General features: G+C 42.4%; 1 protein-coding gene and 1 long non-coding RNA gene across 3 annotated transcripts; one reads left to right on the top strand and one right to left on the bottom strand.

Moving 5' to 3' along the window:
- Positions 1 to 60,967: 60,967 nt before the first annotated feature.
- Positions 60,968 to 193,285, bottom strand: kcmf1 (potassium channel modulatory factor 1). The gene is made up of 7 exons (XM_059970080.1): positions 193,054 to 193,285; positions 131,272 to 131,439; positions 112,565 to 112,704; positions 84,177 to 84,278; positions 74,144 to 74,318; positions 70,589 to 70,871; positions 60,968 to 62,717 (listed from the first exon to the last, which is right to left on the bottom strand). Exons 1-7 carry the CDS (start codon positions 193,067 to 193,069, stop codon positions 62,456 to 62,458), a joined length of 1,146 nt encoding a protein of 381 aa, XP_059826063.1. The 5' UTR covers positions 193,070 to 193,285; the 3' UTR covers positions 60,968 to 62,455.
- A 174-nt stretch (positions 193,286 to 193,459) lies between these two features.
- LOC132394214 (uncharacterized) lies at positions 193,460 to 281,929 on the top strand. Of its 2 annotated transcripts, XR_009512220.1 has the most exons (4): positions 193,460 to 193,650; positions 197,694 to 197,802; positions 213,720 to 213,831; positions 280,760 to 281,929. It is a non-coding gene; the product is annotated as an uncharacterized LOC132394214 (long non-coding RNA). The 2 variants fall into 2 exon arrangements; XR_009512221.1 differs by lacking the exon at positions 197,694 to 197,802.
- Positions 281,930 to 288,358: the final 6,429 nt, after the last annotated feature.

Genomic DNA, 288,358 nt, shown 5'->3' with positions numbered 1-288,358 from the left:
TACAAGCTGTTCCAAGAATGCATCCCGTAGGCACTCTACAAACTCCCTATCCTGGGGTTCAGTACCAACCTGATTCTCCCAGTTGACCTGCATGTTGAAATCCCCCATAACTACTGCGACATTACCTTTGCCACATGCCAATGTTAACTCCCTATTCAACTTGCACCCAATATCCATGCTACTGTTTGGTGGCCTATAGACAACACCCATTAGGGTCCTTTTGCCCTTACTGTTCCTCAATTCTATCCACACAGTCTCCACTTCTCCTGATCCTATGTCCCCCCTTGCAAAGGACTGAATCTCATTCCTCACCAACAGGGCCAACCCACCCCCTCTGCCCACATTTCTGTCCCTACGATAGCACGTATACCCTTGTACGTTCATTTCCCAGGTCTGATCTCCCTGCAGCCATGTCTCCGTTATCCCAACAACATCATAGTTACCCATTCACACCTGAGCTTTAAGCTCATCCGCCCTATTTCTGACACTTGGTGCATTCAAATATAGAATTTTTAGCCCATTTCTCCTCTCTCTGTTTAAATCGCTGCCTATTGTGCTTAACCCTGCTCCCTGAACTCCCATCAGGCTATACGCCCCTAGAATTTTGTTGTCCTTCCTAAATTTACTTATTCTTTTTGCACATTTAACTCCATGTTCTGTCAGACCATCCTTCTGTACATGTGTCCTCCTTATCACTTGTTCCGCCTCACTTTTCTCTACTACACACTTAATATTCCAGAACCGTGTAGTCCCCACCTGTCCTCTATTCTTCATCTCGCTATCCTCTCTCGCATTCTGGATCCCTGCCCCCTGCAAATTTAGTTTAAACCCCCCCCCCCCCCCCCCCGAGAAGCACTAGCAAACTTCCCTGCAAGAATGTTAGTACCGCTCCAGTTCAGGTGTAAACCATCCTGTCGGAACAGATCCCACCTTCCCTGGAACAAAGCCCAATTATCTACAAACCTGAAGCCCTCCCTCCTGCACCATCCTCTCAGCCACGTATTAATCTGTATAATCCTTCTGTTCCTTGCCTCACTTGCACGTGGCACAGGTAGCAATCCTGAGATTGTTACCTTGGGGGTCCTGCCCTTCAGCTTTGCACCTAACTCCCTGAACTCCCTACGCAGGACCCCCTCACTCATCCTACCCATGTCATTGGTCCCTACAGGGACCACAACATCTGGATTCTTGCCTTCCCTCTCGAGAATAACCTGCACCCGATCTGAGATGTCCCGGACCCTGGCACCAGGGAAGCAACATACCATCCGAGACTCCCGATCTTCCCCACAAGATCTCCTATCTGCCCCCCTAACTATAGAATCCCCGATCAATACCGCTCTCTTCTCTTCCCTCCTCCCCTTCCTAGTCGAGGGTCCAACCTCAGTGCCAGAGACAGGACCACTGCAACTTGTTCCAGGTAGGTCATCCCCACCAACAATATCCAAAACGGTATACTTATTGTTGATGGGAACGGCCACAGGGGTGCTCTGCTCTCTCTGTCTGCTCCCCCTGCCTCTCTTGACTGTCACCCATTTGTCTACCTCCTGTCTTTTCGGTGTGACTACCTCCTGATAACTCTTATCTATCTCTCTGCCTCCCGAGTGATCCAGCACTAACAGAGCATTCCCCTCAACCCCATGCTCGGGAGAACACAACAAAACAGACCATACCAGGTGAGAGAGCAACAAGAGCAAAACAAGCTTCACTCCTCCCTCACGCACGCACACACACACACACACACACACACACACACACACACACACACAGTCTCACCCAAGGAGAGCAGTCGTCGGCCTCTATCCTCATGGATTTGCTCAGTTTTATAACATATAAAAAGTTATATGGTTATGTGTGTGGCACCTTGTCAAAGGCCTTCTGAAAATCCATGTACACAACATCCACTAATTCTCCTTGGCTATCCTGCTTGTTATTTGCCAGACAGGCAAATTCTCACTTCACTAACTCTACCCCAACAGAGAGGGAATCAAGAATAAAGAAGAAAAAGAAACTTATCAGACACCTACGTCACCAAAGCTTGATTTCACCAAAGCCTCCCCACTCACAAAAATGGTCACTCCGCTTGCCGCTGTTTTGCTTTTTATTTGCTCTTTCTAATGAATCCCACTCATTGATTGGGCTCTGTCAAATCCAAAATACTGCCACGAAGCGCTGCCTTTTCAATGTTGAGTTTGAACCCAAGAGAAAATGTAGCTCTCTTTCCACGTTCCCACTCACTGATCGGGCTCAGCCAAATCCAAAAAAACTGCTGTGAAGTGCTGCCTTTCCAAACTTCTAGCCAGCTGATTGTGTTTTTAGGTTCATAGGGATGGCTTTGCAGAGGCGGGCGGGGATGTGGGGGAATTGGAGGACAGGCTGGAGTCTAAGCTTGCGTTCCTTGTTTGAAGGCCAGCAATGGGACGTGATCATATGTCATGCCGGCAGACCATCGAGGACGAGGCTTTCTTATGGGTAGGAGGCATGAGGCAGGTGTATGCAGATCGGCAAGACTGAAGTTTGAGACTCAGTATTCGAGTCCCATCATCGGCGAATCCACTGTTCAAGGCCTGAAGTTTGGGTTTTCATCCAGGCTCTTCATTTGTCTTCACCGATGAGCTCTGGGATGATACCAAAGGTTGAAGCCTGAGGTCAATTGGAAGTCTAGTAGTCAAGGCCCAGTGAAGCCTCGAGTCTGTGAATTCGCTGGGGAAGGTGAAGGCCTTATGTCTGCAGATCCATGAGGATAGAGGCCGACGACTGCTCTCCTTGGGTGAGACTGTGTGTGTGTGTGTGTGTGTGTGTGTGTGTGTGTGTGTGTGTGTGTGTGTGTGTGTGCGTGTGCGTGTGCGTGTGCGTGTGTGCGCGCGCGCAAGGGAGGAATGAAGCTTGTTTTGCTCTTGTTGCTCTGTCACCTGGTATGTTCTGTTTTGTTGTGTTCTCCCAAGCATGGGGATGGGGGGAATACTCTGTTGGTGCTGGAATGTGTGATAACACATGCATGCTGCCCCCAGCGCATCCTTAGGTCTGTTGGTTGTTCAGGCAACAACACATTTCACTGAATGCTTTGACGTACATGTGATAAATAAACCTGAAAATTATTCAGTGGTTATTAGCAGAGTCCTGCAATGCTGGGTTACTGGGTCACCTTTCACTGGGATAACATGTTGATCATTCTGGAAAAAAAGAGGATTATTTTATATGGAATAAGTCACACAAAACCTGGTGAAGGACTTTACACTCCAACTGAGCAAATTATATATAGCTGAGAAACTACAGTTCATTTACTTCTTAAAGAACAAACACCAGACAGGAGTGACTGAATCCGAGGGCATGTATGAACTGGGGGCAGGAGGTAAGTGCAGACTTTGGAATTAGTTAGCGATATGTGATAAGATAAAGACAAATTAAAGAATTTACATAAATGACAAGAAAGTATTCAAGTGCTTCATTCATTTTTTAGCATTTATATTGTGTCAACTAATAAGCAAAGGAAGACAACAGGTTTTCCTCGACAATGGATTAAGCTGTACAACATCTTGCAGTGCCACATATCCCGACTCCACTGGAAACCTTGGAACTGAAAATCCAATGGCACACACTGTACGAGTTACTCAAAGTCCACAATTTGAGACACTGTCCATGCATTTGATGTTGAATTATTTGTAATACATGCCCTGATATCTCTTTTTAAATCTTTAATGATTAGTTAGTTCAAATTTAATTGTCATTAAACCACACTCGTGAATACAGCCAGACTCTGGGGCCAAGGTATAAATCACATTACCAACAGCACAAGGCACATGTTGTCCATATAAGGTATCTGCAAAATAGAGTCACACAAAAATAAATATATATAAGTCCAGGACCCTGAATCCCATGAATGTTGCAGAAATCTGCATTTGAACACAATTTGGCTTGTCTTCTGATGAGTGATCACTGGGGGGCAGCACTGAGTCCAGCTCGGACACTGTGCCACACTGCTCCCAGTGGGGTGCGCAGACTGCGACAAATCTTTCCTTTGGGTGGCTCTAAACAGTTGACATTGTGGCTGAGGACCAGTCCTCGCAACAACCGAGGCCACACAACCTCCCCCACCGCTTGCTAATAAATTACTGAGTTAGATTTGCAGCATTCCACATTAGCAATGCCCCATGGGGTCTTGAAATCACAAGAAAAGTGACTAAGATGATTTCTCACTGTTGGACTGCACACCAGCTTCGTGCACTGATGCCTCTGTGACTCAGGCAGCAGCACGATCTGCTCCAAGTCCGATGCCTCTGCAGGCTAGTACTGGTACTGGTCTAATCTAAGATCCCCTGATCTTCTCACTTACTCTGATCCTGATACGCTGAGCCCCAAGCCCCTCTGCCACTTTCACAGCCATTCCAGTGTTGCCATCCCTCCTTCACCCTATCCCCATTCAGCTTTTTCAGCCTCAGCCCCTCCCTCCATCTCACCCTATACTTTCCGTGAAGCAAAAAGAATATTGCATGCTATTTGGAATATGGAAAGTTGCAGGCCCTGATAATGTCTTGCCTGGCATTCTGAGGCAGTGTGTGGATCAGCTAGCACTGGTCTTCGATCAGATATTGAACATGGTCTGTAGGGTTCCGGACTGCTTTAAAGTTGCTGCAGTCATTCCATTTCCCAAGCAAGACAAGATCACTGGACTTGATGCTCAACTACTCTGACTTCAGTAGTTACTAGAACATTTCAACATCTGATGTTAGTCTACCTGACTGATTACTGAGCCTCTTCTTGACCTGCTACAGTGGAACAAATCTCTCAGTTCACTTGTGCCTTAGTTACGTTCTCCAACACCCAGTGTGCATGAGGATCCTTTTTGTGGATCTTATTTCCACCTCAACACTCCCGTTCCAGAGTCGCTCCACGGCAAGCTCACCCAGCCGGGTGTACTTCATGTATCTGTCGGAGGGTTACAAGCTTCCTGGCAGGAAGGAAGCAGTGGGTGAGGCTGGTCTCCTATTTATCCGATCCAATATCTATAGCAGACTCTCCCTAGGGGTGGTCCTTTCACCCCTCCTGTTCTCACTTTATACTAATGACTGTACGTCCACAGGAAAATCCATTAAAATCCTAAAGTTTGCAGATGATAGTTCATCTCATCTCTAACAATGATGTGGCCTGCTACTGAAGTAAACTGCCTTGCAGACTGGTGTGCTCGTACTGACTTGGAGCTTAATGTTAAGAAGACAGTGGAAATGAGGATTGACTTTTGCCAACAATCCTCAACCTGCCCCACCCCTTTGGAAATTAATTGACCCCCGAGATCAATAAAGTCTGTATGTCTGTCTGCAATGGTCTGTCTGTGTCTGTGGTCAGGTCATTCAAATTCCTGCGGACTACAGACTACCGTTACCAATACATTGAAGTGGGACAAGCATGTTGCGCTCATCACTGGGAAAGCCCAGCAGAGACTGATCTTCCCATGCCAGCTCAGGAAACTTCACTGAATTTCCACTCAGCCATCACTGGGAGTGTTGTGAGCACTCCTATCCTGTCGGTTTCCCACCGACTCCTCCCTCTCCAAGTCCAGGTTCCAGCAAGTGGTCCACTACTGACTTACTAAAATTACTACTGACTCCACCTGTTCAGCAAATTGCAATTAGGGAGGCGGAATTAGTCTGTCACCACCAGGACTACGTCATCTCCGAAGCTTCTTTCCCATAGCTCTCCAGCTTCTTAACAAAACTCACTCAGGTGTAACACCCGAACCGTTACTGCACATCCATTTCAACGTTCTTTCCTTATCTCCTGCCCTGTTGACAATTATATAGTCTGTTCGTACGTTCACATTTAATTAAGTTTCATTATTGCCGTTTGCGCATGTGACCGTTCTGCTAATTATTGATTGCTCATGATTGTTTGCACTATTGTTTTCTAAGTAGTTGGTTGTTATTGTGTTGTCTGTTGTGGTATTGTCTCACGTTTTATCCTTGGTATGTTTCACGAACAGGCAAAAAAGTGACTTTGATTCTGATTAGTTATGTTATCATAATCCCCAAAGTCCCAAACCTTACAAAAAACCATTAATCCACCCAAGCCCACAACCTTTTACTAAACTCCATCACCAATTTGCTGTCGTGAGGTGGCAGTTTCTCACCGTGGGCAAACACCAATCGCTTGTGACCAAAATCTGCAACCACCCACTGACCATTCAACAACAGACTCCACTCCTCTGGACAATGATCACTGATCATACCACAACTTGTGAGATTGTCTTCCTGACCACCTTTCCCTCCCACATACCCATCCACAATAACTATTCCGCCCTCTATGATCCCTGGATCTGACCCTCGAACAAGCCAACTCCCGACCACAGTTCTGCCCTGCCCACCAGGCATGTGATTGATGGCATCTTTCCACTCAGCCTCCCAGAACGTGCACAGAACAGGCACCTCGTGGAGCGAGACCGACTCAGCAGAGGTGACCTGATATTGAAATTCTCAGTAGCATATTAACAGCAAAATATTTATTTTTCTGCCTCATACCATCTTACTGAGAGATGTACAACATTTTCCCTTTCAGGTAGTAACCCCTTCCTTCATCTGGTAACAGCTGACAGAATGCACACTTCAACACCGTCTCCCACCAGCTATTTGTTTTATCTTTGACTGGGTCCTCACAGCCCTGTCAGGCTGACAATTTCAAACACTCACCATCTCCCTAATGAAGCTATTTCTAATCATTCCAGTCCAAAATGGCCGGATATGTGACTCCGAGTTGCAGATTTCTTAATCACAGGATACATCTTTCTTGCATCCACCTGATGTAGCCCTGCAAAAATTTTGACTATTGATGACCAGAGGTTCCCATCCTGGGATTCACAGACCCTATGCTTAACGGTATTGGTCCACAGCATAAAAAAGGTTGGGATGTCTGATTAAGAGAATACAGGCCAAGTCTATTCAGTCTCGTCATTGAGAAATCTCTGGTAAGGAGACCTAAATGTGCATAAATCTTCAGAAGTAGCCTCTCTGAGACCCGATCTTATTGCAGTAAGAATCTTTACTTTTGTACACAAATCCTTACGTATTAAAGTCAGCACACGAGTATTAATTGCTACCTAAGCTTGCAGAATACAAGCTACATTTGTGTTCAAAGGTACTATTGAATATCAATGTTTCTTGATATCTCCTCTTTCAAAGACATTCTGCTCGACTCTTTTAGGTACTGAAGTGGATGATCTTGCAGGACACTGCTGTTCTCGCCCACTTACCTTATTTACATCTCTTTAAACAATCAGTACTATTCTAATCCCATTATTTGTATCATCCAGACACTTCATGAATCAGTGTCCAGGCACTGATCTCTGCAGTATCTCACTAGACACAACCACTCTCTTATTCCACTCTTTGCTGTCTGTAATGTGAACGAATTCTCAGTCTGTGCCAAAGCTATGGGTTGCAACATTGTTGACTAGTTCCCACAGTGGGCCTTATCAAAGGCCTTCACAAAATCTCAATACTACACATCCACCAGTTCACTTGTTGGTTTACAGTTTGCCAAGAGTTCCGACTGCAATGTGCAGATTACAGCAGCCATTTCTCCTACCCTTGCAGATTCTTCAGTCCATCCAGGTTCAGTTTCCACCACAATCTGCAGAGCCAGGGTATATTCCAAATCACAATCTGCACAGCCAGGGTATTTTCCACATCACAATCAGCAGAGCCAGGGTATATTCCACATCGAAATCGACAGAGCCAGGGTATTTTCCACATCGTAATCGACAGAGCCAGGGTATTTTCCACATCACAATCTGCACAGCCAGGGTATTTTCCACATCGTAATCGACAGAGCCAGGGTATTTTCCACATCACAATCTGCACAGCCAGGGTATTTTCCACATCGTAATCGACAGAGCCAGGGTATTTTCCACATCACAATCTGCACATCCAGGGTATTTTCCACATCGTAATCGACAGAGCCAGGGTATTTTCCACATCACAATCTGCAGAGCCAGGGTATTTTCCACATTGTAATCGACAGAGCCAGGGTATTTTCCACATCACAATCTGCAGAGACAGGGTATATTCCACATCGCAATCTGCAGAGCCAGGGTATTTTCCACATGGTAATTGACAGAGCCAGGGTATTTTCCACACCGTAATCTCAAGAGCCAGGGTATTTTCCACACCCCAATCTGCAGAGCCAGGGTATTTTCCACATCACAAACTGCAGAGCCAGGGTAATTTCCACATCACAATCTGCAGAGCCAGGGTATTTTCCACATCGCACTCTGCAGGCACAGGGTATTTTACACATAACAATCTGCAGAGCCTGGGTATTTTCCACACCACAATCTGCAGAGCCAGGGTATTTTCCACATCACAATCTGCAGAACCAGGGTATTTTCCAAACCCCAATCTGCAGAGCCAGGGTATTTACCACATTACAATCTGCAGAGCCAGGGTATTTTCCACACCCAATCTGCAGAGACAGGGTATTTTCCACACATCAATCTGCAGAGCCAGGATATTTTCCACACGACAATCTGCAGAGCCAGCGTATTTTCGACACCACAATCTGCAGAGCCAGGGTATTTTCCACATCGTAATCTGCAGAGCAAGGGTATTTTCCACATCGTAATCTGCAGAGCCAGGGCATTTTCCACACCGTAATCTGCACAGCCAGGGTATTTTCCACTTCGTAATCTGCACAGCCAGGGTATTTTCCACTTCGTAATCTGCAGAGCCAGGGTATTTTCCACATCACAATCTGCAGAGCCAGGGTATTTTCCACATCGTAATCTGCAGAGCCAGGGTATTTTCCACATCGTAATCTGCAGAGCCAGGGTATTTTCCACTTCGTAATCTGCAGAGCCAGGGTATTTTCCACTTCGTAATCTGCAGAGACAGGGTATTTTCCACATTACAATCTGTAGAGCCAGGGTATTTTCTGCATCGTAATCTGCAGAGCCAGGGTATTTTCCACATCACAAACTGCACAGCCAGGGTATTTTCCACACCCCAATCTGCAGAGCCAGGGTATTTTCCACATCACAATCTGCACAGCCAGGGTATTTTCCACACCCCAATCTGCAGAGACAGGGTATTTTCACACCCCAATCTGCATAGCCAGGGTATTTTCCACACCGTATTGTGCACAACCAGGGTATTTTCCTCATCACAATCTGCAGAGCCAAGGTATTTTCCACAACACAATCTGCAGAGCCAGGGTATTTTCCACACTGTAATCAACAGAGCCAGGGTATTTTCCACACCCCAATCTGCAGCGCCAGGGCATTTTCCACTCATCAATCTGCAGAGCCAGGGTATTTTCCACACCACAATCTGCAGAGCCAGAGTATTTTCCACATCACAATCTGCAGAGCCAGGGTATTTTCCACTCCCCAATCTGCAGAGCCAGGGTATTTTCTACATTGTAATCTGCAGATCCAGGGTATTTTCCACATCACAATCTGTAGAGCCAGGGTATTTTCTACATTGTAATCTGCAGAGCCAGGGTATTTTCCACATCACAATCTGCAGAGACAGGGTATATTCCACATCGCAATCTGCAGAGCCAGGGTATTTTCCACATGGTAATTGACAGAGCCAGGGTATTTTCCACACCATAATCTCAAGAGCCAGGGTATTTTCCACACCCCAATCTGCAGAGCCAGGGTATTTTCCACATCACAAACTGCAGAGCCAGGGTATTTTCCACATCACAAACTGCAGAGCCAGGGTATTTTCCACACCTCTATCTGCAGAGCCAGGGTATTTTCCACATCACAATCTGCAGAGCCAGGGTATTTTCCACATCGCACTCTGCAGGCACAGGGTATTTTACACATAACAATCTGCAGAGCCTGGGTATTTTCCACACCACAATCTGCAGAGCCAGGGTATTTTCCACATCACAATCTGCAGAACCAGGGTATTTTCCACAACACAATCTGCAGAGCCAGGGTATTTTCCACACCCCAATTTGCAGAGCCAGGGTATTTTCCACACCCCAATCTGCAGAGACAGGGTATTTTCCACATCGCAATCTGCAGAGCCAGGGTATGTTCCACATCACAATATGCAGAGCCAGGGTATTTTCCAAACCCCAATCTGCAGAGCCAGGGTATTTACCACATCACAATCTGCAGAGCCAGGGTATTTTCCACACCCAATCTGCAGAGACAGGGTATTTTCCACACATCAATCTGCAGAGCCAGGATATTTTCCACACGACAATCTGCAGAGCCAGCGTATTTTCGACACCACAATCTGCAGAGCCAGGGTATTTTCCACATCGTAATCTGCAGAGCAAGGGTATTTTCCACATCGTAATCTGCAGAGCCAGGGCATTTTCCACACCGTAATCTGCACAGCCAGGGTATTTTCCACTTCGTAATCTGCACAGCCAGGGTATTTTCCACTTCGTAATCTGCAGAGCCAGGGTATTTTCCACATCACAATCTGCAGAGCCAGGGTATTTTCCACATCGTAATCTGCAGAGCCAGGGTATTTTCCACATCGTAATCTGCAGAGCCAGGGTATTTTCCACTTCGTAATCTGCAGAGCCAGGGTATTTTCCACTTCGTAATCTGCAGAGACAGGGTATTTTCCACATTACAATCTGTAGAGCCAGGGTATTTTCTGCATCGTAATCTGCAGAGCCAGGGTATTTTCCACATCACAAACTGCACAGCCAGGGTATTTTCCACACCCCAATCTGCAGAGCCAGGGTATTTTCCACACTGTAATCAACAGAGCCAGGGTATTTTCCACACCCCAATCTGCAGCGCCAGGGCATTTTCCACTCATCAATCTGCAGAGCCAGGGTATTTTCCACACCACAATCTGCAGAGCCAGAGTATTTTCCACATCACAATCTGCAGAGCCAGGGTATTTTCCACTCCCCAATCTGCAGAGCCAGGGTATTTTCTACATTGTAATCTGCAGATCCAGGGTATTTTCCACATCACAATCTGTAGAGCCAGGGTATTTTCTACATTGTAATCTGCAGAGCCAAGTTATTTTCCACATCACAATCTGCAGAGACAGGGTATATTCCACATCACAATCTGCAGAGCCAGGGTATTTTCCACATGGTAATTGACAGAGCCAGGGTATTTTCCACACCGTAATCTCAAGAGCCAGGGTATTTTCCACACCCCAATCTGCAGAGCCAGGGTATTTTCCACATCACAATCTGCAGAGCCAGGGTATTTTCCACATCACAATCTACAGAGCCAGGGTAATTTCCACATCACAATCTGCAGAGCCAGGGTATTTTCCACACCGTAATCTGCACAGCCAGGGTATTTTCCACTTCGTAATCTGCAGAGCCAGCGCATTTTCCACATCGTAATCTGCAGAGCAAGGGTATTTTCCACATCGTAATCTGCAGAGCCAGGGCATTTTCCACACCGTAATCTGCACAGCCAGGGTATTTTCCACTTCGTAATCTGCACAGCCAGGGTATTTTCCACTTCGTAATCTGCAGAGCCAGGGTATTTTCCACATCACAATCTGCAGAGCCAGGGTATTTTCCACATCGTAATCTGCAGAGCCAGGGTATTTTCCACATCGTAATCTGCAGAGCCAGGGTATTTTCCACATCGTAATCTGCAGAGCCAGGGTATTTTCCACTTCGTAATCTGCAGAGCCAGGGTATTTTCCACTTCGTAATCTGCAGAGACAGGGTATTTTCCACATTACAATCTGTAGAGCCAGGGTATTTTCTGCATCGTAATCTGCAGAGCCAGGGTATTTTCCACATCACAAACTGCACAGCCAGGGTATTTTCCACACCCCAATCTGCAGAGCCAGGGTATTTTCCACATCACAATCTGCACAGCCAGGGTATTTTCCACACCCCAATCTGCAGAGACAGGGTATTTTCACACCGCAATCTGCATAACCAGGGTATTTTCCACACCGTATTCTGCACAACCAGGGTATTTTCCTCATCACAATCTGCAGAGCCAAGGTATTTTCCACAACACAATCTGCAGAGCCAGGGTATTTTCCACACCACAATCTGCAGAGCCAGAGTATTTTCCACATCACAATCTGCAGAGCCAGGGTATTTTCCACTCCCCAATCTGCAGAGCCAGGGTATTTTCTACATTGTAATCTGCAGATCCAGGGTATTTTCCACATCACAATCTGCAGAGCCAGGGTATTTTCTACATTGTAATCTGCAGAGCCAGGGTATTTTCCACATCACAATCTGCAGAGACAGGGTATATTCCACATCGCAATCTGCAGAGCCAGGGTATTTTCCACATGGTAATTGACAGAGCCAGGGTATTTTCCACACCGTAATCTCAAGAGCCAGGGTATTTTCCACACCCCAATCTGCAGAGCCAGGGTATTTTCCACATCACAAAATGCAGAGCCAGGGTATTTTCCACACCCCTATCTGCAGAGCCAGGGTATTTTCCACATCACAATCTGCAGAACCAGGGTATTTTCCACAACACAATCTGCAGAGCCAGGGTATTTTCCACACCCAAAATTTGCAGAGCCAGGGTATTTTCCACACCCCAATCTGCAGAGACAGGGTATTTTCCACATCGCAATCTGCAGAGCCAGGGTATTTTCCACATCACAATATGCAGAGCCAGGGTATTTTCCAAACCCCAATCTGCAGAGCCAGGGTATTTACCACATCACAATCTGCAGAGCCAGGGTATTTACCACATCACAATCTGCAGAGCCAGGGTATTTTCCACACCGTAATCTGCACAGCCAGGGTATTTTCCACTTTGTAATCTGCACAGCCAGGGTATTTTCCACTTCGTAATCTGCAGAGCCAAGGTATTTTCCACATCACAATCTGCAGAGCCAGGGTATTTTCCACATCGTAATCTGCAGAGCCAGGGTATTTTCCACATCGTAATCTGCAGAGCCAGGGTATTTTCCACTTCGTAATCTGCAGAGCCAGGGTATTTTCCACTTCGTAATCTGCAGAGACAGGGTATTTTCCACATTACAATCTGTAGAGCCAGGGTATTTTCTGCATCGTAATCTGCAGAGCCAGGGTATTTTCCACATCACAATCTGCACAGCCAGGGTATTTTCCACATCACAATCTGCAGAACCAGGGTATTTTCCACATCACAATCTGCAGAACCAGGGTATTTTCCACAACACAATCTGCAGAGCCAGGGTATTTTCCACACCCCAATCTGCAGAGACAGGGTATTTTCCACATCGCAATCTGCAGAGCCAGGGTATTTTCCACATCACAATATGCAGAGCCAGGGTATTTTCCAAACCCCAATCTGCAGAGCCAGGGTATTTACCACATCACAATCTGCAGAGCCAGGGTATTTTCCACACCCAATCTGCAGAGACAGGGTATTTTCCACACATCAATCTGCAGAGCCAGGATATTTTCCACACGACAATCTGCAGAGCCAGCGTATTTTCGACACCACAATCTGCAGAGCCAGGGTATTTTCCACATCGTAATCTGCAGAGCAAGGGTATTTTCCACATCGTAATCTGCAGAGCCAGGGCATTTTCCACACCGTAATCTGCACAGCCAGGGTATTTTCCACTTCGTAATCTGCACAGCCAGGGTATTTTCCACTTCGTAATCTGCAGAGCCAGGGTATTTTCCACATCGTAATCTGCAGAGCCAGGGTATTTTCCACACCCAATCTGCAGAGACAGGGTATTTTCCACACATCAATCTGCAGAGCCAGGATATTTTCCACACGACAATCTGCAGAGCCAGCGTATTTTCGACACCACAATCTGCAGAGCCAGGGTATTTTCCACATCGTAATCTGCAGAGCAAGGGTATTTTCCACATCGTAATCTGCAGAGCCAGGGCATTTTCCACACCGTAATCTGCACAGCCAGGGTATTTTCCACTTCGTAATCTGCACAGCCAGGGTATTTTCCACTTCGTAATCTGCAGAGCCAGGGTATTTTCCACATCGTAATCTGCAGAGCCAGGGTATTTTCCACTTCGTAATCTGCAGAGCCAGGGTATTTTCCACTTCGTAATCTGCAGAGACAGGGTATTTTCCACATTACAATCTGTAGAGCCAGGGTATTTTCTGCATCGTAATCTGCAGAGCCAGGGTATTTTCCACATCACAAACTGCACAGCCAGGGTATTTTCCACACCCCAATCTGCAGAGCCAGGGTATTTTCCACACTGTAATCAACAGAGCCAGGGTATTTTCCACACCCCAATCTGCAGCGCCAGGGCATTTTCCACTCATCAATCTGCAGAGCCAGGGTATTTTCCACACCACAATCTGCAGAGCCAGAGTATTTTCCACATCACAATCTGCAGAGCCAGGGTATTTTCCACTCCCCAATCTGCAGAGCCAAGGTATTTTCTACATTGTAATCTGCAGATCCAGGGTATTTTCCACATCACAATCTGTAGAGCCAGGGTATTTTCTACATTGTAATCTGCAGAGCCAGGGTATTTTCCACATCACAATCTGCAGAGACAGGGTATATTCCACATCGCAATCTGCAGAGCCAGGGTATTTTCCACATGGTAATTGACAGAGCCAGGGTATTTTCCACACCATAATCTCAAGAGCCAGGGTATTTTCCACACCCCAATCTGCAGAGCCAGGGTATTTTCCACATCACAAACTGCAGAGCCAGGGTATTTTCCACATCACAAACTGCAGAGCCAGGGTATTTTCCACACCGTAATCTGCACAGCCAGGGTATTTTCCACTTCGTAATCTGCAGAGCCAGCGCATTTTCCACATCGTAATCTGCAGAGCCAGGGTATTTTCCACATCGTAATCTGCAGAGCCAGGGTATTTTCCACATCGTAATCTGCAGAGCCAGGGTATTTTCCACTTCGTAATCTGCAGAGCCAGGGTATTTTCCACTTCGTAATCTGCAGAGCCAGGGTATTTTCCACATTACAATCTGTAGAGCCAGGGTATTTTCTGCATCGTAATCTGCAGAGCCAGGGTATTTTCCACATCACAAACTGCACAGCCAGGGTATTTTCCACACCCCAATCTGCAGAACCAGGGTATTTTCCACATCACAATCTGCACAGCCAGGGGATTTCCACACCCCAATCTGCAGAGACAGGGTATTTTCACACCCCAATCTGCATAGCCAGGGTATTTTCCACACCGTATTCTGCACAACCAGGGTATTTTCCTCATCACAATCTGCAGAGCCAAGGTATTTTCCACAACACAATCTGCAGAGCCAGGGTATTTTCCACACCACAATCTGCAGAGCCAGAGTATTTTCCGCATCACAATCTGCAGAGCCAGGGTATTTTCCACTCCCCAATCTGCAGAGCCAGGGTATTTTCTACATTGTAATCTGCAGATCCAGGGTATTTTCCACATCACAATCTGCAGAGCCAGGGTATTTTCTACATTGTAATCTGCAGAGCCAGGGTATTTTCCACATCACAATCTGCAGAGACAGGGTATATTCCACATCGCAATCTGCAGAGCCAGGGTATTTTCCACATGGTAATTGACAGAGCCAGGGTATTTTCCACACCGTAATCTCAAGAGCCAGGGTATTTTCCACACCCCAATCTGCAGAGCCAGGGTATTTTCCACATCACAAAATGCAGAGCCAGGGTATTTTCCACACCCCTATCTGCAGAGCCAGGGTATTTTCCACATCACAATCTGCAGAACCAGGGTATTTTCCACAACACAATCTGCAGAGCCAGGGTATTTTCCACACCCCAATTTGCAGAGCCAGGGTATTTTCCACACCCCAATTTGCAGAGACAGGGTATTTTCCACATCGCAATCTGCAGAGCCAGGGTATTTTCCACATCACAATATGCAGAGCCAGGGTATTTTCCAAACCCCAATCTGCAGAGCCAGGGTATTTACCACATCACAATCTGCAGAGCCAGGGTATTTACCACATCACAATCTGCAGAGCCAGGGTATTTTCCACACCCAATCTGCAGAGACTGGGTATTTTCCACATCACAATCTACAGAGCCAGGGTAATTTCCACATCACAATCTGCACAGCCAGGGTATTTTCCACTTCGTAATCTGCAGAGCCTGCACATTTTCCACATCGTAATCTGCAGAGCAAGGGTATTTTCCACACCGTAATCTGCACAGCCAGGGTATTTTCCACTTCGTAATCTGCAGAGCCAGGGTATTTTCCACATCACAATCTGCAGAGCCAGGGTATTTTCCACATCGTAATCTGCAGAGCCAGGGTATTTTCCACATCGTAATCTGCAGAGCCAGGGTATTTTCCACTTCGTAATCTGCAGAGCCAGGGTATTTTCCACTTCGTAATCTGCAGAGACAGGGTATTTTCCACATTACAATCTGTAGAGCCAGGGTATTTTCTGCATCGTAATCTGCAGAGCCAGGGTATTTTCCACATCACAAACTGCACAGCCAGGGTATTTTCCACACCCCAATCTGCAGAGCCAGGGTATTTTCCACATTACAATCTGCACAGACAGGGTATTTTCCACACCCCAATCTGCAGAGACAGGGTATTTTCACACCCCAATCTGCATAGCCAGGGTATTTTCCACACCGTATTCTGCACAACCAGGGTATTTTCCTCATCACAATCTGCAGAGCCAAGGTATTTTCCACAACACAATCTGCTGAGCCAGGGTATTTTCCACACCACAATCTGCAGAGCCAGGGTATTTTCCACTCCCCAATCTGCAGAGCCAGGGTATTTTCTACATTGTAATCTGCAGATCCAGGGTATTTTCCACATCACAATCTGCAGAGCCAGGGTATTTTCTACATTGTAATCTGCAGAGCCAGGGTATTTTCCACATCACAATCTGCAGAGACAGGGTATATTCCACATCGCAATCTGCAGAGCCAGGGTATTTTCCACATGGTAATTGACAGAGCCAGGGTATTTTCCCCTCCGTAATCTCAAGAGCCAGGGTATTTTCCACACCCCAATCTGCAGAGCCAGGGTATTTTCCACATCACAAAATGCAGAGCCAGGGTATTTTCCACACCCCTATCTGCAGAGCCAGGGTATTTTCCACATCACAATCTGCAGAACCAGGGTATTTTCCACAACACAATCTGCAGAGCCAGGGTATTTTCCACACCCCAATTTGCAGAGCCAGGGTATTTTCCAAACCCCAATCTGCAGAGCCAGGGTATTTTCCACATCGTAATCTGCAGAGCCAGCGCATTTTCCACACCCCAATCTGCAGAGCCAGGGTATTTTCCACATCGTAATCTGCAGAGCCAGCGCATTTTCCACACCCCAATCTGCAGAGCCAGGGTATTTTCCACATCACAATCTGCAGAGCCAGGGTATTTTCCACACCCCAATCTGAAGAGCCAGGGAATTTTCCACATCGTAATCTGCAGAGCCAGCGCATTTTCCACACCCCAATCTGCAGAGCCAGGGTATTTTCCACACCACAATCTACAGAGCCAGGGTATTTTCCACATCATCATCTGCAGAGCCAGGGTATTTTCCACATCACAATCTGCAGAGCCAGGGTATTTTCCACATCACAATCTGCAGAGCCAGGGTATTTTCCACACCACAATCTACAGAGCCAGGGTATTTTCCACACCCCAATCTGCAGAGGCAGGGTTTTTTCCACACCACGAACAGCACAGCCAGGGTATTTTCCACATCATCATCTGCAGAGCCAGGGTATTTTCCACACTCCAATGTGCAGAGCCAGGTTATTTTCCACATCACAATCTGCAGAGCCAGGGTATTTTCCACACCCCAATCTGCAGAGGCAGGGTTTTTTCCACACCACGAACAGCACAGCCAGGGTATTTTCCACATCGTAATCTGCACAGTCAGGGTATTTTCCACATCATCATCTGCAGAGCCAGGGTATTTTCCACATCGTAATCTGCAGAGCCAGGGTATTTTCCACATCACAATCTGCAGAGCCAGGGTATTTTGCACATCACAATATGCAGAGCCAGGGTATTTTCCACATCGTAATCTGCAGAGCCAGGGTATTTTCCACACCCCAATCTGCACAGCCAGGGTATTTTCCACACTCCAATGTGCAGAGCCAGGGTATTTTCTACATCGTAATCAACAGAGCCAGGGTATTTTCCACATCACAATCTGCAGAGCCAGGGTATTTTCCACATCGCAATCTGCAGAGACAGGGTATTTTCCACTTCACAATCTGCAGAGCCAGGGTATTTCCCTCATCACAATCTGCACAGCCAGGGTATTTTCCATATCACAATCTGCAGAGCCAGGGTATTTTCCACATCACAATCTGCAGAGCCAGGGTATTTTCCTCATCACTATCTGCAGATGCAGGGTATTTTCCACACCGTAATCTGCAGAGCCAGGGTATTTCCAACACTGTAATCTGTAGAGCCAGGGTATTTTCCACACATCAATCTGCAGAGCCAGGGCATTTTCCACACCTCAATCTGCAGAGACAGAGTACTTTCTACATCATAATCTGCAGAGCCGTGCTATTTTCTACATCGTAATCTGCACAGCCAGGGTATTTTCCACATCGTAATCTGCAGAGCCAGGGTATTTTCCACACTGTAATCTGCGCAGCCAGGGTATTTTCCACTTCGTAATCTGCAGAGCCAGCGCATTTTCCACATCACAATCTGCAGAGCCAGGGTATTTTCCACAACATCATCTGCAGAGCCAGGGTATTTTCCACATCGTAATCTGCAGAGCCAGGGTATATTCCACATCACAATCTGCACAGCCAGGGTATTTTCAATATCGTAATCTGCAGAGCCAGTGCATTTTCCACATCACAATCTGCAGAGCCAGGGTATTTTCCACATCGTAATCTGCACAGCCAGGGTATTTTCCACATCACAATCTGCAGAGCCAGTGCATTTTCCACATCACAATCTGCAGAGCCAGGGTATTTTCCACATCGTAATCTGCACAGCCAGGGTATTTTCCACATCACAATATGCAGAGCCAGGGTATTTTCCACACCCCAATCTGCAGAGCCAGGGTATTTTCTACATCGTAATCAACAGAGCCAGGGTATTTTCCACACCGTAATCTGCACAGCCAGGGTATTTCCCTCATCACAATCTGCAGAGCCAGGGGATTTTCCATATCACAATCTGCAGAGCCAGGGTATTTTCCACATCACAATCTCCAGAGCCAGGGTATTTTCCACATCACTATCTGCAGGTGCAGGGTATTTTCCACACCGTAATCTGCAGAGCCAGGGTATTTCCAACACTGTAATCTGTAGAGCCAGGGTATTTTCCACACATCAATCTGCAGAGCCAGGATATTTTCTACATCATAATCTGCAGAGCCATGCTATTTTCTGCATCGTAATCTGCACAGCCAGGGTATTTTCCACATCGTAATCTGCAGAGCCAGCGCATTTTCCACACCCCAATCTGCAGAGCCAGGGTATTTTCCACACCAGAATCTACAGAGCCAGGGTATTTTCCACACCCCAATCTGCAGAGGCAGGGTTTTTTCCACACCACGAACAGCACAGCCAGGGTATTTTCCACATCATCATCTGCAGAGCCAGGGTATTTTCCACATCGTAATCTGCAGAGCCAGGGTATATTCCATATCATAATCTGCACAGCCAGGGTATTTTCAATATCGTAATCTGCAGAGCCAGTGCATTTTCCACATCACAATCTGCAGAGCCAGGGTATTTTCCACACCCCAATCTGCACAGCCAGGGTATTTTCCACATCGCAATCTGTAGAGCCAGTGTATTTTCCACACCACAATCTGCAGAGCCAGGGTATTTTCCACACCCCAATCTGCAGAGGCAGGGTTTTTCCCACACCACGAACAGCACAGCCAGAGTATTTTCCACATCGTAATCTGCACAGCCAGGGTACTTTCTACATCATAATCTGCACAGCCAGGGTATTTTCCACATCGTAATCTGCAGAGCCAGCGCATTTTCCACACCCCAATCTGCAGAGCCAGGGTATTTTCCACATCACAATCTGCAGAGCCAGGGTATTTTCCACACCCCTATCTGCAGAGCCAGGGTATTTTCCACATCGCAATCTGCAGAGCCAGGGTATTTTCCACATCGCAATCTGCAGAGCCAGGGTATTTTCCACACCACAATCTACAGAGCCGGGGTATTTTCCACACCACAATCTGCACAGCCAGGGTATTTTCAATATCGTAATCTGCAGAGCCAGTGCATTTTCCACATCACAATCTGCAGAGCCAGGGTATTTTCCACATCACAATCTGCAGAGCCAGGGTATTTTCCACATCGTAATCTGCACAGCCAGGGTATTTTCCACATCACAATATGCAGAGCCAGGGTATTTTCCACACCCCAATCTGCAGAGCCAGGGTATTTTCCTCATCACTATCTGCAGATGCAGGGTATTTTCCACACCGTAATCTGCAGAGCCAGGGTATTTCCAACACTGTAATCTGTAGAGCCAGGGTATTTTCCACACCTCAATCAGCAGCGCCAGGGCATTTTCCACACATCAATCTGCAGAGCCAGGATATTTTCCACACGACAATCTGCAGAGCCAGCATATTTTCGACACCACAATCTGCAGAGCCAGGGTATTTTCTACACCACAATCTGCAGGGCCAGGGTATTTTCCGCATCGTAATCTGCAGAGCCAGAGTATTTTCTACATCATAATCTGCAGAGCCAAGGTATTTTCCACATGGTAATCTGCGGAGCCAGGGTATTTTCCACTTCATAATCTGCAGAGCCAGCGCATTTTCCACATCGCAATCTGCAGAGCCAGGGCATTTTCCACATCGCAATCTGCAGAACCAGGGTATTTTCCACATCACAATCTGCAGAGCCAGGGTATTTTCCACATCACAATCTGCAGAGCCAAGGTATTTTCCACATCGCAATCTGCAGAGCCAGGGTATTTTCCACACCCCAATCTGCAGAGCCAGGGTATTTTCCACACCCCAATCTGCAGAGCCAGGGTATTTTCCACACCCCAATCCGCAGAGCCAGGGTATTTTCCACACCCCAATCTGCAGAGCCAGGGTATTTTCCACATCCCAATCTGCAGAGCCAGGGTATTTTCCACATCACAATCCGCACAGCCAGGGTATTTTCCACATCACAATCTGCACAGCCAGGGTATTTTCCACATCACTATCTGCAGAGCTAGGGTATTTTCCACACCCCAATCTGCACAGCCAGGGTATTTTCCACATCACAATCTGCACAGCCAGGGTGTTTTCCACATCACAATCTGCACAGCCAGGGTGTTTTCCACATCACAATCTGCACAGCCAGGGTATTTTCCACACATAGTTTGAAGAGCCAGGGTATTTTTTTCCCACTCACCTATTCTTATCCCTCAATAACAATCTCTATTTGCCTGTTTTTACTAAATGTTGAGTACTCATGTTATGTTTTGCAATTTTAAAGCATTAAACTAATTCAAAGGTAGACATGAAAGTCTGAAATGGAGTCTGACTTGTGTTTTACTTTAAGCAAGGTCTGCATGGACCATGTGGTAGCCTGATGACGTATGCAAATTCACATATTTATATATTTAATACCCATATTTAATTATTTAAATATACAAGAATTAGTAATCAATGTACAATATTTACAAGATTATGCAAATATTACTTAAATATTAAATACACAACATCTGTCCCTGCTTATCCATAAACTCCAACTATAAAAAGAATGCATGTCAGCTATCAAAAGTATACTAAATAATACTACATATAGACATCCAAAACATATCAAATGTTTAAATTTGTCCTATTCAGGCCTAAACGTTTAATTGCTGTGAAGTATTTCTTACTTTTTTGGGATAACATCTTTCCTAACAAGGGAGGTCACACCTCTTGGCTGGTGAGAATTGTGGGTGTAGGAATTGACTCTGGGACTGCAGAAAGTGGGTTCTAACTGCCTGGGACACATTTCTTCTCTTTCTTTTTTCTTCTAGTTTGTGCATTTTCATCTTGGGTAGGTGCATTTAGTTCATCAGAATATTTTCTTATTAATCTTTCTATTGCTCCCTTTATGATCTGATCTCTCCTCTTGGTTTCCACATCATTATCTGACGAATCCTGTTTCTCTATCTCCAATGACTCCTTTCTTTTTGGCCTTCCGTTCATCCAGCTGGGCTTTAGTCTTTGCATCTACTTTTACACACAGCTTTTTGTCTCTCACTTGAAGTTCATGCAATAGCCTTCATGAACACAGAGTAGATTCTGGTTCCTCACACTCCCAAAAGCCGAATGGTTGCAACTTTCCCAAAGCTCCTTGAACTCTCTTCCAGCTTAAAACCAAGCCACATTTCCAAAGTAACTGCCTGATGATCATAACAGAAGCTTTCTCAGGTATGTTGCCTACAAAACCTGTTGTAGTCGGACCACTGCTTACGTCACTTTCATGAGCAGCACAGTCCTTTCCTTGGTCTAATATGCTTTCCAACCAAAGGCACCAAGGTTGCCACCAACAGCTGTTTTCCCTCTGTTTGGCAGCAGTTCATGAAGACAGTTGTGGCATCATCCAGTACCTTCTTAAATTCACTTTCAGTTGACTTTATTGCAGGAGATGTAAAATGCAAAGAGTGGATGGATCTTTAATCAAGATGTAGTTGTCTCAGCCAATCACACCCCACAGTGCTAGTCCTCCTGTTTTTTTTTAAGCCACAGACAGACACAAAGGGCTTGCTGATTGTTGTATTTCACTGTTCCAAATGTCATTACCACAGGAGTTACCTTTCCTCCAGTATAAGTTCTTAGTTGGATATCTGCAGGCTTCAGTTTAGTATCTTTGAAATGCCATTCAAACTAATTTTGTGAAATGTCTGAAACAGCTGAATTCAATTCTATTTTAATTAAGTTGCTGAGCCATGTTGCTCAAGAGGGTGGAGGGTGCAATACTTTGATCTAAAACCAGTGTAGTATGCCTAAACAATGGAACGAGGGAGGATCTGGCTAGTGTAGATGGGGAACACAGGCTATATGGTGGGATGATTGAGGGACAGTGGAAGACCTTCAAACAGATTTTCATGGTGCTCGACAAAAGTATATTCCAGTTAAAAGCAAGGACAGTAAGGGTGGGGAGAGCCAGCCTTGGATAACTAAGGAAATAAAAGAAGGCATTAAACTAGAAGTTTGTGCATAGAAAGTCACCAAGGATAGTGGGAAATTGGAAGATTGGGAAAACTTTCGAAAACAACAAAGAAACAATGAACAATAAAGGGAAGATAGATTATGAAAATAAACCTGCACAAAATACATATATATTTTCTTTTAAAGGGGACACAAATGGTAGAGTTAAAAAAAAAGCAGAAAATAAGGAAATTTGCAGGTTCGTAAACAGTGAGTATCGGATGATAATAAATTAAAAAAAGAACAGAAATGGTTGGTTACATTGGAAAGATAAATGTGTTCAACATAACATTTATCTGGCCTATATATATCTACACTGAACTAATTGAGCAGTATTTTGAAGCAAATGAAACAGCCAATGAAAAGAGTACCTGTTTGCTGAATGCAATAGGTGGTTTAATTTTAGAGGTTTAACTGCCAATATTGTGGAGTCATGATTGGCTGAGAGAACTACAACTTAATTGGATATTGATCCACAACTTGCATGCCATATCTCCTGCAAAAGAGTCACTGAAAGTGAATTAAGAAAGGTACTGAGTAATGCCACAGTAGTGTTCAAGGATGGCATTGGAAAACACAAACCTATCAAAGGTAAAATAGTGTTAATTGAAAATGCCACACCCAGGTTTTGCAAAGCTTGTCCAGTTCTTTGTACCTGTACAATCCTTTGGGCCACATGTGGTCACAGAAGCCGAGATTGGGTCAGTCAGCATCTGTGGTGATTTTAAGGTCACCATCAACCCAGTACTGAAAGTAAATCAATCCCTCTGCCCAGGATACAGGATATTTTTGCAAACCTTTCTGGAGAGAAACACTTCAGCAAAGTGGACTTAGCTGAGGCCCACCTACAGATGGAGATAGGAGGATGATCCAAAGTGTTTCTCACCATAAACACTCACAAATAAGCTTATTTCAGAGTAGCATCTGCACCTGCAGCATAGCTGAAAGTTATGGGCCAGGTACAGCAAGCCTGCCCAGACACCCAGTGTTACTTGGATGACATCATTGTTACTGGTAGGGATAATAAGGAACTTCTCGAAAGTCTCAAGGTACTATTAAAAAAATTAGAAGATTATGAGCTCAGAGCATGATGCAACAAGTGTGAATTCTTTATATCAAACATCACTTGATGTGGTCACACCACATCACAATGCTTACACAAATGTGCTGAAAAAATTCAAGCAGCAGTCGAAGCCCCTAGGCTAGAGGACAAGTCAAGTTATGGTCATTTTAAGAGCTGTCAATTACTATAACAGGTTCCTGCCAGACCTGGTTACAGTGCTCCACCCCATGAACTCATTGTCACAAATCTGGAAGAAATGGCACTGACAAAGCAGTGTGAGGTGGCTTTCCAAAAGACGACAGAAATGAGGACATCAGACACTTGTCACACTCCATGATCTACCTCATCCAGTGAAACTGACCCATGATGACTCTCCTTCTGCTTACCCTCGTTATTGATCATCAACCACTGATGTCCATTTTCAATCCACTAACAATAGCACAAGTGCAGAGTTAGGCTCCGTTTCTTGAAGGACGCAACTACAAGATGGAATTCAAGAGGACAGACAAACATTGAAATGCTAATGGATTGTCCTATTTACTGCAGGAAAAGAAAATGCTGAAAAATTTACAAAATAGGACACTCCTCTTGACGTATTCTCCCTAATGAAAACTGGAAGTCTCCCTATTACTGCAGAGATGATTCAAAGAGAAACCAGAAAAGACCCCACACTGCCTCAGGTCTGCATGGCAATGTAAAATGGCCGGCGTGTGCAATGGAAATCCCAGTTTCTCCATCTTTGCCAACACTGGGATGAACTTGCCCTTGACAGAGGTTGCCTTATGTGGGGATTGAGAGTTGTCCCATCCAAGCTGAGAGCTAAAGTGTTGGAGGAGCTATGTACATACTGGTCATCCAGGAATGGTCAAAATGAAAGCATTGTCTCAGAGCTTTGTCTGGTGTCCTGGGATAGATCATCAGATCAAGCAGCTTGCCATGCACTGCATGGGATGCCATCACACCCAGAAAATGCCAAGAGCGGTCCCTCTCCATCCCTGGGAATGCCCTGCTTTGCCCTGGCAGAAGATTCATGTGGATTTTGCTGGACCGTTCATGGGCACAAATTTCTTGGTAGTACTGGAGAGTGGCTGGAAGTGTTCCCAGTCACCTCCACAACAGCCTCGCACACTGTTCATGTGTTGAGAAGCTGCTTCTCAGGGACTGGTGTTCCAGAACACTCAGTCAGTGACAATGGACCACAGTTTGTGACAGAACAGTTTCAGCTGTTCCTGAAAATGGATGGAACAAGACATATTACATCTGCACCATACCACCCAGCTACAAATGGCTTGGCAGAAAGTTTTGTCATCCAGAGCCTAAAGAACGCACTGAGCAATTTCAGCAGAACACACCATGTTGACACTGAATCAGAAGCTCGCCAAATTCCTCCTTGTACATTGCAGTGTGGCACACTCCACAACAAACAACTCACCAGCCATGCTGTTCCTGGGTCATATCCTGCCTTCACTCTTGGATCTCCTCAAACCCAATCTCAGAAGGACTATGTAGGACAAACAGCTGAAGGCTCCTCAAACAAGGAGGTTTGATGTTTCACTCTTGGACAAGCAGTCCTGGTGAGGGACTACAGGGGTGATCAAAAGTGGGTACTTGGAAAGAATAAGGAGAGAACTGGACCACTCTCCTACACAGTGGAGATCACATCTGATGTCATCTGGAGACAACACATCGATCAGTTGAGGACGGTGGAGTCAGTTGTTAGTGAAGAAAGGTGCCCCGAGCTGTCAGAACCACTTCCTGCAGTCTCTGACACAACTCGAACAACCACTTGGAGCAGGCCTCAGAACCTGAGATCACTTCACAGCCACAAGTCTCACCGGCCAAGCAGAGTGACCCCTTCCTTGTCATGAAAGACATCAGAATCAGATTTAATATCACCAGCATATGTTGTGAAATTTATTAACTTAACAGCAGCAGCACAATGCAATAGATAATATAGAAAATAAATAAGTAAATCAATTATATGTATATTAAGTTGTTAAATGAAAAATGCAAAAACAGAAATAATAAAAGTGAGGTAGTGCTTACGGGTTCAATGTCCATTCAGAAATCGGATGGCAGAGGGAAAGAAGCTGTTCCTGAATCATGGAGAGTGTGTCTTCAGGCTGCTGTACCTCCTCCCTGATGAGGAGAGGGAATGTCCTGGGTGGTGCCACCTTTTGAAGGCACTGCTCCTTGAGGACATCCTGGAGGCGAGTACTCATGATGCAGCCGTGTAAGTTTACAACTACCAGCAGCTTTTTTCAATCCTGTGCAATACAGTGTGTTACATATTTGAATTGAGATACGTTCTGAGTTGTTCACAGCTAAGCAGGGAGGAATGGTGTGTATTTAGTATTTAAGTAATATTGAAAACATATTATATAACTAAGCCAATATTTTTAAATAATTCATTATATGTAAAAGTATTTGAATGTCACACCGTAAGTGTGCACCTTACAACACAGCTAAATAAATGCTCTGGCCTGTGTCTATTCCATCATGAAAACAGATCAGACATTCCTGATGGAATTTCTGTGAGAGTCTCCTATATATGAACTGACATAAGCTCAGTTTAGGGCATTTTGAGAATATGAAAAATGCTAATTCTTTCTAACATTATCAGTTACGTTTTGTTATACAAGAATAACTGCCTGTTTGGTTTAACAAAGGTATTCAACTCAAGAATCAACCAAAAATGATTAACTTGATCAATGGCAAGAGACAGGTTCATCAGGAATGGTGGAAAATATCTCTCATTTAGTGCACATTTCAGGGCCTGGTGCATCTTTAGACCATACAAGTGCTTCTCAGTCTGGGTCCAGCTGGATTTTCTACCATGTAGGCACTAAAGTTAGAGAGTACAGAGCTCAGCAGAACATAGTGGGCATTCACTGTTACCACTTGCATTTGATCGCTCAGCATGGCCATCTCCCATCATGCAGCTTTCTACAACAAGAATATTTCCTCATGGACCTCTCCCATGCCTGCTTAAATAACTTAGCAGTTTTAGGAATAATTCTCACATGACATGAATGAACAATAAGCCAATTATTCCAGTCAATGGCACCACATTAATATTTCTGTCAGCTCAGATGAAATGGAGCATACAGTCATCCATTTGAAGGCTCTGAAGTTCATTATGTGCAAACCTAGTACACTTGAATGGGAGGAGAAGAACAGAGGTAATGCGAAAGTCATTACTTGCAGGGTTCAGAGAGACAAAATCAATCACGCCTTTCAAAAAGAGACGTTCACATGTATTGGAGAGGGAATTGTGTGCAAGGTAATGCAGAAAGTGAAAGAAATGGTACTGAAGAGAAAGTTCCAGAGAGACAAGAAGTTTGGGAAGTGAGGCATTGAGAAAAAACTGGACTGTTTTCATCAGAAGTTATACAACTGTGTAGCTAAAGTACAGTGCCTACAAAAAGTATTCTCCCCTCCCCGCTGAAATTTTCATGTTTTATAACGTTGAATCACAGTGGATTAATTTGGCTTTTCTGACTCTGATCAACAGAAAAAGAGGCTTTTGTTCAAAGTGAAATAGATCTCTACAAAGTGATCTAAACTAATTAAAGATAGAAAACACAAAATAATTGATTGCATAAGTATACATCCCCTTTAATATGACACACCAAATCATCACTGGTGCAGCCAATTGGTTTTAGAAGTCACTTAATTAGTTAAATGGAGATCTGTGTGCAGTCAAGGTGTTTCAATTGATTGTAGTAAAAATACACCTGGATCTGGAAGTTCCAACTTCTGGAGTTTCAGTATCCTGGCAAAAACTACACCATGGAGACAAAAGATCATCCAGCAACTCCGCAAAAAGCACAAGTCAGGAGATGGATATAAGAAAATGTCCAAGTAACTGCACATACCTTGGAGGACAATTAAGTCAATCATCAAGAAATGGAAAGAATATGGTACAGCTGTAAATCTGCTTAGAGCAGGCAGCCCTCAAAAATTGAGTGACCGTGAAAGAAGGGGATTAGTTGAATTTCCCCTTGGGGATGAATAAAGTATCTATCTATCTAGTGATGGAGGCCACCAGGAGACCTATGACAACCCTAGAAGAGTTATAAGCTTCAGTGGCTGAGATGGGAGAGACTGTGTATACGACAACTGTTGCCCGGGTGCTTCACCAGTCACAGCTTTATCAGAGAGTGGCAAAGAAAGCCACTGTTGAAAAAATCTCACATGAAATCTCAGCTAGAGTTTGTCACAAGGCATGTGGGAAACTGCAAAGTCTGCTGGAAGAAGGTTCTATGGTCTGATGAAACCAAAATTGAGCTTGTTCAACCTGAACACTATGTTTGACTAAACATCGCACATCATCCAAACACCCCATCCCTACCGTGAGGCATGGTAGCGGCTGCATCATGCTGTGGGGATGCTTCACTGCAGCAGGACCTGGAAAGCTTGTGAAGGCAGAGGGTAAAATGATTGCAGTATTTTACGGGGAAAACCTGACGCAGTCTGCAAGAGAACTGCGACCTGGGAGAAGATATGTTTTCCAACAAGACCATGACTTCAAACATAATAAGCGAAAGCTACGTAGGAATGGTTTAAAAACAACAAAGTTAATGTCCAGGAGTTGCCAAGTCAGAGTCCAGACCTCAATCCAATTGAGAATTTAAGGCTGGACTTGAAAATGGCTGTTCATTCATGATCCCCATGCAATCTGACAGGCTGACAATCTGAATGGGGAAAAATTGCAGTGTCCAGATGTGAAAAGCTGATAGAGACCTATCCACAGACTCCAGGCTGTGATTGCTGCCAAATGTGCTTCTACTAAATACTGACTTGAAGGGGGAATGAGTTATTATGCAAACAATTACTTAGTGGTTAATAATTTTAATTAATTTAGATCACTTTGTAGAGATCTGTTTTGACTTTGACACAAAAGAGTCTTCTTCAAGAGAGGATCAGTGCCAAAAAAAAGCCAAATTAAGTTCAATGTAGTAAAACAATAAAACATGAAGACTTCTAAGTGGGGTGGGGAGGGGAAATATTTTTTGTAGGCTCTGTAGGAAAATACACAAAGCTATTTTTCTCACTCATTTCTTTTCCCAATAGAAAATAATGTGATCAAGCTTGAAGTTGCAAAAAAAATCTACCAGTTCCTAAGTACAGTATTTTCTGAGGATGCCAGAAGGTAAAATGTGTGGAAGACTACATGCACCTTGAACAACTGAGAAAAGTTTAACATTCAATAAGTGATTTATATACTGTAGTATCAAATGCCAACTTCTTAAAATCACACAACCAATTCCCAAAGCTATTTCCACCCCTACCTCATCCTCCCAAATTATCAACTTCCATTGTGAGAAGAGTCAATCTCTAATGAGGACCTTCACTATTCAATAGAAGCTCAACTGGACCAATCAAATGCGGCTACAGAATGGATGAAACTAGTGGATCAGATCTTGGCCCTCAATTGTTTACGGTTGAACATTAATGACCTGGAGGAGGAAAGTCAAAGTGACAGCTTATAAAATACATATCAGCTACTAGCACGGTTTCTACAATGCTTCCCATTCCCTAGACCTCTACCAGTCATAAGAATGAGGGCCTTAGGCATGTATGGTTACAACTATAAGTTATAACTACAACTTGTGTTTTCTCTAAATCAAACTGACTTGAAGGTGAATTGATGTCCCTTCATTATCACCGGTTTTATATCCTGGTATTGCTTATCTAAACAAGTTGTGGGAGAGCTTCGCACACTTGCCATGTTTGAAGGTGATATTATCCCTCAGGAAATAATAAGACTGAGCAATAAGTCATGGTCTATCAATGAATTTCACTTACCACAACTGTGTGAGTAAATACAAGATTTCATACAATTTCACATCATACATGATGAACTAATGTCATAAAACTCAAGTTGTGTGACAGAGTGTCCATGATCAGGTCATTTACTGCATTTCAACTTTGGCATTGCTTCCTTTTCTTTGGCCCTGGTGTTGACTGCATTTTAGCTGAAATTACAAGTTCAAGCTAAAGATTTAAAACTATCTGCTCAGAGCTGCATAATAATATTGCATGCTTTGCCTTTCATCAAGCTCTTTTCAACAGAATGCTTAAATTTAAATTTCCAATTTATGGACTCTTCTCACATTAGATTTTATAGTATTATTCTCCAATGCCATATTTATGTTTGCTGACGACACTACTGTCATAGGCTCAAGAAAAGGTGGTGACAAATCAGTATGTAAAAGAGAGATTGAAAATCTGGCTGAGTGGTGCCATGGCAACACACTCTCCCCCAACGTCAGCAAGACAAAGGAGCTGATTATTGAATCAGGAGGAGAAAACCGGAGGTCCATGAGCCAGTCCTTATTGGGAGATCAGAGATGAAGAGGATCAGCAACTTTAAATTCCTCAGTGTTACTACTTCAGAGGAGCTGCCCTGGGCCCAGAACACAAGTGAAATTACAAAGAAAAAGCACAACACCTCTGCTTCCCAAGAAGTTTACGAAGATTTGGCACAGCATCTAAAACTTAGACAAACTTCTAAAGATATGTGGCGGTGAGTATATTGACTGCATCGTAGGCTGGAATGGAAACACCAATGACATCGAACAAAAAATCCTATGAAAAGTAGCAGTCCCATCGTGGGTAAAGCCCTCCCCGCCACTAAGCACATCTACAAGAAGCATGGTAGCAGGAAAACAGTATCCATCATCAGGGACCCACACCGCTAGGACATGCTCTCTTCTTGCTACTGCCATCAGTAAGGTGGCACAGGCACCTGAGGACTCACACCACCAGGTTCAGTTACAGTTATTCCCCTTCGACCATCAGGCTCTGGAACCAAAGGGAATAACTTCACTCAACCTCATTTGCCACATCATTGAAATGTTCACACTACTGACTCACGTTCAAGGATTCTTCATCTTATGTTCTCAATATTTATTGCTTATTATTTTAATATATTTCTTTTTGTATTTGCAGGTTGCTGTCTTTTGCACATTGGTTGAATGCCCTGCTGGTGCAATCTTTCATTGATTCTATTATGGTTATTCGATTTATTGAGTATGCCCTCAAGAAAATGAATCTCAGGATTGTACATGGTGACAAATGTACTTTGACGATAAATTTACTTTGAACTTTGAGTGGTATCCATGCTGATCATGATGTCTAATTGCCAACAATAGGCACGTATCCCTCTACTCTCCTCTAATCCAAGAGCCTGCCCAGATGCCTCTAAAATGTGGTAATTACGTTTGCCTCTAGAACTTACTCTAGCTGCTAGTTCCAGCACACCACCTGTGTGAAAAACATGGCACATAGATTTTTTTTTAATAAATCTCTCCCCTCTCACCTGAAATCTAAATTTAATTTTAGTTGCCCCAATCTTAGGAAGACTGACTATCTATGCCCCTCAATGTTATAAACCTCTGTAGAGTTACCCCTCAGCCTATTTCCCAGTGAAAAAATGATAGCTTCTCAATCTTCCATTCCAGGTAATATCCTGGTGAATCTGTTCTAATGTTGCCACATCCTTCCTATAACGAGACTACCAAAAATGAACTCAACATTCCAAGTATGGCCAAGGGGTGACATCCAACTCTTAATCACCTTGGGTTAACCTGTGAAGTTAAGTATGCCCAATGCCTTCTTTTCCATCTTATCCTTTTAAGTTGCCACTTTCAGGGAGCTACGGACCTGCACCCCATTTTTCTCAATGCTCCTGAGAGACATTTATATTTTCCTCTTGCACTTGACCTCCCAAAATGTATCCCTTACACTTGCCCAGATTCAATACTATTTACCACTGTTCTGCCCGACTTTACTATGTCCTTCTGTATCCTTTCACAGCCTTCTTCACTCTTTTCCCACTAGCATTTACGCTGTCAGCAAACTTTATCAGTCCAACTATACTTTCAATCCAGTCATTCATATACATCACAAACAAAAGTGGTAGCAGAAGTGATACAATACATATGGACATCCAGTCAGAAGTCATTGCTCGACCATTTCACTCTGCTCCTATCTTCAATCCAATTTCGGATCCAGTTTGCAAACACGCGTGAATCTTATGTGTTCTACCTTCTGGACAAGCCTACACTGTGGAATTTGTCGACTCCTCGTGTAGCACCTCCATCAGTAGGTAGAGGACAATGTTCTAGGTATAAGCCAAATGACATAGGCGCAAAAAGGGTTACATTCTAAGGATAGGTTGCATTGACTTGACATAACCTATCAGCTTGAGATAAAATTTGGGGAGGATTTTATAGACTGAGGCTAGAAAGTGTTTGTAAAAAGAGAACTTGAGATGATTACCAGATTCAGGGCCCATACATAATGACCTGTTACCAATAACAGAGTGCTCACAATATGGATTTCCACAGTACAGGGAAGCTAGACAGACTGTTGAGTTAATCCTGATGCTGAAGGCTGATTTCCTATGTTTGCGGAAGTTTTGCGAGAAGGTTGATTTGGATGGTCCACTCAGGACATCTATGGTAGCAAATGTTCTGACATTGTCTTTATCAGCCTTCAGCGTCACTGATGACAGAGTAATGCTGGAGTCTGCAGCTCCTTTCACTGTTTAATGAATGTTCAGGGTTTCCTGAGATTAGACCCTCCGCTGACAATACCCACATTCAGAAAGGAAAGTAGGGAGTGGCAGTGAGGTGTGGGGAATTAACATCCAACAGGAGGATGTAGAAAGAGGGAGAATAGTGAACGTGGGCTTTCGTTTTGCTGGTGAAGGTACAGCTCGGTATCCATCCTATCCCCCATCACTTCCTTCACATAATCAATTAAGCACAAGCTTGGAATCTTGGTCTATAACCCATTAAACCTGGTGAGAAATCAGAAAGCCTTTGATTTGATTTTCCACAAAAGTTAACTGGTGGACTATTCTATTACTGCAAAGAATAGTATGAATAGGAATCTACGGTATTCGGTATGTGTGCATGTATACTATCAGTATCATTCCCCACAGCACCACTTTGTGTAGAAAACATACACTGTATCTTTTGGCAGCACCTGCTCTGTAATCTGAAGATACCCATAATACAAGCCACAGGACTGAAACTTGGGTACATATAATATTGTCCCTCAGAATAACTAAAACCGGTCTTAGAACCATATTGATCATTTTGAACATGGCACTGGAGTACGCTTTGCTAACAGCCTTGTATCACAAAGGAAACAGCGTGTGGACATCTTTTCAAGACTGCACTAAACACGGTTGGAGGCTTTGTGGCTGAACTCGTGATGCTGCACCGGATGCTGTTCTGTTGTTTCATCCTCCACTGGAAAAGTCATTGAGCCAAAGTCGGGTTAGCTGGACTGCATGTTTATTTAGCTGCTATTGATTTTGAATGCCTCTCTATTGACCTGCTTTGCTGGAAAGAGAGCAGTCAGTTTTTCCTAGTTTCTGCTCAAAATGGATGTTTTCCATTTTCAGTACTATTCTTGAAAATATCTTCAGCTCCATTGCCAAAAATAGACAATTTTGGTGCTCAGAATTGGATAGGTGAAGGTTAATCAGTGGTTTTAACAGGGTAGGGTGACTTGTTAGCTTTGCGCCAATTAAATCTCGTGCTCTTTAGGTTTTACCAGGTCAGGCACCTTTAAAGATTTCCAGTTCAAGCCTCTGTTCCTGTGTAAATATCCTGTCCTCATTAGTGCTACCACAATGGGTGCTGTTTCACTACTACTTACCTCAATTTGACTCTTCACTCCCTCCAATCTCAGTTCTTTTCTATTACTTGTGTGCTTAGTTTGGTTCCCCAATAGATTTTATTTCTGATAAAAATATAGGAATTCTTGTGAGTGCTGGATTCTTCCTCATGACATATGGAGATGAAAAATGCTGGAAAATCACTAGGTGAAGACTGCAGCCAATTCATCACCCTGCACTCTGCCCACCCTGTTTGATCCCTCACTGGCTAGCCCTTCAGTACACCAACAACCTGCGTTTCTGTAATACACTTTCTGCTGGTCACACTGCATCGACGGAGAGAGACATATGTAACTCCCTGGGTCGCCTCAGGCTCGCTCAGCTCGTTCTTGTCTAGGGGGAGCAGCCTTCGGCCCCGCCAAACTGGGTAATCAGCTGGTGTGGATGCTGTGTGATGTCCCCGCCTCGCCCAAAAACAGACAGTACACCATATGCGATTAAATGAGTACAATTTATAAAGGTTACTATAACTAAGTGATTAATAACGATACAGTATATATGAAGAGAAAATTAAAGAAAAGGCGCCAAACATCAAAGTCCAAACCACTTCGTGCACAACCGTTGGAGCTCAATTACTGAAGTCTTCTGGCCACCATTCGATCCCCTCCGAACTCCTCGACTCTCCAAACAGCTCAGGACCCTCCGAGTGGTCAACCAAGCACATCTAGCTTCATCCCCCCCCCCTCCTCGGAGAATCTCCCGGCCTCGGACCCCCCTTTGGGGTCCGATCCTCGCCCAGCTTAGAGCATTGCGTCCTCTCTCTCGACCCCCTCGCGCCGATCTGCCCAAAAGCCCGTCAACAAAAGCTTACAGACTCAGAAGAAAGAACATTAATCCCCATTTTGTTTACAAAGGAATACCATTCTCGTTATCAGTAAATTAGCATTCCTGCTAGTTAACAAAAGGAAACCCTTTCCCAACAGTAACAAAGAAAAAAGAAACCCCCTTTACACATAGTTAACATCTCAGACTGAAATCCTGCCTTTCAACAGTGTTCCAGCATGTTTGAGACATTAAACTAAAACAGTGAATGATAGAAGCACAACATCGGAAGTAGTAGCTTTTGGTCCAGATTCAGTATTAGAGTCTCTCTCAGTCCTTAGAGGTGGATATAAAAGATTTAGTGATGCTATTTTTAACATATTCAGTGGAGTTGTCCCAATATCATACTCTGTATTGCTCCTTCAGTCAATACCCAAATTAAATCAATTCAGTATCACATTGTTCTATGTACAAACTGTGCACTAATTGGCCAATAACCTTTTCTTTATCAGCTATACAATGAAAGTTTTAAAAATGCTTGTAAAACACTTTGATCGATTGTTTAAATGCAACTTCTACATTGTTCAATATTCAATTCACCATGTGATAACAGGAAAGATCTCTGAATGTGTATGGTATTTGGGAACAGATAACATTCTGGCTGCAATTCTGAAAAAGTGATCTGTAGCTAATGAAGTTATTTCAGTAAAATCAGAATCCGAATTAGGTTTAATATCATCAGCATATCTTGTGAAATCTGTTAACTTTGCCACAGCAGTACAATGCAATACATGATAATACAAGGGGAAAAAGTTGAATTACAGTAAATATGTATAATTAAATTAAATTAGTAGTGCATAAATAGCAAATAAAAAAGTAGTGAGGTAGTGTTCATGGGTTCAATGTCCATTCAGAAATCAGATGGCAGAGGGGAAAAAGCTGTTCCTGAATCATTGAGTGTGTGCCTTTAGGCTTCTGTACCTCCCTCCTGATGGTAACAATGAGAGGGAATGTCCTAGTTGGTGGACGTCCTTAATGATGGATGCCAAATTTCTGAGGCACCACTCCTTGAAGGTTTCTTGGATACTATGGAGGCTAGTTTTCATGATGGAGCTGACTAACTTTACAACTCTCTGCAACTTACTTAAATCCTGCACAGTAGCAACCCCCATGCCAGACGGCGATGCAGCCAGTTAGAATGCTCTCCACAGTATGTCTGTAGAAATTTGCGAGTGTTTTTGGTGACTTACCAAATCGCCTCAAACTCACAATGAACTAGAGCCACTGTCTTGCCTTCTTCATAGATGCACTGATAAATTGACACCCAGGAACTTGAAACTGCTCACTCTCTCCAATTCTGATCCCTCTATGAGGACTGGTATGTGTTCCTTCATCTTACCCTTCCCAAAGTCCACAATCAGTATTTTGGTCTTACTGACATTGAGGATGTGAGATTGTACAAGTTATGGAGAATAACATGAGTGATGGGAACAAGTGTAATGCAAAGTAACCCATTTGATTAACAGTCTATTTTATCCAAACATTTCCTTCCCTAATTACCTGCAACCATGATTTTGGGTGTACACCAGCTACAAATCCACTTATTTGTCAATTCATTTGGTAGCCTTTCCTAATCGATGATCTGTATTAACTAGAAAGATAAAGGAAGCACTGATTTCCATCCTCCTTCAGCAACAAAGGCTGATGATCAAAGAGCGTGAATTGACACATGGAATTATGACACTGTAGCCATTAGTGAAACTTGGCTACAGGAGGGGCAGGACTGACAGCTTAATGTTCCAGGGTTCAGACATTTCAGACGTGATAGAGGCAGAGGGATGAAGGGTGCGGGGGTGGCATTGCTAGTCAGGGAAAATGTTACAGCAGTGCTCAGGCAGGACAGATTAGAGGGCTTCTCTACCGAGGCCATATGGGTGGAGCTGAGAAACAGGGAAGGTATAACCACATTAATGGGGTTGTATTATAGACCACCCAATAGTCAGCGAGAATAGGAGGAGCAAATCTGCAGAGAGATAACAGACAACTGTAGGAGACAGAAAGTTGTGATAGTAGGCGATTTTAATTTTCCACACATTGATTGGGACTCCCATACTGTTAAAGGTCTCGATGGGTTAGAGTTTCTAAAATGTGTTGAGGAAAGTTTTCTAAATCAATATATAGAGGTACTAACTAGAGAGGATGCAATATTAGATCTCCTATTAGGAAACGAGTTAGGACAGGTGACGGAAGTGTGTGTAGGGGAACACTTTGGTTCCAGTGATCAGAACGTCATTAGTTTCAACTTGATCATGGATGAAGATAGATCTGGTCCTCGGGTTGAGGTTCTAAACTGGAATAAGGCCAGATTTGAAGAAATGAGAAAGGATCTAAAAAGCGTGGATTGGGACAGGTTGTTCTTTGGCAAAGATGTCGTTGGTAAGTGGGAGGCCTTCAAAGGAGAAATTGTGAGAGTGCAGAGTTTGTATGTTCCTGTCAGGATTAAAGGTAAAGTGAATAAGAATAAGGAACCTTCGTTCTCTAGGGATATTGGAACTCTGATAAAGCAGAAGAGAGAGATGTATGACATGTATAGGAAACAGGGAGCAAATAAGGTGCCTGAGGAGTATAAAAAGTGCAAAAAAATACTTAAGAAAGAAATCAGGAGGGCTAAAAGAAGACATGAGGTTGCTTTGGCAGTCAAGGTGAAGGATAATCCAAAGAGCTTCTGCAGGTATATTAAGAGCAAAAGGATAGTAACGGATAAAGTTGGTCCTCTTGAAGATCAGAGTGGTCGGCTATGTATGGAACCAAAAGAAATGGGGGAGATCTTAAATGGGTATTTGGCATCTGTATTTACTAAGGAAACTGGCATGGAGTCAATGGAAATAAGACAAACAGGTAGTGAGGTCATGGAACCTATACAGATTGAAGAGGAGGAGATGTTGGCTATCTTGAGGCAAATCAGAGCAGATAAATCCCCAGGACCTGACAGGGTATTCCCTCAGACCTTGAGGGAGACTAGTGTTGAAATTGCAGGGGCCCTGGCAGATATATTTAAAATGTCTGTATCTATGGGTGAGGTGCCGGAGGATTGGAGGATAGCTCATGTTATTCCGTTGTTTAAAAAAGGCTCTAAAAGTAATCTGGGAAATTATAGGCCGATCAGTTTGACGTCAGTAGTAGCTAAATTATTGGAAGGGGTACTAAGAGATAGGATCTACAAGTATTTGGATAGACAGGGACTTATTAGGGAGAGCCAACATGGCTTCGTGCGTGGTAGGTCATGTTTAACAAATCTGCTAAGAGTTTTTCGAGGAGGTTACAAGGAAAGTGGATGAAGGGAAGGCAGTGGATGTTGTCTACATGGACTTCAGTAAGGCCTTTGACAAGGTCCTACATGGAAGGCTAATTAGGAAGATTCACTCGCTAGGTATACATGGTGAGGTAGTAAATTGGATTAGACATTGGTTCAATGGAAGAAGCCAGAGAGTGGTAGTGGAGGATTGCTTCTCTGAGTGGAGGCCTGTGACTAGTGGTGTGCCACAGGGATCAGTGCTGGGTCCATTGTTATTTGTCATCTATATCAATGACCTGGATAATAATGTGGCAAATTGGGTCAGCAAATTTGCTGATGATACAAAGATTGGAGGTGTAGTGGACAGTGAGGAAGGATTTCAAAGCTTGCAGAGGGATCTAGACCAGCTGGAAAAATGGGCTGAAAAATGGCAGATGGAGTTTAATACAGACAAGTGTGAGATATTGCACTTTGGAAGGAAAAGCCAAGGTAGAACATACAAGGTAAATGGTAGGACACTGAGGAGTGCAGTAGAACAGAGGGATCTGGGAATACAGATACAAAATTCCCTAAAAGTGGCATCACAGGTAGATAGGGTAGTAAAGAGAGCTCTTGGTACATTGGCCTTTATAAATCACAGTATTAAGAGTTGGAAAGTTATGGTGAGGTTGTATAAGGCATTGGTGAAGCCAAATTTGGAGTATTGTATGCAGTTTTGGTCACCAAATTACAAGACAGATATTAATAAGGTTGAAAGAGTGCAGAGAAGGTTTACAAGGATGTCGGGACTTACAGAGATAGGTTGAATAGGTTAGGACTTTATTCCCTGGAGCATAGAAGAATGAGGGGAGACTTGATAGAGGTATATAAAATTATGATTTGTATAGATAGAGTGAATGCAAGCAGGCTTTTTCCACTGAGGCTTGGGGAGAAAGAAACCAGAGGACATGAGTTAAGGGTGAAGGGGGAAAAGTTTAAAGGGAACATTAGTGGGGGGGGCTTCTTCACACAGAGAGTGGTGGGAGTGTGGAATGAGCTGCCAGATGAAGTGGTAAATGCCGGCTCACTTTTAACATTTAAGAAAAACTTGGACAGGTACATGGATGAGAGGTGTATGGAGGGATATGGGCCCAGTGCAGGACAGTGGGACTAGGCAGAAAAATGGTTCGGCACAGCCAAGAAGAGCCAAAAGGCCTGTTTCTGTGCTGTAATGGTCTCTGGTTCTAACACTACAAGAATATCATCACCAAATGCATTACAGTGGTTCACCATAGGCTTCTCAATGTCCTGCAACTTAAATGAAAAAAGGAAAACATACAGAAAGAAGTCTGTTTCCAATAGAAACTTTCAAGAAAGAGGGATCATAAATAATACTTATTGTGAGATGAAGACAGAGGTTGAAAGAACCTTTTTCACAAAGGGAGTTCTGAGGACAAACAAGAGAGAATCTGCAGATGCTGGAAATCCTAGCAACACACACAAAATGCTGGAGGAACTCAGCAGAGTTTACTTCCAGAGGCATTACAGCATGTAAACATTTCAAGATTATATCAACTGGATAAGATAAAAACAGGATAAGAGTGAATAAATGTAATTATAATGCAGCAGCTTCATTATGTATGAAATCAATGGGTTCCTGGAAAAACGCAAACACGAGGAAATCTGCAGATGCTGGAAATTCAAGCAACACACACAAAATGCTGGTGGAACGCAGCAGGCCAAGTGGCATCTATAGGGAGAAGCACTGTCAATGTTTTGAGTCGTGACCCTTCGTCAGGACTAACTGAAAGAAAAGATAGTAAAAGATTTGAAATTGGGAACGGGAGGGGGAAATCTGAAATGATAGGAGAAGGCAGGAGGGGGACGGATGAAGCTAAGAGCTGGGAAGTTGATTGGCAAAAGAGATACAAGGCTGGAGAAGGGGGAGTATCAGAGGATGGAAGGGCTTTGAAGAAAGAAAGGGGGAGGGGAGCACCAGAGGAAGATGGAGAACAGGCAAGTTATTGTGAAAAGGAAAGAGAGAAAAATTAAAAATAGGAAAGGGGTAAGAAAAGAAGGACGGGCATTAACTGAAGTTAGAGAAATCAATGTTCATGCCATCAGGTTGGAGGCTACCCAGCCGGTATATAAGGCGTTGTTCCTCCAACCTGAGTGTGGCTTCATCTCGACAGTAGAGGAGGCCATGGACAGACATATCAGAATGGGAATGGGACGTGAAATTAAAATGTGTAGCCACTGGGAGATCCTGCTTCCTCTGGCAGACAGAGTGTAGGTGTACTGTGTACAGTACAGCCTTTTATATATTGGTTTGACCCAACACAGACTGGGAGACTGTTTCGCTGAACACCTATTGTAGATGGAAATAACAAACAGCCAATGCTTAGGGCTGAGGCTGTTTATCAAGACTGGAAAGGAAGGGGGAGGATGCCAGAATAAAAGGGTGGGGAGAGGGGAAGGAAGTTAACTAGAAGGTGATAGGTGAAGCCAGGTGGGTAGGGAAGATAAAGTGCTGGAGAGGAAGGAATCTGATAGGAGAGGAGAGTTGACCATTGGAGAAAAGGAAGGAAGAAGGGTACTGGGGGAGCTGATAGACAGGTGAGGTGAAGCAAGGGGCCAGAGTGGGGAATTGAAGAAGAGAGGAGGGGGAAGGAATTAAACTGACATTCATACCATCAGGTTGGAGGTCATTCAGACAGAATACAAGGAGATGCTCCTCCACCTCGAGGTTGGCCTCGACATGGCACAAGGAGAGGTCATGGACTGGGGCAGAGCTTCTCCCAGCCTATCAGCTGAACAGTTTAATTTTTTCTTCTTCTAATGCCTCTTTTAACCTTTACAAGGTGAGCGGGGTCCTGTTGGAATCCATGATCTGCAACAACACTCAAACAGCAGTGTTCCCATTCCTGAAACTCACCATTGGCCATGTTTCCAATATCTCTAGGAGCAACTTGAAAGACAGCATGGCCTTGCACCACTCTGTGCAATACCAATTACTCGGCGGTGTCACAAACTCAGACGTTGCAGAGATCGATGCATCAGGACAGCAGGTGCGGCTATTGGAGGCCTCTGTGTTCGGGTGATCAATCTCTTTCTCTTGCTTTCACTCTCACCCCAATGGTCATGGTGTCTCTTTGGGCTATGTTGTTGCTTGCATTGTGGGTGATGGGAATGCTAATGCTCTCTACTGGAATAAGTGGGGAGGGTTCATGCTGCATGTGCATGGGAGGGGGTAGGGGGCTTTAGGGTTCTTAAGTTTTTTTATGTCATTCATTCTTTGGTGTTTTTCTGTTTTGCGGATGTCTGCAGAGAGTAAGAGTTTCAGGTGATATATCGTATACAGACTTTGATATTAAATGAAACCATTGAACGTGTTGGAACAGGAATCAAAATTAAAATGTTGAGCCACTGGGAAGTTCCACTTTTGACAGATGAAGTGGAGGTGCTCAAAGTGGTTCCCTTAATTTATACCAGGCTCGTCAATGTGGAGGCTGCATTGGGAGCACCATATACATTAGACAACCCCAGCAGATTCACAGGTGAAGTGTACCTGTATTGTAAAAGCTTCATCTTTGTACTTGTCAAATGTCTTCACCATTGTGCCTTGAGCACACATGACTGGGACTGTGAGAATACAAGCGTAAGAACATGAAGGTCATGGTGAACATGGGCTGAATTCATGTAGAGCAGTGACAGGTTCTGGTATGGTGGTTTGAGCTGGTGCTACTATACTCATCTGCTCAGTGCAGCATTTCACATCAGTGGGATGGGTATAGAACTAGTACGGTCAGGGTTTAAGAGTAGTCTTCAAAGCATTGCCAATGGGCTGGTCACAAATGGTGCCGTGAACTGAACGAGGTGTTCTACAGTGAGAGTGGCCCGTACACACCCACAAGCGATTGAATGTTTACAATTCTGTCCTAATAAACAAAGTTTTGTAGCTCCAAGCAGATAATTGGAGTTTGTCTCTTTCTGCCTTACCAAGCTGCATCCACAAATCTTTTGATGTAACATAACAGTATCCAAAGAGGTTTACTTGAGGGGAATAGCCCCAGAGGATCTCTGCACTATCTGCCTATTCCCTTTCCCTCTCTTGACAGTCAGACAGCTACCTGCCTCCTGTAACTTGGGTGTGACTGCCTCCCTGTAGATTTGGTCTCCCACATCTTGCATAAGAAGCACACCACTGACCTGGGATCCATTCTCACTACTCTGGCTAGGCACTAATAAAGAAAAGTGAAACTTGACAAAAACTCACCCAAGCTTCCACCTCTCCAGACAAAGCCTCAGCTCCCCACTCTAACTCTGTTCCACATACACTATGACTGCTACATTTAAACCCTATTTCTTTTTATTGACCCTTGCCTTGTGCCTAGTTACTTAAACAATCTTGATCTCTGCAGGAAGTCCTACCAGGCCTCGTTCACTTTACAAATCTAGAGCTAAAATCCACAAAAGATTATTCCTGTGATCTCAATCAGAGCAGGAAGTTCCAATAGACACTGTTCACTTTTTAAAACTATTGCTAAAAATCAACAAATAACGTCCTGTAATCTCAATCTCCAGAGAAAGCTCCAACACTTTTTAAATCTGGCATTAAAATCTGGTCCTGAAAAAGTTCAATTTCTTCTGAATGGATTATAGCTCTCACTTATGGAGGATCAACCTACATCTGCCTTAAAAAATTTCTAGGACTTTTCCACCACCATCTTTTAACTCAAAGTCCTTTAAGAGCATAAAAACATTTACTTTGTTTTATTTGACTCTTAGTTCCATATTCTTCAGCAAGATATTTATTGTCTCCTTATTCAAGATCCCCAATGATTTATGTTTCAATGAAGCCCTTCTCTGAACTCTGAGCATGGATCAGATTAAAGGCAAAACTAATCAGATAAAATATATCAAGGTAATTCCTTTCTGACACTTTTAATGATTTAACAATGAAACCATTCTAAAACCATCACTATCACCAGTGTCAGAGGAGATCCACACCTTACCCAAAGTCAGGTCCAATTTGATGACTTCACACCGAGACAGTTCTGAAATGCACTCGGTGCTTTACCTCTTCCTTACACATTCTTCCACTGTTCAGAAAAAACAAATTAAAAAGAAAAATAACAATACTGTAATTCCTATGGTTATGAAAATTCAGGTGTATGAAAAGGATAATAAAATCAAACAGCTTCATTACAGGACATTTTCTAATCAAAGGGGGTTAAATTAAGCCAAGTATCTTCCAATAGGGATAAAAGGTATAGACCATGGCAAGATGAACCACTGTTCAAAAGCTTCGTCCCAGAAATCCTCCACTCCAAATTCACCCAGCTTACTGTCTCCCCTGCCATCTGTCAGTGGATCACAAGCTTCCTGACTGACAGGGTGCAGCAAGCGAGGCCGGGGAGCATCATCTCTAGCACCTGGACAATCAGTACCGGTGCCCCCCAGGGATGTGTGCTCTCCCCACTGCCCTTCTCCCTTTATACTAATGACTGCACCCCACAGGATCCATCTGTTAAACTCCTGAAGTTTGCAGACAACACAACTGTCATTGGCCCTGTCCGAGACGGCGATGAGTCTGCATACAGACGGGAGGTGGAATGGCTGGCCCTCTGGTGTGGTCAGAACAATCTGGAGCTAAATACACTCAGGACTGTGGAGATGACAGTGGACTTCAGGAGGAGCCCCCCCAATACTCCTCCCCACTCACTATACTCAACAGTATTGTGTCTGCTGTGGAGACCTTCAGATTTCTGGGTGTTACAATCTCCCAGGACCTGAAGTGGACACCCATCGCAGACACTCTTATCAAAAAGGCTCAGCAGAGATTGTATTTCCTACGTCAACTCAGAAAGTACAACCTGCCTCAGGAGTTGCTGATTCAATTCTATTGAGGAATAATCCAGTCTGTTCTCTGTTCGTCCATCACTGTCCGCTTTGGATCAGCTACCAAACAAGACAAGAATAGACTCTAAAGAACCGTCAGGGCTGCAGAAAGGATTATTGGTGTGAAGCTGCCCTCGATCCAGGACTTATATGCATCTAGTCAGGAAGCGAGCAAGCAGCATTATTGTAGACCCATCACATCCTGGACATCACCTGTTCCAACTCCTTCCTTCTGGTAGGTGCTTTAGATCACTGTATGCCAGGACAAATAGGTACAAGACCAGTTTCTCTCCGTATGCCATCAGTCTTGAATGTTAGTCTATTATAAATCAAGTCCACCTGTACATTCAGTGAGGTGGACCTCATTGTATATAGTTTATGACTATTTGCACTATTGTTTTTGTTTGCTTTTAATTCTGTACAGAGCGCGCTCAGGGAAACCGGCATCAAACTCCCTGTATGTGTCCTCATACTTGGCGATAATAAAGGATTCTGATTCTGATTCTGAAAAGCTTCCAGTGGCCAGAATAGACAGATGACCCAGGACATGTTCCACGGAGAATTATTCAGAGGTTTCAATATTCCTCCAAACACAGTAAAAACATATGGACTCCCCTCATAATTCACAAGAGATTAAAAGCAATGTAATCTTAAAACCAAGGTTAGAGAATTTTAGACATGTGAGGGGAAAACGTAGATTATTTGAACAACTCTTGCAGTATCTGTGGAAACAAAAAAAAAAGTGTATGTCGATGACTTGGGGCAAGAATCAACATCAGGACCAAGATGGAAGAGGAGATTGCTGGTCTACAGAGTTAAACAAGTTAAACTCTCAAGTTATAATTAATATTGCAGGAGCAAAATCAACACTGAATGTTAGAAAAAGAAATCTCTCAGGAGTCATTTGGATTCAGGATACTTTTCATTGAAAGTGCAAGGCTGTCAGAGCCTCCTTAACTGCCCATGAAGAATGGAACACCTGATGTCTTCTCCTCCATTTGTCCTCTCACGTCACCACCTCCCATCCTTCAGCATGCTGTGAAGTATGCAAGCAACAGTCAGCAATTCACAAGGGTTGTCTGCTCTAGGCTAATAAATGGTGTTTTCTTTACATCTGTGTTAGTTAAGAAACCCAAGTTCAGTTCTAAAATGCTGCAGGTGTCAATGTGGCTCTTAGCGCATGTTCAATCATTTTGTGCAGGACTGAGGCAAGTGCAAGGAGCCACACGTTGATTTAATATTCCTTGCACTCAAACAGCCATCCTTGACCTGATATGGAAGCTGAAAAATTGGCTGGCAAAGGACTGTTATATTGCTCTCCAGAGACCAAATATTTTCCCTTCATTAACAGTTTGACCTGGACTTTGAAGAAGTTGTATCTCTCTCCATTTCTATAATCTCCAAATTTTTGCGTGGAACACTCAAGGTGACAGAGATACTTCATGCCTCCTTACATTAATCAGAAAGCTTGCTTTTGAAATAGTTCACTCTAGCTCCTGCCCTCCATCCAAGCGGAAGTTGAATTTGCTTCTCATTCCACAGAAATTTTTGGCTACCTCTACCCAACCAGCAGGATGTTACATTTCTGGCACCAACTGGTAGTTGTACAGATACTCAGGGCACCATTGATCTTTATTACCTTACTTAATATAAGTTAGTGTTTGCTTACTTGCCTCTTACGTTTCTCAAATGCTCCTTGCTTACCTTAACTCTTGCAGAAAGCATTCCTCAATCAAAAGGTCAGCCTGCTTCATTTCATTTTGGAGTACCTTTGAAGCTAAGCTGATAACCTTTACCCAAAAGCTCATGCCATTGTACTGGAAGACATAATTGGGTCTTACTTTCTTCTCTCACGTGAAATTGTAGTTATGCTTTGAAGTGACTACAGCACAAGTTTAAAAACTCTCAATTATAAATCCAGAAAATAGGATCATGTTTGATTGGTCGATTTTCTAAGTATCTTCAGCACAATTAGAGACTGAACAAAAGTAATAAATTTGTGACTTTGACTTTTATTTACCACAAGCAATAATTTCTCCAGTAGTTTAATGGAAGATCTGGAACAATTATCAAAGCTTCAAGATGACACAGAAAGATTTAAAAAATACATTGTCAGTGAGTGTGTCCCCAAAAGTCTCATTAATAAGTGGTGATTTGAATTGACAGTTAAAGACCCCCAAATTTCCCCTGAAGCTTCATTGAGAGTTAATTATTCTGGACTTGAAGTACTGTATAATCCAGCCTGATGCTGAGGAAGTTCTACACTGCTTTTAGGATGAGGCATTAGCCCAAGGTCTCATATCTTTCAAGATTTATCCAAACATCACCGTGTCAGTAGATCAGAAAGTAATCAGAATGTGCAAGCTTCAGATGCACTTTAAAAGGAAGTTCCATATTTAAAGCAAAATTTGGGAAAATAAAGTTACTGTGCAAGGATTTACTCCATGCAGCCCTGTCTCACTTACAGCAATGCATGATCATAAACATGGCTTTCACATGACTTGACATAGAACAGAACAATGCTGTGCTGATCCTTTAACTTACTCCAAGATCAATCTAACCCTTCCCTTTCACATAACCCTCTTTTTTTTTATCCATGTGTCTATCCAAGAGTCTCTTAAAAGCCTCTAATATATCTGTCTCTACCACCACACTTGGCAGTGCATTCCACACATCCACCACACTCTGTAATTAAAAAAAAAACCTTCCTCTGACATTCTCCCTGTAGTTTCCTCCCAACAATTTAGAGTTATAACCCCTTGTATTAACCATTTCTGCCCAGGGAACACGTCTCTGGCTGGCCACTCAATCTATGCATATCATCTTGTAAACCTTTATCAAGACACCTCTCATCCTCCTTTCCGAAGATAAAAGTCCTAGTTCTTTCTACGTATCCTCATAAGACATGCTTCCTAATCCAGGCAACATCTGGTAAATCTCCTCTGTGCCCTCTCTAAAGCTTACATATCCTTCCTATAATGAGGTGACTGGAACTGAAAACAATACTTACTCCAAGTGTGATCTAACCAGAATATTAGAGAACTGCAAAATTACCTCATGTCTCTTGAACTCAATCCTCCAATTAAAGCAGGCCAACACACTATGTAATTTCTTAACCACCCTATCAAGTTGTGCTGCAACTTTGAGGGATTTATGGATGTGAACCCCAAGAACATACAGGGTATATGCTCCTCCACACTATTAAGAATCCTGCCATTAACCCTACATTTTGCCTTTAAGTTCAACTTTCCAAAGTGAAGTACTTTATATTTTTACAAGTTGAACACCATCTGCCACTTCTCTGCCCAGCTCTGCATCCTAACAATTTCCCATTGTAATCTACAACCTTCTACACTATCCAATACACCACCAACCTCTTAAGTAAACTATAAAGACCATCTATTGTGTAAAGTTTGAGTGAGTCAGCAGGAAATAAGTTTTCTGGCCCTTTATACTGAAAACAGAAAAATAGCCTGTTATAATTTAGCCAGATTCTAATGCTTTTAAAAAATCAATGTGTTGTTGATAGCTTACAATACTCAGAATAGATCAGAAATGCTCCACACTGTGCTACAGTGTTAACCTGCTGAGTACCAGTAGTTGGTTATGTGAGTGCTCTCCCTCAGGCTTTCATCAGGATGAGGCTGTGACCATCTACTGCTGCTCGCTAGTGAATGTTAATGAGGCTGTGATAAACTGATTAGCCTATCTTCAGAATATTTTGCTAAACAAGTTCAAGCTGGAACTGACAATCCTAAGATAATCAAACCTATAATCAATACTCAAAATGTTCATTAAAGTAACTGCAAGATATTTTACACAAATTCTTTGCATAACCTTGAGGCAGGGAACTGATTCAGACTCTCAAACCTGAGCTAAACTTAGAGTTTATTCCAAGAGGACTTCCAGACTGGTTCTATAGGCATCCGCAAACAGCTGTAACTCAGAGAGCAGTTCTTTGTGTGACATAATGTTTAATGAAATCATTAACTTCTTTCTCTTTGTCTGTAATTCATGATTGAAGATAACTGGCTCTCATTTCTGTACTTTTGATTTGGAGGTGATGCCAATGTGCATTAGGTGCAATCCTTTTGCAAGTTGGTAGCATGATTGTTAACGTTGAAGACACCAAAATTGGTGATACGGTGGACAGTGAAAAAGGCTGCCAGAAGTTACAAGAAGATCGAGATTAACTGGCAAAGGAACAAATGAAGGAGTTAAATTTCAAGTGTGAATTCAAGCGCTGAGAAGTCAAACCAGATGAGGCATACATGGTGAATAGCAGGGCTTTGGGGAGTTTTGTAGAACAGAGACACTTAGGGGTACAATGTAACAGATTCCAGAAAATGGTGACAGTGTGATAACGGAGGTGTGTGGTCAATGCACAGAGTACAAAAATTGGAACATCATGTTACAGCTGTATGAAATATCGGAGAGACCGCACTTGGTATATTATGTGCAGTTCTTATTGCAATGCTACAGTGAGGACAGGATTAAGCTCAAGAGGGTGCAGAAAGATCCACAATGTTCCTGGGATTGGAGTTAAAATGAGAGAATAGATAGACAAGAACTGTTTTTTTCTAGAATGACAAAGACCAAGGGATGACATTATAAATATTTATAAATCATGAGGGGCATGGATAGGATCACAGTCTTTTTCCTGCGGTAGGGGAGACTAAAACCAAAGGGCATAGATTTAAGGTGAAAGGGGAAAGATTTAAAGGAGTCTTCAGGAGCAAAATTTCCTCTCATGCAGATGGTGGTGGGTATGTGGAATGAGCTGTCAGAGGAAGTGACAGAGGCTTGTACAATTACAACATTTAAAAGGTACATGTATAGGAAAGGCTTTTGAGGAATATGAAACAAACACAGGCAAGTGGGACTAACTCAGCCAGGAACAAGAGACTGTAGATGCTAGAATATGGAGTGACAGACAAAAAATGCTTTTAGACATTCAGCAATTTATGTTGATTATTTATTTCCTTCCACAGGTGCTGCCCAACTTGCAGAGTTCCTTCAGCTTTTTGTGCATGTAGCTCAGGCAGGCACCTTAGTCAACACGGATGAGTTGGATAGAAAGGTCTGTTTCAGTCAGTATAACTATACAAGACCATGACTTATCTGTGATCCAACCCTATAACCCTTAGTCCACTAAAATCTCACAATTTAAAACTACATGCTGTAGGTTTTGAGATGCATATGCTGCCATTTGAAGAAAAGTTCCAAATCTCTAACATTCTTTGTATAGGGTGTCCTAACTTCCCACTATCTGAACTGAACCATTGTCCCACCAAAGTCCCAGTCCTCTTGATACCCAGCAAAATTCTATTAGGTCTCTAAATTATTTTACATCAATTATATTTTAACGATGTATCTTTGTGGACTGCAAAGTTTATTTGGCACTTGCTTCTAGCTTACACCATTTGGTAATTAAATTGCTTTGTTCTTGGGTCAAAGCAGATGATCTTTCATTTACTTACATTTAAATTGATATTTAATGTCTTTGATGGGCTAGAAAGTATGGCAGTTCCAGTGAAATGACACCATTTTTCAGTTAAGTACCAGAGGGCATAGATAGACATAAATGTTGTAATTTTTCAGTACAAGTACCAATCAAACAACTCACTGGAGAAGGCAGCCCCACAAATATCCCCATTCTCAACGATGTAGGAGCCCAGCACATCTGTGCAAAAGATAAGGCTGAGGCATTTGCAACAATCTTCAGTCAGAGGTGCCAAGTAAATAATCCAGCTCAGCCTCATCCAGAGGTCCCCAGCATCCCAGATGTCAATATGCAGCCAATCCAATTCACTCCACATGATATCAAGAAATGGCTGAAAGCACTGGATACTACGAAGGCTATCCAGGCTTGGGCTGACAAGTGGCAAGTAACATTCGAGCCATGCAAGGACCATCTCCAAACAATAGAGATTCAGTGGCATCACCATCATGAATCCCTTATCAACATCCTAAGGGTTACCTTTGACAGGAAACTGAACTGGTCTAGCCATATAACATTGTGGCTACCAGAGCAGGTCAAAAAAGGCTAGGAATCCTGTGGCATGTAACTCAGCTCCTGACTCCCCAAAGCCTGTCCACCATCTACAAGGTTCAGGTTAGGAATGTAATGGAATACTCGCCACTCACCTGGATGAGTGCAGCTCTTATCAACATTCAAGAAGCTTGACACCATCCGGTACAAGGCAGCCCACTTGACTGGTATCCCTTCCCCAAGCATCCAATCCCTCCACCATTGAACAGTTGCAGCAGTGTGTACGATCTACAAGATGCACTGCAACAACACACCAAAGTTCCTAAGGCAGCACCTTCCAGACCCACGACCACTACCATCTGGAAAGACGAGAACAGCAGATACCTGGGAACATCACTTGGAAATCGCCCTCCAAGTTGCTCACTATCCTGAGTTGGAAACATATCGCCGTTCCTTCACTGTCGCTGGGTCAACGTCATGGAATTCCCTCCCTAACAGTACTGTGGGTGTACCTACACCTCACGGACTGCAGCAGTTCAAGGCGGCAGCTCATCACCACCTTCTCAAGGGCAACTAGGGATGGCAATAAATAGACAATAGACAATAGACAATAGGTGCAGAAGTAGACCATTCGGCCCCTCGAGTCTGCACCGCCATTCTGAGATCATGGCTGATCATTCACTATCAATACCCAGTCCCTGCCTTGTCCCATATCCCTTGATTCCCCTATCCATCAGATATCTATCCAGCTCCTTCTTGAAAGCATCCAGAGAATTGGCCTCCACCGTCTTCCGAGGCAGTGCATTCCACACCTCCACAACTCTCTGGGAGAAGAAGCTCTTCCTCAACTCTGTTTTAAATAACTGACCTCTTATTCTCAATACATGCCCTCTGGTACTGGACTCTCCCAACATCTGGAACATATTTCCTGCCTCAATCCTATCAAATCCTTTAATTATCTTAAACGTTTCAATCAGATCCCCTCTCAATCTCAATTCCAGCGTGTACAAGCCCAATCTCTCCAATCTCTCTGCGTAAGACAGCCCTGCCATCCCAGGAATCAACCTAGTGAATCTACGCTGCACTTCCTCAATTGCCAGAATGTCCTTCCTTAAACCTGGAGACCAAAACTGTACACAATATTCCAGGTGTGGTCTCACCAGGGCCCTGTACAAATGCAAAAGGACATCCTTGCTCTTGTATTCAATTCCCCTTGTAATAAAGGCCAACATTCCATTTGCCCTCTTTACTGCCTGTTGCACTTGCTCATTCACCTTCATTGACTGGTGAACTAGGACTCCTAGGTCTCTTTGCATTTCTCCCTTACCTAACTCTACACCATTCAGACAATACTCTGCCCTCTTGTTCCTGCTTCCAAAGTGGATAACTTCACATTTATTCACATTGAATGACATCTGCCAAGTATCTGCCCACTCACTCAGCCTATCCAAGTCTCCCTGTATTCTCCTAACGTCCTCTTCACATGTCACAATGCCACCCAGTTTAGTATCGTCAGCAAACTTGCTGATATAGTTTTCAATGCCCTCATCTAAATCATTGACATAAATCGTAAAGAGCTGTGGTCCCAATACAGAGTGGTACCCCACTAGTCACCTCCAGCCAGTCCGGGAAACACCCATTCACTGCTACCCTTTGCTTTCTATCTGCCAACCAGTTTTCTATCCATGTTGAAACCCTGCCCCCAATGCCATGAGCTCTGATTTTACTCACCAATCTCCTATGTGGCACCTTATCGAATGCCTTCTGAAAATCTAGGTACACAACATCCACTGGCTTACCCTCGTCTAACATCCTTGTTACACCCTCAAAAAACTCCAACAAATTAGTCAAGCATGATTTGCCCTTGGTAAATCCATGCTGGCTCGGCCTAATCCTATTTCTGCCATCTAGATGTGCCACTATTTCGTCCTTAATAATGGACTCAAGCATCTTCCCCACGACTGACGTTAGGCTAACAGGGCAATAGTTCTCCATTTTCTCCTTCCCTCCCTTCTTGAAAAGTGGGACAACATTAGCCACTCTCCAATCTTCAGGAACTGATCCTGCATCTAAGGAACATTGGAAAATGATCACCAATGCATCCGCAATTTCCTGAGCCACCTCTTTTAGAACCCTCGGATGCAGACCATCTGGACCCGGGGATTTATTAGCCTTCAGTCCTACCAGTCTACTCATCACAGTTTCTTTCCTAATGTCAATCTGTCTCAATTCCTCTGATATCTTATGACCCTGGCCCATCCATACATCTGGATTGCTTGTGTCTTCCCTGGTGAAGACAGATCTAAAGTATGCATTAAATTCTGTTGCCATTTCCCTGTTTCCCATAACAATTTCTCCCAATTCATTCTTCAAGGGGCCAACATTGTTCTTAACTATCTTCTTTCTCTTCACATAGCTAAAAAAGCTTTTGCTATCCCCTTTTATATTCCTGGCTAGACTGAGCTCATACCTGATTTTTTCTCTTCGTATTGCTTTTTTAGTTAAGATCTGCTGTTCCTTAAAACTTTCCCAATCATCTGTATTCCCACTCATCTTAGCCCTGTCATACTTCTTTTTCTTTAATGCTATACAATCTCTGACTTCCTTTGTCAACCACTGTGGCCCCTTCCCACTCTTTGAATCCTTCCTTCTCATTGGAATGAACTGCATTTGCATCTTTTGTATTATGCCCAAGAATATCTGCCACTGCTGATCCACTGTCTTTCCTGCCAGGGCATCCGCCCATTTAACTTTGGCCAGCTCTTCCCTCATGGCTCCGTAGTCTCCTTTATTTAATTGCAACACTGACACCTCTGATCTGCCCCTATCCCTCTCAAATTGTAGATAAAAACTTATCATGTTATGATCACTACTTGCTAATGGCTCCTTTACTTCAAGATCACTTATCAATTCCTGTTCATTACACATCACCAAGTCCAAAATAGCCTCGTTCCTGGTTGGCTCAAGCACAAGCTGTTCCAAAAATACATCCCTTAGACACTCCACAAACTCCCTATCCTGGGGTCCAGCACCTACCTGATTCTCCCAGTTCACCTGCATGTTGAAATCTCCCATAACGACTGCATTGCCTTTAGCACATGCCAATGTTAACTCCCTAATCAACTTGTACCCAATATCCACGCTACTGTTTGGGGGCCTGTACACAACACCCATTAGGGTCTTTTTACCCTTACTGTTCCTCAGCTCAATCCACACAGACTCTAATTCCCCTGTTCCCAAGTCACCTCTTGCTAAGGACTGAATCTCATTCCTCACCAACAGGCCCACCCCACCCCCTCTTCCCATATTTCTGTCTCTACGATAGCACGTATACCCTGGTACACTCAATTCCCAGGCCTGATCCCCTTGCAGCCATGTCTCCGTTATCCCAACAATATCGTAGTTCCCCATTTTCATCTGAGCTTCAAGCTCATCTGTCTTATTTCTGACACTACGCGCATTCAAGTATAGAATTCTTAGCCCATTCCTCCTCTCTTTGCTTAAAACACTGTCTACTGTACCTAACCCAGCTCCTTGAACTTCCATCGGGCAAATTGCACCCTGAATTTTGATGACCTTCTCAATATCACCCAAACCTTCTACACATTTAACCCCATGCACCTTCTGACCAACCCTCTGGATCCCTGCCCCCTGCACATCTAGTTTAAACCCCCCCGAGCAGCACTGGCAAATACTCCTGCAAGAATGTTAGTACCCCTCCGGTTCGGATGTAGACCATCCCTTCGAAACAGATCCCAATGTCCCTGGAACAAAGACCAATTATCCAAAAACCTGAACCCTTCCTTCCTGCACCATGCTCTCAGCCTCGTATTAATGTGCATAATCATTCTATTCTTCACCTCACTCGCACGTGGCACAGGTAGCAATCCTGAGATTGTCACCCTGGAGGTCCTGCCTTTCAGCTTCACTCCTAACTCCCTGAACTAAGCAGGACCCCCTCACTCACCTTACCTACATCATTGGTCCCTACATGGACCACTACATCTGGGTTCATGCCCTCACTCTCAAGAATAGCCTGCACCCGATCTGAGATGTCCCGGACCCTGGCACCAGGGAGGCAACATACCATCCGAGACTCCTGATCTGCCCCACAAAATCTCCTATCTGCCCCCCTAACTATAGAGTCCCCTAAAACTATTGCTCTCTTCTCTTCCCTCCTCCCCTTTCTAGTTGAGGGTTCAACCTCTGTGCCAGAGGCAGGACCACTACAACTCATTCCTGGTAGGTCATCCCCATCAACAGTATCCAGTACGGTATACTTATTGTTAATGGGAATGGCCGCAGGGGTGCTCTGCTCTCTCTGCCTCTCTGGACCGTCACCCATCTGCCTACTTCTTGGTTTTTTGGTGTGACTACCTCCTGATAACTCCTATCTATCTCTGCCTCCACTTCCCGAATGATCCGTAGTTCATCCAGCTCCTGCTCCAACTCCGTAACTCAGTCTGATAGGAGCTGCAGCTGGACGCACCTTTTGCAGGTGTGGTCATCAGGGACAACTGTGTTGACCCTGACCTCCCACATACTGCATACGGAGCACACCACTGCTCTGACCGTCTCCCCCATACCTGAACTGGATTAATAGAGTAAGTCTAAAAAGCACCTAGCAACCTTACCTTCTTCCCCTCAGCGAGCAATCACACAAGCTTACCGAAGTCCCCTTACGCCGAAGCCCACTTAGCCAAAGCCCAGGACTCTGCTTCCACAGACTCCGCTCTGAAAAGAAGTCCTGGCTGGCTTAAACACTCTGAAATGCTGGCTTAGTTGGCAATGTCCACATTCCATAAATACATACTAGGGAAAAATAAAACTGAATGTATAGTAAGTAGGGTTAGGGTTTAATAGTTAAATTAAGTAAGTTGTGCAAAAAATAGGAAGCATAAAAAAAGCAGAGGAAGTGTTCCTAGGCTCACTGTTGATTCAGAAATCTGATGGTAGAGGGGAAGAGGCTGTTCCTGAATCATTGAGAGTGTGACTTCAGGCTTCAGTACCTCCTTCCTGATGGGTAGCAATGAGAAGAGGGAATTGTCCTGGGTGGTGGAGGTCCTTAATGTTGGACACCACCTTTCTGAGGCACCACTCCTTAAAGATGACTTGGATAGTCTGGAGGCTAGTACGCACAATGGAGCTGGCTGATTTTTACTTATCATCCTAGCAAGGATTTTACATCAACTGGTATCTAATTCTCTTCTTTTATTGCATGGCAGTTTAATGGCACAAATGTTAATTGCCACTTATCTTTCCATACCTGACCACTGTCCAGGTCTTCCACCATGCAGAGATGAGCAGATCCATTTGTTGAAAAGTTAGGAATAGTACTGAACATTGTACAATCATTATCAAACACACACACTCTTAACTTGAAAATTATGGATGAAGCATCTGAAGATTTTTGGGTCTAGCACACTATCCTGAGGATCCCCCTAGAACTGGTGTCTGAGCTTGGGATGATTTACTTCCAACAACCACAGCCATTTTCCTTTGCATGCTGTATGACTTGGAACCATTGGCAGGAAATGGGAAAAAAAAACATTAAGGGGAAAGAATGAATGAATGAAAAAGATAAAACAGAGCAATGCATAATAAAGAATAAAAGGCTAATTTTAAGTTAATAGGAAAGTTACTTCGGGGCTAAAAATAAATACAAAGTGTTCTTAATGTTGGAATGACAACCAGAGAGTAAACCTGCACATTCCAGAAACAACCAAGCCCAGCAGATGTCCAAAGTGCTGCTACTATAGTTTTAGATTGCTATTTCAAGTAAAAATAAATCCCAGTCTCAATCACAAACCTTAGAATGAACATGACTCTACAAGCTAGTTACCCAAGATTGAATCTTCCACGTTAATTATAAGTTCATAGCAATTTATAATATAAAAGCAGAAATGTCAACTAGACAGCAGTAATCTCATCTTATTTTTCTGCTCATAGCTTTGTAGGTTACAGCACTGTACGTCTCATTTGCATCCTTCATTTTGTTCTGCTGTCTGAGTCTCTGGTGAACAGCTCGACTTAACAATGCTTTGATATAGAGCCAAAGTTGCTACCAAAGCTGGTATCAACTCTTCCACCTACATGTGATGCTACTGAGATGCAACTTTACACGATAGTTCATATTCCAATAATTACAGGCTTCAGCCTACTAATAGCTGAGAAGTCTACTTTATATGTAATGATATGGTTCCTAACAAGTTCTGTTTGAAGTATTTAAAAAGATGTGTATGCTGTGGTTGCCGACTTAACTTTTAAGAATCCTGGCTTTGGTCTACAAAAGCTCATTGCTCTTATTGTGTTAACTGCAACTTCCTTGGAAAGTGGATCTGAGCTAATCTTAGCCAAAAACATAGAACACTACAGCACAGGACAAGCCATTCAGCCCATACTATCTGCACTGACCATTATGCCAATTCAAGTTAATTGCATCTGCCTGTACAGTTTATTTCCCTCCATTCCTTGTCTGTTCATTTGCCTGTCTAAATGCACCTTAAACATTACCAATGCATTCTAATGACAGCACTTCTCAGGCATTTACTACTCTGTGTAAAATACTTGCTTCATAATCTCCCTTAAACTTGAGTCCTCTTAAAGTTATACTCTCTATAGCTCTAGCATTTGACATTTCCACTTTGGGGAAGAAGACCATCTATCTATCTCATGATTTTATCCCATACCTCTACAAGGATCAACACTGATTCTTGCAGACCACCATGTCAGAAACCTCCAATCAAAATAACTCCCCTCCATTACTACCTTCTAAAGCAAGTAAATTTTGAAACCAATTTATCAAATCTCCATGGATCTCATATGCCTTTATCTTCTGGATCAGCCCACTAAGAGGGACTTAACTGAACACTTTACTAAAGACCATGTACACAAAATGTACTGCCCTATCCTCATCAATTATCTTTGTTACTTCCTCAGAAAATTCAAACAAGTTTGTAAGGCAGGACTGGGACAAGCCTCGATGTAGTGGTTTGGTTGGCCTGAAATACCAACTATTCCTTTCCTCCCACAGATGCTGGAAAACTCCATCTGAGTTTTTCAGCAGACTACTGCAATAAATAATTGTAAATGAGACAATTTTGCAACAGCCTTAAAGATTGCATTGCTTAGTTCAAGAATATAAATGCAGAAAGCAAATTTGAAGGCAGTGTATGTGGAGTCAGAAACAGTTAATGTTTCATCCTTATGACCTTTCATCAGAGAACACCATCAGCAATATAGAGGGTTAAAACACCTTTAGTTTATGAAAGTCTCTAAAAATTGCAGCATTTAAAAAATCTGGCTACATTTTCAATTTCTAAGAGATTTTGTTAATATTTAGGGCCGTCCCATAATGGGTGCCACAAAGTTGCTATCAGTACTTGGGGCATTCTGGAGCTTGAATTTCAATTCCCTCACTGTCATGTAAGGTGCCTTCTTACTATGTGTGAGTTTTCACCCAGGTATCCAAAGACATACCAGATAGGTTAATTGGTCATTGTAAATTGCCCCGTAATTAGGTTAATCTGGGTCGTGGGGTTGCTGGGGTAGTATGGTTCTAAGGGCCAGAAGGACCTACTCTATCCTGTATCACTGTAAATAATGTCCTTGATTTGGTACATCTTGATACCCTGACACAGCTGAAAAGTAAAATTGGATAGGTATATGGATAGGAAAGGAATGGAGGGTTATGGGCTGAGTGCGGGCCAGTGGGACTAGCTGAGATTAAGTGTTCGGCACAGACTAAAAGGGCCGAGATGGCCTGTTTCCGTGCTGTAAATGTTATATGGTTAAGAATAAAAGGAAAGATTTCACCATTTTTCAGATGCAGTAGCTCAAAGGAACCTCAAGTTTTCAAATGCAAACACTGCAAAGGAGAAAAAACATTACTTGGGGATTCAAGTAGACCAGCAAGAAAATACTTTATCAATGACAATTCTCAGAGTAATGGAAGTTAATCACATAGAATCTGATTGGAGTTACATGAAGGCAGATAGAGTGACAATTTCTCTTCCCCAAAGGACATTAGTGAACCTTTTAAAGGATTTTCTCCCCTGGTGGCAGGCTGTAAAGTACCCATTTTATTGACTTTCCTTGGAAGTGATAGGTGACATATTATTTGATAGTAAAGTGATATAACAAATTAGACCACCCAAAAATAAAGTTTTTAAACAAGTATTCCCAGACCTAATTTGAAATAAGGGTATAGCTAACGATGTACTTAAATACCCAAAATTGAATGAATTCTTTTAGGAAAATGAATCAATTCCTTCCTTTTATAAAATGTGGCATATTTCTCATAAAATGATCAAATATTAAATATTAAAACTGCAATAGCACAAATGGACATTCAGTTTTGAGTCTTTGCAAGTGCCTGAAATACAGCAATTCATCTATTTTATTCTCCAATTCCACCTCTTACCTGCACAATCACTGCAATTAGTCTTTCCCTATGGTCCTGGTAAGGGCCTGTCCAATTGTGTTTTAAAAAGTTGACTGATCCTAAATTCACTACTTCTACAGTCTGTACCCAGTGACCTACTGAAATCAAATGTTGTTTAATGGCAAACTCAGCTGCATCTAAAATCAGTAATTCTCCAGCATCTAACAGTATAACTACAGTAGGGATGAACTTTAGGCTTTGTTTTAATTATATGCAAATGGTTCATTTTTTAATGTAGTAACAACCGATTATTACCAGTGAGGAACTACTGTACATGTTAAAGAATTGAAATAAAAAGTATTGCAAACTGGAAACCTACAACAGGTTCGCCAGGCAGTTCTGAAGAACACATCTGATTGTGTGGTAGGATCAAAGACTAGTGGGTTGCCACTGCAACGTGAGTGATGCTGCACGAATCTGCCACTGACTACCATCAGAACCTGTAATTAAAAGGCTAGTCATCTGGCAGCACCAGATATTAAGCAGATAATTGGAGTTCAGTGCTCGTGTATGTACCTACTGTACATGAGCGCTCTTTCATGCTGTAGATGTTTAGAAGGCAATGGCCATCCAAGATTGAAATAAATCATGGATGGGATATTTCATTCATCAGTATTAAAGACATCATCATCAATTCCATGGGACAGCCCATCAATCAGCAGGCTTCCAGATACAAGGTAAACAACTTTTTAAATTCCACATTGCCTTAGACTTTACCCAAATGATTCCGACTAAGACGCCTAGTTCACTAGTAAGTATTGTAAAGTTTAATGACCTTTTGTTTTACTTGAACTACAAAGAATCGCTAATTTTTGATGAAAGGAATGTCTGAATAAAATCAAATGAAAAATGACCATTTTGAGGAAAAACTAATTGCTACACAGTCATGAATTAAAAATATTAACACACTCTTCAAAGCTGCCACCTGACATACTGAATTTTCCCAGCATAGATTTGATCTATTTTTACATTCCTTGTGGTTAAATAATTGCAAGTACACAACTAAGCCTAAATCACTGACTTGAGAAGAGGGCAACCACAACTGAACAGAAGGTTAATCTCAAATTGTACAGGGGTATGCCTATTAACTGACCTCATTTGTACTACTGGTATAATTTTATATTTTAATATTCATTATATGACAAAGAGTAAATTTTGCAGATCAAGCTTTTATGTGTCATTATTCAGGATCTCCTCCCCTGCAGTATCCATATAAAGAAAACCACTTTACTAAATTTACTGTAACAATTAAGAGAAGGAAGAAAGTTCCGCCCATTCATGAAAACGCCAGTTTCACAAACAAATTTGATCCTGAAAAGGTAATGAATTATACTTTCTTGTGTATTATTTATTCGTAAAGGGACTTTCACAAATCTAACAATATTGTACATAGAAGTTAATGCTTGGAATACAATTTGTAATAACTTGACTATAGAAACTCAAGGTATTTATTTGGCCAATCATTTTCAATAAATTGATTTGTTTTTTTTTGAAGAGTTCACAAGATCATTAGAGACAAGGGGGTGTTCTTAGCCCATTCCTCACAAACATTAAAAACCTTACATTGCTTCCCTAGACCTCTCCACTCTATACTTACCCTTCATGACATCATTGTTTTCATTCTGTTTCCACAACCAGGTTGAATTTCATTTTTTTCATCCTTTCCAACTACAACCCTTTGGGAAGAACTTTATTAAACACCTTTTTTGTAATTTTAAGCATACATCAAATGAGTGCTGGGAAACCACTATAATAAAAAGATATTATAACAATCTTTCCCTTCCAGAGTTATTTTGGCTCTTACTTACAAGATTATACATCAGGAATCCTCAAATTTACAGCTTATAAAACATTCCATTATTTTATCCTAATTAAATTTACCACCTTACATTAAATTTAATGCTGTATTGGCTTATATCCAATATAGGCAAATCTTCCCAATATTCAATGGTTTACTCACAATGACCACATTTCACAATTCACATTTAGGTTTTTGGAAGATGTGATTCCTAGATATTATCAATGAAATGCCATTCATTTTGAGTAACTTGCTTGCACAAAAAAATCATATTATATAGATTAATTCTATTGATTCAGGGCATATTAAAGCAAACTATGAAAATATAATTAAAATAACATTTTAAATATTTTGACTATGGTAAAACCTGTCAGCCAATGTTACTCCACCAAACATTTGTTGTGCCCTTGGCTTCTGATGGTACTGACTGAGAATTAGTTCTATAAACTGTTTTACAATCCTCCACATGGAGTAGTATCACCACCTGTTACTTAAAATAGCTGCTGTCTCTTGGTTTTTCTGGGCATGCAAGTCTCCGAAAAGATAATTTATATTAAACATGCTTATTCTGAGTTTTTTCCTTACATGCAAAGTTAATTCAGATTTCACTCATGATAGCTCTAGTCCCACTAATTATACTGTCTATTTGTAATATGGAATTGTAAAAATGGTTTATTTTGTATTTTAAAAGTGCTCAAAACAGTATTCCTGAAAATTTATCAAAAAATATTGCATAGAATAACAACTTGAAGTTTCACAAGTGCTATAATCAAGTTTAAAAACGAAAGATTTATTTCAGTCAAAGTAAATCAGTAACAACTGTGACCCGTCTTGGAGGCTATGACAAGTACCAAGTGCATTGACGAGTTCTCTTTTCGAAGGCTTGTTTTTTTTTAGGTTGCTGAGCAGTATAACCCAATGACAGAGGTAAATGTATGGTGAAGTCAGGCTTACAGACATAAGTTTTGAGCATAAAAAAGACGATCACTGTAGGACTACTGGTAAAGTCATGAAAAGCTGTGCGCAGTTTTATTTTCTTTGTTTTCTATCTTTACATTCCAAAAAGTCGCAGTCCCTGGCCTATAACCATTATGAAAGTTTTCTCACAAATTCATTGTACATCTCATTTTTTTTAAACATATAGGATTAATAGTTTAGGCATGTACTGTAGGTGGCATGATTTCATCAAAAAAAGGCTAATTTTTACTTAGGAAATCAAAAAACAATAAATAAAAAGGTGCTAACTTTAGCATTTAGACTTCAAATCTTAGGTATAATATACTGTATATACTGCACACAATGTGATACCAAATCCTCAAGCTCTCCTGATGATAACTCTCCACAGACTATTTTAAAACATATAAATGCAAAACTTTTAGAGAGAGTGTGAGAGAGAGAGAGGGAGAGAGAGTGAGAGAATGAGAGAGTGTGTGGTGTGTGTGTATGTATGTATGTGTGTCCATGTATCCATGTGTCTATGAGAGCACAAAAGAGGGAAGAAGAGAGGGAGAAAGTTTGAGAGGAGATCTGGGAAAAGAAAAGATTTTTAAAAAACCCTACCAAAATAGATTCAAGGTCTTTTTCCCAAAAAAGTGATTAAACATAAAAATGTCTGTAACTAGACAAAGCAACTAGATCAGCAATATTTAAAAAAATTAAAATCATTACAACAAAACAGTCCAACAAAATGAATTATTTTGCATTTTTCTCACCTAGGGCACACTAACAAGACCCAAATATATTAATGTCACTACACACTGGCAAGTGGGCCATGTCATTTACTGTTGTGTCTGGAATTTGGAGGGGAAGAAATACAGCATTCAAAAGCTGAAACGTTACCAGATGATTCAACAGTCACCGTGGTAATGGTAGACTCAGAACATTAACAAAGGATGGCATTGCGGAGCTCAGATTACAAGCACCATGATAGACAGCTGAGTAATGAGGTGTTCAATTATGCATTATTCAAGAGCTACAACACGTTTGAAAAACAAGCTCTTTGTTGTGATTGCTAGTCATTTCTAGACAGGTAACCTTTAAACATATTTTAGGAAAGCTTTGGGATATTCTTTTTCTGAAATGACAAGGCTACTAAAACTCATGCACTCCGCAAAAAACCTCATGCAGTAGTTAAGGTAAACCATCCAAGCAGTTTTATTCATTAATATTCATAAATACACACAGCAGCTTCATTAGAGATTTTTCAATTTGTTTTCCTCTTCGGTTGAATGTGGAGTATTAGGAGAGCCTTTTGCATGTCAAGGTACAGGAAGCAGAGATTGCCTCTGGCACTGCTACCTACATTTACCTGCTAGAAGTAAAAATTAGTAAGTGGAATCAATTCTTATTTTTTTTCTTCCTTGAATGTACACAATGTAACAAGAGTGACAGACCTGAAATTACAATCACCAAACAAACCCAAAGATAGCTGTTGTCCACTTTCATTGGCAGTTACAGCACAGAGGACATTGTCTGCAAAGTGGGACATCATCAAAGAGGATGTGGCGGAGGCTCATTTCCTTTATTATTCTCTTTTAAATTTAGGTTTTCTAAAGCAACATCTAAAGGCATAATATCTACACAGCCAATAGCACCAAAATCTGTGAATTCCCCTCGTTCATCCTCATCTGAGGATGAACTTTCTTCTTGCATCAGGGTGGAGAGGAGAAGCTCCTGCACAAACAGGCTGTGATCTGCACGCTCACTTTCCAGTGACTGACGTTCTCCTTCAGACATTTTCGGTTCATTCAACCTGTGGATAGCACACAAAGTAAATTTTATCCAGAGTCAAAACTCCAATGTTAATCTCAACCTTGTACAAGTTATGTGCTTAAATCCAGCATTTGCACGTTCTAACTGCATTAAAAAATAACTTTTTATTTCAATTTAATGCTCTAACTCAGAGACTGAATGCTTCTCCCAAAATAATCATTGTTAAAAGAAGATGCCCTGCATTTCTTGTGAAATAATTTTCAGAACTAATGCAACTGAGAAAATAAATCACATCACAATAAATACAGGTTGAGTACCCCTTTATCCAAAATTCCAAAACTTCTGAAATTCTTGAGTGCTGATGTCACAAATGGAAAAGTCCACAAAGTGCTAGGAAGAATCCTAGGCAACCTGCATGTCTCTGCACACCAGAGACAGTTCTGAGAAGTGATCTCACACATGTAATGAACAGAAGTTAATGAAAAATAGAAAAACACCGCATAAAGCATGAAGATCTCGTTCATGAATGAGTCGATTCGTCAGCATCGAAGTAATTATATGCCAGTTAACAATGTGCTGATTATGAAATAAGCAAAGACCAATCACAACAAACTAAAAACTGAAGGTAATTGTGAATATTCAGCAGTCTGGATGCAGAATTTTTTTAAGTATCCGCTGATCATGAAACAGAGAAATTCATTGATGAGCTTGCCAAAATCATTGCTGATGAAAATCTAACAGCAGAACAAGTCTACAATGTTGATTGTTTTTACACCTTTTATAAAACCTAAGCAAATACAAATAGAGGGTACTGTAACCATTTGATCAAAACAAGGTGGAGTCTGAAAGCCTGCTGCTGTTTATTTTCAACAGCTGATTCAGCTTTTCTCCTGATGCTACTGTAGTGCTTATTTTTATTGTTTTTACTTAATTTTTACTGTTAAGTAATGAACAAATGTAAGGCAAAGACTGCTTACCAATAGCACATAAATTCAGAGTCAGAAATGATGGTGATCTCAAGCTATCTCATATAATTCCACAATCCAAAAAGAATCCAAAATACTTCCAGCCCCAAGTATTTTGGATAAGAGGGACGCAAACTGTATCATGGTTTCATATATCTTTTTATCAGACCTTGTCTCAATTCAAAGGCTTGGATACAACAGACATGTAAAGCATGTTTCCAAGCATGGGCGAGTCTAGAACCAGAGGGGACAGCCCCAGAATAAAAGGACATCATTTCAGAATAGAGAATATGAATTTCTAAAGACAGAGGGTGAATTTGTGAAACTTGTTGAAGGCCACATCATTGGGTATTAAAGTGACACACTGAAAGATTATTGATTAGTAATGGCATCAAGGGTCATAGAGAGGGCAGAAAAATGGGGTTGAAATGTAAAACTAATCAGCCATGGTCAAATGGCAGAGCAGACTCTTGGGCTAAATGGTCTAATTCTGTTCCTGTATCTACTGGCTTAATTCAAGCACTAATGGCTCGAACCAACATAACCACAATATTATGTAAAGATCACATGACCAATTTACGTGTCATTTCAAAATCAAAATAAACTTCAATACCCCAAAATATAACACATTCTTCCATTGTCAGTGTTAGATAAACAGTCTCCGTGAAATCACAAGGTTTTTAATTTAAAAAAAGGTGTTTTAGAGACTGACCACATCTGGGGGAAAAAAAATCAATCCTAAATAATTCTTAATTCACTTTTAAACCAGGTTGCACAACTATTTTGCAACCTTCCACATCAGATCAATATATTCATCCGGATTGAATTCCTTCACAATTTTCTTTATTCCAAACACCTCAGTTTCTAAACATATATATGAAAATCCCTCAACCTTTGGATCATTCCAGTAAATCTTTTCTGCACTCACTCTCAGAGCTTCACATCTTTCTTAGCATGCAGTAACCAAAGCTTGATGCAATATTCCAGTTGAAGCCTAACCAATACAAGTTCAAAAGAATTTGATTTTATGATTTCCAGGTACTATTTCTCTCTCTCTATTCTCCTTTTGTCTACCATCGTCCAGTATGAAAAACAACCATTCTCAGCCCTCTGCATTTAGGTCAATTTCCTATTCAGACTGCCACTGTCACTTCCATAAGCCTCAACTTTGAAAAGACTGAAATTCATAGTCAAATCTACTGTATTCTTTCTGTTGCAATCCATTTTTGAGTTCTTCCTCTAGAAATCAAGAATTTAATTTCCTTAAATTTATTTTGAACTTTGAAATTGTAATCTGTATCAGCCACAGCATTTAACATCAGTTGCCTAATGCATAGTTCTCCTTGTACCATTATTTTTATCACTACAACCCAACATCTACTCTTCCTAATGAGAAACCACATGCTAATTGACATAATTTCCTAATTACAAGAAACTTGATGACTCTAAAAAGCTTTAGTAAAATATTTTTAAAAAACTAGCTGCTGCTCAGCAGAACAAGGAATGCTGGCATTGCCAGTGATGCAATGTCAGTTGCACTTGATATCTTAGGATGCATCAAATTGTTTTGATTAATGCATCAAAACAATATTCACTAAAAAAAATCCCAAAGACAACCAGAACTCTTCTACAGAAGGACTTCCATGGGATTATAACATGGACCCACAGTGTATTCAAAAGTGCAGCACTCTCCAATTAATATATTTCAAAATTCAAGAATGCAGTTCCTTTGAGTATTAAAGAAAAGAGGAACTGGGAGAAATTTGAATGCAACAGTCCATTCCAATAGTAACATGGGAAAAGTCATCATGGCACAGTGAGGACTATAGTATTTTGAGGCAATTAGTTACTATACTCAACAATTTGTGCTAGTTGTTCAAGAGAGCATCACCGGCAATGCCAGAATTCCTTGTTCCTCTGAGCAACAGCTAGTCAAGTAGGTCATAACATGTAGATTTCCAACACAGAAGGACATAGTCCTATACCGGGGGTCGGCAACCCGCGGCTCCGGAGCCACATTTGGCTCTTTTACGTCTGTGCTGCGGCTCCCTGTTGCTTTGGGAAATAATTGGTCAGTATTTAATTAAAATGTATTTTATGTTAGTTTGTTAGTTTTTGAAATGTAATTCTAAATTTGAAGATTATGGTGATCTTGTACAATCTAAATAAGACATTGTGGCGACCCATTTCCTGACACATCCGAACCGGCTCACAATTAGCCAGCGTTCAGGCTAAGGGAGATAGCCTACGGGGGCTTGTGAGTACGTGTCTTTTGCAGCATCTGCGCCCATGGGGGCGGGTTGAGGGAGGCTTAAAAGCAAGGCTGTTTAGTTCGAATAAAGCTATCTTTGACTGCAGTTTACTGACTGCGTGTAGCACACCGCTACAACGTGTTTTTATCGCTAGCTGTCCAGAGGGGAGGTGCTGAAACGCTTTGTCGCGTGTCTGGAAGAAGTGAAAACTTTCCTGGGCAGCAAAGGGCTCACCTTTCCTGAGCTGGAACAGCCAGAGTGGCTGGAAAAGCTACACTTCATGGTAGACATGACAGCGCACCTGAACACGCTGAACACAGCTCTTCAGGGGTAAGGACGTACAGCCCTGCACATGTTGGAGGATGTTTTGGCATTCGAGCGCAAGTTGACAGTGCTTGCCAGAGATTTACAGAAAGGCACATTGTCTCACTTCCCCAATTTGAGAGAGTTCAAACAAGGTCACGACATGATAAATTCGGAGTATTTACATTCTGCAATCATCGCAATGCAAACATCGTTTGGGAAACGCTTCTGTGAGTTCAGAGAGGAAAAAAAACACATTATCCTTCCCGGTCACTCCCCTAAGCATCGATCCATCCCTACTGAATACGACTGCATTGTCAGGTGTGAGTCAACCTGACCAAGTATGATAAATACTTTAATTGCCTATTATTTTACGTATATTCATATGTTTTCATTGTTCAGTGAAATAGTCCTTTTATTTTTCAGGTTGACAGCTGGCTGACGTTATTTTTGGTTTGCTGCTGGCGGCAAATTTAAGTTTGGCATTTTTCATAAATACAAGAAGGACTCAAATAGACGTTGAGTATTTTACTTAAAAGTAACCTTCAACCCAACGTCTTTTTTTCGGAGTTCAAAATGCTTTTGTTGCATGCAGAAATGTAATTTCGTTTTCTCTGCAGGAGTTCATCAATTTCATAAATGCAACACATTATAGTTTGTTTATACATAGCATAAAGGCAAAACAAAACGTTTTATGCAGTGTTATTTCATTTTAAATGTCAAACGGGTTTTGCGGCTCCCAGTGTTTTCTTTTCTGTGGGAAACGGGTCCAAGTGGCTCTTTCAGTGGTAAAGGTTGCTGACCCCTGTCCTATACTAACCATTATTCATCTTTACTATGTATTTCAGATTTCATTACCAAAACCAACCACCTACAGTAGCAGGATTGGAACTCTAATCCTTAATAAATAGACTACATTTCAGCTGCTTCTTCATTAACTTGGCTAATACCAGGTTCCAAGGTTGAGTGAGTTCCAAGCCGAGGAGTGGTAGTGGGGATAAGCTCTCACTACCTAAAAGTGTTCCTCACAGCATGTGCCTCAAATAGCCTCTGACAACAAAGTCCAACTCCTGGCCTTCTCATGTGGCTTAGCCTCTAAAACCAGCAGAACTGCTTCTACTAACAGGAGAAGGGGTGAAGGCGGGTCCTGGCACCTTAAAACCAGTGCTTCGGGTAGATGGAGCTCGTCAGCCTGGGAAGGCTGTCCATCTAAGAGAGGAAAAACACTGATTTCAAACCTCCACTGCCTTGTGGCCATACCCACTCATGGGCAAGGCTTTAGGAGTAAACCCTGAGGGCAAATCTGGAGCTGGAGTCCCTAAAGTAGTCCGACGTTGTCTTCAACCTCGCCCTGGCAACTCCTGAGATGTCAATGGTGCCAAGCTGTATTGGTCCTTGTCCTTCCATTGGACAACATCGGTGTTGTGGAGAGGGGAGACTTGCTGCTTGGGCGACTGCTGGTCTTCCATACAACCTTGCCCAGGTCTGCGCCCTGGAGAGGACAATCCAACGTTGCCTCACTGCGACGGCACAACACGGAAAGCAGCAGTCTACCTGAATGCGCTCGGACTTTCCAGGCACAGATCCATGGTCTCGTGAGACTAACGGATGAAATCCAATCCACCAGGAATTACAGATTTCCAATATATATAATTTTGCCATTATAGTTTGTTTTATGGAACAATAGCATTAGAGACTCTAAACAATAGCAGAGAAGGAATTACAGGATCACTTACTCCAGAAAACAACCAAATTTCAGAGGACAGCAAAAGTACAGGGAAGAGGGAGAGTGAACAAACAGAAAAAAACCTGCCTATTAATCCCATCCAATAGTGAAAATTGCTTGCACCTGTGAGGATAAACATGATGGTTGCAGGGAGGACACCACAACACTAGCCAATGTACTATGGAACAGTAATGAAGGAGCCTCATTAAGAAAGGCCAAGCAAGCCCTTGGGTTCAAAGATGACTTGCTTCAACACCAATCCCAAAGAAATGGAAGAAGGCTATGAATTCTAATATGAATGGTTTTTTGCACACAAGCTACCACATGGTCTTTTGCAGAACAAGGTCTTAATTGGTTCAAATGGCAAACAGATGCAACTGGAGACCACAATCTGCTCAAGAAACTTAGCAAATACATTCATTCGAACTCTATGTAGATGCGTGCACACAAAGATTTTCCTTGAAACTCTCCCTCACACGAACTCCATTCTGAACTCTTCCCTCCTTCAGCGCCCCTAACTCTGCCCCTCCTAACTGCTTCCCACAGTCACCCCCTTCTCCTTCACTCAACTCATTCTCTTTTAGTGAACCTCCCAATTTCCTCACTACCCTACTTGCCTCACATGCCCAAAAGAATCTACTTCCAGCCCCTCACTCTCTTGGAACACAGCCAACCAAAACACCAATGCTACGTGTTCTCTTCAGAGCCAGCCCTGAATAGCAATAGGCCCATCCATCTGCTAGTCCCAGCAGCCATACAGAAAAACTTGAAAGAACCTTCAGACATTGCCCCCTTTACAGCTTCTGTCATATTGCTATCCTCTGGTACCTGCAGAGGGGTTGGTGAATCTCAGTGCACAAGTGGCCACTAGATGGTATTCACCTAGTCAGAGCAGGAACTCAGCAATCAGCTGCCATCATAACTCGGTCTATATTTTGACTCTTAAACCCAGGGGGTGGGGTTGGGTTCCATACACCACCAATAGGGGGCAAACTCATAACATCACATCAATTTGAGGGAATCCTCTCAGCTATGCTCCCTCTAAGCTGTGCTCGTGTGCACGCGCACACACGTTTTTCAACCAGTGCACAAAGGAAATTAATGTGCGCACAAAAGGTTAGTTACCCAAAATAATGTAGTAATTAACAATTATACTTATTGAAGATAATCTTAAATGTCTAAAATATCATGATTTTCTAGCTGAAAATATTGTAATAGTTTAATTATTTCAAACTTTGCTCAAATGGTGGCATTTGTACTTCAAAATGAACAGTTTTGTGACCTTGCACAGTTGATGAACATTGGGGGAATCTTTCTTGCATCTAGTGCGGACTGTGAGCCTAATGAATCAACTCAAAAGCAAGCTGAGAAACCGTTTAGGTGAATGTCATTTGGATATGTTAATGAGAATCAAAAGCTATCAATTGGATGGAAGTTCTATTAGTCTAGATAGAGTTTACAAAGAATGGGTAAATGCCAAAGACAGGAGAGAGAAAAAATAACTGAGTGACTTAAATATGTATGTTATTTTGTTGTTATCCTGTGCCATTTTATGTCAAATATTTTGTAAACCTACATAATCTGTGCCATGTGCGCACAACCTTCTGTCACAGGAAAAAAAATTGCACAACATAAGATCCTTGCGCACACTTACTAAAAATCATTAGAAGGAACATTGCCTGTTAGTTACAACTAAAAGTAGAGAAAGCATTTGAGATAACAGAGAATCTTAAGTCCATGTATTGACAGAATGCAGAAGCCCAAATGAAGTGTCTGAAAGAGAACACTTCCTTCTACATTAACACCATTTTTACTGCTCTTTCATCGAGCACCTCTAGCCCCAACTGTAGTAAAATCTGCTGGACCCACAATGGATTAATCAGATGCTTCAGAACCTACAAATACTGTAGAAGGTCATCCTAATTCCTAAGGAGGGAAACACCAGGACATAAAAAAGTAATACTACACCTGTGCACTTTACCTGGAAGGATGTGAAAAAGGTAAACAATACTAAGTGAAGGACTTTAAATTTGAGACACAAGGAGGAGTGGAATTTGTTGAAAATACAATCCAAAGAGAAAATAAATCAAACTAAAGGTCAGACTAAAGCAAGGAACAAGTCTAATACAGCCTTTTAATGGGCAAGATTGACATTTAATTTGGGGAGAAGGTTAAAGAATGGCGTCCAGGGAGCCCTTTGTCAGCTCTGTGCATTGTGATATAAAGAGCATTGAAATGGAAAACCACACATAAGCTTAACTGTTTATGAGAGGAAAACATCAACAATTTGAATTTCATACACACAAAAGACCTGGATTATTGTTATACCTTCTGATGTTGCAATAAAGTGATGAGAATGGTTATTTGCAATGAAAAGCAGATCACCAAACCCAGTTCAGGTTCACCCTCCTATAGCTTACATTTTAATACAGTGCTTTATCATTAGATAAATTGTAAATTTAAGGAATAAAAAGTAAACACTATGCATATCAGTCAAACTATTGCTGGAAATCAATATCGGTGCTTCCATCTGCAGCTTCATGGAGGAAGATAATTTTGATAAAGCAGCACATCATGTAAATAAGAATACAAATGTTTTCAAGGTTCATTTTGTTTCACAAGGCAAAACTGTTTTGTCAGATCCCTTTGGACCAATTATTCTTACCTTGTGAGCAAGAACTGGGAATTTTGGGAGGCTTGGTGACTGTTTTCTGTGGTGGTTGTGTTGTTGGTCACTGTAGTCTGTGTGACTGTGGTGCTGAGACTGCCTGTGTTGGTGCGTCTTGTCGCATTACGTGCAGATTCCAGCTGTTGCCGTGCTGCCTGTGCTTGCTGCCTCTCCAACTGCAGCTGCATTTGCAGCTGTTGTAACTGAGAAGCAGAAGGACCAGAGGAATTGAGTTGTCCTCCAGCAGAACGTCTCACACCTGATAACTGCGATAACAGTTCTGCAACAAATAGAGACAATTTAAGAGCAGGCTGTTATCTTGACAAAGATAATCGGGAAATACTGGAACATGTCTATCAGTACCTGTAGAGAAAGAAGATAGTGATTCAGGTGGTCATAGACAAATTGATGTCCACTCCCTCCTCCTATAGCGAAGAACACAAAATACTTGTGCAGATGTTTCAACATGCAGTGCCTAATAGACACTAGCCAAAACATGGTGTTGACAGAGTGAAATCTTAATCCAGTAAATAAAGTGAGTGGGCTCTGCTGCATCTAAACATACAATGCTCTTGCACACTCATAAACAAAGCTGCAAGCTTTTAAAATAATAATGCTTCCACCCACCACCTCCAACCATCCGCCTCTCCCATGAACATGAACCTCCATTTCGCGTCACTTGTTGCAACCTCCACCCTTAAATTGCTCTCTTTGGCTTAGGTCAACTGTTTCACAGTTGAGGAAACAGATTTACAAATTGGAAAAGGTTATGTTGAATTATTAATTTAGAAGATTTAAACTTGGATCAGATTAGAAACCAGACATGCCAAATGAGAATAGTATTTGAGAGGCTGGATAACAATTTGGAGGTACAAGTTTAGATTTCATCATGGTAACTAGGGAATGTTAAAATCATTCGAATAAATAACATTGATAATGGTAGAACTACCATATTGTTGTAAAAAACTTCTCAGGTTCACTTTGAAATCATCAGCTGCATTATTGGAAAATACAAAACATTTTAATTAATTTCCTCTCCATTCTCTTTACAAGTCTAACTGGTTAGGCTATACACAGCTATGAGGGCAATAATTGTGAAGTCCATTGTCACTTATGTGATCCTTTACCTTTCTGTGTCCTTTGCCCCACTACCTAATACGTTGGCTTCCCTGTCAGGACCTGACTGCCAATTTAGTAACATTTATGAAGTTTGTTTTTTTTTATTTTGAAATGTCAAGCACTTAGATAAATCTCTGCTGTTCTTCAGCATATGGTTCATCAAGAAATATTCAAATTAGCAATGATATTTTGTTGTTGCTATAAACCATTTAACTTCTGTTCCATTGTCATATGTCTAAGTCATGAATTCCTTGTTCAGTAAACCATGTGGAAATAATTGTTGCACTCCTTTAATAATTGCTCTCTTAATAATTGTTGCTCCCCTGAATAATAAGATGGTCATTTGGCCTCATAATCTTTATGATCTTGTACTTTTATCATTTACCTGCACTGCTTTTTTTTAAAGAAGCCTTTACACTTTATTCTGCAATTTTGTTTTACCTTATTCTAGCTCAATGCACCGCATAATGATTTGAATATACAAAACAGTATACAAGACGAGTATTTCACTGTATCTTGAAATATATCACAATAATATTACCAAAACCAAGACGAAGAAGGGCATGGTTTATTGCAGGGGTTTCTAAACTGGGGTCTGCAGGCCTCTTACTTAAAGGTATAGTTCCATGGCATAAAAAAGGTTGGGAATCACTGGTTTATTGGGTCTTTAGAAACTCCATTCAGAATAGACTTACTATTATGTCCATGAAATTGGCTATATAGTCTCTCCACCCCAACCGCAGTAGTATCTAAAGCAACATACTTGTAATTGAGGAGAAATACCACAAGGGTACCCGCACTGGCTGCCTATCAACTTTCAACATCATGACGGGCACCAGTTACCTGTGCCCTGCACTTACAGTGCAACTTCTTCCTGTATCTCCTGTCAATCAAATTCTATGTCTCCCAGATGATCTGAAGGTCATCGAGCTCCAGCTTACTAACGCACTAAGAACTTGCAGCTGGATACAGTTTTCACAGATGTGGTTGTTAGGGCTACTCAAGCCTCCATGTTTTTATCACATCCCACAAGAGCACTCCACTGCACTCAATGCTTTAACTGCAAAGGACGCCCACAAAAGAAGTTTACCAGAGATCTATCTTAGCCTCTGCCTCTCTTCACCAAAACATCGAGCCAAAGCACAACAGCTATTCCACTTAAACCTAACTTCTTTTCATTGGCTCTTGCCAAGTGCACAGTAACCCAAATAATGTCAAGCTCTGCAGAACTTCCTGATGTCCCATTCACTTTTTGAACATGGCGTGTTTACTATTTTCCAAATAAGTATCTCGCGATCTCAAGCTTGAGAGTTCTTTTCTCTTCATTTTTCACACCAGCCTCAGATTACACATCCATAATCATCATGCCAGCTCCAATACGATGCTACCACCAGTCACATCCTTCTTGCTTCTAACCTCACTCCAACCTTCCCAATTCACTGATCCAGTCATTACTCCTCATCCCCTAGTACTTTTCCTTGCAAATGTATATTTAATATTTGTACTTTCACCTCTTCCTTCCCTAGCATCCAAGGAATTAAATTGGTCCTTCCAGGTAAGGCAGGGGTTCACCTGTACTTCTTCGAACTTGGTCTATTCCATTTGATGTTTACAATATGGCATCCTTTACATCAGTGAAGCCAAGAACAGATTAGGGAATTGTTAAGGAGCACCTGTACTCCATCTACAATAATCACCCTACGTTTTTGGTTACGTCATTTTAATTATCTTTCCCACTTTCACAATGACATGTCCCCAACCTTCTCCATTGTTACAGAGAAGCCTAACACAAAGTTCAAAGTTATTACCAACCTATGTATATCATTATACAATCTTGAGATTCATCTTTCTGCCCTCACAAGACACAACAGAATTCACACACAAGACAACCACATATCTAACTTTCAAGAGGTCAAATCATGTAAACAGTTAAAAAAAACAGCACTTAGTTAAGTAAGCGCAACCAGGAGCCTGATGGCTGCAGAGCAACAACTGCTCCCGAACCTGGCAGTGTGGGACCCAAGACTTCTGCACCTCCTGCGCAATGGCAGCAGCGAAAAGAGAGCGAGATCAGTTAAATGCAGGTAGATGGCGATGAAAACCTTTTGTTTTCCACTCTCATCCACAACAATTTGAACACCTTGTACTCCACTTGGGTAGATCGTAACTAATGGAATGAACACTACACTTATCAACTTCACCTAACTCACACAACTAGTGTTCTCTCCCCCACACACTCATCCTAGTTTTCTTTTCCCAATATTCACCCTCTCATCCTCAATGTCAATGTTTCTACTTCGTTCTCAGTTCTGATGCAAAACAAACTTACAACTTCTGACTCCTCAGATACTGCTTGACCTACTCAATCTTCCAAAATTAATTTTTCTGTCACAGCTTCCAGCATCTACATTATCATTAGAAATATAAACTCACCAGCTATTGGATCCATAGCTTCCCTATTGCTTGGAGAATATGAACTTTGTGAGGATGAAAGTCCGCCAGTGGAATTGCTAGTAAAGTGCATGTTTGACCTACGAGCACGTGGTCCTCCAAGGCCTCGGCCAGGATGAAACATCCTACGTACATGTCGAACACCACTGGATTCATCATAAATAGTCATTAAGGAAATGTAACAGGTGGTAAGAAAATTACCAACGAATTAAAATTCTTGAATACTTGTTTATTATACCTTTTTGCTATAACAGGTAAGGTAATAAAAACTTATCTTTATGGAATTCATAAATATTACCAAACAATCTATGATACAGAAAAATTTGCTCTCACAGAATTAGTGAAAAAAAATGCACAGAAAACTGAACTAGTTTACCGTGGACAATAATCACAGGCTGAGGATTCACAAACAAGTGGCTACTTAAGGGATTAGCTTTAGAAAATGACAAGACAATCTCTTCCATTGATATTTGTACAATACTTCATTAAACAATGCATCGTGCATTACTAGTTCAGAAAAAAAAAACACAAGCCTTTCTCTTTGGATTACAATGCAATCAGAGTCTCCTGCCAATGGAGCAAACACCTGAGGGTGGATTACTGTTGAAACAATAACTTCTCACAGGATACATCTTAATTTATAATGAGGGATTCAGTGAAGTTCTGCAAACAATATCAATATAGGCTTTTTTCTAACCCTTCCATAATGCAGAGGTACTCTGTATTTTCTATGATGAGCACCTGCCACTTATTCAAGTGATAGACGATGCAGAGAAAGCACTTGTGCTGGTAGACATTTTAGTATGCTCAGCTACTCTGCAATAGAAAGAAGGGGGAGAGGAGAAGAGAACAGTGGTGAAGGGGCTGTGGATGGGATGCCAACCAAGCCAGTTTTCTCCTGGGAACTGAGCTTTTCCAGCACTCCAAGAGCCACAAACACACTGGCAAAGATATGTTATCACATTCCTGGTTTGTGTCATACAGGTAAGGAAAGAAACAGCGAAGGAAGAAGTTGGTCATCAAGATGCTCTTTTAACAATGAACAAACAGAAAATACAATGCATCTTATAAATAATTAAGGTTAAGACTAAAAATTGGTTCATACTTAATAAAAATATACAAATGTGAATTCTGGCAAGATTATTTCTAATCATAGTGCACTATCTTGGTGGCTTATTGTAGCACCTCCACTTTAAATATACCCAATGATCTGACCTCCTCAGTTGCCTGTGGCAATAATTTCAATAGATTCACCACCTTCTGACTAAAGCAATTCCTCCTCATTTCTGTTCTAAATGAACCTCACTATTCTGAGGTTGTGCCATCTGGTCCTAGACTTTCCCACTATAGGCAACATCCACTCTTTCCAGGCCTTTCAATATTCATTGGGTTTCCATGAGATCCCTATTCATTCTACCGAACTCCAGCAAGTACCAGCCCAGAGATGTCAAACATTTCTCATAATTTCACCCTTTCATTCCTGGAATAATTCTCTTTAACATCCTCCAGATCCTCTCAAATGCCAGCACATCTTTTCTTAGATAAGCAGCTCACAATACTCTACATTGGTCTGATCAATGCCTTATAAAGCCTCAGCATTACATCCTTGCTTTTATATTCCAGCCCTCTCAAAATGAATGCTATCATCATATTTGTCTTCTTTACTAGCAAATCGACCTGCAAGTTAATCTTTAGGGAATCCGGCACAAGGACTCCTTTGCAATTCTGAATTTTCTCCCTCTTTAGAAAGCAGTCTGCATCTTTATTCCTTCTAGCCACGTTTCATATGCCACATCTTTGCCCAAACTCTGTCAGCAGGCTCCCTGCTTCTCAACACAAGCCCCTTCACCAGTCTTCGTATCGTTCGCAAACTTGGCCACAACATCTTTGACATGTAATGTGAAAAGAAGCAGTCCCAACACTGACCCTTGCAAAACACTGCTAGTCATTGGCACCCAACCACAAAAAGCCCCCTTTATTCTCACACTTACATCTGTTTTCTGCCCGTCATCCAATCTTCTATCCATGCTAGTATCTTCCTTGTAATACCATGGGCTCTTACTCTGTTTAGCAGCCTTACATGGGGCATCTTGTCAAAGGCCTTTTGAAAATCCAAATAAACAACATCCACTGACTCCTTTTTCTATCCTGCCTGTTATTATGTGAAAGAATTCCAACAGATTTGTCAGGCAAGATTTCCCTTGAAGCCATGCTGACTTTGGCCTATTTAACATGTGCCTCCAAGTTCCCCAAAACCTCATTCTCAATAATGGACTCCAACATCTTCCCAACTACTGAAGTCAGGCTAACTGGTCTAAACCTTCCTTTCTTTGCCTCTCTCAAAGGGTGAAGTAACATTTGCAATTTTCCAGTCTTCCAGAATCAAGTGATTATTGAAAGAATGCTACTACAGTCTTATCCGCGGGTTCCGCATGCATGGATTCAACCAACCACGGATGGGGAAAACCCGGAAGTTCTCTCTCCAGCACTTGTTGTTTGAGCATGTACAGACTTCCTTTCTTGTCATTATTCCCTAAACAATACAGTATAACAACTATTTACATTGTATATAGGTGCTACAAGTAATCTAGATGGTGGCACAATGGCATCAGCGCCGGACTCCGGAGTGAAGACTCCCAAGTTCAAATCCAAGTCGGGCCACCCCCAAGCATGCTTTCCATCCATGCCGGGTTGAGTGTCGAACTAGCCACTCAGCCTCATAAAAAAAATACCAGGGTCAAGTCAGGAATGTTCATATCGTGACCTGGTTAATCCGAAAAGGAGACCAGTCCTGACACCACGTGCCAGACAAGAATGGCTGACTGTCTAGTGTGACACTTTAAAAAAAAGTAATCTAGAGATAAATTAAAGTACAGGTACAGGCAGTCTTTAAGTCAGATTTATACTTAAGTCGGAACAGGTACATCCAGTATTATTTAGCGTCAGTTAGTCAAATGTTTTTCTTAGTACAGGTATATAGTATATATTTTACCTTTCTATGCATATAAAACACTTAAGAAACGTATGTATTTCAATAATTAAACCACAGCATTGCTTTGTAATAATTGTAGTTTTCATCGGGGCAGGGCCTTTCACATGCTCCATTATTCTCACTTCATCCTTTAAAATATTGTTCTGATCGTTGACTGACTGTAGCCTAACGCTTTTCCAATGACCAATGGCATTTCACCTTTCCGATCACTTTATTATTTCCACTTTTATTTTCAATCGTGATCGTTTTCTGTCAACTGAACAGAAACACTGGATTCAGCAGCAGTCATGTGCGGCGAGTCTGAGCTCCTCTGGGTCCTAAAGTCCACCCGCACTGTGACAGGTTAAATAAGGTTCAGAGCTCCCCGGGTCCTAAAGTCCACCCGCACTGAGACATGTTAAATAAGGGGCTGGAGCATCCGCGTTTTTTGGTATCCGCGGGGGTCCCGGAACCAATCCCCCGCGGATAAGGAGGGCCGACTATAATCTCCACAGTCTCTTCAGCTACTTTTTTTCAGAACTCTCGGGTGTAATCCATCTGGTCCATATGACTTGCCTAACTTCAGGCTTTTCAACTTTCCAAACACTTTCTGGAGGCAACTACACTCACTTCTGGCCCATAACAATCAAATTTCTTGCATACTGCTGGTGTCTTCCACAGTGAAGGCTGACACAAAATGGTAAAATTCATCTGCCATTTTTTGTCCCCCATTTCTATCTCTGCAGTATCATTTTCCATCAGCCCAATATCCACTCTCACCTGTCTCACTTCTGGCATCCTCTTATATTATTGACCAGCTTACCTTCATATTTCCTCTAAGTTTTACTTTTTTTAAAAAAAAGTTGCCTTCTGGTGCTTTTTAAAAACTTCCCAATCCTTTAACTTCCCACTAAGTTTTGCAATATTATATGCTCACTCTTTTGTTTTTATGCTGTCTTTGACTTCCCTTGTCTGCCACAGTTGCCACATCCTTCCTTTAGAATACTTGTTTCCTACAACATTTCATAGGAATCAATTAGAGTCGGGTTTAATATCACTGGCATATGCCATGAAATATATTGTTCTGCAGCAGCAGTACATTGCAATACATGATAAAAACCACAAATCACAATAACATACATATTAAAATTAAATTAGTGCAAAAAGAGAGTAAGAAAAAGAGAAAGTGAGGTAACGTAGATGGGCTCACTGCCCACTCTGATATCCAACGGCAGTGGGAAAGAAGCTGTTCCTAAAATAAGTCATGTGTCTTCAAGCTCCTGTATCTCATCCTTCTTGGAAGTAGTGAGAAGAGGGCATGTCCTGGGTGATGGTGGTCCTTAATAATGGTAGCCATTATTTTGAGGGATCACCTTTTCAAGGTGTTCTTGATGCTGGGCAGTCTGATGCCCATACCAGAGCTGGCTGAGTCTGCAAAGATCTGCAGCTTTTCTGATCCTGTACAGTGGCTCCTCCATACCAGATGGTAACGTACCCAGAGTGCTCTCCACATAAATCTGTAGACATTTGCAAGTCTTTGGTGACATAACAAGTCTCCTCAAACTCCCAATGAAATACAGTTTCTGTTGTACCTTCTTCATAATTGCATAAGTTGGACCCAGGATAGATCTTCAGAGATGTTGACATCCAGGAATCTGAAACCCTTCACCCTTTCCCCTGATGAGGACTGGTGCATGTTCCCTTGACTTCCTCTTCCCGAAGTCCACAAGCATTTTCTTGACTTTACTGACGTTGAGAGCAAGGTGTTGTTGTGACACCACTCAACCAGCTCATCTATCTCACTCCTGTACGTCTCCTTGTCACCAGAAATTCTGCCGACAGTAGTTCAGTCATGGGCAAATTTATAGAAGGCATTTGAGCTGTACCTAGCCACACAGTCATAGTTGTAGAGAGCAGAGCAGTAGGCTAAGCACACATCCTTGAGTTACGCCAGTGTCGATTGTCAGCGAGGAGGAGATGTTACTTCCAATCTACGCTGACTCTGATCTCTCAATAAGGAAGTCAAAGATCGAATAGCAGAGGGAGGCAAAGAGGCTCAGGTTTTGGAGTTTGTTGATTAGTACTGAGGGTATGATGTCGTTGAAAACTAAGCTGTAACTAATAAGCAACAGCCTGATGGAGGTATACTGTATAGATGTGAGTGCAACTGGGCAATAGCTGTTGAAGCAGTTCACTGTACTCTTCTTGGGCACTGGTATTATTCTCTCCCTTTTAAAGCAGGTAGGAACCTAAGACTGCAGCAGTAAGAGATGGAAGAATGTCCTTGAATATTTCTACCAGTTAATTGGCACAAGCTTCCCTACCAGATACACCATCAGGACCTGGTTTAACCTCATGAAAGGTGTTCAGACACCAGCCTCTGAAACAGAGATTACAGGGTCACCAGATGATGCAGGAATTCGCACAGGTATATTTTATTTTCCATTTCAATGTGTGCATAAAAGTTGTTCAGCATATTTGGGAGTGAAGTACCATAGCCATGCATGATGTTAGGTTTTGCCTTGGAAGAAATAATACCTTGCAACCTCCGCCAAAGCTAATGCGCATGCAATTTTGTCTCTAACTTCAACCAGAAATGGTTTTCTGCTCTTAAAATAGCTTTTCATAGGTTGTACTTGAGCTTCTTGCTTAGATCCGGATCACTACTCTTGAATGCCACAGATCTAGCCGTCAGCAATCTACAAATCTCTTTGTTTATCCACTGCTTTTGGTTTGGGTATGTTCTCAAAGACACTCTCAAATCGATACAGGTCTTGATGATGTCGGTGACAACTGTGGCTTAGATTTGAAGATGAATCATGAAGTATCATCTAGTCCACTGATTCAAAGCAGTCCTATAAGCGCTCCTCCACCTCCCTTCTTGGTCCTCACCACTGGTGCTACAGTCTTTAGTCTCTGCCTATATACTGAAAGTAGAAGTACAGCCAGGTGATCGGGTGAAGTGCTGTAGTAAACAAATTGCACACAAACTTCCACAGAGCATAAGAAATAAGAGAAGCTACCTGCCTTCTGATTACATCAACATTTATCAAGGCATGACCAACCTTCTACCTTGGTGTCATTTTCCAGCACTATTTTCATTTCCTTGATATTCGTAAGATTCAAAAATCTATTAACTTTTGCTTTGAATGGACTAAACAAACTCCCCAGCCCTTGAGCTAGAGAATTCTAAAGGTTCACCACTTACTCAGTGAAGAATTTTCTTCCAATCATAAAGACCCTTACCCCTTATTTTGAAATGGCATACCCTGGGAATCTGGGAATAGATTTCACTGAAAAATACCCAGATTCCTTTGAACAATGGTATCTCCTTTCATTCTTTTAAACTCCACGGAACAAAGTTACAACATACTCAATTTTTCTTCATACAGCAAACTTACCATTACTTGGACCAGACCAATAAATCTTCCCTGCACTCCATGTAGGACAAGGACATGCTTTCTGCCCTAGAGATTAAAATAGGTCGCGGCCTTATTTCTAGTGGTGACGAGACAGCCTACATTGGAGAGGTTAACAACCTGACAGCGGTATCAAGATAACAGCCTCACCCTTAATGCACAAAAAACAAAACAGCTGATCATGGATTACAGGAGGAACGGAGACAGGCTCGATCCTGATCAACATCAATGGGACTGCAGTTGAGAGGGTGAGTAGTTTCAAATTCCTCAGAATACACTTCACCAAAGATCTCACCTGGACTGTACATACCAGCTATGTGGTTAAAAAATACACACCAGCATCTCTTCCACCTTAGGCAACTGAAGAGGTTCAGCATAAGCCCCCGAATCCTCAAGACCTTCCACAGGGGCAGCATTGGCTGTATCACCTGGTATGGGAACTGCATACAACCTTGATCACTGGGCACTGCAGTGAGTGCTACAGACAGCCCAGTGCATCTGTGGATGTGAACTTCCCTCCATTGAAGACATTTACAGCAGCAGGTGCATAAAGAAGGCCTGGGAAATCATCGGGGACACCAGTCACCCCAACCATAAATTGTTTCAGCTGCTTCTGTCTGGCAAACGGTACAGCAGCATTTAAGCCAGGACCAACAGTCCACGGGACAGCTTCTTTCTACAAGCCATTGGACTTGTAAGTTCACACGTCTGGACATTGTGAAGTCATAACGCTAAGATTTTTACTCACTCACATTGTGGGACAGATGTAAGATTTAAATAAATAAGTGTAATCTGGCTGTTTTACCTTGACTTCATTATACTGCAAAAAGATGCCTTAATCCTGTATTCACATCCGACATGTTAACCTTCAATGACTTGCACACAAGTACACTTGGGTTCCTTTGAACATCAACAATACCCGATTATTCAACATCTAACAAATACTCTAATTTTCTGTAACATTTTCCAGAATGGGTGACCACATGCTTTTCCAACAAATTTGATCTGCATGATCCTAACCACCCATTTTGTTCCCTGAAAGCCCCTCTAATCATGCTTAGTCTCAATGGTTTAGTACCATTGGCACACAAGAAAATGTTAGTTCTCTAGCCAAATCACTGACCTAGATCATGAATAACAGGGACCAAGAACCAATCCTTGGGAGTACTTGAGTAGTTACAGTTTGCTAACCTGAGAAAGGATCTATTTATCCAAATTCATTTTTTTTTTTCGTTAATAAACAAATGCTAAAACATATCAGCCTGTTTCCCAGATGTTCTAAAGCTACTGATTAACCACATGTGCAAGTAATCTTATCAAAAGCCCACTGGAAGATTAAATACCTTCAATGGTTTCCCCTTCATCTGCTTTGCCATATAAGACATGTGCCGGTGATATTAAACCTGATTCTGTTAGTCATGTCCTCAAACTGAAACAAATTAGTCAAACATTTTCCTTTTATAAACTGTTGCTCAATTCTATAATCCTTTCAAGAGTCACATTACTATATCTTTCACTAGATTCCAGCATCTTCCCTGCCACTGATGTTGCATTAACAAATCAGTATGTTATTGGTCTTTCTCTCTCCCTTTTCTTAAATAACAGTCATATTGCTATCCTCTCAACTACAGGAATAATTCTAGAATTTGCAGGACATTAGATAATGACCACTAAAGTACCCATTATTTCTAAAACTAGCTCATTCAAAATTCTGGAGATCATCAAGGCCACTGGATGTACTAATTTTCCAGCTATTGCAACTAATACATAGTTGCTTACTCACACTAGGCCTTCCTTTAGGTGCTACTTCTGGCATGTTTTGTGTACATCTTTCCATAAAGAAAGACAAAGTAATTGTTCAATTTTTTTGCCATTTCTTTATCCCCAAAATGAAATATTTCCATCTTGATCTGCAAAGGGAAAATGTCTGCTCCCTGGGTTTCTTTTTACTTAAAGGTCTTCCTGTCCAAAACTACATTCTCACCAGTCCACTCGTATTCTATTTTGCCTTTATTTTAAATCACTTTCTTGATCTTGTTCGGTCAAATTCTAAAACACTCCCAAATTTTAAGCTTACTGTTATTCCTGTCGAATTTGTAAGCCTCTTTGATTCTGTGTGTCATGTCTGTGATAGATTTGAGATAATTGCATCAATGCCCTTGAACAGCCCAGAGACTTTTGCCATTCAATTGTGCTCAAGGAATGATTTTCACTGTCTTTGACAGATTGGAAAAATAGTTATGCAAACCAGAAAAGTAATATAATTTGGACTATACGCCTGATTCAATATATGGGCATGCATATCTCAATAGAAGGTAAACACCAAAGTGACAATTCAGAATTCAGTATTAATTTAAGTTTGGTCAATCTTTAGATCATAAGATATAGGAGCAGAATTAAGTCACTGGGCCCATCGAGTCTTCTCTGCCATTCCATCATGGCTGATTTATTATCCCTCTCAACCCCATTCTCCAGCCTTCTCCCAATTTTTCTTTGATGCCCTGACTGATCAAGAACCTATCAACTCCGCCTTAGATACACCCAATGACCTGGCCTCCACAGCCGAATGTGGAAACAAATTACACAGATTCACTACCCCCTTGCTAAAGAAATCCATCATCTCTGTTCTAAATGGACATCCATCTAGTCCGAGACTGTGTTTTCTGGTCCTAGATTCATCAGCTATTAGGAAATATCCTCCCCACATCCACTCTATCAAGACTTTTCAATATTCAAATAGGTTTCAATGACATCCTCTCCCCACCCCATTCTTCTGAACTCTAGCTAGTACAGGTCCAAAACCATCAAATGTTCCATCAGTACCACCCATTAGCCCTTTCATTCCCAGAATTATTCTTTAGTGTGAAGATGATTAACAATTATTCATACATCTCATGAATGGTCAGAAGTGTTCTGGTTCAAGGCACAAAAACAGCCATACTGTTCATGTTCCATTCCAAACTTTATATGTTAACCCTCAATGGAAGTTTGTTACCTGAAATCCTACAGCTACTCAGCCATAGCCATAACCCTCCCCCCCAGTTCCATTGTACTTTCTACTAAGAAAATCTTAACTCTTTTCCATAGATGCTACCTGGCCTGTTGAGTTCCTCCAGCATTTTAAGTGTGTTGTTTGATTTCTCGTTAGTAAAATCTTAATTTAGGTCTGTCAATTCTAGAATCAACTTTATCTGCTTTTTGTTTACTTGAGCAGGACCATACACAATCCACTACATCCAAAATTCTACTGCCAATTTAGATTCTGAGATCCATACCCCTGTCACTAGTTTTGTCAGCTTCACAAGCTTCCTCATTAGATTCAACACGACAAACTTAAATTATCTTATACAGCCAGTTATATAAGGACGTGATTCTAAAGCCAATGTAATAATGCCAACACTTTCTTCAATAAAAAGTGATGTAATACAAAAATTCAACACCTCACAATGGCACGAGCAAACTACAGTCAACACAAATTCTATTGAATTTCCTTCTTTATTATGTTGCTTTACAGCCTTGTTGAGAAAGTAAACCTTAAAAGTTTCCATTTGTAAACCTTTGTTTGTGGCTAATGGAAAATTTTATGCACCTGTTTACAATGAATTTTATACACAAAAAAGGATATTAAATCTCTAGGAGCCCTGTGTTCAAGTGTAAGATGAGCTGCAAAGTCGTCTGTGACATGATTAGGATCCCCTCCAGGTAATGCTGCACAGATTGGACAAACCTGCAAAACATTAAAAGAAAGCTTAACAATCACTTCTAATTGTTCAAAGAAGTGCAAGAAATTAAGTTTTACATTTGTATCTTCTGTCTACTTCCTAATTCTGGAGAAGGGTCTTCAACTAAAAACAATAACTTTTGTTTCTCTTCCACAGAAATGGTCTAAATTGCCCCATTTCTAGTGTTCCCTATTTGAATTTTAGATTTGCATAATTTTTTTTGATTTTTCATTGAAGTCCACAATTATATTGCCTTTCTCCCTCTCTTATAGCACCAATCATAATTATCATTCACTACACAGGATGATTTATGGCCTATCAGCCTGACCTTTTTTCCTATAGACGTTGACGAGCTTGTTGCATTTTGTTTAATCTATACACATCAATGGAAGAAATTGGAATGTTTACTCATCCTTTCCAAGAAAGAGCAAACATTATCAATTACCCATGGACAAAGGACAATATGGCAAATCTTGGGCAAATGTATTAATGCCACTTTAGTTCTAATTGGTAGATATATCACAACAATACAACAAACTGAGAGTGATTGCTTTAAAATTATGTACAACTATTCAGTCACAAATTTGCTGAACTGGTCTCTGAACTTCAAATACTCCAATGTATCAAGGAGGGGGAATGTTACCTGGATCTATTTCAGAAAGCAGTTACACCCATTACTTATTTAGAGAATAACAACGGGTGTGTTCTGTGATCAGGGGCAAGAGGGTATGACTGTAAGCGAGGCAAGTTTGGGGATCAAAGACAGTATGTTGGAGGAGCCTCAGGCCTTGAACTTGTCTAACGGGTCTGAGACTGTTGCTCCCTTCGCAGATGGGAGTGGGGCACATAGGAAGTATTGAGAGTCCTGAAATTTGTGTTCCCTACCTGGGTTTGGGACATCTCACCTGACCTACAAAGACATCTGGTGTGGGAGGGCTAAGATCCAATCATCATGGCCCATGTAGGTACAATTGAAGTAGAAAGAACAAGGAAAGAGGTTCTACTGTGGGAATTTGAACAGCTAGAAACAACATTAAAACACAGAACCAAAAGCTAGTAATCTCTGGATTGCTAGAAGGTTCAACAATTTGGAAAAGTACGGATAAAGTGCAGGAGAGATTACTAAAATCTAGATAATAAATACCAAGAAAGTTTAGAAAGGAAACAACTTTGAGCAGGATGGTAAATACAGGACTGAAATAGTATAATTTAATGCACACTGTATACAAAATAAGGTAGAAGGGCAGGTGTGAAGTTGTGGGCATCACAAGAGTCATGATTGGAAGATCACAGCTGGGAGCTAAACATCCAAGGATACATCTCCTATTGAAAAGACAGTCAGATGGCCAGAGGAGGTGGGGTGGGCTTTGTTAGTTAAAAAATAAAATCATATCCTAGGATCAAAATATGTAGAATCCTTGTGGGAAGGGTTAAGAAAATGCATGGGTAAAAGACCCTGACAGGACACTGAATAGTAACTAGGATGCAGGACTCGAATTACAATAGGAGGGTAAAAAGGCATGGCTTTTTAGAACAACTTGTGGTCAAGCCCACTTGCAAAAAGGCAATTCTGGATTTGGTGATGTGTAATGAACCAGATTTGATTAGGGAGCTTGAGGTAGAGGAACCCTCAGAAGACAGCAACCATAATATAATTCACCCTTTTGTTTGAGAGGGAGAAACTAAAATCAGATCTATCGGTATCACATTGAGTAAAGGGGTACCTATAGAGGCACAAGAGGAGTTGGCCACAGTTGGTTGGAAGGGGACACTAGCAGGGATGATGGTAGAGCAGTAATGGCTGGAGTGTCTGGGAATAATTTAGAAAACAAAGTAAAGCTCACCCCTAAGAAGCAGCCTTCTAAAGACAGGATGATGCAACCATGGCTGACTGGGAAGTCAAAAGCAGCATAACAATAAAAGAGGAAGCATACAATGTACCAAAATATAATACCAAGCTGGAGAATTGGGAAACTTTAAAAAAACAGAAGAACAGATGAAATAGGAAATTATGCTAGTCAATAGTACACAAGAGGATACCAAAAGAGGCAGCAGTAGAATTACATGCTGGAAAATGATGCTGGGGAGGTGGTAAAAGGAACAAAAAAAATGGTGGATGAACCAAGTATTTTATGTCAGTCTTCACTATAGAAAATAACAGCAACATGCCAGAAATTTGAGTGTCAGAGGGCAAAAGTGAGGGTAGTCATTATTACTAAGGAGAAGGTGCTTGGGAAGCTTAAAGGCCTAAAGGGAGATAAAACAGCAGGACCAGGTGGACTGCACTCCAGGGTTCTGAAAGAGGTACTTGAAGAGACTGTGGAGGCATCAGTAGTGATCTTTCAGAAATGCCGGATTCTGAAATGGTTTTGCAGGACTTGAACATCGTAAATGTTACTCTATAAGTCTGTGGTGGTCAGTGCTATCATGTTTGCTGTTGTGTGCTGGGGCAGCAGGCTGAGGGTAGCAGACACCAAGAGAACCAACAAACTCATTCGTAAGGCCAGTGATGTTGTGGGGGTGAAACTAGACTCTCTCACGGTGGTGTCTGAAAAGAGGATGCTGTCCAAGTTGCATGCCATCTTGGACAATGTCTCCCATCCACTCCATAATGTACTGGTTAGGCACAGGAATACGTTCAGCCAGAGACCCATTCCACCGAGATGCAACACTGAGCGTCACAGGAAATCATTCCTGTGGCCATCAGACTTTACAACTCCTCCCTCGGAGTATCAGACACCCTGAGCCAATAGGCTGGTCCTGGACTTATTTCCACTTGGAATAATTTACTTACTATTATTTAATTACTTATGGTTTTATATTGCTATATTTCTACACTATTCTTGGTTGATGCAACTGTAACGAAACCCAATTTCCCTGGGGATCAATAAAGTATGTGTGTCTGTCTTTAAGAAGTGAGGGAGAAGAAGACAGGAAATTCTAGGCTAGTTAGCTTTACTTCAACGGTTGGCAAGACTGGTTTAGAGTCCAATAAAATAGGCCAAAGTTAGCATGGAAAATCTTGCCTGACAAATCTACTGGAATTCTATGAGGAAGTTACAGGCAGGATAGACAAAGGGGAGTTAGCAGACATTGTTCACTTGGATTTTCAAAAGGTACTTGACAAGATGCCACACAGAAAGGTGCTAAACATGACAGGCAAGATGCTAACATGGACAGATTAGCTGACTGGCAGAAGTCAAAGTTTGGGAATAAGGGGGTTACTTTCTAGTTGGCCGCCAGTAGCTAATGGTGATCTACAAGGGCCAGTGTTGGGTCCATTACCTTTTCACACTGTAAGTGACTGTATTAATGATTTTGTGACCAAGTTTGCAGATGATAAAGATAGATGGAGAGGCAGGTAATGATAATGATGCATGGAGTCTGCTGAAGGACCTGAATAGTTTAGGAGAATGGGCAAAAAAATGGCAGATGGAAAACAGCATAAGGAAATGTATGGTAATGTACATTGTTAGAAGAAATAAAGACTTACATTATTTTATAAAATGAGAGCGAATTCAGAAATCAGAGGGCACAGGGACTTAGGAGTTCTAGTGCAGGATTTCCTAAAGGTTAACTTGGAGATTCATTTGGTAGTAGGGAAGGCAAATGCAATGTTAGCATTCGTTTTTAGAGGACTAGAATATAAAAGCAAGGATGTAATGCTGAGGTGTTTATAAGGCATCGGTCAGACCACACTTGAAGTATTGTGAGCAGTTTTGGGTCCTTATTTAAGAATGTGTCTAGAGGAAATTGAAAAGAATAATTGTGGGTATGAAAGGGTTAAATGTGAAAAAAAACCCACATTTGATGGCTCTAGGCCTGTAATCACTGGAGTTGTGCAAAATATGGATCTCTCATTGAAACCTATTAAATATTGAAAAGCCTGAATTGAATGGACATGCAGAGGATGTTTCCAATAGTAGGAGAGTCAAGGACCAGAGGGCACAGCCCCAAAATAGAAGCATGTCCTTTACAACAGAGATGAGGAGAAATTTCTTTAGCCAGAGAATGGTGAAGCTGTGGAATTCATTTCCACAGATGGCTGTGGAGGCCAAATCATTGAGTGTATTTAAACTGAAGGTTGATAGGTTCTGAATTAGTAAAGGTATCAAAGGTTAAAGGGAAAAGGCAGAAAATTGTGGCTGAGAGGGAAAATAAATCTTTTGTTGAGGCCCTATGCTCCATAAGAAGCGAAAAGGATTAAGAAGAATGATCAAAAAGTAAATGTATACAAGTAAAGCAATATTGCCCTCAATTGATCGTCTACAGCAGGCATGGGCAAACCATGGCCTGCGGGCCATATGCGGCCCGTTAAGCTTTTTAATCCGGCCCGCAGAACTTGATGAAATTATATTAATAAACCTTGTTAATGGTTTTTCCCCGCAATTCTGGCATTTTCCCAATAGATGACACACTCTATATACATTTGTGGCGACCCATTTCCTGGCACATCCTAACCAGCTCACAATTAGCCAGCGTTCTGGCTACGGGGATTTGCGAGCACAGAGCTGTGGAGCCTCTGCGCAGGTGGGGCAGGTTGAGGGAGGCTTAAAAGTGAGGCTGGGGATTTCCAATAAAGTTTTTTTCTTCGACTGCAGTTACCGAGTCCATGTCGTAATTTTAGCGCTGCATGTAGCACACCGCTACACATTGACCTTTGTTGAGGTGCAGCGTATTACTCCACATTTACGCTTTACTCTTTGTTCGGCTCAACCTATTTGTGTGAACAGGCGTTCAGCGTCATGAACATCAACAAAGCCAGCCACAATTCCAAGTTAACTGACCAACACCTCAGATCCATCCTGAGAATCGCCACAACAAAACTAAATCCAGACTTTGATGTGCTGGCTAAAAAGGGAGACCAACAACACTGTTCCCACTGAAATTAAAAGTAAGTTTCTTCATTGTGTTATGTAAAAAATGCATTTGAAAATATTTTTTTCAATAAGCCTTACATGTTACATGCCATTTCTGTTAAGTGATGGACATGAGTAGTGCGCAGGTGCATGTACGTTCTCAAAATAAAAAATGCGCTCCAGATCAAATAATGCGCTCCGCATACTGGCGCGCTGTCACTGTTCTGTCCTTGTGCGGGTCGTTGTTGAGTTTTGGCACAGGGGACAATTGAATAAGAAGGAGCAGGACAAGTAGACCTGCATCTCCTACCGTCTTTGAAATAAAGACAGTCAGGAGGAGAGGGATGATGATAATATCTTGAAGGATAACAGAATTTTCAGTGCTTTAAAATAATAACTGTTACTATTAAAAAAAGCTGTATTTTATTCATTTAATTTTCAGTGTTTTAAAAGTCATTTCAATAAATTGCTAAATACCATGGGACTTCAAAGACAGATATTTTGTTGTAATGCATTTGTTCATTTTCAATTGAAATTAAAGCACATGTTTTCTAAATATCCCATGATATTTTATTTTCTCTTATGAGGTGTATTACCAAAACACTCTGTCCATCTGCTCCTGGCCCGGCCCCCCTGTCAAATTTTAGAACCCTTTGTGGCCCACAAGTCAAAAAGTTTGCCCACCCCGGTCTACAGTGAGGTCAAACTCTATCTGACAAATGTTACTTTAGATGGTAATTTATTTCGCCATGATACCTGTGTACTCATAGATGAATTAAAAACTGCCTATGTTGCTTCCTAATGTAAAATCACATTTCACCCATGACATATACAGACATACATCAACAGAGAGCAAAGAATCTTGAGTGCAAACGTATATGACAAACAACCTTGGAAGCTGCTAAAAAAGAAATCTAATAATCAAAACATGAAGAACACTGCCTTCAAAAACTACTTTTCACCTAAGAGCTCGACATGTGAATATTCACTCTCTAAAAACTAGAATATTTGCAACACTATTCAGAGGCTAACATCAGATTTTAAAAGTGTCATAATACAAGTTCAAGTGATATCAAGGCTTGATTTGATTTGTCTGCCATATTAAGCTTGTATCAGTGTACTCAAGCTCGAAAGATTTTAAGCAAGGCTGTCAGTCATGGTCACTCTGAGCAACTTCTGAAAATGGATACTGGGGAATGGTAAATAATGCTCAGCTGTAATGTGCTCTTTCCATCCTCAGAGAAAAAACTCTAAGACTTCATAGCTTTAACACTGACAGACAAGTGCATGAAAAATGAGAAGGGCTGTATAGTCACACAGCTAGTTGAGCTGCCTGTTTACAGTGCCTGGGACACTTGGTTCAATTCCAAGCTCAGCTACTGTCTGCAATATAGTTGCACGTTCTCCATGATCACCAGGGTTTCATCCAGGTTCTTCGGCTTCCTCACACATTTCTAAAATGAGTGTGGATAGGTTAATTAGCCACTTCAAATTGCCATTAACTGTATGTAGATGAATGGTAGAATATGGGGAAATTGATGGAAATGTGAAGAGAATTTAAAAATGGGATAAGCTGGCTGATGGTCAGTATGGACACGATTAACCAAAGGGCCTGTTTCTGTGCTTCATCTTTCATGACTCTACAATATGAAAATACACCCGAAAATAGAGTAAAGAATTTTCAAGGATAAAACAGCAAATAACTGAGAAAAAAGATCAAACATTGTTTTTCCTTTAAAGATATGGGTTCGACTTTTGGACAACAAATTTCCAAATACCTTAATAGCACCATCCTACTTAACCTCATTAATCATTAACCTCTTCTACCATTAGTAACTTAACTCCCAACCATATAATGTTTGCTCTATCATGTTTTGGAGAAACTGATGTATTTTTGATGTTGATTAACATATGAAGAATGTGATAGAATACTTTTCATCTGTCTGGACAACTCACAAGAAACTCAACACCATCCAGGACAAACAGTCTGCGGACTGGCATCCCTCTCATTCACTTTAACACTCTCAAATGCAAGATTCTGTAGATATTGGAAATCTAGTGCAACACATACAAATGCTGGAGGAACTCAGCAGGTCAGGCAGTATCTATGGAAATTCTGACTAATCTGGGATCAAGTAATGGGAGAGACAGTTAGAGCAGTGGTGTACTCCGTATGCAGTATGTGGGAGGTCAGGGTCAACACAATTGTCCTTGATGACCACACCTACAAAAGGTGCATCCAGCTGCAGCTCCTATCAGACCGAGTCTGATAGGAGATTGGAGCAGGAGCTGGATGAACTACGGATCATTCAGGAGGCAGAGATAGATAAGAGTTATCGGGAGGTAGTCACACCGAAAAGACAGGAGGTAGACAAATGGGTGACAGTCAAGAGAGGCAGGGGGAGCAGACAGAGAGAGCAGAGCACTCCTGTGGCCGTTCCCATCAACAATAAGTATACCGTTTTGGATTCTGTTGGTGGGGATGACCTACCAGGAACAAGTTGCAGTGGTCCTGTCTCTGGCACTGAGGTTGGACCCTCGACTAGGAAGGGGAGGAGGGAAGAGAAGAGAGCGGTAGTGATAGGGGATTCTATAGTCAGGGGGGCAGATAGGAGATCTTGTGGGGAAGATCGGGAGTCACGGATGGTATGTTGCTTCCCTGGTGCCAGGGTCCGGGACATCTCAGATCAGGTGCAAGTTATTCTCAAGAGGGAGGGCAAGAACCCAGATGTTGTGGTCCATGTAGGGACCAAGGACGTGGGTAGGATGAGTGAGGGGGTCCTGTGTAGTGAGTTCAGGGAGTCTGGTGTGAAGCTGAAGGGCAGGACCCCCAAGGTAACAATCTCAGGATTGCTACCTGTGCCACGTGCAAGTGAGGCAAGGAACAGAAGGATTATACAGATTAATACGTGGCTGAGAGGATGGTGCAGGAGGGAGGGCTTCAGGTTTTTAGATAATTGGGCTTTGTTCCAGGGAAGGTGGGATCTGTTCCGACAGGACGGTTTACACCTGAACTGGAGCGGTACTAACATCCTTGCAGGAAAGTTTGCTAGTGCTTCTCGGGGGGGGGTTTAAACTAAATTTGCAGGGGGCAGGGATCCAGAATGCGAGAGAGGATAGCGAGATGAAGAATAGAGGACAGGTGGGGACTACATGGTTCTGGAATATTAAGTGTGTAGTAGAGAAAGGTGAGGTGGAACAAGTGATAAGGAGGACACATGTACAGAGGGATGGTCTGACGGAACATGGAGTTAAATGTGCAGAAAGAATAAGTATATTTAGGAAGGACAACAAAATTCAAGGAGCGTATAGCCCGATGGGAGTTCAGGGAGCTGGGTTAAGCACAAAAGGCAGCGATTTAAACAGGAAGAGGAGAAATGGGCTAAAAATTCTATATCTGAATGCACGAAGTGTCAGAAATAAGGCGGATGAGCTTGAAGCTCAGGTGTGAATGGGTAACTATGATGTTGTTGGGATAACGGAGACATGGCTGCAGGGAGATCAGACCTGGGAAATGAACGTACAAGGGTATACATGCTATTGTAGGAACAGAAATGTGGGCGGGGGGGGGGGGGGGCCCTGTGAATGAGGAATGAGATTCAGTCCTTTGCAAGGGGGGGGGGGACATAGGATCAGGAGAAGTAGAGTCTATGTGGATAGAACTGAGGAACTGTAAGGGCAAAAAGACCCTAAAGGGTGTTGTCTACAGGCCACCAAACAGTAGCATGGATATTGGGTGCAAGTTGAATAGGGAGTTAACATTGGCATGTGGCAAAGGTAATGTCGCAGTAGTTATGGGGGATTTCAACATGCAAGTCAACTGGGAGAATCAGGTTGGTGCTGGACCCCAGGATAGGGAGTTTGTACACTGCCTATGGGATGCCTTCTTGGAACAGATTGCACGAGAGCCGACCAGGGACAAGGCTATTCTGGATTTAGTCTTGTGTAATAAACAAGATTTGAAAAGCGATCTTGAAGTAAAGGAGCCAGTAGGAGGTAGTGATCATAATATGATGTTTTTATCTGCAATTTGAGAAGGATAAGGGCAGATCGGAGGTGTCAGTGTTGCAGTTGAACAGGGGAAACTATGGAGCCATGAGGGAGGAGCTGGCCAAAGTTAACTGGACAGATATCCTAGCAGAAAAGACAGTGGAACAGCAATGGCAGGTATTCTTGGGAATAATGCACAAGGTGCAAAATCAGTTCATCCCACGGAGAAAGAAGGATTCAAAGGGGGGAAAAGGGGCCACAGTGGTTGACAAAGAAAGTCAGAAATTGCATACCATTAAAAAAAAGGAAGTATGACAGAGCTAAGGTGTGTGGGAGGACAGATGATTGGGAAATTTTTAAGGAACAACAGAACTTAACTAAAAAGGCAATACGGGGAGGAAAAAAATGAGGTACGAACACAAGTTAGCCAGGAATATAAAGGAGGATAGCAAAAGCTTTTTTTTTAGGTATGTGAAGAGAAAGAGGATAGTTAAGAACAATGTTGGGCCCTTGAAGAATGAATTGGGTGAAATTGTTATGGGAAACAGAGAAATGGCAAAAGAATTTAAAAAGTACTTTGGATCTGTCTTCACTAAGGAAGACACAAGCAATCTCCCAGATGTATGGATGGGCCAAGGACATAGGGTAACAGAGGAAATGAAACAGATTGACATTAGGAAGGAAACGGTGATGAATAGACTGATTTGACTGAAGGCTGACAAATCCCCAGGCCAGATGGTCTGCATCCTAGGGTATTATAGGAGGTAGCCCTGGAAATTGCAGATGCATTGGTAATCATTTTCCAATGTTCCTTAGATTCAGGCTCAGTTCCTGAGGATTGGAGAATGGAGAAATTTTAAGATTTCTTAAAATCCCACTTTTTAAGAGAGGGAGGGAGAAAACAGAGAACTATTGACCTGTCAGCCTAACATCAGTAGTGGGGAAGATGCTAGAGTCCATTATTAAAGATGAAATAGTGGCATATCTAGATAGCGGTGATAGGATTGGGCCAAGCAAGCATGGATTTACCAAGGGTAAATCATGCTTGACTAATCTGTTGGGAGTTTTTCGAGGATGTAACCAGGAAGTTAAGACAACGGAGATCCAGTGGATGTAGAGTACCTCGATTTTCAGAAGGCATTTGATAAGGTCCCATATAGAAGATTGGTAAGTAAAATCAGAACTCATGGCATTGGGGGGGAAGATATTGACATGGATAGAAAACTGGTTGGCAGATAGAAAGCAAAGGGCAACCGTGAATGGGTGTTTCTCGGAATGGCAGGTGGTTTACTAGTGGGGTGCCACAGGGTTTGGTATTGGGACCACAGCTGTTTACGATTTAGATGAAGGCATTGAGAATAACATCAGCAAGTTTGCTGATGATACTAAGCTGGGTGGCAGTGTGACATGTGATGAGGATGTTAGAGAATTCAGGGTGACTTGGATAGGCTGAGTGAGTGGGCAGATACTTGGCAGATGACGGTTAATGTGAATAAGTGTGAGGTTATCCACTTTGGGAGTAAGAACAGGAAGGCAGATTATTATCTGAATGGTGTAGAGTTAGGTAAGGGAGAAATACAAAGAGTTCTAGGAGTCCTTGTTCATCAGTCACTGAAGGTGAATGAGCAAGTGCAGCAGGCAGTGAAGAAGGCTAATGGAATGTTGGCCTTTGTTACACAGGGAATTGAGTACAAGAGCAAGGAAATCCTTTTGCATTTGAACAGGGCCCTGGTGAGACCGCACCTGGAGTATTGTGTACAGTTTTGGTCTCCAGGAAGGACATCCTGGCTGTAGAGGAAGTGCAGCATAGATTCACGAGGTTAATTCCTGGAATGTCTGGACTGTCTTACACAGAGAGGTTAGAGAGACTGGGCTTGTACACGCTGGAATTAAGGAGATTGAGAGGGGATCTGATTGCAACATATAAGATTAATAAGGGATTGGACAAGATAGAGGCAGGAAATATGTTCCAGATGCTGGGACAGTCCAGTACCAGAGAGCATGGTTTGAGAATAAGGGGTAGGTCATTTAGGACAGTTAAGGAAAAACTTCTTCTCCCAGAGAGTTGTGGGGGTCTGGAATGCACTGCCTCGGAAGGTAGTGGAGGCCAATTCTCTGGATGCTTTCAAGAAGGAGCTAGATAGGTATCTTATGGTTAGGGGAATCAAGGGATATGGGAACCGGGTATTGATAGTAAATGATCATCCATGATCTCAGAATGGCGTGCAGGCTCGAAGTGCCAAATGGTCTACTTCTGCACCTATTGCCTATTGTCTATTGAAATGAATGAGCAGAGACACTGCTGCCTGACATGCTGAGTTCCTCCAGCATCTTGTGTGTTACTTTAACACTCATTATCTCGACCACTGGTGCACAGTGACTGCAGTGGGAACCATCTATAAAATGCATTGTAGTTATTTACCCAGCCATTCCAAAAGCACTTCCCAAAACCACAACAGGCAAGGACAAGGATAGGAGGCACATGGAAATACTACAAGGGGATGTTGTTAAGTTGATGCAGAAGATCCTGAGAGGCAGGATTTATAAACATTTGGAGAGGCATAACATAATTCGGAATAGTCAACATGGCTTTGTCAAAGGCAGGTCGTGCCTTACAAGCCTGATTGAATTTTTTGAGGATGTGACTAAACACATTGATAAAGGAAGAGCAGTAGATGTAGTGTATATGGATGCATTTGATAAGGTACCCCATGCAAGGCTTATTGAACAAGTAAGGAGGCATGGGATCCAAGGGGACCTTGCTTTGTAGATCCAGAATGGGCTTGCCCACAGAAGGCAAAGAGTGGTTGTCGATGGCTCATATTCTTCATGGAGGTCGGTGACCAGTTGTGTGCCTCAGGGATCAGTTCTGGGACCCCTACTCTTTGTGATTTTTATAAATGACCTGGATGAAGAAGTGGAGGGACAGATTAGTAAATTTGCTCTTGACACAAAGGTTGGGGGCATTGTGGATAGTGTGGAGGGCTGTCAGAGGTTACAGCAGAATTTTGATAGGATGCAAAACAGGGTTGAGAAGTGGCAGATTGAGTTCAACCCAGATAAGTGTGAGGTGGTTCATTTTGGTAGGTCAAATATGATGGCAGAATATAGTATTAAAGAATGGTAAGACTCTTGGCAGAATGGAGGATTGGAGGGATCCATAGGACATTCAAAGCTGCTGCACCGGCTGACTGTGTGGTTAAGAAGGCATAATTCAAGAGCCGAGAGGTAAGGTTGCAGCTATATAGGACCCTGGTCAGACCCCACTTGGAGTACTGTGCTCAGTTCTGGTCACCTCACTACAGGAAGGATGTGGAAACCTTTGAAAGGGTGCAGAAGAGATTTACAAGGATGTTGCCTGGATTGGGGAGCATGCCTTATGAGAATAGGTTGAGTGAACTTGGCCTTTTCTCCTTGGAGTGACGGAGGATGAGAGGTGACCTGTTAGAGGTGTATAAGATGATGAGGGGGCACTGATTGTGTGGATAGTCAGAGGCTTTTTCCCAAGGCTGAAATGGCTAACACAAGAGGGCACAGTTTTATGGTGCTTGGAAGTGGGTACAGAGGGGATGTCAGGGGTAAGTAGTTTTTTTTTAAACACAGAGTAGCAAGTGTGTGGAATGAAGTGCTTGCGACTGTAGTGGAGGCGGATATAGTAGGGTCTTTTAAGAGCCTCCTGGATAAGTACATGGAGCTTATAAAAATAAAGAGCTATGGGTAACACTAGCTAATTTCTGAAGTACATGTTCAGCACAGCATTGTTGGCCAAAGGGCCTGTTTAGACTCCAGGATGGTATGTTGTCTCCCTGGTGCAAGGGTCAAGGATGTCTCTGAGCAGCTGCAGGACATTCTGGAAAGGGAGGGTGAACAGCCAGTGCTCACGGTGCACATGGATACCAACGATATAGGTAAAAAGCGGGATGAGGTCCTACAAGGTGAATTTAGGAAGTTAGGAGATAAACTAAAAAGTAGGACCACAAAGGTAATAATCTCTGGATTACTACCAGTGCCATGTGCTAGTCAGAGTAGAAATAGGAGGATATTTCAGATGAATACGTGGCTTGAAAAATGGTGCAAGGTGGGGGGATTCATATTTCTGGGGCATTGGAACCATTTCTGGGGGAGGTGGGACTGATATAAACAGGACGGTCTGCACCTGGGCTGGACTGGAACCAATCTACTAGGGGGAGCTTTCGCTACTGCTGTTCAGGAGGCTTTAAACTAATGTGGCAGGGGGATGGGAACAAGTGCAGAGAGACAGAAGGGTGTAAAATGAGGGTAGAAACAAAAAGTAGTAAGGTGAAAAGTAAAAGTGGCAGGCAGGCAAATCTAGGGCAAAAAGCAAAAAGGGCCACTTTTCAACATAATTGTATAAGGGCTAAGAGTGTTGTAAAAACAAGCTGAAGGCTTTGTGTGTCAGTGCGAGGAGCATTCGTTACAAGGTGGATGAATTGAATGTGCAGATAGTTATTAATGAATATGATATAGCTGGGATCACAGAGACATGGCTCCAGGGTGACCAAGGATGGGAGCTCAACATCCAGGGATATTCAATATTCAGGAGGGGTAGACAGGAAAGAAAAGGAGGTGGGGTAGCATTGCTGGTTAGAGAGGAGATTAACGCAATAGAAAGGAAGGACATTAGCCTGGAGGATGTGGAATTGATATGGGTAGAGCTGCATAACACTAAGGGGCAGAAAATGCTGGTGGGAGTTGTGCACAGGCCACCTGACAGCAGTAGTGAGGTTGGGGATGGCATTAAACAGGAAATTAGAAATGCGTGCAATAAAGGAACAGCAGTTATCATGGGTGACTTCAGTCTACATATAGATTGGGTGAACCAAATCTGTAAGGGTGCTGAGGAAGAGGATTTCTTGGAATGTATGCGGGATGGTTTTCTGAACCAACATGTCGAGGAAACAACTAGAGAGCAGGCCATTCTAGATTGGGTATTGAGCAATGAGGAAGGGTTAGTTAGCAATCTTGTCGTGCGAGGCCCCTTGGGTAAGAGTGACTATAATATGGTGGAATTCTTCATTAAGATGGAGAGTGACATAGTTAATTCAGAAACAAAGGTTCTGAACTTAAAGAAGGGTAACTTTGAAGGTATGAGACGTGAATTAGCTAAGATAGACTGACAAATGATACTTAAAGGGTTGACGGTGGATATGCAATGGCAAGCATTTAAAAATTGCATGGATGAAATTCATCCCAATTTGGCAAAAGAATAAATCAGGCAAGGTAGTACACCTGTGGCTGACAAGGGAAATTAGGGATAGTATCAAGTCCAAAGAAGAAACGTATAAGTTAACCAGAAAAAGTGGCACACCTGAGGACCGGGAGAAATTCAGAGACCAGCAGAGGAGAACAAAGGGCTTAATTGGGAATGGGAAAAAAGATTATGAGAGAAAGCTGGCAGGAAACATAAAAACTGACTGTAAAAGCTTTTTATAGATATGTGAAAAGAAAAAGATTGGTCAAGACAAATGTAGGTCCTTTACAGTCAGAAACAGGTGAATTGATCATAGGAAACAAAGACATGGCAGACCAATTGAATAACTACTTTTGTTCTGTCTTCATTAAAGAGGACATAAATAATCTTCCGGAAGTATTAAGGGACCAAGGGTCTAGTGAGATGGAGGAACTGAGGGAAATACATGTTAGTAGGAAAGTGGTGTTAGGTAAATTGAAGGGATTAAAGGCAGATAAATCCCCAGGGCCAGATGGTCTGTATCCCAGAGTGCTTAAGGAAGTAGCCCAAGAAATAGTGGATGCATTAGTGATAATTTTTCAAAACTCCTTAGATTCTGGATAAGTTCCTGAGGATTGGAGGGTGGCTAATGTAACCCCACTTTTTAAAAAAGGAGGGAGAGAGAAACTGGGGAATTACAGACCGCTAAGTCTGACATCGGTGGTGGGGAAAATACTAAAGTCGGTTATCAAAGATGTGATAACAGCACATTTGGAAAGAGGTGAAATCATCAGACAAAGTCAGCATGGATTTGTGAAAGGAAAATCATGTCTGACGAATCTTACAGAATTTTTTGAAGATGTAACTAGTAGAGTGGATAGGGGAGAACCAGTGGATGTGGTATATTTAGATTTTCAAAAGGCTTTTGACAAGGTCCCACACAGGAGATTAGTGTGCAAACTTAAAGCACACGGTATTGGGGGTATGGTATTGATGTGGATAGAGAATTGGTTGGCAGACAGGAAGCAAAGAGTGGGAGTAAACGGGACCTTTTCAGAATGACTAGTGGGGTACCGCAAGGCTCAGTGCTGGGACCCCAGTTGTTCACAACATATATTAATGATTTAGACGAGGGAATTAAATGCAGCATCTCCAAGTTTGCTGATGACATGAAGCTGGGCAGCAGTGTTAGCTGAGAGGAGGATGCTAAGAGGATGCAGGGTGACTTGGATAGGTTAGGTGAGTGGGCAAATTCATGGCCGATGCAATTTAATGTGGATAAATGTGAGGTTATCCACTTTGGTTGCAAGTACAGGAAAACAGAATATTATCTGAATGGTGGCCGATTAGGAAAAGGGGAGACGCAACAAGACCTGGGTGTCACTGTACACCAGTCATTGAAGGTGGGCATGCAGGTACAGCAGGCGGTGAAAAAGGCAAATGGTATGTTGGCATTCATAGCAAAAGGATTTGAGTACAGGAGCAGGGTGGTTCTACTGCAGTTGTACAAGATCTTGGTGAGACTGCACCTAGAATATTGTGTGCAGTTTTGGTCCCCTTATCTGAGGAAAGACATTCTTGCCATAGAGGGAGTACAGAGAAGGTTCACCAGATTGATTCCTGGAATGGCAGGACTTTCATATGAAGAAAGACTGGATCGACAACGCTTATACTCACTGGAAATTAGAATATTGAGGGGGAATCTTATTGAAACGCATAAAATTCGAAAGGGATTGGACAGGCTCGATGCAGGAAGATTGTTTCTGATGTTGGGAAGTCCAGAACGAGGGGGGGTCACAGTTTAAGGATAAAGGGGAAGCCTTTTAGGACTGAGATGAGGAAAAACTTCTTCATATAGGGAGTGGTGAATCTGTGGAATTCTCTGCCACAGGAAATGGTTGAGACTGATTCATTGGCTATATTTAAGAGGAAGTTAGGTATGGCCCTTGTGGCTAAAGGGATCGGGGGTATGGAGAGAAAGCAGGTACAGGGTTCTGAGTTGGATATCAGCCATGATCATACTGAATGGCGGTGCAGGCTCGAAGGGCTGAATGGCCTACTCCTGCACCGATTTTCTATGTTTCTATTATGCTGCAGGCTTTCTATGTTTCTAAGGGCAGGGTTTAAATTAATTTGGCAGGATGTTGGAAACTGGAGTGATTGGGCTGAGGACGGGGCAGCTGGTACATAAGCCAATGCAGTGTGTAATGAGACTTGAGCAAGGATGGGCAGACGACAGCACAAAACTACACTCCATAGGATGCGATGAAGCATAATCAAAAGGGTGATGAATACAGGACTGTTTCCTGGCTACTGGATGTGAGATGCCGCATCCAGTAGCCAGGATGTGGGATATAAATTTCAACAGGAAATAGAAAAGGCATGTACTAAGGGCAATGTTACAACAGTCGTGGAGGGATTTCAACAGGCAGGTACAGTACTGCACAAAAGTCTTGTTACATGTAAAAATGCTTTCAAAAATAATGAAATCAAGTTTCTAAATATCAAAAAAATTACTATAAAGAGCAGCAAACAATAAAATAACCCAAATCAAACCAATATTTAGTGTGACCACACTTTGACTTTAAAAATGGCAACAATTCTCTTAGGTACACTGTTGTGCAGTTTTATAAGAAAATTGGCTGGTAGGTTGCTTTAAGCATCTTGAAGAACTTGCCACAGTTCTGCAGACTTGGCTGTTTCACTTGTTTTTATGTCTCCAGGTTATCCCAGACAACCTAGATGATGATCAGTGCTATACGGAGGCCATACCATCTGTTGCAGAACTCCTTGTTCTTCTTTTACTGAAGATAGTTCTTTATGACCTTGGCCATGTGTGTGGGGGTCTATGTCCTGCTGCAAAATGAAATTGGAACCGATCAGTCGCTTTGCTGATGGTACTGCTTGATGGATGAGAATCTGCTTTTACTTCTCAGCTTTGTGAATTCCGTTAATTCTGACTAGATTGCCATCTCCAAATGCAGTCCCAAATCTGTAGGAAACATCCGGTACGCAGCACTCTTCAGCTCTTCTATGGACAAACTGCCTCCTGTTTGAGCCAAAATTTCAAAAGGTTTTGGCTGTGGTTTCCTCTAAAACCTGACAAACTTTTCTAGAACATTGTTCTTACTCAGAAAGATGTTGAGTTGATTGTAAATTACTTATGAATCTTGCCTGGGACAGGAGATTTGATATAGGCCTATAGTTAGCTAGTACCTCAGTACCAAGGTTTGGCTTTTTCAGTAGGAGTTTGACAGATGCAGTTTTAAAGGCTCCAATTTCAAGGGACGTGTTAATAATTTTTGTAAAAGAATTGAAAACACTATTAAGGGTCCTTAAAAAGTGTTGTCGGGATAAGATCAAGACAACAAGCAGACAACTTACTCTGTTACAATCTTATAGAGATCTAAATTGGAATACAGTACTGGTAAATTTTGACATACAGTAGTTGCCAAAGCTGGAAAAGAAAAAAGAAAAGCATCTTTTCCTTTTATTAAGTTTATGTTTTAGTCTCCTAAATATTATCTCCTGATAATGAAATCATTAGTTCCATTAGTATTTTTTCCAAAAATTTTAAATCTTTAAAAAAATTAGGTTTAACAAATCCAAGGTAACCTATCAAACAAACTAACTTTTTTTCCATAAGTGATATCCTGAAGCACAATGACCTTACAAAAGAGATGTTTATAGTCCTGAAGTGCATAAGATCCCATTGCTCAACCAGGTGCATCCTAGGATACTGTGGAGACTGCCTGGGGCCCTAGCAGAGATTTTTGTTTCTTCATTAGCCGAGGGTATGAAGACTCTGGAATGGATAGCATTTGGCCTTTATTTAAGAGTTACAAGGACAAACCATGGAACTACAGGCTGATGAGTTTTGCATCAGTTGTGGGGAAATGACTGGAAGGGATTCTGCGGAACAGAATTATATGCATTTGGAAAGGCAAAGAGTAACTGGGAATAGTCAACATGGCTTTGTTAGTGGGAGATCATGCATAACAAATTTGAGTGCCATTTTTGAGGTGATCAATAGGTTTGAAAAGAGCAGTGTAGTGGACATTGTCTGAATGGACTTCAGCACCTTTGACAAGGTATTGGATGAGTGGCTGGTTCAAAATGTTAGATCACATGAGACCTGGATGTGAGAGCAAATTGAATACAAAGCTGGTTTGTATTAGACATTCAGAGGATGCAATGCTGGGTCCTTAACATAGGCAGCATGATTTATAAGTTTGCAAAAGACTCCAAAATGACTGGTATAGAGGACAGTAACAAAAAGTAGCCAAGTTTACAACTGGGGACAGGGGCTAGGGAGTGGCTAATGGAGTTTAATTCAAACAAGTATATATCTCAATTTCTTTTAAACATTATAATTGCAACTGCTCTACAGCTTCTTCTAATAGCTTATATCATATTCACACACCATCCCACATGAAAAGCTTGCTCATCACATCTTTCCCAGCTCACTTTAACTGTCTTTTAGTTTTAAACTTTACTTCCCGAGATCAACCACCTTATCTATGCCCTTCGTGGTTTTACTTACTTCTATAATGGCACCCACCACTCAGCCTCCCATGCTACAAGGAAAATAGTGCCAGCTTATCCAGCCTCTCCTCACACGCTGAGCCCAGTAACATCCTTGTGAATCTTTTCTGCCCCCTTTTCAGTTTAATAATATCCAACCTACAGCTTTGTAGCCAAAACCATGCACAATACTGTTGGCTCACCAACTACTTAAAAGTACCAACGTGATGTCCCAACTTCTGTACTCAATCTCCCAACCGATGAAGCTAGAATGCCAAATGTCTTCTTCACCATCCTATCTACCTGCTTCCTCATTTTTAGGGAATTGTGAATCTGTATATCCAACATTTTCTATTCTAAAGTCTCTACATCCAGGACCTTACCATTTACTGTACAAGTCCTGCCCTGGTTGAAATTAACAAAATAAAACACCCCAACTTCTGTGTTAAATTTCATCACTAGACCCACTTCCCCAGTTTGTCTAGATCATCAAGCTCAAGTTTACTGACATCTGACTGTACATGTATACAACCAAATGAAACAACATTCCTCCAAACCACTCTGCCACAGAACATATCACACAGAACACATGAAACAAAATTAGCACAAGTTGGTTAATAAAAATAATTCAAAGTGCACCTAATATAATCCAAAGAATATGTAGATCCTGTTGCAATCTTAAATAACCCCTTCAGTGCACTACCAATTTTAGTGTCACCCAACAGTGTTTATCACAAGGTTAGGGGAATTTAAAACTAGAGGGCATAGATTTAAAATGGTGAGGGGGATTTAAATGGAAACTGATGGACAAGTTTTTTCCCCCCCACACAGAACTTTGGATAGAAACATAGAAAGTAGGTGCAGGAATAGGCCAGTCGGCCCTTCGAGCCTGCACCGCCATTCAGTATGATCATGGTTGATCATCCAACTCAGAACCCTGTACCTGCTTTCTCTCCATACCCCCGATCCCTATAGGATATTCCACATAGGATATGTGGAAAGAGCTGCCAGATGTGGTAGTGAATGCAGGCATAATACGTTTAATATACATTTGGGCCAAATGCAGGCAAATGTGATTAATGCAGATGGGCTTGTTCAGCATGGACTATTTGGGCTGAAAGGTGCATTCCTCTGCTATACAACACTATGAAACCCTAAAAATGTTTCAAGATTATATACACACACACACTCAGTATATATATATATATATATATATATATATATAAATAAAAACACACACGCGCACACACTATATAGAGTTGTAGCATCCAATTTTTTTTACTCAGGTTAAATGAATCTTAAAAATGATACAAGTTGATCTTGAAATTACCACAAGGGGGCAGAACATATTCCAACTGATCATACTCCCTATTGCAGTTCAGAATCAGGTTTAATATCACTGGCATGTTGTGAAATCTGTTCAACTTTGTGCAATACAATGCAATACATAATAAGAGAAAAAACGTGAATTACAGTATGAATATATATATTAGTCAACTATAGGCATCCGTTAGTCTCATGAGACCATGGATTTGAGACTGGCACTTGCTCAAGCTGGAAGCCTTCCCCTCTCCACAGCACCAATGCTATCCAAGGGAAGGTCATTAGGACCCGAGCAGCTTGGCAACAGTGTTATCGCAGAGCAATGTGCTGTTATGTGCCTTGCTCAAGGACACAACACGCTGCCTGAGCTGACAATTGAACCAATGACCTTCAGATCACTAGACTGATGCCTTATCCACTAGGCCACACGCCAACAAGTCAACTAGGTACTGCAAAAAAGAAAGAAAAAAAAGTAGTGAGGTAGTGTTCATGGATGGATTCAATGACCATTTAGGAATCAGATGGCAGAAGGGAAGAAGCTGCTCCTGAATCATTGAGTGTGTGCCTTCGGGTTTCTTTACATCCTTCCTGATGGTAACAATGAGAAGAAGGCATGTTCTGGGTGATGAGGGCCCTTAATGATGGATGCTGCTTTTTTGAGGCACCGCTCCTTGGATACTACTGAGGTTAGTGATGGAACTGACTAATTTTACAACTCTCTGCAGTTGACTTTGATCCTGTGTAGTTACACCCCCCCCCCAAACGCCATACCAGACGGTGATGTAGTCAGTTAGAAGGCTCTCCACAGTATGTCTGCAGAAATTTGAGTGTTTTTGGTGACATACCAAATCTCCTCAAACTCACAATGAAATATAGCCACTGCCTTGCCTTCTTCATAGATGCATCGATAAGTTGGGTCCAGGTTAGGTCCCCAGAGATACTGGCATCCAAGAACTTGAAATTACTCACTCTTTCTACTTCTGATCCCTCAAAGAGGACTGGTATGTGTTCTCTCATCTTACCCTTTTGAAGTCCATATTCAGTTCTTTGGTCTTACTGATGTTGTAGCTGTGACATCACTCAGCTAGCTGGTATATCGCCTGTGTGCCCTCTCATTACCATCTGAGATTTTGCCAACAATGGTTATATCACCAGCAAATCTGTAGCTGGTATTTGAGCTGTGCCTAGCCACATGGTCAAGGGTGTAGAGAGAAAAGAGCACTGAGGTGGGCAAGTGTTGATTGTCAGCAAATTGGACATATCTGCAGATTATGGTTTTCTGCTTAGGGAGCAGAGCGATGGATGTACAGAGCCCTAGCTTCCGGACCTTTTCGATCAGAACTGTAGGAATGATGGTGTTAAAACACTGAACTGTTGTCAATAAACAGCATCCTGACATAGGCATTTGTATTGTCCAACTACTTAAGTAACCACCTGCCCTTAATTAATATCACTTCCTATGTTCAATCTGCTCCTTAATTGTGGCATTAAGATTCTGAGAAACCTACTGGTTATAATATGTTAATCTACTCCAAAAAATACAATCAACTCAATACAATCCCTAAAATAGACCACACAGAGACAGACATTTATATTTACCTTATGCAAGCATTTAAATTCTTCATGCCTTTACCCATGCATTGTTCAAAACATACTGAAGAATAGTGACAGTTCAGATAAAAATTCTAGCTAGCTGCTAGGGGTAGTGGCTTGTCCAATCTTGTACTGGCTTTTAATTGTCTGTAACATGTGAAGATCAAAAATAAGCAGGTGTATGGCTCAGTTAAAGTGTGAAGTTGACTCAAAAGCAATTCATAAAGCTATATAATTGGTCATAGATCACAAAAATATGCCCCTTGATCCAGTATCACCATGACAATCTTTCTGCCCATCTACACCAATCCTATTTAAATGTCTTTTAAACACAGTAAGTATCTTTCATCACCTCCCTGGCAGCACATTCCAGATATCAACCACTTTATATAGAAAGATCATCATTGAGATTCCTTCCTCTCACCTTAATCTTAATGTGAATAGCACAGGATAAAGATTTTGTCTATCCTATTTGTGCCTTTCATAGTCTTACATATTTTCTTTCAGGTCACTCTGCAGCCTCATGGAAAGGCAAGAATATCCTAGCTGCCATTTCCCTAAACAAAAGACTTCCAAATGAGGTTACATTCTGGTGAATCTCCTTTGAGCCCTCGTTTGCACCAGTTTAATCAAATGCTTTCTACAGAATGGAAACCAGAACTGTACACAATACTCCAAGTATGGCCTAATCAGCATTTTGTAAAGTTACAACATAATGCTCCAAATCCTATATTCTATGCCCCAAACAATGAATGCAGTATTTTCCTTCTTTATCAACCGATCAACATATTGCCACTTTCAGAGAACTATGAACTTGGACTTCTAGGTCTTTCTGGTACAAGAAAGAGTTTGTGGACCCTTTGAAATGACCAGATTTTCTGCATTAGTTATTCATAGTGTGGTCTGATCATCATCTAAGTCACAATAATACACAAACACAATCTGCCTAAACTAATAACACAAATAATTATCCATTTTAGTTGTGGGTTGTGGATAGAGTTTTAAACTAAATAGCTGGGGGGTGGGTTCAACTGATTGGAGAAGTATGGATAAAGTAAAAGAAAAAAGCAAGGATGGGAGTGCAGAATAGTCAAGTGCATTAAAGACAAAGATTATTAGATTTTAAAGGCACAATGAGTGTAAGGGCACTTTATCTGAATGCCTGTAGTATTTGTAACAAGTGAACTTCTGGCACAAATCAGTATAAAGGGGTATGATTAAGTGGTCATTAGAGAAAAGTGGTTGCAGGATGGAGAAGATTGGGAATTAAATATCCAAGGATATCAGGTAATACAGAGGGAAGGTAAGGGAAGTGGGGTAGTGCTCTTAATTAAGAATGAAATCAGGGCGATAGTGAGAGACGATACAAGATCCAAGGAGTAGAAAGTGAATCCATTTGGGTAGAGATTAGGAATAGTAAAGGGAAAAAGAATCACTGGTGGGAGTTGTCTATAGGCCACCAAATAACAGCGGTAATAAACCAAACATCTGAGACATGTAAGAATGGAACGCCAGTCTATCTTGCACATAGATTTGGTGAATCAAGTTGGTTGAGGCAGTCTTGAGGAGCACTTCATGGAATGCATGTGTGATAGCTTTCTTGAACAGCATGTTACCGAACCTATAACAGATTTTGGATCTGGTCCTGTGCAATGAGACAGGTAAACACTCTTGTAGTTAGGGATCCTCTTGGAAACAGTGATCACAGAATGATTGAATTTCTCATACAAATGGAGGATGCAATAGTTCGAACAAAATCCAGTGTATTATGCCTAAACAAGAGAGACTAAAATGGGATGAGGGAGGAGTTGGAGAGGGTAGACTGGGAACAGAGACTATATAGTGGAATGGTTAAGGAACAGTGGAAGACTTTCAAAGAGATTTTTCATGGTGCTCAACAAAGGTAGATTCCAGTTAAAAGCAAGGACAGTAAGGGTGGGAAGAGTCAGCCATGGATAACTAAGGAAACAACGGAAGGCATCAAACTAAAAGCTCTGCATACAAAGTCGTCAAAAGTAATGGAAGACAGATTGGGAAAACTTTAAAAAGCAACAAACAACCACTAAACGAGCAATAAAGAAATGGAAGACAGATTACGAAAATAAACCAGTAGAAAATATAAAAACAAATAGTAAAAGTTTTTATAATTATACAAAGCGGAAAAGGGTGGCCAAAGTGGACATAGAGAACTGATATTGGGCAATGAGGGAATGGCAAAGGCTTTGAATGAGTATTTTGTGCCGGTTTTCACGGTGGAGGACATGACAGAGATAATATGGATGTGAAGGGAGGAGAGGACCTCAATACAATAGCTATCACTAAAGAGGTAGTGCGGAGCAAACATGTGGGCCTAAGGATAGACAAATCCCTTGGTCCTGATGGAATGCATCCCAGGGTACCGAAAGAAATGGCACAGTTGAGACTTTGGTGATAATTTACCAAAATTCTCTGGACTCTAGCAGGTCCCAGCAAACCGGAAAGCAGCAAATATTATGCCACTGTTTAAAAAAGGATGTAAGCAAAAGGCAGGTAACTATAGGCCATTTAGGTTAACATCATTGTTGGGAAAACACCTGAAGCTATTATTAAGGAAGAAATAGCATCTGGAAAGAAATGGATCCATCAGGCAGGCACAACATGGATTCAGCAAAGGCAGGTCCTGTTTGACAAACTTACTGGAGATCTTTGAGGATATAATGAGTTCAGTGGATAGAGGGGAACAGATGGTTAGTATTACTGAATTTCCAGAAGGTGTTCAATAAGGTTGGCATAAAAAAAAACTTATCCATAAGGATGCATAAAGTTGGGGTGATGTATTAGCATGGATAGAGAATTGGTTAACCAATACAATGTTGGGATTCTCTGGTTGGCAATCTGTGGTGAGCAGTGTGCAACAGGGGTCAGTGCTGGACCCACAACTGTTCACGATATACATTCATGATCTGGAAGAGGGGACTGAGTGTAGTATATCTATGTTTGCTGATGATACTAAATTAGTGGAAAAGCAAATTGTGCAGAAGATATGTAGAGTCTGCAGAGAGATATAGATAGGTTAAATGAATGGGCAAGGGTCTTGCAGATAGAGTACAATGTTGGTAAATGCGAGATCCACTTTGGAAGAGAAAATGTAAGGTCAGATTATTGTTTAACGATAAAAGACTGCAGCATGTTGCTGTGCAGAAGAACGTGGGAGTGCTTGTGCATGAATCGCAAAGGATTGGTTTGCACATGCAGCAGGCTATCAAGTAGGCAAATGGAATGTTGGCCTTCATTGCTAGAGGGATTGAATTTAAGTGCAAAGTTATGCTGCAACTGTATAGGGTACTGGTGAGGCCACATCTGGCTTTAAACTACATGCAGTTTAATCTCCTTACTGGCTTTGGAGATGGTGTAGAGGAGGTTGATTCTAGAGTTGAGGGGTTAGACCATTTGGTGAGATTAAGTCGCCTGAGACTGCACTTACTGGAATTCAGAAGGATGAGAGGAGATTTTATAGAAACATATAAAATTATGAAAGGGATAGATAAGATAGAGGCAGAAAAGTTGTTTCCACTGGTAGGTGAGACTAGAACTAGAGGACATAGCCTCAAGACTTGGGGGGAGTAAATTTAGAACGTAGATGAGGAGGAACTGCTTTTCCCAGAGAGTGGTGAATCGGTGAAATTCACTGCCCAATGAAGCAGTGGAGGCTACTGCAGTAAATATATTTAAGATGAGGTCGAATAAATTTTTGCATAGTAGGGGAATTAAGAGTAGGTAAAGATGAATCCATGGTCAGATCAGCCATGGTCTTATATAATAGCAGAGCAGGCTCGACAGGCCAGATGGCCTACCCTTGCTCCTATTTCTTACGTTCTTCTGCTTGTCAGTACTGAGTACAGCATTTAAGCAATCACAGTCCAGGTTCAAAAACATGTGTGAACCTCTAGAGTTATACCTTCTAACAAGCTATTTGGAGTTAGGTGTTCCAATTAATGAGATGAAATTGGAGGTGTGGGTTGTAGAAGTGCCCTGCCCTATAAAAAAAGACACACAAGGTCAGGTTACTGACAGAGCCTACTATTCTCAAGAAAGATCTGTTTATGTGCACCATGCCTCAATCAAAGTAACTTACAGAGGACCTTAGAAGAACTGTAGAGATGCATGAAGCTGGAAAAGGCTACAAAAGCATTTCTAAAGACCTGAATATTCATCAGCCCACAGTAAGAGAACTGATCTACAAATGGAGGAAACTCAGTACTGTTGTTACACTCCCTAGGAGTCAGCGCTCTGCAAAGATCAATCCAAGGTTAACACCAAAAGACCTGCAGAAATCTCTAGAATTTGCTGATGTCTCTGTTCATGCGTCCAATACAAGAAAAACACTGAACAAGAATGGTGTTCATGGAAGGACACCACTGCTCTCCCAAAAAAAAACTGCTGCAAGTCAAAACCAGACCACCTGTATGTTTCACAATGCTTCTGTGACAATTTTCTGTAGATATATGATATAAAAGTTGAAATTTCTGGCAAAAATGCACACCAATATGCTTGGAGGAAAAAGGAAAGGGGCACCACACATCAACACCAATGAGCATCATGGCTTGGGGCTGCTTTGCTGCCTTAAGATCTGGACAGCTTGCAATTATTGATGGAATAATTAATTCAAAATTGTATCAAGACATTGTGCTGGAAAATGCCAGGGTAGCAGTCCATCACCTTTAAATTTAATAGAAGTTGGAGGATGCAATAAGACAGTGATCCAAAACATGAGAGTAAATCAACAATAGAATGGTTTAAAAAGCAGAAAATTTGTGTTTTGGAATAGCCAAGTCAGAATCCAGACCTTAAACCAATTGAGATGATGTGGCATGACCTGAAGAGGGCTGTTCATGCAAGGTCGCCCAGAAAGATTGATGAACTGAAAGTTTTGTATAGAGGAATGGTCTAAAATTCCTCCTCACTGTTGCACAAATCTGATCAGAAGCTAGAGGAATACCTGGTGGAAGTAATTGCTGCTAAATAAGGTTCTACCAGTTATTAAATACATACTTTTTCCAGCCTGGACAAGGAATGAGTAAATAACATGTTCAACAAAGACATGAAATGCACAATTGATTGTGTTATTAGTTCAGGCAGACTGTGTTTGTCTATTATTTTGACTTAAATGAAGATCAGACCACATTTTATGAGTAATTAATGCAGAAAACCTGGTAATGGCAAAGGGTTCACAAACTTTTCCTTTCAACTGTATATGCCCTCATTGTCATAGAGTATTAAATATTTGGAACTTCTATTTCTTCAAGCTATACCAGAGCTTCAAGCAAAAAGAAATCAAATCAAACTGTTGCCTTTCATATATAAATAAGTCATGTTTTTACAGGTTCAAATCAAATAAATCATATTGATAATATTCAAATCGAATAAAACAGGCATGTATAGATCAAATTTAACATGGACGACATATTTTGATGTAACAGTTTAGTAGAATGAAAGCATAATGGAGTTTTATCACCAGTTCATAAGACTTTGAAAGTAATTCAGGATAATAAGAGTACTGGGAATGCTATTGAAAATTCAGCAAAATTAATTAAAATAAAGTCCTAAACACTAAAATAAAAATCAGATTTCTAGAGTTTTGTCCACAGTACTATATTTCATTCTAAAGGAAAACGTAATAGAGCACAGAGACTGCTCCTTCATCACAACTCATCCATGTCGACCAAGCTGCCTATCTAAGGCCCACATTTGGCCAACTTCCCTCTAAATCCTCTATTTACCAGTCCACAACAATGATACTGAGGTTTTTGTTTTTATACAGGCACCATCAGGAGTATGGCCGTAAAAATTTTAAGAAACATGTATATGTGCAATTACAGCCAAACAGTAAACTAATGACATTAGAGATGGGAAAGAGTAAATTAAGGCTTAGGTTGGTTTAAGACATATTACCGAGTACTGAGGTCACACTTGGAAAGAACCCTCAGAAATATATGGCAAAGCATGCTGAAGGAAATATATTTCAAGGAGAGTTGAATGGAAACAAACAATGCAAGATGCACAGAAGGAGTTGGCACCTCAAGAGCAGGAGATTGGAGTAACCTATGATTTTATGTAACACAGAGACAGCGGTGGTAATTGTCTATCTCTCAGTGAGAAAACGCAATCATGAATTCTTAACAATCTGAATTCAATGACAAAAGAATAGGACAGCAGAGGAACAGTAACGGCTTGGAATACTGTTGAGATATAGAAGAAATTAAAGCTGAAATGCCTCACTGACAGGAAGATGATAAAGAGTAAAGGTCGTACAAAAGGACGGTAAAAACAAAGTAGACAAAACCAGGCTTGGCTCCAAAGCAGCATCCAAAATACACATGAAAGTAGATAGAAATGAATTCAAAACAAAAATCACTGGCATGGCAAAAATGATGGTGAATGCGCACTAGGTGCAAAAGAAAATGGAGAAGGGTTAGTACTGGAGCACTGAAAGCAAAGGTTAGATTGTTTATTTGAATTTCCTTAACTAGTAAATGGAGTGAATTCATCTTGGAGTAATGGTCATTAACAAGCACCGTAGAGGTTAAAGGTTCACAGCCACCATAACATGATTTAAAATTAAACTCAATATACTGAAACAACAATGAGAGTACCATTTTATTAAGTAAAGTCAAACAATCATTAAGTAATTCATGTAAGGCATCACAACCCCAACCCAGTATGGCCAAAGCAACTTTGCGCTGGACTCAATTCCATCAAGACAACTTAAGGGCCATAAAGTAGCCCTGTAAGTCTCATCCACATCATAAAACATTTGTTCGTAAAGTCCTACCACTTCTGTTGATGTTTCTGCATGCTCTGAAGTAACATGTTCTTGGAGAGTTGTTTCAGTGAACCCCATTTTCCCACAGTAAGGACAAGTAAAAGCCTGTGGCTGTTCAACTGACAAGGCTTCCCCACCGTAATACAAATCTGCAAAACAATAATGTATAGGTTAACACATACAGCAGCCTGAATATTTTACAAGTGTATAAATACCAAAGGACAATTCTCTCCAAAGTAAACCTGATCTACGCAAAATTATCAAGTCAAGCTGTAAACTCAATTTTGCAGCAATTTCTTAAAAACATTCTCCTCCTTAGTACAGAGAACAAAAATGAAAACATATGCAATTTGACAAGCTTGTTGACTAAAGGAAAAAGGGTGGGATTTAATGTACTTGCAAATTTAACCATATAACAATTACAGCACGGAAACAGGTCATCTCAGTCCTTCTAGTCCATGCCAAACGCTTACTCTTACCTAGTCCCACCGACCTGCACTCAGCCCATAATGCTCCATTCCCTTCCTGTCTATATACCTATCCAATTTTTTTTTAAATGACAATATCAAACCTGCCTCTACCACTTCTACTGGAAGCTTGTTCCACACAGCTACCACTGTTACACCTAAACTTTTGTCCCCTAATTCCCAACTCATGTCCTCTTGTTTGGGTCTCCCCTACTCTCAATGGAAAAAGCTTATCCACGTCAACTCTATCTATCCCCCCCATAATTTTAAATACCTCTATCAAGACCCCCCTCAATTTCCTACGCTCCAAAGAATAAAGACCTTACTTGTTCAGCCTTTCCCTGTAACTTAAGTGCTGAAACCCAGATAATATTCTCGTAAATCTCCTCTGTACTCTCTCTAATTTGCTGACGTCTTTCCTATAATTCGGTGACCAGAACTGTAGACAATACTCCAAACTTGGCCTTAACAATGCCATGTACAAAATCCCAACTCCTATACTCAATGCTCTGATTTATAAAGGTCAGCATACCAAAAGCTTTCTTCACCACCCTATCCACATGAGATTCCACTTTCAGGGAACTATGCACCATTATTCCTAGATCACTCTGTTCTACTGCATTCCTCAATGCCCGACCATTTACCATATATGTCCTATTTGGATTATTCCTACCAGAATGTAGCACCTCACACTTATCAGCTTTAAACTCCATCTGCCATCGCTCAGCCCACTTTTCTAACTGGCCTAAATCTCTCTGCAAGCATTGAAAACCTACTTCGTTATCCTACAACGCCACTGAAAGAAATTTAACAGAATTGTATGACTTCTGAGACTGAGCGGGTTAATTATAAGATTTAGAATTGAGGTCTTAGAATGTACCAGAACATACTAACAAAGTAGTTAAAGCAAAGATACAATCAATGTTCAAGGATAAATAGATGGTTGATGGAAAAAAGTACATGGGAATATGATAGTAACCTTCATTGTTGCTAGGACTGATTGGTCGGCAGAATTTGTCTTCATGCACATGTAATACCACATCAACACTTTGCAAAGGAAGCTGACAGTTCAAAGTGAGTCTCTTACAAGAAACCAGCACATTTAGGAGGCAATGTATTTCTACTGATCACTGACCATCACACTCTAAAACAAGCTATTAAAGCCACCTTTATGTTAAAATGTAATGCATGTTTCATGTTATGGATGGGTTTTACTTTAAAATAAATTGGGGTAACTCAAGCAGTAATTTTGTCTAAAACTAATTTTTTTCAACTATTTAAAGTTCATGAATGTATACTTCTGTAAATATAATTGAATTCTGCTTGCCATGGTTACAGCAGAATGACTGGAAATGGGCAGATTTTAATCACAGCATCAATGGTGACAACAAACCAAGCTGAATCAATTTATCTGATCCACCAATGAATGCAGTAATGGGAAGGTACAGAAATACATGAAGTCTGAAATATTGAATATATCAGACCAAGAGAGAAAGGCACAGGTGAACTGGCAAGAGGGCTGGTCTGGTACTGGGTGCCACAGTAGCATAGTGGTCCACGTGACACTACTGCAGCTTGGGGCATTTCAGAGTTTGGAGTTCAACTCTGGAGCTATCTGAAGGAAGTTTGTATGTTCTCCCAGGTGCTCTGGTTTCCTCCCACAGCCCAAAGGTGGACTGGTTAGTAGGTTAATTGTTCATTGTAACATTGTCCTCTGATTAGGCTGGTGTTAAATAGGTAGGTTGTTGGGTGATGCGGCTCATTGGGTTGGAAGTGCCTATTCTGCACTGTATCTTTAAATAAATAATAAACAAACACCAGTAGGCACAGGACAAAGGGAAAAGGGTCAGTGAGAATTAATTGACAATAGCACAGCACTGAATCAGAGATTTTACTGTCTCTAATCTTTAAAGTTAATAAAGATAATGTGCCAATTTTAGAAAACTATCTATACAATATTCTCACCTCTTTCCATACTTTACAACTGAAAATATTTGGCTGTCTGCCTTTGTGAAATGATTGAGACAGTTGAGAATATTCAGCAATAAAGAACACGTTTAAGTGCAAACGTCAAGTATTTTAATGTAATATCTTCACTAAAGCATGATGTTCAATAACAGAAGATTAAGATGGAAAATGGGAACTGAGTCAACCACTAACAGTGACTCGATCTTCCATGATGTGGCCGAGCTGACTCGCCAGCCTTTCATTTTTAGAATTTTAACAAGTGGCAGTGACAGCTGCAAGAAAGAGTCAAACTCCCTTAACAGTTAGCTTTAGAAGATGTTCCGACTAGCTACTATGCTAACAGGTATGATGCTCAAAGATGCACATGCTGCAGCTACTCTGTGCCATTACACATTTTAACTTACAGAAGCACCTCATACAAATATGGTTCTTGTTAACCACTGCACAAGCCTTGTTGGTGAACTATGTTCATCTTTTTAGTGGAAGACATTGGACATCATACCATTTAAAAGTATCTGTCAAACCCTTATCAACATGTTTTGCTAACCTAAGATGTTTCATGAAAATTATTTTACAGTCTAGAAAAATGCAACAGGAGGTCAAAATTGCTTCTGCCATACTGCAAGGGATCATTAGTGGTTAAGATTTTACCTTTCCCCATTCTCCATTGAACTAGCTGTAATAACATGCAATTTTGAAAAGCTTCTTATTTCTCACAAGAGGTTTCAGAATTAATTCTAGTTATATAATGCATTATAAAGTAGTTAATTTTCACAGGTTTAAAAGCACTCTTAATCAGTTAACTTACACTAGACATTGGCATTGGCTGATAAATTGATTATAAAACATCCAAGTCACTTACATCAAAGCCAATGCAGATGAAATCAAACAATACTGACTAGAGCAGGCATGGGCAAACTACGGCCTGCAGGCCATATGCGGCCCGTTAAGCTTTTTAATCCGGCCCGCAGAACTTGATGAAATTATATTAATAAACCTTGTTAACGTTTTTTCCCCGCAATTCTGGTGTTTTCCCAATAGATGACGCACTCTATATACATTGACCTTTGTTGAGGTGCAGCGTATTACTCCACATTTGCGCTTTACTCTTTTTTCGGCTCGACCTATTTGTGTGAACAGGCATTCAGCGCCATGAACATCAACAAAGCCAGCCACAGATCCAAGTTAACTGACCAACACCTCAGATCCATCCTGAGAATCGCCACAACAAAACTAAATCCAGACTTTGATACGCTGGCTAAAAAGGGAGACCAACAACACTGTTCCCACTGAAATTAAAAATAAATTTCTTCGTTGTGTTATGTAAAAAATGCATTTGAAAATATTTTTTTCAATAAGCCTTACATGTTACATGTCATTTCTGTTAAGTGATGGACACGAGTAGTGCGCAGGTGCACGTACGTTCTCAAAATAAAAAATGCGCTCCAGATCAAATAACGCGCTCCGCATACTGGCGCGCTGTCATTGGTCTGTCTTTGTGCTGGTCGTTGTTGAGTTTTGGCACGGGGGACAATTGAATAAGAAGGAGCAGGACAAGTAGACCTGCATCTCCTACCGTTTTTGAAATAAAGACAGTCAGAAGGAAAGTGATGATGATAATATCTTGAAGGATAACAGAATTTTCAGTGCTTTAAAATAATAACTGTTACTATTAAAAAAAGCTGTATTTTATTCATTTAATTTTCAGTGTTTTAAAAGTCATTTCAATAAATAGCTAAATACCATGGGACTTCAAAGACATATTTTGTTGTAATGCATTTGTTCATTTTCAATTGAAATTAAAGCACATGTTTTCTACATATCCCCTGATATTTTATTTTCTCTTATGAGGTGTATTACCAAAACACTCCGTCCATCTGCTCCTGGTCCGGCCCCCCTGTCAAATTTTAGAACCCTTTGTGGCCCACAAGTCAAAAAGTTTGCCCACCCCTGGACTAGAGCAAGCTGTGTGGAGAGGAATTGCTTACTCTCGTTGGTTCTGAAACCTTGCCTTTCCACATCCAAAAGGATGTAATGAAGAACACACAATTCTTAAATGTCATAATGAAAGCCCCACAGAAAAATGTGGATAAATCTTGAAATTAATTGTCAAAAAAAGTAATATTGAAAAATCAGATAACAGTCTAAAGATCAAGGCAAATATATTTTTCTCAAGTTAGAGATGAAAATTGAAAGAATTGATTTAAATTTGATTTATCTTCTGTATTCACTTATTATTTGCAAATTTTAAAAAAAACAGGTAAACAATTAATTTCTGGTCTCCTCTGACAATTTGACATGGCAATTAAAATTGGGCAGGCAACTACTCGACCATGCACAAAAAGATATTTAATTGGGTCAGTTCACACCATATTAATGTGGATATACACCCAAGTATTATAATTCTAATTATATTACTGCACAGTTACATATTAGCAATGAAAGCTCTTTCCCACATATAGATAATGTTCAGACAAAATCACAGATGTGCTACAATATTGTTCCAAGGGAAATTCTAGAGCAAAATCTCTATTTGTAGTATCGCTCACTTGAAAACCTTTTTCCTGATTTCATATTTACAAGAGATTGTAAACGAATTGATCTGAAATTGTAATTACAATTTATCAATTAAAACTCAACACCAGTTACTCCCTAAATTAAGCGATTACATTTAGAAAGAAACTGAACATAATGAAGGCATTCTTAAATCAGCATTCTCTTAAATGTGTTTATTATTGTCACATGTACCAAGGTACGGTGAAAATTATATTGCCTGTCATCCATACAGATGATTTAATCAGATCAGCAACTCCTGAGCAAAATGATAAATGAGAGGTTAGGACAGTGGCAGAGTTGAACACACTGTCTGTAAGCCTAAGGTAGGCCTACAACCACGGGGGAAAACAGGGTGCATGGTCTACAGTAGTGGTCCCCAACCCGTCAATCGCGATCGACTAGTTGATCTTTGAGACTTTCCCAGTTGAACTCCCAAAAATAATAAATACTCAAGTACTGTTGAGGGATTGTTTCCGAGTTGCGGGGTTTTAGTTCTGTTCTTTCTGTCCAATGCGCATGCGTGTAGCTCTCCCGCACTACACAGTGTAATTCAGTGGTCCCCAAACAACGGGCCACGAGGAAACAATATGAGTCAGCTGCACCTTTCCTCATTCCCTGTCACGCTCATTGTTGAACTTGAACACCCGCAAGGTCATCAGTCGCCTAACTGCCGTGACACCCTCGCACCAGGGATCACCAGTTGTCCTCAGGCAGCTGGCAGGAAGTGCCGTCGCTACTGGCCTGGAGCGCTGCCTCTGAACCTGTTTAGCACATTGAATGTTCATGGGGAATCCAGTGCTAATATATTCGCAGATGACCTAATTCGGACTCAGCGTTTCGTAAGTATCAGAGCAGCTACCGCTGCTGTGATCTACTGAAACAAGCATTTGTTGGCCGGTAGATCCTACAAGGGGGGCGGGCGGGGGCTCTGTCGCACTCCCCGCTCGGTCAGCCGCGCTCTCCGGACTGTGACCGCCACGACCTCTAACCCCGCCCACACCTGACCGAAGCGTCTGGCGGCAGGAGGCTGAGTTCGGACCCAGAGGCTGTCTAATGAAGCAGTGTCTCAAAACAGTTTCAGTACCCTGAGTCCAAGCACCCAGCACTTAAAGATGAACCTGCTGAGTTTTCTCAGCAGAAAAAAAAAGTGGGCAAGTGGGACAGAAGCCGTGAGCCACGAAAACTAGAATAGACTGGACATAAGGAACCTGCTTTGAGTATCGCTGTATTTCGGTCGTGTTTAACACCGCCCCCATCGGCCAGTCCGCAAGAATATTATCAATACTAAATCGGTCCGTCATGCAAAAAAAAGGGGTGGGTACCCCTGGTGTTTATATATTATTTCTACTTCTGGGTTGCGGGGTTTTACTTCCAGTCTTTTCTGCCCTGGTGCGCATGTGTGTAACTAATTGATGTGGGGTCGATCTTGCCTTTTACTCCGGCCAAGGTAGGGAATCTTGGGCTTAAAAAGGTTGGTGACCACTAGTCTACAATAACCATTCCACAAGAAATTAACACTATTAGCTTCTGTAACAAAGCACATACGAGACAAACTGGAAAAAATTACTCAAGTCCCAGTCCAAAAGTCCATAACAATGTTCTGGTTTCTAGAAATTCAGTATTCAACTGAATTTAGATTTATGGCATACTATGCAAGCACAATGAATTGAAAATATTGTGCTTCTGGTCATGTTTGATGGTTACACTGTTGCCAAGTATGAACAATGGTTTCATTACTCATCATTGACATTATTTTCAAACATTAGAAAAATGGATACAAGAAGTGTCATTTTACATACAAACAATAAAAAACAGGAGAGGAAGGGAGTGGATAAATTCTACACTTCCTAACGTTGGGATCCATTCCACAGCTGCTTCTCAAAAATAAGTAGAACATTTACAGCCACATCAAAATGTGCTTCTTTAATTTTCCAGTTTCTCTTTTATGGATAGCTATGCCTTTAAGCAGTTAGGGCTAGGTTCAAAGTTCTACAACTCCATTCCTCTATTCTCCTGGGAACCCAACTCAAATGTTCATCTAGAAAATGTTTTAATTGCAAGTGCCTGCCTCCACTAATTCCTCTGGCAGTATGCTATAGAGTCTAATGACTACAGCTCTGCCTTCACCATCATAACTCTAGAAAGCTCAGGAAATTCAACACATCCCTGTTGACCCTCACCAATTTTTTATAGATGCATCTTAGAAAGCATCCTATCCAGATACATTATGGCTTGGTATGTGATGCACCATCAATAACTCACTCTGAGACGTAAGATGAGATATCGGCTTTTATTGACTGGAAGAAGGAACAAGCAGTGAGTGAACACCATACTACATCCTGGAGACTGAGAGGCCAGGCTCAGGCCTCAATCACCTTTATACAGGGGTCTGTGGGAGGAGCCACAGGAGCAGTCAGCAGGGGGCGTATCCAGACAGGTATATGTAGTTCACCACATTCAACCCCCTTTGTTTTAAAAGAGTCCCCATGTGGCGAAGTTTCTTACAGGTTAAGTCTATCAGGTGGTTGAATCTGTCGCTGTGACCTACGTAGCACCGGCTGTGATTGCACAGATGCTGGCGGTGGTGATTGCACAGGAGACGGAGGTTGTGTTGGTTCCAGTCCACTAGGCGTCAGTGATCCCTCACGCAAGCACCTGGTATATATGCTTACGAAACGCCCGGTATATGAGTGTCATGAGGAGTCTGTGTAGGGCCTGGTGTGCGCGGTGTCACCTCGGGTACAGGGTTCATAGTTACCGGAGAGTGTTCAGGGTAGTGGTCTGCTGCACCTGCGGGCGCCAGGTCGCAGATGGAGACCATGTCCTCCCGCCCATCAGGTAATACCACGTAGACATACTGGGGGTTCGCATGTAGAAGGTGAACCCTCTCGACCAGCGGGGAGTATTTAGTACTCCTCACATGTCTCCGGAGCAGCACTGGCCCTGGGAACGTCAACCAAACTGTTAGGGTGGTCCCAGTGACAGACTTCCTGGGAAAGAGGAGACCCCTGTATAAAGGCGATCAAGGCCTGAGCACAGCCTCTCAGTGCTGCCCGTATCAAACAGGCATCTAGTCCTGTGCCCCTCCACCAGGATGTCCATCATTGACCTTGCAAGCTGGTGTGGGGCACTTTGGTCGAGGGTTATCGTGACCAGAGTTGAGCCGTCTTGGTGCCCGGTAAACACCGGCGGGTCGGGGGAGGGGCATGTTGACGCCGACAAAGATGGCCGCGCACATCCGGGCATGCAAGATGGCGGCCCCCACGTCTCACACGGGTCGGGGCTGGGCATGCTGACGCCGACAAAGATGGCCGCCCACATCCAGACATGCAAGATGGCAGCCCCCATGTCTCACCCGCAGCGCTGCACTCCGCTCATAGTTTAGACTTACAGACCTTGGCGAAATGGCCCCACTTTCCGCAGCTGGAGCAGGTCGCTTCTCGCGCCGAGCAGCGTTTTCGGGGATGTTTTCCGACTCCACAGCACGGGCTTTTAATGGGCTGCAGCTGTGGTCGGGTTTGGGGAGCTCGTGGAATCGCGACTGGCAGCGGCGTTGGCGAATTCGCTCGTGGGAACCGGCGGGGGTCTGAGGCATCCACAGAACCGGCGGGGAATCGCGCGGCTGGACAGCATCAGCGTTGCGCACAGCAGCTTCCAGAGTGTCGGCTGTCTCGATCACTAATCGTAAGGTAAGATCAGCTTGTTCCAGCAACCTCTGACGCACGTACACTGACCTCAGTCCTGTCACAAAGGCACCTCGTACTAGCAGCTCCGCATGCTGTTCTGCTGTGAGCGTCTTGCAGTCACAAGTTCAGACGAGTGTCTGTAGTGCTTGGAGAAACTCGGCGCTCGATTCTCCAAGCCGCTGTCGCCGGGTAGCTAAACGATGTAATGCGTAGACGGTGTTCACCGGCCGCAGGTACTGTCTTTTGGGGGCGTCCAGTGCCCCTTCGTAGGTCGGCAGGTCTCTGATAATTGAATAAACTTTTGGGGTGACCCTCGAGAGGAGAATTCTGTACATAACAGTGGGTTCAGTTGCACAAACCTCGTCCAAGTATGATTGGAAGCATGCAAGCCAGAGTTCAAAGGCAAGAGCTGCTTCAGGGTCTTGGGGGTCCAAATCCAATCTTTCCGGACGTAAAACGGTTTCCATGTTTTAAAACTTCCAGTCAATAAAATTGATGCACCATCAATAACCCACTCTGAGACGTAAGGCGAGATATTGGCTTTTATTGACTGGAAGAAGGAACAAGCAGTGAGTGACCACCATACTACATCCTGGAGACTGAGAGGCTGAGCTCAGGCCTTGATCGCCTTTATACAGCGGTCTGTGGGAGGAGCCACAGGAGCAGTCAGCAGGGGGCGTGTCCAGACAGGTATACGTAGTTCACCACAGTATGGTAGTTGTCCTGCCCAAGTCCACGAGAAATTGTAGAGTTGTGGACACAGCTCACTCCATCACAAAAAAACTAAGTTCCCTTTCATGGACTCTTTCTACTCTTCCTGCTGCCTCAAGAAAACAGCCTTTAGATCTAGTGATCATAAGTCAATTAATTTCAAGATAATTACAGAAGGATAGAATGTCCTTGGGTTGACATTCTAATTTACAGAAAGGCTAATTTAGATGGCATCAGAAGAGATCTGGCAGGTGTGGATTAAATGTGCTGCTTGCAGGCAAAGAAATGTTTGGTAAATGGGAGGCCTTCAAAAGTGAAACATTGTACACCAATGGTCACCAAGCTTTTTTGCACCACGGACTGGTTTAATATTAACAATATTCTTGTGGACCGGCTGACGGGGGTGGAGGGGGAGGTGGTGTTAATCATGACCAGAATATAGGTGATAAGTCAACTATAAGTCACTTATAAGTGGCTAATACACTCAATTTCATTTCTAAAAGGGTTTATCTAACAAATTTAATATTAAGCACACAGCACACATTTTCCTTGCATGAATACAGTGATAAGTCAATTATAAGTCACTTATAAGTCAATAGCGTCATAAAATTTTAAGCAACGTTTGGATATTGAAACACACAGTGCATACTTTCCTCGTATGAACATAAAATCATTGCAACACACCAATATCGCTGAATCAGTTGGAGCCCTGAGCTTGTTTCCCTGCAACAAGGCGGTCCCATCGAGGGATGATGGGAGATAGCGATACTCGAAGGGGGTTCCTTATGTCCAGACTATTCTGCAATTTAGTTCTCTCAGTACTTGCTTCTGTCCCAATAGCTCACTTTTTTTTTCTGCTCAAAGAACTCAATGGGTTTGTCTTTAGGTACCAAAGCAGTTTTGATGGGTTCACTGCCTCATCAGATAGCCTCCGGGCCCGAACTCCAGCTTCCAGCCACCAGACGTCACTGGTTGTGGGTGGAGTGAGAGGACAAGGCAAGGACCAGAGGTCCCCGTGATGGGGCCATGGTGGTTGGAGTCCAGAGAGAGCAAGCCACCAACCGGGCGAGGAGTGCGACAGGGCGCACCCCCCCGCCCCCCCGGTAGGTAGGTACGATCTATTGACCGACAAAAGTTTGGCTCAAGGGATGACTTTCAGTAGATCACAGCAAGGTAGCTGCTCTGCTGCTTATGAAACCCTGAGCCCTTAGCACCGGGTTCCTCGTGAACATTCGGTATGCTAAATAGGTTTAGAGGCGGCGCCTGTCTGTCCGCGCTCCAGGCCAGTAGCAAGAGACAAAACTGGTTCTATTGAAGATCATTTATGCATGGAGTTGAATATCTGTATTTAACTGGGAGATAGATTTACCTACAGAACTGAAGCAAAGGAGTAGTAAGAACATGCTCCATATCTGGATTATAGCTGTCTTGAGGCAAATTAGGACAGATAAATCCTCAAGGACTGACAAGGCAGCTCCTTAAACCTTGTGGAAAACTCGTGCAGAACTTGCAGGGACCATGGCAAAGATATTTAAAATGTTCTTAGGCACTGTGAGGTGCTGGAGACCTGGAGGATAGCTAATACAGCTCCATCGTTCAAGAAAAGCTCTAAGAATAAACCCAGAAATTATAGGCCAGTGAGCCCAATGTTGGGAATCCCTAGTTTAATTTAGGGACATTATGCCACTTAATTGAGACAGGAGACCACTGCCAAACAGATTCTAACAAGCGTCAATTGCATGCATTTCACCATTAGACACTACATCGTGCCTGAGGCTAATAGTTTTTAAAAAGTGTCAGTTGTGTGCGTTTGAATTCAGAAAGCAAGCATTTTTTGTCACTGATATTTGGCAAGAAATAAACAGCAAGACAATTTAGAACTGTATTGCTCACTGTAGGCTTGGAGATGCAAGAAACAGCCAGGACTGAAAATGAAACTATTTCACTACTTCAGCAAGTTAGAAACTACGAAGAATTTGAAGGTATTAACAGTCAACTTGAACATTAAAATGAAGATGAAGGTTTCGAAGATGCAATCATTGAAAGCATTGTATAAAGCAGTCCATTATCTGCACTAGGTATCTGTGCTTATTTTGTTCATTTACAGTCAATCAAAAGGACACGCAGAGAGAGTACACTGACTGAATTCCTCCCCCAATAACTGTTAGGAACTAATAGTTTTATAGTACTGTAGCAGTATTAGTAATGTTCAAATTTGTTCTGTATTTTATTTAAATGCATAGTTCATTACTTGGTTAAAATTAGTTTGTCTTTTTTATACCTTTTTAACTCTTTCCATGAAACTTCTGCTAATTAGGCCAAAATGTACTGGTCCAGATGTGTCCAATTAACCAGAACCCACTGTATAAGCATTTGGATAGTCAGGGCCTGATTAGGAATAATCAACATAGCTTTAACTATGGCAGTTCATGTCTCACCAACCTTAAGTTTTCTGAGGAGGTTACCTAGAAAGTTGATGAAGGAAAGGTGGTAAACGTTGTCTACATGGACTTCAGTAAGGCCTTTGACAAAGTCCTACAATGGACCAGAAGGTTAAGTTGCTTGGAATTCAAGATGAAGCAGTCAAATGGATTGAACACTGGATAGCAGGAGAATCCTGTAATTAGTGGTGTGCAACAGGGATCAGTGCTGGGTCTATTGTTACCATTTATATAATGATTTTGACGATAATGTAGTAAACTAAATTTGCAGATGTCACCAGTATTGGCACTGGACTAGATAATGAGGAAGGCTACCAAAGCTTGATCTGAATCAGCCAGAAAAAATGGCAGATGAAATTTAATGCAGGCAAGTGTGAGTTGTGGCATTCTGAGAAGATAAACCAGGGTAAAACCTGCACACCATTGTCTGGGCTGTAAAGAGAATCACAGGATAGAGTTGTAAAGAGATCTTTGGCACATTGGCTTTTATAAACCAGGGCACTGAGTACAGGAGTTGGGATACTATGTTGAAGTTGTACAAGATATTGCTGAGGCCAAATTTGGAGTATTGTGTGCAGTTCTGGTCACCTACCTACATCAAATACATCAATAATCTTGAAAGATTACAGAGAAAATTTACAAGGATGCTGCCAGGACCTGAGTTATAGATAAAAGACCGGAGTTAAATAGGGCAGGACTTTCCTTGTAGCACAGGAGAAAGAGGCAAAATTTAATTTGGTATACCAAATTATGAGGGGTATAAATAAGGATAATGCATGTAGGATTTTTCCCAAGGCTGGGTGACACTAGAATTGGAGGTTATAGGTTAAGGATAAAAGGTGAAGTTCCATCTCAGATTATATCTTCACTCAGAGGTGTTGTAAGGGTGGAATGAGCTACCACAGTGGACGTGGTAGATGTGTTTTGACTGAAACAAGTCTTTATTTTGAGGTAATGACCCACAGTCCTTACATCCCAGCAAGGGAAACATTAATGCAACATTTACACAGTCAGGCCTAGAGTGATGTTTTATATTTCAATGAGATCACACTTCATCCTTCTAAACTTAATAGTATAGGCCTAGTCTGCTTAATTTCTCTTCACGTGACAAGCTCACTATCCCAGGAATCAACCTTAATCATCCACAGCCTGCATCTATGCCACTAATTCAATTCTAACACTAGTCAGCCTCAGATTTCATTACATTAGTAGCTCAAACATTCACAAATGAAATGAAACCCAGAGGTGTGATAACCACTTTTAGCATGAAGATAGTAATTAATCAAGTGTAACACCAAGCAGAAATTAGATGAGATTAAAGAAGAGGCAGAGCTGAGTGATGACGGTGCAAAATGGCAACTCCTTTGCTTGCATCTTGCAACAGAAGCAGCGGGCTTGCTGTTGGTCATATGCCCAGAGACAAAGAGGCTTCCAAAAAGCGAGGCGACTGACTTTTAACACTATAAATCAGCAAGTTGTTTTGCTATGTCTCCCCTCTTGTTGTGAAATGGGGGCATCTCTTTTCCCCTTATGAGGGGGAGGGAGAGAGGGGGGGGGGGGGAGAGGGAAAGGGAACCTGTGGAATGTTGAACACCGGATGAATGAGCAGTCTTTGGAGTCTTTATTGATGCTTTGCTGCACGCTTGAGTGCTTGGTGGGGGACACCAATGTTTTTTTTTGCTGGTTGGGGGGCAGTCATTGCCTTGCTGCTGCTAGTGCGTGAGACGGGAGAGCTGGGCGAGGCTTCAGGGTTCTAACATTTAATTGCCATTCATTCTCTGGAGCACTGCTCTGTTTTTATGGATGTTTGCAAAGAAAAAGAACTTTAGGATGTATACTGTATATATTTCTCTAACATTAAATGTACCAACTGAAACCTACTGAAAGCATTCTACAAAGTATTATTATATTTCACAACAAAGTAAATGGGCGAGACTTCTGCAAGCCACAATCATAATCACCTAATCCTCAGTGTACTACATCAGGATTTCTGCTGAACATAAGTTGCTTCAATGAACTTTCACGTTAACCTATGATAGTTCCATTCACAATTCCTCAAATTATGAAAATTAACAAGTATATGGTTCCATAGAGGAGGCCATGTAAACATTTCTATGTTTTTTGATGAATAACAAAATGCACAGCTAATATTCTACTCTTTTTCGAATGATGTTAGTGGCCGCCATTTTGGCTAAGGCTATGCCAACTCACAGAGCAAGCCCCCCCCCCCCCACTAATTTTTCCAATAATCTACATTCCCTCCACTATTCCTCTAACCTATATGGACACACTCCCATTCTACCCATCACCTATAAAGCAAGGGCAAACAGCAGTTTACAGATGGCAATGATAAGGGATAAGGGGAAATCCAGAGCACAAAAGAAAACCCACAGAAGTCACAAGCAGAATGTGCAATTTTCACAAACACAGCACCAGGGGTCAAGATTAAACAGGGGGTCACTGAAACCCTGAGAGAGCAGCTACTCTGTCTACTGCAGCACTGTACTCATTACTAACAGTAAATCACATTATTCCTGGTACAAACAGATATGATGGCGCCAGCGGCCAACAGTGACATGTTGCAGACAGTTTACAAAAAACTACAAGATATATACCTCTTCTAGATACATTTCTTCTGAACTGTAATCGAGTGCAGCCTGTAATTTCCCTTTTAAGGATTACTTTTGAGCTGACTAAACAATCTGGGGATTTTTGTGACCTGGGTGACTTAGCTAACTAGACTTGAGTGCAGCCATCACTAGGAATGTATGCTGTAGCACAAGTCCAAGTCGTGGTCAGCTTCATTACTCCATGCTGATTAAAGCATCAAACAATATTAAAATAGCTGAGGATGAGAGTGGAAAACAAACAGGTGTTCAGCGCTGTCTGCTTGCAGCTAACTGGAAATACTTTCCTCTCTCTAAAACACCACATCACCAGGTTCTGGAGTGGTTGCTGCTCTGCAGTCATTGGGCTCCTGGTTGGGCTTCACTCACCTCAATGTTGAATGGGCTCCGCAGCTGTGAACTCACATTCAGAGACTCTGCAGGTTACAGGGTCCATGTATTTTGTTTACTATTTTGAACAATTTGAGCACTGACACCTACTCTCACCTGCAACCATCGGCACTCACCTCAGCACTGAATTAGCTCTGTGGCTGTGGCCTCACTTTTGAGGACTCTGTGGTTAATGTTCAGCGTATTTTTTTAATTGCACAATTTGTTCTTCTCCCCCTACCCCACCCCCCCCCCCACACACACACGTGTTTGACAGACTGCTGAGTGGGTTTTTTTTTAAAGAGGTTCTACTGTGTTTTGTCTTGTGGCTACCTGCAAGAAGACGAATCTCAAGGTTGTACACAGTACTTTGATAAATAAATGTACTTTGAACGTTGATTATTTATGGAAGCTCCATTGAATAATTGGTCCTAGATCAACAATATCCTCTAATAGAGAAATTAAGACAAAAGCATTTGCAAATGTTTCCAGAAGAATGTTCATGAAACAATTAACAAACTGTCTCCAATTTTTGGGGAAAAAAACCTGTTTATCTATCCTTACAGTCAAAACATGTGATACTCAAAAACCTATTTGATTTATTTATATTCCTTTGTGTCCAGAGTCGAGTCAACATTCTTACAATTTTGTTCAGATTTCAAATCAGGAGTAAAGCAAGTGTCTTGGTCTGATGGAGGCTTTTCCATTGCATCATGGTTTCTTCGGGTTGAAGAGATTCGTTCAATAAGAGCATGAAGAGGTGGGAGCAAAATCAGTCCATTTGACCCATGGGGTCTACTCTGCCAATTCATCATAGCTGATCCATTTTCCCTCTCAATCTCCATGCTCCTGTCTTCTCCCCATAATCTTTCATGCCCTGACTAATCAAGAACCCATCAACCTCTGCCTGAAATAAATCCAATGTCCTGGCCTTCTCAACTACTTGTAACAAATTTCACAGAATCACCACACCACTCTCTGGCTAAAGAAATTCCACCTCATCTTGTTCTAAGTGGTCACCCCTCTATGCTGAGGCTGTGCCCTCTGCTCCTGGACTCCACCACTTTCAGAAACTTTCGCTCCACAAACACTATCTAGGCATTTCATCATTTAATAGGTTTCAATGAGATCCCCCTCATTCTTCTAAATTCCAGCAGGTACAGCCCCAGAGCCATCAAATGCTCCTCATACAATAACCCTTTCATTCCTGGAATTATTCTTGCAAACCTCTCTGAACCCTCTCCAATGTCAGCACATCCTTTATTAGTTAAGGGGCCCAAAACAATACTCTAAGTGAGGCCTCACAAGTGCCTTATACAGCCTCAGCATATCATCCTTGCTTTTATATTCTAGTCCTCTTAAAATAAATGTTAACATTAGGAAGGTGAAGTACTGTTTCAAAATGCTGTCAAGTGCTTCTAATTGATAAAAGCATAATTGAAGCTCATAGCAATGTGGGTAAAGTTCACTGTGACGAAGATTAGATAGAAGTAAACAGTTGTTTGTTTGGATATATTCCTTTTGATACATGTTTTGATTTATACTTGAGCAGATCATAAATTAATTTCAGTATTGAAAAATAAAACAAAGTACAAGGGATAGTAGCAGATTTCAGGATATTGGAAGGTAAGTGTGATCTCAATTTAATAATAAGGATTGAGGAGAGATGTATGTTGAAAAGAAACTAAAAACAGGGAATACTATTGAGATAATAAAAATTAAGGCCATGGGAGAACTGGTTTTGCAGAGGCATGCCATGCAGAAGCAAGAAGGTTTATAGAAAAATACAAGTGATTCTGCAAAATGCTGGAAATCCAGAGCAACACACACAGAATGCTGGAGGAATGCAGCAGGCGAAGCAGAATCTATGGAAATGAGTAAACTGCCGATGTTTCAGCTGAGATGCTTCATCAGGACATGTTTATACAAAACTTGAAAATGGAACAACAATAATTTGTAGATATTTTTTAAACTAAGGCCCAAAAATGAAAACTGAAACTCTAATTTCCTTTACCAATATTTCAATGTTTCAACAGTACATACAGAAAATAGTCCATCTTAATGTCAGGGCATGGTGGCTTGAGAATTGAAAATTTAGATCAAAGTACATACCACAATAAAATTATAGTCATTCTAATGTACACTAACCATCCAGTATTTCAATATTCTGAGCACAGTTATACAATCACATTATTCAATGCACAATTTTCTGAAAAAATACTTGCACCGAATCAGAAATTTCTAAACCAATTGATTAGAAACATGATCAAATACTGACACAACCCCAATTTTGTAGAACTTAGTTGGCATCTTATTTGTAGTCAACACCAATTCTCTCCACCAGGAGTACCAAACACTGTGGCCAGAGGTAATTAACTCAAACCTAACTACAAATAGCACTATCTTCTGAACAATCAATCATTGAAAAGGGCAACTGTTGTCCCGTTATTAAATGACAAAGTATTCAAGTTGTCCTCCAAATATTTTACTGAACTAAGTTTGCACCTAAAGTCCAATAAGAGCCAACTGCCACCACTATTCTGAATATTTACACTCTAATTTGCCATGATGTTCCTTCTGAAAATAGCAATTTATTAAATTTCTGAGAACTTTAAATTTCTATAGTTCAAATACAAATTTGAAATTTGCTTTGGTAATTATACAAAAATTACCTCAAGGCTCTATGTGACTTCTAGCAGTAGGTGGCACTGTAAATATAGTAAATGGAAAACATCAGGATGTCACTCCACCCAGTTTAAAAAATCTCAGGAATTTCTTTATAGTTTCCCTGGATCAATTAAATACAGCAGGTACCATCACCAATGAACATTTATGCTCAGAAATATGAAAAATCTGATCAATGGAAAATCTTTAAGGTAGTTAAACAATTAATGAAGTGAAAATTGAACTTCAAAACAAAATTAGACACAGTGAACCAGAACTCTAATGGAATTTTGCTGCAAACAAATAATGAAACTTTGAAGTAGATGAGAGTATAAAACACTGCCGAACAAAATGACAGCACATTTCTTAGGCAAAACCAATAACAACAATCTTATTTGTTCATAAAATAATTCTCCCACACCCCCCCCCCAACCCCAACAGTGCTGCTGGAAATTAACTAAACTATGCTCAAGGCTTACTATAGAGAGGCAGCGATGAACCCTAGTGCCTAAACCCAAACATCCCACCATCATGAAAGTGTGATTAACCAGAAAATTAGAACTTTTCAAAGAGGATGGTGCCAAAAGGAGAATTAATTTGCTGGCAGGGACTTACATTGCTTAAGCACAATGCACAACTCCAAAGCATAATGCCAACTCTACAAGCAAAATTTACAACATTTATTAAACATCATGTAATGAACATGTTAACCTTCCATTGTCACCCACCACCCCAACTCTTAAGAACAAAATGCCCAACATCTGCCATGCACATCTACACATGCCCCTCTGTCAACCACCAAATAAAAAAAAAATCACAAATACCAAGTACTATCAGGGTTTACTAAACCCTGTACTCAACATCACCACTGACATCTATCCTCTGCACTCTGCCTTCCATCCCTCCTTTCAATTATCTCTTAATCTGTTTGATTCATTTGACATTAATTTATGCAAAAATAAAACTGATGTAAATGAGATCTACTCAAAAATTGTCACATTTAAAACTGCAAAAATTTTGAGCCTGAAGTACTCAGAGGCAAGCAGAGTTTATATTAGGTGCACAAGATGATAAAGACATAAAAAAATGTTCGATAAACCCCAAATTATTTTATTCATTTCAAAAGAACCTGAACAAATCAATACTAAATAGGAAATTTTCTTTGTAGCCTTTACAGCAAATTATTTTATTCATAACAGAAATAAAGTAATTTATAAAAATACCTACCAAAATCTACTCTTGTTAATATGCACTGCATTGGATGATCAGTTGTATGTCTTGTAGTAGTAGCCCCACTTTCATAACAAGATGCACACAGGTCGTAGTCGTAGCAAATTAAGCACTTATATCTGCGGCCTCGAAAATTTCCTTTTAAACATGCATCACAACTGACACCTGGAAAATGAGGAATCAGAGAAAATGTCAATTTTTTTTTAAAAAAGGAGTTTCTGTTTGTCAGGTTACCAAAGAGGTCTTGCAAAAGTTTGAAAAGAAAATAACCAGTACAATGTTTAGATACTAATTATTGCATTCACTTATTTTTGTTTTGTAAATGCAAAAACTCAGTTGTGCTTCAGACAGCTCAACTTATGAAACATGAGAAAACCAGACCCAGTTTTGAAAAATTACTTGTAGTTGTACTTTGCTTACAGATTTATGCAAAATAATCATACCTTTCATCTGGTTATCAATTAAAATATTGGCAGGGGAAAAATAGCATTCAGGTTAATGTGTTTGCCCAAAGACCCTTTCTAACTGTTTTAGGAACCGTTTCTTCCCCCTCACCATGAGCTTTCTTAACAGAGCATGAACGAGTTCCCTTTTTGCAAAATTTAATTATTGTAACTTTTAATAATTTTGTTCCATAATTTAGGTCCTTTAAAGTTGTTATAGCCGGGGGTTGATAGCGGGAATAAGCTCCCACTACCTATTAAATGCTCCTAATGGCTTGCATCCCAAATAACCTCTGGCAACCAAGTCCAGCTCTTAGACTTCACGTGTGGCTTCAATTGTTTCTACTGACACAAGGGATAAAATCAGTTACTTCAGGTAGATGGGGCTTGTCAACTGCGGTTGGCAGCTCATCCAAGAGAAGGAAAACTGATCTGAAACCTCTACTGCCTTGCACTGTATATCTACCATTAAATAACAAATTTTAAGACATACACCAGTGATAATAAACCCGATTCTGACTTGGATTCGTGAGTGTTGGTGCAGCAGTTAGCACCATTGCCTCCATTCCAAGGACCTGGGTGCTATTTGTATGGAGTATGCATAATTTCCCTCTGACCATGTGGGCTTATTTCAGGTACTCTGTTCTTCTTGCGTGTTAAAGATGTGGAGTCTACGTTAAGCAGCATGTGGCGAGAAAAACAGCATCAATGTTCCATCAGAATTGTGGATAATTCACAGGAGGTGGTTAGAATGCTACAAAGTCAGATCATTTGTTCAAATATTACACAAGCTTTAGTTATTTAATAATTTTGATTAAAAATCCATTACTGGTTTAAATGTTAGCATGAAGATTCTGTTAGTATTTGCCACTCAATCTTGTACCCAAGTCTGAGATTCTTGCACAGAATTTGTCCAAATTAGATCAATAAAAAGCTAGAATAAATTTTATTTAAATATAGTTAAATGTACTTATACAGATTACATAAAAAATTAAATCTTTATTCACATGTCAGCAATAGAGCTAACTTAGAGCATGAGACTAGTCAGCAGGTCCATACAGCAGAGATTTTTAAACAGTAATGTTGTTCAACAGATCATGTTAGATATCACTTTGTTTCCTACTTTAAAAAGTTCAGCAACATACTGAACTACCTTTATTACATCAACACAGTACTGAAAATTAGTAGTGATAATACAAAATGCTGAGATATAAATCACACACATTCAGATGCCATCAAAGCATCTCAGGATTAATACACAAGAGGTTCTAGAACTGCTGGACACATAAAATGCTGCAGGAACTCAGCAAGTCAAGCAGTGTCTATGAAGAAAATGAACAAGTGACACGTTGAGACAAGAGACTTTATTAAGACCAGAAGCCAGAATAAAAGAGGGTAGAAACACAAGCTGGCAAGCGACAGGGAGAGGGCATGCGGGGGGGGGGGGTGCGGAGAGAGAAGGGGGGTGGGAGAGGGGAGGGAGGGAAGAAAGAATGAGTTTTTATTTTGTGTTATTTTATTTAGAGGTACAGCACAATGTGCAGCACCTCCCAACAACCCATCTATTTAACCCAAGGCTAATCACAGAACAAGTTACAATGACTACTGGTTTATCTTTGGAATGTGGGTGGAAATTGGAGCACCCCAGAAGAAACACACAAATACTCAGTGGGAGCATGTACAAATTCCTTAAGGGTGGCACAAGAATTGAACTCCAAACTCCAACGTAATAGGGTCATGCTTACTGCTACACTACCATGGCTACTAGAAGCTAGGAGGCCATGCAGTTCAACTTCCACACTGACATGTCTGTTCATGGCCTCCTCCACTACCATGTTGAGGCCAAACATAAGTTGGCGGAGCAACATCTCATATTCCGTCTTGGTAGTCTTGAACATGGCAGCTTCAACAGCATTTTTTTGAACTTTTGGTAACCATTCCTCTGGCCCACTCTCCCTTCTCTTCCCCTGCCCCACCCTCACGACCATCTTCTGATTCTCCTTCCTTTTACTCCACGGTCTACTGTCCTCTCCTATCATATTCCTCCTTCTTCAGCCCTTTACTTCCTCCACTTTTTACTTCTTAAGACTCTCGAATCATTCCCTTTCATCTCCCGTCCCCCACCCACCTATCTTCCCCTTCTCATTGGCAGTCACCTATTACTTGACAGCTTGTACTACCTTTTTATTCTGGCTTCTGGTCCTTCTTTCCAGTCCTATGAAGCTATGAAGGGTCTCAGCCCCAAAAATGGAACACTCATTTCCATCCATAGATGCTGCCTGACCTGCAGGGTTCCTTCAACATTTTGTGCGTACAGAGATCAAAATAAACAGGGCTTTGTATGTGTGCTCAGATCAATACAAACATAGGCAACAATAATGCTTCACTTCCAGATGAGTTCTATCCTTCTTTGACCATCAAAACGTCAAGGAGCAATGATGAACTCCCGTAGCCCCTGAAGATCCTGTGACTTCAGTCTCTGAGGCTGACTTGCAGGCAGCCTTCAGGAGGATGAACCGACAAAAATCATACAGCCCAGACATGGTACAGGCCAAGTACTGAGAACTTTGACCTCTAGCCTTAGCAGTCTGAGATAACTACCTGCTTCAAACATGCTTCAATTAAACCAGTACCCAAGAAGAATGCGGTAACCTGCCTTAAAGATCATCATCCAGTGACACTTACATCCACAGTGATGAAATGTTTTGGGAGGTTGATGATGAAACATTACAACTCTTGCCTGAGAGTTCACTCCAATTTGTCTACCAGTGCAACAGGTCCACAGCAGATCCAATCTCATTAGCTCTTTACTCATAGCAAATCTGGACAACAAAGTATACATCAGTATGCTCTTAATTAACTACAGCTTGGCATTTAATACCATTATCCCATCAAAACTAATCAACAAGCATCAAGACCTTGGCCACAGTATCTCCTTGTGCAACTGGATCCTTAATTTCTTCCTTTGCAGGTTGTGGGAGAGCTTCGCACACTTGCCATGTTTGAAGGTGATATTATCCCTCAGGAAATAATAAGACTGAGCAATAAGTCATGGTCTATCAATGAATTTCACTTACCACAACTGTGTGAGTAAATACAAGATTTCATACAATTTCACATCATACATGATGAACTAATGTCATAAAACTCAAGTTGTGTGACAGAGTGTCCATGATCAGGTCATTTACCGCATTTCAACTTTGGCATTGCTTCCTTTTCTTTGGCCCTGGTGTTGACTGCATTTTAGCTGAAATTACAAGTTCAAGCTAAAGATTTAAAACTATCTGCTCAGAGCTGCATAATAATATTGCATGCTTTGCCTTTCATCAAGCTCTTTTCAACAGAATGCTTAAATTTAAATTTCCAATTTATGGACTCTTCTCACATTAGATTTTATAGTATTATTCTCCAATGCCATATTTATGTTTGCTGACGACACTACTGTCATAGGCTCAAGAAAAGGTGGTGACAAATCAGTATGTAAAAGAGAGATTGAAAATCTGGCTGAGTGGTGCCATGGCAACACACTCTCCCCCAACGTCAGCAAGACAAAGGAGCTGATTATTGAATCAGGAGGAGAAAACCGGAGGTCCATGAGCCAGTCCTTATTGGGAGATCAGAGATGAAGAGGATCAGCAACTTTAAATTCCTCAGTGTTACTACTTCAGAGGAGCTGCCCTGGGCCCAGAACACAAGTAAAATTACAAAGAAAAAGCACAACACCTCTGCTTCCCAAGAAGTTTACGAAGATTTGGCACAGCATCTAAAACTTTGACAAACTTCTAAAGATATGTGGCGGTGAGTATATTGACTGCATCATAGGCTGGAATGGAAACACCAATGACATCGAACAAAAAATCCTATGAAAAGTAGCAGTCCCATCGTGGGTAAAGCCCTCCCCGCCACTAAGCACATCTACAAGAAGCATGGTAGCAGGAAAACAGTATCCATCATCAGGGACCCACACCGCTAGGACATGCTCTCTTCTTGCTACTGCCATCAGTAAGGTGGCACAGGCACCTGAGGACTCACACCACCAGGTTCAGTTACAGTTATTCCCCTTCGACCATCAGGCTCTGGAACCAAAGGGAATAACTTCACTCAACCTCATTTGCCACATCATTGAAATGTTCACACTACTGACTCACGTTCAAGGATTCTTCATCTTATGTTCTCAATATTTATTGCTTATTATTTTAATATATTTCTTTTTGTATTTGCAGGTTGCTGTCTTTTGCACATTGGTTGAATGCCCTGCTGGTGCAATCTTTCATTGATTCTATTATGGTTATTCGATTTATTGAGTATGCCCTCAAGAAAATGAATCTCAGGGTTGTATATGATAGCATACATGTACTTTGATAATAAATTTAACTTGAACTTTGAAAATTCTCTGGAAGTGTTAATAACAGAACTTAGGTTTCATTAAACATAGTTCAGAAGTAGGTCACACAGCTCAACAGACTGTCTAAAATGTTACTTCTGAAGTGGCCACCAGTCTTTGGAATACCCTTGCTCAAAAGAGCGCCAGAAGAAGAGTTTGATTATTTTTAAGGCAGATGTACGGATACTTCAAAAGCAAGAGTTTGAAACGCTAGCATGGGTTAATGGGACGCAGTTGATTTGTCCTGATCTTATTAAATGGTGAACAGGCTAGAGGACAAATAGCCGACTATGAAATCATTGGTTCCAATGTTCAATTACATTACATCCAATCTAGCACCAAGGTCAGCAAAACTCCATGAGTTACACAGCAGTCGATGTACACTCAGAAGCCAATCTCTATAATTACAAAGCTTATGAGCAAACAGACCTTCCACCTAACTTCTGCAAGTCAAAGATCCTCTATCAACAGCTAAGATCCTCTATCAACATCAACTATCCTCTATCAACTGCTAAGTACCATTGCCCAAAAGCTCTAAAGACTGCAGAAAACCACCTTCCATTTCTTATGAGCCACATCTCAAAGACAACAGAAATCTATGAATTTTCTAAATGCAGAGGTCAAATAGTTAAGATAAAAGTTTACTAAATAACATCTTCACTAGTCAAACATATATAATCTACAAATCAGAACTTGAGAAGTAAAGAGTGGGTAGACTGAAGAAATCTTTTCCTCTATAAATTTAATCCAAAATGAAATAAACCAGATTTAGAGTATGGAACAACAAATTTGGAAAGAATCTGAGGGAGATTACTTTTTCCACCCACAGAAAGTAGCGAGTACTTGGAAAATATTATCAGAGATGGCGATAGCGATGGTTGAAGCTGAATCACCAATACTATTAAAAAGGAGCCTATATGGGATTAATACAGATACATGCCCACTGGGCAGTATCAACATGATGGGTCAAATGACCTGTTTCCATACTCTGACTGCTTATGACTCTGCTCATTACGGTCACAACTATCTCACTTTCTAGCTGTCATTCCTAACAGCTATAAATTCTACTAAATCGTTACATAGAAGAAATTAATAATTGATTTGTTTCCTTAAAAAGGTAAGTGCAGGGATAGACCTTAAACAACAAATGCAATTTAATGAATTGCTCCATATCTCAAGTTAAATTAAGGTAAATGAACAGTCAGATCCAGTCAACTTTTACCAAAGTTTAAAAAAAACACTAAAGAGAAATGCTGATTATTTTTTTCTGTAACTCGTGGATTATGACCAACTTGTTATTAGAAACAATTATTGGTCAACCAATGTTAACATCAATATTGAGTTAAAACTATAAAAGCATTTATTTAAACAAGAATGTCTCCCACCATGCATACAAGACCTGATAAATAGCAAGTATTATTCACACCACAAAACCAATCACCATCTTCAATGAGAGTAAGCCCAACTACCTACCTACCTATTTCATTGAATGACATTACCATCACAGCATCCTCTTCATGGTAAAAGTCACCATTAACCAGGAATTCAACCACTCATATACTAAAGCTACTACAGCAGCAACAGGCTCACCCTGTGGCAGCCCAAAGCATTTCTATAATTCAAGGCAAAAATCAGGAACACGATGGCATACTCTCCACTTGCCTGGATAAGTGCTGTTCCAACAAAGTTAAAAAAACTGACACCATCCAAAACAAAAACAATTTGTTTGATTATCATCCTTCAAATCACCCTAATCATTTGGCATAGAATCACTAACGTAAACCAATGAACTCACTGAGATCAGAAGACTAATGAGCTTAACCGAATAATGGCATGTTGTTTCTTGAAGTTATGTTCAGCTTCACAGGAAGCATATTAAAAAGTGGAGAACAACGTCATTAGGCTGAAGTGGAACTGCTCAAGGCTCAAAATCATAGCAGGTCTGCAATTCAGATATTCAATGGTCAGTGAAATTTATTATAAAATAAGGAAGGCACAATAACAGCAATGCTTCACATAGACTGTGACAAGATATTGACTATGTTGATGGAAAGATGGATTTTGTGGTGGCATTACGCTAAAAGTATAAAAAAATTGGAAGAATATTCCTTTAACTATATAGACTAATGAAATGGAAAAAAAAAGACTATGTGCTTTTGAAGATTGAGAAGAACAAGAATGAAGAAAATTAAACAGGTAAAGAACCCTGTAAAGTATGATGGTAGAAATTCTCATTTGAGGACAAGGAATACAAACTGAAAAATTATGGTACAGAGAATGGAGTCTTTACAAAAATTAATGTATTCATTCATTTGGGTAGTGTGGGTGTAAGTGTCAAGGTCAGCATCTACTATCAACTATATACAGATTGTACATAAGCACTTTTATGTCACAACGTAACCTTCCACGTAGAAAAGGAAATAGCTCTCAAGAGTGGTCTGGAAGAGCAACTGAAAAGAATTTTATAAATGGTAAACACTGCAACAATAGCACAAATATTGTTGAGGGAATACATGAATGAACTGCCAATGAAGCAGGCTGTTTTGTCCTAGTTGGTTTCAAGTACCCTTGATTTTTCTTAAAGCTACGCTCATTTCAACAAGTGGAGAATAATCCCTAATGATGTTAACATGTTTCTTGCAGATCACTGAAAGTCATCAAGGTGTCAAGAGGCGAGTCACTTGCCACAGGATACCCTCTACTGACCTGCTCTTGCAATCATGTTATTTGTGGCTGGTCCAGTTGAGTTTCTCTTAGTGGTGACTCATCAGAATGTTGATGGTGGTAAACTCAATGATATTATTAATTGTCAAAATAAAATGGTTAGACTCACTCTTTTTGGAGGTGCTCACTTAAGAGTACAGGCCCTGCACAGCATACAAATGCCTGACTCATGTATAACCTATGACGTTTGGATCCTGGTGGGATGAAGCTGTCAACTACTGAGGGCGATAGGCATCTTCTGCCTTGTGGGAATGTGTTCACAACTGCATTTCTGATTTGTGAACAAATTACTAACAGTTCACAGCATTGGAGCCCCGCTGTGTTAGGTGCCTGAGAGTTGTTCAGATCTTGAATGTGCACACTCAGTTGCAGGAAATGGGATGGATCACTGTACAATCATAAACATACACACCCGCTTCTGACATCAATTAAGGTTGTTTTGGTATTTGCAGTTTATAGCAAATATTGTTGATAGCCTATTTCAAAAAAACAGAAGTTAAAACATTGAGGAAAGAAAGCGATGGTCACTTTCACTGGTGCATTTTCTAAAGCAGTTGCTCGATAATGAAATAGTTGCGATCCTAAGAAACTCCATTATACAAAATAGCATTATAAATACAACAATCAATGGCAAAAAGGGGATTAGATTCCAGAGTTTATTTTTTCCCCATGGAATTTTCAAAAACAAAAGGTGTTTATAAAAGATAAACACAAGGAAATCTGTAGATGCTGGAAATTCAAGCAACACACACAAAATGCTGGTGGAATGCAGCAGGCCAGGCAGCATCTATAGGAAGAAGTACAGTCAATGTTTCGGACTGAGACCCTTTGTCAGGACTAACTACACGAAGTCCTGACGAAGGGTCTCAGCCTGAAACGTCGACTGTACTTCTTCCTATAGATGCTGCCTGGCGGGCTGCGTTCCACCAGCATTTTGTGTGTGTTGTTTTATAAAAGATAAGTTAATTTTGTTATTGCAAACTAAAATTTCTAAAGGCTATATGTTCCATTGCTTAATGGAGTATCGTTGCACAAGTATCATTAGAGAGACTGTTTGTCAATTTTCAATGGCCATGCACAATTAAACTAGCAACCTGTTTACGCAAGAGATAGTGGTGTCCCATTACTGCAGGTAAGTTAAATGTAAATAACTGTTCCAAGACTGCTTTTTATTCTGATTGTCAATCTCCAAAGTAATTCTTAACTAGCTCTCTAAATCCCAATGAGAACGCTATAATAATAAATTCAGCCTACAGAATACAAATTGTGCTTCCTCAGTCATCAATTGCATTCGATCCAATTGGAAATTCTTATTATAGCAGAACTAACTGTATTCTCTCGACTGATTGAAATGGTGCCCACTTCCACAATTCTTATTACTTGGTGGTTTACAAATGAAAGACTGTGGTTTTCATTGATACAACACCAGCAGCTGACTTGGGACAGGAGGCATCTCCATTGTGACAGGCAGCATTTGCACTGACGGACAAAACAAGAAATATACAAACACAGATGTGTTTACAATTAGAGAGTAGTTGCATTTGAAGGTCATGCATCCCCAATGAAAAACATTGCATATTTCTTAAGTTCAAATAGTATCTGTCTAGTCAAAATCATTATTTTATACGTTTAATTAAACCTCTACAAATTTCAAGTGTATTTCGACTATGATTTGACAGTTTAGAAAACCTTACCTTCCATTTTCTATCCTTTGCCATCTACCTCAACAAAAAAGAAAATTTAAAAAATTCTAAACTGAGTAATTTTGAGAACTTAATTGAATATAATCCTTTCATAATTGCTCCTTATTTGAAGAATAACCTGACAAAAAATCCACAACTTTTTAGATTACAAAATATAACTTTACAATTTAATATTCCTAAATGTTAATTCTTGCATGTGTAAGTGGTTCTTCAAAAATCAAATCTACATTTCTTTTAAATAAGGAAAATTTCCATGAAGAATTACTCTCATTTTTTAAAAACATTTTACACAAAATCAGCACAAGTTATAATCAATTTCCCCATTACATTATCAGTAACAATCCACAAGAGGGAATGGGGCTTATTAACCGAGGATCCATGGACCCCAGGTAGGGAACCTCGGCAAGGTATCTACATAAGTGCTTCTTAGGCATGGCAACCTTTTGGCTTGAATATAGTGTTAACAGATGGGTTTGGTGAGCTTAAAAATTGAAATTCAGTTTGTGAAAAGCTGCAGGCCACTGATAGAAATCAGTGTTGGCATTTAAAGTATAAAAACATTTTATATTCTGATGATTAAAAACAATGATTTATAATCTGTAATTTATCAAATTTAATAGGTCACAAACATAATTTTCTTTATTGAATACTCAACATATTAAGGCAAGCAAATCAAGAAGCAATTTTATTTTAAATTTGAACAATTTAGTCTAAGATTTAATTGGCTCATATTCATGCTTGTATCACTGAATTTTCAAATGCTGCATTATTGATCTATTTTCATTTCTGTACAGCAACTTCTATTTCAATAACAAAGTAGAATGGAACAACATTCAAACAAAATTTGACACCGATACCAAGCCAGAGTTAATACAGCAATAATAGGATCAAAAAGTGTTTTAAAATGTCTTAATAACAGATGTGTAAAAGGAGATGGGTAATGGGAGGGCGAAAATACAAATAATATGCATAATTATTATAATCAGGAAAGTACAAGAGGACTCTGGGATGGGGGAGCTGGGAAATATTATAAAAATAAGAAATCTGAATCCATGAAATCATCTGAAACAGTAAGATTTTGAAGGTGAGACGATGCCAAGTAAAAACTTAATGCAATTTAGAATACTGGTAGATGTAACCACAGAGAATGAATAATATATGTTTGGCCCGAAGAGCACTGGAATATTTTAACAGTAGTAATGTAAATATGAGGTGTTTGGCAGCAAGTGAGCCAAGGCAGAATCACAATTACGGAATTTTGCAAAGTAGAAGCAAAAGACTAGGGATCGGTAGATCAAACCCAAGTTATGGTTAGGTATAAAATAGATATATGTAGATGCGTCAACATATTAATATCATTCGAGTACCTGCACATAGCATAATGCAGCTTCTAATCACTTGCTAATATTTACCTAATAATGGAGCAAATTGCATTGACTTGTTTTGGCTAAGGAGAAAATAAATCAGAAAAATTAACTAACATTTTTATGGCAGTTACATTTCTTCTACTGTTCATTTTCTGTGGCAAGAACGATTGCAACAAATCCATTATGGAAACCACTAAATTCTTAAAAGTCACAGAAAGAAGTTTGTAGTGGTATGTTAAGTTGCCATAATTTGGGGTTTTATTCAAGCTTCCCCTAAAATATGCAGTTCATTGGTCTGCCTTATAGTTCAAGATGGTACCAAGCTGAGTCTCTGTCGAGGTCATGGCTCAGATTCGACTTTTTTTTGCTTTATTAGGTTTGTAGTGATTGTTTAGGGGACAGAGCGAGTAGTCAGGTTAGGTTGAGGAACAGGGATGGAAGGAATTAGAGGTCAGGTCGGAGTCTAAGCCTCCATTCCACGTCTGAAGGCCAAAGAGCAGACATGGGACAACCATGGTTGGATGTCAGACCAACATAGATGTATGTTGGTTGCCCCCATACATCCCCCCCCCCCACTCCAAGGGTCAGTAAGGTACTGAAGGATTCCAGAGTCATGAGTTCCAAGTGGGCAGGAGGAAGAAGATCTGATTACACACTGATATTTGAATCGACGAGACTGAAATTCAAGGTCAAGTGTTTGAGGCCCCATTTGAGGCAAGTTGAAGTCTAGTTTTTGGTTTTTAGTGGGTCTTGCAATTGATGTCAAGGATCAAGAACCAATGGCCAGAGCTGCTAAGTCTATGAATCTCTGGGGAAGTTGAAGTCTAGTGTCTGTAAGTTCACTGACAGCCAAAGATGGCCTCTTCTGGGGTTGGAGAATTGTGTGCGCGCATGGTGGGTTGGTAGGTGGGTGGGTGAATGGGAGGAATGGGGCTTGTTTTGCTATTGGTGTTTTGTTACTTGTTGTGTTGTGCTGCTCTGCCAAACATTGTAGCAATGCTATGTTGGCTCTGGAATTTGCTGTACCAGTTGCGGGCTGCCCCCAGCACATCTTCAGGTGCGCTGGTCATTAATGCAGACAATGCATTTCACTGTGTATTGATCCATTTGTGATAATTAAATCTCAATCTTGAAGCTAGTTAACTGGTGATAGATAACAGGGACAACAGAACTCTTACAGAATAAGATTAACTAAAATGTATCACCTGGAGTAAACTCGCCATTTCATGGACAGTGTAAACCTAAAAAAACCTACAAAGTTGAGACTAACTTCAAACCAATACTGGTTTCTTTAAAAATCAAAGTAATTTATTATCAAAGTTCATACATGTCACTATATACTTACCACCTTGGGATTCATTTGCTTGCAGACATTCAGAATAGAACACAATAGATCAATGAAAAACTGACAACCAATGTGCAAAACAAATTGTGCTAATTAGAAAATAAATAAAATGCACTAGGACTACTTATAGCATAATGCAGTAATAACACTGGGAATCATGTTAGGAAATATTTATCTGGACATGGCACAACTCTACCTAACATATGCTTAGTAGTCTCTAGCCATTGCCTGAATCCATTTATGATGTTGGCACCGCAAATTAGTCAGTCTTACCGCCAATGTCTGCGAAACAACTATACTGGCTTTCTTTTCACTGGCTTTTAATATCTCAGAACTGCAACAGAAATTTGTAAATAAATTGCTTCTGAACATCTGTAAATTTAAGGGTCTTGCCAAAGATATCTATATTTCTCAATGTTGGAAATAGATGTTAATCCTAGTCCTAATTTGTGAATTTACTATTTTGCTATAAATTCTCTCCCCCCCCCCCCCCACCTCCACCAACATATCAAACCAAGACTACTTATGCTGAAACAAATCTACACCTCCAGGGAAATTAATACATCCAGCCACTAGTCCTCTAACAAAAGTATATGCAGCCTTGAGTGTTAACCCCTTACATGTTGATTCTAGCAACAATACATTCACCAATAAAAAACACTGCTCTCACAATTACTCTTAATTTTTTACTCAAATTTATGCAAGTTCTAAAATTAGATGGCAATGTGAATTTAATCAATTCATTTATCAGTCTGCACAGCCACCAATGTTTATAGAGATCAACAAAATAAACAAAACTCATCAAAGGGAGGTTCCCTAAAGCAAGACAGAATGTTTGAATATTGGTAGTTAATGCAATTATGGCAATGTTCAACAGTTATTCAAATCCAGAAATACAGAAAATGCAATTAAGCAGCATCTCAAAGTGCAAAGTTAATTTATTACCAAAGTACATATATGTCACCAAGTACTATCCTAAAATTCATTTTCTTGTGGCCATTCACAGCAGGTACAAAGAAATATAATAATATCTATCAACAATTCAGATCTATGACTCTTCATCAGAAATGAGATGCAGGCTAGTTTTCAATGGGAAAGGGACTCGTAGATCAAAAGTTTATGATAGATCAAGCCCAAATTAGCACATTAAACTTCTAGGTCTGTGTAATGATTTGTTTCTGGTAAGGTGATAAGATCTGCCTGGCAAGTTAAACTTGTGTGTAAGGTAAGAAAAACAAAGCTGACATGATATAAAAATAGAAAATGGAAAATACTGGGCATACTAAATTAGATCAGTCAACATTTATTGAATGGAAATAAAAATAGCATTTCTGAGGGACCCTCTATCAGGCCAAGAAATGTTTATTTCTCTGATGGTGTGTGCACATATAGAAATGTGAAAGGTGCTATGATTTGTTGCTGATGTGGTTCCAGCATACTGGTACACATCCAATGGGACAGACTATACAGAGAGAACAGAATAAAGAAAAAAAACATGGCAGGAAGAATTTGATTTTGTACAATCAGGAAAAGTGGAAGTTAGTGAATTCAATATAAAGTCCAGAAGTCTGGAATGAGGTGCTGTTCAAATTTACAGGTGTCTTGGGATGGTGAATTAAAATGGAAACTCAAGGACATTCCTATAGATTGAGTAGATTCTCCACAAAGGAATCAAACAATTGATTTGGTTTCTGCACTGTAGAGAAAGGCACATTGTGAATTCCAAATGAAGTTCTTCCAGATTGGAAGTGTAAATTAATTCTTGTTTCACCTTTTTGGGTTCCTGGAAGGTATTGCACTCCATGTTGTTGTATGAGGAAAATAACATTAGACAGTTAATCAATGGGCATGAACAGAAGAGCAGACAAGGGGATAAAATCTTGTTGGAGCTGGCAGAAATTATGAAGAATGACACATTTTATGTGGATGTTGGTGGCATGGAATGCAAGGACCATTCTGTCCAATGGTGGTAAAAAAGTGTGAGAGGAGACACATGGAAGTAGATGAGATGCAGTCAAGAATTTTGTCCATTGTAATAGAGGGGAAGTCACAATTAAGAAAAGCAGAAAGACATTTTGGAGGTACATGTACATTATCAAAGCAGATGTGACAGAGACAGAGGAATTGAAAAAAATAGAATGGAATGCTTACAGAGGTAGGGTGGAAGGAAGTAAAATTAAAGTATCTGCTAGCTTGTACTGAAAATTGAGGTGTGCAAATATAAGCAGCACTACTAGAGTTTGACACAACTAATGCAAATAGTTCCTCATATATTCCCTCCATATATCACACCTTGTATTTAGCAAGATTACGGTAATCAGGCTCTTAGTTACTATTGTTATGAAGGTACCACAGCTCTGAGGGGCCGAAGGAGCGGGAGCAGCCCCCTCCTTCTGGAGAATCGTAAGATCGCTATCAATTCGGGACTCGGAAGAGAGAGACAATGTAACGGTTTTGACCATTTGTTCCTAGAGGCACCTGTGTCACGTGCATGTCCCGGCTACATGACAACTACCATGAACATGAACACGAACACCCTCGGGACAGGTGGGGGTGGGGATTGCATCCCCCTACTTTGATGGACAGCTACAGCTCTGCAAGTAAAGATAAAAGCGGACTGCAGGAGGCGGTACCCTAACGATGTACCAGAAGAACTTGCTTGCTCAATGCTCCCGGGAGAGCTGGAAGCCACTCAACACCACGTGTGCTCCTAACCCCTTTGCCTGGGGAGCAGGTGGCTGATACTACCGAGAAGGACTTCGAACTAACAATGGGGAAACCAACACTCCCCTGATTTTAACGCAGTGGTCATAAAGACACGGGCAAGTCTTCTTTTCATTCTCACCGATCCATCTAAAACACGTGAAACCCAGTGATTCCTCGAAAGACTTCTGAATGACTCTTTATATTTCCAATGGACAAAAATATTATCCCCTAGACAACAGCCGAGATTAATGATGATTATGACTATACCCGTGCTTTAGATTGCGTATTAGTGATGTGCATTATCTGAATGTTTGCATTAACCTTACTTTTGTGCCCCTTTATAAAAAAAACGTTTGAAAATAGTGACATCAGACTTCAACGGACCTCTATCTTTGCTGGTAAGTTCTCCAGTTACGGGATTCGTAACAACATCTAATCAACTAATGTATAAGTCAAGTCACTTTTTATTGTCATTTCGACCATAACTGCTATGTACAGTACATAGTAAAATGAGACAACGTTTTTCAGGACCATAGTGTTACATGAAACAGTACAAAAACTAGACTGAACTACGAAAAACACAGGAAAAAAACTACACTGGACTACAGACCTACCCAGGACTGCATAAAGTGCACAAAACAGTGCAGGCATTACAATAAATAATAAACAGGACAATAGGGCAGTAAGGTGTCAGTCCAGGCTCTGGGTATTGATGAGTCTGATAACTTGGGGGAAGAAACTGTTACATAGTCTGGTCGTGAGAGCCTGAATGCTCCAGACGGCAGGAGGGAGAAGAATTTGTATGAGGGGTACGTGGGGTCCTTCATAACGCTGTTTGCTTTGTGGATGCAGCATGTAGTGTAAATGTCTGTAATGTTGGGAAGAGAGACCCCGATGATCTTCTCAGCTGATCTGACTATCTGCTGCAGGGTCTTGCAATCAGAGATGGTGCATTTTTGGAACCAGGCAGTGATGCAGCTGCTCAGGATGCTCTCAATACAACCCCTGTAGAATGTGATGAGGATGGGGGGTGGGAGATGGACTTTCCTCAGCCTTCGCAGAAGGTAGAGACGCTGCTGGGTTTTCTTTGCTATGCAGCTGGTGTTGAGGGACCAGGTGAGATTCTCCGCCAGGTGAACACCAAGAAATTTGGTGCTATTAACTATCTCTACCGAGAAGCCGTCGATGTTCTGTGCTCTCCTGAAGTCTTTTGTTTTATTCATATTCAGAGACAGGTTGTTGGCTCTGCACCTCCTCTCTGTAAGCTGACTCGTCGTTCTTGCTGATGAGACCCACCACGGTTGTGTCATCGGCGAACTTGATGATATGGTTCATCAAAATCACACAAATGTAACAATATTTGAATTACTGCAAGTATGGTATTTTATAAGATTTTATTTTATTTAACATTATTTTTTTTTTACATGGAACTATACCCCAATACATTTCTGTATAAAACTGCCAACTAAAAGCAGTGCAGATTAGTTTTTCTTCTGTACCCGCAAAACCCCAAATCAAAACATGGGCCAGCATTGTGCTGTAGGTTTTCTACGCTTTTATGCAAGTTGGGAACTGGTGCAACTGGTGCTTTTTTTTACATCGTGTCCACAGGTAGGGCACATAAACACAGCATTGCAACTTCATGTAAAATAACTCTACAGGACCAAGATATGGCAAGGTGATATTTTTGGATTCTACCATCCTAATATTTGACTAGCCTATTTAGTATTCATTCCATTTTCAACCAAGCATGTACATTTTTGTTTGCTGAGAAATATACCTAAGCAATAATGTTTAAATTAGTATTTTCTTCAATAGGCTGCTCAGCCAAATGCCAACAACGACTTCTCAGTCAAACCAGAACAAAACACAATAGTTCCTTCATTTACACAGAGATTCTGCAAATTCTGGAAATCCAGAGCAACACACAAATTGCTGGAGGAGTTCAACAGGTCACTAAGCATCTATGGAATAAACAGCTGACATTTTGGGCCAAGAGGATTTTCCTTCATTTATCCATTTGTATCATTTACTGCCCATGCCCAATTATCCTCAAGAACAGTAACCTTCTTGAAAGCAGTCTACTTGGAGAATCTATTCCACAATTTGGTTAAGCCAATAGTTTTGGGATTTAGACACAAAGTGGGCATAGTAGATATGATAGTGTAGCTCTGTTACATTTGTTAACGGCCAGGGTTCAACTCTGCTGCTGTTTTTAATGAGTGCACACAATCTCCCTGTTTCCTCTAACTACTTCAATTCCTCTCATTCCAGAGATGTGCAAATTAATAAATTAAAATTAGTAAATTAATCTGGGTGTAGTGGGCAGCACATGCTTGTTAGGCCAGAAAGGCCTGTTATCCTGGTGTATCTCTAAATATAAAAATGGAGGACCAGCGGCAGAACATTTACAAGACTGGATGCCCTGAGACTTGAAAAAGTACCTGTTGATATTGTTGTTTCCATATGACAACTGTTTCTTGGTAAAAGAAGCAAACCAAATTCCAGAAAAGCTCAGAAAGCTTTTGTGAACAGGAAATATAAGCATTACTGTTTTAAGTCAATAATCTCACTTCAGAACAGATACGAGAACATTAATTTCAATTGTTATCTGTTACTCAGTCGACAAATGCTGCCTAGATTAAGAATTTTAGCTAAATAGAAAGAAACGCCTTAGGTGAGATGACTGGCCAGCAAGGAAGCAAAAGAATACATTGACTAGAACAGTATTTTGACAGTGCAAAAGCAATGAAAGAAACAATGATTAACACAGCATTTATGACTTTGAAGTTAACTAAAAATATCAGTACCCATTTGTGGCAAGACAGTTGGATGACTTGTGCACTACAGGTATTCATAACAGCACTTTTAGAAAGTGTACAAGAACAGAGTGGTGTGTTTAGCAACGCAACAATTAGCAATCCCAAGTTTCATACAGAGAGAACAGAAAAGCCAAAGGAAGCTATATTGTATCGCTATTCAATGCCAGTTAAACCTCTAGTGGAACACAGTGTTCAATCATGGCCCGAATTTAGGATTTGAAATCTTAGAAGAGATTTACTAGTATGGTTGCAGGGAAAAAATGTGTCCATGCCAGATTGGAGAACCTACAATAGTTTTCTCTGGAGCAAAGATGATAGATGTACAAAATTGTAAGTAGTTTGAGGAAGGTAATTATGATTTTGTTTTCATGGATGTTTCACCCTGGAGAACATCATCTTAAAGTGATGGGCAAAAGATTTAAAGGGGACAAGAGAAACACACGATAGTAATAATAAAGAACCCATTGCCAAAAAGAGTAGCAAAAGCAGCATCTATCAGGGTTTTCAAAGAATATTGGCAGTATAAACAAGGGAAAATAACTTGCAAGACCATAAGATAGTGAGCAGAGATAGTGAGACCAATTGGTTTGCTCTACAAGGAATGTATTGGAACTGATGTGCTGAATAACTGATTCCACTTCAACATGAGCCAACTATGAACACCTCAACAATTTGACTAACTTTCATTGATAGAGAAGAAAATGTGTTCAATTTCCTCAGCCTTAATCTATTCCTTTTGTTCTCTAATAGTGAAGGTTTATTGAGCAAACTGAGTTTGACAGCTGCTCTTTACCCATATAAACTGTTTAATCAATTCAATATGGCACTCCATTCAACTCCCTTTGCACTGCCTGTCAGCATAGATGCTATATTCATCCAGGTATTTGCTCTGAATTACCAGTACCAGTATCAATTGTGTCAGTAGGTAGAATGCTGGAAATGAAACTTTTATTTTACCAAGAAACTGCAGGTATTATTAACAAGTATTGCCTGCCTGCTAAACACAAAAAAGCATTCTTTGGCTGAAATAAAACTAAATTATTGATTTGTTTGAGAGCCTAAAGAATATCAAAGAAACTCAAATCTCCCTGCATCAACTTTTGGTGGAAAATGATAAACTCCACAAGCTCATGACAAATGCAATCGGAATTTGTCTAGGAATTTACATGGCATTTACAAATCTACTTACAGTCAAAGTACAAGCATATTAAAGAGTAAAAATACACTGAAAGACAGGTAAAAGTAATCATATTCTGAAACAGTATCAGCAATATTTAAAATCTTGCCTCAGTTAACAGAAATTCAAGATATTCAAATTCATTTGAAAAATACCACCATCAAGATCACATGATTGGAAAAACAGATCAAAGCAATGCAATAAGATTAATGAGGAAAAAAGCACCAAGGAAAAATTGTAATGAATGCTGGAATGAGGGTCAGTCAGAAGGAAATTTTTTTCCACTTTATTCACAGAACGCATTTTCAATGCTGCAAATCGTGGCAAAGTTAATAAGTAAAGACAACATTTTTAACACCAGAAGCAATAGCAATCTACAAAAACTGGAGAGCAAGTATTATTTTCTCTATCTTATTGAAGATGCCTGGTATGGAAGGGCTATTGCAGAGGATCAAAAGAGGCAACAAGCAAGTGTATAGGAGTGAGTTAGATCAATGGTTGAATGGGGTCACAATAACAATCTTGCAGTTAACGTCAGACCAAGGAATTGATTGTAGACTTCAGGAAGGGGAACTCTGAAAAACACATACCAGTCCTCACTGAGGGGGCCTGCAGTGAAAAAGGTGATTAGCTTAGTACCTGGACATCAACTTCTCAAGAGGATCTATCCTGAAGCCGAAGACACGGATTCAACCATGAAGGTAGCAAGCCAGTGACTCTACTTCATTATAAGTTTGAGACTTGGTATGTCACCAAAGACTCCTGCAAATTTCTACAGATATGCAGTGGAAAGCTTTCTGACTGATTGCGTCACAGCCTGGTATAGAGCCTCCAATACAAAGGACTACTTGAGGCTGCAGAGGGTTGTGGCCAACTCCATCATGAGCACAACTCTCCCCACCACAGGAAATTTTCAAGAGACAGTGCCACAAGAAGGCCCTCACCATCCGGGTCAAACCCTCTTCTCTTTTCCATCAGAGGAGGAGATACATGAGCCTGAAGAGCCATACTCAAAAGTTTTAGGAACAGTTTCTTCCCTGATGCCTTTAGGTATCTGAATGATCCATGAACACTATCTCATTATTCTGTTTTTGCTCTTTTTAAAAAAAATTCTTAATTTTCATGTCTTGCACTGCAGCCACAAAAGAAATTGCACAGCACATATCAGTGATAATAACCTGATTCGGATTCAGCTGATACACATTCCCCAATAGTTTCTTAAAAAAATTCTGCCCCAATCCACAAGAAACAACTATTTATGCTATTGTTCTGCTCATTCAGAAGTAAACATGACATTTCTTCTAATACCTTCTAAAGTACAGAAACTTTAGGACTGAGATATATGCTTTACATAAACACAAATGTCTAAGTAATGCTCATGCTATCGGCTGATGTATGTAGGGGAAAACCTGTTCACCCGCCAAACCGTGTCTCCCGTATACGTGGATGCTGTGAAATGCACAATGGTACCAACTCGCACACACAATATCAGACCGCACACCATGTACGTTTACAGAATAAACTTTATAAATCTTACCAGAGGTAATTAATAGTGATACAATATATAAAAGGAAAAGAAAAGGCGCCAAAACTTATCAGAGTTAAGTCAATTTGTGTACAACCACTGAAGCTCAATTATCGAAGTCTTTGGTCCACTATTCAATCTTGTCCGACCTCCTCGACCTGCCGCCTGGGACCAACCTCGGTGGTCGACCAGAGCGCATCCAGCATGCCCTCCTTCTTCCGTTCTCCTCCCTGAAAACTCCCCAAAAGCCCACACCGCAACACTAGCTTACAAACTCACAAGAATGAATAACATCTATCCCAATTGGTTAACAAATGAATACAATTCTCATCAGTAATTATAACCCAAACAAGCTGTGAGAGAAAGCACTCTCTCACCAGTTACCATAACAAAGAAGCATTTTTACTTTTAACATATCAAAGAAGCCGTTTTGATTAACATACGCAGTAACATAAAGAAGAAACCCCTTACATCTGCAAATGCTGGCAATCCAAACAACACACATAAAATACTGGAGGAGCTCAGCAGGTCAGGCAGCATCTATGGAAATGAACAAACAATCAACGTTTCAGGCCAAGACCCTTCAGGACTGGGAAGGAAGGGGAAAGATGCCAAAATAAAAAGGCAGGGGAAGAAGAGAATGATAGCTAAAAGATGATAGGTGAAGCCAGGTGGGTAGGAATGGTAAGGGCTGGAGAAGAAGGAATCTGATAGGAGAGGATAGTGAACCATAGGAGAAAGGGAAGGAGGAGGTGATCAGCAGGTGAGAAGAGGCAAGAGCCCAGAGCAAGATACAGAAGAGGGGAGAGGGAGGGATTTTTTTTTAAACCTGAAGGAGAAATCTATATTTATGCCAACAGGTTGGAGGCAACAAAGATAGAATAAAGTGGTGCGGTTCCTCCAGCCTGAGAGTGGTTTCATCACGGCACAAGAGGCAGCCAAGGACCGAGATGCTGGAACAGAATCTCCAAAACCAGTATATCCTTCCTCAAGTAAGGAGGCCAGAACTGCACACAGTACTCCAGGTGTGGCCTCACCAGTACCCTGTAGTTGCAGCACAAGCTCACTGCTCAAGTTCAATCCCTCCAGCAATGAAGACCAACATTCCATTTGCCTCCTCCATAGCCTGCCACACCTGCAAACCAACCTTTTGCAATCCATGCACAAGCACTTCCAAATCCCTCTGCACAGCAGCATGCTACAATCTTTTATCATTTAAATAATAAACTGATCTTCCATTTTTCTTCCAAAGTGGATGACCTCACATTTACCAACATTGTACTCCATCTGCCAGACCCTTGCCCACTCACTTAACCCATCTATATCTCTCTCCAGACCACTCCATATAACTCTGTTCATTTTGTTTGTCCACTCAATTTAGTGTCATCAGCAAACTTGGATACACTGCGCTCTTCCAGATTGTTAACGTATCGTGAACAGTTGTGGGCCCAGCACTGACCCCTGTGGCACACCACTCACCACAAATTGCCAACCAGAGAAACACCTATATAATCCCAACTCGTTGCTTTCTATTGGTTAACCAATTCTCTATCCATGCTAATAAATCACCCCCAACTCTATGCATCCTTATCTTATAGATAAGTCTTTTATGCTGCAACTTATCAAACACCTTCTGGAAACTCAAGTAAATAATGTTCATCTGTTCCCCTCTAACCACTGCGCTCGTTGTCTCCTCAAAGAACTCCAGAAAGTTTGTCAAACAGGACCTGCCTTTGCTGAATCCATGCTGTGTCTGCCTGATGGATCCGTTTCTTTCCAGATGCTATTTTTTTCTTTAATGATAGCTTCAAGCATTTCCCCAACTACATATGTTAAACTTACTGGCCTATAGCTCCTTTTGCCTACATGCTTTTTTGAACACTTGCCTTCTTCCAATCTGCTGGGACCGACCAGAGGCCAGAGAATTTTGGCAAATTATCACTAAAGCCTCAACTATAACCTCTGCCATTTCTTTCAGTACCAAGATGCATTCCATCAGGATCAGGGGACTTGTCTATCTTTAGGTTCACAAGTTTCCTCAGCACTACCTCTTTAGTGATAGCTATCGTATTGAGGTCCTCACCTCCCATTGCATCCATATCATCTCTATGCCATGTCAGACGTGTCCTCCACTGTGAAAACTGACACAAAATAGTCATTCAAAGCATCTACCATTTCCACATTATCCAATATCAATTCCCCTTCTTGGCATCCAAGGGACCTACATTCACTTTGGCCACTCCTTTCCGCTTTATATAATTACAAAAGCTTTTACTATCCATCTTTACATTTTGTGCTAGTTTATTTTCAAAAAAATACCTTCCATTTCTTTATTGCTGGCTTAGTGGCTGTTTGTTGCTTTTTAAAGTTTTCCCAATGTCCCAGTTTCCTACTATACTTGGCAACTTTGTATGCATGAGCTTTTAGTTTGATGCCTTCTTTGATTTCCTTAGTTATCCATGGCTGGCTCTTCCCACCCTTACTGTCCTTGCTTTTAACTGGAATATACTTTTGTTGAGCACCATGAAAAATCTCTTTGAAAGTCTTCCATTGTTTCTCAACCGTCCCACCATATAGTCTGTGTTTCCAGCCTACCCTCTCCAACTCCTCCTTCATCCCTCTGTAGTCGCCCTTATTTAGGCATAATATACTGGTTTTTTGTTCGAACTATTGGATCCTCCATTTGTATGAGAAACTCAGTCATGCTGTGATCACTCTTTCAAAGAGATGCCTAACTACAAGTGTTTACCTGTCTCATTGCACAGGACCAGATCCAAGATAACATGTTCCGTTATAGGTTTGGTAACATGCTGTTCAAGAAAGCTATCACACATGCATTCTATGACGTGCTCCTTAAGAATGCCTCAACCAACTTGATTCACCCAATGTGCAAGTTGAAGTCCCTTACAATAACTGCTGTTCCATTCTTATATGCCTCATATTTCTTGGTTTATTGGCTGTGCCACTGCAATGTTATTATTTGGTGGCTGATAGACAACTCCCACCAGTGATATTTTTTTTTCCCCTTTACTATTTCTAATCTCTGTCCAAATGGTTTAAGCACTCTGCTCCTTAGATGTTATATTGTCTCTCACTATCATCCTGATCTCTTCCCTAATTATGAGCACTACCTCACCTCTTACTTTCTTGCCTAGCCTTTTGTATTACCTCATATCCTTGGATATTTAATTCCCAATCCTTTCCACCCTGTGTCACGTACACGCAACCCTGTAAAAGCAGCAATAGAACACACCTGGAGTCTGGTTTTGCTGTTTGTTGTTAACAAAACACTATTGCATTAGTGACTATATCATATAGAACCAGGTAAATCAAGAGTTAACAGTGTATATATAGATGTAAATATATAAATCCCCAAAACTTCTTCAAGCTTAGGTGGTCAGTGACACAGTCTTACAACTGTATGTAAGAAAAATTCAGTTCTGATGCACGGGATTGAAGTGAGAGAGAGTTACTTGTAATATGAATAAACTGGTGTCGTCGATCCTCCTCAATGTCCTCCAAATCTTCCAAGTCAGCAAACATGACCCACTTAAGAACACTGTCTTCAAGTGATAATCTACCAACCCAGGCAAGGGTTAGACCAGGGGTGGGCAAACTTTTTGACTTGTGGGCCACAAAGGGTTCTAAAATTTGACAGGGGGGCCAGACCAGGAGCAGATGGACAGAGTGTTTTGGTAATACACCTCATAATAAAATATCATGGGATATGTAGAAAACATGTGCTTTAATTTCAATTGAAAATGAACAAATGCATTACAACAAAATATCTGTCTTTGAAGTCCCATGGTATTTAGCTATTTATTGAAATGACTTTTAAAACACTGAAAATTAAATGAATAAAATACAGCTTTTTTTAATAGTAAGTAACAGTTATTATTTTAAAGCACTGAAAATTCTGTTATCCTTCAAGATATTATCATCATCACTCTCCTCCTGACTGTCTTTATTTCAAAAACGGTAGGAGATGCAGGTCTACCTGTCCTGCTCCTTCTTATTCAATTGTCCCGTGCCAAAACTCAACAACGACCAGCACAAGGACAGAACAGTGACAGCGCGCCAGTATGCGGAGCGCGTTATTTGATCTGGAGCGCATTTTTTATTTTGAGAACGTACGTGCACCTGCGCACTACTCATGTCCATCACTTAACAGAAATGACATGTAACATGTAAGGCTTATTGAAAAAAATATTTTCAAATGCATTTTTACATAACACAACAAAGAAACTTATTTTTAATTTCAGTGGGAACAGTGTTGGTGGTCTCCCTTTTTAGCCAGCGCATCAAAGTCTGGATTTAGTTTTGTTGTGGCGATTCTCAGGATGGATCTGAGGTGTTGGTCAGTTAACTTGGATCTGTGGCTGGCTTTGTTGATGTTCATGACGCTGAATGCCTGTTCACACAAATAGGTCGAGCCGAACAAAGAGTAAAGCGCAAATGTGGAGTAATACGCTGCACCTCAACAAAGGTCAATGTGTAGAGGTGTGCTACATGCAGCGCTAAAATTACGACATGGACTCGGTAACTGCAGTCGAAGAAAAAAAACTTTATTCGAAATCCCCAGCCTCACTTTTAAGCCTCCCTCAACCTGCCCCCCCCCCACCGTGGCGCAGAGGCTCCAAAGCTCTGTGCTCGCAAATCCCCGCAGGCTATCTCCCTTAGCCGGAACGCTGGCTAATTGTGAGCCGGTTTGGATGTGCCAGGAAATGGGTCGCCACAAATGTATATAGAGTGCGTCATCTATTGGGAACACGCCAGGATTGCGGGGAAAAAACGTTAACAAGGTTTATTAATATAATTTCATCAAGTTCTGCGGGCCAGATTAAAAAGCTTAACGGGCCGCATATGGCCCGCGGGCTGTAGTTTGCCCATGCCTGGGTTAGACATACTGGTAGATTCCACAGGGTTGCCCTTACATGCACTAATAGTCACAGATAGATTCCTCTTAATCGATCCTCAGCCCCACTCTTTGTGGGTACTTAAAAGTTCAGTGGCAATTTCCACCAGCAGCCTTTGTGCATCTGCGTGTCCTGTGAAACAAGCAGTAATACCTGATTAAATACCATTGCACTAAACACCAGCTGTCCATCATGTAGCGCCTCCTCACTCTCTCTCTGTAACAAGCTGCTTGCGCTGCAGACAGTCTTCTTCTGTCGTTCGTCTCTCTTTCTCTCCCTCTCTCTCTCTCTCTCACACAGACAAGGTTCTTAAAGGCACTGTCCATAATGAATAAAACTTAAGATTTCATCACAACTGCAACCATGTTTCTGCAATGGCCACTATATCATACTCCTTTATAATAATTTGTGCCATAGGTTCACTGACCTTGTTATGAATACTAAAGGCATTCACATAAAGTTGTGCCTTTAAAATCTAGTAATACTCGTTTCTTATGCACTTGACTTTTCAGCACTCCACCCTTTTTTTAAACTTTTGCTTTTATTTTATCTTTACCCGCACTTTTCTCTTTTACTTTATCCATACTTCTCCAATCTGTAGAACCCATACCTCTGTTATTTAGTTTAAAGCCCTATCCATAAATCTAGCTATGCAATTCGCCAGGATTCAGGTCCCATCACAGATCAGGTGGAACCCATCCCAATGGAACAGCTCCCTCCTTCCCCAATACTGGTGCCAGTTTCCTGGTATGTACTCTCTTAATATCCCCTTCCTGAAATGCACGATTAATTCGTTGGTCTTGCTGAAAGTTATGGTTGAGACACCACTCGCCCATCTGAACTATATTGTTTCGGTACCCCTTCTTGTCACCATTTGCAACAGCAGCAGTATCAACATTATATCACACAGTCATAATTGTAGAGTGTAAAGCAGTGGGCCAAGCATGCATCCATGAAGTGCTCCTATGCCTATTGCCAATGGAAAGGAGATGTTATTACCGATCTGCACTAACTGTGATTTTGTGATGAGGAAGTCAATAATCTAGATGGAGAGAGTAACTTCCTCAGCAGATTGAATGGATATTCTTGATTGCCAGATGCTCCAGTTCAGAGGAGTAGGACTATGCACCATGATGATCATGAAGCAAACGCCACCATCTCTGCTTCTTATCTAACGCTGCTGTCTGGTCCATGCAGTGGAAGGTGAACCCTGAGGCTGGAGCCAAGGCATGACTCTGTGAAACAGAGTACACAACAGTCCATGGCACCGCTTCACAATCTTGCTCTAAGGTCTTCAGCTTTCCAGAGACTGTCCACATCCTGGGGGGGGGGGGGGGGGGTGCTCAGAGCCCCATGTTGCAGTTTTCCTAACAGGTCTGCTTGGCAACTACATTTTCTGAAACAATGGGAACCTTTCCAAAGCTTATAGCTGCTACACTCACTCACTCCTTGTTCAGATAAGACATTGTCCACTGACAACAAACAAGCAGGCGCTGCAAGTATTTGGCCTTCATAGCAAGCACATATACATAGATGTCCTGTTGCAATTATTCAGGCACAATGAGATCACACCTGGGAATATTGTTATGTCATTTCTGTTTCCTTAATGAAGGGAAATACAGTACTTGACTTGGTTAAGTGCAGTTATGATTCACCAGACTGATTCCTGGAATGAATAAGTGCTGAATAAGTTAAGGAAACTAGTTAGTATTCACAGGAGTTTAGAAGAATGAGGTGAGATATAACCAAAACAATGTTCTGGCAGAGCTAAATAGACTAGATGTGGGAAGGTTGCAGCCTTAAGTTACGGAGCAAAAGGTTTACAACTGAGATTAGGACAAATTTCTTTACTCAGGTGGTAAACTCATTACTGCAGATTCCTGTAAAAGTCACTAAATATTTTTAAAATAAGGTTGATAAATTTCCAAATGTAAATGCTATCAAGGGATATGAGAGCAAAATTATGGTATTGAGAGGTGGATGATTTGCCATGATCACAGTGACCAAATGGCCTACTCCTGCTCCTGATTTCAATGTTTCTATCGCTCTAAATTGTTTAATAACACTCCCATGCAACATCTATCACATTGAAGTTATTAACCTTTCTGTTGTAGTCATTATGCACTGGATTGCCAGAGAATAAGCACTTGAATATCACAACAGTAAATTAAAAAGTAATTTAATATATCTGAAATCAGAGGGCTTCATTTGAGGAAACCATGACAGCTACTTGAAGATCATTAAAGTCTAAATGATATCTTTAAAAAAAAAGCCTGCCATTCCAAACACTTCTGACTCATTTGACAGTTCTACCCCAAAAAATACATTCCTGTCCCAAAAAGAGCATGGTGATCTACCTCAATAACTATTGTCCAGCAACACTTACATCCATAGTGATTAAGTGTTTTGAGGCTGGTGATGAAACTTAACTCCTGCCCAAGAATTGACTTTGATCCACTCTAATTTGCCTACCAGAGCAACAGCAGATGCCATCTCATTGGCTCTTCACTCACCCCTGGAATATCTGCATACTTCAGGAAGCAACACACACAAAATGCTAGAGAAACTCGCCAGGCAACATCAATGGAAAAGAGTACAGTTGACATTTTGGGCCAAAACCCTTCAGCAGGACTGGAGAAAAAAAAAAGGTGAGGATTTAAAAGGTTCAAGGTGAAAGGTGAAACCAGAAAGGGGAGGGGGGTGAAGTAAAGAACTGGGAAGTTGATTAGTGAAAGAGATACAGGGCTGGAGAAGGGGAAATCTAATAAGAGAGGACAGAAAGGCTGTGAAATAATGGAAAAAGGGGGAGGAGCACCTGAGGGAGGTGATGGGCGGGGAAGGGGATAAGGTGAGAGGGGGAAAGGGGGATGGGGAATGGTGAAGGGTGGGGAACATTACCAGAAGTTTGAGAAATTCATGCTCATGCCATCAAGTTGGAAGCTACGCATTCAAAATATAAGGCGTTGTTCTTCCAACCCGTGTGGCCTCAATTCAACAGTAGTGGAATCCATGGATTAACATACCAGAACGGGAATGGCAAGTGGAATTAAAATGGATGGCCGATGGGTGGGATCTGGGAGCTCCCACTTCTTCTGGTGGACAGAGTGTAGGTGTTCAGTGAAGCAGACTCCCAATACATGTTGGGTCTCACCAACGTACAGGAGGCCACACCGGGAGCATCAGATACAGTATATGACCCCAACAGACTCACAGGTTAAGTGTCACCTCACCTGAGACGACTGTTTGGGGCCCTGATTGGTAGTAAGAGCAGTAGTTCCACTTGCAAAGATAAGTGCCGGGGGGGGGGGGGGGGGGAAGAGAGAGAGATCAGTGGGAAAGGAATAATGGACAAGAGAGTCACGTAGGGAGCAATCCCTGCGGAAAGCAGAAAGTAGGGGTGGAAGGGAAGGAAAAGATGTGCTTGGTGGTGGGATCCCATTGGAGATGGCAGAAGTTCCAGAGAATTGTGTGCTGGACACAGAGTCTGCTGGGATGGTAGGTGAGAACTAGAGGAACCTTATCCCTGGTAGGGTGGCATGAAATGGAAAAGATGCAGTTGAGAGCAGCATTGATAATGCAGAAAGAGGAGCACATCTCCTTTGTTCTGGAATGAAAAACCTCATCCTGAGAGCAGATGTGGCAGAGATGGAGGAATTTAGAGCAGGGGATGGCACATTTACAAGTAACAGGGTGGGAAGAGGTATAGTCCAGGTAGTTGTGAGAATGATCTTTATCAACTACAGCTCAGCATTCAATACCATCATTCTGTCAAAAATAATCAATTAACTGCAAGAATTTGACCTCAAAACCACCTTTCACAATTAGATCCAAGATTTCCTCATTTGCAGACCCAATTAGTTTGGTTTGGCAACAATATCCTCTCCACGATCTCCATCAGCACAGGTACAACGCAAGATTGTGTGCTTAGCCCCCTGGTCTACTCACTTATGGCTGTGTGGGCAAGGACAGCTCCAATGCCATTTTCAAGTTTGCTGATGACACCACTGTCATAGACTGAATCAAAGATGGAGAAGAATAATGGAGAGAGATTGAAAATCTGTCTGAGTGGTACCATAACATCAACCTCTTACTTAATGTCAGCAAGACCAGGGAGCTGATTATCGACTTCAGGAGAAGGAAACCAGAGGTTCATGACCCAGTTCACAGAATCAGAAGTGAGGTGAGTTAGCAACTTTAAATTGCTTTGTGTTATTATCGTGCAGGACCTGTCCTGGGCCCAACACACAAATGCAATTACAAAGACAGCACAGCAGCGCCTCTACCACCTCAGCATGACAAACTTCTATAGATGTGTCATGGAATATAACTGACCAAATGTATTACAGTCTTGTCAGCCTGGGAAGGCAGTCCATTTAAGAGGGAAAACTCTGATTTCAAACCTCCGCTGCCTTGCAGCCATACCCACTTATGGGAAAGGCTTCAGGAGTAAACCCTGAGGCCAAATCCGGAGCTGGAGTCCCTAAGGCAATTCAACCTCGTTCTGGCAACACCTGCGACGACAATGGTGCCAAGCTGTATCAGCTCTTGCCCTTCCCTTGGACAACATCGGTGTCGTGGAGAGGGGATTCTTGCTGCATGGGCAACTTCTGGTTTTCCACACAACCTTGCCCAGGCCTGAGCCCTGGAAACCATTCCAGGCGCAGATCCATGGTCTCACGAGACTAATGGACGTCACCATACATAGTGCAGAGATATCTAAAAATCTAAAGACCACAGGTTTAAGCAGACATAGAAGACGTTCAGAGGAAATTTATTGTTACCGAAGGGATAACTGACATCAGGGACACAATGCCTGAGCCAGACATCTTACAAACAGTTGAAGATAGACAGTTATAAATACTTCAGATAAAAACAGAATTCAGCCAATTGCCAAAATAAAGAAGTGTCTTTTTCAATTCATCAGTAAGGGTTAGATGCCTTGAATGTCATTATGCAGTACAGAAACTGGCTCTTTGGCTCAACAGGTCCATGTAGTCATTTTGTTGTTTTAAGGAAGAGGCAATTAAGATTTTTTTTTCCTGATCATTTACCTTTCAATCACCAAGCAGGGCAAAATTCTGGGGTATCTGCATGTTTATTTCAGGTATACGAAATTAACCACGTTGGCAAGATCCCAATTAAGACTGCTTAAACAAAATACAGACAGACATCAATGAACAAGTACGGTGGCTTCAATGAATCAGCCAGAAGTTTTGAGCTCCTGAGGTCTATGCTATGCATTGTCCATATTGGACAGCCAAACAGGATTCCATGCAATCTTTCAAAAGAAACAAAGTACTTCTTTTAAGTACTTCGACTTTTGGATACATATTGGACAAATACATCTACTGAGTACAGTCGGCCCTCCTTATCCGCTGGAGATTGTATTCGCAGGGGGTCCCAGAACCAAACACCGCAGAAGCTCAAGTCCCTTGGATAAAATGGTGTAGTATTTGCATATAAGCTACACACATCCTCCCGTATACTTTAAGTCATCTCTAGATTACTTATAATAATACAATGTAAATGCTATGTAAATAGTTGTTATACTGTATTGTTTAGGGAATAATGACAAGAAAAAGTCCGTACATATTCAGTACAGACTGTAGCTCTTCTAGGAATGCTGATGCCACTTTGGCATCAGCCAATCCCAATTCTCCCATGATCTTGAAGTTCTAGAGGCTGTAGTGCTTTACATAGATAGCCAGCCATCCCTTACTAGCTTTAAACTCCTTCCTCACAACACAAGTAGCGCACGAACGAAACTTGAGGCGAACAATGCTCAAACGACGAGTAATACTTCTAATCATCTCTAGATTACAGTACTTATAACACCTAATACAATGGAAAAGCTATGTAAATAGTTGTTACACTGTATTGTTCAGGGAATAAGGATATTTTGGCAGAGGCTCAAAAATACTAAAGTCAGGATCTGTGGAGGTTGAGGTCTAAGGACCACTTTGGCAAGTGACATGCCACTTTTCTAAAGATCTAAGACTTCTACTTTCTCGGTGAGAAATAGCACTTAGCCTTTGAGGAATTGCTTTAACCACTTCATTGCTTTTTGGGAGCCATTTTTTTCCACAGAAACAAAGTAGCAACCGAACGAAACGCGAGGCGAACAATGCTCAAACAACAAGTGCTGGAGAGAGAACTTCTGGGTTTCCCAATCCACGGTTGGTTGAATCCTCGCATATGGAACCCGTGGATAAGGAGGGCCGACTGTACATCAAATGAAGTTCTGCTAGTCAATTCACAAACAAGAGAAAATCTGCAGATGCTGGAAGTCCAAGCAACACACACAAAATGCTGGAGGAACTCAGCAGGCCAGGTACCATCTATGGTAAAAAGTACAATCAACATTTTAGTCCTGTCGAAGGGTTCCAGCCCTAAACATCGACTGTACTTCCCCCCCCCCCCCCCCCCCCATAGATACTGCCTGGTCTACTGCGTTCCTCCAGCATTGTGTGTGTGTGTTGCTCTGCTAGTCAATTGTGGTATTTTTGTGCTTCTGTTCAGTTTTCTGATTTGTAAATAAATTGGAAAATTAGTTTTAGCCTAAGTGTAGTAGTCTGACTTGCATCATTCACATTTGAAAATTGCCAGGACAGTGGTGTTCTCTGATGTCAACAACTTGATTATAATGGTGGTGCATCCTACAGAGGGAAATTACTCAGAATTTTAGCTTCAAAAAAATGCTATATTTTTTCAGATAGAAGAACAGTTTTGCTGTCGTAGATTTTGCTTTAACGTGCTTTTGAATAATACTCATGGCCAACTGCATATTATAATCAGGAAGTAATAGCATCTATGCCATGAGACAACATTCGGGCTTTGTTTTCTTAACTGCAATACACCATGTACAAAATAGTTCCCAACATTGAAGTCCAGGCAAAAATAAGATTAATGACAATAGCACTGAATTAGCCACACTGAAGGAGGAGGAGATTGAAGGCAGATAACTTAAAGAAAACAAATATCAAATTACAATTGCTTTAAACATAGCCAAATCCAGTTCTATTCGCTAAGACAAAGTATGTATGTGAATTGAAGGGGGGGGGGGGGGGGGAAGAAGAGAGAAAGAGTCTGCAACTGAAGATTTCACTTCCAACCTTGAGGTACAAATCCAACTTCAGTGTTATCATTCAGTCCAAAACACCCAACATGAGAAACAACAGAGTAGAAAAATAGCATTGAAAGTATTTACCAGAAAAAAAACTTTCCTTGCTGATGGCTTTCAACAAATTGATTTCGTGCTCAGAAGCTTGAAATTACAAGTACCAAACAACTTATAGCTACAAGTTGCCACGAAGTAAAATTAACAGGGATTCAGGAGGAACTGGCCAGATATTTGTATGTGAAAATAGAGTGGAATCTCTGATCAGGAGATCAGACCAAAATCAAAATCAATTCAATACATAAACAACAACAATTTCATTAAAAGTCAAACTATGAAAACTGCTTACCTAACACCATTTCCCAATCCAATGCAAATTAAAATATTAGGTCCCCAGTGTTTTTAAGAGTTCCACTGTACCACTTTTTTGCCTTGGTACTCACATCATTATATCATTTACAATATTATGCAACTGTTTATTAGCAACTGCAGTATTCAACATAAACAAAATCAAGGAACTTGACACTAGAATGGAAGCTTTACATGCCAAATTTGAAATTCAATGTATAAAGAGTTTGACTGTCCTTGTAAGCAGTTTTGTGAATTCACCTGTTTGAATTTCTTACAAAACTTATAACTGAAAATGAACAACAAAAAAAGCAAAGACCAGTCCAACAGGAAAGAATAACTGGCTTTCAATGTAAACTGTGAATATCAGTTTCACACACCAATTAATCCTATGAATAACACAATTAACTCAAATTAAGCCTCTATAGTGAAAAGTACAAAATACAAAGTAAAAGCTCATGATTACTGTGGACCTATCTAATTAATCCCACCGATGTTTCAAACAATGATTTCAAGATTACAAAGCATGTTATTTTTCAGATAGAACAGATTACAGAAAAATAAGTGAGGGAAATGGGTTTGATGGGAATGCTGAGGGTGGCATAGTTTCAAATGGGATGAATAGCTACCTTTGATATCAAGTATATATGGAAAAGAAAATCTTATCACTGGTTCTTCTCCCATTTGTTTTGTCTTATTGTTTCTGGTCACCAACTACTCTGCCAAAGGAAATAGTTTCTCTCTAAATATCTACCAAAATGATTAAATTACATGATTAAATATAACCCAGTATATCAGATAAAATTAAGAACTAATGGGAAAGGGAACTTCAACTTTCTTTACCTATAGAGAAATGGGAGAAAATTCTCCAATTAGTTAACTCCTCTAAATGTGCTAAACATGCGTTGATACAATTTAAGGTGGTGCATAGGGCCCATATGTCTAAAGACAAGCTAGCTTGTTTTTACTCTCATATAAATCCTATCTGTGATAGATGTCATTCTGAGGTAGCTTCTTTGACTCATACGTTCTGGTCTTGCCCTCTTTCGGAGAAATATTGAAAAGACATTTTTGATATTATTTCAACAATTTTGCGTATTGATTTACATCCTCATCCTATTACTGCAATTTTTGGATTATCAATGGTGGAACAGAGTTATTTATCCTCTTCAGCTTGTTAGATGATTGCATTTGTTACATTAATGGCCAGAAGATCTATTTTATTGAATTGGAAAGAGATTAATCCTCCTACTACATTCCAATGGTTTTCCCAAACTATATCTTGTTTAAATCTAGAAAAAAAAAATCAGAAGTGTCACGTTTGACCCTTCAAGTTAAGTTCGAAGAAACTTGGAGACCATTTATTCAACACTTTCATATGATATAACTTGACCTTTTCTGAATCCTTTTTATTAACCTTAAATATATGGATAGAGGAGCAGAGTTAATGACATTATTGATTGTATCTGATGTAATATAATAGCCCAGCTTTATTTAGTTTAGTTTTTTGTTTTCAAATTTGAGGTTTTTTTTGGACGTTTTCATTTTTTTCTACCATGTTTAATTACATTAAGAGTTTGGGACATTTGTGTCATAAATACTGTTAACCAACAATGTAATCCCAATCTCTCTGTACTACTATTGTTGTTATGCTTATGCATTTGAAAATTAAAAGATTAAAAAAGAAAAAATTGTTTTAAATCCCTTATCCCCCACCCTCATTCTGCTCTAAAATGAACCTCAGCTTCTTATACCTGGTATACTTCAATTAATTTCTTTTGTACCCTTAGAAATGCCAAGACTTCCTGCCTTGAGAAAGACCTTAAAATGAACATAACATTCCAGCTCTACCCAAAATAGTGTAAATATGCACAATTTCCTTGTTTGTTAAGTAGCCAATGTTCATCTTCTTGTTTCCATTTTTCACATTAGCTTTGTCTCCTTTTCTGCGCCACTTGCATTAAAATTTGTACCATTTAACTAATATTGCACCATTTCATTGATTTGCTGAGATTCTTCCCATCATAACCTGTAATTGTACCAAATTTCATTACTAATGTGCTCTCCCATAACTGTTTTTGCCCACTTTCAAGTGTAGGTTGTTCATTGATATCAAAATGAACCATAGGTCTAATAACCTTGAGGACACAAATGTGCACTTCCATATAACCTGAAAGGAATCATTTTGCCTTTCTGTTCAGAATCAGATTTTTTATCACTGATATATGATGTAAAATGTGATGTTCTGTGACAGCAGTAAAATACAAGAAATAAAATTATCATAAAAAAGTGTACATATACAGTTCAGAAATCTGTAGCTATACGAATCATTGACAGTGGGTCTTTAATCTCCTGCAACTCATTCCTGATGGTGGTCACAAGAATCAGCGATTGACAATCCAACTGTATACACGCTAATTCTTTTTGCTATCTATATTTCTGTTACATGGTGCTTTTGAATGTACACAGCCCCCACAGAGGGTTAAATATCAGATTGAAAGCCAACCCTAGTACTTTTCTCCCCCCACAGATTCAACCGGCATTATACTGTCCTATCCAACCTTCTCACATGCAACCAACCGACCTTTCTCCTGCTAATTCACCATAGAATGCTTTTTTGTGCACACAATATGGTAGAACTTAAATTAATAAGTGACATATATCTGACTCAAATATGGTACACCCTATCCTCGTTATGTGTGAGGGATATGTTCCTCACAGTCGACGCACAGTATGAAAATACATAATGTGAATAATTGTTTAAATGGAGAAAATAGGGATGCGTTCCAGAGGGCTTCCTAAATGTGCTTGATCTGTAATTTATTCACATTTTCGTACCTATACGACACAGCAGTACCACAAGGCAACATTTGCATTATATTTCATCAATTTAAGTTAATATTCAGCATAATAAATCATAGAAAGTTAACATACTAGGGTGTACAGTACTCACCAACAGTGGCAGGTGTGTTCGCTCCAGGAGATAAAGTGATTGTTGTGGTGTCGGGAAGCTTTACATGGATGAGGTGGATGGTTGTGGATCGTCAGGATCATCAAGCACAGCAAGGCGTGAAGGAAAACTCACAGAACTCTCAGAACTGCCGGCAGCAGGAGATGACACCGGTTTGAAGAAAGTGGTGAGGGTTGTTTGCTTGGCAGCATTTTGTTTTTCAGCATAAATTTGCTTGTAGGGAAGAAGGGTTGACTGCAGGGAATGACTGAAATGCTGACTCCGTTCTAAACTTGGGTCCAGTGTCCATTGCCATTTGCACCAAGTATTCCAACTTCCACCATTCATTCCCTCACTGTTGGTCAACTCCCAGGATTTTCAAAATCATCTGTTGTTTGCAGCATCTGACAGATAGTTCGCCATAAAAAATATGTCTTGACTGTGGATCACACCTTGGTCGAGTGGTTGAATCAGCGATGTTGTGTTAGGCAGCAGGAAATGCACTGTAATGTTAAGATGAATGCTGTCCAAGTGTTTAGGATGGGCTGGCGTATTGTCAAGCAACAAAAGAACTTTAAAAAGGCAACATTCTGTTCCAAGCAGTAGCATCCCAGAACTGTGTTACCTTCACCTGTTTATAATTTCCAACTTTTTTTCCCAAGTGTTAAAGCAGTTCACTGCCGCTTGGCTGATGGCCCAGGAATTGACATCGGACGCTTAGGAGGCATAGTTAAATACTTCAAGCACAAAAATCACCGCACCACAAGTAAAAACTCAAAAATTTAAGAGTGCAAGATGGCACATTCACACCTTGCCAAAACCAATGCGAAGACTGGTGGGAATGAGATTGTGAGGCGCGCGCACCTGACTTGTATTGGCCGGAAAGCAGTGCTCCTCACATAAACGTGAATCCGCATTGTCTGAAAACGCATATAATGAGGATAGGGTGTACATACCGGGGTGGCCAACCTTTTACATTCCATGCAACAATTCTTTCCACACACAAGTTCAGAAGCACCATACAACTCTTGTACCCCTATTCACAATACTTGTAAAAATGTTAATGTAGACATATTTAGCATTTTTTACATGCTATATTGATTTAATATAAAAACAAGATAAACATTACTTACCTTAATGAGATTTCTAACAAATATATTTTGTCTTCTTTGGATTTCTTCCTTTTTCTTAATCACATATTCTTTCCATAACTCAGACCCAAGCACTAGCTTCAGTTTTCCTTCTATTTCAGTCTGGAGTTGTGTTTTATAGTGTCTATTAAGATCATGTCTTCTATTATGTGAGAAAGCCTTTTCACAAACAATGCAAAACAGTTTTCCTAACGGACCCTCTATACATAAGAACTTATTTTCCCACTGTTCATTGAATTCACGCTTACTATCACCTTCTGCTTTTCTTTTGCACTGTGACGGGTAACTGAATGTAAAAACAAGGCTTAATTTTCAAAAAAGTACAAAACTACAAATGTTCACAAAGAATGAACAAAGTACAACTCCGCAGCACATGAGTGTCAATTGTAAACTGACTGGCCAAAACCTGTGACACACTGCTGGTGCAGACTCTTGGCACCTCAGGATGAAACATGTATTGAACAGTTATGGAACGACTGCAGAACAGAAGTCCTTCTTTCCTAGTTTGATTCATTGAACATTTTTTTAAAATTGAAAACAGATTAATGTGAAAAATATCATTCACCAAAATGTGTGCATGAAATAATAAAATCGCTAAATTGCTAAGTTTTAGATTTATTCTCAGTAAAACCCATTTCTAGCTCTAAGCTACTTGAATTCCTGTTATATTTTTTCTACAAATCGGTTTTTTGGTTAATACTTTTTGCATGAGTAGGCTTACCTTTTTATTATTATCACTGGGTGCAATATGCCATTTCTAATCATCCAATGCGCCACTTACGGTGCATGTGCCACAGGTTGGCCATCCCTGGTATATACAGTGCCTATAAAAATATTCACACTCCCTCCCTTGAAGTTTTCATGTTTTATTGTTTTACAACATTGAATCACTGGATTTAATTTGGCATTTTTTGACATGATCAACAGAAAAAGAATGTCAAAGTGAAACCAGATCTCTACAAAGTGATCCAAATTAATTATAAATTTAAAACACAAAATAATTGGTTGCATAAGTAGCCACCCTCTCAAGTCAGTATTTAGTAGTTGCAGCTTTGGCAGCAATTATAGCCTTGAGTCTGTGTGGATAGGTCTCTACCAATATTGCACATCTGGACACTGCAACTTCTCCCACTTCTTCTTTACAAACCTGTCAGATTGCACGGGAATCGTGACTGAATAGCCTTTTTCAAGTCCAGACACAAATTCTCAATTAGATTGAGGTCTGGACTCTGACTTAGCCACTCTAGGACATTAACTTTGTTGTTTTTAAGCCATTTTGTGTTGCTTTGGCTTTACACTTGGGGTTATTGACTTGCTAGTAAACAAATATTCTCCCAAGTCGCCATTCTCTTGCAGACAGCATTAGGTTTTCCTCCAGGATTTCCCTGTATTTTGCTACATTCATTTTGCCCTCTACCTTCACAAGCTTTCCAGGGTCTGCTGTAGTGAAATATTCCCACAGCAGGATGCAGCCACCACCATGCTTCATGGTCGGGATCACAAAGCACACTGCAGATGCTGTGGTCAAATCAACACATACAAGCAGGAGTAACTCAGCAGGTCGGGCAGCATCTGTGGAAAGAAGCAGTCTCCAACTTTCAATAATTCCCTCCCTCTCCCTACACCCATCCCAGTTTCACTCTGCCTCTTCCTGTAGCTGCCTATCACCTCTCTCATGATTCTGCCTTCTTCTACTACACAGTGCTTTCACCTTACATTCCTTCTTCATCTTTCCTGCCTATCCCCTCCCTCCTTCCCCTCCCCCACCCCTTTATCTTTCCTGATTGGTTTTTAACCTGACACCCACCAGCCTTCTCCTTCCCACCCTCCCCCACCTTCTTTATAGGGCCCCTGCCACCTCCCTCTTCAGTCCTGACGAAGGGTCTCGGCCCGAAACGTTAACTGCTCATTTCCACGGATGCTGCCCGATGCTGAGTTCCTCCAGCTTGTACGTGTTGTTGGTATGGATGGTCTGTTTTGGCTTACACCAAACATAGTCTGATGGCCAAACGGCTCAATTTTGGTTTCATCATCCTATAGAACCAATCTACCAAATGTCTTCTGGCAAACTCTCGCTGAAATTTCATGTGAGTCCACTCCCCCCCCCCCAAACAGTGGCTTTCTCTTTGCCACTCTCCCATAAAACTGTGACTGGTGAAGCACCCAGGCCACAGTTGTATGTGCAGTTTATCCCATTTCAGCACCTGAAGCCTCTAACTCCTCGAGTTGTCGTAGGTCTCTTCGTAGCCACCCTCACCAGTCTCCTTCTTGCACAGTCACTCAGTTTTTGAGGACGATCTGCTCTAGGCAGATTTACAGCTGTGCCATATTGTTTCAACTTCTCGATGAATGACTTAACTGTACTCCAAGGGATATTCAGCGACTTGGAAATTTTCTTGTCTACATCGTCTGACTTGTGTTTTCAATAATCATTTTGCAGAGTTGCTTGGAGTGTTCTTTTGTCTTCATGGTGTTGTTTTTGCCAGAATATTGACACACCAGACCTTCCTGATACAGGTGTATTTTTACTACAATTAATTGATAGAGCTTTACTGCACCAGTGATGGTTTGGTGTATCATTTTAAAAGGCAGCTGAATACTCATGTTTTATATTTGTAATTACTTTAGATCATTTTGTACAGAGATCTGTTTTCATTTTGACAAAAAAGTCTTTTTCTGTTAATCAGTGTCAAAAAAGCCAAATTAAATTATTGTTAATCAATGCTGTAAAACAATAAAACATGAAAACTTCTGGCTTCTGGGGGGGGGGGGGGGTGTTTGAATACTTTTTATAGGCATTGTAGAAGAATTACAAGTCTTGAGCCACCATGATTTTAATCAAGAAGCCTATCATGTACCTGTACCATCACTAGCTTATACCTTCTAAACTTTGTTCCAGAATTGCATTTCTCAAATCTCCAGCAACAGCTGATTGATAGTAGTCAGCTGGTTCACAAGTCTCCAAATTCTGAGCACTTAATGCAACATATGCAGTCTTCCAGCATTTTACCACAGGCAACAAATCAAAAAGATCTGAAAATTGCATCTACAATTTCGAATGATACTTCTTAAAGTAACCCAAAATGTTCCAATTTGCACAGGTAGGGGGCTTTTCTACTTTCTATACAGTCTCATTTTAGCATACAATGCTTCAGTTTTGTTTTTACTTGTGTTATTGAAACTGCTTTTACAAATGTTATCTATGTTAGCTACTAGTCTACTCTCATATGCTTTGCCTGTCCTGCTTTATATAGGCCTCCAAATAGTAGCCACGATGTTGGGCTGAGATTGCAAAGGGAAATGGAAAGGGCATGTAATTAGGGTATTGTCACAATTGCAATGGGGGATTTCAGTATGCAAGGGGATTGAGAAAATCAGGTTAGTATCAGATCACAAGAGAGGGAATTTACTGAATGCCTTCAAGATGTTTTTTTAAAGCAATCTGTGCTTGAACCTATTCAGGAAAGGCCATCCTGAATTGGGTGTTGTGTAACAACCCAGATGTTATTAGGGAGCTTAATGTAAAGAAACCCTCAGGAGGGAGTGATCATAATATGATTGAATTCATACTGTAATTTGAGAGGGAGAAGCACAAGTCACATGTATCAGTATCACAATGCAATAAAGGGAATTACAGAGGCACTGGAGAGCAGCTTGCCCAGATGGATTGAAGGAGGATACTGGCGAGGATGATGGCAGAACAGAGGTGGCTGATATTTCTAAGAATAGTTCACAAAGTTCAATAGTTCACAGGATAGATATGTCCACAAAAGGAGTTGTTCTCAAAAGGTAGGGCTAGGCAATCAAGGTTGACAAGGCAAGTTAAGGACTGCTTAAAAGCCAAGGAAAGGGCATATAATGTACCAAAAGTGAGTGGGAAGTTGGATGATAGGTAAGTTTTTAAAATTCAACAAAAAACAACTAGAAAAGCTAAGGGAAAAGATGAAATATGAGTTCAAAATAGCCAATAATATAAAGCAGGATACTTTAAGATTTTTTCAGTTATATAATTAATAAACAGGAGGTGAGAGCTGATACTAGACCACTGGAAAATGAAGTTGGTAAAGTAGTAAAGGGGCACAAAGAAATGGCAGATGAACTTAAAAAAGACTTTGCTTCAATCCTTACTGTGGAAGACACTAGCTTTATGCCAGAGATCAGTGAGCATCAGGGAGCAGAAATGAGTGCCATTGCTATTTCAAACCAAAATGCTAGGCAAACTGTAAGGTCTTAAGGTGGATAGGTCACTGGGTCAAGATGGACTACATCCCAGAGTCCTGAAAGAGGTTGCTGAAAAGTTAACGGATGCATTGGTCATGATCTTTCAAGAGTCACTTGATTTTGGCATGGTCCCAGAAGACTGGAAAATAGCGTATGTCACACCACTCTTTAAGAAGGGAGGAAGTCAAAAGAGACAGAAAATTATAGGTTGGTAAGCCTAACCTATAGGTAGTGCTGAGGAAGTAATGCCATTGCAGCAGGACTTGGACAAATTGAAAGAATGGGCAAAAAAGTGGCAGACGGCATACAGTGTTGGGAAATAGATGATAATGCATTTTAAAAGGAACAATAAAAGGAACAATAGTGCAGACTATCATCTAAATGGGAGAAAATTCAAACAGCAGAGATGCAGGGATTTAGGAGTCCTTGTGTAGGACTCCCAGAAGGTTAATTCACAGGTTGAGTCTATGCTAAAGAAGGCAAACGCAATATTGGCAATTATTTCAAGAGGAATAGAATATAAAAACAAGGAGATAATGCTGAAGCTCTATAAGACACTAGTCAGGCTGCACTTGGGAGTACTTCAAACAGTTTTGGGCTCCTTATCTCAGAAAGGATGTATCGTCATTTGAGACAGTACAGAGGAGGCTCACTAGGATGATTCCGGGAGTGAAAGGGTTAATGTATGAGGAGGGTTTGGCAGCTTTGGGCCTGTACTCATTGGAATTTAGAAGAATGCAGGGACATCTCATTGAAACCTACCAAATGTTGAAAGGACTAGAGGACTAGATAAGGTGGATGTGGAGAGGATGTTTCCTCTTTTTTTGGGGGGGGGGGGGTATGCAGAACTTGAGGATACAGCCTCAAAATTGAGGGTGACCTCTTAGAACAGAAATAAGGACAAATTTCTTTAGCCAAAGAGTGGTGAATTTGTGGAATGCTCTGCCACAGACTGCAGTGGAGGCCAAGTCCGTGGGTATATTTAAAGGCGGAAGTTGATAGATTCCTGATTGGTTGGGGCATCAAGGGTTATGGTGAGAGGGCAGGTGTATGGGGTTGAATGGGATCTGGGATCCACGATGACGAAATGTCGGAGTGGACTTGATGGGCTGAATGGCCTAATTCTGCTTGTATGTGTTATGATCATTTTTGATATTCCACTTTGATCTTGACTATATTTTTTAATCCTTAAAATTGTCATAAGAGCATCATATTAACTCATTTTAATTTCTATATTTTTGCTCACCCAGGAACCTCCAGATTTTGATATTTTTCCCTTCCCCACTGGGAAATGTATGCATCTAACCTTTCTTCTGGTAGATGTACACTTGCAAATCAAATAAACTTACCAAAAATAGGTATGTTCCCAGAAATAAATGTTTTAAACTAATATTTACACAATTCCCTAATAGTAACAATTCTTAATCATTTAGAACAGGGGCTCCCAACCTTTTTTTAATGCCTTGGACCCTTACCATTAACTGAGTCTATGGAGAAAAAGATCATCAACCCAACCTAAAATGTGTACTATATCAGGTCACTCTTTCAACCTCCATTCATTAAAAAAAGCAAGTTTGTTCAACATTTCCTTATTGAAATCTGCAGAACCTCTTTTGTACATTCTCCAAAGCCTCCAATTTCTTCCTATAGTTTGCAAACAAAATTGAACACACTATTTCAACTTTGGCTTAATCAAAGCTTTATACATCTACAACATGACTTCCAACTTTATGTTTCATCCTTCTTTACCACTTGATCCACTTGTGTTGCCACTTTCAGGGAGCTATGCAATTGCACCCCAAGATCAGCGGACAACTAATTTTTTCCAAGTGTTCCTTTCTCAGAATTTTTTTTCTGTTTATGATAGACCACTTAAAGCTGAACACAAATATATTTTTCAGACTACTTGTATCACGAAGGAATTTGGAGAAGCAAATTATCTTTTATCGAACATAATGCATTTAATTGCATAATGGTGCTGACACTTTGCAATAGTTGAACTGAGCTAAAAATGTTTTGCTGATGATTCTCATTCATACTCAGTGTCTGAGCCTTCTTGCTTAAGTGTTCAACAATATTCAGCCAACACTGATGGATTCCAGTTGTCTGTGACAACAATGTCCTGGTGAAACCTTTCACCATTCTCATCACAGACGGTGCCAAGGTTGCAAAGAAGTTGTCTAAATGGAAATAACAGAAAATTAATCTTAAGTGACATGATGCACTTCATGATTTTGTATGCTTGACATATGTTGTCACCAGCTACATGTAGTTTGGTCAACACACACAAAATACTGGTGGAACACAGCAGGCCAAGCAGCATCTATAGATAGAAGTACAATCAACGTTTCGGGCCCAGACCTTTCTTCAGGACTAACCTGATGAAGGGTTTCGGCCCAAAACGTCGACTATACTTCTTCCTATAGATGCTGTCTGGCCTGCTGCGTTACACCAGCATTTCGTGTGGGTTGCTTGAATTTCCAGTATCTGCAGATTTCCTCATGCCTGCATGTAGTTTGGTGTTCTGTAGTTGCCAAGAAAATTTTCAGCAGTTTTGAATGCCTTCCATGCAATTTTCTCCAGTCCCAAAGTTCTTCGAATTGACTGACATTGATGATCTGCTTGATTTGGGGTCCAACAAAAATACCTTCTTTAATCTTGGCATCAATTATTCTGGGAAACCTGTCTCAAATATCAAAATCCTTCACAGAATTTTTTGTGCATGGTGATAGTAGATTCCATCATTGCAGTCTTGAAACCAGTAATTCTGCTTTTGCCCTGGGGGGGGGGGGGGGGCGGGGGGGAAAAGTGGGTTTCTGACCAGGTTACTTAACTCATTGATTTATCAGATGAGACTCACTTGTCATAAAGGATTCAAAATCTGTATCAGCATCAGTGGTGTTTTCCATTCCTGGTTCACATATCATGGCATCTTCACCTGTTTCCTCTGGACTCCACGTCCTGTTTTTCTAAAACCTGTCCTGCTATGCAGCATCTGCCCTGCCTAAGCATGACTAGGCATGCCTGGACAAGATATAAAACTTTTCAGCTTAATTGTGGCCAACATTTTAATTGACTTGAATCATGAACTGAAATACCAAATATAGGTGATTTCAAAAAATAGTGCATGGTGGGGAAACTTCAAGGTGATTTACATGATCAAAATCCCTAAGATACACCCCAAAAAAAAATTCAGGAAGCTCAATCTTTGTTGTCCAGGGAAATCAATCCTCCCAAGAGATCTGCCATTTACTGTATACTTCCTCTTAACATTTAATCTTCTAAAATGTATCACCTAACACTTGTCCATTTCTCTACCTACATTTCAAACCGATCTACATCTCACCAAATTCTTTGACAATCTTCTCACTATCCATTACTCCAATAATTTGTGTCACGTGAAAATGTACTAATCAGATCACATTTATTTTAATCATGAACAGGTTCCAGCATTGACCCCAATCTTTGTGGAACTCTACTAGTCACAGATCTTCAATCAGAAAAACAATCCTCCACCTTTTCTATCTTCTGTGACTAAACCAATTCTGTACCCAACTTATAAATCACCATGGATCCCATGTAATTTAATATTCTGGAACAGCCTAACATGTCAAATGCTCTACTAAAGTCCATGCAAACAACATCCATTGCCCTACCCTCAATCATCTTCATCAGTTCCTCAAAAATCTCAAATCAAATTTGAGACTCGACCTTCCCTTCATTAGTAACTCCATCCAGGTAAAGTTTTTCCCCATGAAACTTCTGCAATAATTTCCTCCCATTCATGCAAGGTTCATAAGCCTATGACTTTGGAAATTATCGTGTTGCCCTCTGAAACAAAAGGAACAACATTGGCTATTCTCCAGTCTTCTGGATATAGGATTACAGCAATTTCCTAAATACAGTACAAAGAAGGAAGTCCATTTAAATATAATAATCAAATAGCACTACATTTAAGACTGCAATATTTCTGTTTTCAAATAAAATTTAGTTAAAATCTGTATTTTGGAGAGAGGAAACAAATCATTTCTCTGAACATCGATTTTATTTGAAGCCCATATCAGTCGCCAATGAAAACGCACCCGAGTGCTTTGCTACCATTCTGCTTCCACTGATATAGGTCTTGTTATTTTTCTGACTTATATTGACGCTTGTGTGTTGTTTTTGTATTTTGCACATCTTAAATTTAGTTTTCTAGACATCCAACGTTTGTACTATATCACTTTACAAAAAGCTCGTTAAAAAAATACTGGAGATCCAGAGAACCAGAAACAAGAAAAAATATAATACAGCAAACAAGTCAAAAGTGAAAACTATAAGACCATAATACAGGAGCAGAATTAGAGACACACAGTTATATCAATTTAATTGAAGATCACCCCCCCTAAAAAAAGCCTCTGAAAATTTTAACAATTCATTCCTTTAGGAAAAGAAAAACAAGCTCCTCGATCTGTTATAACTGCTGTATAGCTGCAAAGGGGTAAATGCACTTTTTATTTGAAAAAAGAAGCCTTCAATTATCAAATTTAAACAATTCTACTATTTCAAAATATACATAGTTTAACACTATGTTTTAAATGATTAAGGTAAGCAAAAAGTTCCAAGTGTCTGCTAAGTTTTAAAAAGTTAAAATACAACATTTTGAAAGAGATACAAAATATAAACAAAAAAACTGCAAAAATCTGAGCAACTACAATGCCAACTATTATGCTAGTTTACACATCCTGGAATTAGACCCACTTCAACAATATGAAGCAAGAATCACTTCCACATGAACACTGACATGATAGCTCCTGTTTGAGCAACAATTCTCTAAGGGAGCAACATTATATTGTTGTAACCTAGATATGAATAATAAACACCACAGCCAAGAAATCTCTGGCATAGAAAAGAATTGTGTTTTGCCTACACCCTGTACCTAGATGAGTGATCTTTTTATTAGTTTTCTACAAAATGCATGTCTTTCCTACTTTACATAAGCAATTATACCCCGAATTGCAATAAATTGCTTACCTTACCTTTCTTTAGCAAACACATTTATGCACAACTTTCCCACACTTGTTCCTCACCTCAACTAAGTCCCAACTAAATATGGAGGGCAAACTTTTGGCTCACTCCCCAGCTATTCTGACAATTTTACTCAGCTATAGAAAGGTAGCCATAGATCAAAAATGCAATCATTTAGAGATAAACCAGGCTTCTTACACTAAAGAATGCAACAGAAAAACAAGTATATATTCAATGTAAAACTACTTTCAACAACTTGCTTCATTGGAAATGTATTAAAACAAAATCCAAAGCATAAAAGTTTAGTGGCAACCATTCCTGCTTTGCTTTTTCTCAGCACAGAATTCTGCCAGATCAAAATCCTGATCATCATCCAGAGCTGGTGTGGATAACGAAGATGTCACTCATCAAAACTTGGTGCTAAAGGATCAACTCACCAACTTTGTTTTCACCTTGAAAAGAACAAAGCCTATACAACTAAAACAAATGCATACCTGACTCTGTTTTTGGGTTTCTTTTCATTGCTAGTTTAGTTAATATATCTGCAAATTGCAGACTCCGACAGAGTGCAACCAATAGAGTGAAGTAAACGTGCTGTGATGTCATAACAAGTAGATTTTCTCACAGCATGTGCATTGCAGTGTTATAATGACATCTGGCTGTGTATATGTTGTCTTGTTGGTAGTTATTTTATGTTTTGTTTGCTTAAGATAAGAATGGATAAGGCCAAGCTTAACAAACTCAATCTAACCTTACGACAATACAATGATTTAACTAGTATTAGCTTATATCAAAATGTTTATGCTGTTTTTTTGTTTGAGTCACCTAATTGATACTGTTTGGGAGAAATGGCCTCTCACATTACAGTCATCCGGGAACCTCAAGCTCCTCTTCTTACAGGCCTAATTACTTGCAATATTTTCAGAGTAAAATTCTGTACAGAAGAATTCATGTTACCAAAGTAGGTCACATGAATTAATCAATCTAAAGACACTAAATCACCACAAACTTCATCCAAAAGTGCATTGTTGCTTTTCTATAAATGCTCTACCAGATTTGCAAAGCTAGTCCCACTACTATGACAATGAATTACTGCACCAAATTATACAGCACACCACTGCAGAACTCTTGTATGCATCAACTATTACTCTAAATTTCTTGGTTCACATATTCAATTTCAAAATTCTTAACTCAAGGAGTACAGCAACATCCTCAAGACTTATTGCTCCATTGCAGGGTAATCATACCACTTTCATAGTCCACAATCCTCAGAGGACTACATGCTTTTCTTACCTGATGCATGTTAATACCTTTCTTTGGAGAAAACATCAGTACAATTGGGTAGAAAAATTCTAGACAATGACTCCTAATGACTAACCAGCATTACCTCCAGAAATGTGTGTAGGAGACTTTGGTTGAGGAAAGAATCTCGTGAACAGCCTATTCCTACAAATAACGGGACAGAAAAAGCATGGGTATATTCCTAAAAGTACAGAAGGTTCTCCAGCTGAAAAAGGCACTAACAAGGGAAATGACAAAAATAAATTGCCAGTAAATTAAATATAATACAAATGATCCATTGTGCCTTCCATTTCTCAATTGCAAGCAATTCACTTTTCATAATCCTCTAGTTCCATCCTATTGGACTCATCACTATGGCAGTCACACAAGTACATTGAGCATAAAATTATAACTTGTGAAGAATAACAGGCGTACTTAAGGTGTATTTGAAATGCACAACAGCATATTTATTTAATATGAGCACTTGAACTATCTGTAAGCAGCTGATACAGTTAAAGGCAATTCCTGAAATTTTTAACTTCAGAATATAATAACCAAGATTACAAGTAAACAAAACTTGCCCTGATGGATATCCACAGTGGGACAATCCAAAAGATTTTCACATGCATCTTATAATGATCACAAGACAAACAGCCATTTACATTAATTACAATTATTTGAACAATTATTCTGGTGCCCTACTTGCTGGCTAAATAACAATGAGAATGTGTTAAACAAACTAGTAACAAAACTAATTCTCAATTGTAATTTGCAGGACAATTTGCACACTGCTGCAGTTAGCTTTACTAAAATAACTGATCATTGGGAGTTTCAGGAAATTGATCCACATTTTAAACTTCCTTCAAAAGACTGCTTCTCAATACAATGTCTCTTAGCAAAGAGATTTATATTCCTGCCATGCCACAACTTACCTCTAACAAAACAATTCAAACTATGGAATGTCATTCCTATAGGCATACGCAGCATCAACTTGTTAAAAACTTTTTAGTTAAAATACATTCACCATGAATTAATTTCCATGCCACTACCAGCTACCTAATTTTCCCACCTAATCACAGCTGTGCGGCTGTCTCAGAGCTCCAGTGATCTGGATTCAACCCTATTCTCAGGTGTCTTATGTTGGGTTTACATATTCTCCCTACGTCTTCAAGGATTTACCCTAGTTGCCCCAGTTTCCTCCCGTACCCAAAATGCACTAATTGGTATGCAAATTGGCTGGTGCAGTTGCATTGTAAGAGAATCAGAGGTAAATTGATGAGCATGCATGAATGTTATGTGGGAATAATTGGGAAAATGGAATTAATATTTTGCTCCAATGACAAGCAAATGTTCAAAGGACTGAAAAACCTTCTCCTATGTTGTAAGGAAATATAAAGTAAGAATTAATGCCCCTGCTTTATTTCGCTTTCTACTTAATAATTCACTAGAGTTCCTTTCCAGATCAGTTCTCCTCCCTTCCCTATCTTTAAGAGGCAAACATTAGCCCCATCAACCTACACTTAAAATTTATATCTAAAAATTTTGAACCAAATTTTTAAGTAAAGAAATCCGGCCAAATCGAATCATGCTTTGGGTCCATATTAGTTGCAATCTTCTAAATATAGTCTATTAAAAACACCCACAAACTCTTATTTCATTAATATCCTACCATATTAAACGATCAATTAATATCTACAACTTGAACAATTCCAATCTATTCAATAACTTGCAAGTGTGACAGCTGGTTGAAGATGGCACGTCAATAATAGCTCATTACCAGAGTTTGCACATGCCCTCTTTGATTACTGCGCCATTGATTATATCAGAAAATCCGAGAAAGTTCGAAACAAGTAAATAAGAGGACTTGTATAAGAGGATGTATTCTTGTCTGAAGGCTTTGTCCTCAAAAATCTGTTTTTCTCCTTTGAAATATTTAGCTATAATTCCAAGAATAAACTGATTTTGGTTATAAATCAACTTTTATTCTTATTTTAAATATACTGTACGGGCAATCCCCAGGTTACTAAAAAGATCGTTCCTAAATCTGTCTTTACGTCGAATTTGTAGGTAAGGCAGAACAGGTACATACGGTTCTTATTTAGTGTCAGATAGTCAAATGCTTGTTCCAAGCAATAAGTTAGCCTATCCTTCAATGCCTTATGTCCTGGTGCACTTTTTTCCTCTTTTGAAATGTAGATCCTTTCAGGCATAAGCCAGTCTCGTCTACATTAAATATTTGGTCTGGCAAATAACCTCCTTCCTCAATTTTTTTCAACATTTCAGGAAAATCACTCACAGCACTTACATCAGCACTCGCTGCTTCACCTTGCACTTTATTATGTAAAAATTTGCCCTCACTTTGAAACGATTGAACCAACCCCTACTCCTCATCACCATCACCTTCACTTGCTGCACATGCAGCTTTTAAATCAATGAAAAGGCTTCAAGCCTTTTCTTGCACTAAAGTAAGGCTAATAGGCATATTGCGATGATTTTGACTGTCTAACTAAATTATCAATAGCCTTTCCATTTCATTAATTAACTGTCCATGGAACAGAAACACTGTGGATTCAGCAGCAGCCGTGGGCAACGAGTCCTGAGTGCCCCCGAGTCCTAAAGTCCACCCACACTGAGACAGGTTAAATGGGACAAGTGGGGGCAGTGCTGACTGGAAAAGGCGGGGGGGGGGGGGTCAGGATGAATCTTGCTAAGAAAAATTTAAGCCAAATACAAAGTAACACACTCAACACAGTGTTAACGGCAACATGATCTGACTTAAAATGACGGACGGCGCTCTCCTTCCTTGAGCCAACAAATTTTTAATATAATAGGCTTTATGGCAGTCTGTTCGTAAGTGTGTGTTGTCCGTAAGTCGGACGTTCGTAACCCAGGGACTGCCTTAACAATGCAATTACAATTTGGTCGCAGGAACACACTTTCGAAAAGCTAATTGTATAGACTTAACATGTTGACTGAATTTCCCTAACATATACAGATGAAACAGTTTAACCACAATCATATAAATTTATCTTTTAAAGACAGTGATGGGCAAAATATTCATACAAAGGAGAGAATTTTGCATTTGATTCCATGATTGGGAAGAATGAAAATCACTTTACTTTCATGATTATTGTTTAAATAACCAACCGCACAAGTAACTATTAAAACAAAAAATTACCAAATAAGAGAAAAAACAGTATGCTAACAGGGAATGTCCAGTAATTCCCAAATTAATTGTGGCATTAGAGTAAATGATTAACTCCTTGTACTCAACTTGGATCAATAAACTTTTGTTGAGCAAAAATATCAAGTATTGAAATTTTCAAACTGATCGTCAATCAAAACAGTGTAGATTTCCATTACTCTGTGTGAATATTATTATTGAGTTATTTATTTACTTTTTACTATTATTATGTTTCTTTTTGTATTTGCAGTTTATCGTTAGTCTGTGTGGAGTTTTTCATTAATCTTTCTTTGCTTTTCTTTGTATTTCTTTGTTATATTGTGAATGCCTGAAGGAAAAGGAATCTCAGAGTATTTGGTGACACATACATACTTTTATAATAAAATTACTTTGAACATTTGAAGCTTGATTTCACAAACTAATTTCCAACCTAACTGATTTCACATACTTTGAGTAGGAAATAATTCCTCCTTAGCCAACTGCTTTATCATCTTAGAGCTCTTAAATGATCATATTCAACTAAATGAAAGTAAGCTCAGTATATAAAACCAATCTTTGATGCAAATGCATTGCACCTTCTCCAACTAAAAATATCTATTCTTTTTTTCTTTAAGTAGCATACATATAAGGGGTCCTTACTTTCTAGTGCTGATGAAGGGCCTCAGGTGGAAACAGTGAACATTTATTTCTTTCTAAAGGTGTTGTCTGATCTGCTGAGCTCCTCCAGCACTTTGTATGTGTTACACTGGATTTCCAGCATCTGCAAAATCTCTTGTTATTAGCAATAGACTGCAGATGATGAAAATATGACGTGAAAATAGAGTTCATTTTAAGTAGTCATTAGGTCAGGTAATGTCTGTAAAGACTCAGGGAGTTAATATTTCAAGTTGATAATTCTTCAAAGCATGAAACATTATCACACGATACTCCTTCCATAATGCCAACTGTACTGTTGAGTATTTGCATATTACACTAGATATTGCAAATTTCTGTACCTCAATACTTCCTTGGCCCACATCCAGGAAATGCACTGGTCCATCTTTGTTCAAAGTGGATGACATCATTAAACCCCATATTTTAGACCTCTACCCACTTAAACACTCAATGTATCTTTGCAACCTTCTGCTCCTAATTAGATGCTTTGCAGAACTTGGGCTTTAAACAGTAGATTTTTGTTCTAAATTAATTATTTTCAAGACTCTGCAACTTCTAGAAGTAGTTGTTATTGAAAAAAAACAATGGAAGAATGCCTCTATTACATCAAGTGTACCTGAAGAGAAATTTCAATATTTTTGTAGAAGAGCAGGAAATCATAGAAACATAGAAAATAGGTGCAGGAGTAGGCCATTCGGCCCTTCGAGCCTGCACCACCATTCGGTATGATCATGGCTGATCACCCAACTCAGAACCCTGTACCTGCTTTCTCTCCATACCCCTTGATCCTTTTATCCACAAGGGCCATATCTAACTTCCTCTTAAATATAGCCAATGAACTGGCCTCAACTGTTTCCTGTGGCAGAGAATTCCACAGATTCACCACTCTGTGTGAAGAAGTTTTTCCTCATCTCGGTCCTAAAAGGCTTCCCCTTTATCCTTAAACTGTGACCCCTCATTCTGGACTTACCCAACATGGGAACAATCTTCCTGCATCTAGCCTGTCCAATCCCTTTAGAATTTTATACGTTTCAATAAGATACCCCCTCAATCTTCTAAATTCCAGTGAGTATAAGCCTAGTCAATCCAGTCTTCCTTCATATGAAAGTCCTGCCATCCCAGGAATCAATCTTGTGAACCTTCTTTGTACTCCTTCTATGGCAAGAATGTCTTTCCTCAGATTAGGGGACCAAAACTGCACACAATACTCAAGGTGCGGTCTCACCAAGGCCTTGTACAACTGCTCCCTGCTCCTGTACTCAAATCCTTTTGCTATGAATGCCAACGTACCATTTGCCTTTTTCACCACCTGCCCACCTTCAATGACTGGTGTACAATAACACCCAGATCTCATTGTACCTCCCCTTTTCCTAATCGGCCACCATTCAGATAATACCGTAGATTCCGGACTACAGAGCGCACCTGATTAAAAGCCGCATGCTCTAATTTTAGAAAGAAAATCAATTTTGTACTTGTACAAGCCGCACCGGATTTTAAGCCGCAGGTGTCCCACGTTGTAATATGAGATATTTACACATAAAGATATTACACGTGAGGATTTTTTAACTTTTAATTAAATCCATATGGTAACATAAACAAATATATTTTGCAAATGCTTTTTTTCGAACAGTGCCTGTAACACAGCTACTTTTAAATATACATACGTATCGGTAACACACAAATTACGTTGAGTATACTTTTTTACTGAACAGTGCACGAACAACATTCCAATATCTCCTAACGACTGGTAAAAAAAAATATATATACTGCAGCCTACCAGGAAAAGTTATTGATCGCCTTCTTCATCTTCCTCCTGCGCACTAAAACCATCAAAGTCCTCTTCTTCAGTGTCCGAATTGAATAAAACCTCAGGATCTCGTCACTCACTTCAGTCTCTTCGTTGTCGCTCTCACTTGAGCGCACGCGGTCCTCTTCATCACGCAGCAGTCCAGCCTTTCGAAACCCGCTGGTGATGGTGGATGTTGTGACACGGCTCCACGCATTTAGGATCCACTGGCAGACTTGAGTTAAAGATGCTCTTCGCATGCGTCCTGTTTTGGTAAAGGATTTCTCGCCGCTCGTCATCCAAGCCTCAACGCGCAGCGCCACTTTAAATGCCCGGTTCACGCTGATGTCCAGTGGCTGCAAATACTTCGTGGTGCCCCCAGGAATCACAGCTGGAATTGAGTTTGTATTCTTGATGGCAGCTTTCACTGAACTTTCATTGTCAGCCGCTTAAAAAAATCACCATCGGTGGAAGCTTTAGTCCGGATGCTGTGCAGCTCAGAACACAAGTAAAATGCGTTCTCTCATGGCCACTTGTTTTCAGTGTGATGGACGAGTCACCTTTTTTATTAACAGTCCGAGTGAGAGGCAGGTCAAACGTCAAAGGTACTTCATCCATATTTACGATATCATCTGGCCCGATGGAATTCTCCGCTATCTTTCTTTGAGTGAATGTGCGGAAGTTAGCAAGTTTTTCCTCGTGGTCGGGAGGGAGCTGCTGACACAGAGTCGTGCGTACCCTGACGGACAGGCCTTTTCGTCTCATAAATCTAAAACACCACGATGGCCCACCTCTAAAATCTTCGATTTTCATTTTGGTGGCGATTGCTTTAGCCTTCAGTCTGATCTGCACGGTGGAAACACCGCGGCCACCTGCTCTTTGTGTGTTAACCCAGTCTTCAAGAAAGTTTTCAAGTTCAGGCCATCTGCTATGATTACCTCTGAAAGCTTTTGTCGTCTTTTTGCATTGACTCAGTTCTTCACGCTGGTGGCTCCACCGTCTCAACATCGATTCATTTATGCCAAGATTATGTGCAGCAGCTCGATTTCCTTCTTCAACCGCCAGATTGATCGCCTTTAACTTAAAAGCTGCATCATATGCTTTTCTTCGAGTGTTTTCCATGTTGATGAGGGTGAGTACAAATGACTGATTTACAATAATTTAATTGTGAAAGTGCGCTTGATTTATCGTACAATTTCATTGGACCTCTGTGTAACTACTCATCAATTTTATTGGTCTACTGTTACGAGGCAAAATGTTTTTGGCGGCATGAAAAAAAAACATGCATTAGCAGCACCGTAGTATAGGCCGCAGTGTTCAAAGCGTGGGAAAAAAGTAGCGGCTTATAGTCCGGAATTTACGGTAATCTGTTTTCCTGTTCTTGCCAACGAAGTGGATAACCTCACATTTATCCACATTAAATTGCATCTGCCATGAATTTGCCCACTCACCTAACCTATCCAAGTTACCCTGCATCCTCTTAGCATCCTCCTCACAGCTAACACCGCCACCCAGCTTCATGTCATCTGCAAACTTGGAGATGCTGCATTTAATTCCCTCGTCTACATCATTGTATTGTAAAACAACTGGGATCCCAGCACTGAGCCTTGCAGTACAATACTAGTCACTGCCTGCCATTCTAAAAAGGTTCCGTTTACTCCCACTCTTTGCTTCCTGTCTGCCAACCAATTCTCTATCCACATCAATACCATACCCCCAATACCGTGTGCTTTAAGTTTGCACACTGATCTCCTGTGTGGGACCTTGTCAAAAGCCTTTTGAAAATCTAAATATACCACATCCACTGGCTCTCCCCTATCCACTCTACTAGTTACATCCTCAAAAAATTCTATAAGATTCGTCAGACATGATTTTCCTTTCACAAATCCATGCTGACTTTGTCCGACGATTTCACTACTTTTCAAATGTGCTGTTATCACATCTTTGATAACTGACTCTAGCATTTTCCCCAGCACCGATGTCAGACTAACCGGTCTATAATTCCCCAGTTTTTCTCTCCCTCCTTTTTTAAAAAGTGGGGTTACTTTAGCCACCCTCCAATCCTTAGGAACTAATCCAGAATCTAAGGAGTTTTGAAAAATTATCACTAATGTATCCACTATTTCTTGGGCTACTTCCTTAAGCACTCTGGGATGCAGACTATCTGACCCTGGGGATTTATCTGCCTTTAATCCCTTCAATTTACCTAACACCACTTTCCTACTAACATGTATTTCCCTCAGTTCCTCCATCTCACTAGACCCTTGGTCCCCTACTACTTCCGGAAGATTATTTATGTCCTCCTCAGTGAAGACAGAACCAAAGTAGTTATTCAATTGGTCTGCCATGTCCTTGTTCCCTATGATCAATTCACCTGTTTTTGACTGTAAGGGACCTACATTTGTCTTGACCAATCTTTTTCTTTTCACATTTATAAAAGCTTTTACAGTCAGTTTTTATGTTCCCTGCCAGCCTTCTCTTATAATTTTTTTTCCCTTTCCTAATTAAGCCCTTGGTCCTCCTCTGCTGGACTCTGAATTTCTCCCGGTCCTCAGGGGTGCCACTTTTTCTGGTTAACTTATATGTTTCTTCTTTGGACTTGATACTATCCCTAATTTCCTTTGTCAGCCACGGGTGTACTACCTTGCCTGATTTATTCTTTTGCCAAATTGGGATGAATTTCATCCATGCGATTTTTAAATGCTTGACATTGCATATCCACCATCAACCCTTTAAGTATCATTTGCCAGTCTATCTTAGCTAATTCACGTCTCATACCTTCAAAGTTACCCTTCTTTAAGTTCAGAACCTTTGTTTCTGAATTAACTATGTCACTCTCCATATTAATGAAGAATTCCACCATATTATGGTCATTCTTACCCAAGGGGCCTCGCATGACAAGATTGCTAACTAACCCTTCCTCATTGCTCAATACCCAATCTAGAATGGCCTGCTCTCTAGTTGGTTCCTCGACATGTTGGTTCAGAAAACCATCCCGCATACATTCCAAGAAATCCTCTTCCTCAGCACCATTACCAATTTGGTTCACCCAATCTATATGTAGATTGAAGTCACCCATTATAACTACTGTTCCTTTATTGCACGCATTTCTAATTTCCTGTTTAATGCCATCCCCAACCTCACTACTACTGTTAGGTGGCCTGTACACAACTCCCACCAGCGTTTTCTGCCCCTTAGTGTTATGCAGCTCTACCCATATCAATTCCACATTCTCCAGGCTAATGTCCTTCCTTTCTATTGCGTTAATCTCCTCTCTAACCAGCAATGCTACCCCACCTCCTTTTCTTCCTTGTCTACCCCTCCTGAATATTGAATATCCCTGGATGTTGAGCTCCCATCCTTGGTCACCCTGGAGCCATGTCTCTGTGATCCCAGCTATATCATATTCATTAATAACTATCTGCACATTCAATTCATCCACCTTATAACGAATGCTCCTCGCACTGACACACAAAGCCTTCAGCTTGTTTTTACAACACTCTTAGCCCTTATACAATTATGTTGAAAAGTGGCCCTTTTTGCTTTTTGCCCTGGATTTGCCTGCCTGCCACTTTTACTTTTCACCTTACTACTTTTTGCTTCTACCCTCATTTTACACCTGTCTCTCTGCACTTGTTCCCATCCCCCTGCCACATTAGTTTAAAATCCTCCTGAACAGCAGTAGCAAACGCTCCCCCTAGGACATTGGTTCCAGTTCAGCCCAGGTGCAGACCATCCTGTTTATACCAGTCCTACCTCCCCCAGAACTGGTTCCAATGCCCCAGAAATTTGAATCCCTCCGTCTTGCACCATTTTTCAAGCCACGTATTCATCCGAAATATCCTCCTATTTCTACTCTGACTAACACGTGGCACTGGTAGTAATCCAGAGATTATTACCTTTGTGGTCCTACTTTTTAGTTTATCTCCTAACTCCCTAAATTCACCTTGTAGGACCTCATCCCGTTTTTTACCTATATCATTGGTATCTATATGCACCACGACCACTGGCTGTTCACCCTCCCATTCTAGAATGTCCTGCAGCCACTCAGAGACATCCTTGACCCTTGCACCAGGGAGACAACATACCATCCTGGAGTCTCGTTTGTGGCCGCAGAAACACCTATCTATTCCCCTTACAATTGAATCCCCTATCACTATAGCTCTCCCACTCCTTTTCCTTCCCTCCTGTGCCACAGAGCCACCCATGGTGCCATGAACTCGGCGGCTGCTGCCTTCCCCTGATGAGACATCTCCCCCAACAGTATCCAAAACAGTACATCTGTTTAGGAGGGAGAATGACCTCAGGGGACTCCTGCACTACCTGCCTACTGCTATGCTGTCTAATGGCCACCCCTTCCCTTTCTGCCTATGTAGCCTTTACCTGCGGTGTGGCCAACTCACTGAACGTGCTATTCACAACTTTCTCAGCATTGCGGATGCTCCAGTATGAATCCAATCGCAGCTCCAGACGCTCAATGTGGTCTGCCAGAAGCTGCAGCTGGACACACTTCCTGCACACATAGTCGTCAGGGACGCTGGAAGTATCCCTGATTTCCCATCATCTAAATGAGATGAGATACATCTAAAACTTACTGAAAATTGTAACTAGCAACAGATAATGTGGAAAACTGTCCACTGGAAAGAGCTGCTCAACACTTTTCCAGATAAAACTCTTGAAATGACAACAATTTCAGCAAATCTTTTCACTGCTTGACACTGATAAGAGGCCAAATTAAAAAATGGTGATGTCTAAATACAATAGATTTTCTGCAGTATAGGAGATCATGAAGCATGAGAACATATAGAAATGATTTAAATTCTTACTAGTTTGGTTAAATGTATTTAATTATTTTCTAATTATATCTAATTATTTTACCATTGTTGATGAACGCTTTAGATTTTCATTACTTAAGTATCCACTAATTTCCATGTTTTGCTGAGATCCCTCTATTTATGGTACAATTTGGAAGAATATCTATAATTATACTGCTTCATATCTGTAGATCAAGCAAATTAAATTTGGAATTTTTCATCAATCGAACCAGTGAACAAATACATTAATATCACTGGATCAGAAGTTATATCCATCACACTAAATCCTATATTCTGAATATCAGTACCAACTTAATCACATTTTTTTAATTAATGAACACTGCCTAAAAATAAGCCTTGTTGATTCACTAATTTAAAGTTATTAACATATTTAAATACAGGTGTTCCCCGCTTTACAAATGTTTTGCTGTACACCACTTCGCTTTTTACAAAAGACCTTCATTAGTAACCCGTTTTCACAATACAAAGAGGATTTCCACTTTTAAGAAAATTTTTCCCATACAAATTAATGGTTCTTCACTTCACGCCATTTCAGCTTAAGAAAGGTTTCATAGGAACGCTCTACCTTTGTAAAAAGGGGGGGGGGGGGAACATCTGAATACAGATACATTGATAAATTAGCCTGCATTACACTGGCTTTGATCTGAAACAATTGAATTTTCACTAATTAGATTTTTAGAAAATATTTAGGCTTTTGGATTGTCAGTTCTGCAGTCTTCAGTAAATATTAGCACAACTAATATTTACTAAATTATTACTGCAAGTGTTATGTATTAAGGTATTGGCAGTGTATAAAATTAACGGAGATCATTAAAACTGAGAAAATTAAACGTGCCAATTATGGGACAAAGAACACCGATGAGGTACCGGAGGATAAAGCTGAAGGAAATTAGAGATAACAGAGTTGCAGAACAATATAGATGTATCATTAAATCAGATTATGGAGGAATCTGAATGTAAGGATGCACTTTTAAATTTGAGGCAATGTCAGATGAGGAGACACTAATTCACTAAGCACAGGAAAGGTGAGTGAATAATACTTGGGATCTGATAGTAAATAGAAGAGCCTTCCATGAAAGCATGTTTAAAGAATGCAGGAGAAATATTGAAATAATCAAGCTGAGAAGAAATTGAGTAATAAATGAGATTTCAGCACCAGATTGCCAGAGCCTGAGGCAGATAGATGATACCAGAGCTGAAAGTAAGCGTTTGGAAAGTCTAAGTGCTGTAACAATGCTTCAAAGTCACAAAAGATCCTGAGCTTGTGGCTCATTTGTTTCAGCTCAGAAGAGAACCAAGTATCTATTCCATAGAGTACAAACATCAACTAAACAATAGATTCGGTCTTAATATTAACTTGAGGAAACCTATGCTAACACACAAATAGCATGGCAAATCAAATTAAATTTCTGCCTACCAGATAGATGCTAAACTATCCTGTGCACGTACACTATCCCATATTCTTATAAGCATTACCTGACTAACTGTCCCTTAAAGTGTAAGGGATATTAATCTATTGCATTTAACTCCAATCTATGGGCAACAAGTTCCAAATATTAACCACTCTGTACAATACTTCCCCCTCAGATACCTTTTAAAACTCCAGCCTTTCACTTCAAACCTATGGCCTCGTTTGTGATACCTCTACAGGAAATGATTCCAACTACTTACCCTATCTATGCATCTTACATACAAGTGCCAGGACACCCCTTAGTTTCCTTCAACCCCTTGCTTCAGGAAATAAACCAATAAAATCTCTCCCCACACTAAAAGACAACATGGTCGTAGAAATGGACATGTTTATACACAGCTCTACATGTAGAATCTGTTTGGGTTTGGATAATGTCATGAAGCAGGAAACAGTTGAATGGTACAAAAATGTCAAGAAACTTTCAGAGCTTCAAACTATGCCAGCTGAAGACAATTCCGGAGCAATTTTTTTGGGGGGGAGGGGGACTGGAACATACAGAACACAAACATCCCATAAGTTTGCTTGGACTAGAATAGGACTTTTTTTAAATAAAGGCATCAGTTAACTAGTGCCAAAGTGGGACAATAAGCACAAGTGAATGAAACATTGTATGTTAAGACAAGTTACCACATTCTGGATTTGCTCAAGTTTGAAGAGAGTAGATCACAAGGAATGCCAATCAGGATTGTTTTCAAATACCCTTGAGATTAAAAAGGAGCATGGGGCATCAGCAAATGATGGGCTGAGGGTAAGGTGAATCAGAGGATATTCCAGTAAAAAGAATACTTACTAATGGCTATGCTACATGATCCAAAGTTCATCTTCGATAAACTCATTTATTCATTTTACTTTCATATGTGGTTGATCACATTCTGTTAATAACTGTACACCCCTCTGTTAAAGTCCTTCAAAACTTTTTAAAAGATCATAGGCTGTGCTTGATCGTACTTTACATTAAACCAAGAATACGATAAATATTCAGATTAATACAATGGGTAGCAGCTCTTTTCAGTGATTCTGAAAATAATGCCAACCTTTTCATCAAATAGTCTCCTCTAACATTATTTCCAAATGTTTAATCAATTGTAAACTACAATTGGTAAAAATAAAAATCATAAAACAATGATTTTATCAGATCTCAAAATACTGATTGAAGGCTAATAATATATAATTAGCTCTTGCACAAATCATAAAGCAGTAAAGGAAATGTAGTTTAAAGCAGTGATTTTCAAGAGAAAAAATAATCACAAACAACATTAACAGGGAACATTTGTTCAAAGAATTGTTAAGATACAAACTTATTTCCATAATTACTAGCTTAGCCCAAAACTATTATTCAAAACTACCAGCCTTATGAAGGAAGTATGGAAGGGGCACAGGAAATAGGCAGATAAATATAATCACGCCCTTCTCGAAATATATACAAGTTGCAAGTTGATATATACAGCAAGTTGTGAAGCCAATAGGTTAAAATGATGCTTTGACAAAAATAAAAGCATTTTATCACACCCTATATCTTACAAAATTATCTAGCAACACACAATTTTTATTTCTTTCTAGCTTGGTCACAAACATGGTCTGCCATTGCATTTAATTCACAAGTTAAAGAAATAAATTTTAGATTTTAGATCACTTCCCAATAATGCTGTTAAAATTGTGCTAGGGAATAGTGAGAGCAAGCACCTTAATTCTAACCCCACTACCACAAACATACATGCTAAATAGTTTGTGAAATGTATATAAAGTATTACTGCAAAACATGCCAGTAAATGCACTAACTCAAAACTTCCAATACCATATTCTTAAATTCTACAAAGCTCTGAAAGTTTAACACCATATTACCTTTAATGTACAAATCAGATTGGAAATGCTCACTGCAATTATTTTATCCTAATGTATTTGGAAAAGCTGCCCGGATATGTAAAAAGAGCAAAATTAATACATATACTTCAAATCAGTTTCCTAAAAAGGAGTGCTAAAGTGCCATCATGGTTATACGAAATATACAACAAATCCAAATCAGGACTGCTGCAACACTTGACAGAAAGTTTAATAAATTGCCGCCATGTCAGCCTCTTTCCTCATATCATAATCAGTCAACCCCACCGGGAGCGGGGGGACTATACTTTATACGAGCGACTTTATACGGGCATAACATTAATAGGGATCAAGTACTAATCGAACCGGGTCATCCAAGGCCTACACATCAAGAGCCAATGAAGTCCCCGTTCTGGCAATCTGCTTCCCTCCGCCGTTGAGAGCTGTCAGTTCAGCCAGTGCCTGAGGCGAGATATAACACTAAGCTCCAGAGGTAGGCCCACAGGCTGCCTCAGGCCGCAGCGAACTACCGGCCACCTTGATGACAGTGCAATCATTCGGAGCCGGGCGGGCCAGGGAGGGAGAGTGAGATGAGGTTGGTGCTGAACGCTACCCGGGATCAGTGAGAGCGTTACTAGGCCAAAAACCAGACCAACACTCGCCGAAGCAGCACAACAACCGAGGAGTGGCTCCTCCGTCTTTCCCAGTTCCAGATTGGGTCTCCGCCTCGGAGCCCGGGCCTAGTGGTTATGGCGGCTCCCTGATCTCTCTCTCAGACACACACAGAGACCGAAGGCGACAAATGGCCTGCTCGCAGGGCCTTTCGCCTCAGTGTCTCGCTCACCTTCATGTCGGGACATCCTACACACACGATTACAGCGGCCCCGCGGGCTCCCACGCAGCGGTTCAACAGCGGGCTCCGACAACGACAACTACTGGGCCAAACGGTCATGAAGCTGGAAGTAACTGCTGCGCTGCTGGGGTGGGGGAGGAGGAGCCGCCGCCGCTCCTGTTGCTCAGCCCGCTCTCGCTCGGTCGACAGGATTTTCTTTCCCCTCTCGCTTCCCTCACACTCTAAGCGCGCGAACCGCGTAGACTGGCGGTGACGTCGTCTGCTCAATGAGGACGTACAAGCGGGCGCCGCCGTGCGCGAGCACGTGCGCGCTCCGGGAGGCGGCGCAGCGCCGAGCCTGCGCACGCTCTCTGGCAGTCTATTGGCCGGAGCCGCGGACGTCACTGGGTAGTGCGCAGTCTCGCTGCTGCGCGTGTGGGAGTGGGACAGCGACGGAGCGGGCTGAAACTTTCGCTGCTTGTCTCCTCCGCGATGTGGAGCGAACTGGAAGAGTGCTTCTCCTGGAGAATATGTGGGGTTAATCGGATAAATTGACGAGCATGATAGGATTAGTGAACACCCATTGGACGATACATAGCCTGAGTCAAGGTACGTAAGATTTTGTTATTTTACCGAATTGCCATAGGGTGACAGATGTGATTAGCCAAACAGAAGTTCTACGTAAGCAACTTTTCTTAAATTAGTCATAACGGCTAACGTTAAAGTCCAATATATTGTGTCTGCAAATCCTGTTGGTCTTTTGGCTTTATTGATCGCTCTCTGGCTTTGAGTATTATAGAATAGAAAGAAGCCAATTCATTCCGTCGAGTTTTTACACTTTTACACTCGAGTTTTTACAAGTTGCTTGCAAGAGCAGTCGGGTAATCCTACTCCCATGCCCTTTTCCCATAGGACTGCAATTCTTTCCCCATGTGCTTAACTCAATTTGTTTTGGAATGTTGCTACCATTTAATCTGTCTGTCCTGTTAGAGCGATCCTCACTGCTTGGGTTGCTGTGGTTTTAAAAACAAGTCACTTTCTGTCCTCTTTGCTAATTCTTTAGTTTGTTTTGAACAGCTAACACAAAAAAGTAGATGCCAGAGTAGTGGATGTTGTATGTTTGGAAGTCGGTAAGGACTTTGAGGTCCTACAAGGCAGGCTGGCCTGGTATCCAGGTGAGAGTTAGTTAAGCAGATTGAAAATTGGTTCGGAGATAGAAAGCAGAGGGCGGTGGTTCAAGATTGTTTCTCAGAATGGAGGTCAGTGTTTAGTGGTGTGTGGCAGGGGTCAGTGTTGTTATTTTTGTCATTTATATAAGTTACTTGGACCAATTGAGCTATTGAACTGAACCCCCTCCCTCCAACCAACGAAGGCCAACACACCACACACTTTATTAACCACCCTTTAGATTTGTGCTGTAACTTTGAGGGATTTATGAATTCCAAGAAGTTTCATTTCCTCCACACTATTAAAACTCCTGCCATTAACATTTTATTCTGCTTTTAAATTGTACCTTCTGAGGAAAATCACTTCACACTTTCCTGGTTGAACTCCACCGGCCACTTTCCACTTTTTTCTATCAAGGTCCCTTTGTAACCTGCCATAACCTTCTACACCACCAACCTTCTGTCATCTGCATACTTACTAATCCTTTCTTTCACTTCCTTGTTAAAGTCATTTCTAAAAATCACTAACAGTCCTCTAACAGATACTCGCAGAGCTCCACTGATCACTGACTTGCAGGCAGAATACACTCCATCTGCTAACACAGATTCCACAAGCTAGTTCTGATGCCACACAGCCAAGTTTTCCATATCTCCTGACTTTCTGACTTTCTGATTGAACATATCTGGAGAAACTTTGAATATAGATAACTGCGAGGTCATGCACTTTGGATAGTCAGACCAGCATCGGACTTGTATCTACAGTGCCAATGAAAAGTATTCTCCCCCCCCCAACCCTCTGAAGTTTTCATATTGTACTGTTTTACAACATTGAATCACAGTGGGTTTAATTTGGCATTTTTTGACTATAATCAACAGAAGACTCTTCTGAGTCAAAGTGAAACTAGATCTCTACAGAGTGATCTAAATTAATTACAAATAGAAAACACAAAATATTTAATTGTATAAGTATTCATCCCCTTTAATACGAGCAGCATATCATCACTGGTGCAGCCAATTGGTTTTAGATGTCACATAATTAGTTAAATAGACCTCAAGAGAGAGAACTTGTGGAATGTCTAATGGATGGCTTTTTAGAACAGCTTGTTGTTGAGCCCACTGGGGGATCGGCTGTGCTGGATTGGCTGCTGTACAATGATCCAGATGATAAGAGAGCTTAAGCTTAAGGAACCCTTAGGGAACAGTAAACACAATATGATCGAGTTCACTTTGAAATTTGAGAAGGAGAAACTAAATTCCAATGTGTCGGTATTTCAGTGGAATAAAGGAAATTACAATGGCATAAGAGGGAAACTAGTTGACTGGAAAGGGACACAAACAGGAAGGACAGCAGAGCAGCAATGGCTGGAGCTTCTATGAAAATGAGGGAAGTTCAAGACAGATATATTCCAAATAAGAAGAATTTTTTGAACAGAAGCAGGACAATACCGTGGCTGACAAGTGAAATCAGAGCCAAAGTAAAAGCCAAAGAAAAGGCATACAAGGAAGCCAAAGTCAGTGGGAAGATAGAGGATCAGGAAGCTTTTAAAAACTTGCAGAAGGAAACTAAGAAGGTCATTAGGAAGGAAAAGGTGAATTATGAAAGGAAGCTGGTGACTAATATCAAAGAAGATACTAAAAGAGAGATGAGGGTAGATATAGGACCAGTGGAAAATGATGCTGGAGATATTGTAATGATACACATAGAGATGGCAGAGGAGCTGAATGTGTATTTTGCATCAGACTTCACAGTGGAAGACGTCTGCAGTATACTGAACATTCAAGAGTGTCAAGGAAGTGAAGTTTGTGCAGTGAAAATTATAACTTAGAAGGTGCTCAGGAAGCTTAATGGTCTGAGGGTGGATAAATCTCCTAGACCTGATGGAATGCACCCTCGGGTTCTGAAAGAAGTAGCTGGAGAGACAGCGGAGGCATTAATGATGATCTTTCAAGAATCAATAGATTCTGGCATTGTACTGGATGACTGGAAAATTGCAAATGTTGCTCCACTATTTAAAAAGGGTGAGAGGCAGCAGAAATGAAACTATAGATCTGATAGTCTGACATCAGTGGTTGGGAAGTTGTTGGAATCAATTGTTAGGGATAAGATTACAGAGTGCCTGGAGGCACATGACAAGATAGGCCAAAGCCAACATGGTTTCCTGAAAAGAAAACCCTGCATGACTAACTTTTTTTGAGGAAATTACAAGCAGGGTAGATAGACAAAGGAAATGGAGTAGATGTGATGTATTTGGATTTTCAGAAGGCCTTTGACAAGGTGCTGCACATGAGGCTGCTTAGCAAGATGAGGGCCCGTGGAATTACAGGGAAGTTACGAGCATGGCTGGAGCATTGGCTAATCAGCAGAAAGCAGAGAGTGGGAATAAAGGGACCCCATTCTGGCTGGCTAGTGGTTACCAGTGGAGTTCCACAGGGGGCAGTGTTGGGGCTGCTGCTTTTTACGATGTATATCAATTTAGACCATGGGATTAATGGATTTGTGGCTGAATTTGCCAATGATCCAAAGATAGGTGAAAGAGCGGGTAGTGTTGAGGAAACAGAGAGCCTGCAGAGAGACAGATAGTTTAGTGGAATGGGATAAATACAATGTTGTAAAGTGTATGGTCATGCACTTTGGTGGAAGAAATAAATGGGCAGACTATTATTTAGATGGGGAGAGAATTCAAAACACAGAGATGTAAAGGACTTGGGAGCCCTTGTGCAGGATACCCTAAGGGTTAGCCTCCAGGTTGAGTCAGTGGTAGTGAAGAAGGCAAATGCAATGCTGGCATTCATTTCTAGAGGTATAGAATATAACAGTAGGGATGTGATGTTGAGACTCTATAAGGCACTCATGCACCAAACTTAGAGCAGTGTGTGCAGTTTTGGACTCCTTATTTTAGAAAGGATACACTGACATTGGAGAAGGTTCAGAGAAGATTCACGAGAATGATTCCAGGAATGAAGGGGTTACCATATGAGGAACGTCTGGCAGCTCTTGGGCTGTATTCCTTGGAGTTCAGGAGAATTGGGGGGGGGGGGCTCTCATAAAAACAGTCTGAATATTAAGAGGCCTGAACAGATTAGATATGGCAAAGTTACCCATGGTAGGGGAGTCTAGGACAGGAGGGTATGACTTCAGGATTGAAGGATGTCCATTTAGAACAGGGATGCAAAGAAATTACTTTAGTCAAAGGGTGGTAATTCTGTGGAGTTTGTTGCCATGAGTGGCTGTGGAGGCCAAGTCGTTAGGTGCATTTAAGGCAGAGATAGATAGGTTTTTGATTAGTCAGGACATCAAATGGTATGGGGAGAAGGCAGGGGAGTGGGAATGACTGGAAGAATTGGATCAGCCCATGATTGAATAATGGAGCAGATTCAATGGGCCAAATGGCCTACTTCTACTCCTATATCTTACGGTTGTATGGTCTAAATGGAAATTTGTTTTTGGAGACCTGTGTGCAGTTAAAATGTTTCAATTGATTGCAGGAAAAATACACCTGTATCTGGAAGTTCCAACTTCTGGAGTTTCAGTATCCTGGCAAAAACTACACCATGGAGACAAAAGATCATCCAAGCAACTCCACAAAAAGCACAGGTCAGAGATGGATACAAGAAAATCTCCAAGTCACTGAAAATCCCTTGGAGTACAATTGAGTCAATCATCAAGAAATGGAAATTACAGCTATAAATCTGCCTAGAGCAGGCTGTTCTCAAAAACTGAGAGAACGTGCAAGAAAGGGACGAGTGGGGGAGGCCAGGAAACAAATAACAAGCTCTGGGGGAGTTATGAGCTTCAGGGGTTGAGATGGGAGAAGCTGCGCATACAACTGTTGTCCAGGTGCATCACCAGTCACAGCTTTATGAGAGAATGGCAAAGAGAAAGCCACTGTTGGGGGGGGGGGGAAACTCACGTGAAATTGCGGACTGAGTTTGCCAAAAGGCATGTGAGAGACTCTGAAATTAGCTGGAAGAAGGTTCTATGGGCTGATGAAACCAAAATTGAGCTTTTTGGCCATCAGACTGAATGCTATGCTTTGTAAGGCAAATGGTGCACATCATCAAAAACACACCATCCTTACCATGAAGCATGGTGGTGGTTGCATCATGCTGTGGGGATGCTTCACTGCAGCAGGCCCTGGAAAACTTGTGAAGGTAGAGGGCAAAATGAATGCAGCAAAATACAGGGAAATCCTGGAGGGAAAACCTAATGCCGTCTGTAAGAGAACTGCGACTTGGGAGAAAATTTGTTTTCCAGAAAGACAATGACTGTTTATGCCACGTGACAGTGAATACAGGAATAGAGTGAGGCGGAGGAGAAATGCGTGACTGAGGCATTGGAGCAGGGGGCACGGATTCAGATTTCTGGATCATTGGGACCTCTTTCGGGACAGGTGTGACCTGTACAAAAAGGACAGGTTACACTTGAATCCCAGGGGGACCAATATCCTGGCGGGGAGGTTTGCTAAGGCTGTTGGGGACAGTTTAAACAAGAATTGCTGGGGGGTGGGAACCAAACTGATGAGACTGAGGAAGAGGCAGTTGGCTCACAAATAGAGAAAGCTTGGAGACAGTGTGAAAGGGAGGATAGGCAGGTGATAGAGAAGGGACACACTCAGACGGATGGTTTGAGATGTGTCAATTTTAACACAAGGAGTATTATGAACAAAGGAGATGAGCTTCGAGCGTGGATCAGCACTTGGAGCTAAGATGTTGTGGCCATTACAGAGACTTGGATGGCTCAGGGGCAGGAATGCTAGGCTTTAGATGTTTCAGAAAGGACAGTGAGGGAGGCTAAAGAGGTGGGGACGTGGCACTGTTGATCAGAGGAAGTGTTACTGCTGCAGAAAAGGAGGTAGACATGGAGGGATTGTCTACGGAGTCTCTGTGGGAACAGGAAGGGGTCAATAACTCTACTGGGTGTTTTTTATAGACCACCCAATAGTAACAGGGACATTGAAGAGCCGATAGGGAGACAGATTCTGGAAAGGTGTAATCATAACAGGGTTGTCATGGTGGGAGATTTTAATTTCCCAAATATCAATTGGCATGTCCCTAGAGCAAGGGGTTTGGTGGGGTTGAGTTTGTTAGGTGTGTTCAGAAAGGTTTCTTGACTCAATATGTAGATAAGCCTCCAAGAGGAGGGGCTGGACTTGATCTGGTATTGGGAAATGAACCTGGTCAGATCTCTTAAGTAGGAGAGCATTTCGGAGATAGTGATCACAATTTTATGTCCGTTACCGTTGCATTGGAGAAAAATAGGAACAGACAAGTTAGGAAAGCATTTAATTGGAGTAAGGGGAAATATGAGGCCATCAGGCAGGAACTTGGAAGCATAAATTGGGAACAGATGTTCTCAGGAAAATGTACAGAAGAAATCTGGGAAATGTTCAGGGGATATTTGCGTGGGGTTCTGCATAGGTACTTTCCAATGAGACAGGGAAAGTGTGGGAGGGTAAAGGAACCATGGTGTACAAAAGCTGTTGAAAATCTAGTCGAGAAGAAAAGAAGAGCTTACGATGATAGAGATCTAGAAGATTATAAGACTAGCACAAAGGAGCTTAAGAATGAAATTAGGAGAGCCAGAAGGGGCCATGAGAAGGCCTTGGCAGAAAGGATTAATGAAAACCCCAGGCATTCTACAAGTATATGAAGAGCAAGAGGATAAGACGTGAGAGAATGGGACCAATCAAGTGTGACAGTGGAAAAGTGTGTATAGAACCAGAGAAGATAGCAAATGTACTTAATGAATACTTTGCTTCAGTATTCACTACAGAAAAGGATCTTGGCGATTGTAGGGATGACTTACAGTGGACTGAAAAGTTTGAGCATGTAGATCTTAAGAAGGAGGATGTGCTGGAGCTTTTGGAAAGCATCAAGTTGGATAGATCACCAGGACTGGACGGGGTGTATCCCAGGCTACTGTGGGAGGCGAGGGAGGAGATTGCTGAGCCTCTGGCAATGATCTTTGCATCATCAATGGGGACAGGAAAGGTTCCAGAGGATTGGAGGGTTGTGGATGTTGTTCCATTATTCAAGAAAGGGAGTAGACATAGCCCAGGTAATTATAGATCAAAGAGTCTTACTTCAGTGGTTGGTAAGTTGATGGAGAAGATCCTGAGAGGCAGGATTTATGAACATTTGGAGGCATAATATAATTAGGAATAGTCAGCATGGCCTTCTGAAAGGCAGGTTGTGCCTTAGGAGCCTGATTGAATTTTTTTGCAGATGTAACTGAACACATTGATAAAAGTAGAGCAGTAGATGTACTGTATATGGATTTCAACAAGTCAAGGTTTATTGAGAAAGTAAGGAGGCATGAGATCAAAGGGGACATTGCTTTGTAGATCCAGAACTGGCTTGTCCACAGAAGGCAAAGAGTGGTTATAGACAGGTCATATTCTGCATGGAGGTCGGTGACCCATGGTGTGCCTCAGGGATCTGTTCTGGGACCCTTACTCTTTGTGATTTTTATAAATGACCTGGATGAGGAAGTGGAGGGATGGATCAGTAAGTCTGCTAATGACACAAAGGTTGGAGGTGTTGTGGATCGTGTGGAGGGCTGTCAGAGGTTACAGTGGGACATTGATAGGCTGCAAAACTGGACTGAGAAGTGGCAGATGGAGTTCAACCAGATAAGTGTGAGGTAGTTCAATTTGGTAGGTCAAATATGATGACACAATATAGTATTAATGGTAAGACTCTTGGCAGTGTGGAGGATCAGAGGGATTTTGGGGTCTGAGTCCATAGGACACTCAAAGCTGCTGAGCAGGTTGATTCTGTGGTTCAGAAGGCATACGGTGTATTGGCCATCATCAATCGTGGGATTAAGTTTAAGAGCCGAGAGGTAATGTTACAGCTTTTTCAGACCCTGGTCAGACCCCACTGGTCGACTCAGTACAGAAATGATGTGGAAACCGTAGAAAGGGTGCAGAGGAGATTTACAAGGATGTTGCTTGGATTGGGGAGCATGCCTTATGAAAATAGGTTAAGTGAAGTCGGTCTTTTTTCCTTAGAGCAACTGAGGATGAGAGGTGACCTGATAGAGGTTTATAAGATGGTGAGATACATTGATTGTGTAGATAGTCAGAGCCTTTTTCCCAGGGCTGAAATGGCTAGCACGAGAGGGCACAGTTTTCAGGTGCTGGGAGGTAGGTACATAGGAGATGTCAGGGTTAAGGTTTTTTTTTTACACAGAGTGGTGAGTGTGTAGAATGGGCTGCTGGCAATGGTGGTGGAGGTGGATAGGATAAGGTCTTTTCAGAGACTCCTGGACAGGTACATGGAGCTTAGAAAAATAGAGGGCTATGGGTAACCCTGTAATTTCTAAGGCAAGGACATGTTCGGCACAGCTTTGTGGGCCGATGGGCCTGTATTGTGCTGTAGGTGTTCTGTGTTTCTATGACCCCAAACATAAAGCCAAAGCTACACAGAATTGGCTTAAAAATAACAAAGTTAAATGTCATGGAGTGGCCAAGTCAGCATCCAGATCTCAGTTCAATTGAGAATTTGTGGCTGGACTTAAAAAAGGGCTGTTCACTCACAACCCCCATGCAATCTGACAGAGCTTGAGCAGTTTTGTAAAGAAGAATGGGGAATAATTGCAGTGTCCAGATGTGCAAAGCTGATAGAGACCTATCCATACAGAATCAAGGCAGTAATTTCTGCCAAAGGTGCATCTATTAAATACTGATTTGTAATTATGCAATCAATTATTTTGTGTTTTAATCATTGTATTAAATTTAGACCAATTTGTAGAGATCTGTTTTCACCTTGACATAAAAGTCTTTTCTGTTGATCAGTGTCAAAAAAGCCAAATTAAATCAACTGTGAATCAATGTTGTAAAACAATAAAATATGAAAATTTTTGGGGTGGTGGGGTGAATACTTTTTATAGGCACTGTAAATGGTAGATTTTTAAGGAGTGTCGTGGAACAAAGGGATTAAGAGTACAAGTGCATAGCTCAATAAGACCATAAAACATAGGAGCAGAATTAGGCCCTCTGGCCGATCGGGTCTGCTCTGCCATTCAATCATGGCTGATCATTTTTTTCTCTTTCTCAACCCCAATTCCCAGCCTTCTCACTGTAACCTTTGATGCCATGTCCTATCAAGAACCTATCAATCTCTGCCTTAAATACACCCAACGACCTGGCCTTCACAGCTGCATGTGGCAACAAATTCCACAAATTCACCACCCTTCGGCTAAAGAAATTTCTCTGTTTTGAAAGGACGCCCCCCACGTCCTGAGGCTATGCCCTCTTGTCCTAGGCTCTCCCACCATGGGAAACATCCTTTCCACGTCTACTCTGTCTAGGCCTTTAAACATTTGAAAGGTTTCAATGAAATTTCGCCCCTCCCCCATCCTTCTGAATTCCAGTGAGTACAGACCCAGAGCCATCGAACGTGCCTCATATGATAACCCTTCCATTCCTGGAATCATCCTTGTGAACCTCCTCTGGACACTCTGCAATGCCAGCACATCTAATCTAAGATGAGGGTTCACAATACTCGAGGTGAGGCCTCACCAGTGCCTTTTAAAGCCTTGGCATCACATCCTTGCACTTGTATCCTAGACCACTTGAAATGAATGCTAACGTGGCATTTGCCTTCCGCACCACTGACTCAACCTGCAAGTTAACCTTCAGGGTGTTCTGCACAAGGACTGCCACATCCCTCTGCATCTCAGATTCCTGGATTTTCTCCCCGTTTAGAAAATAGTCCGCATAGGAGCATATTTCTACTTCCAAAGTGCATGGGCATTTTCCAACATTGTATTTCATTTGCCACTTTCTTGCCCATTCTCCTAATCTGTCTAAATCCTTCTGCGGCCGACCAGTTTTCTCACCACTACCTGCCCCTCCACCAATCTTTGTATCATCTGCAAACTTGGCAACAAAGCCATCTATTCCATCATCTAAAAAACAGAACAAGCACCCCACCCACCTCGACTCACCTATTCCCTCTCAACTTCCTGCTACCTTTATATTCTGACTTCTGACCTGATGCAGGGTCTTGATGAAAACATAACCTCTATAGATGCTACCCGACCTACTGAGTTACTCCAGCTCGTTGTGAATGTTGTTCAATGCTTTTGAGTTTTGGCACCTGCATGTTTGTAAACTGTTGTCTACAAAGTTCAAAATGTTAAAATATGTAAAGAGGTGAGGAGTTCATAGTACTAAGGCTGGTGAACTCCATTTGACACATTAATCAGTCTGATGAACGGTCTTTAATTTGAGTCTGTTCAAAACTGTTCAACACTGTTCAATTCCATGGTCAACAATCTTGATGAATAGTATATTATCTCATTAAAATGCGTAATGGAAGTCTACATAAACCATATCAAAGCATTTCCTTTATATACCCTCTTATTTCATCAAGAAGAGATAATTTTTTTTTATTTTAAACAAATCTAGGCAGAAAATGCTGGGGGGGGGGGGGGAATCTTGAGTCAAACAGCATCTGTGGAAAGAAAAGCAGTTAATGTTTCAGTCCCCAAGTTCTTCATTAGAACTAAAAGAGGGGCATTTGTACAGTGGGGGGGAGGGGATAAGGTTGTGGAACAAAGTCTGATGGCTTGAAAAAGAGCATAAGTATTAGCAATTTAGTTCTGCCTCTTGCACCATTCAACAAAATGACTGATGCTTTACCTTGTCTTCACTTTGTTGCATTAATCCCCATGTCTCTTGATTACTTTAATATTTAAAAATGTTTCTCTCTGTCTTGAATGTACTCGGTGATTGAGCTTCACCAATCTCATGGACGGAAAATTCTAAAGACTTGCTACCTGTGGTGAAGAAATTGTTCCTCCTCACTATCTTGAATGGCTGACCATTTTTCATACTGATCCCTGGCTCTAGACTCCCCGGCCAGGGGAGGTATCAACTCTGTCTAATCTTCCATGCTTCATGTGTTTGACTGAGGTTGTATCTAAATTCAGGAGTCCAGGTCTGCTTAACATCCTTCGTTTCTCTAACCTGTTTTTCTAGGAATCAATCTGTGTTACTTAGGTGCATTCCTTCTATTGCAAATAAAGGAGCCAACATAAAGCACTTGTTAAGCAAGCAACTTTCAGAGGCAAGGTAAAGCAGCCAAGAAGGCAAAAGCTGGAGGTTTGTGTTTCATGATAAACTCTTTGTGATGCTCTGATGTGGTAATTTTCCTGTTTCCCAGACCTTGAACACCAAACAGTCAAATTGACTAAGACAGTTTATAAAGATCCAGCATGACATCTAAAACTTTGATAAACTTCTAATAGATGTGTGGTGAAGAGTATATTGACTGGCTGCATCGCAACTTGGTATGGAAACACCAAAGCTCTTGAATGGAAAATCCCACAAAAAGTAGTGGATATGGCTCAGTTGATCACAGGTAAAGCCCTCCCCACCATTGAGCACATCTACATGGAGTGTTGTCACCGGAAAGTAGCATCCATCATCGTGGACCCTCAACACCCAGGTCATGCTCTCTCCTCACTTCTGACATCAGAAGGAAGGTACAGGAGCCTCAGGACTCATGCCATCTGTTTCAGGAACAGTTATTACCCCTCAATCATCAGGTTCTTGAACTAAAAGGCATAACTTCAATCAGCTTCATTTGCCTCATAACTGTTCCCAGAACCTATAGGGCTCATTTTCAAAGACTCTTAATTTCATATTCTCAGTATTTATTGCTTATTTATTACTATTATTATTGTTATCTTGCTCTTTATATTTCCATATATATCCTTGAGTAGGACCACTCAAGGATAAAGGAGGGAACATTTGCTTGGATGTGGAGAATGTGAGTGAGGTGCTTAGAGTACTTTGCTTCAGCATTTACCAAGGAAAAGGATATGGAGGACCACAAGATCACTACTGAGTATATATATATACACGATGGGGGTGTTTAGAGATCAAGGAGGAGAAAGTGTTGGGCCTCCTGATGAAGTATTAAGATGGATAGGGCCCTAGGGCCTGATGGGATTTACCCCAGGAGAAGGAGGCAAAATGTGAGATTGCTGGGGCCTTAACCAGTATCCTTGTACCCTCCCTAGGCACAGGTGAGGCCCCAGAGGACAGATAAGTGGCCAGTGCTGTAAAGTCAAGGGAACATCCTGAGAACTATAGACTGGTGAGTCTCATGCCAGTTGTAGGGAAGTGGCTGGAAAATATTCTTAGGGATAGGATATATGAGCATTTGGAAACCCATGGCCTAATTAGGGAGAGCAGGCATGGTTTAATGCGGGTCAGGTCATGTTTTAGATTAGATCAGATTTAACTTTATTGTCATTGTGCAGAGTACAGATACAAAGCCAATGAAATGCAGTTAGCATCTAATTAGAAGTGCAAAAGAATAGTGTTATTTACAAAATAACTGTGAATAAAAAGTAAGTGTTATAGCACACAAATATAAAAGTACTGAGACAGTACAATATGGGTGCAATACTGCTTAGCGCTGTGATTCGAGGTTCAGCAGGGTCACTGCCCCAGGGAAGAAGCTCTTCCTGGGCCTGCTGGTGCGGGAGCGGAGGCTCCTGTAGCACCTACCAGGTGGGAGAAGAGTAAAAAGTCCGTGGTTAGGGTGAGATGCGTCCTTGATAATGCTTTTTGCCCTGCCCAGGCAGCGTTTATGGTAAATGTTCTCAATAGTGGGCAATTGGGTGCCGATAATCCAATTTGATTGAGTTTTTGGTAAGGTAGCAAGAGAAATTGATGAGGGTAGGGGATTGGATGTTGTCTACATGGATTTTAGTAAAGCCTTGACGCTCATGGGAGGATAATCCAAAAGATTAAGATACATGGGGTCCATGGTGAATTGGATTCAGAACTGGCTTGTACATAGAAGTCAGGGTAGTGGTTGATGGGACTCGTTCGAGCTAACTATTTTCCACATGGGTCTGTGCTGAGACCTCTGTTGTAAATTTGTGAATGATACCAAGATGGGTAAACTTGTGGGTAGTGTAGAATTCTGGCAAAGAATATTGTGTGATTATAGATTATTTTCAGACATGGGCAGAGTAATGGCAGGTGGAGTTTAACCCAATAAATGTGAGGTGTTGCACCTTGTTGGGACAAATGCAAGGAGACTGTGCACTGATCCTGAACAGTGTTGCTGAGCAGAGAGATCTTCGGATCACGTTCATAGCTCCATGAAAGCGGCTACACAGATCAAGAAGGTGGTTAAGAAGGCTTATGGAATGCACATTTTTATTAGTCTAGCATTGAGTTCAGAAGTCAAGATGTTGCAACTTTATAAAACTCTGGTTCACCTACATCAGGAGTACTGTATACAGTTGTGGTTGCCCCACTGTAGGAAGGATATCAAGGCTTTGGAAAGGGTGCAGAAGACGTTTACCAGGATACTGCCTGGTTTAGAGGCCCGTGCTGTCACGAGAGGCTGGATAAACTCAGGTTGTTTTCTCTGGAGTGTCAGAGGCTCAGGGGGTGATCTGATAGAGGCTTATAAGATTATGAGTGGCATAGACAGAGTAAGCAGATTGTATCTGTTTCCCAGGGTTGAAATGTCTAATGCCATTGAAGGTGAGAAGGGGGTAGGTTCAAGGGGGATGTGAGGGGTAAGGTTTTTATTTACTCAATGTGGTGGATGCCTGGAATGCACTGCCTGGTATGGTGGTAGAGGCAATTACATCAAAGACATTTAAATAGGAACAAGGATGTGACAACGATAAGGAAATATGAACATTGTGTGGGTAGAAAGAATAGTTGCTGGAGCTTTTTGATTCACTTTTTAGTTGGTTCAGCACAACGGTGTGAACCAAAGGGCTTGTTACTTTGTTCTATGTACAGTTTGTTGTCTTTTGCACACTGGTTATCTCACCTGTTGATGCAGTCTTTCACTGATTCTATTCTGGTTATTGGATTTATTGAGTATGCCTGAAAGAAAATGAATCTCATGATTGGATATGATGACATGTATGTACTTTGATAATATATTTACTTTGAACCTTAATAAAAGACCCCAACCACTCTAGATATTCTCTCTTCTCCCCAACTCCATTTAGGCAAAATATATAAGAGCCCAAACCACCTACCGCCAAGCTCAAGGACACCTATCAAGACGATTGAACTGTGTCCTAGAATAATAGATTGGACAAAAATGAGGAAATCTGCAGATGCTGGAAATTCAAGCAACGTACACAATGCCTGGCCTGCTACGTTCCACCAGCATTTTGTGTGTGATAGTAGATTGGACCCTTGACCTTGCACCTTATTGTCTACCTGTATTGCACTCTTGGTAACTTAACACTTTAGTCTGCATTGCTATTGAGGAATTGTTCCAGAGGACTGAAAAATTGAAAACGTCACTCCACCCTTCAAGAAAGGAAGAAGGCAGAAAAAAAGAAATGATAGGCCAGTTAGCCTAACCTCAGTGGTTGGAAAGATGTTGGAGCCCATTATTAAGGATGTGGTTTCGGGGAACTTGGAGACATATGATTTTTTTTTAAAAGGGCCACTTTTCAACATAATTATATAAGGGATAAGAGTGTTGTAAAAACAAGCCTGAAGGCTTTGTGTGTCAATGCAAGGAGCATTCATAACAAGGTGGATGAATTGAATGTGCAGATAGTTATTAATGAATATGATATAGTCGGGATCACAGAGACATGGCTCCAGGGTGACCAAGGATGGGAGCTCAACATCCAGGGATATTCAATATTCAGGAGGGGTAGACAGGAAAGAAAAGGAGGTGGGGTAGTGTTGCTGGTTAGAGAGGAGATTAATGAATAGAAAGGAAGGACATTAGCCTGGAGGATGTTGAATCGATATGGGTAGAGCTGCATAACACTAAGGGGCAGAAAATGCTGGTGGGAGTTGTGTACAGGCCACCTAACAGTAGTAGTGAGGTTGGGGATGGCATTAAACAGGAAATTAGAAATGTGTGCAATAAAGGAACAGCAGTTATAATGGGTGATTTCAATCTACATATGGATTGGGTGAACCAAATTGGTAAGGGTGCTGAGGAAGAGGATTTCTTGGAATGTATGCGGGATGGTTTTCTGAACCAACATGTCGAGGAACCAACTAGAGAGCAGGCCATTCTAGACTGGGTATTGAACAATGAGGAAGGGTTAGTTAACAATCTTGTCGTGCGAGGCCCCTTGGGTAAGAGTGACTATAATATGGTGGAATTCTTCATTAAGATGGAGAGTGACATAGTTAATTCAGAAACAAAGGTCTGAACTTAAAGAAGGGTAACTTTGAAGGTATGAGATGTGAATTAGCTAAGATAGACTGGCAAATGATACTTAAAGGGTTGACAGTGGATATGCAATGACAAGCACTTAAAGATCACATGGATGAACTACAATAATTGTTCATCCCAGTTTGGCAAAAGAATAAACCAGGGAAGGTAGTGCACCCATGGCTGACAAGGGAAATTAGGGATAGTATGAAGTGCAAAGAAGAAACATACAAATTAGCCAGAAAAAGTGGCACACCTGAGGACTGGGAGAAATTCAGAGACCAGCAGAGGAGGACAAAGGGGTTAGTTAGGAAAGGGAAAAAAGATTATGAGAGAAAGCTGGCAGGGAACATAAAAACTGACTGTAAAAGCTTTTATAGATATGTGAAAAGAAAAAGATTGGTTAAGACAAATGTAGGTCCCTTACAGTCAGAAACAGGTGAATTGATCATGGGGAACAAGGAGATGGCAGACCAATTGAATAACTACTTTGGTTCTGTCTTCACTAAGGAGGACATAAATAATCTTCCGGAAGTAGTAGGGGACTGAGGGTCTAATGAGATGGAGGAACTGAGGGAAATACATGTTAGTAGGGAAGTGGTATTAGGTAAATTGAAGGGATTAAAGGCAAATAAATCCCCAGGGCCAGATGGTCAGCATCCCAGAGTGCTTAAGGAAGTAGCCCAAGAAATAGTGGATGCATTAGTGATAATTTTTCAAAACTCCTTAGATTCTGGATTCGTTTCTGAGGATTGGAGGGTGGCTAATGTAACCACACTTTTTAAAAAAGGAGGGAGAGAGAAACTGGGGAATTACAGACCGGTTAGTCTGACATCGGTGGTGGGGAAAATGCTAGAGTCAGTTATCAAAGATGTGATAACAGCACATTTGGAAAGAGGTGAAATCGTCGGACAAAGTCAGCATGGATTTGTGAAAGGAAAATCATGTCTGACGAATCTTACAGAATTTTTTGAAGATGTAACTAGTAGAGTGGATAGGGGAGAACCAGTGGATGTGGTATGTTTGAATTTTCAAAAGGCTTTTGACAAGGTCCCACACAGGAGATTAGTGTGCAAACTTAAAGCACACAGTATTGGGGGTATGGTATTGATGTGTATAGAGAAATGGTTGGCAAACAGGAAGCAAAGAGTGGGAGTAAACGGGACCTCTTCAGAATGGCAGGCAGAAACTACTGGGGTGCCACAAGGGTCAGTGCTGGGACCCCAGTTGTTTACTATATATATACTAATGACTTAGACGAGGGAATTAAATGCACTATCTCCAAATTTGTGGATGACACGAAGCTGGATGGTGGTGTTAGCTGTGAGGAGGATGCTAAGGGGATGCAGGGTGACTTGGATAGGTTAGGTGAGTGGGCAAATTCATGGCAGATGCAATTTAATGTGGATAAATATGAGGTTATCCACTTTGGTGGCAAGAACGGGAAAACAGATTATTTTCTGAATGGTGGCTGATTAGGAAAAGGGGAGGTGCAACGAAAGTGAGCATACAGGTACAGCAGGCGGTGAAAAAGGCGAATGGTATGTTGGCATTCATAGCAAAAGGATTCAAGTACAGGAGCAGGGAGGTTCTACTGCAGTTGTCCAAGGCCTTGGTGAGACCACAGCTGGAGTATTGTGTGCAGTTTTGGTCCCCTAATCTGAGGAAAGACATTCTTGCCATAGAGGGAGTACAAAGAAGGTTCACAAGATTGATTCCTGGGATGGCAGGACTTTCATATGAAGAAAGTCTGGATTGACTAGGCTTATACTCACTGGAATTTAGAAGATTGAGGGGGTATCTTATTGAAATGTATAAAATTCTAAAGGGATTGGACAGGCTGGATGCAGGAAGATTGTTCCCGATGTTGGGGAAGTCCAGAATGAGGGGTCACAGTTTAAGGATAAAGGGGAAGCCTTTTAGGACTGAGATGAGGAAAAACTTCTTCTCACAGAGAGTGGTGAATCTGTGGAATTCTCTGCCACGGGAAACAGTTGAGGCCAGTTCATTGGCTATATTTAAGAGGAAGTTAGATATGGCCCTTGTGGATAAAAGGATCAAGGGGTATGGAGAGAAAGCAGTTACATGGTTCTGAGTTGGATGATCAGCCATGATCATACTGAATGGCGGTGCAGGCTCGAGGGGCTGAATGGCCTACTCCTGCACCTATTTTCTATGTTTCTATGATAAAATAGACCAAAGACTGCATGATTTCCTTTATGGCAAATCTTGCCTGACAAATCTGTTGGAATTCTTTGAGGAAATAGCAAGTGGGATAGACAAAGGAAAATTAGTGGATGATGTGTACTTGGATTTTAAATGGCCCTTGACAAGGTTCTGCATATGTGGCTCTTTAACAAGATAAGAGCCCATGATATTACAGGAAAAACACAAGAATGGATAGTGCATTGGCTGCTGATAACTAGTGGTGTTCTGCAGGGGTAGGAGTTGGGACCGCTTCTTTTTGTATCATATGTCAGTGATTTGATTGATTGAATTGATGGCTTTGTGGTGAAGTTTGCAGATGAAAAGAAGCTATTTGGAGGGTCAGGCAGTGTTGAAGCAGGGAAGCTGTAAAGGACTTGGACAGATTAGGAGAATGGGCAAAGAAGTGGCAAATGGAATACAGTGTAGTGTACTGTATGGTCATGCACCCTGGTAGAAGGAATAAAAGTATAGACTACTTTATAAATGGGGAGAAAATTTAAAAATCCAAGATGAAAAGGGACTTGGGAGTCCTTGTGCAGGATTCCCAAAAGGTTAATTTAGTGAGAAAGGCGAATGTAATGTTGCATTAATTTCAATAGGGATAGAATATAAAAGCAAGGATGTGATGCTGAGGCTTTAAAAGACACTGGCAAGGTCTCACCTGGGACAGTCTGAATAGTTTTGAGCCCTTTGTTTAAGAATAAGATGTGCTGATATCTTTTCTTAAATTAAGAGCTTCACAAGAATCATTCCAGGAATGAAAAAGAGTATCATCTGAGGAGTGAGTGATGGCTCTGGGCCTGTAGTTGCTGGAATTTAGAAGAGTGGGTGGGGGTGGAATCTCACTGAAACCTATCAAATGTTGAAAGACCTAGAGAGAGTGGATGTGGGAAAGATGTTTCCTATGATGGGGGAGTCCAGGACAAGAGGAAACAACTTCAGGTTAGAGCATTATCCGTTTAGAATGGAGATGAGGAATTTCTTTAACCAGAGTGTAGTGAATCTGTGGAATTCATTCCCATAGGCAGCTGTGAAGGCCACATCACTGGGTGTATTTAAGGCAGAAGTTGATGGGTTCCTGACTAGTCTGGGAGTGAAAGGTTATGGAGACAAGGCAGGAGAATGGGATTGAGAGTGAAATGGATTTGCCATGATGAAATGGCGGAGCGGACTCGATGGGCCAAATGGCTTAATTCTACTCCTATGGCTTGTGGGTAATGTTGTACCTTGTACTGTCTCAATGAACTGATACGATGAAGTGTTCTGTGTGGACAACATGCAAGACATGTTTTTCACTTTTCCTCAGAATGTAAAATAATAAGCCAAGTACGTTCTTCCTTGAATAGAGAAAGCAAGTCTGCATACATTATTCCAAATATAGTCTCGGCAAAGCTCAATATAACTGGAGCAATTTGTGTGTACTCAAATCCTCTCAATGAGGCATACTCATCATTTGCCTTCCTATTTCTCCCTTGTGGAAAATGCTATAGAACTATTAAAACAAAACACTTGCACCTTCTTGAACATTTCTTCCCCTGATCAACCATTCTAATAAGATCCCACTCCTTCTATCTGTTCCTCCTGTCACTGCACTGAAAACACTTTATAATACTTTATAATACTGTTTACTTTGTAAATACATGCTATTATCTATGTATTTATGCACATTTTATTCCATATCTACACTTGAACCTGTTAGCTTTATTTTTATACAACTCTTTAATCTTTATAATTGTTGAATGTTATTGTTTTCCATTGCATACTGTGCTCTGACCAACGTAACACAGCAAATTCCTAATGCATGAAAGTGTAGTGTACATGGCTGGTAAAGTTACTTTCTGATAATACCTGCCTGATCATTTTGAGTGAGGTTGTGTACAAGAACCTACTTGTACTTGTCCCTATAGCTGCATTCTTATCTCCATCAATCTTGATGTTAAGCAGACTGTCCGAGTTTACTGTGTTTTTCCCAAAATGCTTTGGGTAGGAATGATGTATTTATAATTTTTCAGTACTTGGACATAACCCTGAATATGTAGTTCAGAAGAATGTGGCGAACTCCTTTTACAATTTCCTCTCCCATTTTCCTCAGCAATTTTCCTGCATCTCCTCAACAAATTTTTAGGCTAACTAGGATCTCAATACACCTTCCTTGGCTAAGACTCCAGCAGCAGTATCTTCCTCAGCTCGGCTCTCTACCTTCCAGTTTGTCTTCTGTCCTTTTACCCATTTGCATAACTGTACAATATTTCTGGGTTCTATTTTGTTTACAACAAAGCATTTGTCAGACTCTTTTCTATCTTATTCCCTTTATATCCTTCCCCTCTTTTTTTGTTTGGTTCTGACTTGTGTTAGCAACTTTGCATCTGTTATATACTGTTTTATCTTCCTCTGCTCTTGTCACCCATGGAGCTCTGATTTCTCATTCTCAGACCATTGCTGTAAAATCTGTCATTGTACATTTACGTTAAATACTTACAGTTATGTTTCACGTGGATGATGAAAGTAATATGAAGGAGTACCTCGGGAAAAAAAGAACATGTTGGCATGAAAGTATTATGGATAACCATTTGAAATAGACTATAAATATGTGGCGTAGTGGTTGGCACAGCACTTTACAGTACAGGCAACCCAGATACAATTCCTGCTACTGCCTGTAAGAAGTTTGAATGTTCTTCCCGTGACTGCGTGGATATACTCTGGCTGTTCCAGTTTCCCCCTTCAGTCCAAAGTTGTACCAGTTGGTAACTTAATTGGTCATTGAAAATTGTCCTGTGATTAGGCTAGGGTTAAATCAGGATGGCTGGGTAGCATGGCTCAAAGGGCATATTCCACACTGTATCCCAATAAATTCCTTAGAACTCAAACAGCATTCGCATTCTGTATAACAACTGCATATGGAATCTATTCTGCTATCTTCTGGCAAGTATGTTCTAGCACAAAGTTCTCAGAAGCTGGAAAAGTCATGGAATAATATGTCAATTGTTCAAAAAGTGAAAAGGCCATGTCCTCTGGAAGGAATATTCTTGAAGCTATTGGAATTTGTCTGTCTCATCATAAACTGGGTATATTATTGATACAAGTTTCTAATTTTTTATGTACTTAATTACTTAAATTTAGATCTCTTCAGTTGTGGAAAAATCCAAGGCAAACAAGAATTTAATATGAAGACTTGAGACTACAACGGATGAAATCTGGAGCAACTCACAAAGATGCTGAGGGATCTCAACAGGTCAGGCAGCATCTGTGGAGGCAAATGGGCAGTCAATGTTTCAGGTCAAGCCCCTTCGTCTAGACTGAAAGATAGAGAGGAGATAGCCACTGTAAAGAGGTATAGCAAGAACTAACATGTGATAAGTGGCTCCAGGGAAGAAGGGTTGATATGCAGTTGAGGAGGGGAGAGTGGAAACAGTGCCAGAAACTGAGAGGTAAAGGGTGAAAGCAGCAAAGGGCTGAAGAAAGGGAGGGCAAGCAGGTCAAGTCAGGGGGGGTGGGGAGGTCAGGTTTGAATATATGGAGGGTGGAGGAGGGAAAACTGACAGCATGATGGGTTCCAAGTTGATCAAGAGGACTGATAAGGGATTAGATGATCGGAAATTGAGAAATTAAATGTTCACGCCAGTGGGTTGTAGACTACCCGAGCAGTGATGTTCTTTTGGTGTGCATTTCAGAATTGATTTATTACCAGTGACATGCGTAATGAAATGTTTTATAATGTAGAGGAGGCAGAGGACAGATGAGGATGTGGGAATGGGGAGAAGAAAAGATTGCTGGCAATTGGGAGATCGATGCAGCCATGGTGGTCAGAGTGCAGATGCTTGGTGAAGCAATTGGTGTTTCTATTGCTGGTCTCACTGATGTAGCTACAATAAATAAAGCTAGTGGATATGCACATGAAAGACAATCTCACTGTCTAAGGCCATGGATGGTGGTGAAATGACAGGGACAGGAGTTATTCCTCATACAGTTATACGGGAGAATGATTAGGGAGGAAAGAGTGCGCAAGAACTCATGACTCGTGCAGAAATTGGTGGGGATGGCCTTGTGGTGGTATCGCGTAACTGGTGAAATAGTAGAGAATGATATGCTGGATGCATAGGCTTGTGGACTGATAGGAGAAGACCAGGGCAATGCTATTACCTGTGCTGAGGCTGAGGGACTTGAAAGGGGCGAACAGCAGAAGTGTGGGGAAATAAAGATGCGAAAGCAGTCAATAAATGGCGAGGAAGCAGGTTTCCTAAAGGATGCCTCAAATGTCCTCGGACAACCTCACCTTGAACAGATGTGGTGGAGATGGTAGAATTGAGGAAGTAATATGCACTCCTTTCAGCTGGATATGTGGGAACAGGTGTGTTCAAGGTAACTGGAAGTCAATGGGTTTTTACTGTGGACATCTGTCTACTGAGATGCAAGCAGAACAAGGAAGGAGAGAGGAGGTTAGAGATAGAGCAACTGACTTTGAGGGCAGTATGGAAGTTAGCAGCAAAGTTGAACTCCACAGAGATACGCGACGTGATATCAATGCAGTCAGCAATCTAGCAGAGAAAGTTGGAGTGTTGCCCAGGTAGGTTTGGAAAATGACCAGCTCCATGTGGCGAGTTAAAAAAACAGGCATAACTGGGGATCATGTGAGTGCCCATGCATACACCTTTGGTTGGGTGAAACTGGGATGACTCGAGATGTTGCTAAGGCTAAGCACAAGGTCTAACCAGAAGGGGGACAGTCACACTGTCAGTATTTGTATAAATTCCCCTCCATAAAACAGCAACATTGGGGGAACAGTCATTCTGTGAATATTTGTATCGATTACTTCCCCAAACCCCCCATAACAGCAGCAACATTGGGGGACAGTCACTCTGTGAGTATTTATATAGATTACTCCCCCAACCCCCCGATAACAACAGCAACATTAGGGGACAGTCACTCTGTGAGTATTTGTATAGATTACTCCCCCATCAATCCCATAACAGCAGCAATATTGGGGGACAGTCACACTGTGAGTATTTGGATAGATTATTCCCCCCCCCCAAAATAAAAACAGCAACATTGGGGGACAGTCACTCTGTGAGTATTTGGATAGATTACTCCACAACCCCCCATAACAACAGCAACATTGGGGGACAGTCACTCTGTGAGTATTTGTGTAGATTACTCCCCCCACCCCCCCCATAACAACAGCAACATTGGGGGACAGTCACTCTGTGAGTATTTGTATAGATTACTCCGCCCCATAACGACAGCAACATTGGGGGACAGTCACTCTGTCAGTATTTGTATAAATTCCCCCCCCATAACAACAGCAACATTGGGGGACAGTCACTCTGTCAGTATTTGTATAAATTCCCCCCCCATAACAACAGCAACATTGGGGGACAGTCACTCTGTGAGTAATTGTATATGTTACTCCCCCAATCCCCCCATAACAACAGCAACATTGGGGGACAGTCACTCTGTCAGTATTTGTACAGATTACTCCCCCCCCCATAACAACAGCAACGTTGGGGGTCAGTCACTCTGAGTATTTGTACAGATTACTCCCCCAACCCCCGCCCCGTAACAACAACCACTTTGGGGGACAATCACTCTGTGAATATATGTATAAATTCCCCCCCCCAAAACAACAGCAACTTTGGGGGACAGCCACTCTGTGACAATTTGTATAGGTTACTCCCCCAACCCCCCCCATAACGACAGCAACATTGGGGGACAGTCACTCTGTGAGTATTTGTATAGATTACTCCCACAACCCCCCCATAACAACAGCAACTTTGGGGGACAGCCACTCTGTGTCTATTTGTATAGGTTACTCCCCCAACCCCCCCATAACGACAGCAACATTGGGGGAGAGTCACTCTGTGAGTATTTGTATAGATTACTCCGCCCTATAACAACAGCAACATTGGGGGACAGTCACTCTGTGAGTAATTGTATTGATTACTCCACCCCCCCCCCCCATAACAACAGCAACATTGGGGGACTGTCACTCTGTGACTATTTGTATAGATTACTCCCCCCCCCATAACAACAGCAAGATTGGGGGACAGTCACTCTGTGAGTATTTGGATAGATTACTCTTCCACCCCCCCCCCCATAATAACAGCAAGATTGGGGGACAGTCACTCTGTGAGTATTTGTAGCGATTACTTCCCCACCCCCATAACAACAGCTACACTGGGGGACAGTCACTCTGAGAGTAATTGGATAGATTACTCCTCCACCCCCCCCATAACAATATTATCTTTGTGGGACAATTTCTCTGAGTATTTGTTTAAATTCCCCCCCCCTAATAACAGCAACATTGGGGGACAGACACTCTGTGAGTATTTGTATCGATTACTTCCCCAACCCCCCCATAACAACAGCAACATTGGGGGACAGTCACTCTGTGAGTATTTGTATAGATTACTCCCCCAACCCCAATAACAGCAGCAACATTGGGGGACAGTCACTCTGTGAGTATTTGTATCAATTACTTCCCCAACCCCCCCATAACAACAGCAACATTGGGGGACAGTCACTCTGTGAGTATTTGTATCGATTACTTCCCCAACACCCCCACAACAACAGCAACATTGGGGGACAGTCACTCTGTCAGTGATTGTATAAATTCCCCCCCACATAACAACAGCAAGATTGGGGGACAGTCACTTTGTGAGTATTTGTATCGATTGCTTCCCCAACCCCCCCATAACAACAGCAACATTGGGGGACAGTCACTAAGTGAGTAATTGTATAGATTTCTCCCCCACTTCCATAACAACAGCAATATTGGGGTACAGTCACTCTGTCAGTATTTGTACAGATTACTCCCCCAACCCCCCCATAACAACAGCAACATTGGGGGACAGTAACTCTGTGAGTATTTGTATAAATTCCACCCCAAAACAACAGCAACTTTGGGGGACAGTCATTCTGTGAGTTTTTGTATAGATTACACCCCCACCCCCCCATAAAAACATTAACTTTGGGGGACAATTACTCTGAGTATTTGTATAAATTCCCCCCCCAATTCTAACAGCAACATTGGGGGACAGTCACTCTGTGAGTAATTGTATTGATTACTCCACCCCCCCCCCCATAACAACAGCAACATTGGGGGACTGTCACTCTGTGACTATTTGTATAGATTACTCCCCCCCCCATAACAACAGCAAGATTGGGGGACAGTCACTCTGTCAGTATTTGTATCGATTACTTCCCCAACCCCCCCATAACAACAGCAACATCGGGGGACAGTCACTCAGTGAGTAATTGTATAGATTTCTCCCCCACTTCCATAACAACAGCAATATTGGGGTACAGTCACTCTGTGAGTATTTGGATAGATTACTCTTCCACCCCCCCCCCCATAATAACAGCAAGATTGGGGGACAGTCACTCTGTGAGTATTTGTAGCGATTACTTCCCCACCCCCATAACAACAGCCACATTGGGGGACAGTCACTCTGTGAGTAATTGGATAGATTACTCCTCCACCCCCCCCATAACAATATTAACTTTGTGGGACAATTTCTCTGAGTATTTGTTTAAATTCCCCCCCCCTAATAACAGCAACATTGGGGGACAGTCACTCTGTGAGTATTTGTATAGATTACTCCGCCCCATAACGGCAGCAACATTGGGGGACAGTCACTCTGTGAGTATTTGTATCGATTACTTCCCCAACCCCCCCATAACAACAGCAACATTGGGGGACAGTCACTCTGTGAGTATTTGTATAGATTACTCCCCCAACCCCAATAACAGCAGCAACATTGGGGGACAGTCACTCTGTGAGTATTTGTATAGATTACTCCCCCAACCCCAATAACAGCAGCAACATTGGGGGACAGTCACTCTGTGAGTATTTGTATCGATTACTTCCCCAACCCCCCCATAACAACAGCAACATTGGGGGACAGTCACTCTGTGAGTATTTGTATAGATTACTCCCCCAACCCCTGCATAACAACAGCAACTTTGGGGGACAGCCACTCTGTGACTATTTGTATAGATTACTCAACCAACCCCCATAACAGCAGCAACATTGGGGGACAGTCACTCTGTGACTATTTGTATCGATTACTTCCGCAACCCCCCCGTAACAACAGCAACTTTGGGGGACAGTCACTCTGTGAGTATTTGTATAGATTACTCCGCCCCATAACGACAGCAACGTTGGGGGACAGTCACTCTGTGAGTATTTTTATAGATTACTTCCCCAACCCCCCCATAACAACAGCAAAATTGGAGAACAGTCACTCTGTGAGTATTTGTATAGATTACTCCACCACCCCCCCATAATAACAGCAACATTGGGGGACAGTCACTCTGTGAGTATTTGTAGCGATTACTTCCCCAACCCCCCCATAACAACAGCAACATTGGGGGACAGTCACTCTGTCAGTATTTGTATAAATTCCCCCCCCCCAGAACAACAGCAACATTGGGAGACAGTCACTCTGTGAGTAATTGTATAGATTACTCCACCACCCCCCCATAATAACAGCAACATTGGGGGACAGTCACTCTGTGAGTATTTGTATAGATTACTTCCCCAACCTCCCCACAACAACAGCAACATTGGGGGACAGTCACTCTGTCAGTGTTTGTATAAATTCCCCCCCACAGAACAACAGCAAGATTGGGGGACAGTCACTTTGTGACTATTTGTATCGATTACTTCCCCAACCCCCCCATAACAACAGCAACATTGGGGGACAGTCACTCTGTGAGTAATTGTATAGGTTACTCCCCCAACCCCCCCATAACAACAGCAACATTGGGGGACAGTCACTCTGTCAGTATTTGTACAGATTACTCCCCCAACCCCCCCATAACAACAGCAACATTGGGGGACAGTCACTCTGTCAGTGTTTGTATAAATTCCCCCCCCATAACAGCAGCAACATTGGGGGACAGTCACTCTGTGAGTATTTGTATCGATTACTTCTGCAACCCCCCCCGTAACAACAGCAACTTTGGGGGACAGTCACTCTGTGAGTATTTGTATCGATTACTTCCCCAACCCCCCCATAACAACAGCAACATCGGGGGACAGTCACTCAGTGAGTAATTGTATAGATTACTCCCCCACCCCCATACCAACAGCAATATTGGGGGACAGTCACTCTGTGAGTATTTGTATAGATTATTCCACCACCCCCCCCATAATAACAGCAACATTGGGGGACAGTCACTCTGTGAGTATTTGTAGCGATTACTTCCCCACCCCCATAACAACAGCTACATTGGGGGACAGTCACTCTGTGAGTATTTGTATAGATTACTCCGCCCCATAACGACAGCAACATTGGGGGACAGTCACTCTGTGAGTATTTGTATAAATTACTTCCCCAACCCCCCCATAACAACAGCAACATTGGGGGACAGTCACTCTGTGAGTAATTGTATATGTTACTCCCCCAACCCCCCCATAACAACAGCAACTTTGTGGGACAGCCACTCTGTGACTATTTGTATAGATTACTCAACCAACCCCCATAACAGCAGCAACATTGGGGGACAGTCACTCTGTGAGTATTTGTATCGATTACTTCCGCAACCCCCCCGTAACAACAGCAACTTTGGGGGACAGTCACTCTGTGAGTAATTGTATAGATTACTCCCCCACCCCCATAACAACAGCAATATTGGGGGACAGTCACTCTGTGAGTATTTGTATAGATTATTCCACCCCCCCCCCCATAATAACAGCAACATTGGGGGACAGTCACTCTGTGAGTATTTGTAGCGATTACTTCCCCACCCCCATAACAACAGCTACATTGGGGGACAGTCACTCTGTGAGTATTTGTATAGATTACTCCCCCAACCCCCATAACAGCAGCAACATTGGGGGACAGTCACTCTGTGAGTATTTGTATAGATTACTTCCCCAACCCCCCCATAACAACAGCAACATTGGGGGACAGTCACTCTGTGAGTAATTGTATATGTTACTCCCCCAACCCCCCCATAACAACAGCAACTTTGTGTGACAGCCACTCTGTGACTATTTGTATAGATTACTCAACCAACCCCCATAACAGCAGCAACATTGGGGGACAGTCACTCTGTGAGTATTTGTATCGATTACTTCCGCAACCCCCCCGTAACAACAGCAACTTTGGGGGACAGTCACTCTGTGAGTATTTGTATAGATTACTCCGCCCCATAACGACAGCAACATTGGGGGACAGTCACTCTGTGAGTATTTTTATAGATTACTTCCCCAACCCCCCCATAACAACAGCAAAATTGGGGGACAGTCACTCTGTGAGTATTTGTATAGATTACTCCACCACCCCCCCATAATAACAGCAACATTGGGGGACAGTCACTCTGTGAGTATTTGTAGCGATTACTTCCCCAACCCGCCCATAACAACAGCAACATTGGGGGACTGTCACTCTGTCAGTATTTGTATAAATTCCCCCCCCCAGAACAACAGCAACATTGGGGGACAGTCACTCTGTGAGTAATTGTATAGATTACTCCACCACCCCCCCATAATAACAGCAACATTGGGGGACAGTCACTCTGTGAGTATTTGTATAGATTACTTCCCCAACCTCCCCACAACAACAGCAACATTGGGGGACAGTCACTCTGTCAGTGTTTGTATAAATTCCCCCCCACATAACAACAGCAAGATTGGGGGACAGTCACTTTGTGAGTATTTGTATCGATTACTTCCCCAACCCCCCCATAACAACAGCAACATTGGGGGACAGTCACTCTGTGAGTAATTGTATAGGTTACTCCCCCAACCCCCCCATAACAACAGCAACATTGGGGGACAGTCACTCTGTCAGTAGTTGTACAGATTACTCCCCCAACCCCCCCATAACAACAGCAACATTGCGGGACAGTCACTCTGTCAGTGTTTGTATAAATTCCCCCCCCATAACAGCAGCAACATTGGGGGACAGTCACTCAGTGAGTAATTGTATAGATTACTCCCCCACCCCCATAACAACAGCAATATTGGGGTACAGTCACTCTGTGAGTATTTAGATAGATTACTCTTCCACCCCCCCCCCATAACAACAGCAACATTGGGGGACAGTCACTCTGAGTATTTGTATCGATTACTTCCCCAACCCCCCCATAACAACAGCAACATTGGGGGACAGTCACTCTGTGAGTATTTGTATAGATTACTCCACCACCCCCCCCATAATAACAGCAACATTGGGGGACAGTCACTCTGTGAGTATTTGTAGCGATTACTTCCCCACCCCCATAACAACAGCTACATTGGGGGACAGTCACTCTGTGAGTATTTGTATAGATTACTCCGCCCCATAACGACAGCAACATTGGGGGACAGTCACTCTGTGAGTATTTGTATAGATTACTCCCCCAACCCCCATAACAGCAGCAACATTGGGGGACAGTCACTCTGTGAGTATATGTATAGATTACTTCCCCAACCCCCCCATAACAACAGCAACATTGGGGGACAGTCACTCTGTCAGTATTTGTACAGATTACTCCCCCCCCCCCATAACAACAGCAACATTGGGGGTCAGTCACTCTGAGTATTTGTACAGATTACTCCCCCAACCCCCGCCCCGTAACAACAACCACTTTGGGGGACAATCACTCTGTGAATATGTGGATAAATTCCCCCCCCCAAAACAACAGCAACTTTGGGGGACAGCCACTCTGTGACTATTTGTATAGGTTACTCCCCCAACCCCCCCATAACGACAGCAACATTGGGGGACAGTCACTCTATGAGTATTTGTATAGATTACTCCCACAACCCCCCCATAACAACAGCAACTTTGGGGGACAGCCACTCTGTGTCTATTTGTATAGGTTACTCCCCCAACCCCCCCATAACGACAGCAACATTGGGGGACAGTCACTCTGTGAGTATTTGTATAGATTACTCCGCCCTATAACAACAGCAACATTGGGGGACAGTCACTCTGTGAGTAATTGTATAGATTACTCCCCCAACCCCCCCATAACAACAACAACATTGGGAGACAGTCACTCTGTGAGTATTTGTATCGATTACTTCCCCAACCCCCCCATAACAACAGCAACATTGGGGGACAGTCAGTCTGTGAGTATTTGTATCGATTACTTCCCCAACACCCCCACAACAACAGCAACATTGGGGGACAGTCACTCTGTCAGTGATTGTATAAATTCCCCCCCACATAACAACAGCAAGATTGGGGGACAGTCAGTTTGTGAGTATTTGTATCGATTGCTTCCCCAACCCCCCCATAACAACAGCAACATTGGGGGACAGTCACTCTGTGAGTAATTGTATAGGTTACTCCCCCAACCCCCCCATAACAACAGCAACATTGGGGGACAGTCACTCTGTCAGTATTTGTACAGATTACTCCCCCAACCCCCCCATAACAACAGCAACATTGGGGGACAGTCACTCTGTCAGTGTTTGTATAAATTCCCCCCCCCCCCCATAACAACAGCAACATTGGGGGACAGTAACTCTGTGAGTATTTGTATAAATTCCCCTCCAAAACAACAGCAACTTTGGGGGACAGTCATTCTGTGAGTTTTTGTATAGATTACACCCCCAACCCCCCATAACAACATTAACTTTGGGGGACAATTACTCTGAGTATTTGTATAAATTCCCCCCCCCCAATTCTAACAGCAACATTGGGGAACAGTCACTCTGTGAGTATTTGTATAGATTACTCCACCACCCCCCCCATAATAACAGCAACATTGGGGGACAGTCACTCTGTGAGTATTTGTAGCGATTACTTCCCCACCCCCATAACAACAGCTACATTGGGGGACAGTCACTCTGTGAGTATTTGTATAGATTACTCCCCCAACCCCCATAACAGCAGCAACATTGGGGGACAGTCACTCTGTGAGTATTTGTATAGATTACTTCCCCAACCCTCCCATAACAACAGCAACATTGGGGGACAGTCACTCTGTGAGTAATTGTATATGTTACTACCCCAACCCCCCCGTAACAACAGCAACATTGGGGGACAGTCACTCTGTCAGTATTTGTACAGATTACTCCCCCCCCCCCCCCATAACAACAGCAACATTCGGGGTCAGTCACTCTGAGTATTTGTACAGATTACTCCCCCAACCCCCGCCCCGTAACAACAACCACTTTGGGGGACAATCACTCTGTGAATATGTGTATAAATTCCCCCCGCAAAACAACAGCAACTTTGGGGGACAGCCACTCTGTGACTATTTGTATAGGTTACTCCCCCAACCCCACCATAACGACAGCAACATTGGGGGACAGTCACTCTATGAGTATTTGTATAGATTACTCCCACAACCCCCCCATAACAACAGGAACTTTGGGGGACAGCCACTCTGTGTCTATTTGTATAGGTTACTCCCCCAACCCCCCCATAACGACAGCAACATTGGGGGACAGTCACTCTGTGAGTATTTGTATAGATTACTCCGCCCTATAACAACAGCAACATTGGGGGACAGTCACTCTGTGAGTAATTGTATAGATTACTCCCCCAACCCCCCCATAACAACAACAACATTGGGAGACAGTCACTCTGTGAGTATTTGTATCGATTACTTCCCCAACCCCCCCATAACAACAGCAACATTGGGGGACAGTCAGTCTGTGAGTATTTGTATCGATTACTTCCCCAACACCCGCACAACAACAGCAACATTGGGGGACAGTCACTCTGTCAGTGATTGTATAAATTCCCCCCCACATAACAACAGCAAGATTGGGGGACAGTCAGTTTGTGAGTATTTGTATCGATTGCTTCCCCAACCCCCCCATAACAACAGGAACATTGGGGGACAGTCACTCTGTGAGTAATTGTATAGGTTACTCCCCCAACCCCCCATAACAACAGCAACATTGGGGGACAGTCACTCTGTCAGTATTTGTACAGATTACTCCCCCAACCCCCCCATAACAACAGCAACATTGGGGGACAGTCACTCTGTCAGTGTTTGTATAAATTCCCCCCCCCCATAACAACAGCAACATTGGGGGACAGTAACTCTGTGAGTATTTGTATAAATTCCCCTCCAAAACAACAGCAACTTTGGGGGACAGTCATTCTGTGAGTTTTTGTATAGATTACACCCCCACCCCCCCATAACAACATTAACATTGGGGGACAATTACTCTGAGTATTTGTATAAATTCCCCACCCCCAATTCTAACAGCAACATTGGGGGATAGTCACTCTGTGAGTAATTGTATAGGTTACTCCCCAAAACCCCCCCATAACAACAGCTACATTGGGGGACAGTCACTCTGTGAGTAATTGTATAGGTTACTCCCCAAAACCCCCCCATAACAACAGCTACATTGGGGGACAGTCACTCTGTGAGTATTTGGATAGATTACTCCTCCACCCCCTCATTACGACAGCAACATGGGGCACAGTCACTCTGTGAGTTTTTGTATAGATTACTCCCCCACCCCCCCATAACAACAGCAACTTTGGGGGACAGCCACTCTGTGACTATTTGTATAGGTTACTCCCCCAACCCCCCCATAACGACAGCAACATTGGGGGACAGTCACTCTGTGAGTATTTGTATAGATTACTCCGCCCTATAACAACAGCAACATTGTGGGAAAGTCACTCTGTGAGTAATTGTATAGATTACTCCCCCAACCCCCCCATAACAACAACAACATTGGGGGACTGTCACTCTGTGAGTATTTGTATAGATTACTCCGCCCCATAATGACAGCAACGTTGGGGGACAGTCACTCTGTGAGTATTTGTATAGATTACTCCGCCCTATAACAACAGCAACATTGTGGGACAGTCACTCTCTGAGTATTTGTATAGATTACTCCCACAAACCCCCATAACAACAGCAACTTTGGGGGACAGCCACTCTGTGACTATTTGTATAGGTTACTCCCCCAACCCCCCCCCCATAACGACAGCAACATTGGGGGACAGTCACTCTGTGAGTATTTGTATAGATTACTCCGCCCCATAACGGCAGCAACATTGGGGGACAGTCACTCTGTGAGTATTTGTATAGATTACTCCGCCCCATAACGACAGCAACATTGGGGGACAGTCACTCTGTGAGTATTTGTATAGATTACTCCCCCAACCCCAATAACAGCAGCAACATTGGGGGACAGTCACTCTGTGAGTATTTGTATCGATTACTTCCCCAACCCCCCCATAACAACAGCAACATTGGGGGACAGTCACTCTGTGAGTATTTGTATAGATTACTCCCCCAACCCCTGCATAACAACAGCAACTTTGGGGGACAGCCACTCTGTGACTATTTGTATAGATTACTCCCCCAACCCCCATAACAGCAGCAACATTGGGGGACAGTCACTCTGTGAGTAATTGTATATGTTACTACCCCAACCCCCCCGTAACAACAGCAACATTGGGGGACAGTCACTCTGTCAGTATTTGTACAGATTACTCCCCCCCCCCCCATAACAACAGCAACATTCGGGGTCAGTCACTCTGAGTATTTGTACAGATTACTCCCCCAACCCCCGCCCCGTAACAACAACCACTTTGGGGGACAATCACTCTGTGAATATGTGTATAAATTCCCCCCGCAAAACAACAGCAACTTTGGGGGACAGCCACTCTGTGACTATTTGTATAGGTTACTCCCCCAACCCCACCATAACGACAGCAACATTGGGGGACAGTCACTCTATGAGTATTTGTATAGATTACTCCCACAACCCCCCCATAACAACAGCAACTTTGGGGGACAGCCACTCTGTGTCTATTTGTATAGGTTACTCCCCCAACCCCCCCATAACGACAGCAACATTGGGGGACAGTCACTCTGTGAGTATTTGTATAGATTACTCCGCCCTATAACAACAGCAACATTGGGGGACAGTCACTCTGTGAGTAATTGTATAGATTACTCCCCCAACCCCCCCATAACAACAACAACATTGGGAGACAGTCACTCTGTGAGTATTTGTATCGATTACTTCCCCAACCCCCCCATAACAACAGCAACATTGGGGGACAGTCAGTCTGTGAGTATTTGTATCGATTACTTCCCCAACACCCGCACAACAACAGCAACATTGGGGGACAGTCACTCTGTCAGTGATTGTATAAATTCCCCCCCACATAACAACAGCAAGATTGGGGGACAGTCAGTTTGTGAGTATTTGTATCGATTGCTTCCCCAACCCCCCCATAACAACAGGAACATTGGGGGACAGTCACTCTGTGAGTAATTGTATAGGTTACTCCCCCAACCCCCCATAACAACAGCAACATTGGGGGACAGTCACTCTGTCAGTATTTGTACAGATTACTCCCCCAACCCCCCCATAACAACAGCAACATTGGGGGACAGTCACTCTGTCAGTGTTTGTATAAATTCCCCCCCCCCATAACAACAGCAACATTGGGGGACAGTAACTCTGTGAGTATTTGTATAAATTCCCCTCCAAAACAACAGCAACTTTGGGGGACAGTCATTCTGTGAGTTTTTGTATAGATTACACCCCCACCCCCCCATAACAACATTAACATTGGGGGACAATTACTCTGAGTATTTGTATAAATTCCCCACCCCCAATTCTAACAGCAACATTGGGGGATAGTCACTCTGTGAGTAATTGTATAGGTTACTCCCCAAAACCCCCCCATAACAACAGCTACATTGGGGGACAGTCACTCTGTGAGTAATTGTATAGGTTACTCCCCAAAACCCCCCCATAACAACAGCTACATTGGGGGACAGTCACTCTGTGAGTATTTGGATAGATTACTCCTCCACCCCCTCATTACGACAGCAACATGGGGCACAGTCACTCTGTGAGTTTTTGTATAGATTACTCCCCCACCCCCCCATAACAACAGCAACTTTGGGGGACAGCCACTCTGTGACTATTTGTATAGGTTACTCCCCCAACCCCCCCATAACGACAGCAACATTGGGGGACAGTCACTCTGTGAGTATTTGTATAGATTACTCCGCCCTATAACAACAGCAACATTGTGGGAAAGTCACTCTGTGAGTAATTGTATAGATTACTCCCCCAACCCCCCCATAACAACAACAACATTGGGGGACTGTCACTCTGTGAGTATTTGTATAGATTACTCCGCCCCATAATGACAGCAACGTTGGGGGACAGTCACTCTGTGAGTATTTGTATAGATTACTCCGCCCTATAACAACAGCAACATTGTGGGACAGTCACTCTCTGAGTATTTGTATAGATTACTCCCACAAACCCCCATAACAACAGCAACTTTGGGGGACAGCCACTCTGTGACTATTTGTATAGGTTACTCCCCCAACCCCCCCCCCCATAATGACAGCAACATTGGGGGACAGTCACTCTGTGAGTATTTGTATAGATTACTCCGCCCCATAACGGCAGCAACATTGGGGGACAGTCACTCTGTGAGTATTTGTATAGATTACTCCGCCCCATAACGACAGCAACATTGGGGGACAGTCACTCTGTGAGTATTTGTATAGATTACTCCCCCAACCCCAATAACAGCAGCAACATTGGGGGACAGTCACTCTGTGAGTATTTGTATCGATTACTTCCCCAACCCCCCCATAACAACAGCAACATTGGGGGACAGTCACTCTGTGAGTATTTGTATAGATTACTCCCCCAACCCCTGCATAACAACAGCAACTTTGGGGGACAGCCACTCTGTGACTATTTGTATAGATTACTCCCCCAACCCCCATAACAGCAGCAACATTGGGGGACAGTCACTCTGTGAGTAATTGTATATGTTACTACCCCAACCCCCCCCGTAACAACAGCAACATTGGGGGACAGTCACTCTGTCAGTATTTGTACAGATTACTCCCCCCCCCCCATAACAACAGCAACATTCGGGGTCAGTCACTCTGAGTATTTGTACAGATTACTCCCCCAACCCCCGCCCCGTAACAACAACCACTTTGGGGGACAATCACTCTGTGAATATGTGTATAAATTCCCCCCGCAAAACAACAGCAACTTTGGGGGACAGCCACTCTGTGACTATTTGTATAGGTTACTCCCCCAACCCCACCATAACGACAGCAACATTGGGGGACAGTCACTCTATGAGTATTTGTATAGATTACTCCCACAACCCCCCCATAACAACAGCAACTTTGGGGGACAGCCACTCTGTGTCTATTTGTATAGATTTCTCTGCCCCATAACGACAGCAACATTTGGGGACAGTCACTCTGTGAGTATTTTTATAGATTACTTCCCCAACCCCCCCATAACAGCAGCAAAATTGGGGGACAGTCACTCTGTGAGTATTTGTATAGATTACTCCACCACCCCCCCATAATAACAGCAACATTGGGGGACAGTCACTCTGTGAGTATTTGTAGCGATTACTTCCCCAACCCGCCCATAACAACAGCAACATTGGGGGGCAGTCACTCTGTCAGTATTTGTATAAATTCCCCCCCCCCCGGAACAGCAGCAACATTGGGGGACAGTCACTCTGTGAGTAATTGTATAGATTACTCCACCACCCCCCCATAATAACAGCAACATTGGGGGACAGTCACTCTGTGAGTATTTGTATAGATTACTTTCCCAACCTCCCCACAACAACAGCAACATTGGGGGACAGTCACTTTGTGAGTATTTGTATCGATTACTTCCCCAACCCCCCCATAACAACAGCAACATTGGGGGACAGTCACTCTGTGAGTAATTGTATAGGATACTCCCCCAACCCCCCCATAACAACAGCAACATTGGGGGACAGTCACTCTGTCAGTATTTGTACAGATTACTCCCCCAACCCCCCCATAACAACAGCAACATTGGGGGACAGTCACTCTGTCAGTGTTTGTATAAATTCCCCCCCCATAACAGCAGCAACATTGGGGGACAGTCACTCTGTGAGTATTTGTATCGATTACTTCCGCAACCCCCCCGTAACAACAGCAACTTTGGGGGACAGTCACTCTGTGAGTATTTGTATAGATTACTCCGCCCCATAACGACAGCAACATCGGGGGACAGTCACTCTGTGAGTATTTGTATAGATTACTCCCCCAACCCCCATAACAGCAGCAACATTGGGGGACAGTCACTCTGTGAGTATTTGTATAGATTACTTCCCCAACCCCCCCATAACAACAGCAACATTGGGGGACAGTCACTCTGTGAGTAATTGTATATGTTACTCCCCCAACCCCCCCATAACAACAGCAACATTGGGGGACAGTCAGTCTGTCAGTATTTGTACAGATTACTCCCCCAACCCACGCCCCGTAACAACAACCACTTTGGGGGACAATCACTCTGTGACTATTTGTATAGGTTACTCCCCCAACCCCCCCCCCATAACGACAGCAACATTGGGGGACAGTCACTCTGTGAGTATTTGTATAGATTACTCCCACAACCCCCCCATAACAACAGCAACTTTGGGGGACAGCCACTCTGTGTCTATTTGTATAGGTTACTCCCCCAACCCCCCCCATAACGACAGCAACATTGGGGGACAGTCACTCTGTGAGTATTTGTATAGATTACTCCGCCCTATAACAACAGCAACATTGGGGGACAGTCACTCTGTGAGTAATTGTATAGATTACTCCCCCAACCCCCCCATAACAACAACAACATTGGGAGACAGTCACTCTGTGAGTATTTGTATCGATTACTTCCCCAACCCCCCCATAACAACAGCAACATTGGGGGACAGTCAGTCTGTGAGTATTTGTATCGATTACTTCCCCAACCCCCCCACAACAACAGCAACATTGGGGGACAGTCACTCTGTCAGTGATTGTATAAATTCCCCCCCACATAACAACAGCAAGATTGGGGGACAGTCACTCTGTGACTATTTGTATAGATTACTCCCCCCCCCCCCCCATAACAACAGCAACATTGGGGAAAGTCACTCTGAGTATTTGTATAGATTAATCCCCCACCCCCCCCATCACAACAGCAAGATTCGGGGACAGTCACTCTGTGAGTATTTGTATAGATTACTTCCCCAACCCCCCCATAACAACAGCAACATTGGGGGACGTCACTCTGTGAGAAATTGTATATGTTACTCCCCCAACGCCCCCATAACAACAGCAACATTGGGGGACAGTCAGTCTGTCAGTATTTGTACAGATTACTTCCCCCCCCCCCCCATAACAACAGCAACATTGGGGGTCAGTCACTCTGAGTATTTGTACAGATTACTCCCCCAACCCCCGCCCCGTAACAACAACCACTTTGGGGGACAAACACTCTGTGAATATATGTATAAATTCCCCCCCCCCAAAACAACAGCAACTTTGGGGGACAGCCACTCTGTGACTATTTGTATAGGTTACTCCCCCAACCCCGCCCCTTAACGACAGCAACATTGGGGGACAGTCACTCTGTGAGTATTTGTATAGATTACTCCGCCCTATAACAACAGCAACATTGGGGGACAGTCACTCTGTGAGTAATTGTATAGATTACTCCCCCAACCCCCCCATAACAACAACAACATTGGGAGACAGTCACTCTGTGAGTATTTGTATCGATTACTTCCCCAACCCCCCCCATAACAACAGCAACATTGGGGGACAGTCAGTCTGTGAGTATTTGTATCGATTACTTCCCCAACCCCCCCACAACAACAGCAACATTGGGGGACAGTCACTCTGTCAGTGATTCTATAAATTCCCCCCCACATAACAACAGCAAGATTGGGGGACAGTCAGTTTGTGAGTATTTGTATCGATTGCTTCCCCAACCCCTCCATAACAACAGCAACATTGGGGGACAGTCACTCTGTGAGTAATTGTATAGGTTACTCCCCCAACCCCCCCATAACAACAGCAACATTGGGGGACAGTCACTCTGTCAGTATTTGTACAGATTACTCCCCAACCCCCCCATAACAACAGCAACATTGGGGGACAGTCACTCTGTCAGTGTTTGTATAAATTCCCCCCCCCCCCATAACAACAGCAACATTGGGGGACAGTAACTCTGTGAGTATTTCTATAAATTCCCCTCCAAAACAACAGCAACTTTGGGGGACAGTCATTCTGTGAGTTTTTGTATAGATTACACCACCACCCCCCCAAAACAACATTAACGTTGGGGGACAATTACTCTGAGTATTTGAATAAATTCCCCCCCCCCAATTCTAACAGCAACATTGGGGGACAGTCACTCTGTGAGTAATTGTACAGATTACTCCACCCCCCCCCATAACAACAGCAACATTGGGGGACTGTTACTCTGTGACTATTTGTATAGATTACTCCCCCCCCCCATAACAACAGCAACATTGGGGGGCAGTCACTCTGTGAGAATTTGGATAGATTACTCCTCCACCCCCCCATTACAACAGCAACATGGGGCACAGTCACTCTGTGAGTTTTTGTATAGATTACTCCCCCACCCCCCCATAACAACAGCAACTTTGGGGGACAGCCACTCTGTGACTATTTGTATAGGTTACTCCCCCAACCCCCCCATAACGACAGCAACATTGGGGGACAGTCACTCTGTGAGTATTTGTATAGATTACTCCGCCCTATAACAACAGCAACATTGTGGGACAGTCACTCTGTGAGTATTTGTATAGATTACTCCCACAAACCCCCATAACAACAGCAACTTTGGGGGACAGCCACTCTGTGACTATTTGTATTGGTTACTCCCCCAACCCCCCCCCCATAACGACAGCAACATTGGGGGACAGTCACTCTGTCAGTGATTGTATAAATTCCCCCCCACATAACAACAGCAACATTGGGGGACAGTCACTTTGTGAGTATTTGTATCGATTGCTTCCCCAACCCCCCCATAACAACAGCAACATTGGGGGACAGTCACTCTGTGAGTAATTGTATAGGTTACTCCCCCAACCCCCCCATAACAACAGCAACATTGGGGGACAGTCACTCTGTCAGTATTTGTACAGATTACTCCCCCAACCCCCCCATAACAACAGCAACATTGGGGGACAGTCACTCTGTCAGTGTTTGTATAAATTCCCCCCCCCATAACAACAGCAACATTGGGGGACAGTCACTCTGTCAGTATTTGTACAGATTACTCCCCCAACCCCCCCATAACAACAGCAACATTGGGGGACAGTCACTCTGTCAGTATTTGTACAGATTACTCCCCCAACCCCCCCATAACAACAGCAACATTGGGGGACAGTCATTCTGTGAGTTTTTGTATAGATTACACCCCCACCCCCCCATAACAACATTAACTTTGGGAGACAATTACTCTGAGTATTTGTATAAATTCCCCCCCCCAATTCTAACAGCAACATTGGGGGACAGTCACTCTGTGAGTAATTGTATAGATTACTCCACCCCCCCCCCATAACAACAGCAACATTGGGGGACTGTCACTCTGTGACTATTTGTATAGATTACTCCCCCCCCCATAACAACAGCAACATTGGGGGACAGTCACTCTGTGAGTAATTGTATAGGTTACTCCCCAAAACCCCCCCATAACAACAGCTACATTGGGGGACAGTCACTCTGTGAGTATTTGTATAGATTACTCCCCCAACCCCCATAACAGCAGCAACATTGGGGGACAGTCACTCTGTGAGTATATGTATAGATTACTTCCCCAACCCCCCCATAACAACAGCAACATTGGGGGACAGTCACTCTGTCAGTATTTGTACAGATTACTCCCCCCCCCCATAACAACAGCAACATTGGGGGTCAGTCACTCTGAGTATTTGTACAGATTACTCCCCCAACCCCCGCCCCGTAACAACAACCACTTTGGGGGACAATCACTCTGTGAATATGTGGATAAATTCCCCCCCCCCAAAACAACAGCAACTTTGGGGGACAGCCACTCTGTGACTATTTGTATAGGTTACTCCCCCAACCCCCCCATAACGACAGCAACATTGGGGGACAGTCACTCTATGAGTATTTGTATAGATTACTCCCACAACCCCCCCATAACAACAGCAACTTTGGGGGACAGCCACTCTGTGTCTATTTGTATAGGTTACTCCCCCAACCCCCCCATAACGACAGCAACATTGGGGGACAGTCACTCTGTGAGTATTTGTATAGATTACTCCGCCCTATAACAACAGCAACATTGGGGGACAGTCACTCTGTGAGTAATTGTATAGATTACTCCCCCAACCCCCCCATAACAACAACAACATTGGGAGACAGTCACTCTGTGAGTATTTGTATCGATTACTTCCCCAACCCCCCCATAACAACAGCAACATTGGGGGACAGTCAGTCTGTGAGTATTTGTATCGATTACTTCCCCAACACCCCCACAACAACAGCAACATTGGGGGACAGTCACTCTGTCAGTGATTGTATAAATTCCCCCCCACATAACAACAGCAAGATTGGGGGACAGTCAGTTTGTGAGTATTTGTATCGATTGCTTCCCCAACCCCCCCATAACAACAGCAACATTGGGGGACAGTCACTCTGTGAGTAATTGTATAGGTTACTCCCCCAACCCCCCCATAACAACAGCAACATTGGGGGACAGTCACTCTGTCAGTATTTGTACAGATTACTCCCCCAACCCCCCCATAACAACAGCAACATTGGGGGACAGTCACTCTGTCAGTGTTTGTATAAATTCCCCCCCCCCCCATAACAACAGCAACATTGGGGGACAGTAACTCTGTGAGTATTTGTATAAATTCCCCTCCAAAACAACAGCAACTTTGGGGGACAGTCATTCTGTGAGTTTTTGTATAGATTACACCCCCAACCCCCCATAACAACATTAACTTTGGGGGACAATTACTCTGAGTATTTGTATAAATTCCCCCCCCCCAATTCTAACAGCAACATTGGGGAACAGTCACTCTGTGAGTATTTGTATAGATTACTCCACCACCCCCCCCATAATAACAGCAACATTGGGGGACAGTCACTCTGTGAGTATTTGTAGCGATTACTTCCCCACCCCCATAACAACAGCTACATTGGGGGACAGTCACTCTGTGAGTATTTGTATAGATTACTCCCCCAACCCCCATAACAGCAGCAACATTGGGGGACAGTCACTCTGTGAGTATTTGTATAGATTACTTCCCCAACCCTCCCATAACAACAGCAACATTGGGGGACAGTCACTCTGTGAGTAATTGTATATGTTACTACCCCAACCCCCCCGTAACAACAGCAACATTGGGGGACAGTCACTCTGTCAGTATTTGTACAGATTACTCCCCCCCCCCCCCATAACAACAGCAACATTCGGGGTCAGTCACTCTGAGTATTTGTACAGATTACTCCCCCAACCCCCGCCCCGTAACAACAACCACTTTGGGGGACAATCACTCTGTGAATATGTGTATAAATTCCCCCCGCAAAACAACAGCAACTTTGGGGGACAGCCACTCTGTGACTATTTGTATAGGTTACTCCCCCAACCCCACCATAACGACAGCAACATTGGGGGACAGTCACTCTATGAGTATTTGTATAGATTACTCCCACAACCCCCCCATAACAACAGCAACTTTGGGGGACAGCCACTCTGTGTCTATTTGTATAGGTTACTCCCCCAACCCCCCCATAACGACAGCAACATTGGGGGACAGTCACTCTGTGAGTATTTGTATAGATTACTCCGCCCTATAACAACAGCAACATTGGGGGACAGTCACTCTGTGAGTAATTGTATAGATTACTCCCCCAACCCCCCCATAACAACAACAACATTGGGAGACAGTCACTCTGTGAGTATTTGTATCGATTACTTCCCCAACCCCCCCATAACAACAGCAACATTGGGGGACAGTCAGTCTGTGAGTATTTGTATCGATTACTTCCCCAACACCCGCACAACAACAGCAACATTGGGGGACAGTCACTCTGTCAGTGATTGTATAAATTCCCCCCCACATAACAACAGCAAGATTGGGGGACAGTCAGTTTGTGAGTATTTGTATCGATTGCTTCCCCAACCCCCCCATAACAACAGGAACATTGGGGGACAGTCACTCTGTGAGTAATTGTATAGGTTACTCCCCCAACCCCCCATAACAACAGCAACATTGGGGGACAGTCACTCTGTCAGTATTTGTACAGATTACTCCCCCAACCCCCCCATAACAACAGCAACATTGGGGGACAGTCACTCTGTCAGTGTTTGTATAAATTCCCCCCCCCCATAACAACAGCAACATTGGGGGACAGTAACTCTGTGAGTATTTGTATAAATTCCCCTCCAAAACAACAGCAACTTTGGGGGACAGTCATTCTGTGAGTTTTTGTATAGATTACACCCCCACCCCCCCATAACAACATTAACATTGGGGGACAATTACTCTGAGTATTTGTATAAATTCCCCACCCCCAATTCTAACAGCAACATTGGGGGATAGTCACTCTGTGAGTAATTGTATAGGTTACTCCCCAAAACCCCCCCATAACAACAGCTACATTGGGGGACAGTCACTCTGTGAGTAATTGTATAGGTTACTCCCCAAAACCCCCCCATAACAACAGCTACATTGGGGGACAGTCACTCTGTGAGTATTTGGATAGATTACTCCTCCACCCCCTCATTACGACAGCAACATGGGGCACAGTCACTCTGTGAGTTTTTGTATAGATTACTCCCCCACCCCCCCATAACAACAGCAACTTTGGGGGACAGCCACTCTGTGACTATTTGTATAGGTTACTCCCCCAACCCCCCCATAACGACAGCAACATTGGGGGACAGTCACTCTGTGAGTATTTGTATAGATTACTCCGCCCTATAACAACAGCAACATTGTGGGAAAGTCACTCTGTGAGTAATTGTATAGATTACTCCCCCAACCCCCCCATAACAACAACAACATTGGGGGACTGTCACTCTGTGAGTATTTGTATAGATTACTCCGCCCCATAATGACAGCAACGTTGGGGGACAGTCACTCTGTGAGTATTTGTATAGATTACTCCGCCCTATAACAACAGCAACATTGTGGGACAGTCACTCTCTGAGTATTTGTATAGATTACTCCCACAAACCCCCATAACAACAGCAACTTTGGGGGACAGCCACTCTGTGACTATTTGTATAGGTTACTCCCCCAACCCCCCCCCCATAACGACAGCAACATTGGGGGACAGTCACTCTGTGAGTATTTGTATAGATTACTCCGCCCCATAACGGCAGCAACATTGGGGGACAGTCACTCTGTGAGTATTTGTATAGATTACTCCGCCCCATAACGACAGCAACATTGGGGGACAGTCACTCTGTGAGTATTTGTATAGATTACTCCCCCAACCCCAATAACAGCAGCAACATTGGGGGACAGTCACTCTGTGAGTATTTGTATCGATTACTTCCCCAACCCCCCCATAACAACAGCAACATTGGGGGACAGTCACTCTGTGAGTATTTGTATAGATTACTCCCCCAACCCCTGCATAACAACAGCAACTTTGGGGGACAGCCACTCTGTGACTATTTGTATAGATTACTCCCCCAACCCCCATAACAGCAGGAACATTGGGGGACAGTCACTCTGTGAGTAATTGTATATGTTACTACCCCAACCCCCCCGTAACAACAGCAACATTGGGGGACAGTCACTCTGTCAGTATTTGTACAGATTACTCCCCCCCCCCCCATAACAACAGCAACATTCGGGGTCAGTCACTCTGAGTATTTGTACAGATTACTCCCCCAACCCCCGCCCCGTAACAACAACCACTTTGGGGGACAATCACTCTGTGAATATGTGTATAAATTCCCCCCGCAAAACAACAGCAACTTTGGGGGACAGCCACTCTGTGACTATTTGTATAGGTTACTCCCCCAACCCCACCATAACGACAGCAACATTGGGGGACAGTCACTCTATGAGTATTTGTATAGATTACTCCCACAACCCCCCCATAACAACAGGAACTTTGGGGGACAGCCACTCTGTGTCTATTTGTATAGGTTACTCCCCCAACCCCCCCATAACGACAGCAACATTGGGGGACAGTCACTCTGTGAGTATTTGTATAGATTACTCCGCCCTATAACAACAGCAACATTGGGGGACAGTCACTCTGTGAGTAATTGTATAGATTACTCCCCCAACCCCCCCATAACAACAACAACATTGGGAGACAGTCACTCTGTGAGTATTTGTATCGATTACTTCCCCAACCCCCCCATAACAACAGCAACATTGGGGGACAGTCAGTCTGTGAGTATTTGTATCGATTACTTCCCCAACACCCGCACAACAACAGCAACATTGGGGGACAGTCACTCTGTCAGTGATTGTATAAATTCCCCCCCACATAACAACAGCAAGATTGGGGGACAGTCAGTTTGTGAGTATTTGTATCGATTGCTTCCCCAACCCCCCCATAACAACAGGAACATTGGGGGACAGTCACTCTGTGAGTAATTGTATAGGTTACTCCCCCAACCCCCCATAACAACAGCAACATTGGGGGACAGTCACTCTGTCAGTATTTGTACAGATTACTCCCCCAACCCCCCCATAACAACAGCAACATTGGGGGACAGTCACTCTGTCAGTGTTTGTATAAATTCCCCCCCCCCATAACAACAGCAACATTGGGGGACAGTAACTCTGTGAGTATTTGTATAAATTCCCCTCCAAAACAACAGCAACTTTGGGGGACAGTCATTCTGTGAGTTTTTGTATAGATTACACCCCCACCCCCCCATAACAACATTAACATTGGGGGACAATTACTCTGAGTATTTGTATAAATTCCCCACCCCCAATTCTAACAGCAACATTGGGGGATAGTCACTCTGTGAGTAATTGTATAGGTTACTCCCCAAAACCCCCCCATAACAACAGCTACATTGGGGGACAGTCACTCTGTGAGTAATTGTATAGGTTACTCCCCAAAACCCCCCCATAACAACAGCTACATTGGGGGACAGTCACTCTGTGAGTATTTGGATAGATTACTCCTCCACCCCCTCATTACGACAGCAACATGGGGCACAGTCACTCTGTGAGTTTTTGTATAGATTACTCCCCCACCCCCCCATAACAACAGCAACTTTGGGGGACAGCCACTCTGTGACTATTTGTATAGGTTACTCCCCCAACCCCCCCATAACGACAGCAACATTGGGGGACAGTCACTCTGTGAGTATTTGTATAGATTACTCCGCCCTATAACAACAGCAACATTGTGGGAAAGTCACTCTGTGAGTAATTGTATAGATTACTCCCCCAACCCCCCCATAACAACAACAACATTGGGGGACTGTCACTCTGTGAGTATTTGTATAGATTACTCCGCCCCATAATGACAGCAACGTTGGGGGACAGTCACTCTGTGAGTATTTGTATAGATTACTCCGCCCTATAACAACAGCAACATTGTGGGACAGTCACTCTCTGAGTATTTGTATAGATTACTCCCACAAACCCCCATAACAACAGCAACTTTGGGGGACAGCCACTCTGTGACTATTTGTATAGGTTACTCCCCCAACCCCCCCCCCATAACGACAGCAACATTGGGGGACAGTCACTCTGTGAGTATTTGTATAGATTACTCCGCCCCATAACGGCAGCAACATTGGGGGACAGTCACTCTGTGAGTATTTGTATAGATTACTCCGCCCCATAACGACAGCAACATTGGGGGACAGTCACTCTGTGAGTATTTGTATAGATTACTCCCCCAACCCCAATAACAGCAGCAACATTGGGGGACAGTCACTCTGTGAGTATTTGTATCGATTACTTCCCCAACCCCCCCATAACAACAGCAACATTGGGGGACAGTCACTCTGTGAGTATTTGTATAGATTACTCCCCCAACCCCTGCATAACAACAGCAACTTTGGGGGACAGCCACTCTGTGACTATTTGTATAGATTACTCCCCCAACCCCCATAACAGCAGCAACATTGGGGGACAGTCACTCTGTGAGTATTTGTATCGATTACTTCCGCAACCCCCCCGTAACAACAGCAACTTTGGGGGACAGTCACTCTGTGAGTATTTGTATAGATTTCTCTGCCCCATAACGACAGCAACATTTGGGGACAGTCACTCTGTGAGTATTTTTATAGATTACTTCCCCAACCCCCCCATAACAGCAGCAAAATTGGGGGACAGTCACTCTGTGAGTATTTGTATAGATTACTCCACCACCCCCCCATAATAACAGCAACATTGGGGGACAGTCACTCTGTGAGTATTTGTAGCGATTACTTCCCCAACCCGCCCATAACAACAGCAACATTGGGGGGCAGTCACTCTGTCAGTATTTGTATAAATTCCCCCCCCCCCGGAACAGCAGCAACATTGGGGGACAGTCACTCTGTGAGTAATTGTATAGATTACTCCACCACCCCCCCATAATAACAGCAACATTGGGGGACAGTCACTCTGTGAGTATTTGTATAGATTACTTCCCCAACCTCCCCACAACAACAGCAACATTGGGGGACAGTCACTTTGTGAGTATTTGTATCGATTACTTCCCCAACCCCCCCATAACAACAGCAACATTGGGGGACAGTCACTCTGTGAGTAATTGTATAGGATACTCCCCCAACCCCCCCATAACAACAGCAACATTGGGGGACAGTCACTCTGTCAGTATTTGTACAGATTACTCCCCCAACCCCCCCATAACAACAGCAACATTGGGGGACAGTCACTCTGTCAGTGTTTGTATAAATTCCCCCCCCATAACAGCAGCAACATTGGGGGACAGTCACTCTGTGAGTATTTGTATCGATTACTTCCGCAACCCCCCCGTAACAACAGCAACTTTGGGGGACAGTCACTCTGTGAGTATTTGTATAGATTACTCCGCCCCATAACGACAGCAACATCGGGGGACAGTCACTCTGTGAGTATTTGTATAGATTACTCCCCCAACCCCCATAACAGCAGCAACATTGGGGGACAGTCACTCTGTGAGTATTTGTATAGATTACTTCCCCAACCCCCCCATAACAACAGCAACATTGGGGGACAGTCACTCTGTGAGTAATTGTATATGTTACTCCCCCAACCCCCCCATAACAACAGCAACATTGGGGGACAGTCAGTCTGTCAGTATTTGTACAGATTACTCCCCCCCCCCATAACAACAGCAACATTGGGGGTCAGTCACTCTGAGTATTTGTACAGATTACTCCCCCAACCCACGCCCCGTAACAACAACCACTTTGGGGGACAATCACTCTGTGACTATTTGTATAGGTTACTCCCCCAACCCCCCCCCCATAACGACAGCAACATTGGGGGACAGTCACTCTGTGAGTATTTGTATAGATTACTCCCACAACCCCCCCATAACAACAGCAACTTTGGGGGACAGCCACTCTGTGTCTATTTGTATAGGTTACTCCCCCAACCCCCCCCATAACGACAGCAACATTGGGGGACAGTCACTCTGTGAGTATTTGTATAGATTACTCCGCCCTATAACAACAGCAACATTGGGGGACAGTCACTCTGTGAGTAATTGTATAGATTACTCCCCCAACCCCCCCATAACAACAACAACATTGGGAGACAGTCACTCTGTGAGTATTTGTATCGATTACTTCCCCAACCCCCCCATAACAACAGCAACATTGGGGGACAGTCAGTCTGTGAGTATTTGTATCGATTACTTCCCCAACCCCCCCACAACAACAGCAACATTGGGGGACAGTCACTCTGTCAGTGATTGTATAAATTCCCCCCCACATAACAACAGCAAGATTGGGGGACAGTCACTCTGTGACTATTTGTATAGATTACTCCCCCCCCCCCCATAACAACAGCAACATTGGGGAAAGTCACTCTGAGTATTTGTATAGATTAATCCCCCACCCCCCCATCACAACAGCAAGATTCGGGGACAGTCACTCTGTGAGTATTTGTATAGATTACTTCCCCAACCCCCCCATAACAACAGCAACATTGGGGGACGTCACTCTGTGAGAAATTGTATATGTTACTCCCCCAACGCCCCCATAACAACAGCAACATTGGGGGACAGTCAGTCTGTCAGTATTTGTACAGATTACTTCCCCCCCCCCCCCATAACAACAGCAACATTGGGGGTCAGTCACTCTGAGTATTTGTACAGATTACTCCCCCAACCCCCGCCCCGTAACAACAACCACTTTGGGGGACAAACACTCTGTGAATATATGTATAAATTCCCCCCCCCCCAAAACAACAGCAACTTTGGGGGACAGCCACTCTGTGACTATTTGTATAGGTTACTCCCCCAACCCCGCCCCTTAACGACAGCAACATTGGGGGACAGTCACTCTGTGAGTATTTGTATAGATTACTCCGCCCTATAACAACAGCAACATTGGGGGACAGTCACTCTGTGAGTAATTGTATAGATTACTCCCCCAACCCCCCCATAACAACAACAACATTGGGAGACAGTCACTCTGTGAGTATTTGTATCGATTACTTCCCCAACCCCCCCCATAACAACAGCAACATTGGGGGACAGTCAGTCTGTGAGTATTTGTATCGATTACTTCCCCAACCCCCCCACAACAACAGCAACATTGGGGGACAGTCACTCTGTCAGTGATTCTATAAATTCCCCCCCACATAACAACAGCAAGATTGGGGGACAGTCAGTTTGTGAGTATTTGTATCGATTGCTTCCCCAACCCCTCCATAACAACAGCAACATTGGGGGACAGTCACTCTGTGAGTAATTGTATAGGTTACTCCCCCAACCCCCCCATAACAACAGCAACATTGGGGGACAGTCACTCTGTCAGTATTTGTACAGATTACTCCCCAACCCCCCCATAACAACAGCAACATTGGGGGACAGTCACTCTGTCAGTGTTTGTATAAATTCCCCCCCCCCCCATAACAACAGCAACATTGGGGGACAGTAACTCTGTGAGTATTTCTATAAATTCCCCTCCAAAACAACAGCAACTTTGGGGGACAGTCATTCTGTGAGTTTTTGTATAGATTACACCCCCACCCCCCCAAAACAACATTAACGTTGGGGGACAATTACTCTGAGTATTTGAATAAATTCCCCCCCCCCAATTCTAACAGCAACATTGGGGGACAGTCACTCTGTGAGTAATTGTACAGATTACTCCACCCCCCCCCATAACAACAGCAACATTGGGGGACTGTTACTCTGTGACTATTTGTATAGATTACTCCCCCCCCCCATAACAACAGCAACATTGGGGGGCAGTCACTCTGTGAGAATTTGGATAGATTACTCCTCCACCCCCCCATTACAACAGCAACATGGGGCACAGTCACTCTGTGAGTTTTTGTATAGATTACTCCCCCACCCCCCCATAACAACAGCAACTTTGGGGGACAGCCACTCTGTGACTATTTGTATAGGTTACTCCCCCAACCCCCCCATAACGACAGCAACATTGGGGGACAGTCACTCTGTGAGTATTTGTATAGATTACTCCGCCCTATAACAACAGCAACATTGTGGGACAGTCACTCTGTGAGTATTTGTATAGATTACTCCCACAAACCCCCATAACAACAGCAACTTTGGGGGACAGCCACTCTGTGACTATTTGTATTGGTTACTCCCCCAACCCCCCCCCCATAACGACAGCAACATTGGGGGACAGTCACTCTGTCAGTGATTGTATAAATTCCCCCCCACATAACAACAGCAACATTGGGGGACAGTCACTTTGTGAGTATTTGTATCGATTGCTTCCCCAACCCCCCCATAACCACAGCAACATTGGGGGACAGTCACTCTGTGAGTAATTGTATAGGTTACTCCCCCAACCCCCCCATAACAACAGCAACATTGGGGGACAGTCACTCTGTCAGTATTTGTACAGATTACTCCCCCAACCCCCCCATAACAACAGCAACATTGGGGGACAGTCACTCTGTCAGTGTTTGTATAAATTCCCCCCCCCATAACAACAGCAACATTGGGGGACAGTCACTCTGTCAGTATTTGTACAGATTACTCCCCCAACCCCCCCATAACAACAGCAACATTGGGGGACAGTCACTCTGTCAGTATTTGTACAGATTACTCCCCCAACCCCCCCATAACAACAGCAACATTGGGGGACAGTCATTCTGTGAGTTTTTGTATAGATTACACCCCCACCCCCCCATAACAACATTAACTTTGGGAGACAATTACTCTGAGTATTTGTATAAATTCCCCCCCCCAATTCTAACAGCAACATTGGGGGACAGTCACTCTGTGAGTAATTGTATAGATTACTCCACCCCCCCCCCATAACAACAGCAACATTGGGGGACTGTCACTCTGTGACTATTTGTATAGATTACTCCCCCCCCCATAACAACAGCAACATTGGGGGACAGTCACTCTGTGAGTAATTGTATAGGTTACTCCCCAAAACCCCCCCATAACAACAGCTACATTGGGGGACAGTCACTCTGTGAGTATTTGGATAGATTACTCCTCCACCCCCCCATTACAACAGCAACATGGGGCACAGTCACTCTGTGAGGTTTTGTATAGATTACTCCCCCACCCCCCCATAACAACAGCAACTTTGGGGGACAGCCACTCTGTGACTATTTGTATAGATTACTCCGCCCTATAACAACAGCAACATTGTGGGACAGTCACTCTGTGAGTATTTGTATAGATTACTCCCACAAACCCCCATAACAACAGCAACTTTGGGGGACATCCACTCTGTGACTATTTGTATTGGTTACTCCCCCAACCCCCCCCCCCCCATAACGACAGCAACATTGGGGGACCGTCACTCTGTGAGTATTTGTATAGGTTACTCCGCCCTATAACAACAGCAACACTGGGGGACAGTCACTCTGTGAGTAATTGTATAGATTACTCCCCCATCCACCATAACAAAAGCAACATTGGGGGACAGTCACTCTGTGAGTAATTGTATCGATTACTTCCCCAACCCCCCCATAACAACAGCAACATTGGGGGACAATCACTCTGTCAGTGTTTGTGTAAATTACCCCCCACGTAACAACAGCAAGATTGGGGGACAGTCACTCTGTGAGTATTTGTACAGATTACTCCCCCAACCCCCCCATAACAACAGCAAGATTGGGGGACAGTCACTCTGTGAGTATTTGTATCGATTACTTCCCCAACCCCCCCATAACAACAGCAACATCGGGGGACAGTCACTCTGTGAGTATTTGTATAGATTACTCCCCCAACCCCAATAACAGCAGCAACATTGGGGGACAGTCACTCTGTGAGTATTTGTATAGATTACTCGCCCAACCCCTGCATAACAACAGCAACTTTGGGGGACAGCCACTCTGTGACTATTTGTATAGATTACTCCCCCAACCCCCATAACAGCAGGAACATTGGGGGACAGTCACTCTGTGAGTATTTGTATAGATTACTCCGCCCCATAACGACAGCAACATTGGGGGACAGTCACTCTGTGAGTATTTTTATAGATTACTTCCCCAACCCCCCCATAACACAGCAAAATTGGGGGACAGTCACTCTGTGAGTATTTGTAGCGATTACTTCCCCAACCCGCCCATGACAACAGCAACATTGGGGAACAGTCACTCTGTGAGTATTTGTATCGATTACTTCCGCAACCCCCCCCCCCCGTAACAACCGCAACTTTGGGGGACAGTCACTCTGTGAGTATTTGTATCGATTACTTCCCCAACCCCCCCATAACAACAGCAACATCGGGGGACAGTCACTCAGTGAGTAATTGTATAGATTACTCCCCCACCCCCATAACAACAGCAATATTGGGGTACAGTCACTCTGTGAGTATTTGTATAGATTACTCCCACAAACCCCCATAACAACAGCAACTTTGGGGGACAGCCACTCTGTGACTATTTGTATTGGTTACTCCCCCAACCCCCCCCCCATAACGACAGCAACATTGGGGGACAGTCACTCTGTCAGTGATTGTATAAATTCCCCCCCACATAACAACAGCAACATTGGGGGACAGTCACTTTGTGAGTATTTGTATCGATTGCTTCCCCAACCCCCCCATAACCACAGCAACATTGGGGGACAGTCACTCTGTGAGTAATTGTATAGGTTACTCCCCCAACCCCCCCATAACAACAGCAACATTGGGGGACAGTCACTCTGTCAGTATTTGTACAGATTACTCCCCCAACCCCCCCATAACAACAGCAACATTGGGGGACAGTCACTCTGTCAGTGTTTGTATAAATTCCCCCCCCCATAACAACAGCAACATTGGGGGACAGTCACTCTGTCAGTATTTGTACAGATTACTCCCCCAACCCCCCCATAACAACAGCAACATTGGGGGACAGTCACTCTGTCAGTATTTGTACAGATTACTCCCCCAACCCCCCCATAACAACAGCAACATTGGGGGACAGTCATTCTGTGAGTTTTTGTATAGATTACACCCCCACCCCCCCATAACAACATTAACTTTGGGAGACAATTACTCTGAGTATTTGTATAAATTCCCCCCCCCAATTCTAACAGCAACATTGGGGGACAGTCACTCTGTGAGTAATTGTATAGATTACTCCACCCCCCCCCCATAACAACAGCAACATTGGGGGACTGTCACTCTGTGACTATTTGTATAGATTACTCCCCCCCCCATAACAACAGCAACATTGGGGGACAGTCACTCTGTGAGTAATTGTATAGGTTACTCCCCAAAACCCCCCCATAACAACAGCTACATTGGGGGACAGTCACTCTGTGAGTATTTGGATAGATTACTCCTCCACCCCCCCATTACAACAGCAACATGGGGCACAGTCACTCTGTGAGGTTTTGTATAGATTACTCCCCCACCCCCCCATAACAACAGCAACTTTGGGGGACAGCCACTCTGTGACTATTTGTATAGATTACTCCGCCCTATAACAACAGCAACATTGTGGGACAGTCACTCTGTGAGTATTTGTATAGATTACTCCCACAAACCCCCATAACAACAGCAACTTTGGGGGACATCCACTCTGTGACTATTTGTATTGGTTACTCCCCCAACCCCCCCCCCCCCATAACGACAGCAACATTGGGGGACCGTCACTCTGTGAGTATTTGTATAGGTTACTCCGCCCTATAACAACAGCAACACTGGGGGACAGTCACTCTGTGAGTAATTGTATAGATTACTCCCCCATCCACCATAACAAAAGCAACATTGGGGGACAGTCACTCTGTGAGTAATTGTATCGATTACTTCCCCAACCCCCCCATAACAACAGCAACATTGGGGGACAATCACTCTGTCAGTGTTTGTATAAATTACCCCCCACGTAACAACAGCAAGATTGGGGGACAGTCACTCTGTGAGTATTTGTACAGATTACTCCCCCAACCCCCCCATAACAACAGCAAGATTGGGGGACAGTCACTCTGTGAGTATTTGTATCGATTACTTCCCCAACCCCCCCATAACAACAGCAACATCGGGGGACAGTCACTCTGTGAGTATTTGTATAGATTACTCCCCCAACCCCAATAACAGCAGCAACATTGGGGGACAGTCACTCTGTGAGTATTTGTATAGATTACTCGCCCAACCCCTGCATAACAACAGCAACTTTGGGGGACAGCCACTCTGTGACTATTTGTATAGATTACTCCCCCAACCCCCATAACAGCAGGAACATTGGGGGACAGTCACTCTGTGAGTATTTGTATAGATTACTCCGCCCCATAACGACAGCAACATTGGGGGACAGTCACTCTGTGAGTATTTTTATAGATTACTTCCCCAACCCCCCCATAACACAGCAAAATTGGGGGACAGTCACTCTGTGAGTATTTGTAGCGATTACTTCCCCAACCCGCCCATGACAACAGCAACATTGGGGAACAGTCACTCTGTGAGTATTTGTATCGATTACTTCCGCAACCCCCCCCCCCCGTAACAACCGCAACTTTGGGGGACAGTCACTCTGTGAGTATTTGTATCGATTACTTCCCCAACCCCCCCATAACAACAGCAACATCGGGGGACAGTCACTCAGTGAGTAATTGTATAGATTACTCCCCCACCCCCATAACAACAGCAATATTGGGGTACAGTCACTCTGTGAGTATTTGTATAGATTACTCCACCACCCCCCCATAACAGCAGCAACATTGGGGGACAGTCACTCTGTGAGTATTTGTATCGATTACTTCCGCAACCCCCCCCCCCCCCGTAACAACAGCAACTTTGGGGGACAGTCACTCTGTGAGTATTTGTATATATTACTCCGCCCCATAACGACAGCAACATTGGGGGACAGTCACTCTGTGAGTATTTTTATAGATTACTTCCCCAACCCCCCCATAACAGCAGCAAAATTGGGGGACAGTCACTCTGTGAGTATTTGTAGCGATTACTTCCCCAACCCGCCCATGACAACAGCAACATTGGGGAACAGTCACTCTGTCAGTATTTGTATAAATTCCCCCCCCAGAACAACAGCAACATTGGGGGACAGTCACTCTGTGAGTAATTGTATAGGTTACTCCCCCAACCCCCCCATAACAACAGCAACATTGGGGGACAGTCACTCTGTCAGTATTTGTACAGATTACTCCCCCAACCCCCCCATAACAACAGCAACATTGGGGGACAGTCACTCTGTCAGTGTTTGTATAAATTCCCCCCCCCATAACAGCAGCAACATTGGGGGACAGACACTCTGTGAGTATTTGGATAGATTACTCCTCCACCCCCCCATTACAACAGCAACATGGGGCACAGTCACTCTGTGAGTTTTTGTATAGATTACTCCCCCACCCCCCCATAACAACAGCAACTTTGGGGGACAGCCACTCTGTGACTATTTGTATAGATTACTCCGCCCTATAACAACAGCAACATTGGGGGACAATCACTCTGTCAGTGTTTGTATAAATTACCCCCCACGTAACAACAGCAAGATTGGGGGACAGTCACTCTGTCAGTATTTGTACAGATTACTCCCCCAACCCCCCCATAACAACAGCAAGATTGGGGGACAGTCACTCTGTGAGTATTTGTATCGATTACTTCCCCAACCCCCCCATAACAACAGCAACATCGGGGGACAGTCACTCAGTGAGTAATTGTATAGATTACTCCCCCACTTCCATAATAACAGCAAGATTGGGGGACAGTCACTCTGTGAGTATTTGTAGCGATTACTTCCCCACCCCCATAACAACAGCTACATTGGGGGACAGTCACTCTGTGAGTAATTGGATAGATTACTCCTCCACCCCCCCCATAACAATATTAACTTTGTGGGACAATTTCTCTGAGTATTTGTTTAAATTCCCCCCCCCTAATAACAGCAACATTGGGGAACAGTCACTCTGTGAGTATTTGTATAGATTACTCCGCCCCATAACTGCAGCAACATTGGGGGACAGTCACTCTGTGAGTATTTGTATCGATTACTTCCCCAACCCCCCCATAACAACAGCAACATTGGGGGACAGTCACTCTGTGAGTATTTGTATAGATTACTCCCCCAACCCCAATAACAGCAGCAACATTGGGGGACAGTCACTCTGTGAGTATTTGTATAGATTACTCGCCCAACCCCTGCATAACAACAGCAACTTTGTGGGACAGCCACTCTGTGACTATTTGTATAGATTACTCCCCCAACCCCCATAACAGCAGGAACATTGGGGGACAGTCACTCTGTGAGTATTTGTATCGATTACTTCCGCAACCCCCCCCCCCCGTAACAACAGCAACTTTGGGGGACAGTCACTCTGTGAGTATTTGTATAGATTACTCCGCCCCATAACGACAGCAACATTGGGGGACAGTTACTCTGTGAGTATTTTTATAGATTACTTCCCCAACCCCCCCATAACAACAGCAAAATTGGGGACAGTCACTCTGTGAGTATTTGTAGCGATTACTTCCCCAACCCGCCCATGACAACAGCAACATTGGGGAACAGTCACTCTGTCAGTATTTGTATAAATTCCCCCCCCAGAACAACAGCAACATTGGGGGACAGTCACTCTGTGAGTAATTGTATAGATTACTCCACCACCCCCCCATAATAACAGCAACATTGGGGGACAGTCACTCTGTGAGTATTTGTATAGATTACTTCCCCAACCTCCCCACAACAACAGCAACATTGGGGGACAGTCACTCTGTCAGTGTTTGTATAAATTCCCTCCCACATAACAACAGCAAGATTGGGGGACAGTCACTTTGTGAGTATTTGTATCGATTACTTCCCCAACCCCCCCATAACAACAGCAACATTGGGGGACAGTCACTCTGTGAGTAATTGTATAGGTTACTCCCCCAACCCCCCCATAACAACAGCAACATTGGGGGACAGTCACTCTGTCAGTATTTGTACAGATTACTCCCCCAACACCCCCATAACAACAGCAACATTGGGGGACAGTCACTCTGTCAGTGTTTGTATAAATTCCCCCCCCCATAACAGCAGCAACATTGGGGGACAGTCACTCTGTGAGTATTTGGATAGATTACTCCTCCACCCCCCCATTACAACAGCAACATGGGGCACAGTCACTCTGTGAGTTTTTGTATAGATTACTCCCCCACCCCCCCATAACAACAGCAACTTTGGGGGACAGCCACTCTGTGACTATTTGTATAGGTTACTCCCCCAACCCCCCCATAACGACAGCAACATTGGGGGACAGTCACTCTGTGAGTATTTGTATAGATTACTCCGCCCTATAACAACAGCAACATTGTGGGACAGTCACTCTGTGAGTATTTGTATAGATTACTCCCACAAACCCCCATAACTACAGCAACTTTGGGGGACAGCCACTCTGTGACTATTTGTATTGGTTACTCCCCCAACCCCCCCCCATAACGACAGCAACATTGGGGGACAGTCACTCTGTGAGTATTTGTATAGGTTACTCCGCCCTATAACAACAGCAACATTGGGGGACAGTCACTCTGTGAGTAATTGTATAGATTACTCCCCCATCCACCATAACAAAAGCAACATTGGGGGACAGTCACTCTGTGAGTATTTGTATAGATTACACCCCCAACCCCCCCACAACAACAACAACATTGGGGGACAGTCACTCTGTCAGTGATTGTATAAATTCCCCCCCACATAACAACAGCAAGATTGGGGGACAGTCACTTTGTGAGTATTTGTATCGATTGCTTCCCCAACCCCCCCATAACAACAGCAACATTGGGGGACAGTCACTCTGTGAGTAATTGTATAGGTTACTCCCCCAACCCCCCCATAACAACAGCAATATTGGGGGACAGTCACTCTGTCAGTATTTGTACAGATTACTCCCCCAACCCCCCCATAACAACAGCAACATTGGGGGACAGTCACTCTGTCAGTATTTGTATAAATTCCCCCCCCCATAACAACAGCAACATTGGGGGACAGTAACTCTGTCAGTGTTTGTATAAATTCCCCCCCCCCAATTCTAACAGCAACATTGGGGGACAGTCACTCTGTGAGTAATTGTATAGATTACTCCACCCCCCCCCATAACAACAGCAACATTGGGGGACTGTCATCTGTGACTATTTGTATAGATTACTCCCCCCCCATAACAACAGCAACATTGGGGGACAGTCACTCTGTGAGTAATTGTATAGGTTACTCCCCAAAACCCCCCCATAACAACAGCTACATTGGGGGACAGTCACTCTGTGAGTATTTGGATAGATTACTCCTCCACCCCCCCATTACAACAGCAACATGGGGCACAGTCACTCTGTGAGTTTTTGTATAGATTACTCCCCCACCCCCCCATAACAACAGCAACTTTGGGGGACAGCCACTCTGTGACTATTTGTATAGGTTACTCCCCCAACCCCCCCATAACGACAGCAACATTGGGGGACAGTCACTCTGTGAGTATTTGTATAGATTACTCCGCCCTATAACAACAGCGACATTGTGGGACAGTCACTCTGTGAGTATTTGTATAGATTACTCCCACAAACCCCCATAACAACAGCAACTTTGGGGGACAGCCACTCTGTGACTATTTGTATTGGTTACTCCCCCAACCCCCCCCCATAACGACAGCAACATTGGGGGACAGTCACTCTGTGAGTATTTGTATAGGTTACTCCGCCCTATAACAACAGCAACATTGGGGGACAGTCACTCTGTGAGTAATTGTATAGATTACTCCCCCATCCACCATAACAAAAGCAACATTGGGGGACAGTCACTCTGTGAGTATTTGTATAGATTACTCCCCCAACCCCCCCACAACAACAACAACATTGGGGGACAGTCACTCTGTGAGTAATTGTATCGATTACTTCCCCAACCCCCCCATAACAACAGCAACATTGGGGGACAGTTAGTCTGTGAGTATTTGTATCGATTACTTCCCCAACCCCCCCACACAAACAGCAACACTGGGGGACAATCACTCTGTCAGTGTTTGTATAAATTACCCCCCACGTAACAACAGCAAAATTGGGGGACAGTCACTCTGTCAGTATTTGTACAGATTACTCCCCCAACCCCCCCATAACAACAGCAAGATTGGGGGACAGACACTCTGTGAGTATTTGTATCGATTACTTCCCCAACCCCCCCATAACAACAGCAACATTGGGGGACAGTCACTCAGTGAGTAATTGTATAGATTACTCCCCCACTTCCATAACAACAGCAACATTGGGGGACAGTTAGTCTGTGAGTATTTGTAGCGATTACTTCCCCACCCCCATAACAACAGCTACATTGGGGGACAGTCACTCTGTGAGTAATTGGATAGATTACTCCTCCACCCCCCCCATAACAATATTAACTTTGTGGGACAATTTCTCTGAGTATTTGTTTAAATTCCCCCCCCTAATAACAGCAACATTGGGGGACAGTCACTCTGTGAGTATTTGTATAGATTACTCCGCCCCATAACGGCAGCAACATTGGGGGACAGTCACTCTGTGAGTATTTGTATCGATTACTTCCCCAACCCCCCCATAACAACAGCAACATTGGGGGACAGTCACTCTGTGAGTATTTGTATAGATTACTCCCCCAACCCCAATAACAGCAGCAACATTGGGGGACAGTCACTCTGTGAGTATTTGTATAGATTACTCGCCCAACCCCTGCATAACAACAGCAACTTTGGGGGACAGCCACTCTGTGACTATTTGTATAGATTACTCCCCCAACCCCCATAACAGCAGCAACATTGGGGACAGTCACTCTGTGAGTATTTGTATCGATTACTTCCGCAACCCCCCCCGTAACAACAGCAACTTTGGGGGACAGTCACTCTGTGAGTATTTGTATAGATTACTCCGCCCCATAACGACAGCAACATTGGGGGACAGTCACTCTGTGAGTATTTTTATAGATTACTTCCCCAACCCCCCCATAACAACAGCAAAATTGGGGGACAGTCACTCTGTGAGTATTTGTATAGATTACTCCACCACCCCCCCATAATAACAGCAACATTGGGGGACAGTCACTCTGTGAGTATTTGTATAGATTACTCCCCCAACCCCAATAACAGCAGCAACATTGGGGGACAGTCACTCTGTGAGTATTTGTATAGATTACTCGCCCAACCCCTGCATAACAACAGCAACTTTGGGGGACAGCCACTCTGTGACTATTTGTATAGATTACTCCCCCAACCCCCATAACAGCAGCAACATTGGGGGACAGTCACTCTGTGAGTATTTGTATCGATTACTTCCGCAACCCCCCCCGTAACAACAGCAACTTTGGGGGACAGTCACTCTGTGAGTATTTGTATAGATTACTCCGCCCCATAACGACAGCAACATTGGGGGACAGTCACTCTGTGAGTATTTTTATAGATTACTTCCCCAACCCCCCCATAACAACAGCAAAATTGGGGGACAGTCACTCTGTGAGTATTTGTATAGATTACTCCACCACCCCCCCATAATAACAGCAACATTGGGGGACAGTCACTCTGTGAGTATTTGTAGCGATTACTTCCCCAACCCGCCCATGACAACAGCAACATTGGGGAACAGTCACTCTGTCAGTATTTGTATAAATTCCCCCCCCAGAACAACAGCAACATTGGGGGACAGTCACTCTGTGAGTAATTGTATAGATTACTCCACCACCCCCCCATAATAACAGCAACATTGGGGGACAGTCACTCTGTGAGTATTTGTATAGATTACTTCCCCAACCTCCCCACAACAACAGCAACATTGGGGGACAGTCACTCTGTCAGTATTTGTACAGATTACTCCCCCAACCCCCCCATAACAACAGCAACATTGGGGGACAGTCACTCTGTCAGTGTTTGTATAAATTCCCCCCCCCATAACAGCAGCAACATTGGGGGACAGTCACTCTGTGAGTATTTGTATCGATTACTTCCGCAACCCCCCCCGTAACAACCGCAACTTTGGGGGACAGTCACTCTGTGAGTATTTGTATCGATTACTTCCCCAACCCCCCCATAACAACAGCAACATCGGGGGACAGTCACTCAGTGAGTAATTGTATAGATTACTCCCCCACCCCCATAACAACAGCAATATTGGGGTACAGTCACTCTGTGAGTATTTGGATAGATTACTCTTCCACCCCCCCCCCATAACAACAGCAACATTGGGGGACAGTCACTCTGAGTATTTGTATCGATTACTTCCCCAACCCCCCCATAACAACAGCAACATTGGGGGACAGTCGCTCTGTGAGTATTTGTATAGATTACTCCACCACCCCCCCCATAATTACAGCAACATTGGGGGACAGTCACTCTGTGAGTATTTGTAGCGATTACTTCCCCACCCCCATAACAACAGCTACATTGGGGGACAGTCACTCTGTGAGTATTTGTATAGATTACTCCCCCAACCCCCATAACAGCAGCAACATTGGGGGACAGTCACTCTGTGAGTATTTGTATCGATTACTTCCCCAACCCCCCCATAACAACAGCAACATTGGGGGACAGTCACTCTGTGAGTATTTGTATAGATTACTCCCCCAACCCCCGCATAACAACAGCAACTTTGGGGGACAGCCACTCTGTGACTATTTGTATAGATTACTCCCCCAACCCCCATAACAGCAGCAACATTGGGGGACAGTCACTCTGTGAGTATTTGTATCGATTACTTCCGCAACCCCCCCGTAACAACAGCAACTTTGGGGGACAGTCACTCTGTGAGTATTTGTATAGATTACTTCCCCAACCCCCCCATAACAACAGCAACATCGGGGGACAGTCACTCAGTGAGTAATTGTATAGATTACTCCCCCACTTACATAATAACAGCAAGATTGGGGGACAGTCACTCTGTGAGTATTTGTAGCGATTACTTCCCCACCCCCATAACAACAGCTACATTGGGGGACAGTCACTCTGTGAGTAATTGGATAGATTACTCCTCCACCCCCCCCATAACAATATTAACTTTGTGGGACAATTTCTCTGAGTATTTGTTTAAATTCCCCCCCCCCTAATAACAGCAACATTGGGGGACAGTCACTCTGTGAGTATTTGTATAGATTACTCCGCCCCATAACGGCAGCAACATTGGTGGACAGTCACTCTGTGAGTATTTGTATCGATTACTTCCCCAACCCCCCCATAACAACAGCAACATTGGGGGACAGTCACTCTGTGAGTATTTGTATAGATTACTCCCCCAACCCCAATAACAGCAGCAACAATTGGGGGACAGTCACTCTGTGAGTATTTGTATAGATTACTCGCCCAACCCCTGCATAACAACAGCAACTTTGGGGGACAGCCACTCTGTGACTATTTGTATAGATTACTCCCCCAACCCCCATAACAGCAGGAACATTGGGGGACAGTCACTCTGTGAGTATTTGTATCGATTACTTCCGCAACCCCCCCCCGTAACAACAGCAACTTTGGGGGACAGTCACTCTGTGAGTATTTGTATAGATTACTCCGCCCCATAACGACTGCAACATTGGGGGACAGTCACTCTGTGAGTATTTTTATAGATTACTTCCCCAACCCCCCCATAACAACAGCAAAATTGGGGGACAGTCACTCTGTGAGTATTTGTATAGATTACTCCACCACCCCCCCCATAATAACAGCAACATTGGGGGACAGTCACTCTGTGAGTATTTGTAGCGATTACATCCCCAACCCGCCCATGACAACAGCAACATTGGGGAACAGTCACTCTGTCAGTATTTGTATAAATTCCCCCCCCAGAACAACAGCAACATTGGGGGACAGTCACTCTGTGAGTAATTGTATAGATTACTCCACCACCCCCCCATAATAACAGCAACATTGGGGGACAGTCACTCTGTGAGTATTTGTATAGATTACTTCCCCAACCTCCCCGCAACAACAGCAACATTGGGGGACAGTCACTCTGTCAGTATTTGTACAGATTACTCCCCCAACCCCCCCATAACAACAGCAACATTGGGGGACAGTCACTCTGTCAGTGTTTGTATAAATTCCCCCCCCCATAACAGCAGCAACATTGGGGGACAGTCACTCTGTGAGTATTTGTATCGATTACTTCCGCAACCCCCCCGTAACAACCGCAACTTTGGGGGACAGTCACTCTGTGAGTATTTGTATCGATTACTTCCCCAACCCCCCCATAACAACAGCAACATCGGGGGACAGTCACTCAGTGAGTAATTGTATAGATTACTCCCCCACTTCCATAATAACAGCAAGATTGGGGGACAGTCACTCTGTGAGTATTTGTAGCGATTACTTCCCCACCCCCATAACAACAGCTACATTGGGGGACAGTCACTCTGAGTATTTGTATCGATTACTTCCCCAACCCCCCCATAACAACAGCAACATTGGGGGACAGTCACTCTGTGAGTATTTGTATAGATTACTCCACCACCCCCCCCATAATTACAGCAACATTGGGGGACAGTCACTCTGTGAGTATTTGTATAGATTACTTCCCCAACCTCCCCACAACAACAGCAACATTGGGGGACAGTCACTCTGTCAGTATTTGTACAGATTACTCCCCCAACCCCCCCATAACAACAGCAACATTGGGGGACTGTCACTCTGTCAGTGTTTGTATAAATTCCCCCCCCCATAACAGCAGCAACATTGGGGGACAGTCACTCTGTGAGTATTTGTATCGATTACTTCCGCAACCCCCCCGTAACAACCGCAACTTTGGGGGACAGTCACTCTGTGAGTATTTGTATCGATTACTTCCCCAACCCCCCCATAACAACAGCAACATCGGGGGACAGTCACTCAGTGAGTAATTGTATAGATTACTCCCCCACTTCCATAATAACAGCAAGATTGGGGGACAGTCACTCTGTGAGTATTTGTAGCGATTACTTCCCCACCCCCATAACAACAGCTACATTGGGGGACAGTCACTCTGAGTATTTGTATCGATTACTTCCCCAACCCCCCCATAACAACAGCAACATTGGGGGACAGTCACTCTGTGAGTATTTGTATAGATTACTCCACCACCCCCCCCATAATTACAGCAACATTGGGGGACAGTCACTCTGTGAGTATTTGTAGCGATTACTTCCCCACCCCCATAACAACAGCTACATTGGGGGACAGTCACTCTGTGAGTATTTGTATAGATTACTCCCCCAACCCCCATAATAACAGCAACATTGGGGGACAGTCACTCTGTGAGTATTTGTATAGATTACTCCGCCCCATAACGACAGCAACATTGGGGGACAGTCACTCTGTGAGTATTTGTATAGATTACTCCCCCAACCCCCATAACAGCAGCAACATTGGGGGACAGTCACTCTGTGAGTATTTGTATAGATTACTCCCCCAACCCCCACATAACAACAGCAACTTTGGGGGACAGCCACTCTGTGACTATTTGTATAGATTACTCCCCCAACCCCCATAACAGCAGCAACATTGGGGGACAGTCACTCTGTGAGTATTTGTATCGATTACTTCCGCAACCCCCCCGTAACAACAGCAACTTTGGGGGACAGCCACTCTGTGAGTATTTGGATAGATTACTCTTCCACCCCCCCCCATAACAACAGCAACATTGGGGGACAGTCACTCTGTGAGTATTTGTATCGATTACTTCCCCAACCCCCCCAGAACAACAGCAACATTGGGGGACAGTCACTCTGTGAGTAATTGTATAGATTACTCCACCACCCCCCCATAATAACAGCAACATTGGGGGACAGTCACTCTGTGAGTATTTGTATAGATTACTTCCCCAACCTCCCCACAACAACAGCAACATTGGGGGACAGTCACTCTGTCAGTATTTGTACAGATTACTCCCCCAACCCCCCCATAACAACAGCAACATTGGGGGACTGTCACTCTGTCAGTGTTTGTATAAATTCCCCCCCCCATAACAGCAGCAACATTGGGGGACAGTCACTCTGTGAGTATTTGTATCGATTACTTCCGCAACCCCCCCGTAACAACCGCAACTTTGGGGGACAGTCACTCAGTGAGTAATTGTATAGATTACTCCCCCACTTCCATAATAACAGCAAGATTGGGGGACAGTCACTCTGTGAGTATTTGTAGCGATTACTTCCCCACCCCCATAACAACAGCTACATTGGGGGACAGTCACTCTGAGTTTTTGTATCGATTACTTCCCCAACCCCCCCATAACAACAGCAACATTGGGGGACAGTCACTCTGTGAGTATTTGTATAGATTACTCCACCACCCCCCCCATAATTACAGCAACATTGGGGGACAGTCACTCTGTGAGTATTTGTAGCGATTACTTCCCCACCCCCATAACAACAGCTACATTGGGGGACAGTCACTCTGTGAGTATTTGTATAGATTACTCCCCCAACCCCCATAATAACAGCAACATTGGGGGACAGTCACTCTGTGAGTATTTGTATAGATTACTCCGCCCCATAACGACAGCAACATTGGGGGACAGTCACTCTGTGAGTATTTGTATAGATTACTCCCCCAACCCCCATAACAGCAGCAACATTGGGGGACAGTCACTCTGTGAGTATTTGTATCGATTACTTCCCCAACCCCCCCATAACAACAGCAACATTGGGGGACAGTCACTCTGTGAGTATTTGTATAGATTACTCCCCCAACCCCCGCATAACAACAGCAACTTTGGGGGACAGCCACTCTGTGACTATTTGCATAGATTACTCCCCCAACCCCCATAACAGCAGCAACATTGGGGGACAGTCACTCTGTGAGTATTTGTATCGATTACTTCCGCAACCCCCCCGTAACAACAGCAACTTTGGGGGACAGTCACTCTGTGAGTATTTGGATAGATTACTCTTCCACCCCCCCCCCATAACAACAGCAACATTGGGGGACAGTCACTCTGTGAGTATTTGTATAGATTACTCCGCCCCATAACGACAGCAACATTGGGGGACAATCACTCTGTGAGTATTTGTATAGATTACTCCCCCAACCCCCATAACAGCAGCAACATTGGGGGACAGTCACTCTGTGAGTATTTGTATCGATTACTTCCCCAACCCCCCCATAACAACAGCAAGATCGGGGGACAGTCACTCAGTGAGTAATTGTATAGATTACTCCCCCACCCCCATAACAACAGCAATATTGGGGTACAGTCACTCTGTGAGTATTTGGATAGATTACTCTTCCACCCCCCCCCCCCATAACAACAGCAACATTGGGGAACAGTCACTCTGAGTATTTGTATCGATTACTTCCCCAACCCCCCCATAACAACAGCAACATTGGGGGACAGTCACTCTGTGAGTATTTGTATAGATTACTCCACCACCCCCCCCATAATTACAGCAACATTGGGGGACAGTCACTCTGTGAGTATTTGTATAGATTACTTCCCCAACCTCCCCACAACAACAGCAACATTGGGGGACAGTCACTCTGTGAGTAATTGTATAGATTACTCCACCACCCCCCCATAATAACAGCAACATTGGGGGACAGTCACTCTGTGAGTATTTGTATAGATTACTTCCCCAACCTCCCCACAACAACAGCAACATTGGGGGACAGTCACTCTGTCAGTATTTGTACAGATTACTCCCCCAACCCCCCCATAACAACAGCAACATTGGGGGACAGTCACTCTGTCAGTGTTTGTATAAATTCCCCCCCCCATAACAGCAGCAACATTGGGGGACAGTCACTCTGTGAGTATTTGTATAGATTACTCCACCACCCCCCCCATAATTACAGCAACATTGGGGGACAGTCACTCTGTGAGTATTTGTATAGATTACTTCCCCAACCTCCCCACAACAACAGCAACATTGGGGGACAGTCACTCTGTGAGTAATTGTATAGATTACTCCACCACCCCCCCATAATAACAGCAACATTGGGGGACAGTCACTCTGTGAGTATTTGTAGCGATTACTTCCCCACCCCCATAACAACAGCTACATTGGGGGACAGTCACTCTGTGAGTATTTGTATAGATTACTCCGCCCCATAACGACAGCAACATTGGGGGACAGTCACTCTGTGAGTATTTGTATAGATTACTCCCCCAACCCCCATAACAGCAGCAACATTGGGGGACAGTCACTCTGTGAGTATTTGTATCGATTACTTCCCCAACCCCCCCATAACAACAGCAACATTGGGGGACAGTCACTCTGTGAGTATTTGTATAGATTACTCCCCCAACCCCCGCATAACAACAGCAACTTTGGGGGACAGCCACTCTGTGACTATTTGTATAGATTACTCCCCCAACCCCCATAACAGCAGCAACATTGGGGGACAGTCACTCTGTGAGTATTTGTATCGATTACTTCCGCAACCCCCCCGTAACAACAGCAACTTTGGGGGACAGTCACTCTGTGAGTATTTGTATAGATTACTTCGCCAACCCCCCCATAACAACAGCAACATTGGGGGACAGTCACTCTGTGAGTATTTGTATAGATTACTCCACCACCCCCCCATAATAACAGCAACATTGGGGGACAGTCACTCTGTGAGTATTTGTAGCGATTACTTCCCCACCCCCATAACAACAGCTACATTGGGGGACAGTCACTCTGTGAGTATTTGTATAGATTACTCCGCCCCATAACGACAGCAACATTGGGGGACAATCACTCTGTGAGTATTTGTATAGATTACTCCCCCAACCCCCATAACAGCAGCAACATTGGGGGACAGTCACTCTGTGAGTATTTGTATCGATTACTTCCCCAACCCCCCCATAACAACAGCAACATTGGGGGACAGTCACTCTGTGAGTATTTGTATAGATTTCTCCCCCAACCCCCGCATAACAACAGCAACTTTGGGGGACAGCCACTCTGTGACTATTTGTATAGATTACTCCCCCAACCCCCATAACAGCAGCAACATTGGGGGACAGTCACTCTGTGAGTATTTGTATCGATTACTTCCGCAACCCCCCCGTAACAACAGCAACTTTGGGGGACAGTCACTCTGTGAGTATTTGTATAGATTACTTCCCCAACCCCCCCATAACAACAGCAACATTGGGGGACAGTCACTCTGTGAGTATTTGTAGCGATTACTTCCCCAACCCGCCCATAACAACAGCAACATTGGGGGACAGTCTCTCTGTCAGTGTTTGTATAAATTCCCCCCCACATAACAACAGCAAGATTGGGGGACAGTCACTTTGTGAGTATTTGTATAGGTTACTCCCCCAACCCCCCCATAACAACAGCAACATTGGGGGACAGTCACTCTGTCAGTATTTGTACAGATTACTCCCCCAACCCCCCCATAACAGCAGCAACATTGGGGGACAGTCACTCTGTGAGTATTTGTATCGATTACTTCCGCAACCCCCCCCCGTAACAACAGCAACTTTGGGGGACAGTCACTCTGTGAGTATTTGTATAGATTACTTCCCCAACCCCCCCATAACAACAGCAACATTGGGGGACAGTCACTCTGTGAGTATTTGTATAGATTACTCCACCACCCCCCCATAATAACAGCAACATTGGGGGACAGTCACTCTGTGAGTATTGGTAGCGATTACTTCCCCACCCCCATAACAACAGCTACATTGGGGGACAGTCACTCTGTGAGTATTTGTATAGATTACTCCGCCCCATAACGACAGCAACATTGGGGGACAATCACTCTGTGAGTATTTGTATAGATTACTCCCCCAACCCCCATAACAGCAGCAACATTGGGGGACAGTCACTCTGTGAGTATTTGTATCGATTACTTCCCCAACCCCCCCATAACAACAGCAACATTGGGGGACAGTCACTCTGTGAGTATTTGTATAGATTTCTCCCCCAACCCCCGCATAACAACAGCAACTTTGGGGGACAGCCACTCTGTGACTATTTGTATAGATTACTCCCCCAACCCCCATAACAGCAGCAACATTGGGGGACAGTCACTCTGTGAGTATTTGTAGCGATTACTTCCCCACCCCCATAACAACAGCTACATTGGGGGACAGTCACTCTGTGAGTAATTGGATAGATTACTCCTCCACCCCCCCCATAACAATATTAACTTTGTGGGACAATTTCTCTGAGTATTTGTTTAAATTCCCCCCCCCTAATAACAGCAACATTGGGGGACAGTCACTCTGTGAGTATTTGTATAGATTACTCCGCCCCATAACGGCAGCAACATTGGGGGACAGTCACTCTGTGAGTATTTGTATCGATTACTTCCCCAACCCCCCCATAACAACAGCAACATTGGGGGACAGTCACTCTGTGAGTATTTGTATAGATTACTCCCCCAACCCCAATAACAGCAGCAACAATTGGGGGACAGTCACTCTGTGAGTATTTGTATAGATTACTCGCCCAACCCCTGCATAACAACAGCAACTTTGGGGGACAGCCACTCTGTGACTATTTGTATAGATTACTCCCCCAACCCCCATAACAGCAGGAACATTGGGGGACAGTCACTCTGTGAGTATTTGTATCGATTACTTCCGCAACCCCCCCCCCGTAACAACAGCAACTTTGGGGGACAGTCACTCTGTGAGTATTTGTATAGATTACTCCGCCCCATAACGACAGCAACGTTGGGGGACAGTCACTCTGTGAGTATTTTTATAGATTACTTCCCCAACCCCCCCATAACAACAGCAAAATTGGGGGACAGTCACTCTGTGAGTATTTGTATAGATTACTCCACCACCCCCCCATAATAACAGCAACATTGGGGGACAGTCACTCTGTGAGTATTTGTAGCGATTACATCCCCAACCCGCCCATGACAACAGCAACATTGGGGAACAGTCACTCTGTCAGTATTTGTATAAATTCCCCCCCCAGAACAACAGCAACATTGGGGGACAGTCACTCTGTGAGTAATTGTATAGATTACTCCACCACCCCCCCATAATAACAGCAACATTGGGGGACAGTCACTCTGTGAGTATTTGTATAGATTACTTCCCCAACCTCCCCACAACAACAGCAACATTGGGGGACAGTCACTCTGTCAGTATTTGTACAGATTACTCCCCCAACCCCCCCATAACAACAGCAACATTGGGGGACAGTCACTCTGTCAGTGTTTGTATAAATTCCCCCCCCCATAACAGCAGCAACATTGGGGGACAGTCACTCTGTGAGTATTTGTATCGATTACTTCCGCAACCCCCCCGTAACAACCGCAACTTTGGGGGACAGTCACTCTGTGAGTATTTGTATCGATTACTTCCCCAACCCCCCCATAACAACAGCAACATCGGGGGACAGTCACTCAGTGAGTAATTGTATAGATTACTCCCCCACTTCCATAATAACAGCAAGATTGGGGGACAGTCACTCTGTGAGTATTTGTAGCGATTACTTCCCCACCCCCATAACAACAGCTACATTGGGGGACAGTCACTCTGAGTATTTGTATCGATTACTTCCCCAACCCCCCCATAACAACAGCAACATCGGGGGACAGTCACTCTGTGAGTATTTGTATAGATTACTCCACCACCCCCCCCATAATTACAGCAACATTGGGGGACAGTCACTCTGTGAGTATTTGTAGCGATTACTTCCCCACCCCCATAACAACAGCTACATTGGGGGACAGTCACTCTGTGAGTATTTGTATAGATTACTCCCCCAACCCCCATAATAACAGCAACATTGGGGGACAGTCACTCTCTGAGTATTTGTATAGATTACTCCGCCCCATAACGACAGCAACATTGGGGGACAGTCACTCTGTGAGTATTTGTATAGATTACTCCCCCAACCCCCATAACAGCAGCAACATTGGGGGACAGTCACTCTGTGAGTATTTGTATCGATTACTTCCCCAACCCCCCCATAACAACAGCAACATTGGGGGACAGTCACTCTGTGAGTATTTGTATAGATTACTCCCCCAACCCCCGCATAACAACAGCAACTTTGGGGGACAGCCACTCTGTGACTATTTGTATAGATTACTCCCCCAACCCCCATAACAGCAGCAACATTGGGGGACAGTCACTCTGTGAGTATTTGTATCGATTACTTCCGCAACCCCCCCGTAACAACAGCAACTTTGGGGGACAGTCACTCTGTGAGTATTTGGATAGATTACTCTTCCACCCCCCCCCATAACAACAGCAACATTGGGGGACAGTCACTCTGTGAGTATTTGTATCGATTACTTCCCCAACCCCCCCAGAACAACAGCAACATTGGAGGACAGTCACTCTGTGAGTAATTGTATAGATTACTCCACCACCCCCCCATAATAACAGCAACATTGGGGGACAGTCACTCTGTGAGTATTTGTATAGATTACTTCCCCAACCTCCCCACAACAACAGCAACATTGGGGGACAGTCACTCTGTCAGTATTTGTACAGATTACTCCCCCAACCCCCCCATAACAACAGCAACATTGGGGGACTGTCACTCTGTCAGTGTTTGTATAAATTCCCCCCCCCCATAACAGCAGCAACATTGGGGGACAGTCACTCTGTGAGTATTTGTATCGATTACTTCCGCAACCCCCCCGTAACAACCGCAACTTTGGGGGACAGTCACTCTGTGAGTATTTGTATCGATTACTTCCCCAACCCCCCCATAACAACAGCAACATCGGGGGACAGTCACTCAGTGAGTAATTGTATAGATTACTCCCCCACTTCCATAATAACAGCAAGATTGGGGGACAGTCACTCTGTGAGTATTTGTAGCGATTACTTCCCCACCCCCATAACAACAGCTACATTGGGGGACAGTCACTCTGAGTATTTGTATCGATTACTTCCCCAACCCCCCCATAACAACAGCAACATTGGGGGACAGTCACTCTGTGAGTATTTGTATAGATTACTCCACCACCCCCCCCATAATTACAGCAACATTGGGGGACAGTCACTCTGTGAGTATTTGTAGCGATTACTTCCCCACCCCCATAACAACAGCTACATTGGGGGACAGTCACTCTGTGAGTATTTGTATAGATTACTCCCCCAACCCCCATAATAACAGCAACATTGGGGGACAGTCACTCTGTGAGTATTTGTATAGATTACTCCGCCCCATAACGACAGCAACATTGGGGGACAGTCACTCTGTGAGTATTTGTATAGATTACTCCCCCAACCCCCATAACAGCAGCAACATTGGGGGACAGTCACTCTGTGAGTATTTGTATCGATTACTTCCCCAACCCCCCCATAACAACAGCAACATTGGGGGACAGTCACTCTGTGAGTATTTGTATAGATTACTCCCCCAACCCCCGCATAACAACAGCAACTTTGGGGGACAGCCACTCTGTGACTATTTGTATAGATTACTCCCCCAACCCCCATAACAGCAGCAAAATTGGGGGACAGTCACTCTGTGAGTATTTGTATCGATTACTTCCGCAACCCCCCCGTAACAACAGCAACTTTGGGGGATAGTCACTCTGTGAGTATTTGGATAGATTACTCTTACACACCCCCCCATAACAACAGCAACATTGGGGGACAGTCACTCTGTGAGTATTTGTATAGATTACTCCACCACCCACCCATAATAACAGCAACATTGGGGGACAGTCACTCTGTGAGTATTTGTAGCGATTACTTCCCCACCCCCATAACAACAGCTACATTGGGGGACAGTTACTCTGTGAGTATTTGTATAGATAACTCCGCCCCATAACGACAGCAACATTGGGGGACAGTCACTCTGTCAGTATTTGTACAGATTACTCCCCCAACCCCCCCATAACAACAGCAAGATTGGGGGACAGTCACTCTGTGAATATTTGTATCGATTATTTCCCCAACCCCCCCATAACAACAGCAACATCGGGGGACAGTCACTCAGTGAGTAATTGTATAGATTACTCCCCCACCCCCATAACAACAGCAATATTGGGGTACAGTCACTCTGTGAGTATTTGGATAGATTACTCTTCCACCCCCCCCCCATAACAACAGCAACATTGGGGGACAGTCACTCTGTGAGTATTTGTATCGATTACTTCCCCAACCCCCCCATAACAACAGCAACATTGGGGGACAGTCACTCTGTGAGTATTTGTATAGATTACTCCACCCCCCCCCCCCATAATAACAGCAACATTGGGGGACAGTCACTCTGTGAGTATTTGTAGCGATTACTTCCCCACCCCCATAACAACAGCTACATTGGGGGACAGTCACTCTGTGAGTATTTGTATAGATTACTTCCCCAACCCCCCCCATAACAACAGCAACATTGGGGGACAGTCACTCTGTGAGTATTTGTATAGATTACTCCCCAACCCCCGCATAACAACAGCAACTTTGGGGGACAGCCACTCTGTGACTATTTGTATAGATTACTCCCCCAACCCCCATAACAGCAGCAACATTGGGGGACAGTCACTCTGTGAGTATTTGTATCGATTACTTCCGCAACCCCCCGTAACAACAGCAACTTTGGGGGACATTCACTCTGTGAGTATTTGTATAGATTACTTCCCCAACCCCCCCGTAACAACAGCAACTTTGGGGGACAGTCACTCTGTGAGTATTTGTATAGATTACTTCCCCAACCCCCCCCATAACAACAGCAACATTGGGGGACAGTCACTCTGTGAGTATTTGTATAGATTACTCCACCACCCCCCCATAACAACAGCAACATTGGGAGACAGTCACTCTGTCAGTATTTGTATAAATTCCCCCCCCCCAGAACAACAGCAACATTGGGGGACAGTCACTCTGTGAGTAATTGTATAGATTACTCCACCACCCCCCCCATAATAACAGCAACATTGGGGGACAGTCACTCTTTCAGTATTTGTATAAATTCCCCCCCACATAACATCAGTAACATTGGGGGACAGTCACTCTGTGAGTATTTGTATAAATTCCCCCCCCCATAACAAAAGCAACATTGGGGGACAGTCACTCTGTGAGTATTTGTATAGATTACTTCCCCATCCCCCATAACAACAGCAACATTGGGGGACAGTCACTCTGTGACTATTTGTATAGATTACTCCCCCATCCCCCATAACAACAGCAAGATTGGGGGACAGTCACTCTGTGAGTAATTGTATAGATTACTCCACCAACCCCCCCATAACAACAACAACATTGGGGGACAGTCACTCTGTGTGTAATTGTATAGGTTACTCCCCCAACCCCCCCATAACAACAACAACATTGGGGGACAGTCACTCTGTGAGTAATTGTGTAGATTACTCCACCAACCCCCCCATAATAACAACAACATTGGGGGACAGTCACTCTGTGAGTAATTGTGTAGATTACTCCACCAACCCCCCCATAACAACAACAACATTGGGGGACAGTCACTCTGTGAGTAATTGTGTAGATTACTCCACCAACCCCCCCATAATAACAACAACATTGGGGGACAGTCACTCTGTGAGTATTTGTAGCGATTACTTCCCCACCCCCATAACAACAGCAACATTGGGGGACAGTCACTCTGTCAGTATTTGTATAAATTTCCCCCCCCCCCATAACAACAGCAAGATTGGGGGACAGTCACTCTGTGAATTTTTGTATCGACTACTTCCCCAACCCCCCCATAAAAACAGCAACATTGGGGGACAGTCACTCTGTCAGTATTTCTACAGATTACTCCCCCCCCGCCCCATAACAACAGCAACATTGGGGGACAGTCACTGTGTGAGTTTTTGTATCGACTACTTCCCCAAACCCCCTATAACAACAGCAACATTGGGGGACAGTCACTCTGTCAGTATTTGTATAAATTCCCCCCCCCCCCATAACAAAAGCAACATTGGGGGACAGTCACTCTGTGAGTAATTGTATAGATTACTCCACCACCCCCCCATAATAACAGCAACATTGGGGGACAGTCACTCTGTGAGTATTTGTAGCGATTACTTCCCCACCCCCATAACAACAGCAACATTGGGGTACAGTCACTCTGTCAGTATTTGTATAGATTACTCCCCCCCCATAACAACAGCAACATTGGGGTACAGTCACTCTGTGAGTATTTGTATAGATTACTCCCCCACCCCCCCATAACAATATTAACTTTGTGGGACAATTTCTCTGAGTATTTGTATAAATTCCCCCCCCCTAATAACAGCAACATTGGGGGACAGTCACTCTGTGAGTATTTGTATAGAATACTCCGCCCCGTAACGACAGCAACATTGGGGGACAGTCACTCTGTGAGTATTTGTATAGATTACTCCCCCAACCCCCATAACAGCAGCAACATTGGGGGACAGTCACTCTGTGAGTATTTGTAGCGATTACTTCCCCAACCCGCCCATAACAACAGCAACATTGGGGGACAGTCACTCTGTCAGTGTTTGTATAAATTCCCCCCCACATAACAACAGCAAGATTGGGGGACAGTCACTTTGTGAGTATTTGTATCGATTACTTCCCCAACCCCCCCATAACAACAGCAACATTGGGGGACAGTCACTCTGTGAGTAATTGTATAGGTTACTCCCCCAACCCCCCCATAACAACAGCAACATTGGGGGACAGTCACTCTGTCAGTATTTGTACAGATTACTCCCCCAACCCCCCCATAACAACAGCAAGATTGGGGGACAGTCACTCTGTGAGTATTTGTATCGATTACTTCCCCAACCCCCCCATAACAACAGCAACATCGGGGGACAGTCACTCAGTGAGTAATTGTATAGATTACTCCCCCACCCCCATAACAACAGCAATATTGGGGTACAGTCACTCTGTGAGTATTTGGATAGATTACTCTTCCACCCCCCCCCCCATAACAACAGCAACATTGGGGGACAGTCACTCTGTGAGTATTTGTATCGATTACTTCCCCAACCCCCCCATAACAACAGCAACATTGGGGGACAGTCACTCTGTGAGTATTTGTATAGATTACTCCACCACCCCCCCCCCCCCCATAATAACAGCAACATTGGGGGACAGTCACTCTGTGAGTATTTGTATAGAATACTCCGCCCCGTAACGACAGCAACATTGGGGGACAGTCACTCTGTGAGTATTTGTATAGATTACTCCCCCAACCCCCATAACAGCAGCAACATTGGGGGACAGTCACTCTGTGAGTATTTGTAGCGATTACTTCCCCAACCCGCCCATAACAACAGCAACATTGGGGGACAGTCACTCTGTCAGTGTTTGTATAAATTCCCCCCCACATAACAACAGCAAGATTGGGGGACAGTCACTTTGTGAGTATTTGTATCGATTACTTCCCCAACCCCCCCATAACAACAGCAACATTGGGGGACAGTCACTCTGTGAGTAATTGTATAGGTTACTCCCCCAACCCCCCCATAACAACAGCAACATTGGGGGACAGTCACTCTGTCAGTATTTGTACAGATTACTCCCCCAACCCCCCCATAACAACAGCAAGATTGGGGGACAGTCACTCTGTGAGTATTTGTATCGATTACTTCCCCAACCCCCCCATAACAACAGCAACATCGGGGGACAGTCACTCAGTGAGTAATTGTATAGATTACTCCCCCACCCCCATAACAACAGCAATATTGGGGTACAGTCACTCTGTGAGTATTTGGATAGATTACTCTTCCACCCCCCCCCCCCCATAACAACAGCAACATTGGGGGACAGTCACTCTGTGAGTATTTGTATCGATTACTTCCCCAACCCCCCCATAACAACAGCAACATTGGGGGACAGTCACTCTGTGAGTATTTGTATAGATTACTCCACCACCCCCCCCCCCATAATAACAGCAACATTGGGGGACAGTCACTCTGTGAGTATTTGTATAGAATACTCCGCCCCGTAACGACAGCAACATTGGGGGACAGTCACTCTGTGAGTATTTGTATAGATTACTCCCCCAACCCCCATAACAGCAGCAACATTGGGGGACAGTCACTCTGTGAGTATTTGTAGCGATTACTTCCCCAACCCGCCCATAACAACAGCAACATTGGGGGACAGTCACTCTGTCAGTGTTTGTATAAATTCCCCCCCACATAACAACAGCAAGATTGGGGGACAGTCACTTTGTGAGTATTTGTATCGATTACTTCCCCAACCCCCCCATAACAACAGCAACATTGGGGGACAGTCACTCTGTGAGTAATTGTATAGGTTACTCCCCCAACCCCCCCATAACAACAGCAACATTGGGGGACAGTCACTCTGTCAGTATTTGTACAGATTACTCCCCCAACCCCCCCCATAACAACAGCAAGATTGGGGGACAGTCACTCTGTGAGTATTTGTATCGATTACTTCCCCAACCCCCCCATAACAACAGCAACATCGGGGGACAGTCACTCAGTGAGTAATTGTATAGATTACTCCCCCACCCCCATAACAACAGCAATATTGGGGTACAGTCACTCTGTGAGTATTTGGATAGATTACTCTTCCACCCCCCCCCCCATAACAACAGCAACATTGGGGGACAGTCACTCTGTGAGTATTTGTATCGATTACTTCCCCAACCCCCCCATAACAACAGCAACATTGGGGGACAGTCACTCTGTGAGTATTTGTATAGATTACTCCACCACCCCCCCCCCCATAATAACAGCAACATTGGGGGACAGTCACTCTGTGAGTATTTGTAGCGATTACTTCCCCACCCCCATAACAACAGCTACATTGGGGGACAGTCACTCTGTGAGTATTTGTATAGATTACTTCCACAACCCCCCCCATAACAACAGCAACATTGGGGGACAGTCACTCTGTGAGTATTTGTATAGATTACTCCCCCAACCCCCGCATAACAACAGCAACTTTGGGGGACAGCCACTCTGTGACTATTTGTATAGATTACTCCCCCAACCCCCATAACAGCAGCAACATTGGGGGACAGTCACTCTGTGAGTATTTGTAACGATTACTTCCGCAACCCCCCGTAACAACAGCAACTTTGGGGGACAGTCACTCTGTGAGTATTTGTATAGATTACTTCCCCAACCCCCCCGTAACAACAGCAACTTTGGGGGACAGTCACTCTGTGAGTATTTGTATAGATTACTTCCCCAACCCCCCCCATAACAACAGCAACATTGGGGGACAGTCACTCTGTGAGTATTTGTATAGATTACTCCACCACCCCCCCCATAATAACAGCAACATTGGGGGACAGTCACTCTGTCAGTATTTGTATAAATTCCCCCCCACATAACATCAGTAACATTGGGGGACAGTCACTCTGTGAGTATTTGTATAAATTCCCCCCCCCCATAACAAAAGCAACATTGGGGGACAGTCACTCTGTGAGTAATTGTATAGTTTACTCCCCCATCCCCCATAACAACAGCAGCATTGTGGGGCAGTCACTCTGTGACTATTTGTATAGATTACTTCCCCATCCCCCATAACAACAGCAACATTGGGGGACAGTCACTCTGTGACTATTTGTATAGATTACTCCCCCATCCCCCATAACAACAGCAAGATTGGGGGACAGTCACTCTGTGAGTAATTGTATAGATTACTCCACCAACCCCCCCATAACAACAACAACATTGGGGGACAGTCACTCTGTGAGTAATTGTATAGGTTACTCCCCCAACCCCCCCATAACAACAACAACATTGGGGGACAGTCACTCTGTGAGTAATTGTGTAGATTACTCCACCAACACCCCCATAATAACAACAACATTGGGGGACAGTCACTCTGTGAGTAATTGTGTAGATTACTCCACCAACCCCCCCATAACAACAACAACATTGGGGGACAGTCACTCTGTGAGTAATTGTGTAGATTACTCCACCAACCCCCCCATAATAACAACAACATTGGGGGACAGTCACTCTGTGAGTATTTGTAGCGATTACTTCCCCACCCCCATAACAACAGCAACATTGGGGGACAGTCACTCTGTCAGTATTTGTATAAATTTCCCCCCCCCCCATAACAACAGCAAGATTGGGGGACAGTCACTCTGTGAATTTTTGTATTGACTACTTCCCCAACCCCCCCATAAAAACAGCAACATTGGGGGACAGTCACTCTGTCAGTATTTCTACAGATTACTCACCCCCGCCCCATAACAACAGCAACATTGGGGGACAGTCACTGTGTGAGTTTTTGTATCGACTACTTCCCCAAACCCCCTATAACAACAGCAACATTGGGGGACAGTCACTCTGTCAGTATTTGTATAAATTCCCCCCCCCATAACAAAAGCAACATTGGGGGACAGTCACTCTGTCAGTATTTGTATAGATTACTCCCCCCCCATAACAACAGCAACATTGGGGTACAGTCACTCTGTGAGTATTTGTATAGATTACTCCCCCACCCCCCCATAACAATATTAACTTTGTGGGACAATTTCTCTGAGTATTTGTATAAATTCCCCCCCCCTAATAACAGCAACATTGGGGGACAGTCACTCTGTGAGTATTTGTATAGATTACTCCCCCAACCCCCGCATAACAACAGCAACTTTGGGGGACAGCCACTCTGTGACTATTTGTATAGATTACTCCCCCATCCACCATAACAACAGCAACTTTGGGGGTCAGTCACTCTGTCAGTATTTATACAGATTACTCCCCCCCCCCATAACAACAGCAACATTGGGGGACCGTCACTCTGTGAGTATTTGGATAGATTACTCTTCCACCCCCCCCCATAACAACAGCAACATTGGGGGACGGTCACTGTGAGTATTTGGATAGATTACTCTTCCACCCCCCCCCATAACAACAGCAACATTGGGGGAGAGTCACTCTGTGAGTATTTGGATAGATTACTCTTCCACCCCCCCCCCCATAACAACAACAACATTGGGGGACGGTCACTCTGTGAGTATTTGGATAGATTACTCTTCCACCCCCCCCCCCCATAACAACAGCAACATTGGGGGACAGTCACTCCCTGAGTTTTTGTATCGACTACTTCCCCAAACCCCACATAACAACAGCAACATTGGGGGACAGTCACTCTGTGAGTATTTGTACAGATTACTCCCCCAACCCCCACCCCGTAACAACAACCACTTTGGGGGACAGTCAGTCGGTGAATATATGTATAAATTCCCCCCCCCAAAACAACAACAACATTGGGGGACAGTCACTCTGTGAGTATTTGTGTAAAGAGGGTTTCTTCTTTTTTGTTAACTAGCAGGAATGCTAATTTACTGATAACGAGAATGGTATTCATTTGTAAACCAAATGGGGATTAATGTTCTTTCTTCTGAGTCTGTAAGCTTTTGTTGACGGGATTTTGGGGAGATCGGCGCGAGGGGGTCGAGAGAGAGGACGCAATGCTCTAAGCTGGGCGAGGATCGGACCCCAAAGGGGGGTCCGAGGCCGGGAGATTCTCCGAGGACGGAGGGGGGGATGAAGCTAGATGTGCTTGGTTGACCACTCGGAGCGTCCTGAGCTGTTTGGAGAGTCCGAGGAGTTCGGAGGGGATCGAATGGTGGCCAGAAGATTTCAGTAATTGAGCTCCAACGGCTGTGCACGAAGTGGTTTGGACTTTGATAAGTTTGGTGCCTTTTCTTTAATTTTCTCTTCATATATACTGTATCGTTATTAATCACTTAGTTATAATAACCTTTATAAATTGTACTCATTTAATCGCATATGGTGTACTGTCTGTTTTTGGGTGAGGCGGGGACATCACACAGCATCCACACCAGCTGATTACCCAGTTTGGCGGGGCCGAAGGCTGCTCCCCCTAGACGAAATGAGCTGAGCGAGCCTGAGGCGACCCAGGGTGTTACATTGTGGGGTGCTCGTCCGGGGTTGATTTCTGTGGAAGCTGTATGATCACCCTCTTTAAATTGTGTCTGCGGCGAAGAGCTGGTGTGCCTTTGTGGGTGTGTGATTGCTGGTTATCGCTGCGTGTGTGTTGGGTGGGGTGGCTGCTGTTGGTAGCCTCGAGGTCGTTGTTCGAGTTCCAACTAGTGCTGACGAAATGGTGATGGGACCATGGGTTGTCCGTACTGTTTGGAGAGTGAGGAGTGACAGGTTGGGATGTTTCAGCAGTGGTGGGCTCCGCCCGGTTATTGGAATAATGTCCAGCCCTAAAAGGGCGGAAGCGTGGGCGGAGCGGACCTCTCAGTTGTTGGGTGAGTGGCAGTGCTTGGCTGAGGGAAAGCGACAGGGACGGGTTGAAAGTTTGAGTAGACGGGCTGGTGACTTTGTTAGAACTGTCGGGCGCAATTACCTCGAAGTGACCGCTGCCAGTTCTGGGAAAGTGTGGGAAAATGCGTGTGGTTCGACTGGAAGTCAAATGCCGCAGCTGGGGGGCTTATCATATCCGTGGCAGGAGATTGGTGGGAAGTTTTTAGCTTATCCCTTTTTGCCTAGGGGGGCAGATAAATTGCTTGTGGTGCCAAGGGGATCTGTCAAGGGGATCAGTTGTTCCGTTGATTCGAGAGGTGTCGGGAAACTTAGAGGAGGCCCAGTGGGGGAACGGCTTGGGGTCTCTGGGGGAGCACGTTCCCAGCAATGTACCAAGGAACTCCCGAAAGGAGCAGACTCTATTCCTGAAGGCTTAGAGGGGCCACGCGCACAGGTGTTGTTACGGATGGATGGAAGTCAAGTTAAAGCCATCCTCGGCACCGGGGCGCCGGTTAAGTTGCTGTACAGTTTGTTTTATAACCGTTATTGGAAGCATTTACCCTTGACGACATTGAGAACACTGGAGACTCGGGGTACCAGTGCCAGTGATTATCCAGACGACGGTTGTTGGTCAGTGAAAATGGAGTTCTTAGAGGCAAATGTGGAGGAGACTGAGGTTCAGGAATCGTTAATGCTGATGTGTCCGGACCCTGTTGAGACGGGCAGCGTTTCTGTTCTAGAGAGAACCAATATCCTGTTGGTGCACTTGGGGGCCTGCCCGGAGGAGGTGGGTGAGCGCTGTTTGGAGACATTGTCGATGCACCCAGGGTTTCGAGCTGCTTGTGCAGACGTGTGTAGCAGCATTGGGCCGATACCGAATTCAAACAAGAGCCAGTGGTGGTACGGCCTGGGGGAAGTATCTGAGGGTGAGACCCTCTTAGTGGACGCTGCGAAATACCACGAGGGAGCGGAGTTGACTGCTGAAGACACCTCGGAGAGAGAGAGGTTGCAGCGACTGTCCCCTGAAGCCGTGGAAGACGTAGGCAGCGTGTGTGTGGATTATATTGCGTTGAAGAGGCGCACTGTCAGTGACCAGAATATGGCCCTGAGGGCCAGAGAGGCGATGGCCTATCTGAGTCGTGCGATGTGGTTTAAGGTGCTGGATCTGAGGAGTTGATGTTGCCAGATCCCGATGAGTGGGGCCGACAAGGAGAAGACGGCCGTTATAAATTCCCTAGGAGTCTCCGGGTCCGAAAAGATGCCACAGGGCATATCTGGAGCCCTTGCAACCTTCCTGCGGGGCAGGTGGAAGACCATAGGGGATGTGGAGGCGTTTGGAGTTTTGGTGTATGTGGATGATCTCTTGGTATTTGGATTTGCCTCAGGAGAATATGAAGTGAGGTCGTTGCAGGAGCAGCTGAGAACTACCGAGTTAAAGTGTTTTCGGGACACGTGCCAGGGCTGGCGAAGGTCGCAGCTCGTGAGTGACTGTCTCTACGGAATCAAGTTTGAAATGAAGACGGAGAGACTGGAGAAAGTGATCTGGAACCATTCGGAAGACTTACAAGTTGGAGAGAATGAAGAAAGTTGTCTGACTGAGGGTAATAGCAAACTGAGAACCCAGAGAGGGGAGTTTGGGGAGGTGAAGAAATTACAGACAAATCTCAGCAGAGAGAAGCGGAAACTTGAAGGGAACCTGAAGATGACCATCGACAGTTCAAATGAAGTGCAAAACCTGAAAGTTGATCTGGAAGAAGTCATGAGGAAGAAAAAGCTGGAGAGAAGTGCAGTGAATACTGAACAGGAGGCTGAAGAGACTGCAGGAGCAGTTCAGGCCACGTGTTTCCGTTTGGAGAAGATCAAACAGCAGCTACCGATCACAGGAATGAGGAAGAATACAGATTTGATGGATGATGTGCTGGATGTGTGGTACATGCTGCCTTTTGCTGACTTTACCTCGATTGAGGAAGAGACCTTTGGCCCTTCTCCCATTGAGTCAGGTGTAGCGGGGAGGGTTAGCTGTGTGCAGTGTGGGGCATGAGTGAGAGGTTGAGAGAGGAGTTGGTAGTGGGCCCAAGGTATCCCCAGTTGTGTCCGAGCCTGAAGGGTTTAGGTGAGGGGGTACGGAGGCCTCAGAAGGGTTAGGGAACTCCCAGATAGTTGGCCTAAGTAGCGCCTGAGGAACAGGGCGTGAGGGTTACTGTGTGGGGAGGAAATGTCACTGTTTGTGCTTGGGTTACGGTGTGTTGGCAGGAAAGTTGGCAAGTTATTTAGTAGTCATGAGGACGTGACTTTTATTTGGTGGAGGGAGAGTGTAAAGAGGGTTTCTTCTTTTTTGTTAACTAGCAGGAATGCTAATTTACTGATAACGAGAATGGTATTCCTTTGTAAACCAAATGGGGATTAATGTTCTTTCTTCTGAGTCTGTAAGCTTTTGTTGACGGGATTTTGGGGAGATCGGCGCGAGGGGGTCGAGAGAGAGGACGCAATGCTCTAAGCTGGGCGAGGATCGGACCCCAAAGGGGGGTCCGAGGCCGGGAGATTCTCCGAGGACGGAGGGGGGGATGAAGCTAGATGTGCTTGGTTGACCACTCGGAGGGTCCTGAGCTGTTTGGAGAGTCCGAGGAGTTCGGAGGGGATCGAATGGTGGCCAGAAGACTTCAGTAATTGAGCTCCGACGGCTGTGCACGAAGTGGTTTGGACTTTGATAAGTTTGGCGCCTTTTCTTTAATTTTCTCTTCATATATACTGTATCGTTATTAATCACTTAGTTATAGTAACCTTTATAAATTGTACTCATTTAATCGCATATGGTGTACTGTCTGTTTTTGGGTGAGGCGGGGACATCTCACAGCATCCACACCAGCTGATTACCCAGTGTGGTGGGGCCGAAGGCTGCTCCCCCTAGACGAGAACGAGCTGAACGAGCCTGAGGCGACCCGGGGTGTTACATTTGTATAGATTACTTCCCCAACCCCCCCATAACAACAGCAACATTGGGGGACAGTCACTCTGTGAGTATTTGTATAGATTACTCCACCACCCCCCCCATAATAACAGCAACATTGGGGGACAGTCACTCTGTGAGTATTTGTATAGATTACTCCACCACCCCCCCATAATAACAGCAACATTGGGGGACAGTCACTCTGTCAGTATTTGTATAAATTCCCCCCCCCCCCATAACAACAGCAACATTGGGGGACAGTCACTCTGTGAGTATTTGTATAGATTACTCTCCCCCCCCCCATAACAACAGCAACATTGGGGGACAATCACTCTGTGAGTATTTGTACAGATTACTCCCCCAACCCCCCCATAATAACAGCAACATTGGGGGACGGTCACTCTGTGAGTATTTGTATAGATTACTCTCCCCCCCCCCCATAACAACAGCAAGATTGGGGGACAGTCACTCTGTGAGTATTTGTACAGATTACTCCCCCAACCCCCCCATAACAACAGCAACACTGGGGGACAGTTACTCTGTGAGTATTTGTATACATTACTCCCCCAACCCCCCCATAACAACAGCAACATTGGGGGACAGTCACTCTGTGAGTATTTGTACAGATTACTCCCCCAACCCCCCATAATAACAGCAACATTGGGGGACAGTCACTCTGTGAGTATTTGTATAGATTACTCCGGCCCATAACAACAGCAACATTGGGGGACAGTCAATCTGTGAGTAATTGTATAGATTACTCCACCACCCCATAATAACAGCAACATTGGGGGACAGTCACTCTGTGAGTATTTGTATCGATTACTCTCCCCACCATAACAACAGCAACATTGGGGGACAGTCACTCTGTGAGTATTTGTATCGATTACTTACCCAAACCCCCCCATAACAACAGCAACATTGGGGGACAGTCACACTGTGACTATTTGTATAGATTACTCCCTTACCCCTCCCATAACAACAGCAACATTGGGGGACAGTCACTCTGTGAGTATTTGTATAGATTACTCCCTCACCCCTCCCATAACAACAGCAACATTGGGGTACAGTCACTCTGTGAGTATTTGTATAGATTACTCCCCCCCCCCATAGCAACAGCAACATTAGGGGACATTCACTCTGTCAGTATTTGTATAGATTACCCCCCCCCCTTCCACCATAACAACCGCAACATTGGGGGACAGTCACTCTGCGAGTATTTGTATAGTGTCCTCCCCCCCCACCCCCCAAATAGCAACAGGGACACTGGGGAGCAGATTGAGAGTCAGATTTTGAAAAGGTACAAAAACAACAGGTTTTTTGTCATGGGTGATTTTAGCTCCCTGATATGGATTGGCTCCGTCTTGATGTAGAACGTTTCGATGGGGCTGAATATTTTGGCTATGTCCAGGAAGGGTTCATGACTCAGTCCTGCATGTACTTTGAAACATCCTGTGAATTATCTTATGTATGCAGCCACTGTTAAGTGAAATGAAAATAGATCCTGCTGCCACAAATTGTCCAGTTTCAGATGGGTGATCTGCAGTGTTTAGTGACAAAACAATTGCACTCTGAATTGTTGCCTTCGCCTGTGCATCCTGCTTGGAACATCAGGGTGGTGAATATTTGAAAGCAATAATTTTGGAAACAAATTCTCTCAAGTGGCATGGTAATTTTGAACAGAATTTATCCTTGATTAATGAATTACTATTGATTAAAGAAAATAACTATTATGGACTTTAAGGGAAAAGGACAAGTCCTGTTTGTTTATTTACAATGTGTATTGTTTTACTAAGTATGACAGACATCTGAATTAAATGAAGCTTTTCAGAACACCTCTTCAAACAATTAAGTATAAATCATAAAAACAATTGAAAAATCACTTAATTTCTAAATAGTATTGTACCGCATAACTTTTTTTTAAGAAAGTGAATGTGTAAGCTTCATTTAAAAAATCAAGGAAAGGAAGAAAGCACATTTTTTCTCAGTGAGACTTGCTGCATGAACAGTAACAAATATGTGTATCTGGCTTGTATTAGTTATGGTCAAAATGATAATAAAAAGTGTCTTGACTGACTTGGTTGTTTTGAGACCTATGCAGGTTGCACGAGTTTCATTACTCAGTGGACACCTATAAGACTTGGTCAATTTGATCACTGAAAACATTGACTCACGTGTATATGTTGATGACTATTCTGTGAATATTGCCATTGCAAGACTTTTCAGACAGTTTAAAAATTTCAGGAATGGAATTCCAGAGTTTCAGACCTCATTGTCTGGAGTTTTATGCTTTGATCCAGTTGCTGACCAATCTGTCAATATTTTCTGGTTCAACTCTTAAGTTGACAAATCTTTGCCTCCAAGTTGAGCTGCTTTTAAGTCAATTGCATTTCAAAATTATTTTAATCATTCCAATGTAATCTTTCCAAATTCAGTGTGTCTAATGTTATATAATCAACACATATTGTTTTGCAGTTTCAGCAAATGACTTGAACTTGGTGAATCTTAAAGAAAATTGTTCAATACTTGAACTAATGATACTCAAAACATGGATTGAAAGGCTCTGAATACCTGTCTTTTCAGGAATTTCAATGTCAATCATCTTTTTTTTAGTTTATTATTTCCATTTTCAGCATCACATTTAAATGCTTCCAGTTTGATTTCAAAGGCTTTTATATTAACAAACATCAAGTGTTTTGCCAGATCCCTGTATTTAGTGTTCAAGTTGTTTAAATGTGTGAAGAGATCGGCAAAAGGCATCAGTCTAAAAATCCAAACAACATAAATGACAAGAAATCTTTTCATTCATCAAAAACCGATTTAATCCAAACACTTAACATTTAAGAACAGACCACAACTAAGCCAGCACACATTGTTATACATAATTAGTCCAATAAATTCTGATATTTGTTCAAAGTACAACCAGAAATGACTTGCCTTGGTTACAATCTTCATGTCTTCAAGTTCCTTAAGGCCAGCTTTTGCACATACAGCCTGCTGTATTATATAATTAAAGCCTATCTCCGGATGTCCAGCATACTTTGCAAATAGATTGACAAAGCTTGGACTGAAAGCCAATTAATGTTTAGGTCAATCTATTGCACTCCTCAAATTAACACAGAATGCTGGAGAAGCTCAGCAGATTAAGTAACATCCATGGAAAGGAATATATCAGAGATCTTGGGGTCCAGGTTCCTAGCTGCTTGGAAGTGGCTACACAGGTGGCTAAAAAGGCTTATGAATGCTTGTTTTTATTAGTCTAGCATTGAGTTCAAAAGTCAAGGGGTTATGTTGCAACTTTATAGAACTCTGGTTCAGCCACATCTGGAGTATTGCACACATTTCTGGTTGCCCTGCTATAGGAAGGATGTTGAGGCTTTGGAGAGGGTGCAGAAGAGGTTTACCAAGATGCTGCCTGGATTAGAGGGCATCTGACATCATGAAAGGCTGGATAAACTTGGGTTGTTTTCTCTGGAGCAGCAGAGGCTGAGGGGAGATTTGATAAAGGTTTGTAAGATTGAGAGGTATAGATAGAATAGACATCTGTTTCCCAGGATAGAACTATCTCTTCCAGAGGGCATACAATTGAAGGTGAAAGGGGGTAGGTTCGAAGCTGATGTAAGGGGTAAGTTTTTTACTCAGAGGGTGGTGGATGCCTGGATTGTGCTGCCTGGTAAGGTAGTAGAGGTAAATACATTAGAGGCTTTTAAGAGATGTTTAGATAGGCACATGGATATGAGGAAAATGGAGGGGTATGGACATGGTGTGAGTAGGAAGGACTAGTTGTGAGGGGGGTTTTGATTTGCTCTTTAGCTGGTTTGGTGCAACATTAAGGGCTGAAGGACTTGTTTCTGTGTTAATACTTTATTCCTTTCCATAGATGCTACCTGACCTGCTGAGTTCCTCCAACATCGTGTGACTCTGACTCCTGGATTGCCAGTATCTGCAGAATCTGTTGTATTTAGCTCACCTTCTCAGATGTTGCTTGACCTGCTCGGTTCCTCCAACATCGTGTGACTCTGACTCCTGGATTGCCAGTATCTGCAGAATCTGTTGTATTTAGCTCACCTTCTCAGATGTTGCTTGACCTGCTCGGTTCCTCCAGTTTTACTTTCCTGTTCCAGAAAGCCAGCTTACTTGTTTGGTGGCAACCCTCTACTGAATTTTCCCAAGATTTAATGGGAAATGGATTCAGAAGAAATAGAATTTAGAATCAAAATAGAGTAAATGCATTTTCAATAAAACCAAAATAGTACAAATGTTTGTAATTGTATTTTTTAGGGAAGTGAGGTGAACCATTCCCCCTTTGTGCATACATGACTCCTCAATAGAAAGCGTTTAGTGCAACATGTTCCTGGGAATTCACATCACAGGTGACCTCACCTGGTCCCTCAATATCACCTCCCTGAATCAGCACCTCCACTCCACTTCCTGAGGAAATAGAGGCAAGTGAGGCTCTCCACCCCCCATCCCACCCCAATCTAAACTGCATTTTACAGGAGCACCACTGACAGCATCCTGACAAATTGCATCTCCATTTGGTATGGGAGCAGACAAACATCGGAACAAAAGGCCCTGCAAAGAACAGTGAAAATGGCCAAGAGGATCATGGGTGTCTCCCTACCATCCATCAGGAAAATTTATTGGGAGGATTGTGTACTCAGGGCCCTTGATATTATCACGAATCCCACCCTTCCATCCAGCATCCTCTTTGACTTTCTATCATAAGGCAGGAGACTACGATGCATAAAGACAAGAACGGTCAGGATGGAAAGCAGCTTCTTCCCTTGGATCATTAGGCTTCTGAACTCTCTGCAGCATCACATTTGAAGTGTCACTAGATACTCTACAATACCATACTCTACAATATTTAATTTATGCACTCTACTTCCTTTATCCATGTGTAATTCATTTGTAGACTTAATTCTTGCATTCCTAAGTTATTGTGTGTTATGTGTACTACTGTGCTTTATACCCTGGTCTGGAGAAATGCCTCATTTGATGGCATATATGTATGTAGTTAAATGGCAATAAACTTGGCTTGAACAGATGCCTGTATGGTACTGGTATTTGACCTTCTAATGGCAGCACCTCATAATTATAAAACAAATTATTTCCTTTAAAAGAAGTTGAAATGAAGACCTTTCTAAAGACAGAGAATGAGATAGATAAAGAAAACCTGTCTTGGCAGCTAAAGGTATTTCTGTCAAATAATGAAAAAAGTTAAAATCACAATGTGAGTAAAACAATTTTTGAAAAATTCACTTATGATATCAGAAACAACAAGCCAAGTGACAATCAACGCATGTCCTGCAGCCTCCCAGCTCCTGTGCTGGCCTGGGACCAGGGTACACAGCTCAGATTTCTGGAAATGTACTCAAGTACTGTACCCAATTTCATTAAAGAACATTCAGTGCAGATTACATCACAAATTCAAAGAAAGTTTGAGCTGTCAAGCCTGTTCTGCCATTCAATAAGAGCATGGCTGATCAAGTTGTAATCCCGCCCCAGTATTCCTGCTACCCCTGTCCTGCCCAATAATCTCTGTATTTGTGACTGCTGCTGTCAAGCCAAGTTGAATCACAAATGGAGAGAGCAAATTAATGGTATTTCAGCAACATCACAAAGACTTGTGACCCCTGGACAAAAATGTTTTCGCTGTTCTAAATGGGCAATCCTTATTTTTAAAGTTTTATCGTACCATAAGAGAAAGCATTCTGTCCATGTTCACCCTTGAGGACCATTCAAGATCTCTGCTTCCTTTTTTTAAATACTACCAAATTTAAACCTTGCCTTTCTGAGCTGTTCTCATGAGACAAGCTTCCCATTCAGGTATTAGTCTAGAAAACCTCAGAAATAATTCCAGTGTATTTTTTTTCTTTAAAGCACAAAGTAACATGGACAGTATTACAAATATGGTCTCATCAAGCTCCCGTATAACACTGGACAACAAAGATTTTGCTTCCTGAATACCTTTGGGTGTATCTCAATGAATTTTGGGCAGTTGGTCATGAAAATCACCATGAAATTTCTGAATCACACACCATTTTTTTGAAATCACCTTTTTTTAATTTCAATTAATGATTCAAATCTGAATAACTGATGCCAATATTAGGGAAGGCATTTTTGCTGGTCCACAAATCAAGCGGGTCATCAAAGATAGACAATTTGAAGAACTTCTAGTGGGACTGAAGAAAATCACATGGATGGAATTCAAAGATGCTGTTGAAAATTTCCTTGGCAATTGCAGAGCACTAAACCACGTGCAGCCGGTCGACAGCATGCTTCGAGCATACAAAACCATGAAGTGCAACATGTCACTAAAGATTCACTTTCTGCATTCTCATTTAGACTTCTTCCATGCAAATCTCGGTGCTGTTAGTGACGAGCATGGTGAAAGGTTTCACTAGGTCATTGTGGCCGTAGAGAAAAAGTATCAGGACAACTGGAATTCATCAATGCTGGCTGATTATTGTTGGACACAAGCAAGAATGTACTCAGATGCTGAGTACAAACAAAAATTATCAACAGAACTTTTTTAGCTTAGTTGAACTATTGCAAAACATTAGTAACGTTATGCAATTAAATGCATTATTTTCGTTAAAGGATAATTTCTTGTTTCTCCAAATCCTATGTGATACTGTCACTATGTGAGTCTGAAATTGTATTTATGTTTGGCCTAAAGCAGTCTATCATAAACAAAAAAAAAATTCTGAGGAAGCAACACTTTTGGAGAAGAAATGTCGTCCAGTGTAATTGAAGCATAACGTTCTTATTTATGCATTGAATTCCCTTGATAATGCTGCCATTTTGTTGTTTTCCTATTCTCTTGCTGTATCTTTATTATCAAATCTGGCACTTGGATCATAGCCTGCCTGCCATCGATAATCCCTGACCTCCTGGGTGCTTCAGACCTGGAGTACACTCACCAGGCATCAAGGCCTTCAAAATATCAAGCAGCATCTGCAAAATCCTCCAGATGGACAGGAAGGACTGCTCAATATTGCCACAGTCAGTTACGTTCATGTGTTAAATGTCAGACTTCCAAAACAGAACAGTGGTCCAGGCTTCATCATGAAGAGATTACCAAAGGGACAGAAAACACTTCAGGGATATGTTCCTTTTGAGGAAATGCAATATCCTGCCTGTTTGATGTGAATCTTCAGCTCAAAATGGAGTCAGAGCTTTTGAGATAGTATTCAGAACCTCGAGGTTAGGAATAAAAAGGAGCATATTGCCTCTCAAAGTACTCACCTGACACCTCAGACACTTCCTGTCTTATCTGCATCTCATAAGCAATCTTGAAGCTTACAAAATCAGAGTGAAAGGAAATCATGCCTTAAACCTAGGAAATGCTTAAACAAATAATCAAGGTCCATATGGCACATATGGATCCTGCCAACCAGGTAACATCCCATTTTTGCCTTCTCTTTATTCTGTTAGTGAGCCAATTTTCTATCCACACCATTCTGCACCAGGAGACTTCATTTTTCTCTCTTGTTAAATACTTTCTGGAAATCCACCATTTCCTCTTTATCCATGGTACACATTAGTTCTTCAAAAAACTGCAATAACTTAATCAAACATAAGTTGCTCATCACAATGCTTTTGTTGTCATACCTGTCTGACTTTAATGTCTTTCACAATAGCTTCTCTACATCTTCCCCTATGCAGGTGTTTAAGTAACTAGCCAATAGTTTCCTACTTTTTCTTTCCCTTTTTGAATAAAGGATTTACATTCTTCAGGCGAATGGAACATTTTCCAAAGCTAAGGATTTTTGGGAAAATTCAGATCACCTGAATCTCACCAGCTGCATTGTTGGACTCTTAAGATGATGTCCAGCAGGGCAGAAGATTTGAGTCTGCTGCTGCAATAGTTCGTTCAGTATTATTGTTTCAGAATGAGAGTTCCTTCCTCCTTGATGGTTGTTTTATCATGAAGGGTAATGCATGAACTGATTGAATTCATCTCCATATTTTCCATTAATTCTCCAAACTCACTTGCTATATGGATAATGGTCTCTTTTCTAACTCCTCTTCTTTAAATATCATAGGAAACTATCACTTATTTTTACAGTTCCTGTTTAATTTTTCGCATACTTTAAATTTTCCTTCCTTTGCTGTTCAAATACTCAATCCAAACTTCCGACCACCTTGCTAATGGTGCCATGATAGGTTTTTATTCTTTAAGTTTGATATCTTTAATTAACCATAGATATTGGGTCCTCTCCTGAAAAAAAAAATTAACTGTCTGCCTCATCATCTCATTTATTGATCCCTGATCTAATTTGACAGTTTCTTTTAGTTAGCTCTGCTTTACTGCCCCTGTACAAGTTTAAAGCACTAGTCTTTGGCACATTCTCTCCCCTTAATGTGAACGTAAATCTCAATCATCTTATGATTGCCACTATCTACTTCTGGTTGGCTACAAAGCATTCTGTTTTAAGAAATACTCCAAAAAATACTACGAGTACCCCATCTAGGCCACCTTTACTCAATCTGATTTTCTTAGAATATATGTAGGTAAATATATCTTGATCAATGTCATACTTTTCTGACAAGCTCACATAATGTCTTCCTTTATACAGTCTTGTGTAGTTGCTGTTAAGTTCAGGATATCGGGATGCAAAGCAGTTTGGGTATTTTTAACTCCACCCAAACCACTTGCATCCTGATCTCCTGAATTTGGGTCAAACGCTCTATTGTGTAAAGACCTTTATTAATGAACAGAATCTTCCCCCTCATCTTCATTACCTGCTGAAATGTACCATTCAATATATCATCCATCAAGTTTCAGGAATTGCAAAATTGCTCACTTTCAATGAGGTGTTTGATTTTGTGAAAATGGTAAAATGTAGGGGGAGGCAGTTTTCAAACATTGAATGAGATTCAGACTATAGGTTAAGTGAGCTGGAGAGTAAAGCAACCCTGGAAATCAACTTCAGGGCTTTATGGTTGAGACAAAACAATGTCACCATTCATTTCTGCTAGCTGAGTGAATGAAGAGAGTTGGAGATATGAGAACAGGCAAATCTTTATGGTGATATTATGGTAAATATTTGTTGATGTGGATGGTTATTGCCAAAGGGATGTTTGGACTGAATGCCATCTTTCCACTTTGTAACCCCGATCTTTTTCTTTCCACTTGCTGCACTCTGCCATAGCTTCTAGGCATTACAAGTTGAATTAAAGTACCATCAATTGCTGATATAAAACTGCACTTCCTGATTTGTTCCCTAACAAGATCAATTTAAACATTAGTCATAATCCCAAAATAATACAACCAATAAATCTTAAATATGTTACCTTGTCTTTTAATCACACCTATACTGTAAAGGTGTTCATTTTAAACTTATTGACTAGGTAAAAGCCATCATACTAGTAGTACTTAATTACCCAGCCTATTTGGGGTAAGGTGGGGGCAGGATAGGGAAAGAAATCAACTTTGTATGAGCCTGTCAAGTGTCCTTGTGATGCTATTCTTTGTTTTTAAACTTCAAATTGTGTCAAGGCCCAAACTTTAAATTTCTTGGTACAAAGCTGTAGAATTTCATTTAGTGCCATGTAAATAAATCATTACTTATGGTCACTGCAAAATTTTCCATCCTCTTATCAAGTATACTTCCGCACTAATCTCCAATCAATACACCATTGCCTTGTTTCAGGCTTTAGAACAACTCCTGAGATATACCCCACTTATTTTACCTATTCATTTAAACCATTAAATTCACTTTATAATCTTAATGCTCTGTCTAGATCAGGCATGGGTAAACTACAGCCCGTTAAGCTTTTTAATCTGGCCCGCAGAACTTGATGAAATTATATTAATAAACCTTGTTAACGTTTTTTCCCCACAATTCTGGCGTTTTCCCAATAGATGACGCACTCTATATACATTTGTGGCAACCCATTTCCTGGCACATCCAAACCGGCTCACAATTAGCCAGCGTTCCTGCTAAGGGAGGTAGCCTGCGGGGATTTGCAAGCACAGAGCTTTGGAGCCTCTGCGCCACAGGGGACAGGTTGAGGGAGGCTTAAAAGTGAGGCTGGGGATTTTGAATAAAGTTCAAATTTTGAATAAAGTCCGTGTCGTAATTTTAGCGCTGCCTGTAGCACTGCTCTACACATTGACCTTTGTTGAGGTGCAGCGTATTACTCCACATTTGCGCTTTACTCTTTGTTCGGCTCGACCTATTTGTGTGAACAGGCATTCAGCGTCATGAACATCAACAAAGCCAGCCACAGATCCAAGTTAACTGACCAACACCTCAGATCCATCCTGAGAATCGCCACAACAAAACTAAATCCAGACTTTGATGCGCTGGCTAAAAAAGGAGACCAACAACACTGTTCCCACTGAAATTAAAAATAAGTTTCTTCATTGTGTTATGTAAAAATGCATTTGAAAATATTTTTTTCAATAAGCCTTACATGTTACATGTCATTTCTGTTAAGTGATGGACATGAGTAGTGCGCAGGTGCACGTACGTTCTCAAAATAAAAAATGCGCTCCAGATCAAATAACGCGCTCCGCATACTGACGCGCTGTCACTGTTCTGTCTTTGTGCTGGTCGTTGTTGAGTTTTGGCACAGGGGACAATTGAATAAGAAGGAGCAGGACAAGTAGACCTGCATCTCCTACCGTTTTTGAAATAAAGACAGTCAGGAGGAGAGTGATGATGATAATATCTTGAAGGATAACAGAATTTTCAGTGCTTTAAAATAATAACTGTTACTATTAAAAACACTGTATTTTATTCATTTAATTTTCAGTGTTTTAAAAGTCATTTCAATAAATAGCTAAATACCATGGGACTTCAAAGACAGATAGTTTGTTGTAATGCATTTGTTCATTTTCAATTGAAAATAAAGCACATGTTTTCTACATATCCCATGATATTTTATTTTCTCTTATGAGATGTATTACCAAAACACTCCGTCCATCTGCTCCTGGTCCGGCCCCCCTGTCAAATTTTAGAACCCTCTGTGGCCCACAAGTCAAAAAGTTTGCCCACCCCTGGTCTAGATGGCGCTTTTATCTGCTGTTAATTTACATACTTGAATACGTGGCCTTTTATGTTTTAATCTATGTGACCATTATCTCTGTTCTGTGTTGAACTGCTCAGCCAGTTTTCTAACCTTGTTAGTAATTTGCCTTTATTCCATATGCTTCAGTTTTAACAGTTTTTTTTCCCGAGGTACTGTATCAAATGCTTTCAAGGGTCCATTAGTAAGATCTGTACACATTTTCTTGTCCGTTACTTTAGTCTGCTACTGTTGGCAGAGCTCTTGATTGTATCTGATCAAAGAGGCAGGATAGGCTAAGGCTGTTTTCTCTGGAACACAGGATGTTGAAGGAGGTGGGGGAACCTTGGATGTATAAAATCTTGAGGGGCATCAGTAGAATAGCTATGCCTTTCGGGATTTTATAAACTTAAGAGAGTCTGCAAATGCTGGAAATCCAGAGTAACATGCACAA

The sequence above is a fragment of the Hypanus sabinus genome, chromosome 5 (genome assembly GCF_030144855.1).
Source record: "Hypanus sabinus isolate sHypSab1 chromosome 5, sHypSab1.hap1, whole genome shotgun sequence".
Classification (NCBI taxonomy): Eukaryota; Metazoa; Chordata; class Chondrichthyes; order Myliobatiformes; family Dasyatidae; genus Hypanus; species Hypanus sabinus.
Note: the sequence above shows the minus strand (reverse complement) of the source record. Positions and strands in the feature narration are given on the sequence as shown.

Excerpts from the sequence above, each read along its gene's own strand:
- kcmf1 (XM_059970080.1), bottom strand. Across the intron at positions 84,279-112,564 it reads CAGAAACATCAACAGAAGTG|GTTTGTCCAATCTGTGCAGC; the intron begins GTAGGACTTTAC and ends AATGTTTTGCAG. Across the intron at positions 74,319-84,176 it reads ACAGGGCTCCTAGAGATTTA|GATGAATCCAGTGGTGTTCG; the intron begins ATATCCTTTTTT and ends ATGACTATTTAT.